At 43.4% G+C, this 265,531-nt stretch overlaps 14 protein-coding genes, 1 long non-coding RNA gene and 1 other non-coding gene across 27 annotated transcripts; 9 read left to right on the top strand and 7 right to left on the bottom strand.

Annotated features, from left to right (window-relative positions):
- The first annotated feature begins 4,351 nt into the window (after positions 1-4,351).
- On the top strand, positions 4,352-6,895 carry LOC106565120 (large ribosomal subunit protein uL1). Its single transcript, XM_014131872.3, has 6 exons — positions 4,352-4,438; positions 4,939-5,010; positions 5,204-5,284; positions 5,977-6,125; positions 6,291-6,463; positions 6,685-6,895. The coding sequence occupies exons 1-6, from the start codon at positions 4,434-4,436 to the stop codon at positions 6,853-6,855; spliced, it is 651 nt and encodes a 216-aa protein (XP_013987347.3). The 5' UTR covers positions 4,352-4,433; the 3' UTR covers positions 6,856-6,895.
- Positions 6,896-10,252: 3,357 nt separating this feature from the next.
- Positions 10,253-27,879, top strand: LOC106565119 (uncharacterized). 3 transcript variants are annotated; one of them, XM_082959122.1, is made up of 11 exons: positions 10,253-13,025; positions 13,622-13,691; positions 13,820-13,892; positions 15,968-16,209; positions 20,729-20,860; positions 21,062-21,514; positions 21,655-21,705; positions 21,852-21,949; positions 22,365-22,487; positions 22,606-22,776; positions 23,061-27,879. In XM_082959122.1, exons 6-11 carry the CDS (start codon positions 21,425-21,427, stop codon positions 23,215-23,217), a joined length of 690 nt encoding a protein of 229 aa, XP_082815248.1. In that variant the 5' UTR covers positions 10,253-13,025; positions 13,622-13,691; positions 13,820-13,892; positions 15,968-16,209; positions 20,729-20,860; positions 21,062-21,424; the 3' UTR covers positions 23,218-27,879. The 3 variants fall into 3 exon arrangements, with proteins under 3 accessions (XP_082815248.1, XP_082815249.1, XP_082815250.1); XM_082959123.1 differs by lacking the exons at positions 10,253-13,025; positions 13,622-13,691; positions 13,820-13,892 and having other exon boundaries at positions 14,937-16,209; XM_082959124.1 differs by lacking the exons at positions 10,253-13,025; positions 13,622-13,691; positions 13,820-13,892; positions 15,968-16,209 and adding an exon at positions 19,573-20,258.
- Positions 27,880-33,277: 5,398 nt separating this feature from the next.
- LOC106565118 (calcium/calmodulin-dependent protein kinase type 1D) lies at positions 33,278-41,613 on the top strand. Of its 2 annotated transcripts, XM_014131868.3 has the most exons (14): positions 33,279-33,408; positions 34,582-34,657; positions 35,282-35,393; positions 37,809-37,934; positions 38,012-38,086; positions 38,253-38,391; positions 38,692-38,815; positions 38,934-39,009; positions 39,161-39,273; positions 39,443-39,521; positions 39,683-39,770; positions 39,897-40,186; positions 40,301-40,408; positions 40,553-41,613. In XM_014131868.3, exons 2-13 carry the CDS (start codon positions 34,642-34,644, stop codon positions 40,371-40,373), a joined length of 1,311 nt encoding a protein of 436 aa, XP_013987343.1. In that variant the 5' UTR covers positions 33,279-33,408; positions 34,582-34,641; the 3' UTR covers positions 40,374-40,408; positions 40,553-41,613. The 2 variants fall into 2 exon arrangements, with proteins under 2 accessions (XP_013987344.1, XP_013987343.1); XM_014131869.3 differs by lacking the exon at positions 34,582-34,657 and having other exon boundaries at positions 33,278-33,408.
- A 2,159-nt stretch (positions 41,614-43,772) lies between these two features.
- LOC106565121 (laminin subunit beta-3) lies at positions 43,773-85,111 on the bottom strand. Its single transcript, XM_014131873.3, has 22 exons — positions 84,263-85,111; positions 83,983-84,034; positions 83,614-83,768; positions 70,953-71,067; positions 70,779-70,852; positions 70,464-70,655; positions 70,225-70,288; positions 69,808-69,995; positions 53,516-53,636; positions 53,106-53,294; positions 52,826-52,945; positions 52,404-52,694; positions 51,844-52,216; positions 51,486-51,646; positions 51,082-51,293; positions 50,151-50,354; positions 49,846-49,990; positions 49,418-49,625; positions 49,064-49,205; positions 48,717-48,893; positions 46,653-46,815; positions 43,773-46,009 (listed from the first exon to the last, which is right to left on the bottom strand). The coding sequence occupies exons 2-22, from the start codon at positions 84,005-84,007 to the stop codon at positions 45,870-45,872; spliced, it is 3,459 nt and encodes a 1,152-aa protein (XP_013987348.2). The 5' UTR covers positions 84,008-84,034; positions 84,263-85,111; the 3' UTR covers positions 43,773-45,869.
- A 2,125-nt stretch (positions 85,112-87,236) lies between these two features.
- LOC106565122 (G0/G1 switch protein 2) lies at positions 87,237-88,318 on the top strand. Its single transcript, XM_014131878.3, has 2 exons — positions 87,237-87,339; positions 87,491-88,318. Exon 2 carries the CDS (start codon positions 87,510-87,512, stop codon positions 87,858-87,860), a length of 351 nt encoding a protein of 116 aa, XP_013987353.1. The 5' UTR covers positions 87,237-87,339; positions 87,491-87,509; the 3' UTR covers positions 87,861-88,318.
- Positions 88,319-90,491: 2,173 nt separating this feature from the next.
- ldlrad2 (low density lipoprotein receptor class A domain containing 2) lies at positions 90,492-103,980 on the bottom strand. The gene is made up of 6 exons (XM_014131883.3): positions 103,180-103,980; positions 101,804-101,946; positions 101,234-101,546; positions 100,462-100,620; positions 99,910-100,050; positions 90,492-95,907 (listed from the first exon to the last, which is right to left on the bottom strand). Exons 1-6 carry the CDS (start codon positions 103,268-103,270, stop codon positions 95,606-95,608), a joined length of 1,149 nt encoding a protein of 382 aa, XP_013987358.1. The 5' UTR covers positions 103,271-103,980; the 3' UTR covers positions 90,492-95,605.
- Positions 103,981-107,804: 3,824 nt separating this feature from the next.
- Positions 107,805-138,401, top strand: usp48 (ubiquitin specific peptidase 48). 2 transcript variants are annotated; one of them, XM_045692013.2, is made up of 27 exons: positions 107,805-108,044; positions 108,529-108,663; positions 111,978-112,098; positions 112,292-112,433; positions 112,525-112,652; positions 112,841-112,965; positions 113,546-113,654; positions 117,443-117,576; positions 117,707-117,789; positions 119,989-120,168; positions 120,391-120,528; positions 120,906-121,055; positions 129,325-129,525; positions 129,620-129,734; positions 129,926-130,068; positions 130,289-130,488; positions 130,808-130,930; positions 132,152-132,213; positions 132,315-132,425; positions 132,549-132,679; positions 132,799-132,905; positions 133,028-133,135; positions 133,332-133,514; positions 133,607-133,732; positions 133,908-133,956; positions 134,095-134,121; positions 136,942-138,401. In XM_045692013.2, exons 2-27 carry the CDS (start codon positions 108,530-108,532, stop codon positions 136,962-136,964), a joined length of 3,153 nt encoding a protein of 1,050 aa, XP_045547969.1. In that variant the 5' UTR covers positions 107,805-108,044; position 108,529; the 3' UTR covers positions 136,965-138,401. The 2 variants fall into 2 exon arrangements, with proteins under 2 accessions (XP_045547969.1, XP_013987354.1); XM_014131879.3 differs by having other exon boundaries at positions 107,806-108,044; positions 119,986-120,168.
- Positions 138,402-142,005: 3,604 nt separating this feature from the next.
- zbtb40 (zinc finger and BTB domain containing 40) lies at positions 142,006-152,709 on the top strand. Its single transcript, XM_014131887.3, has 13 exons — positions 142,006-142,145; positions 142,846-143,008; positions 143,179-143,693; positions 143,822-143,937; positions 144,752-144,953; positions 145,165-145,563; positions 145,768-145,974; positions 146,162-146,326; positions 146,555-146,769; positions 147,615-147,774; positions 147,982-148,032; positions 151,475-151,695; positions 152,417-152,709. Exons 2-13 carry the CDS (start codon positions 142,860-142,862, stop codon positions 152,600-152,602), a joined length of 2,586 nt encoding a protein of 861 aa, XP_013987362.2. The 5' UTR covers positions 142,006-142,145; positions 142,846-142,859; the 3' UTR covers positions 152,603-152,709.
- A 156-nt stretch (positions 152,710-152,865) lies between these two features.
- cyb561d1 (cytochrome b561 family, member D1) lies at positions 152,866-160,667 on the bottom strand. Its single transcript, XM_014131890.3, has 3 exons — positions 158,954-160,667; positions 156,987-157,024; positions 152,866-155,558 (listed from the first exon to the last, which is right to left on the bottom strand). The coding sequence occupies exons 1-3, from the start codon at positions 159,108-159,110 to the stop codon at positions 155,058-155,060; spliced, it is 696 nt and encodes a 231-aa protein (XP_013987365.1). The 5' UTR covers positions 159,111-160,667; the 3' UTR covers positions 152,866-155,057.
- A 90-nt stretch (positions 160,668-160,757) lies between these two features.
- Positions 160,758-172,462, bottom strand: LOC106565127 (ataxin-7-like protein 2). The gene is made up of 10 exons (XM_014131891.3): positions 172,293-172,462; positions 170,972-171,040; positions 168,304-168,637; positions 167,787-168,067; positions 167,429-167,511; positions 165,088-165,302; positions 164,818-164,995; positions 163,678-163,799; positions 162,629-163,499; positions 160,758-161,153 (listed from the first exon to the last, which is right to left on the bottom strand). Exons 1-10 carry the CDS (start codon positions 172,420-172,422, stop codon positions 161,136-161,138), a joined length of 2,301 nt encoding a protein of 766 aa, XP_013987366.3. The 5' UTR covers positions 172,423-172,462; the 3' UTR covers positions 160,758-161,135.
- A 3,089-nt stretch (positions 172,463-175,551) lies between these two features.
- On the bottom strand, positions 175,552-189,736 carry LOC106565128 (synaptophysin-like protein 1). The gene is made up of 6 exons (XM_014131892.3): positions 189,523-189,736; positions 189,259-189,333; positions 178,992-179,110; positions 178,407-178,605; positions 178,002-178,175; positions 175,552-177,805 (listed from the first exon to the last, which is right to left on the bottom strand). The coding sequence occupies exons 1-6, from the start codon at positions 189,535-189,537 to the stop codon at positions 177,683-177,685; spliced, it is 705 nt and encodes a 234-aa protein (XP_013987367.1). The 5' UTR covers positions 189,538-189,736; the 3' UTR covers positions 175,552-177,682.
- Positions 189,737-193,540: 3,804 nt separating this feature from the next.
- Positions 193,541-196,242, bottom strand: LOC106565129 (uncharacterized). Its single transcript, XR_014379731.1, has 3 exons — positions 195,937-196,242; positions 194,262-195,678; positions 193,541-194,029 (listed from the first exon to the last, which is right to left on the bottom strand). It is a non-coding gene; the product is annotated as an uncharacterized LOC106565129 (transcript).
- A 5,014-nt stretch (positions 196,243-201,256) lies between these two features.
- Positions 201,257-205,455, top strand: LOC145859529 (uncharacterized). Its single transcript, XR_014379732.1, has 2 exons — positions 201,257-201,720; positions 205,051-205,455. It is a non-coding gene; the product is annotated as an uncharacterized LOC145859529 (long non-coding RNA).
- A 5,058-nt stretch (positions 205,456-210,513) lies between these two features.
- On the bottom strand, positions 210,514-216,153 carry LOC106565131 (SUZ RNA-binding domain-containing). 3 transcript variants are annotated; one of them, XM_014131899.3, is made up of 4 exons: positions 215,987-216,153; positions 215,224-215,273; positions 214,851-215,120; positions 210,514-214,758 (listed from the first exon to the last, which is right to left on the bottom strand). In XM_014131899.3, the coding sequence occupies exons 1-4, from the start codon at positions 216,035-216,037 to the stop codon at positions 214,647-214,649; spliced, it is 483 nt and encodes a 160-aa protein (XP_013987374.1). In that variant the 5' UTR covers positions 216,038-216,153; the 3' UTR covers positions 210,514-214,646. The 3 variants fall into 3 exon arrangements, with proteins under 3 accessions (XP_013987374.1, XP_082815245.1, XP_082815246.1); XM_082959119.1 differs by lacking the exon at positions 215,987-216,153 and adding an exon at positions 215,837-215,962; XM_082959120.1 differs by lacking the exon at positions 215,224-215,273 and having other exon boundaries at positions 215,987-216,143.
- fbxo42 (F-box protein 42) lies at positions 215,150-230,969 on the top strand. 3 transcript variants are annotated; one of them, XM_014131897.3, is made up of 10 exons: positions 215,150-215,284; positions 218,420-218,705; positions 218,997-219,113; positions 219,311-219,445; positions 222,553-222,706; positions 222,977-223,087; positions 223,398-223,494; positions 223,684-223,740; positions 223,890-224,006; positions 229,207-230,969. In XM_014131897.3, the coding sequence occupies exons 2-10, from the start codon at positions 218,429-218,431 to the stop codon at positions 230,257-230,259; spliced, it is 2,118 nt and encodes a 705-aa protein (XP_013987372.1). In that variant the 5' UTR covers positions 215,150-215,284; positions 218,420-218,428; the 3' UTR covers positions 230,260-230,969. The 3 variants fall into 3 exon arrangements, with proteins under 3 accessions (XP_013987372.1, XP_013987371.1, XP_013987370.1); XM_014131896.3 differs by lacking the exon at positions 215,150-215,284 and adding an exon at positions 217,520-217,677; XM_014131895.3 differs by lacking the exon at positions 215,150-215,284 and adding an exon at positions 217,522-217,739.
- A 2,504-nt stretch (positions 230,970-233,473) lies between these two features.
- On the top strand, positions 233,474-252,824 carry slc25a34 (solute carrier family 25 member 34). 4 transcript variants are annotated; one of them, XM_014131901.3, is made up of 7 exons: positions 233,511-233,690; positions 236,536-236,674; positions 237,422-238,553; positions 243,752-243,817; positions 248,374-248,526; positions 249,196-249,330; positions 249,552-252,824. In XM_014131901.3, the coding sequence occupies exons 3-7, from the start codon at positions 238,029-238,031 to the stop codon at positions 249,732-249,734; spliced, it is 1,062 nt and encodes a 353-aa protein (XP_013987376.1). In that variant the 5' UTR covers positions 233,511-233,690; positions 236,536-236,674; positions 237,422-238,028; the 3' UTR covers positions 249,735-252,824. The 4 variants fall into 4 exon arrangements, with proteins under 4 accessions (XP_013987377.1, XP_013987376.1, XP_013987375.1 ...); XM_014131900.3 differs by having other exon boundaries at positions 236,536-236,723; XM_014131902.3 differs by lacking the exon at positions 236,536-236,674 and having other exon boundaries at positions 233,474-233,690.
- The last annotated feature ends 12,707 nt before the right edge of the window (positions 252,825-265,531 follow it).

Genomic DNA, 265,531 nt, shown 5'->3' with positions numbered 1-265,531 from the left:
AAAGAAAAACAGTCATAAAAAACAAGGTCGTAAATCAGCTTTTTGAATTGCCCTAGACAGAGGCACAAAAAACTCAAATTTAAGAACATTTTGAAGATTTTTCCCACAAATAAGGTGCGAGAGAACTAAAAGCAGATTTACTTAACTTGGTTGAGACCAAAGGAATTTCCAGAGTTAGCCATCCCTGAGACCGGGTGTAAAAAATAATTGTTTTGCAAATGCAACTGGGGCCATGTAAATAATTGTTATGCTACTCATTTTAAATCCACCGGTGGCACCTTGTGTGACCATAAAAGTCTGTGTGCGACCGGGCACAGAAAAATTATTTTGTTGCACTTTAAAATGTGCATCCTGCGACCTACTGTGCAGGATGGAAACAGGATTCCCCCCAAAACGGAACAAACTACCAATTTTTTTTTATTTTGTAATTTTTTTTATCAAACAACTTTACTGTTAAAAAATAAACGGATATGTTCCCGACACAAGCTTAAGTGAAGCCTGGGAGGGCGGGCCGTTTTCCGGCGTCAGTACACCTTGCAAGTCTTCAGATGTAAAAGTCCCAAAAACGTTTCTGCCACAGCCACAAATGTCCAGTTTATTAGACTTATTTGAGCCTTGCGCCGTACAGTTTACAACTGTTGTAATGAACGCCACAAAATCCACATTTTTTAACACATGGTATCTTTTCATTGGCAGCAAACATTTACTTCAGGCTGTGGTGCATCCACTAACATATCTCCACTAACATATCTCCACTAACATATCTTCACTAGCATCCACCTAACCGACCCGCGTGGTGACGTCAGAACGCTCGGATCAACCCTGCTCCTCGGCTAGAGTGTCGCCTTACGGTTAATGTAGTCATTCTACAGATTCAAAATTGACCAACAAACGCTTACATCATTTGCATTATGCCAGCTGAATCTCCCATAGCAACCGTGCCATTGCAAACACACAAAAAAAGCTAAATATAAGGTGGCATGTAAGAGGATGACGCGCTTCTTTTGATCTTAAAATGAAGAAAATAGGCGCAAAATTGTAGGAGTAGACCCTCCCACGACTGAGAAACTTATGGTTACTGTACTATAATATATGATTTACCGTTTATCAAAAGTTGGATCTTGAAATGATCCTATAAACGTTCCGCTTTTAAACTAATAGCCTATCAATTGATATTCCCGTGTCCATCCGATCCTCTTCTTTAGTTGTCTGTCGATGTTGTGCAATGTTATAGGCTTAGATGTAAATGTTCTTGTCGTTTATAATGGTTGGAATCCAGCCGTTGAATCAATAAATGATTGTAGGTCGGGAGGGGTTGTTAGGTCAGGTAGGTTACCCTGTCTGTCTAATGCTTCTCTCCTGCGATGACAGGACACCCTGTGGCCTTTTAGATGGGGGTCCCTTTCATAGGGCTGGGGGGTTAGGGTTCCGTTATTTCGTGGCCCCCACCCCCATAAAAGTTGCCCATCACTGATGTAGATGATATGTTAAATGTTTGACATCATATGTTCACATCACATCTGCAAGGAACATATGAACCAAAGAATGAACTCTGGTCAAAGGTTGTGCGCTATATAGGGAATAGGGTGTCACTTGAGATTGGCCCCAAGATTGGTGCAAAGCACAATAGACAATTGATTAGTGACCTTTCCCATAATTTGTCTTCATGTATCATTGGAAGTAGCCTAGTTGCAAGCTCTCAGTTAATGTGTGTGTGAGAGAGAGAGAGAGAGAGAGAGAGAAAGGAGGGGGAGAGAAATAATATTTGTTCAAAGGAGACAGAGTGCATGTGTCCATCTGTTTACAAGTGTAAGTGTGTGTGCGTGTGCGTGTGCGTGTGCGTGTGCGTGTGTGTGTGTGTGTGTGTGTGTGTGTGTGTGTGTGCGAGCGAGCGAGCGAGCGAGCGACAGAAAGAAAGAAAATCCATAATATACAACAAAATGGGTCAGGTCTGTATACCGACTGTCAGGTGACAGCCTGTCGCCACTGGTTTCCTTCCTGAGAGTGTTTCCTTTGTTGAGGTGTGAGTGTGTGCATGCATGCGTGCATGTGTGAACTGCATGTGAACCCAATGAGCTATGCCAGATGAATGCGTTCAGCAGATGTGTCTGAACAATGACACTCCAGAGACCTCACTGACCCTCCAGCTATTGTTTTTCAAGGACAGGCTAGGCTCAGGCCAGGCTATCCAGCTTACCTACAGAGCAGAGTGGAGCCCACCGAGGGTTGCCTGTCTACCCAGACTCCTTGCTCCAGCCAAACCCTCCCAATTCCCTGGGAAACCTGACCTGACATTTGTTTGGAACTCAGACTGTTACCCCCCACTGTGTTTGAATGGGGATAGGATTGTGAGACTGTAAAAGCTAGCAGATAAGCACTTAGTTTACAGGCATTGTGACAATTGTTTATGATTGATTTTTGTCTTATGTGTTAACTCAAGTCTCTCGTCAATTTTTTATTTAACCTTTATTTAACTAGGCAAGTCAGTTAAGAACAAATTCTTATTTACAATGACGGCCTTGTTCAGGGGCAGAACGACAGATTTGTATCTTGTCAGCTCAGGGATTTGATCCAGCAACCTTTCGGTTACTGGCCCAATGCTACCTGCCGCCCCGCAGGATACCTCAATTCCCTTGTCGCTATAGTGCAAGGGCATCAGTATTACCATAGTAGCAGCCCCTTATCTCTACTGTGTCTTATAAATGGACCTTGGATTTTATAACATATCACTTGGGCAAGGCAGGTCAGAGTTCAGCATACATTCAGGATTTGGCCAAAGCTTTCGATACGGTAGACCATTCCATTCTTGTGGGCCGGCTAATGAGTATTGGTGTCTCTGAGAGGTCTTTGGGCTGGTTTGCTAACTACCTCTCTCAAAGAGTGCAGTGTGTAAAGTCAGAAAATCTGCTGTCTCAGCCACTTCCTGTCACCAAGGCTCAATCCTAGGTGATCCTAGGATTTTGTGTTAAATGCTCTACAACAAAGCTTTCTTAGTGTCCAACAAGCTTTCTCTACCCTTAACCTTGTTCTGAACACCTCCAAAATAAAGGTAATGTGGTTTGGTAAGAAGAATGCCCCTCGTCCCACAAGTGTTATTACTACCTCTGAGGGTTTAGAGCTTGAGGTAGTCACCTCATACAAGTACTTGGGAGTATGGCTAAACAGTACACTGTCCTGATCTCAGCACATATCAAAGCTGCAGGCTAAAGTTAAATCTAGACTTGGTTTCCTCTATCGTAATCGCTCCTCTTTCACCCCAGCTGCCAAACTAACCCTGATTCAGATGACCATCCTACCCATGCTAGATTATGCAGACATAATTTATAGATCAGCAGGTAAGGGTGCTCTCGACCAGCTAGATGTTCTTTACCATTTGGCCATCAGATTTACCACCAATGCTCCTTATAGGACACACCTCTGTACTCTATACTCGTCTGTAAACTGGTCATCTCTGTATACCCGTCGCATGACCCACTGGTTGATGCTTATTTATAAAACCCTCTTAGGCCTCACTCCCCCCTATCTGAGATATCTACTGCAGCCCTCATCCTCCACATACAACACCCGTTCTGCCAGTCACATTCTGTTAAAGGTCCCCTTAGCACACATATCCCTGGATCGCTCCTCTTTTCAGTTCGCTGCTGCTAGCGACTGGACGAGCTGCAACAAACACTCAAACTGGACAGTTTTATCTCAATCTCTTCATTCAAAGACTCAATCATGGACACTCTTACTGACAGTTGCGGCTGCTTTGTGTGATGTATTGTTGTCTCTACCTTCTTGCCCTTTGTGCTGTTGTTTGTGCCCAATAATGTTTGTACCATGTTTTGTGCTGATACCATGTTGTGTTGCTACCATGTTGTTGTTATGTTGTGTTGCTACCATGCTGTGTTGTCATGTGTTGCTGCCTTGCTATGTTGTTGTCTTAGGTCTCTCTTTATGTAGTGTTGTGGTGTCTCTCTTGTGGTCATGTGTGTTTTGTCCTATATTTATATTGTATTTATGTTTTTATTTTTAATCCCAGGCCCGTCCCCGCAGGAGGCCTTTGCATTTTGGTTAAATAAAGGTTAAATAAAAAATAAATACAAAAAATGTCTCACTGTACCTCCAATGCCACATTATGCCTGAGGACTTTGATATGTTCATTTTGGTCTTTGAGACGGCAAGAACCAATACTATTTATAGGGCTTTCGTATGAAGTTATCACATGCTTACACTAGCATATTGGTATTACCAATGCCAGTGATATAAATGTCTAAATCCACATATTCAATCCAGAAAATAGGCTAGAGATTATTCACAGGGGAAAAACTACAAATATGGCCAGAGCGGCAGCGCTGAATTTACGTCACCGACCAACGTCTATAAACTGCGACGGACTGCTCTTCTTCCTTCTTTTCAGTGCTCTGTCGCGTGTGAGCAATAACGTCAAAATGAGGTGAGCGAAAATGACTGCAAATAAAGAATAACAAGATGTCAGATGTTATATTATCGTCAATTAAATACTTTCTATAGCTCTGCCGTGTAACTGGGTTCACTTTCAACCTCATATTTACGAGGATTTGGTGAATTCTCCACTTCTACCACAATGCTACTAGCTTGCATGCTAACGCTAGAATGTGACCTAGACTCACATCTACATCCATCTAGCATTAAATCGTGATAATATTTGTTCCGAACTGAGCTAAATAGTGCCGGACCTGACTAGTAATTGTTAATATTGCAATAGTTTTGTGAATTGTCCTTTTTTTTACTGGCTTTTTATAAGTTGACTCATTTCCAGTTTATAATGTCGATTACTGGCGAGAACTTGCTATGGCTTCAAGTCAGTTAAGTCCGCAAGCAGAATGTGGGACAGGATGGACATTCATGAATTCTTAAAGCTAGGTCTAATGTGGTACACTGTTATTGACACTGAAACATTTTGTTTGATTACAGCAAGGTATCCAGGGATATGCTCTATGAGGTGGTCAAGGAGGTCCAGGCGGGATCTCTGGCCAAGCCACGCAAGTAAGAACCATTTTCTAGTCCAAAGTGCTCCCTTGGCAGCTGAACTGTTTGGACGTTTAAATACATGTTATTGCACATTGTTCTTTCCAATAATTTGGTATAATACTGCATATTTGTTAATTGTCACACTGATGATCTCAAATGCTTTGTTCCTGGACCTGTGATGTTTACCACATCCTTTCACGTCCTAAAGGTTCACGGAATCCGTAGAACTCCAGATCAGCTTGAAGAACTACGATCCCCAGAAGGACAAGCGTTTCTCTGGCACCGTCAGGTTCGGCACCTTTCGCATATCACCCATCCTTCTGCCTGTCTGCCCCTCGTAGTCCTGTGTGAACTGGCCTGGTTTGGCCCATTTGATCTGAACATTTGAAATTCACTTGCTCATTCCCAGTCCCTTTCATGCACACGCAAGACACTTATGCAGTCAAGTACATTCTCTCAAACGCTTTAACAGCAGACCTCTCACACTTGCACACAAACTAAATTCCACTAGCAGGACTGGTGTGGGACAGGCGGTGCAGAAGTGTTTGGGTAGTCCGACTGAAGCCCTCCCTAGGGAGAGGGAACCAGCGGGCGGACCCCTACCCTGGGTCTTAAAACATGAGGGGAGGCAGACGGGGGGGACTTCGCGCCCCCCTCGAGCCGACCATTTTAGTTAATGGTGTTGCTGGTGGAGTCAAGAAGAGAAGCCAGTCGGTGTGGTATCTGGTAAGACTCCAGAGTGCTCTTCTCTGGTATGAGTCACTGGATGGCCATGTTGGAAAGGGTGAAAGTGACTTGTCTGTACTGATCACAAGGTGCATAAACTAGTGGTGTAAGGATTTATGTTTGTAAAGGTGGGTTTAGGGGTTTGCTCTAGTTAGAAAGCATCCATTCTAGCATGGCCAGGTGATGACTTCATGTGGTTTGTGTGAGCGTTACTGGTGTGCCATATGTTTGAACTTTAATGAATCACCCCTGTAGACTGAAGACCACCCCCAGGCCCAAGTTCTCTGTGTGCATCCTGGGAGACCAGCAGCATTGTGACGAGGCAAAGGCTGCGGAGCTGCCACACATGGACATTGAGGCCCTCAAGAAGCTCAACAAGAACAAGAAAATGGTGAAGAAGCTGGGTGAGTGGTGCTTTGAGTCACTGAGTTTTCATATTATCCATCTAGATCTTTCCACATTTACATCGGGCTTAGATTCTCTGTCCTGAAGCACTGGGTCCAAGTCTCGTATTCTAGTCTTGTCTCTTGGTTGTTCTGTTGACTCCCATCTCCGTCTCCCCCCTTCAGCAAAGAAGTACGATGCCTTCCTGGCCTCTGAGTCTCTGATCAAACAGATCCCTCGTATCCTGGGGCCTGGGCTCAACAAGGCTGGCAAGTTCCCCTCCCTGCTCACCCACAACGAGAACCTCAATGTCAAGGTTGATGAGGTCAAATCCACCATCAAGTTCCAGATGAAGAAGGTACGGCTCAGTTTGGTGCCAGATACAGTATATGTAGTTGTATTTCATATTGTACATGTGTGCATCCAGACTTGGAAGGCGCGTTGTGTAGACAACTTTGGGAACTCTGTTGGTAGGGGCCTTGTTCATGGGCTACGTTGTTAATCCAAAGCTGCTCTGATTTCTGTGACCTTTTTTTGTTAACATGTCTGGGCTCATTGTGACCATGTCCTCTATTCTAGGTGCTGTGTCTGGCGGTGGCAGTGGGTCACGTGAAGATGTCTGAGGAAGAGCTGGTGTACAACATCCACCTGGCGGTTAACTTCCTGGTGTCTCTGCTGAAGAAGAACTGGCAGAACGTCCGTGCCCTCTACGTCAAGAGCACCATGGGAAAGCCCCAGCGTCTCTACTAGAGGACAAACACTTTTACTACCAATAAAAGGAGAAATCACATATCTTCCCTTTGGTGATGTCTTTGTTGTGCTGGGTTATCCCCTATGCAAGGTATTGTAAGACATGATCGTAAAACCTAAAATATTCACTATCCTGTGTTTGGAAGTAATGCAAAATACCTGAAGATTAACCCTTGATATTTAAATGTCAAGATTGTTTGCTGTAAACCGTTTCTAAACTGGGCTAAATTGAGACGAGGTACCGATTTAGTGTTTACACATACTTTCTGCACCAGTTTTACTGGACCTTGTGATAATACCAGAACACGATGGGAGTGGCCAGGGTATGGCGCGAAGCTGAAGGGGGTTTGTGGTCATGTCTAGGTGGGATGCAGCTAATGTCAAAAGTTACATTTTTGGGTCTAGTCAACATTTTACCTAATGCTCATAACCTGTTTCTAATCTAAATTCTAACCACAATTTAAATGTTTGACATTTGCTGTGTCCATTTATCAACTGGGATTACTTGCATGGTGCTAGTGGTGTACACCACTTGGCTGGTATTTGTTATCCCTTAAAAGTGATATTTCATTTGAGTTTGAAGTGAGCATGGCTGACCGTTTTAATTAGTCTGTTAGGAGCATCATTGTTTTGGTGTGGTTTAGTGGGATCTTAAAATGTTAATCGAGGGTCAGATAAATGACCCCTAGTACAGTAGTCAGAGCAAAACAAATGTCTTAGTATGTGTACAACTATATATAGCTATATAGAAGCGGTCTCCTGTTGACCACCCTGATCCTGCCTGTCACCTCTCCACCGTAGGGCACAGAAAGCCGCCATGACACTTAATCAGATTACATTTTCCTCTGCTCGGAGTAATACTGCAGGTCCGGAAAGCAGAGTTGGGGTAAGAACTATGAAGGCTTTTGTCATCCTTTCTACCTCTGGCATTCCATGGAGCTCTCAAATGTTTGGTTATAGCCCCACCATTGCCGCTCAACGTCTTGGTGAAATTAGCTGTAGTTTATACCTATTCAATCCTTTCAGCTCTATACAAGTGGCTAAAGGCATTCAAATTGATTCGGATTTGGCGTGTGAAGGCTAGAAAAAATACATACGAGCCACCCTGACTGCAGCTTCAATGGAGTTCTGACCTCACAACCGGGGTGAGCAGAGGGGGGTTGTTAGTCTAGCTTTAGATTCATAGTATCTCACTGTCCTTTTGAAAGTAACCCGCAAAAAATAATTCCTATACCTTTTACAGTTCCATATGTGGTAGAAGGCAATTGGTGAAGTTTACTCTGGCGTTCAAAAAGCGCATATCACGCCAAGACCCTACTGTTTTCTGGTGTAGTTTTAGTTTAGAAAACGATCTCCGCAGAAGCAACAGTTAAAGGGATGGTAAAAACAGCTTGATTGTCGTAACATCAGGCAAACTAGGAAGGGAGCTGTGCTTCATATACAGCCGTTGTGTAACATTTCATTGAGCCTCTCCTTAATTGTCGGCTTCAACACATTACGGAAAGCTATAGGAAACTCTGGGACAGGTTGTCTGGATACCGGACATCCTATAAATTCTCAGACGCAAACAGATTATCTTGAGCAGACAACAGTTCGTGAGGGCTTGCCTTGAACAAAACAAACTGTTTGCGATTTCGTTAATACTGGTGAACTGGCGTTTGAATTGTGTGGTTGCAATATAAACAGTCCCTCGTCTCTGGTATAGCCTACATACATACACAGGCTACATTTTTTACATACTTTATAGCGCTTTTCAAAGAATCTCAAAGCGCATAAAAAGTAAAACAACCCAATGTAAATGATAGAGACTGAAAGTTTCAGTCGGTTCGGGATGAAGTTGGGGCAGTTTGGGCTGGAAAGGCAGTGTAGTTATAGTAGTGGGGGCATCGATGGGAAACAAGCAGAAACAACGACAGTCTGATAAAGCCGTCCCGGAGCTCTTCAACAGCCCACCACACACGTTTCTCTGAATCGTCAGTCACTCCATTGGAGCCGCTTGTCTGGTACTGGTCCTCCGTTGCCAGGAATGTATACTGAACAAAAATATAAACGCAACAATTTCTAAGATTTTATTGAGTTACACATAACTCATGCCTCTTCAGACAACCCTGCAGGTGAAGAAGCCGGATGTGGAGGTCCTGGGCTGCGGTTGTGAGGCAGGCTGGATGTACAGCCAAGTTCTCTAAAACGGCTTAGGGTAGAGAAATTAACATTCGGTTCTCTGGCAACAGCTCTGTTGGACATTTCTGCAGTCAGCATGCAAATTGCACACTCCCTCAACTTGAGACAAGGTGCACCTGTGTAATGGTCATGCTGTTTAATCAGCTTCTTGATATGCTACACCTGTCCAGGTGGATGGATTATCTTGGCAAAGGATAAATGCTCCCTAACACGGATGTAAGCAAATTTGTGCACAACATTTGAGAGAAATAAGCTTTTTGTGCATATGGACATTTTCTGGGATCTTTTATTTCAGCTCATGAAAAATGGACCAACACTTTACATGTTGTGTTTATATTTTTGTTCAGTATAGCACCCAGCACCCACCGTGATGCCACAGCTTTTCGTGCGCTTTTCAGCAGCCATCACATTTTGGCAGTGGATCACATAGTATAGTGATCAAACCCTAGAGCAGAGGTGGGCAATTCCAGTCCTCAAGGGCCTGATCAGCCCCAGCTAACACACCTGACTCCAATAGTCACCGAATCATGATCTTCAGTTTAGAATGCAATTTGATTAATCAGCTGTGTTTGCTAGGGATGGAGAAAAAGTGTGACACCAATCTGTCCCTCGAGGACTGGAGTTGCCCACCCCTGCCCTAGAGCAACAAAAAACACTTAAAACATCTACAATAGCCTATTTACAGAGCTCGCTGGCTAGGTAACCACGGAACTGCTTATATTTTGGCATGCATCATTCAAGACTAAGTTCAAATTTTGTGCAGCGCAATGGACATTTAATGCACAATGTCTCAGGAAAGACTGTCTGGGTTGGACCGAGGTAAAGACAGTTTAAAGTTGGATATTCGACAGATATTCGCGCTTTCAAACCTCAATAGCTTTCAAACCACTTGAGCCACAGACTCCAAATAAGTGTCATTATGTTGGAAAAATTGCGCACAACATTGCACAGGTCTTATTTTCATGATTTGGAATTAACTCGCTTTCCAAAGCTAATAAACATGTGGAAATGTGAGCAGCATTTTGTATTCCTAGTTGAATTAGTTAGGGAGCGTAAACAAAGTACAAACTTTTTTTACATTTGAATTTCAATAGCTCATTGGTCATGTGGCCTACTTGACTCAAACAAGATCCAGAATGTCCATTGACTACCCTTCTATATTGCACACCCTTTAGTTTGTCCATTTTCATCTCACATGATTTTACATGAATTTTTCAAAATGTAGAATTTCAATAGCTCCTTGGTCATGTGACCTAGGGACTTCAAACAAGGTTCAGAATGTCCACTCAGTGGGCCTACACATTGCACACCCTTTAGAACCTTGTTTGAAGTCATTAGGTCACATGACCAAGGAGCTATTGAAATTTAACATTTTGAAAAATTAATGTATAATCTTGTGAGATGAAAATGGACAAACTAAAGGGTGTGAAATATAGAAGGGTAGTCAGTGGACATACTGAACCTTGTTTGAAGTCATTAGGTCACATGACCAAGGAGCTATTAAAACTTTACATTTGGAAAAATTCATGTAAAAACGTGTGAGATGAAAATGGACTAACTAAAGGGTGTGTTGTAAATTACTATTGTAGTTGGACAAGGCAGGTTTTTTTTATGGAATATCTACGTAGGGGTACATAGGCCCATTATCAGCAGCCATCACTCCTGTGTTCCAATGGCACGTTGTGTTAGCTAATCCAAGTTTATAATTTTAAAAGGCTAATTGATCATTTTGAAAACCCTTTTGCAACTATGTTAGCACAGCTGAAAACTGTTGTCCTTATTAAAGAAGCAATAAAACTGGCCTTCTTTAGACTAGTTGAGTATCTGGAGCATCAGCATTTGTGGGTTTGATTTCAGGCTCAAAATGGCTAGAAAAAAATTACTTTCTTCTCAAACTCGTCAATCTATTCTTGTTCTGAGAAATGAAGGCTATTCCGTGCGAGAAATTGCCAAGAAACTGAAGATCTCGTACAACGCTGTGTTCCACTCCCTTCACAGAACAGTGCAAACTGGCTCTAACCAGAATAGAAAGGGGAGTGGGAGGCCCCGGTGCACAACTGAGCAAGAGGACAAATACATTAGTGTCTAGTTTGAGAAACAGACGCCTCACAAGTCCTCAACTGGCAGCTTCATTAAATAGTACCCGCAAAACACCAGTCACCAAACACCAGGGGGGGCGCTGAAGGGGGGGTTCGCCCAAGGAGCAATACAAGCTAGAACCGCCACTGCACACGAGCATGCTTTTGTGGCACAGTGAGCTTCGGGACAGATTGTTGAGTGTTTGAGCCGCACTCCCTGCCCGTTTCATTATATTGGTCAGAAGTGGGACAGGAACTCGCACCCACGACAGTAGGTGTTCTTAGCCGGTGAGCGCGTGCCTGTAATAAAACGATGAAGCATGCGCTAGCGCGAGGACTTGCTCTTTGAAAGGAGGAAATTGGAATGTAATGAAACAGGCAGCGAGTGCGGCTCAAACCCTGAACCTTCTGGCCAGAAGCCCAGCACGCCATCAACTGTGCCACAAAAGCATGCTCATGTGGTAGAGTCGACATCCGCGATTATAAACCAGGGTCGCTACATTATTATTTAAAATGGCTGTGCAACTGTTTTGGCAGTTTAGTAGATTGCATTGAGACATCTAACACTGTTTCAAAATAAAAAGTATTTATTCAAGTTTTTAAGTCTTTTGAATTATTTTTGACCACTTGGATCTGTGTCTAAATTACAGAATGTCTGCAGGCCCATTGGCTGAATTTCGTCACTACCGCAGCGCTTGATAACAAAATATGGATGTTTCCCTTCTTTTGTTATAGGCTGCTTTAAAATAAAAAACGTTTGAGTGTAACGGCTGTCGGGAGAAAGAGTAGACCAAGGCGCAGTGGAGTTAGTGTTCATCATTGAATTTAATAACAGAAAGACCACTATACAAAACCCGACAGCCAAACAGTCCTGTCAGGTACTAAACAGAAACAATTACCCACAAAACCCCAACGGAAAAACAGGCACTTATGTGTGACTCCCAATCAGCAACAACACTCTACAGCTGTGCCTGATTGGAAGCCACACGGCCAAAATCAATGAAACAAACCAACATAGAAATATGCACATAGAACGCCCACCCAATGTAACACCCTGGCCTAACCAAAATAAAGAACAAAAACCCCTCTCTATGGCCAGGGCGTTACATTGAGAGAGCTGAGAACAGTTAGGGGAGAGCATCAGCTTCATAGTGAAACAGTGACTGGTCTATAGAATGAGTGGTTTCAAATGATAAACAACTCTACGCAGGAAGATAGTAAATATGTCAGAGACATCTAAAGACAGCGTGATAACCTCAGGTTTTACAGTATGTAACTGCTGTACCTTCATGTTACTGTCCAGTCCTCTGTTAAACATCTGGAATACTAGCACTCATTTAATTGAGAATCATAGAAGTGTTGATAGTAACACTTGTACATGTTTTCTTTCTGGAGTTTGTTGGTGTAATTGTTAGTATCAGATGTGTGGGTGTTTCCTAAAGCAAGCCAGTTGTTGTTAATCATTGTCCGTTTCCGCTCCTCCTCTGTGTTCAGACACTCCCTAACCCCAGCATATATTTGTTTATAGCTACTGTATATCTCTTTCTCTCTCTGTCCTCCTCCATTATGCTCCTCTGTGTCCCTGTTTCATCCCCTGGTACTGTGCTTTTTCACAGCTTCCAGGGAGACTAGTGAGGCCTCTCATTTAGAATTCAATGTTAAACTGTTTCCTGGTTCAGGGTCAGTGATAGTATCCCTGTGGACATGGTGAGAATAGAATTGCAGGTGATCCTTTCCTTGAAAAGGGGATGTGTGCCATCTTAATATACTTGATTCTCTTTCTCACTCACTCACTCACTCACTCACTCACTCTCAGCAGTGAGGGAGGTGGGAAGTCGTCTTTTCCGTAGGGTTGGGACTGTACTCACCCTCCATACCGCTCTGCCCAACACTGGGACCATGAGTGCACAGGTAACATCTCTCTTTATTTAATCATTCTTTCAAGGGGGATTGCAGTTAGAAACTTGATTATCTGTTTTGTTTAATGATATTTCCACGCTATGACATCGAAATAACAGTCTGAAATTGTGGAAATGATGATAATTTTGAGTAAGAGCTATTTGAAGAAAATGCCTGGAATTTCAGCCTGTTTATGTGAGATGGAACTTTTGGCCCACATCATGAAGTTACAATGTGATCTGATTATAATAGACCAATAACTGTTCATGTGGGTAATGGGGTGGGCTCTTGAACATCCTATCAGCCAATCAGGGCTGTGTATGTAAATATATTCAAATGTGTTTCCTAACTCCCACAAGATCAGACTGAGCATTTCAAGGGCAAAAGGAGGCTCAGGGAAATAAATGATTAAACATATATTTTGGAGTTATGTTTATTAAATAAACACACACAGTGATCTATTAGACATTCAGGGATGATTTAAAAATAACACTATAAAGACTGCATTGGGGCTTTAACCAGGCAAGTCTATTGAGAACTTGTTCTCATCAATAATAACAGCCTGGCCAAGCGCTTGTTGACTGATTTGTGTGTTGTCCCTCTCCCAGCCTCCTGCTAAGGAGGCCACTCCCTGTGAGTATGCTGGCATACTAGGGGACAGCTCGGAGTCTGACCAAGGTAAGGAATCTGATTGGCTGCCTGAGCTGCATTGTTACCAGCAACAGGACGTGGCTGCTCTTCCATTTTCTCTCTCTGTTGTTCTATGCTAGCAAAGCTGTGAACACCCTGTCCTCTCTTCTCCTCAGAGCCCAGTCCAGAGGACCAGCTGGCTGCCTCCTGGGAGAACCTTCCTATACTGGAAAGACTGGGCCTCGGCATGTCAGTTTATAGTCAGACACACTTTTAACACTTTTTCGATATTCACAACCTCACCATTATCAAATCAAATCAAATCAAATTTATTTTTATATAGCCCTTCGTACATCAGCTGATATTCTCAAAGTGCTGTACAGAAACCCAGCCTAAAACCCCAAACAGCAAGCAAAGCATGTGAAAGAAGCACGGTGGCTAGGAAAAACTCCCTAGGAAAAACTCCCTAGAAAGGCCAAAAACCTAGGAAGAAACCTAGAGAGGAACCAGGCTATGAGGGGTGGCCAGTCCTCTTCTGGCTGTGCAGGGTGGATATTATAACAGAACATGGTCAAAATGTTAAAATGTTAAAATGTTCATAAATGACCAGCATGGTCAAATAATAATAATCATAGTAGTTGTCGAGGGTGCAACAAGCACGTCCGGTGAACAGGTCAGGGTTCCATAGCCGCAGGCAGAACAGTTGAAACTGGAGCAGCAGCACGGCCAGGTGGACTGGGGACAGCAAGGAGTCATCATACCAGGTAGTCCTGAGGCATGGTCCTAGGGCTCAGGTCCTCCGAGAGAAAGACAGAAAGAGAGAAAGAGAGAATTAGAGAGAGCATATTTAAATACACACAGGACACCGGATAAGACAAGAGAAATACTCCAGATGTAACAGACTGACCCTAGCCCCCCGACACATAAACTACTGCAGCATAAATACTGGAGGCTGAGACAGGAGGGATCAGAAGACACTGTGGCCCCATCCGATGATACCCCCGGACAGGGCCAAACAGGCAGGATATAACCCCACCCACTTTGCCAAAGCACAGCCCCCACACCACTAGAGGGATGTCTCCAACCAACAACTCACCGTCCTAAGACAAGGCCGAGTATAGCCCACAACGATCTCCGCCATGGCACAACCCAAGGGGGGGGGGGGGGGGGGGGCGCCAACCCAGACAGGAAGACCACGTCAGTGACTCAACCCACTCAAGTGACGCACCCCTCCCATGGACGGCATGGAAGAACACCAGTAGGCCAGTGACTCAGCCTCTGTAAAAGGGTTAGAGGCAGAGAATCCCAGTGGAAAGAGGGGAACCGGCAAGGCAGAGACAGCAAGGGCGGTTCGTTGCTCCAGCCTTTCCGTTCACCTTCACACTCCTGGGCCAGACTATACTTAATCATAGGACCTACTGAAGAGATAAGTCTTCAGTAAAGACTTAAAGGTTGAGACTGAGTCTGCGTCTCTCACATTGGTAGGCAGACCATTCCATAAAAATGGAGCTCTATAGGAGAAAGCCCTACCTCCAGCCGTTTGCTTAGAAATTCTAGGGACAATTAGGAGGCCTGCGTCTTGTGACCGTAGCGTACGTGTAGGTATGTACGGCAGGACCAAATCGGAAAGATAGGTAGGAGCAAGCCCATGTAATGCTTTGTAGGTTAGCAGTAAAACCTTGAAATCAGCCCTTGCCTTAACAGGAAGCCAGTGTAGGGAGGCTAACACTGGAGTAATATGATCAAATTTTTTGGTTCTAGTCAGGATTCTAGCAGCCTTATTTAGCACTAACTGAAGTTTATTTAGTGCTTTATCCGGGTAGCCGGAAAGTAGAGCATTGCAGTAGTCCAGCCTAGAAGTAACAAAAGCATGGATTAATTTTTCTGCGTCATTTTTGGACAGAAAATTTCTGATTTTTGCAATGTTACGTAGATGGAAAAAAGCTGTCCTTGAAACAGTCTTGATATGTTCTTCAAAAGAGAGATCAGGGTCCAGAGTAACGCCGAGGTCCTTCACAGTTTTATTTGAGACGACTGTACAACCATCCAGATTAATTGTCAGATTCAACAGAAGATCTCTTTGTTTCTTGGGACCTAGAACAAGCATCTCTGTTTTGTCCGAGTTTAAAAGTAGAAAGTTTGCAGCCATCCACTTCTTTATGTCTGAAACACAGGCTTCTAGCGAGGGCAATTTTGGGGCTTCACCATGTTTCATTGAAATGTACAGCTGTGTGTCGTCTGCATAGCAGTGAAATTTAAATTATCTTCCCCCTTTCTTTCCATTTCCTCAATCCCATCTCTCTCCATTGCTTTCCTGCCCTTAGTGGTACAGAGATGACTGAAGAGGAGGTAGAGGTGAGAATTATTTGTGATTAGTGCACTATTTGTGACATACACACCACACACACTGTTCTGTCCCCTATAGAGTGCATTTACCCAGCTGGCTCTGGCGTTCCGTTGTGACCGGTACACCCTGGCCCAGAGACTGCAGGCTGAGGAACACGACAGAACCGTGGCCCAGGAGAACCTCAACCTGGAACTGGAGAGTGCCAGAGACACTCTGCAGGTAGGTATGTGCGCATAGCCACGGAAAGTAGTTTGGGGTTGGGGGGTGTTGCACCAACTCACAACTTACAGTAGTGAGTGCATACATTTTCAGACTTCTTCGTATTGGTCCCCCATGGGATCAAACCCACAACCCTAGCTTTGCAAGCGCCACGCTTTACCAACTCAGCCACATCATCACAAACCACTTGATGTCTCCATTTACCCAATTACTGTATTGTCCATTGTTCTCCTTCAAGGTGATGGAAAGTCTACAGGTATAAACAAGATGACCAGCCTATGTACAATATAGTAATGTAAATTTACATGAAGTGGTTTGTAAAGATGGTACATTAATACTGTATAAAAAGTGGTTGTATTCCATGTTATTTGATCAAGAAAAATATTTTCCCATAACTTTGCACCTTTTAATGTAAATGTTTGAGTACAAAGTATTGTTCTTTCTGGATTCCATTAGAATGAGGATTGCAGAGAAAGGGACAGGGCAACAACTCTTACTTTTTCTTGCCACTGTAGTTTGAATTGTATGTGAACCCTTTGGAATTACCTGAATAAAATGTAATCTGACCTTCATCTAGGTCACAACAATAGACAAACATAGTGAGCTTAAACAAATAACACACACATTATTGTATTTTTTAAAATATTGAATACATAATTTAAACATTCATAGTGTAGGGTGGGAAAAGTATATGAACCCCTAGGCTAATGACTTCTCCAAAAGCTAATTGGAGTCAGGAGTCCGGTACCCTGGAGTCCAATCAATGAGATGAGATTGGAGATGTTGGTTAGAGCTGTCTTATAAAAAACTCACAAAATGTAAGTTTGCTATTCACAAGAAGCATTGCCTGATGTGAACCATGCCTCGAACAAAAGAGATCTCAGATGACCTAAGATTAAGAATTGTTGACTTGCATAAAGCTGGAAAGGGTTACAAAAGTATCTCTAAAAGCCTTGATGCTCATCAACACGGTAAGTCAAATTGTCTATAAATAGAGATAGTTCCGCACTGTTGCTACTCTAGGAGTGGCCGTCCTGCAAAGATGACTGCAAGAGCACAGCGCAGAATCCTCAATGAGGTTAAGATATGTCAGCTAAAGACTTACAGAAATCTCTGGAACACGCTAACATCTCTGTGGACGAGTCTACGATACGTAAAACACTAAACAAGAATGGTGTTCATGGGAGGACACCACGGAAGAAAACACTGCTGTCCAAAAAAAACATTGCTGCACGTCTGAAGTTTGCAAAAGTGCACCTGGATGTTCCACAGTGCTACTGGCAAAATATTTTGTGGACAGATGAAACTAAAGTCGAGTTGTTTGGAAGGAACACACAACACTATCGGTGGAGAAAGAAAGGCACAGCACACCAACATCAAAACCTCATCCCAATTGTAAAGTATGATTTGGGGATGCTTTGCTGCCTCGGGGCCTGGACAGCTTGCTATCATCGACGGAAAAATGAATTCCCAGGTATATCAAGACATTTTGCAGGAGAATGTTAGGCTATCTGTCTGCCAATTGAAGCTCAACAGAAGTTGGGTGATGCAACAGGACAACGACCCAAAACACAGAAGTAAATCAACAACAGAAGAAAATACGCCTTCTGGAGTGGCCCAGTCAGAGTCCTGACAACCCAATTGAGACGCTGTGGCATGACCTCAAAAGAACAGTTGACATCCCAAGAATATTGCTGAGCTGAACCAGTTTTGTAAAGAGGAATGGTGCAAAATTCCTCCTGACGTTGTGCAGGTCTGATCCGCAACTACAGAAAACATTTGGTTGAGGTTATTGCTGCCAAAGGAGGGTCAACCAGTTATTAAATCCAAGGGTTCACATACTTCTCCCACCCTGCAGTGTGAATGTTTACACGGTGTTCAATAAAGACATGAAAACGTAGAATTGTTTGTGTGTTATTATTTTAAGCAGACTGTGTTTGTCTGTTCTTATGATGAAGATCAGATCAAATTTTATGACCAATTTATGCAGAAATCCAGGTATTTCCAAAGGGTTCACATACTTTTTCTTGCCAATGTATTGAACGCTGCAAGATACTGTTTTTAATTATACAACTACCTTTTGTGCCAAAGCTGAGATGCTGAAAAAAATGTTGGCCCACGCTACAGACGTCTATATTGGTCCGCTAGTATAGGACTTAAAAATATATACACAACTAGTCAAAAGTTTGGACACACCTACTCATTCAAGGGTTTTCTTTATTTTTACTATTTTCTACATTGTAGAATAATATTGAAGACATCAAAACTATGAAATAACACACATGGAATCATGTAGTAACCAAAAAAGTGTTAAACAAATCAAAATATATTTAATATTTTAGATTCTTCAAAGTAGCCACCCTTTGCCTTGATGACAGCTTTGCACACTCTTGGCATTCTCTCAACTAGCTTCACCTGGAATGCTTTTCCAACAGTCTTGAAGGAGTTCCCACATATGCTGAGGATGATGCATGCTGCTTTTCCTTCACTCTGCGGTCCAACTCATCCCAAACCATCTCAATTGGGTTGAGGTCGGGTGATTGTGGAGGCCAGGTCATCTGATGCAGCACTCCATCCCTCTCCTTCTTTGTCATATAGCCCTTACACAGCCTGGAGGTGTATTGGGTCATTGTCCTGTTGAAAAACAAATGACAGTCCCACTAAGCGCAAACCAGATGGGATGGTGTATCGCTGCAGAATGCTGTGGTAGCCATGCTGGTTAAGTGCGCCTTGAATTCTAAATAAATTACAGACAGTGTCACCAGCAAAGCACTCCCCACACCATCACACCTCCTCCTCCATGCTTCACTGTGGGAACCACACATGCGGAGATCATCCGTTCACCTACTCTGTGTCTCACAAAGACACAGCGGTTGGAATCAAAAATCACAAATTTGGACTCATCAGACCATAGGACAGATTTCCGCCGGTCTAATGTCTATTGCTCGTGTTTCTTGGCCCAAGCAAGTCTCTTCTTGTTATAGGTGTCCTTTAGTAGTGGTTTCTTTGCAGCAATTCAACCATGAAGGCCTGATTCACGCAGTCTCTTCTGAACAATTGATGTTGAGATGTGTCTGAAGCATTTATTTGGGCTGCAATTTCTGAGGCTGGTAACTCTAGTGAACTTATCCTCTGCAGCAGAGGTAACTTTGGGTCTTCCTTTCCTGTGGGGGTCCTCATGAGAGCTAGTTTCATCAAAGTGCTTGATGGTTTTTGCGACTGCACTTGAAGAAACTTTAAAAGTTCTTAAAATTTTCCAGATTGATTGACCTTCATGTCTTAAAGTAATAATGGACTGTCGTTTCTCTTTGCTTATTTGAGCTGTTTTTGCCATAATATGGACTTGGTCTTTTACCAAATAGTGCTATCTTCTGTATACCACCCCTACCTTGTCACAACACAACTGATTGGCTCAAACGTATTAACAAGGAAATAAATTCCACAAATGAACTTTTAACAAGGCGCACCTGTTGATTGAAATGCATTCCAGGTGACTACCTCAAGAAGCTAGTTGTTAGAATGTCAAGCGAGTGCAAAGCTGTCATCAAGGCAAATGATGGCTACTTTGAAGAATCTCAAATATAACACATTTTTGGTTACTACATGATTCCATATGTGTTATTTGATAGTGTGGCAAAGAAGGGGGTCGAGTGATAAATGGCAGATATGTGAGGGCAGAACTAATAAACGGGCTCTGCCCGATCACTAAAATGGCCACCCCGATCAGAACTACAGATCACAAAATGGCCGACTGCCAAAACTACAATTCCCAGAAGCAAGGGGAACCCTCAGAAGGTGGAGCCGACCCACAGATAAAAGGTCAAGAAAAACCAGGAAGAGAGAGAGAGAGGGCGGGAAGGATCTATGAACCATAGAGAAAGAGACAATCTACATTGGCTGGATTTACCGTGAACGAGCTGGACTGTTTTGGACTTACCTGTTGGCTTTTAGACCTGGACCTACCGAGAACCAGATTTGTGTACCGAACCCTGCTATCCTTGACCTTACCTGCGGCCTGGGTGGACCAGGACAGCGAAACAAACACACAGGTACTGTCATGTTCGAAAGAACTTTCATTCTGGGCTGACTTTGGTGACAGTTTCCCACTTAATTTGTGACAAACGCTCCTAACTTTGAAGAGGTTTGCCACAATAGTTTTGATGTCTTCACTATTATTCTACAATGTAGAAAATAGTAAAAATAAAGAACCTTTTGAATGAGTAGGTGTGTCCAAACTTTTGACTGGTACTATATATATATATATTTGTATTAATCTTTTTTTTTCTTCAGATTTTTCAGGGGGTGCTGCAGTACCCTAAGCACCCCTATTTCCCGCGTCTATGTATGTGTGCACACGTGTTTGACCTGGCTGCTTGACTCTTGTACAATAGTTGATGGTCTGATAAACGTCTGCTTAAACCTTACCTCTCTCATTCTCCTCTAATCCTCTCTTCCCCTCCTCCTTTTCTCTCCTCCTTCACTCCTCTCCTTCCTCCCTCTTTCCCTACTTCTCTCCCAGTCTCTGAGAGGTAGGTGTGTAGACACTGAGCGGTCAGAGATGCTGAGTTGTATCGAGGCCAGTCTAGACACAGTGCTGGACGGCGTGAGTGACATCATCGCTGCTGCTGAGATGCTGGGGGTCGTGCACCAGGTGAGGCAGTGATGTCATCACGACAGCAACACTGTCTGGCTCCCTAGGCTTGCTCTTTTGGGGTATAAATCCAGGTTTTGGTTAGTGCTCTGTGAAAAATAACTTTGCATAAGTGTTATACAAATAATTGAATTGATTGATTGGTGAAGTGATTGATTGATTCGTTGCTTGGTTGATTTATCAATGTCTCTGCTGGGTCAGGAAGCGCGTGTTTGTTGTTCTGTGGAAATTATGGAGGTTCATGTGGAACACCTGAAGCGTCGACATGCTGTGGAGAGCGCCGAGCTGCTGGAGACCAGGAAGCGGCTCCACCGCAGCCGGGGCAGGAATCACAGTGACTCAGGCAAGTGCTGCCCCTCTGTGGCACGGAGGAACTATGACACAGGCAACAGATAATTGATTTAGGGGGTTGGGGATTACTTTGTTGTGGACATGTGAAAGTACATTTAAGCACATTGCACTCTTTTCTTAATCAATCTATTATTTGAACGATTGACTCTTATATGATTATCATAAAAGGGAACAGTTTCATCAAACTGTTCAGTGTAACAAGATAGTTCACGCATGGAAAGGCTGTGTTCTGACTGTTGGCTTTCTCTCAGCACAGAGGAAGGAGACGTCAGGAATCGGTTTGTCAGACGAGACTCCCTACAGGTAAGACACTTCACTTCAATGTCCTTTTCTGTCCTGTCTTCTCATTTTTTGCCTTCAAACATCTCCGTTAAATGAATGAAAATATCAGTTTTTGAAACGTTTCTCTTATTTTTCTCTCCTCCTTTCCCCATCTTTCTTAGACCCTCACTCGGCGAAGAGTCAGCGTAACACTGATCCCAACGGGGTCCCAGGTTAGAAACAGTGACACTATAAGACTTACTCCCATTATCGCCCTGTGACCAACTCTTATTCTGTGCTGTCCTCGCTTTTCTCCCTCCTCATCCAACTCCTCCTCTCATCTCCACTCCCCCCCCCCCCCTCGTTTTCCCTTCCTTAGCTCAGTGACCTAGATACCAAGTTCCAGGAGGGTTGCAGGGCCGGTGCTGACACTGACAGCCAGGGGCCAGAAGTAGGCAGTGTGAACCAAGCCAGCAGGTACAGTAAAACCTGCCCTGTCATGACCGTCATCTGCACAGTCGGTCGTCGCTAGATGGCCATGCTAGTCACTAGTCAAAGTGGAGGCGAGCCGTGGCTGTCATAAGCATGTGCACCGCACAGGCTTAGACGCAAGTGCACGGACTGCAGTATAAACCCATGATGACTAACTGCTGATAACTCATAACTGCTGCAGAGAACACATTGCGTGTGCATGGTGTCTGCTGATCTTGTGGATTGTCAATGTTCTGCGCCTTGTTGACCTTGTTGAACTATGTTGACCTCTGCAACGGCAGCATTGTTTCTTGTGTACTACATTCCGTTACCTTGTGAGGATTTTAGTCTTCTAAAACACAAAGTAAATGTGGATCGAAATGATGGAAGTGGAAATGTAACTGTTTCCCTCCATTTAAAGGCCCTCTGAGATGATGTCCCCCCTGGCAATCCCATCCCCCCACTCCACCCTCCTTATTAGACAGAGCTCAACACAGAGCTCCCAGAGCCTGGAGGACGAGAGCGAGAGAGCCCCTCACACCAGGTAGCCCCTACCTCATCAACTGGTTCACCATTGTCTCACTGAGATTGGAGTAAGGACCGGAGCGAGGGTCAGGTGTGGCTGATGCAGGGCTTTGTGGCTGCCTGTGTCTGTGTGTCAGTTCCCTGCAGATGACGCTACGTCACAGGCGGAGGTCTGCCGTCCTGGAGGGTGAGGCCGAAGCCGAGGGGTCAGGGGTGGAGTCAGCAACGGGGTCAAGAGCAGGGTCAATAGCTGGCACAGCCGAGCCCAGTGAGCTCTCTATGGCCGACTCAGTCTTCACCTCAGAGCCGTGAGTATTAAGATGACTTAACGTTACTAAGTTGCTATTAAATCGTACTAAAATGTACTAAGATTACTTACAACTCGAGCAACATATTAGTAATCTGATATAGCAGATGGTTGTCATTATCTAGCCATGCTAGAAAGTGTGTACATTGAAGGCAATAGGGACACAGCCAGCGATGCCCTTTAAACAAACATGTAACTGTGGGATAATGATGAGGTAGACATAAATCTGGCCATAGCATGTACATTTGCTGAGGTCATGATTTGAATCTGCTCCTTCTTCTCCAGGCTAGAGGTTCTGTCAGAGCAGAATCTCCTAGCATCCTGGCTATCTTACTGTCGCTGGGTCCTGGTGGTACTGCTCCTCCTGGCTCTCTCTTTCTTCATCTTGCTGGGGTTCCTACTCTGGGGCCTGAGGGTTCCTCACCACAGCCCTAGCTTCTGACATCTCACTTCTGCAGCACTGTCTCAGCTCTACACCACAGAGGTCTGGGTTCTAAGATATGACTTTTGTACCACTGTTCTGAGCTTCCCACCGCTTCCATGGACTGGGCCCACACTACCTGCGATAACATGTTGAACAAATTGCTTGCACTCTACCTGTAATGTGATAGATGTAATATGTTCTATGATATCTGTGCATATTGTTTGTGTTTTCAGCTGTGCATGACAAATTACATGAAATTAACAAAATTGATTTTTGTACCTGTGTTTAGATCAAAATCAAATTGTATTCGTCACATGCTTTGTAAACAGCAGGTGTGGACTTAGTGAAATGCTAACTTACAGGTCCTTACCCCAACATTGCAGAGAGAAAGGAAATAGAGAAATAATAGAGAAGTCAAACAGGTAATAATAGATACAATAACTTGGCTATATACAAGGGTACCAGTACCGAGTCGATGTGCAGGTGTACAAGGTCATTGATGTAATATGTACAGTTGAAGTCGGAAGTTTACATACACTTAGGTTGGAGTCATTAAAACTCGTTTTTCAACCTCTCCACAAAAGTCTTGTTAACAAACTATAGTTTTGGCAAGTCAGTTAGGACATCTACTTTGTGCATGACACAAGTAATATTTCCAACAATTGTTTACAGGCAGATTATTTCACTTATTCACTGTATCACAATTCCAGTGGGTCAGAAGTTTACATACACTAAGTTGACTGTGCCTTTAAACAGTTTGGAAAATTCCAGAAAATGATTTCATGGCTTTAAAAGCTTCTGATAGGCTAATTGACATCATTCGAGTCAATTGGAGGTGTACCTGTGGATGTATTTCAAGGCCTACCTTCAAACTCAGTGCCTCTTTGCTTGACATCATGGGAAAATCTCAGAAAAAAAATTGTAGACCTCCACAAGTCTGGTTCATCCTCTGGTTCATCCTTGGGAGCAATTTCCAAATGCCTGAAGGTACCATGTTCATCTGTACAAACAATAGTACGCAAGTATAAACACCATGGGACCACGCAGCCGTCATACCGCTCAGGAAGGACACGCGTTCTGTTTCCTAGAGATGAACGTACTTTGGTGTGAAAAGTGCAAATCAATCCCAGAACAACAGCAAAGGATCTTGTGAAGATGCTAGAGAAAACAGGTACAAAAGTATCTATATCCACAGTAAAACGAGTCCTATATCGACATAACCTGAAAGGCCGCTCAACAAGGAAGAAGCCACTGCTCCAAACCCGCCATTAAAAAGCCAGACTACGGTTTGCAACTGCACAAGCGGACAAAGATTATACTTTTTGGAGAAAAAGTCAGATGTCTGATGAAACAAAAATAGAACTGTTTGGCCATAGTGACTATCGTTATGTTTGGAAGGAAAAAGGGGGAGGCTTGCAAGCCGAAGAACACCATCCCAACCGTGAAGCACGGGGGTGGCAGCATCATGTTGTGGAGGTGCGTTGCTGCAGGAGGGACTGGTGCACTTCACATAATAGATGGCATCATGAGGTTGGAAAATTATGTGGATATATTGAAGCAACATCTCAAGCCATCAGTTAGGAAGTTAAAACTTGTTCGCAAATGGGTCTTCCAAATGGACAATGACCCCAAGCATATTTCCAAAGTTGTGGCAAAAGGGCTTAAAGACAACAAAGTCAAGGTATTGGAGTGGCCATCACAAAGCCCTGACCTCAATCCCAAAGACAATTTGTGGGCAGAACTGAATAAGCTTGTGTGAGCAATGAGGCCTACAAACCTGACTCAGTTACACCAGCTCTGTCAGGAGGAATGGGACAAAATTCACCCAACTTATTGTGGGAAGCTTGTGGAAGGCTACCCAAAACATTTGACCCAAGTTAAACAATTTAAAGGCAATGCTACCAAATACTATTTGAGTGTATGTAAACTTCTGACCCACTGGGAATGTGATGAAAGAAATAAAAGCTGAAAAATATAATTCTCTCTACTATTATTCTTACATTTCACATTCTTAAAATAATGTGGTGTTCCTAACTGACCAAAGACAGGGAATCTTTACTAGGATTAAATGTTAGGAGTTGTGAAAGACTGAGTTTAAATGTATTTGGCTAAGGTGTATTTAAACTTCCGACTTCAACTGTACATGTAAGTAGGAATACAGTGAAAGATAGTAAACAGTAGCAGCAACATATGTGATGCGTCAAAAAAGTGAGTGCAAAAAGGGTCAATGCAGATAGTCCGGGTAGCTATTTGGTTAACTATTGAACTATTTAGCAGTCTTATGGCTTGGGGGTAGAAGCTGTTCAGGGTCCAGTTGGATCCAGACTTGGTGCATCGATACTGCTTGCCGTGCGGTAGCAGAGAGAACAATCTATGACTTGACTGTCTTTGACAGTTTTAAGGGCCTTCTTCTGACACCGCATGCTATAGATGTTCCTCTGTAACACCTTGCGGTCGGATGCCAAGCAGTTGCCATACCAAGCGGGGATGCAGCCAGTCAAGATGCTCGCAATGGTGCAACTGTAGAACTTTTTGAGGATCTGAGGGCACATGCCAATTCTTTTCAGCCTCCTGAGGGGGAGAAGGTGTTGTGCCCTCTTCACGACTGTGTTGGTGTCTTAGGACCACGATAGGTCCTTAGTGATGTGGACACTGAGGAACTTGGCACATCCTGTGCTGTCCTGACTCAAACGTTCAAGCTCATATCAAACTCTTTATTTGTCTTTGGGGTGGGCCAAGGCACCATCAGCAGAGCTGGGGCACGTTGGAAAATATGGCCAGACAAAAGTGCAGAGCCTTTGTTTCTGCAATATGCAGCAGCCGGTGCGACAGGGATGAGTGACAGGGATGAGTGTCTTTTGCTTATTATGTTTCCCATGTTCCAAATCAGTGTCTGAATATTAAAGCAATACGCACATTGTTAAGGGTCCTGTTTTCTCTCTCAAATGACACAGGAATACTCAGTGTCTCCCTAAATCCAGATGCTCATGTTATTCAGATGACCGTCAGAGACAAAGCTTCATGCTGAGACCTGGTTGACCCTGGCTATTATCGCCAATTAGTAGGAATGATGACAGCTTTGCAGACGCTAGGTATTCTCTCAACCAGCTTCATGAGGTAATCACCTGGAATGCATTTCAATCAACAGGTGTGCCTTGTTAAAAGTTTAATTTGTGGAATTTCTTTCCTTCTTAATGTGTTTGAGCCAATCAGTTGTGTTGTGACAAGATAGGGTTGGTATACAGAAGATATCCCTGTTTGGTAAAAGACCAAGTCCATATTATGGCAAGAACAGCTCAAATAAGCAAAGAGAAATGACAGTCTATCATTACTTTAAGACATGAAGGTCAATCAATCCGGAAAATTTCAAGAACTTTGAAAGTTTCTTCAAGTGCATACGCAAACACCATCAAGCACTATGATGAAACTGGCTCTCATGAGGACTGCCACAAGAAAGGAAGACCCAGAGTTACCTCTGCTGCAGAGGATAAGGATTATTTGCCAGCCTCAGGAATCTGCAATGAACTTCACCTCAGATTTCAGCCCAAGTAAATACTTCACAGAATTCAAGTAACAAACACATCTCAACATCAACTGTTCAGAGGAGACTGTGTGAATCAGGCCTTAATGGTGAAGTACTGCTAAGAAACCACTACTAAAAGGACACCTATAATAAGAAGAGACTTGCTTGGGCCAAGAATCACGAGCAATAGACATTACATTTACATTTACGTCATTTAGCAGACGCTCTTATCCAGAGCGACTTACAAATTGGTGCATTCACCTTATGATATCCATTAGACCACTGGAAATCTGTCCTATGGTCTGATGAGTCCAAATTTGGGATTTTTGGTTCCAACCGCCGTGTCTTTGTGAGACGCAGAGTAGGTGAACGAATTATCTCTGCATGTGTGGTTCCCACAGTGAAGCATGGAAGAGGGTTGTGATGGTGTGGGGGGTGCTTTGCAGGTGACACTGTCAGTGATTTATTTAGAATTCAAGGCACACTTAACCAGCATGGCTACCATAGCATTCTGCAGTGATACGCCATCCCATCTGGTTTGTGCTTAGTGGTCCTATCATTTGTTTTTCAACAGGACAATAACCCAAAATACACCTCCAGGCTGTGTAAGGGCTATTTGGCCAAGAAGGAGAGTGATGGGGTTCTGCATCAGATGACCTGGCCTCCACAATCACCCGACCTCAACCCAATTGAGATGGTTTGGGATGAGTTGGACCGCAGAGTGAAGGAAAAGAAACCAACAAGTGCTCAGAATATGTGGGAACTCCTTCAAGACTGTTGGAAAAGCATTCCAGGTGACTACCTCATGAAGCTGGTTGAGAGAATGCAAAGAGTGTGCAAAGCTGTCATCAAGGCAAAGGGTGGCCACTATGAAGAATCTCAAATTTTAAATATATTTTGATTTGTGTAACACTTTGTTGATTACTACATGATTCCATGTGTTATTTCATAGAATTGATGTCTTCACTATTATTCTACAATGTAGAAAAAAGTAAAAAAAACTCTGGAATGAGTAGGTGTGTCCAAACTGTCGACGGGTACTGTAATAATACATACCTTGTTTTTGCAGTAATTCTGTGTTATTTCATAGTTTTGATGTCTCAGTATTATTCTACACTGTAGAAAATAGTAAAAATAAAGAAAAACCCTTTAATGAGTAGGTGTGTCCAAACTTTTGACTGGTACTGTATATACATACATAAACGATGTTTCACCCCTATATTAGTATGTACTTGAAAATACAGAGCGTTTCACAACATTAAGACATCTTCATAAAATGTTTTTATTAATACAAATGTCTATCATTTTTCTTTCACTTTGAGAATGTAGGGCAGGTTGTGCAGATAGGTGTGAATACAAATCAAATTTAATCCCATTTTACATTTAATAATAAGGCAGCAAAATGTGAAAACTGCAAGGGGTGTGTAGACTTTCACTAGGCACTGTATGTACTCGTTTTTTCCATAACGAACATATAGGACCGTTAAGAGCAGACAATTCTCGTCGCCCCCTCCCTTAACCCTCCTTGTTAACCGCTCCCTATATGGAGATAATATGGGATCACATATCTAATATATATGATTACTGGACCATGAGCTGTATCCTCTGAAACCCCCTCAGCTCTCTCAGCCACAACGACTGACATGCATACATATATAGAATATTAGTTACAGAAGACGCTATGCAGGCTCTCTAACCCAACCCCTGCACACCTAACCATCGTCTTCTGAAAATGTTACGTCCGCTCCAGTGAGTTCGTGAGATCATGTTGATTCTGGCACTGCAGCTCATAGTCTTTATGCAGTAAAGCAGGATATCTAACAATGATACGATCCCTGTGAATAGCACCATGGTGAGCGCATCCCTCACTGCATTAGCTGGTTGGCTGTGTCGCTAATCTGCTAAGTGTGGCTATCAATACCCTGGCAGCCATTGAATGACAAAAGGTCCCATGCTGTATCCGGTGCATTCATCTAGGCATCCAGCCACTGCTGCTGAAATTAGGCCAAATTAAGTCAGAGGGCATCTAAGACTAACCTAGCACCGCCTTCTTTCCGGAAGAGCAGGAACATTCTGAGGCTGCTAAAACCTCAATTGAACTATATCCAAGGCTGACTTCTAACTTAACATTGACCTTTTGTGCCTAACCATATCCTCTTTTGACCATTGCCCTAAGAATAGTGAGTTGGGATGACTTTAATATTTTCACTGCCTATTTGGTGCTGCACACGTTGGAATTCATGTTTCTTTCCCGAGTCAGCATTAATGTCGTTATGTGTTCCTTGTCCAAACGCTGTTTGTTTTTTGTTTCTTGATTGTTTTTTCATTAAATATTTGCAATCTCCTAATTTGAACCCTGAACCTAGTGTAGATTTAAGTGACATGGATTAAACATGTTATAGAATGCAGTTGCAGTCGCACTATGCATGCATATATCCTGTACCGAATTAATACCCCTCCTTGATGCCCTTTGTCTGTCATTGTCACGTCTGCTCCCGCTCCCCCTCTCTGGCGCTCGAGGCCGACACCTGTCACCATCATTACGTGCATCAGCACTTCATCAGACTCACCTGGACTCCATCACGCTATTAATTACCTCCCCTATATCGGGAGCCCGACGAGCGCCTCGTCCGGCTCGTCGGGCTCCCGCGCCTCGGCCGGCTCGTCGGGCTCCCTGGGCCGGCTCGTCGGGCTGACGCGCCTCGTCCGGCTCGTCGGGCTGACGCGCCTCGGCCGGCTCGTCGGGCTCCCGCGCCTCGTCCGGCTGACGCGCCTCGTCCGGCTCGTCGGGCTGACGCGCCTCGTCCGGCTCGTCGGGCTGACGCGCCTCGTCCGGCTCGTCGGGCTGACGCGCCTCGTCCGGCTCGTCGGGCTGACGCGCCTCGGCCGGCTCGTCGGGCTCCCGCGCCTCGTCGGGCTGACGCGCCTCGTCCGGCTCGTCGGGCTGACGCGCCTCGTCCGGCTCGTCGGGCTGACGCGCCTCGTCCGGCTCGTCGGGCTGACGCGCCTCGTCCGGCTCGTCGGGCTCCCGCGCCTCGTCCGGCTCGTCGGGCTCCCGCGCCTCGTCCGGCTCGTCGGGCTCCCGCGCCTCGGCCGGCTCGTCGGGCTCCCGCGCCTCGGCCGGCTCGTCGGGCTCCCGCGCCTCGGCCGGCTCGTCGGGCTGACGCGCCTCGGCCGGCTCGTCGGGCTCCCGCGCCTCGGCCGGCTCGTCGGGCTCCCGCGCCTCGTCCGGCTCCCTGGGCCGGCTCGTCGGGCTGACGCGCCTCGTCCGGCTCCCTGGGCCGGCTCGTCGGGCTGACGCGCCTCGTCCGGCTCGTCGGGCTGACGCGCCTCGTCCGGCTCGTCGGGCTCCCGCGCCTCGTCCGGCTCGTCGGGCTCCCGCGCCTCGTCCGGCTCGTCGGGCTCCCGCGCCTCGTCCGGCTCGTCGGGCTGACGCGCCTCGGCCCGGCTCGTCGGGCTCCCGCGCCTCGGCCGGCTCGTCGGGCTCCCGCGCCTCGGCCGGCTCGTCGGGCTCCCGCGCCTCGGCCGGCTCGTCGGGCTCCCGCGCCTCGGGCCGCCTCGTCCGGCTCGTCGGGCTGACGCGCCTCGTCGGGCTCCCGCGCCTCGTCCGGCTCGTCGGGCTCCCGCGCCTCGTCCGGCTCGTCGGGCTCCCGCGCCTCGTCCGGCTCGCCCAGGTAGGACGCCGGGTGGCGCCCCTAGAGGGGGGGGGGTACTGTCACATCTGCTCCCGCTCCCCCTCTCTGGCACACGAGGCCACCAGGCCGCTCAACATTACGCACACCTGTCACCATCGTTACGCACATCAACGCTTCATCGGACTCCATCACGTTATTAATTACCTCCCCTATATCTGTCACTTCCTCTGTTTCTTTCCCGAGTCAGCATTAATGTCGTTATGTGTTCCTTGTCCAAACGCTGTTTGTTTTTTGTTTCTTGATTGTTTATTCATTAAATATTCACTCCCTCCCAGCATTTGTCCTTACAGTCATCATCATTGTGGTGAGGAAATTCACATTGATTGAATGTGTGTACATGAGAAATATGTTAGGTGCAAGTCTACATGCACCTAATATGGTATACTAAGGTAGAGATAATCATATGTCTCATATGGAGAGGATGTGACCGCTCACACTGCAGAAGTAACTAACTGTATACAAGGTACACAGCAGCAGCAACCACAACAGCAGTGGATGGTGAGATAATAGAGAAAGCGCTACCACCCTCTATTAATCTGTTACAGGGCTGCACTGCTCCTAAGCTCTTCTTCATCAGGCTTTACACTGTGTCCAGTGTTTTATAAGTGTGAGCCTTATAAAACATGTATGTTCTAGAATTAGAATACTACCAGAATTAGGTTTGTAGACACAACCAACCATCACACAACACTGAATAATCACTCACAGTATGTTGTAATGCATTGAGTGAAAGGTGGCACACAAACCCCCTCCAGACTGCCACACACACACACACACACACTGTGGCCAATGCTACATAAGAGAGAATGCTTGCAGCTGGGTGTGAACCAGGACAAGTACAGCTTTCATATCAGAGGGAGGAGACAGGGTTGGATTTATTTATGAATAGCCTACAGAGTGATATTCAGCCGTAGGTTGCCTAATCATGTGTCATGTTGGCTTGATGCCATCATGCTTAGGCTGTAGATTATATAGCCAGCAAAAATTGTGCACCTGCAGTTGGGTACATATATTATGAAACAGTTTGATACATGGAAAGCCCACAGGACAGGTTTAATGCATTCTGCATGGCAAGAATTGATATAAAAACGTATTACACACATAAATGTATATCAGAAAGATTAGATATTATCAACCATTGAGTGTAAAATACTGTAAATAGATAATAGAACATTACAAGCAGCACTCATATATACTTATTTAAAGTAATGCATGCAGGCTTTATGTGAAATCACAGACATCTCTGCAATTATGTAGTTGTTCAATGAGTGAACTAGTCTTGCCATAGGTTCCCAATGAGGCCATCTAAAAACAAAGCAAAGCATGTGAACCTTGCAGCTGTGGTTTTGTTTTCCTATACAGTAATCTAGGTCAGTGTCCGCTGGCACTGCATTATTGGCAATAAACTGTGCAGGATGTGAGGGACATTGAAAGCAAGTGACACCTAGATGGTAATTGTCCTTGAAGAAAAACTGCAGGACTTGCTTGAGCTCTTTAAAATTATTTTGTGGTTGTGTAAGAAGTGTTCTAATTTTAGATTAGAAAAGCAGAGAAGTAAATATTTCATACGCTCTGAGTTATTGTCTGACTTGTTGGGAAAGTGATCAAAGTAGCTGATTTGTGTCAAAAGTTACTTTGTTTACAGTGAATCGAATGTTGGAAGTCATGAGTGTTTTAAGCCTGTGTCACATGAATCAATTTTGACTCAATTTCTGTTGCAGATACAAGTTGCAAGTGGCATCATCTCAAGCAACTTTGTTATTACAAGAAGCAATGCAAGCACTATTGAAATTGCATGCAACACCCAATCCTGTCATACATCACATCATGGTTTCATAAATGAATTGTAATAGCATCAATATAGACATAATATAAATGCTGGCTGTACAATTTCGCTAGCTAGCCAAAATATTGCCTATTTTCCAACCATGTTCTACCAAGCTAGCGACAAGCTTAGCTAGCCTGTGCAGTTCATGTTGGACAAATTCAGTTGAAACTGGACAGAGAAAGGTCTGGGTTGCCTATTTGCCAACCATGTTTAACCAAGCTAGCTAGCTATCTAACCACGCTAGCAACGAGCTAAGCTAGCTAGCTCGCTAGTGCAGTTCATGTTGGACAATTTCAGTTGAGACAGAGAAAGGTCTGGGTTTACTTTTAAAATGATATTTATTGACTGCCAGACCATGTACATAAACCATGACAACTGGGTCGGAGTTCTGAACATAACTATATGACGAGCACAGGAGGTTGGTGGCAGCTTAATTGGGGGTGACAGGCTCGTGGTAATGGCTAGACCGGAATGGGTGGAATGGTAGCAAACACATAGTTTGATGCCATTCCATTCGCTCGGTTACAAAGATTATTATGAGCCATCCTCCCCTCAGAGCCTCCACTGATGTCGAGTCATGTAAACTTTTTTCTGCTTACTGATTGGACATTGCATACAGTCAATTCCGTGAAATAGGGTTGATTTCTATCTCTTGCGATGCAATGCAACTAAGTTGCAGGCATTGCAATTTTTGGGTGGTGACACACTGAGCAACCCAGATGCAACTTTGTTGCAAGCAACATAAATTGCGTCTAGATTGCTTTGTGTAACATCGGCTTAACAATGGGACCTTTAGAATGTTGAAGAAATCCCATGAAAATGGTTGAGTATTTTTTTCAGGAGGTCAAAAAGCTTAATAGTTCAAAAAGTTGAATACAAGCACATTATTCCTGACCAGTCTGCACGTTTTAAAGTTTGAATGACGTTTCTAGCTGAAATGATGTAAGAAAAATAGTGTTCTAAATCATAAAAATAATACAAAGTCATACATATTTTTTACAATATTAAAAGTGGGACTTTTTGCTTTTGCTAGTCTGATTAATGATGGGGAGGGCAGACCACGCCCCTGGACGCTCCGCGGTCTCCATGTCTGCAGTGAAGATACTAGTAGGTCTATCGAGATACCTCAACAAGTGCACTCTTGCTCCTTCTCTGTAGATAAGGTAAGAAAAAAATGCCCCTTCACGTTTCTATTCAGTTATTTACATCTAAGTGTGTATTACTGTGTCAGTGTTTTTCTGTGCTTAGTTTAAGCTACATTGGAAGAGAAAATACATTCGTTTTTTTTCACTTTCTTAAAAAAATTGAGCATGTTATGTAATTGAAATGCCGCGCCGTCTCTGGCTTCAAGTAATGAACGATTAACTGTAGTTTAATATGGTCATGTTCTTCGACATTTCCACCTAAACTATCCATGCTTCAAAGGCATTCGGGAACATTTTACGCACAGTTCTGAGGACCAATTGAATCAGATGTGCTATCGCATGATCACCCTGATTTTCCCACGGTGCTACTGGACATTAGGAAACACCTGGAAAATACGTTGTTTTATTGATTCAATCATTTTAAACTGGACAAAGCTTAGAAGAAATCCGCATTGAATGGACACATGACAACACAATGAATGCATTACGCCAAATGGAAGTCTACCATATTCTATCAACACTTTTTATGTATTTTGGCTGAGGTATCTACTGACATTAGCATTTAATTAAGCAATAAGCCACGAGGGGGTGTGGTATATGGCCAATATACCACGGATAAGAGTTGTTTTTATGCACGATGCAATGCAGAGTGCCTGGAAGCAGCCCTTACCCGTGGTATATTGGCCATATACCACAAACCCCCGAGGTGCCTTATTGCTATAATAAACTGGTTACCAACGTAATTAGAGCAGTAAATATAAATGTTTTGTCATACCCGTGGTATATGGTCTGATATACCATGGCTGTCAGCCAATCAGCTTTCAGGGCTGGAACCATCCAGTTTATAATCATCATTATAACCCGGGTGGTTCAAGCCCTGAATGCTGAATGGCTGAAACCAATGGTACATCAGACCGATTACCACAAGTATGACCAAAAAAATACTAATTCTAATTGTGTTGGTAACCAGTTGATAATAGCCATAAGGCACCTCGGGTGTTTGTGGTATATGGCCAATATACCACGGCTAATGTCTGTATCTGCGTTGCGTTGTGCACAAGACAGCCCTTAGCCGTGGTATATTAGCCATATACAACACCCCCTCTTGTCCTATTGCTGAATTATATTCTATGCTCTATCTATGGCATTGTGAGATCACTCAGGGGGGTTTGGGGTACTTTTTCTATTCAGATGCTGATTGGTTTAAAAAAAGAAGCAGAACCAACTTGGAGAGAGTTTTGAGGCACAACAATGGCCTCTTGTGAAGGTCAGTATAATAAGTCGACCCAGTTTTGGGGGTTTGTCAGGGAATCAGCAGTAATCTGCATCCTGAATTGGCACAGGAAGGGGAGAGAGAGCGAGGGGAGGGAGAGGGTGGAAAGAGTAACCATCAATAGGCATTACAGCACTAATCCTACACCTCTTTGGGCCTTCTGTAAGTGATGGGTACAAACAAGCTTAGGCCAATAATTAATGACCTTATACTGAACATGCAAGCTTTTATATAAGTAAAACGGGGTGTTTACAAGATGGCAGGAGTTAACTGAGATTTCCACCAAGCTGTGGTCCCCCAATTTTGTTGTTGTTGTTGCTTTGTGAGCTACTTGAAGCCTTTCAAACGTTCTTGTATCCAAACGATGTGTCTAGCCATATTCGTCCTAAGACATGACCCAAGAGGAAACGGCTGTGACCTACCAGTGGGTTGGTCCCCACCCACCATATGTGAAACTCTGTCCCAAAGTGTTTGGTCATGTTGGGCTTCTTTATGTGTGGTGAGGGTTGTCTTTTGAAAAGGAACGTGTATATATATATATACACATGTTAGACAGTCCAGTGTTCTCCAGATAGTAGAGGTAAAACTGCTTGTCTGTCTGTCTGTCTGTTGTTCCAGGTGCCGGGTGTGACGACAGAGCTACCATGGGCCGCAAAGAAATAACCTGCAGTTGGAAGAAAGTCATCAACAATATCAGAGATGTGTTCGAATTCAAACAAGCGCTGGGATCGTAAGTACTTTGTCCGTTAAAATGATTGCCCGGAGGTGTAATTCAAAGCACTTTTACTTTGAGGATAACTCGCCTCATCCGATGTGCAGCACCCAGCTGGGTGATGCAAGGCAGCCATTTTGTGCTTGGTTGTTTCACTGGGCCTTTGTTGCTGAGTAGCAACTCTTGTCAGCTTCTTATCTCCGACTAAAGAGCCATTATTACAGGATTAAGTGCATCTCCAGGATATCTACTTTACCTGTGCCCAGAGAAGGATCCTAGTTTGGCACTATAATCCTGGAATGTTCTACCCAGATTAACAGCTTATCAGGACCCAGGTCAGGGCAGGTCATGTTTATCAAGGGAACACTTGGCGCTCACACAATCTAGTCTCTCTCACCTTAAAGACTGAACCTTTGTTGGAGAGTTTTGAGTTTAAACGAGGTAGCAACAGTAACCAAAAGGGGACAGGACATGGCACATTTTGGGAAAATGGTTGACCAGTGTGTATACGTACGTTTATGATCATGTGTGTGTGAGCCTGAGAGTGAGAGTGTGAGCATGTGGGTCTGAGCACATGTGTGCTAGAGTGTGGTTGCTTGCATGTGTGGGCGTATGCGTGTTTTGTAGGTCTATGCACAGTACATGAGAGCTTTATGAAAGGAGTTGTTCTTTGTGAAATCCAATAGGAAAGTGTTATTGCCCACACAACGCTGATATCTGCAGAGTGAGAGGGGCCTGTCTGTTGCCCCTGGTCTACCTGTTCTCTGAGCCTCCTCCTCACCACCTCAGCCTCTCCTCAAGCAGCTTACAGCAATAATACATGAGAGAGGCTGAGGTTGAGAGAAGTGTGAGCCAGGCAGGTGAGCAATGATGTCATTACAGAGTGGGCACAGCCTATCACTGCTCAGTTAAAGGATTAAGGGCCTGGCATTGTGTGTTGACAGTGTGCGTTTGCACGAGGTGAGGTGTGAGGGAATGAGTGCGACCGTGTGCCTGCGTGCGTGAGTTTGTGTGCGACGTTGTGTATATGTGTGTGTTCATCAGACCTGGGTTCAAAAAGTATGCTTTGCTTTCAAAATACTTTGAGTGTTTGACTGAGTCTGCCAGGAGTGCCAGATGAGGGGGAGGAAGCGAAGTGGCAAGCACAATCAAAGTATTTGAAAGAAAACAAATACTGCGGTATTTGAACCCAGGCCTGGTGGACATTGTGTCTCTTAGCCTCCGTCTGTATGTCTGTCTCTACCAGACAGTGATGTCTTTGGGCACAGGGCGCACTTATTGCATCAGCATCACAGGTGTTGGAATATGGGCGTCTGCCAAACCCGAGGATTATCCACACCTCGGTCTCCCTCAAACAGGGCAGTCAGCAGATGGGAGGTGGGATCCATTTTGTGCCGTTTAGGATCATCTTGGCTCCCTCCCACACATGAACACTTCTCTCCCCCCCCCCCCCCCAGTCTTCTCAGGGTTCATGAACGATGGAAATAATCCTCCGGGATTAATTGTGTTTTAGTTCTTGAGAATTTCTGATGTATGTAACGCTGTCTGCAGCTGGAGCAGCCTACTACTTTTAATTATCCAATCAATCAATCAATAAATCATCTCTGGTCTCTTCTCTGGCTCCCCTGTCCTGAGCTTCAGGCTGGGTACTGGAAAAGGCTTGTGTACTCATCCTCCTGTATTGCCCTGCTGCTATTCACAGGCCTCAGAAGCACAGGCCATACCTGAGCCTCTATGGCTCTGTTTAGACCGGCAGCCCAATTCGGATGTTTTTTTCACTAATTGGTCATTTGACCAATCCGTGGAATAAAGGTTAGAATTGGGCTGCCGGTCTAAACAGAGCCTTCCTAGGCCACACTGGTCTTGCTCCGAGCCGTGTGCAGCTGTGAGCCAGGAGAGTGAGGCTTGGTGGTGGTGACTCCACCTACAGCTCTGTAGCCTTCCAAAGAGTGTATGAGCGCTTCCGCCGTCTTGGTTACACCTATCCAATTATCTGTGGAATGGGGTTCATTTTTCAGGGTTGTTTTCGAGCTGTTCCACTTCGTCTTCAGAACGTATTGGTTTAATTGGAGCCGTATTTCGTTTGGTTAGAGCCCAGGTGTCTAACTCTTTCCTTCGAGGGCCGTGTGTCTGCGGGTTTTCGCTCCTCCTTTGCACTTACGGTCATGAATTAGTTAGGAACTCCCCTCACCTGGTTGTCTAGCTCTTAATTGGACACACATTGAACAGAATAGCAAAAAAAACAGCAGATACTCAGCCTTCCTTTGAAGGAGTTTGACACCCCTGGATTAGAGATTAGAATTGTTAACTGTAGTTAAGCTCAGAAATCTGCAAGTTTATGGAACCTGAAGAGGTTCATTGCCTATGGAGCTCAAGCCCATGGGTTGGATAATGGACATAGCCTTATAACCATTTCTCTGTCTGTGTGCGTAGGGGTTCGTTCTCCGAGGTGTATCTGGTGAGAGAAAAGAAGACTGGAAACCTCTATGCCCTGAAGTGTCTGAAGAAAAAACACCTCAGCTGTAGCAAGCTAGAGAACGAGATCACTGTGCTGAAGAAGTAAGTACACCCACACACACACACACACACACACACCTGAATGAACAACATCACAAATCTCTTCCTCTTCCTCTCAGGATAAGGCACGACAATGTAATTGGATTGGAAGACTTCTATGAAACTCGGACACACTACTACCTTGTCATGCAGCTGTGAGTGGGGCACCGTTATCTCTACATATTCTAAATGCATTTAACATACAGAGAAATGTTGCTGTTTTACAAAACCTGCTGAATTAGTAGGGTCTAATGAAGACTTTAAAGGCTGATGATGAATATAGTGGTGGAGATTCTGATGTGTGTGTGTGTGTGTTCCTAGGGTGTCTGGTGGGGAGCTGTTTGACCGTATCATAGATCGGGGAGTGTACACAGAGAAGGATGCCAGCTGTCTGGTTCACCAAGTGCTGGAGGCTGTCAACTACCTTCACGAGAACAGCATAGTGCACAGGGACCTCAAGGTAGGTTACACACACACACACACGTAATATCCAGGCTGTATCACATCCGGCTGTGATTTGGAGTCCCATAGGGCGGCGCACAATTGGCCCAGCGTCGTCCGGGTTTGGCCGGTGTAGGCTGTCATTGTAAATAAGATTTTGTTCTTAACTGACTTGCCAAGTTAAATAAAGGTTAAATAAAATACATTTAAACAAATACAATATTCCACACATATTTTACACACACAACACTATTATATACTATGTTGGGAGAATAGTTTCTCTGCCGCTTTTTGATTCTCTTTCCCTCTGTGTGTGCAGCCAGAGAACCTACTATACTTCAACTCAGATGAGAACTCCAAGATCATGATCAGTGACTTCGGCCTGTCCAAGATGTCCGACCACGGTGTGATGTCCACGGCCTGCGGCACGCCAGGATATGTTGGTGTGTGTGCGCCAACCGTGTGTTAGTTGGTTGACCATTGAAATAGTGTAAAGCTTTGTTGCACAGATAGAACAGACTAGCATGGTATCTAATCCTGTGTATATTTGAACGTCTACAGCCCCTGAAGTTCTGGCTCAGAAACCCTACAGCAAGGCAGTGGACTGCTGGTCCATAGGAGTCATCACATACATCCTGTGAGTACCTATCTAGATATCCGCCAGCACCTCTCTTCAACCTTTTCATAGTATTAGGATGACTGCTTTGTGAGATGGTATTTCTAGATAATGTTTGGGGAACGTTATTGTTATAACTCTGTGATAACCATGTTCCCTCTGCGTTTACCAGGCTGTGCGGCTACCCTCCGTTCTTTGAGGACAACGAGACACGTCTGTTCTCTAAGATCATGAGGGCCGACTACGCTTTCCACTCGCCCTTCTGGGATAACATCTCAGAGTCAGGTAAGACATACCACCACCCCTACGACAAGGGTATCAACACAGAACGAGTATCATAACTACATAGTAAAGATAATCATAAGTCATCTCAGTGCTAGAAAACTTTTTTTTTACTACATATGCTGAAAGTTCCATGTCAGTTGTTGACGTTTGTCGGTCTCCGTTTCCATAGCGAAGGACTTCATCCGGAACATGATGCAGAAGCACCCTAAGAAACGCTTCAGCACAGAACAGGCCCTCAGACACCCCTGGTGAGTTACACACAGATCCAGGATCAATCCATCCTCCCCTCATCTTACTATAACCATTAGGGGGCAAATAGAAAACTGATCTAAGATCAGTGTCTGGTGATCCCACTATTTCTTGTTTATTCTTTGTTCCTGGTGGCCATAAATGTCATTTCCTGTTGCAGGATCATTGGGAAGACAGCGAGGGATCAGGACATCTATGAATCAGTCAGCATGCAGATCCAGAAGAACTTTGCCAAGTCCAAATGGAGGGTGAGCAACATGTCATAGGGCTACATACAATATGCTGTCATACTTACGTTACTATTATTATTATCATCATCAAAACATGAGTTTTTTTAAAAATCAATCCTAATCTTCCTGTGTGTTTTGTTACAGCAAGCCTTCAACGCCACGGCAGCCATCAACCACATGAAGAAGCTGCAGTTGGCCCACGCCGACCCCGATGCCCCTCTCCCACCTATCCCCGCCATCAACCCCTGCAACTCCCAGAATACTCAGCAGGACATCGACACCAATGGCAACCTCCCAATCCCAGTGTGTCACGTGACCCCTCCGGAGGCGCAGTGCCGGGGCCTGAGAGCCAGTCACAGCGAGCCCAGGCACACGCCGGTCGTTATGGAGACGTGTAACACGGAGAATTGCTCCTCATTCGCGGCAGCTCAGAGGTGAGTCCGAGTGGACTGAGGGGAGGGGAATATGTCATTCTGGGGGGGGTTGAGTTATGTCCAAAGTGTAAAATCTGTGGTTCTTAAGGCTTTGCTTTTTGCTGTCTGTTTCAGCTGTGATGCCATTGACCGGGCGACCAATAGGAATGGGCACACCATGCAGACTGGGGTGTGTTCTGTTATGTGATTTATTGACCTAAGGATCAATTCATTGGCTTTAAGGTAAATAGTCTCAAATACACAATGCACATTTGCTTGCATACACTCATGTACACAATCAACAAAAACTATGGAGAGTTGATAGGAAAACTCTCACATGAATGATATGAATCTTCATGTGAATTTACACTCCCCACGCCCCTCCAGTGCCCCTCCAGTGTTTCTGCAGTGTTGCAGTCAAGAAGTTTGAGCCACTCTACAGGTGTCAGCTGCCTCCTGCTGGTTCAGGAGTAGTACTCTGTAGTGCTCCTCTGAGATGCCCAGAGGCCCATAGCAAGGGCCTGGTCCCCGAACCTTATCCAGAGAACACAGGAAGACCTGAGATTCATACCCAACTACAACGTAGTACATTTACACTCACACAAATGTAAACATTAATTTCTTTGACCCAGCCACTGTCGATGTTTAGAAGAGTACATTCTGTACTTATATCTCAACAGAAAATATACATTTGAAGTATACAAAGACGTACTGTATTTGCAATGTATAATTATCTATGAATGTTTATTGACCTATGGAAAACAATATACTTTTTTTGAATATCTGTTTCTGATAGCTGTGACGGCTAGATTGTAACTAATTCATTGGCTTTGGCTACTTTGTGTTGCTGTCTGAACTAAATTAAACTGTTCTTCTTTCACTCACATCTGTTCCTACTAATGGATCTGGAGAAACCAGAGTCCTGTGGCTCTGAAGAAAATGTATGGATTAAAACCTGGTAAAAATAATGATTTATGAATACAGTATGACATTTATTCAAGGAGAAGTGCTTTGAGATGTCATTGCTGTCAAGCGTTAAATCGAAGCTATGTACTTTTATATTGTGTGAATTATTTGTATCTTTTATAATCCTAAATGTAAGAATTCTGATTTATGAATCTTGCCGACAGGTTTGAATGACGTTGACCCATTGTTTGAATCCTAACGCTCATGTCGTAACAATGACTTTGGGTTGAGGAGGGTTTGAAGGGCTGACATTCTGTGTAAGAGAAGAGTTATTACTGTACTTAAAGTGGTCCTGTGTAATAATAACACCACTTTATGTACAGAGATGATAACATGTGCCACTTTTATGCCATAAACTGCTGTAGAGTTCCTCTTGTAGTCTCGATGCCATTGTAACCGTTTGACTGGAGATGCTATCTTATAACCACAAGCGCTATACTTTGCTTCTTTGTTTTGTTTCTAAATAAAAACTTAAATGTAAATCTTCCTCTTCTGTACTTTTCTTACCTCAAATCTCTCCTCTTCAGCTAGCCTAATCCACAATCCTGACCGCTGCGCTCTCATTTCATTTCACTTCATCAGTCTGGGCCTCCTATGACTGAACTACTGTAGCTGAGGGGCATTGCACAAAACAAATGTAAAAGCTTTAGCATCACTGAATCCTTGTAACAGAATGTCAGCTCGGGATATCAGGACGGTCAAACGAGGCTACTCTACAGCTATTGGTGGAATGTAGGACGTAGCAGGGCCGTTTCTAGGATTTGAGGACATTGTAGGCTTAGCCCATTGAGCTATAAGGGGGAACCATTCCCCGGACGACATTTTTCATTTCAACAGCTAAATGCATCAATCTGAACATTGATGAGATGAATTATGCCATAAATGTAATAAAAACAATGTTAAAGGCAGGTTGCCTATTCTGATGTCGGTTGTTGACACGGGTGAGTTAAGAAGCCTTGAACTGTTGATGTTCCCTTGATTAAGTCACTGAACCCTAATTGCTCCTGTAAATCAATCTGGATAAGAGCGTCTGCTAAGTGACTTAACTGTAGGGGCTGATACAGGTGTCCCGGTTAGAGGACAGGGGCGAAAATCTATCAACTTTGGGGGGGACAATTACATGAAATTTTCTCAAGAGCAATTCCTGAGGGGGACACCAAAAGTAGTGCTGTAACACATAGCCTACATTGTAATATGGTAAATGTATATTGAGGAACCAAAGAAATAAGGTGTTTGCCGTACTCCTAACTACCGGTACCCAAAACTACACAACTACTCACAACAGCAATACCATTGCCTTTAACAAATCTTAGTTCAGTCACCAGTTTAAGTTGAGAGTGGGGGTATCCATGGCATTTTCCAATTATGTTCCTATTTTACAAGTCCAAAAAATTTTAGAACCTTTCATAATGTTGCCAAACAAAGACTCAACAAACTTACCTGAGACTCTGTCTCTGCCAGTCTGTCCCTGCATATCTGTCCCCAACTCTGCTGTCTGTGTGCCATCTGTTGCCTGCTCTGCCTAATGACATCATTGTGAAACATTTCCATTAGAATTTCATTTCTTATGAACATTTTATCAACTAGTCTTTGAGATATTAGGCTACTAGGGTTCTTACTTTGCGTTTTGGTGTACTGAAAAATACTCTGATGTCCGTCTTTTATTTTTCTGCCATTTTTCTACCTGGCTGGCTGGCTACACACACACACAGTGTGTAGGTTATTTACAGTAAGAGATGGGCTTCTATCATCTTATCTTTTATCATTCTATTTGGGCTTCGATCTAAAAGGTAGCTAGCAAATGTGAAACGGATTAAAATGACGAGTTGACAGCTGTATGAGTTCACCATTTACACAACATATGCTGCAACCTTTTGTAATTTTAATAGTTTGTTTCATATTGGCTGGCTTACAACAATAGCTGAATTTGCAAAGCAAGCGAGCACCAATTCCGTTTCAGTGGTGTTTGCTATAATCTTTGCTACCCGGGTTAAATAAAATAAATAAATAAAAATTCCCTTGCGACAATTTAGCTTTTGCAACGAGACCATTAAATATATTTAAGACAATGGTAGAAGAAGAGTGTAGTTCTGTTCAGTTTGGACTTCAGTTTATCGCTAACCTTATCACAGGGACTTTGAAGCACTAACTTACATCATCTGCATGCTGATCTCGGAATAAATTGACGATAGCAAAGATTCCATCTTTGACGAGGCCACATAAATGGAATAGGTACTAGCTAGCTTAATAGTTAATATTTGCACGCTAGCTCTGCATATTCAGCTAGTGTGTGTGCGCGATTGACTGGATTAACTTTACGTCAGTAACGTTCATTGAGTGCCTTTCAGACAGTAGACACGACCCCTCTGTTACCTTGCCAGTGGATCAAACCATTGTGAGGAAAAGGGTGGGGGGGTCGCAATCTTTTGAAACTTAAAAACGCGCTATTAAGTGTCTATAATCAGCACAATTGCTTTCATTGCGTATTATTAATATTATTTAAACTACATAGTTATGTTTCAGTGATATATTGGGGGGGACAAATCATATTTTTCCCAGGATGGGGGGGGTCGTGTCCCCCCGTCCCCCCCCGGGATTGCCGCCCCTGTTAGAGGACAAGGATGGGGAGAGAGACGTGGACTTTCGTTTTAGAGAGCTGCAGCTCCCGTTTATTTTCTCCAATAAATCACAATTCATTATTGACTTGTGTGCTAAAAATAAACACAAAATATAAAGCTAAACATTTGCGTTAGGAGCATTTCATATAAAGAATAAACATGAACACAGTTATCATACACATTATTTCCATGTCAGTATCATCACTCTTTGAAGGATATAGAAAATATCAATTATTAATGTCCATATGCAACATGCTGCAACAACTCAACAGTCTACCACTACTGATACGACAGCGCATCATTAAATGCTCATATATTCACATATGAAACAAGAAAGTAAAATGGAAACAATATTGCGGGTTACTCACGTTGGGTATTGGATGCACAGGTAATAGAAATGAAAAGGGGTAAACGCTGGAGAGTATTTTCAAGAAGCATGGGTTATTTGGTACTGAACTAAAGACAAAGGGAACTCAGGCATTTAATAAGGGAATTGGTTGCAGGTGCGCTCAGAGCAAAATCAAATGTTATTGGTCGTGTACACATTTTGCAGATGTTATCGCAGATTTCCAGCTCTAGCAGTGTAGCAATACCAACAATACAAAACACACACAAATCCAAACAATAAAAAGCATAGAGATGTATAGAGGTATCCAGTGCCCAAAAGCCTATATTAACATACATTGTGATACATCGTGATGGCTCAGAAGCGTCTGCAGTTAAAGGCAAAGTTAACTAAAAAATGTGCAATTAAAGGGACAGTTCCATAAAAAGTATATTACAAATGAGAGCCTTTTCTACAATGTGGGTGAACTGTCCCTTTAAAACACAGCTTGAAGAAAGAAATTCCTGCGGGGGGTATGTTTCCCAAGTGCAGGGGGTTTGAAAATGTTTATGCTATAACAATGAATTTCTTCAAGTCACCCCACAATCAAGAAAAATCTATAGGTGGGGGGGCTGACTAGTTGCAGACACTTGTCATCTTACAATACATAGGCAAAATCGTTTATGAGCTATTGAGAGTCCCCTTACCATCACTGCCTAGCAGCTTGTATACACTACTAAAATACAAATAATACTTGATGTAACAGGCATTTCAATATAGGCTATTCTTGTTTTTCTGACTTACAATCAACATGACCATGACATAGTGTATACCCACATGAATGCTGACAAAAATGGAAAGCCTCCTTTAATTTAGGCATATTAGATTTAAATAAGTAGTTACACCAGCAAAATTGTGGAGAAGTGTAATAAAAGATGTATGAGGAATAACAGTACTGTTCTTGCTGACAAACACTCTCATTATCCTATAACATGACATAAATAGGAATTGTTCCACAATCTTACATCAGCTAATGTGAAGGAAAGAAATGAAACAGAAAATCTCCTGAAGACAACAAGGCATAGTCTAAATCTACCCAAATGTAGAAATCTAAATCTATTTCTTTTTTCCCACTCCCCCCCACTAGGATAAAACGTATGCTATCTCTTTCTCCGTGTGCCATCTTAAACCAAATGTGTGGCTGTCCAATTACCAGGTTGTTAGCTAATAAGGTATCATGACTGAACAAGCGTGTTTGTTATTGAACAAATCATCTAATTACCGATCCCCACGTAGCCTAGTTTTGAAATGGCAGGGACATGGTTTATTTGTCTTTATGCTTCCAGCGAATTCACGATAGTAAAGAAAAACAACATATCTCCGGTAAAATGGATCACATCTTTTGAACCGTTTGGGCTAGTGACACGCAGTTTTCAGTGAAGTAAAGCTAAAATCAGGACAGTCTCTACGGCATACTGCCTAGCGTGTAAGTGATAGGCCAGTATGGGAACTCATATCAGACAAACAGCCTGCAATTTCTATATTCTTGGACCATCAAAAGGTTCGTGGCTGGATCAAAAACATTCAGGGCTGCAGCCCCAGAAATCCCAGGCCTAATGATGTCACTGGGATGTCGTAGGATAAGTAAAAAAAAAACACACAATAAGGGAAACTCAACGGCATGAAAAATATATTTATTGGGACATTTATTCTACAAAATGGGACAAAATAAATAACATCGCTTCTCTATCTCAATGAATAGGCTATTTGAGGATGACCTCTGCCCTTTTACCTCTCAGCCCTGGCAAGTGGAGAGGATCTTGATCTTCTGTCTCATGTCAGCCAGGAGGTCCCGCAGGTTGCCGTCCAGACCGGTCAGCCTCTGGGACTTCAGTAGGACCTCATCCTGTAGTCTACGCAGAGAGTCTGCTTTACCTGAAGATAGAGAGGGGAGGGGGAGAGAGGAGAGAGAGGGGGAGGAGAGCAGGCGGAGGAACAGGAAGAGAAGGGAATGTTTTTTTATTTACATATATATATATATCAAATCAAATTTGAGGGAGCCCTGTGACCGCACTGGTCTGGAAAGGAGGCCGTTTGTATTCACTCAGTTTGCTTGGTTCTCTCAAATGTCATTTTTTTTCCCCTCAGGGGTTGAAACCTCTCATTGTTTGGATTAGAAAATCCAACCATTGTAATGGAAGCGAGCGGCACTCTGCGGCTGTGTGTGGCTTTGCATGTGGGGTTTTTTAGTGAGAAAGAGGAGAGCCAACCAGTAAAAGCACAGCCCCCTTCATCATCGACACATTGTGCCGACAATATCAAAGAGCCATTTCAGACTATGAAGTCAGGAGGACTTCGAGAGTTAGGTGTTAGCCAGACTAGCGTATGTCGACTCAATCGGAAATGACCATTAAATCATTTCAATCTCGCCATAACGCTGAACTTCAGCAATATGGAATGAATCGAGCAAATGTTCCACAAACGCATTATGCCCGCATACTGGATGGGCTCTGCAAACTGTCAAATCAAATCAAATTTCCCAGGTGTGTTTGTGTCCCCTCGCTATCCTCCTCCTTACCTGCTAGTGCCTTCATCATGTCTCCAGTGTCCTGGGCCAGAGAACCAGCCTCCTCCTGCAGCTTCCGGAGACGCTCACCTGTCGTCCCCGTCCCATCGCCATGACCACTGGTCCTCTCTGCGGCACGCAGCTGCTCCAGCTGCTTCTCCAGGGACGCCAGGTCCTACAAACAAAGAGACAGGCAGTTGAGCGCGCACACACACACACACACACGCACACGCACACGCACAAATGCACACACACACACACACACACACACACCACAGGAGGTTGGTGGCACCTTAATTGGGGAGGACGGGCTCGTGGTAATGGCTGGAGCCGAATGAGTGGAATGGTATCAAATACATCAAACATGCTCCGTTCCAATCATTATAATGAGCCGCCCTCCCGCCAGCAGCCTCCACTGACATACACGTACACACACACACACACACACAGACGTATAAACAGTAGGCATGCATGAACAGTACCACACACACATACACTGCTCAAAAAAATAAAGGGAACACTAAAATAACACATCCTAGATCTGAATGAATGAAATAATCTTGTTAAATACTTTTTTCCTTACATAGTTGAATGTGCTGACAACAAAATCACACAAAAATAATCAATGGAAATCCAATTTATCAACCCATGGAGGTCTGGATTTGGAGTCACACTCTAAATTAAAGTGGAAAACCACACTGCAGGCTGATCCAACTTTGATGTAATGTCCTTAAAACAAGTCAAAATGAGGCTCAGTAGTGTGTGTGGCCTCCACGTGCCTGTATGACCCCCCTACAACGCCTGGGCATGCTCCTGATGAGGTGGCGGATGGTCTCCTGAGGGATCTCCTCCCAGACCTGGACTAAAGCATCCGCCAACTCTTGGACAGTCTGTGGTGCAACGTGGCGTTGGTGGATGGAGTGAGACATGATGTCCCAGATGTGCTCAATTGGATTCAGGTCTGGGGAACGGGCAGGCCAGTCCATAGCATCAATGCCTTCCTCTTGCAGGAACTGCTGACACACTCCAGCCACATGAGGTCTAGCATTGTCTTGCATTAGGAGGAACCCAGGGCCAACTGCACCAGCATATGGTCTCACAAGGGGTCTGAGGTTCTCATCTCGGTACCTAATGGCAGTCAGGCTACCTCTGGCGAGCACATGGAGGGCTGTGCGGCCCCCCAAAGAAATGCCACCCCACACCATGACTGACCCACCGCCAAACCGGTCATGCTGGAGGATGTTGCAGGCAGCAGAACGTTCTCCACGGCGTCTCCAGACTGTCACGTCTGTCACATGTGCTCAGTGTGAACCTGCTTTCATCTGTGAAGAGCACAGGGCGCCAGTGGCGAATTTGCCAATCTTGGTGTTCTCTGGCAAATGCCAAACGTCCTGCACGGTGTTGTGCTGTAAGCACAACCCCCACCTGTGCACGTCGGGCCCTCATACCACCCTCATGGAGTCTGTTTCTGACCGTTTGAGCAGACACATGCACATTTGTGGCCTGCTGGAGGTCATTTTGCTCCTCCTGCTCCTCCTTGCACAAAGGCGGAGGTAGCGGTCCTGCTGCTGGGTTGTTGCCCTCCTACGGACTCCTCCACGTCTCCTGATGTACTGGCCTGTCTCCTGGTAGCGCCTCCATGCTCTGGATACTATGCTGGCAGACACAGCAAACCTTCTTGCCACAGCTCGCATTGATGTGCCATCCTGGATGAGCTGCACTACCTGAGCCACTTGTGTGGGATGTAGACTCCATCTCATGCTACCACTAGAGTGAAAGCACCGCCAGCATTCAAAAGTAACCAAAACATCAGCCAGGAAGCATAGGAACTGAGAAGTGGTCTGTCGTCACCACCTGCAGAACCACTCCTTTATTGGGGGTGTCTTGCTAATTGCCTATAATTTCCACCTGTTGTCTATTCCACTTGCACAACAGCATGTGACATTTATTGTCAATCAGTGTTGCTTCCTAAGTGGACAGTTTGATTTCACAGAAGTGTGATTGACTTGGAGTTACATTGTGTTGTTTAAGTGTTCCCTTTATTTTTTTGAGCAGTATACTTTAACACACACTCACCCTGGTCGCAGCATCTGCCTCCTTGTTAGCCTTATTGGCCTCTCCCTTAGCATTCTGGGCCAGCAGACCTCCAGAGCGCACCAGCGCCTTGAGCCCCTCCAGCTGAGGTTTCATCCCCTCAGTCAGGGCAGACGCCTCCCCTAGAGCCTTCACTGCGGGAGTCAACTGGGCCTTGGTCTGGAGGGAGGAGGGGATCAAAATGAGAGAGGAATAATAAGGTAAGAAGCTGTGAAGGATTTGGAAAAATGGAGGCAATACAATCAATGTCAGTGTCAGACTGGTTTGAAAGCGTAATTGTACTTATTGGAGCACATTAGCTCAAATAGACTCGTTCATCTCTCGCTCACCTGTGCGAGACTGTTGCTGATGTCTTCCACTATGTCCAGGCTGTCCTGCACTTTGTCGTTCAGGCCAGAGAGAGAGCCCTCCACGACGGTGAAGCCCTCCAGCAGCCCGTCAACATCATCCTTCACACCCAGCCCAGCATCCCTGTCACACAGCACACAACAAAGTTAGAACAATGTTACAGCAACCTTACGGCAACGTTCACAGCAGTCACAATAATGTTAAAGTGACTTCTGAAACCACACAGCATTTTCATACATGACATCAATTACAACTAGCACTTTACTTAAACCATGGCTGCTTCCAGTACATAGCCCTGTCATAAGACTGACATAAGAGGTCATAAGGTGTTATACCTGGCGTCCTGGGCCTCCTGTAGCAGGCGCCGGGCGATGTCGAGCTGTGGTCCAGCCTGGTCCAGGACTGCTTTGCTGTCTGGGAGTCCTGCCGCCAGGGCTCTGATGTCCTGAAGCTTCCTCTTCAGAGCTGCCAGACTGAGAGGCAGCTTTGCGTTCAAGATCCATTCACTCACCGTGCTGATGTCTGTCGGGTCTGACGACGGGTCTGGAGTCAAGGAGGGAGAGGTGGGAGGGAGAGAGAGAGAAGAGTATTGCAAGAGGGAGGATGAGAAAGAGTGGAAGAGAGGGGAAGGGAGAGACGAGGGGAATGTCAGTGAACCACACACTCACAAAAATGCAATACTACTACTTCAATACTTTTACTACTAGTAAAACAGTATAAATAGGTTATTGAAGGTACTGGAACATAACCGTCGATGTGTCACCTGACAGGAAGTCCTTCAGCTCTTTAACAAAGTATCTTGTCTCCCGCAGATCTGCCTCCAAGTCATCCCTGGCCCGCCTCATCTGATTGACCAGATCGTCCGTGGACTTTCTGACCAGATTGACCGTGTCCTGTGTTTTCTGGATCTGTGAATTGAATGGGGAAAGGAGCAAAGCATTGAACGCCATATGATGAAACAAACCACTTAATTGACTGAAGGACATATACTACATGTAAGTATTCAAACCCAATAAAGAGTTATATAGGTTATAACATACAGTAAAACAAACAAGTGTCAGCTCCTACCTGTGCAGCAGCCTGTGTGATCTTCCCATTGAGCTGCTGCAGTCTGTCCTTTACCTCCTCAGCATCCCTCACAGCTCGGGTCCCCAGAGGCAGAGCCCCAACGCAACTCTCGCCGCGACCACAGGGTGGCGCCCCCTCCGCAGGGCACAGCTCACCATCACACTGGGCAGGGGTACAAGGGGCAGAGCGCACACTGCCACACACCTGAGAGACAGGGAATAAAAATACACAGTCACGTTAAGGTGGAGTTAGGGTTAAGGGTAGGGCTAGGTCTAGGGTTAAGGGTAGGGCTAGGGCTAAGGCTAGGTCTATGGCTAGGGTTAAGGCTAGGGCTAGGTCTAGGGTTAAGGCTAGGGCTAAGGCTAGGGCTGGGCTAGGGTTAAGGGTAGGGCTAGGGCTAGGGTTAAGGCTAGGTCTAGGTCTAGGGCTAAGGTTAAGGTTAGGGCTAGGTCTAGGGTTAAGGGTAGGGCTAGGGCTAAGGCTAGGTCTAGGGCTAAGGGTAGGGATAAGGGTTAAAGCTAGGGTTAAGGATAGGTCTAGAGTTTAGGGTTAAGGGTTAAAGCTGGGGTTAAGGGCTAGGGTTAAGGGTAGGGCTAGGGCTAAGGCTAGGTCTAGGGCTAGGGTTAAGGGTAGGGCTAAGGGTTAAAGCTAGGGTTAAGGCTAGGTCTAGAGTTTAGGGTTAAGGGTTAAAGCTAGGGTTAAGGGCTTGGTCTAGGGTTAAGGCTAGGGCTAGGTCTAGGGTTAAGGGTAGGGCTAGGGCTAAGGCTAGGTCTAGGGCTACAGTTAAGGGTAGGGCTAAGTGGTTAAAGCTAGGGTTAAGGCTAGGTCTAGAGTTTAGGGTTAAGGGTTAAAGCTAGGGTTAAGGCTAGGTCTAGGGTTAAGGGTTAAGGCTAGGTCTAGGGTTAAGGATTAAGGCTAGGGTTAAGCTTACCTGCTTGGCAGTGGGTGAGAGGTCAGGTTTGGTGTTCAGCTGCTGGTTGAGTTTCTCCAGGTCTCTGGTGTTCGCTGGTTGAACCTGGTTCTGGAGGTCAAGAGAGTCCTCTCTGACCGCTGAAGATTGATCTACAGTCTTCCCACTAGCCTCCACAGTCTTTGCCGCATCCGTGGACTCGTCATAGGCATTCTTTATAGAAGACAAGGCCCCTGAGAGCGAACCAACCAAGACGACAGACAAACAGCTGTGTTAGCAGCCATAAGTGAGCTAAAACAATACCAGACTGGTCTCAAGTCGATATGGTTCTAATTCTGATTTCTGGATTCTAAATTCCTCACTGAGCCTTTTTGTGGTGACACACGGATGGTGCTCACAGTTCTGAGGTGGCGTATCTCTCTCACCTGCATTGTTGGAGTTGATAGGGTTCCTGAGAGCATCTCTCTTGGCGTTGTACAGCAGACCCAGGCCGCCCAGGAGAGCCTGCAACTCGTCCAGCTGTGAGCCCAGCTCGAGGCCTCTGCCTTGGGGTGACAGATCCCCATCCACCTGATCTAACTGGTCCCTGGATGATTACAATGGGGATGAGGGATAGTGAGCTAGGTAATGAAGGACTGTGGCCTTCAGATCTAGGGGTGTTTACATTTGGACAACGAAAATATCTAATTTTGAAAAAGCAAAGTATTGCAGGTTATGGAATCTGATGCCCACTTTTATTTGGACATTCTAAGTTTTCCCGGGGACATCCGAACATCTCCCTACCTTAGTCTGCGTAGCTGAGAGAGGGCGTCGTTGACTTGTCTCGTAGAGGGAGTTGGGAGTGGGAGAGAGTCACGTATCTGGATGAGAGTGGCCTCCAAGGCCTGGATGCGGAGACCCAGACCGGTGGGCAACGAGCCGCCAGGACGAGAGGGGATCCTGGTGGAGAGTCTCTCCAGGCCCAGGGTGAGGTTCTGGATGTAGGAGTCCAGAGAGAAGAAGCAGGAGGGGCAGACTTCACAGTCAGGAAAGGAGTAAACATGGCCACGGCTACAGGCATCGCAACGAATACCTATGACACCAATACGGCACCGGCAGGCCCCTGTACGCTTATCACAGCCTCCTGGTACCATGCCTCCAGCAGCACACTGACACGCTGCAGAGAGAGGGAGAGAGGGAGGAGATGGAGAGAGAGGGAGACGGAGAAAGGGAGGGCGAGATGAAGAGGAAAGAAATTGTTTGACTTAGTTGTCCATTTGGACTGAATTGATCAAAGCATTGAACAAAGCATGTCTAAGAACCTTTGAACCTTTCTATGACAGAACACGATGTCGGTCACTTACGTCTGCAGCCAATGAGGGGGTCTCCGTAAGTGTTATCAGGGCATTCTGTACAGGTACGACCTCCGAACCCTGACCTGCACTGACACTGACCCGTACTCTGGTCGCAGGTGTCACCATGGGAGTTGGTGGGGTCACAGCGACAGGGCTCACAGCCGCGGGGGGAGGAGGGGTTCCAGTAACCACGGGAACAGAGTTCACAGGTCAGCCCCTGGTGGTAAGGTCGACAGGGACACTGACCGCTCACAGGGTCACACACACTGGACAGGGAGCCCTCTGCACTGCACAAGCACTCTGGAGAAGACAGACAGTCCGTTGGGGATAGACATACACATACACTCAGTATGGCGAATACAGTTGTAAGTAATCATAACGCAGGGAGAGTTTATGAACGGGTTCAGGGTCAAGGGTGAAAGGCGACTCACTCGTGCAGCCCAGAGGGTTGGAGGCGGTCAGGCCATAGTATCCCATCTTGCAGCGACACGACCCTGTGACATCATCACACCGACCCCCATTCTCCGCCCCCTCTGCACTGCAATGGCAGCCTGTACAAAACACAGGGAACAAACCAGAAACACAACAAAGATATTAGAACACTGCAGCATATTGTGGTGCTGATTGAACCTACAGTAGGAGAGAACGAGGAATAAAGGCAGTAGTATTTGATGAATATATATTATTAAACCCGGTCTTAAGATCACTCACGTGTGCAGGCATCAGGCTGGTCTATGCTGCTCAGGTGGTTGGGTTGGTATCCAGGGGCACACCTGTCACATTTGGGCCCGGTTGTGTGGTGCAGACAGCCCTCACACACCCCCCCACTCCTCCATCCGCTCGCCTCATACACAGATGGGTCAAAACGGCACCGCTGGGCGTGATTGTTACACTCACAACCTACAGGGGGCAGCACCAGAGGAACTATTCAACAAGCGCATCTGTGACTGTATGTGTTCAGTCCACTCACTCGCAACTCTGCTGAGGGTGTTCAGTCTTCATAGGAAGATGACTTATATTTGCTGATTATGTGCTACTTTAGCAAAGTCCTCCTACCTCTGCACACATGCAAATGATCAAAAAGATGCAGTCAGTGTATTAAGGCATTAGTGGTTGCGTACGTTTGCAGGTGTGTGTGTTTCCCTCCTCTGCAGATCTCCAGGGCAGGTCATTGTAGAGATCAGCACATCGCTCACAGTTTACACCTGCTGTGTTGTGCTGGCACTCACACTGAGCACTAACCTGCAACACACAGAGAGAGTGAGACACATTCAGAGGGTGAACGTGCAAGACAAAATATTTCAATGCTTTTGAACGGGGTAGTAGTAGGTGTCAAGTTTCCCGTGTGTATAAACAATGGTCCACCACCCAAAGGACATCCAGCCAACATTTACATTTACATTTAAGTCATTTAGCAGACGCTCTTATCCAGAGCGACTTACAAATTGGTGCATTCACCTTATGATATCCAGTGGAACAACCACTTTACAATAGTGCATCTAAATCTTTTAAGGGGGGGGGGGGGGGGTTAGAAGGATTACTTTATCCTATCCTAGGTATTCCTTAAAGAGGTGGAGTTTCAGGTGTCTCCGGAAGGTGGTGATTGACTCCGCTGTCCTGGCGTCGTGAGGGAGCTTGTTCCACCATTGGGGTGCCAGAGCAGCGAACAGTTTTGACTGGGCTGAGCGGGAACTGTGCTTCCTCAGAGGTAGGGGGGCCAGCAGGCCAGTGGTGGATGAACGCAGTGCCCTTGTTTGGGTGTAGGGCCTGATCAGAGCCTGAAGGTATGGAGGTGCCGTTCCCTTCACAGCTCCGTAGGCAATCACCATGGTCTTGTAGCGGATGCGAGCTTCAACTGGAAGCCAGTGGAGAGAGCGGAGGAGCGGGGTAACGTGAGAGAACTTGGGAAGGTTGAACACCAGACGGGCTGCGGCGTTCTGGATGAGTTGTAGGGGTTTAATGGCACAGGCAGGGAGCCCAGCCAACAGCGAGTTGCAGTAATCCAGACGGGAGATGACAAGTGCCTGGATTAGGACCTGCGCCGCTTCCTGTGTGAGGCAGGGTCGTACTCTGCGAATGTTGTAGAGCATGAACCTACAGGATCGGGTCACCGCCTTGATGTTAGTGGAGAACGACAGGGTGTTGTCCAGGATCACGCCAAGGTTCTTAGCACTCTGGGAGGAGGACACAAGGGAGTTGTCAACCGTGATGGCGAGATCATGGAACGGGCAGTCCTTCCCCGGGAGGAAGAGCAGCTCCGTCTTGCCGAGGTTCAGCTTGAGCTGGTGATCCATCATCCACACTGATATGTCTGACAGACATGCAGAGATGCGATTCGCCGCCTGGTTATCAGAAGGGGGAAAGGAGAAGATTAATTGTGTGTCGTCTGCATAGCAATGATAGGAGAGACCATGTGAGGATATGACAGAGCCAAGTGACTTGGTGTATAGCGAGAATAGGAGAGGGCCTAGAACAGAGCCCTGGGGGACACCAGTGGGGAGAGCACATGGTGCGGAGACAGATTCTCGCCACGCCACCTGGTAGGAGCGACCTGTCATGTAGGACGCAATTCAAGCGTGGGCCGCGCCGGAGATGCCCAACTCGGAGAGGGGAGAGAGGAGGATCTGATGGTTCACAGTATCAAAGGCAGCAGATAGGTCTAGAAGGATGAGAGCAGAGGAGAGAGAGTTAGCTTTAGCAGTGCGGAGAGCCTCCGTGACACAGAGAAGAGCAGTCTCAGTTGAATGCCCAGTCTTGAAACCTGACTGATTAGGATCAAGAAGGTCATTCTGAGAAAGATAGCAGGAGAGCTGGCCAAGGACGGCACGTTCAAGAGTTTTGGAGAGAAAAGAAAGAAGGGATACTGGTCTGTAGTTGTTGACATCGGAGGGATCGAGTGTAGGTTTTTTCAGAAGGGGTGCAACTCTCGCTCTCTTGAAGACGGAAGGGACGTAGCCAGCGGTCAAGGATGAGTTGATGAGCGAGGTGAGGAAGGGGAGAAGGTCTCCGGAAATGGTCTGGAGAAGAGAGGAGGGGATAGGGTCAAGTGGGCAGGTTGTTGGGCGGTCGGCCGTCACAAGACACGAGATTTCATCTGGAGAGAGAGGGGAGAAAGAGGTCAAAGCACAGGGTAGGGCAGTGTGAGCAGGACCAGCGGTGTCGTTTGACTTAGCAAACGAGGATCGGATATCGTCAACCTTCTTTTCAAAATGGTTGACGAAGTCATCCGCAGAGAGGGAGGAGGGGGGGGAGGGGGAGGAGGATTCAGGAGGGAGGAGAAGGTAGCAAAGAGCTTCCTAGGGTTAGAGGCAGATGCTTGGAATTTAGAGTGGTAGAAAGTGGCTTTAGCAGCAGAGACAGAAGAGGAGAATGTAGAGAGGAGGGAGTGAAAGGATGCCAGGTCCGCAGGGAGGCGAGTTTTCCTCCATTTCCGCTCGGCTGCCCGGAGCCCTGTTCTGTGAGCTCGTAGTGAGTCGTCGAGCCACGGAGCAGGAGGGGAGGACCGAGCCGGCCTGGAGGATAGGGGACAGAGAAAATCAAAGGATGCAGAAAGGGAGGAGAGGAGGGTTGAGGAGGCAGAATCAGGAGATAGGTTGAAGAAGGTTTGAGCAGAGGGAAGAGATGATAGGATGGAAGAGGAGAGAGTAGCGGGAGAGAGAGAGCGAAGGTTGGGACGGCGCAATACCATCCGAGTAGGGGCAGAGTGAGAAGTGTTGGATGAGAGCAAGAGGGAAAAGGATACAAGGTAGTGGTCGGAGATTTGGAGGGGAGTTGCAATGAGATTAGTGGAAGAACAGCATCTAGTAAAGATGAGGTCAAGCGTATTGCCTGCCTTGTGAGTAGGGGGGGAAGGTGAGAGGGTGAGGTCAAAAGAGGAGAGGAGTGGAAAGAAGGAGGCAGAGAGGAATGAGTCAAAGGTAGACGTGGGGAGGTTAAAGTCACCCAGAACTGTGAGAGGTGAGCCATCCTCAGGAAAGGAACTTATCAAGGCGTCAAGCTCATTGATGAACTCTCCAAGGGAACCTGGAGGGCGATAAATGATAAAGATGTTAAGCTTGAAAGGGCTGGTAACTGTGACAGCATGGAATTCAAATGAGGAGATAGACAGATGGGTCAGGGGAGAAAGAGAGAATGTCCACTTGGGAGAGATGAGGATTCCAGTGCCACCACCCCGCTGGCTCGATGCTCTAGGGGTATGCGAGAACACGTGGGCAGACGAAGAGAGAGCAGTAGGAGTAGCAGTGTTATCTGTGGTAATCCATGTTTCCGTCAGCGCCAGGAAGTCTAGGGACTGGAGGGTAGCATAGGCTGAGATGAACTCAGCCTTGTTGGCTGCAGACCGGCAGTTCCAGAGGCTGCCGGAGACCTGGAACTCCACGTGGGTCGTGCGCGCTGGGACCACCAGGTTAGAGTGGCAGCGGCCACGCGGTGTGAAGCGTTTGTATGGCCTGTGCAGAGAGGAGAGAACAGGGATAGACAGACACATAGTTGACAAGCTACAGAAGTGTTGTTTCTTGTATTATTGTCTCTTGTGTCTTCAGAGAACTGTTTCACTTTGATATCCTTTTTCTTCTGTCCTGATTTTCTCTTTCTTTTCTTCTGTTAACTAGATATTCTTTGTTGTTCTTCGTTAGCTAGCTAGCTTCTTCCAAAAGAGTCCCTAGCAACTGCTTAGCAACTGGTAAACAATTCAGCTAGCTAAGATAACTACAATTTTATGAAAAATAGTTATTTTTCAAAAGCCTATCTTCTTTGTTTGTTGCTTGTTTTTTCTCCTATTCAGTCTTGCAGTTTTCTTTTGCTTTTTTCCGATGTACTTCACTCTAAAAACCATGTAAATTTCAATATTTGTAGGAGCTCATTTTTCAGCTGCTGCTGCTCAAATTGGAGTTCCGGAACCAGGAACTCCATGAACTCCAACAAACATGACACAACTGTAGGAAACATTGGAGTCAACATGGGCCAGCATCCCCGTGGAACGCTTTCTACACCTTGTAGAGTCCATGCCCCGACGAATTGATGCTGTTCTCAGGGCAAAATGGGGTGCAACTGAATACTAGGAAGGTGTTCCTAATGTTTTGTACACTCAGTGTATGTGCCTATGTGTTTTCGGTACAGAGTATGTGAGCAGAGTTGAGTGGTCGGAAATCCCGCTCATCGAAGCGCACTTCCTTTTCGAACCGATCTTCTAAAAAACACTCTGTGCTCACGGGGGAAAAAACTACCGCTCCAAATTCGCTCCATTCATTAAAATCACAATTGAACCAACGCCCATCTATTTTTGTGACTACCTGGACCTACCATTTAGTTTTTTAAGTATTGAAACCAAACCATATGATTTGAATGAAAAGTCTTTGAATAAACATGAAAAGGTGAACGTGAGAAGCACTAGTCATTTCAAATAGGCCACATGTCATATGAAGCCACACCCACCTTTTAAGATGGCGGCAAGCATGTCTTTTGTCTCATCAGTTTGTAGCTGAAAAGATTTTTACAGATTTTTGTTTGTCTCCATCTACCTATGTCTCCATCTACCTATGGTTCAATTTGTAAGTCGCTCTGGATAAGAGCGTCTGCTAAATGACTTAAATGTAAATGTAAATGTTCATCAAGCTGTAAACACACTGGATAATAGTACAATATTGCATACAGAGTCAATGTGCCTTGGATGTTTGTGGACTCTTGGATTTACTCCTTTAAACTCTTCTTTGGCCCGGTAAAGCGCTTGCCACCCTCCCAGCTTCTTAGGCCTGTACTGAAAACTACCTCCAAGGTGTTTCTCTCCTGGCTATCATACCAGTATAACCTCCGTTGCGCTACTGTTTTGATGGTCCCCAGCATTTAATCGCATTGAGTAAGTCATAGTTCTCTCCTTGCTCCTGTTATGCTGTTGAGTTTTGTGCCTCTTGGTTGTATTTATTGTGGGTCCTAGTGCTGGCTGATTTCTAGTCTGTGGTTGGGTTCTGGCTTGCTGCCGATAACTGTGGTGATTTAATCTAACTATCACACTGTGTGGATTGATTGACTTTTAGCTGATTCCTCGCCAACCTATTTTATTTGCATGGATTTTAACTGTATTTTTTTCAAAATGGCATCTACCACTTTCCCACATAAGGGGAAACTGACTTTTACCAGACTGGCAGCAACCACCTTTAGAGACTATGGTGAACGTTTAATCCCAGGTAGGAGCTGCAACCATTTTGAACAGTTACGGGATAATATTGGCCGGCCATATTTCCAATGTGGAAACTGTCAGAATATTGTCTGAGCTGGACGTCAAGAGTAAGCAAATTGAGACATTGCAGTGTATCCCGGATAGGTCCCACTCTAAGACCTTTTCCTTTTCTACTCCTCAGCCTGGTCGTCGTGCCACTGCCTCGTCGCCGCGGCTGCGAAATGTTCAGCAGGCTCTTAGCACATCATATCTGGCTTAAAGACTACTGCCACTCTGTTGGCATAACTTTTAAAAATAACTCTGACACCTTCTGGAAACAGAAGATACTCTACAGGAATGACAGAGTCCATCCAAATCATCTTGGCTCCTGGACTCTGCTTAGATAAGCCCTGCTTAGATAATCCCTACCATTGTGTCCCTGAGTTGCCGTAGTGCTGCTGCAAATGTACATTGTCCCAGGAGCGTTGGAAGTCCTAATGTAAGTAACGTAATTTATGTCCCTCTAAGTCTCCTGAATGCCTCTATCAATCCTATAGCTATTGTATGCAGTAATCATGTGTCTATGAACTAGCATTATACTGTTAGCACTGAGGCGGTGCCCTAGTAGGAAGTTTGCTGTGTGCAGCTCACCCTGCACTATCGGCTCAAACATAAATATCACTGTCATGTCTAGTTCTGATAAGCTTCCCAGTAAAGCAATGAAAACAGTCAAGCATCCCAGAAAAGTGCTAAAAATAGCCCACATTAACATATGTAGCCTAATAAATAAGGTTCATGAAATCTATAAAATTCATATACTGACCATCTCTGAAACTCACTTAGATAATACCTTTGGTATAGTAGTAGCAATACATGGTTTTAACATATACAGAAAATACAGAAATGCCAGCGGGGGTAGTGTTGCTGTCTATATTCAGGGCCACATTACAGTAAAGCTTAGAAAGGATCTCATGTCAAATACTGTTAGTAATATGGCTACAGGTTCATCTGCCTCACCTAAAGCCCGTTCTTGTAGGAAGTTTCTATAGACCACCGCGCTAACAGTCAGTATCTGGATATCATATGTGTGAAATGCTTGATAATGTATGTGATATCAACAGAAAGGTATATTTTCTGGGTGACCTAAATATTGACTAGCTTTTGTCAAGCTGCCCACTCAAGAAAAAGCTTCAAACTATAACCAGTGCCTGCTGTTAGCCAGCCTGCCAGCTTAGTGGAGTCTGCCACTAGCACAGTCAGCGTAGTCAGCTCAGCTTTCCCCATTGAGACCGTGTCTGTGCCTCGATCTAGGTTGGGCAAAATTAAAAATGGCGGTGTTTGCTTTAGCAATCTCACTAGTATAAAGACCTCCTCCATTCCTGCCATTATTGAAAGAGATTGTGATACCTCACATCTCAAAATTGGGTTACTTAATGTTAGATCCCTCACTTCCAAGGCAGTTATAGTCAATGAACTAATCACTGATCATAATCTTGATGTGATTGGCCTGACTGAAACATGGCTTAAGCCTGATGAATTTACTGTGTTAAATGAGGCCTCACCCCCTGGTTACACTAGTGACCATACCCCCTGTGCATCCGGCAAAGGCGGAGGTGTTGCTAACATTTACGATAGCAAATTTCAATTTACAAAAAAAAAAACAATGACGTTTTCGTCTTTTGAGCTTCTAGTCATGAAATCTATGCAGCCTACTCACTCACTTTTTATAGCTACTGTTTACAGGCCTCCTGGGCTATATGCACTGTTCCTCACTGAGTTCCCTGAATTCCTATCGGATCTTGTAGTCATAGCAGATAATATTCAAATTTTTGGTGACTTTAACATTCACATGGAAAAGTCCACAGACCCACTCCAAAAGGCACTCGGAGCCATCATCGACTCAGTGGGTTTTGTCCAACATGTCTCTGGACCTACTCACTGCCACAGTCATACTCTGGACCTAGTTTTGTCCCATGGAATAAATGTTGTGGATCTTAATGTTTTTCCTCATAATCCTGGATTATCGGACCACCATTTTATTGCGTTTGCAATCGCAACAAATAATCTGCTCAGACCCCAACCAAGGAGCATTAAAAGTCGTGCTATAAATTCTCAGACAACCCAAAGATTCCTTGATGCCCTTCCAGACTCCCTCTGCCTACCCAAGGACGTCAGAGGACAAAAATCAGTTAACCACCTAACCGAGGAACTCAATTTAACCTTGCGCAATACCCTAGATGCAGTTGCACCCCTAAAAATTAAAAACATCTGTCATAAGAAACTAGCTCCCTGGTATACAGAAAATACACGAGCTCTGAAGCAAGCTTCCAGAAAACTGGAACGGAAATGGCGCCACACCAAACTGGAAGTCTTCCGACTAGCTTGGAAAGACAGTACCGTGCAGTATCGAAGAGCCCTTACTGCTGCTCGATCATCCTATTTTTCCAACTTAATTGAGGAAAATAAGAACAATCCGAAATTTCTTTTTGATACTGTCGCAAAACGAACTAAAAAGCAGCCTTCGCAAATGGAGGATGGCTTTCACTTCAGCAGTAATACATTTATGAACTTCTTTGAGGAAAAGATCATGATCATTAGAAAGCAAATTACGGACTCCTCTTTAAATCTGGGTATTCCTCCAAAGCTCCATTGTCCTGAGTCTACACAACTCTGCCAGGACCTAGGATCAAGGGAGATACTAAAGTGTTTTAGTACTATATCTCTTGACACAATGATGAAAATAATCATGGCCTCCAAACCCTCAAGCTGCATACTGGACCCTATTCCAACTAGACTACTGAAAGAGCTGCTTCCTGTGCTTGGCCCTCCTATGTTGAACATAATAAACGGCTCTCTATCCACCGGATGTGTACCAAGCTCACTAAAAGTGGCAGTAATAAAGCCTCTCTTGAAAAAGCCGAATCTCGACCCAGAAATTATAAAAAACTATCGGCCTATATCGAATCTTCCATTCCTCTCAAAAATTTTAGAAAAAGCTGTTGCACAGCAACTCACTGCCTTCCTGAAGACAAACAATGTATACGAAACGCTTCAGTCTGGTTTTAGACCCCATCATAGCACTGAGACTGCACTTGTGAAGGTGGTAAATGACCTTTTAATGACGTCAGACCGAGACTCTGCATCTGTCCTCGTGCTCCTAGATCTTAGTGCCGCTTTTGATACCATCGATCACCACATTCTTTTGGAGAGATTGGAAACCCAAATTGGTCTACATGGACAAGTTCTGGCCTGGTTTAGATCTTATCTGTCGGAAAGATATCAGTTTGTCTCTGTGAATGGTTTGTCCTCTGACAAATCAATTGTAAATTTCGGTGTTCCTCAAGGTTCCATTTTAGGACCACTATTGTTTTCACTATATATTTTACCTCTTGGGGATGTCATTCGAAAACATAATGTTAAATTTCACTGCTATGCGGACGACACACAGCTGTACATTTCAATGAAACATGGTGAAGCCCCAAAATTGCCCTCGCTAGAAGCCTGTGTTTCAGACATAAAGAAGTGGATGGCTGCAAACTTTCTACTTTTAAACTCGGACAAAACAGAGATGCTTGTTCTAGGTCCCAAGAAACAAAGAGATCTTCTGTTGAATCTGACAATTAATCTGGATGGTTGTACAGTCGTCTCAAATAAAACTGTGAAGGACCTCGGCGTTACTCTGGACCCTGATCTCTCTTTTGAAGAACATATCAAGACTGTTTCAAGGACAGCTGTTTTCCATCTACGTAACATTGCAAAAATCAGAAACTTTCTGTCCAAAAATGACGCAGAAAAATTAATCCATGCTTTTGTTACTTCTAGGCTGGACTACTGCAATGCTCTACTTTCCGGCTACCCGGATAAAGCACTAAACAAACTTCAGTTAGTGCTAAATACGGCTGCTAGAATCCTGACTAAAACCAACAAATTTGATCATATTACTCCAGTGTTAGCCTCCCTACACTGGCTTCCTGTTAAGGCAAGGGCTGATTTCAAGGTTTTACTGCTAACCTACAAAGCATTACATGGGCTTGCTCCTACCTATCTTTCCGATTTGGTCCTGCCGTACATACCTACACGTACGTAACGGTCACAAGACGCAGGCCTCCTAATTGTCCCTAGAATTTCTAAGCAAACGGCTGGAGGTAGGGCTTTCTCCTATAGAGCTCCATTTTTATGGAATGGTCTGCCTACCAATGTGAGAGACGCAGACTCAGTCTCAACCTTTAAGTCTTTACTGAAGACTTATCTCTTCAGTAGGTCCTATGATTAAGTATAGTCTGGCCCAGGAGTGTGAAGGTGAACGGAAAGGCTGGAGCAACGAACCGCCCTTGCTGTCTCTGCCTTGCCGGTTCCCCTCTTTCCACTGGGATTCTCTGCCTCTAACCCTTTTACAGGGGCTGAGTCACTGGCTTACTGGTGTTCTTCCATGCCGTCCATGGGAGGGGTGCGTCACTTGAGTGGGTTGAGTCACTGACGTGGTCTTCCTGTCTGGGTTGGCGCCCCCCCTTGGGTTGTGCCATGGCGGAGATCGTTGTGGGCTATACTCGGCCTTGTCTTAGGACGGTAAGTTGGTGGTTGGAGACATCCCTCTAGTGGTGTGGGGGCTGTGCTTTGGCAAAGTGGGTGGGGTTATATCCTGCCTGTTTGGCCCTGTCCGGGGGTATCATCGGATGGGGCCACAGTGTCTTCTGATCCCTCCTGTCTCAGCCTCCAGTATTTATGCTGCAGTAGTTTATGTGTCGGGGGGCTAGGGTCAGTCTGTTACATCTGGAGTATTTCTCTTGTCTTATCCCGGTGTCCTGTGTGAATTTAAATATGCTCTCTCTAATTCTCTCTTTCTCTCTTTCTGTCTTTCTCTCGGAGGACCTGAGCCCTAGGACCATGCCTCAGGACTACCTGGTATGATGACTCCTTGCTGTCCCCAGTCCACCTGGCCGTACTGCTGCTCCAGTTTCAACTGTTCTGCCTGCGGCTATGGCACCCTGACCTGTTCACCGGACGTGCTTGTTGCACCCTCGACAACTACTATGATTATTATTATTTGACCATGCTGGTCATTTATGAACATTTTAACATCTTGACCATGTTCTGTTATAATATCCACCCTGCACAGCCAGAAGAGGACTGGCCACCCCTCATAGCCTGGTTCCTCTCTAGGTTTCTTCCTAGGTTTTTGGCCTTTCTAGGGAGTTTTTCCTAGGGAGTTTTTCATAGCCACCGTGCTTCTTTCACATGCATTGCTTGCTGTTTGGGGTTTTAGTCTGGGTTTCTGTACAGCACTTTGAGATATCAGCTGATGTACGAAGGGCTATATAAATAAATTTAATTTGATTTGATTTGCAACCTGGTTCAGGTTATCAGTCAACCTACCAGAGTATTTACAAACAGCACAGGAATGAAATCATCCACATGTATTGATCACATCTTTAGTAATGCTGCAGAAATCTGCTGTAAAGCTGTATCCAAATCCATCAGATGTAGTGATGACAATATGGTAGCCATATCTAGGAAAACCAGAGATCCAAAGGCTGGACTTAATGTTGTGTATAAAAAGGTCCTACAAGAGGTTTTGTAGTGATTCCTATGTTGATGTAAAGAATATTTGCTGGTCTGTGGTGTGTAATGAGAAGCAACCAGACGCTGCACTTGACACATTTATGAAATGAGTTACAGTAATTTCCGGACTATTAAGCGCACCTGAATATAAGCCGCACCCACTGAATTAAATGTTTTTATTTATTTTGAACATAAATACGCCGCACATGTCTATAAGCCACATTGAAACAAATGAACTTTACACAGGCTTTAACGAAACACGGCTTGTAACAAAAATAAATAGGCTTTAACGAAACACGGCTTGTAACAAAAATAAATAGGCTTTAACGAAACACGGCTTGTAACAAAAAAGAAAAAATTAGCAGTAAGCTTTAGTTGTCTTTTTGCACTGAGTCAATTCCTCACGCTGCTGTTTCCAACATCTTATTGACTCATTAAGACCAAGCTCCCGTGCAGCAGCTCTATTTCCTTTTCCAACAGCCAGATCAATCGCCTTCAACTTGAAAGCTGCATCATATGCATTTCTCCGTGTCTTTGCCATGATGAGGGTGACAAAATGACTACCGTAATCAGAATGATGGGAAGTTTGAGAGCGCTCGATTTAATCTAAACAGTAAACAAAAAAGTTGTTTGACCTTAACCCATTCGGCAATTTCATTGGTCTAATGAAAGCTTCATGCCGGCAAAAAACTGAGCACGTCACAGAATGTGTTTTTTGGAGAAAAAAAATTTGAAAGCGGGAAAAATCCATATATTAGCCGCGTCATTGTTTAAGCTGCGAGGTTCAAAACTGGGGAAAAAGTTGCGGCTTATAGTCCGGAATTTACGGTACTCCAGTTACTAATAAGCATGCACCCATTAAGAAAATGACTGTAAAAACGGTTAAATCCCAGGTATTGATGAGGAGTTGAAAAATGTTATGGTTAAGAGGGAAGAGGCAAAAGGAATGGCAAATAAGTCTTGCTGCATAACCGATTGGCAAACCTACTGCAAATTGAGAAATCATGTGTCTGAACAGAACAAAAATAATAAAAAACTATACTATGAAACAAGGATAAATGATATAAAGAATTATAGTAAAACGCTTTGGAGCACCTTAAATTACATTTTGGGCAAAAAGGCAGACTCAGCTCAATCATTCATTAATTGAATGAGATAGCTCATTCATCACAAAACCCACTGATATTGCCAACTTTAATGATTTTTTAATTGGCAAGATTAGCAAAATTAGGCATGACATGCCAGCAACAAACGCAGAACCAACACATCCAAGTACAGTGAGGGAAAAAAGTATTTGATCCCCTGCTAATTTTGTACGTTTGCCCACTGACAAAAAAATGATCAGTCTATAATTTTAATGGTAGGTTTATTTGAACAGTGATAGACAGAATAACAACAAAAAAATCCAGAAAAACGCATGTCAAAAATGTTATAAAATTATTTGCATTTAAATGAGGGAAATAAGTATTTGACCCCTCTGCAAAACATGACTTAGTACTTGGTGGCAAAACCCTTGTTGGCAATCACAGAGGTCAGACGTTTCTTGTAGTTGGCCACCAGGTTTGCACACATCTCAGGAGGGATTTTGTCCCACTCCTCTTTGCAGATCTTCTCCAAGTCATTAAGGTTTCGAGGCTGATGTTTGGCAACTCGAACCTTCAGCTCCCTCCACAGATTTTCTATGGGATTAAGGTCTGGAGACTGGCTAGGCCACTCCAGGACCTTAATGTGCTTCTTCTTGAGCCACTCCTTTGTTGCCTTGGCCGTGTGTTTTGGGTCATTGTCATGCTGGAATACCCATCCACGACCCATTTTCAATGCCCTGGCTGAGGGAAGGAGGTTCTCACCCAAGATTTGACGGAACATGGCCCCGTCCATTGTCCCTTTGATGCAGTGAAGTTGTCCTGTCCCCTTAGCAGAAAAACACCCCCAAAGCATAATGTTTCCACCTCCATGTTTGACGGTGGGGATGGTATTCTTGGGGTCATAGGCAGCATTCTTCCTCCTCCAAACACGACGAGTTGAGTTGATGCCAAAGAGCTCCATTTTGATCTCATCTGACCACAACACTTTCACCCAGTTGTCCTCTGAATCATTCAGATGTTCATTGGCAAACTTCAGACGGGCATGTATATGTGCTTTCTTGAGCAGGGGGACCTTGCTGGCGCTGCAGGATTTCAGTCCTTCATGGCGTAGTGTGTTACCAATTGTTTTCTTGGTGACTATGGTCCCAGCTGCCTTGAGATCATTGACAAGATCCTCCCGTGTAGTTCTGGGCTGATTCCTCACCGTTCTCATGATCATTGCAACTCCACGAGGTGAGATCTTGCATGGAGCCCCAGGCCGAGGGAGATTGACAGTTCTTTTGTGTTTCTTCCATTTGCAAATAATCGCACCAACTGTTGTCACCTTCTCATCAAGTTGCTTGGCGATGGTCTTGTAGCCCATTCCAGCCTTGTGTAGGTCTACAATCTTGTCCCTGACATCCTTGGAGAGCTCTTTGGTCTTGGCCATGGTGGAGAGTTTGGAATCTGATTGATTGATTGCTTCTGTGGACAGGTGTCTTTTATACAGGTAACAAACTGAGATTAGGAGCACTCCCTTTAAGAGTGTGCTCCTAATCTCAGCTCGTTACCTGTATGTATAAAAGACACCTGGGAGCCAGAAATCTTTCTGATTGAGAGGGGGTCAAATACTTATTTCCCTCATTAAAATGCAAATCAATTTATAACATTTTTGACATGCGTTTTTCTGGATTTTTTGTTGTTATTCTGTCTCTCACTGTTCAAATAAACCTACCATTAAAATTATAGACTGATCATTTCTTTGTCAGTGGGCAAACGTACAAAATCAGCAGGGGATCAAATACTTTTTTCCCTCACTGTATAACTGACCAAATTATGAAACACAAGTGTTGTAATTTTGAATTCCGTAAAGTGAATGTGGAAGAGGTGAAAAAAATGATTGTTGTCTATCAAAAATGACAAGCCACCTGGGTCTTGACAATTTGGACGGAAAATGTGTGCCCTCAGGCCTGGAGGGAAGCAAAAGTCATTCCACTACCCAAGAACAGTAAAGCCCCATTTACTGGCTCAAATAGCCGACCAATCAGCCTGTTACCAATGCTTGGTAAACTTTAGGAAAAAATTGTGTTTGACCAGCTACAATGCTAGTTTACAGGAAATAAATTAACAACAGACGTTCAGCACGCTTATAGAGAAGTGCATTCAAACATGCCCATTCAACTGACACAAATGACTGATGATTGTCTGAGAGAAATTGATAATAAAAAGATAGTGGGAGCTGTTTTGTTAGACTTCAGTGCGGCTTTTGACATTATCGATCATAGTATACTGCTAGAAAAATGTATATGTTATGGCTTTATACCCCTTTACACTGTGGATTGAGAGTTACCTGTCTAACAGAACACAGAGGGTGTTCTTTAATGGTAGTCTCTCCAACATAATCCAGGTAGAATCAAGCATTCCCCAGGTTAGCTGTCTAGGCCCCTTACTTTTTAAAATCTTTACTAATGACCTGCCACTGGTTCTGAGTAAAGCCAGTGTGTCTATGTATGCGGATGACTCAACACTATACACGTCAGCTACTACAGTGAGTGAAATCACTGCAACACTTAACAAAGAGCTGCAGTCAGTTTCAGATTAGGTGGCAATAAATAGCTTAGTCCCACATATTTCAAACTAAAAGCATTATATTGAGACAAATCATTCACTAAACCCTAAACCTCAACTAAATCTTGTAATGAACAATGTGAAAATTGTGCAAGTTGAGGAGACTAAACTGCTTGGAGTAACCCTGGATTGTAAACTGTTATGGTCCAAACATATTGGTGCAACAGTAGCTAAAATGAGGAGAGGCCTGTCCCTATTAAAGTGCTGCTCTACCTTCTAAACAACAATATCAATAAGGCAGGTCCTACAGGCCCTAGAGGGACTTGGGAAAATTACAACTGGCCCAGAACATGGCAGCATGGCTGGCCCTTAAATGTACACAGAGAGCTAACATTAATAATATGCATGTCAATCTCTCAAGGCTCAAAGTGGAGGAGAGTGACTTCATCACTACTTGTTTTTGTAAGAAGTATTGATTGTTGAATGCACAGAGCTGTCTGTTTAAACTACTCTCACACAGCTCGGACACCCATGCATACCCCACAAGACATGCCACCAGAGGTCTCTTCACAGTTCCCAAGTCCAGAACGGACTATGACAGGCGCACAGTACTACATAGAGCCATGACTACATGGAACTCTATTCCACATCAAGTAACTCACGCAAGCAGTAAAATCTGATTAAAAAAAAATACAGATAAAAATACACCTTGTGGAACAACGAGGACTGAAGAGTCACAAACACAGGTACAAACACACAGGCTAACACACATACAAACACACTATATACACACGTACACCTGGATTGTGCGTAGTAGTAGAGTAGTGGCCTGAGGGCACACACTTAATGTATTGTGAAATCTGTTGGAAAATGTATTTTAATGTTTAAAATGTGTATTATAATGCATATTACTGCCTTTATTTTTGCTGGACCCCAGGAGGAGAAGCTGCTGCCAAGGGGATCCATAAGAAATACAAATAAATATAAATACAAACAGCATATAAACACTAAATAGGTCAGGACCCTATGATGGAACAGAAATTAATTATTTAGGCTATATTATTTCAATTATTTCAAGGCTATAGCCTACAAAGAAATACATTGAAGCATTTGTGAGCGCTTAATGTCAGGGACATTAAGCGCTCAGCATTTAAACATTTTGTTGTATAAAATCATTTAAATCTATAAATGGTGCATATAGGTTGTGACCTACTTAGAATTAAATATAAAATTAAGCAAAAAATGTCTTATTAGGCTCAGTCTGCAGTGCCTTTGAATTCATTTTTAGAAACGCCAGTTTGGACAGAGTTTGTGGTTTCAGGCTCATGCGATGGTGCCCGGAGAACAGGCCAGTAGCTAAGAATATCCTCTCCTCGCTTGCAGAACCCCTAGGGATGCTAAACACCCTTTTGTCCTCTCTTGCCAGGCTGGGCAGGGATGCAGAGTTTTTGTTTTCTTCTATAGGTAGGTCTAAAAGGTTTCTAGGCAAAATAACCCGTTCAAAACGGAAAGCGCCTTAAAAGTTGGAATATGCCTGGCCTATTGGGCCAAAATCAATTATGGCTTATTGTATAGATGATAATAGAACAAAAATGAGGGAAACTTTTAAGGGATCTGATTTTATGTTTATAAATACTTTGCTACAATGACACACTTCATTAGCTACCCACCTTGTTCCTTTCTTGTAACATGTGCATGTAGTAAGTACACCATCATGCTTTTGGAATGGGTGTCTTTTCAACTCCATGACTAGCTAAAGCAAGTGGCTATAGCAGCACACAAGTAGACTACAAATGCATGCTGGGCCGGGCATGACCTGAGCACATGAAGTGAGCGCTATTGGAGTGATGTTGGAGTGGGCGAGAAGGCCGATGCTCCATCCTTTGGGAATCTCGCTCCACGCTCCAGTCAAATTGGGCACGCTCAGCTCCTCGCTTCGCTCCGCTCACATACTCTGGTTGGGTATAGGCGGTTGGTAATAGTCAGACAGCGGTTGGCCTGTAGATGTGTGTTGTATGTGTTAGGTATACTGTAACTGTGTGTTAGGTGGTTGGCAGTGGTATCATACCTGTGTGCTAGGTGGCTGGTTGGCAGTAGTATCCTGCAGACAGCGGTTGGCATGGCCGTGGCAGAGGCAGGTGCCCATCACTCTCATCTCTCTGAGGGCATAAAACAGAGAGGGGGTGCGGCCGGGCAAGCGAGGCATAGCACCCAGCTCAGTCAACTTCACCCGCAGGCCTGTCAATCCGGACACCTCTGGGGACCGAGATAGAGCTGTCAATCACTGGGCAAAGCATCTCATTGGATCAGGAATGTTCAATCATGAAAGGTGTAAGTGGCTCTGGAGGAGAGCACTTGCTAAATGGCTCAAATATAATGTATAAGGACATTATATTGTCCATAGTAACAGTGGGTGTTGTCCATAGTAACAGTGGGTGAGTGTCATGGATGGGTAAGTGTATATGGTTGATTATGTTTATCTTACCTTCAATCTTCTGCCCATTGGGGACGCTGATGCTAGAGAACTGACGCAAGGGGCTGAACTGAATCTGTATAATGCAATGAGGAAAATCAAAAAGGGAAAGAGCAGAACATTTCCTCTCTGGATAACACAAAATATCATGGGGATTTCCTCCAGTTTCCAACGTTGTTACCCCGTTATCTCATAAACCCGACCCTACACTATGGGAGGCAACTGTCTGCCTAGGGAGAATACTTCCTTACGGTCTGGTCCTGGTAAGAGTTAGCGGGGACAGGGGGGAGGGTGTAGCAGTAGGTCTGGTCCAGAGAGCGTGGCGTAGTCATGGCAATGCCAGGGAAGGCCGAGCGACAGTCTGAGGCCATGTAGTGGGACGGTTGCCAGGTTTGACCATTATCCAACGTCCTCTCCACCACCAGCGCACTAGGGTGGGGACCCTGTGTATAGAGGCAACCGGAAAATCAGTCCATAAGATTGTACAGCATTTAAAAAAAGACAATTCTGCCCCTGCACATTGGAAAAGCCCTGACCATGCTGCTGCTCTGGCAGCTGGGTCTTACCTTGAAGGTCAGAATGATGGTGTCCAGCTGAAACAGGTTCTGTAGGTCCAACTGTAGGGTGACCGGACTCACATCTAAAGAAACATAGGTTGTCTTTATTTGGTCGGTCACAATAAGAACGTTTTAGGATGGGTCACTCACGACATGTGTCCTGTAGCTTTGTAATCCCCTCACCTTTCCTGGCCTGCCACCACCTGTTGTGTCCAGCGGTGGACAGAATGTTCTGGATGGTGTGAGCTAACTGACTTGATGGGTTCCTGGAGTCACAGGTACAGCACTTCATCCTCCACTGAGAGAGAGGAAGAGAGTTAATACTACTTCGCATAATTTACTGTATATACGGTCATGCAAACAAAGCATGTTTGATTTCTAAAGATACTTAAATACATCTAAACCAGACTAGATTGGTTTATCATTAACGATAATGGCTGTGCTATAATGGCTGTGCTCTGCCCTTGGTCTTATGCAATATAACCCAGAACTGTAACAGTACACACACACACAGTTTGTGTTTGTTCATGCATGCGTACGTGTGTGTCCCCTGACCTCTTTGTAGAGAATGTGAGTTATTGGTCAGCACACATTCAAACAGCACACGATTCGTGGGAGGTTTATATGCCTTTACTTTGACAATAAATCCTAATTTCAGACAAATATGGACTGAGGGAACGTGAGAGCAATCACACAGCAACAAGACAGAACAAGGTATCAGTTCCTCCTCCAACACAATGGAACCACTCACAACGACCAATGTGCAAGTAAATGTTCATGTGGATCTTCCCACAGACACCATAGATAACACTGAGGTAAAGCCATGATATCTCAAATCAATACAACACTGATGGGAAGGCTCTTGTGTAACACTAGTGAAGTGGTTTTTCTACGTGCATTATGTGACCCAAGATCACTTGGTCCACACACAGGACTAAAGTCTGCAAAAATACTACAGTGAATACTGTAGTATTTACAGTTAACTATGGTATAAATATTGTAGTAAAAGAAAACTGTAGTATATGCTATAGTAATTCATGTAGTGTTTTTGCAGACTGTAGTATACTGTAATATTTACTGTTGTGTTTTTGTTTTATTATCTTTGACATATAATTTCGGGAAACCTACTGGAAAAATACTAAAAGACCAATTTTCCATAACCTGTAGGTATGTAGGACTGGGGTCTGAACAGCTAGTTCAGCACTTCGTTTCTTTTCTATAACCTGTAGAGTTCCCACTAACGGCTGTCACATATTAAGATATTGGGGAGGGTAATGGGCAGGGTATTTGCAAATAAGATACTGTAGTATTTACTATAGTAAAAAAATGTGTCGTGTTTTTGCGGACAGTTGTGTATTTGCGGATTATCTATTTTTTTTATAATACTTTCGAATTCACTATAGTATTTTACAGTATATTACAATGTTTTATAATAAGTACTACACACAACATCCGCCAACATCCTTCTACCACCCCTTGCAATCAAAATAATCACCTATTTTAAACAAATATAGAACAGCCACTCCTCCCCTCTCTACTACAACAACCTCCAACCCCACTACCTATACCTCCAATTGCTCTCCCCTCCAACCCCCTTGTCTCCACTACCCTACACCTCCATCTCAGCTTGCCCTGGTCGGAGCGGGTTGGGACTTGGGCTGGAGCAGTTACTTGGCCTGAGTCAGGCTGGCTGGGCTCTCTAGTCTGTCACAGAGGCCATGGCTTTGTACCCCACCGGGTGAAAGGTTACACTGGAGGTTTCAACACCAGCTATGGCCACTGTCAATCTGTCCAGCTCGCTCGTTCTCTTTTTATTACTCTTGTTTTCCCTCTCCAGGCACCATCGCATGAGCCTGTAGCCACAGACTTTGGCCAAACTGGAGTTTCTAAAAATGTATTCAAAGGCACTGTAGACTGAGCCTAACAAGGCATTTTTTAGTTTCATTTGTATGTAATTATAAGTCACAGCCTATATGCGCAATTTATAGACTATAATGATTTAATACAACGAAATGTTTAAGTTAACATATGGAATTGTTAGAAGATGGTCATACCAAGGATTTCTTAGCTATTTGATTTTGAATTTTAAGACTCCTTAATGTATCAGAAGAAAACATTACAACATTATTGGAGGAAACATTGTCTCTCTCTCTCTCTCTCTCTCTCTCTCTCTCTCTCTCTCTCTCTCTCTCTCCTCTCTCTCTCTCTCTCTCTCTCTCTCTCTCTCTCTCTCTCTCTCTCTCTCGTTTGCTTACTCACTCTCTTTCTTTCTCGTTCTGCCGATTCCCCCCCTCTCTCCCTCCAAACCACGATTTCAAAAGTCAACAGGCAAGCTGCTGATTTCGTCAAACAAACGAAAATCTGTCTGCACACATGCGCCCACACACGTCTGCACACATGCGCCCACACACGTCTGCACACATGCGCACACACACACACACACACACACACACACACACACACACACACACACACACACACACACACACACACACACACACACACACACACACACACACACACACACACACCACACACACACACTTACTGCAGATTCAGTGTATAAACACATTATTAATACACTGTTAAAGACATAACTATGTCCACTAATGTGTGAAGTATAGTCCATGTTGTATAACAACTTTAAGACTGTAATGTCAATTGGATGGCAATGATGTGATAATATTATTAATGTCTTCTGGTAAAGTCCCTATGAATTGTTCCCTAACCAATGGTGTGGTAAAGAGGGAAATATATTCTCCTGTACTATATGGGGAGATGCATGCCCTGACACAATGGAAAAGTTCAGAATTCAACAGTGGGTTGGAAATCGACACCCTTGATAAAGATGAGCAAAAATGGCTGTATACAATAAGTAATTCAAATTCTCATCTATATTGTATCCTATGGGACTCCCAATCACATCCGGCCGTGATTGGGTGTCCCATAGGGCGGCTCACAATTGGCCCAGAGTCGTCTGGGTTTTGCCGGGGTAGGCCGTCATTGTAAATAAGAATGTGTTCTTAACTGACTTGCCTAGTTTAAATAAAGGTTAAATAAAAATAAAAATGAAATGGTCTGACAAACACCGCTCTAGCTCTGTCACCTTTCACCACAGATGTGGAAGAGGGAAGGGTAATATTGGCGGATGCAGTGGATTTTGATGGGAATTTTTTTATTATGTTAATTAGATTTCCACAGGGTTAATTTAATACAATGAAATGTTGTTTAAATGCTGAGCGCTTAATTTCCCTGACTGCCTACCAGCCTAGCATGTCGCACTCGCAAGTGCTTCACAATGTATTTCCTTGTAGCTAGAGTCCTGAAATAATTGAAATAATATGACATAAATAATTCATTTCAGTTCCTTCTGACCTATTTAGAGTGTTTATAAGCTGTTTAATATGACGTGTAACCTATTTGAAATTATGAGTGCTTCTAACATTCACCTTCTCATGTTTATTATAATACTTTTCATTGAAATCATATGATTTGGTTTAAATACTTCAAAACCAATGGTAGGTCCAGGTCACAAAAATGGATGGGTGTCATTGTAAATAAGAATTTGTTTTTAACTGACTTGCCTAGTTAAATAAAGGTTAAATTTAAAAAAAATAACAGGAGTGGTGTGCAAGCACTGATGAGCCGGATTTTTGACCGCTCAACTCCGCTCACATTCTCTGGTTGAAGGCCGGAGACTGAGATGGCCATTGCACTGTATATCCCATGCAAAAAACAAATCCACTTTCAAACCAACAACTCCGGCCATCAGAACCACTGTGTTATCTAAATAGATTAATCCATTCCTTTTGAGATGTTGTCACGTCCTGACCATAGAAAGCTTTTGTTTCTATGGTAGAGTAGGTCAGGGTGTGACTGGGGGGTTAGTCTAGTTTATATTTTCTATGTGGGGTTCTAGTTTGTTTTTTCTATGTTGGTGTTTTGTATGATTCCCAATTAGAGGCAGCTGGTTATCGTTGTCTCTAATTGGGGATCATACTTAAGTAGCATGTTTTCCACCTGTGGGTTATGGGATATTGTATTTTGAGTAAGTGTATGTAGCACCTCTGTAGTTACGGTTTGTTGTTTGTTTTTGTTAAGTTTCACTATTAATAAATTATGTGGAACTCAACATTCGCTGCGCCTTGGTCCGTTTCTACAAACGAACGTGACAGAATATCCCATCACACCAGGACCAAGCAGCGTGCTACAATAGGGAAAATAAGTTGGACCTGGGAGGAAATAATGGAAGGAAAGGAGATCCTTCCTTGGCAGGAGTCACAGCAGATGCAAGGAGATAATGGAGGACAGCGACGACGACAGGGTTCGCGGCCACAGAAAGCCCAAGGACAACCCCAAGATTTTTTTGGGGGGGGCACACGGGGTGGTCGGCAAGGTTGAGGGGTGAGTCAGAGACCGTCGAGGAGTTATTGGATAAATTGGAGGAGAGTGAACGGAGGGGAGAGTTAGAGACCTTCGAGGAATTGTTGGATAAATTGGAGGAGAGTGAAGCGAGAGAGCTGTTGATTTGGCGTAGTATGCACGGCATTCGCCCTGAGGAGCGTGTTAGCCGTCCAAGGCCACCTGAGTTAGGTCCCCATACTCGTCCTGAGAAGTGTGTTAAAGTTCCGGTACAATTGAGGCCGGCAATACGCACCAGGTCTCCAGTGCGCCTTCACAGCCCGGTACGTCCTGAGCCAACTCCCTGTACTCAACGTGGGGAGAGTGTTACCGGTCAGGCACCATGTTTTGCGGTGATATGCACAGTGTCTCCAGTGCGCATCCACAGCCCGCTGTGTTCTGTGCCAGCTCCCCGCACTTGCAGTGCGAAAGTGGGCATCTGTCCAGGATGGGTGGTGCCGGCTCAGCGCGCCTGGTCTCCAGTGCACCTCCTCGGTCCAGGATATCCTGCGCCGACTCTACGCACTGTGTACCCAGTGGGCCTTCACAGCCCAGTGTGTCCTGTGCCAGCTACCCGCACTTGCCGTGTGAAGGTGGTCATCTGTCCAGGACGCGTTGTGCCAGCTCTACGCTCCAGACCTCCAGTGCACCTCCACGGTCCAGTACATCCTGCACCAGACCCACGCATCAGGCATCCAGTGCGCCTCCCCAATCCAGTACGTCCTGTGCCTGCTCCTCGCGCTCGCCATAGGTGCGTGTCAACAACCCGGTACCACCAGTGCCGGCTCCACGCACCAGGCTTCCGGCGACGATTCCCAGTCCAGTGCTTCCGGCGACAGTTCCCAGTCCAGTGCTTCCGGCTACAGTTCCCAGTCCAGAGCTTCCGGCGACAGTTCCCCGTCCAGAGCTTCCGGCAACAGTTCCACAGTCCAGAACCTCCAACGACGGTCCACGGTCCGGAACCTCCTGAGACGGTCCACGGTCCGGAACCTCCTGAGACGGTCAATGGTCCAGGACCTCCAGCTCCGAGGCCAGAGTCTTCTTCTGCGTTGGTGCCCAGTCCAGGCACAGCGTCCAGTCCCGCTTCATGGCCGGAGCCTTCCCTTGCGCCGATGCCCAGTCTAAGCACGGCATCCAGTCCAGCTCCAAGGCCAGAGTCTTCTTCTGCATTGGTGGCCAGTCCAGGCACAGTGTTCAGTCTGGGTCCATGGCTGGATCCGCAGGATGAGCGGGTTCTTCGGCCCGCACCAGAGCCGCCACCAAAGCTGGCGGATCCATGGGATGAGCAGGTTCTTTGTCCTGCACCAGAGCCGCCACCGATACTAGACACCCCCTCTAACCCCCCCCTTTTTGTTTCAGGTTTTGTGGTTGGAGTCCGCACCTTTGGGGGGGGGGGGGGGGGTATTGTCACGTCCTGACCATAGAAAGCTTTTATTTTCTATGGTAGAGTAGGTCAGGGCGTGACTGGGGGGTTAGTCTAGTTTATATTTTCTATGTGGGGTTCTAGTTTATTTTTTCTATGTTGGGGTTTTGTATGATTCCCAATTAGAGGCAGCTGGTTATCGTTGTCTCTAATTGGGGATCATACTTAAGTAGCATGTTTTCCACTTGTGGGTTATGGGATATTGTATTTTGAGTAAGTGTATGTAGCACCTCTGTAGTTACGGTTCGTTGTTTGTTTATTGTTTATTGTTTTTGTTAAGTTTCACTATTAATAAATTATGTGGAACTCAACATTTGCTGTGCCTTGGTCCGATTCTACAAACGAATGTGACAGATGTGTGACTTGGTGGGGGGAAAAAAAGTTTGATTTCACCTCATTTTAACATTTTGTCATAAAGAGCACATGTTCAGCTTAATTTAAAAAAAGTGTTTTCCCAACTCAAGAGGTTTTAAAACTGTTACAGGGTTGACGATTTAATTTTCAAATCAGCCATAAATCCCCTTGTGACAGGGGAAATGGAAGTTTGTTGTGTGCAACAGGGAGGGGCAAGTGCATGCAAGCTTCAAATATTTCTAGCCTGTCTATCTATGGGTTACAGGGTTGACGTGTTATGCTCAACCCACTCAGTTTTCCACCACAAAACACCAGAAAATGGCCAAAATGAGTAGAACCAGCTTTTACACAATGATTTTACTATTAGATGTTAAACGCTTCTTTTGAAACATTGATTTGTTTCACCATATTAAAACTAGAGTTCGGTTCACATAACAGGGTTGACCTAAAAATGAGGGACGGGTTTTTTTTTTAACTTTAAAATGAATCACTAATCATGTTAAATAAATAACAATCTTCAGAAAATATTTTGTCAAAGCAAGAAAATAACCAGGGCTTTACAGTCATGGTGAAAACTTGGAGAAATGTTGGGGTTAAGTGGGTTCAAATCTTCCTGCCAATCAGAGGGTGCGCAGAGGGATATGTCAAAACGCAGAATTCTGTCACTTTAGCAAGTCTTTATTCATATCACAATTCTGAATGATTGAATTCTCCATGTGGTCTATATTAAAGAGCACTTCATTGAATGTAATAGGCTTTTCAAATATTGGTACACAATTTCTAATAAAAATATCAAAGGGCCTCATTTTGTGGAACAACCTATATGCTCTGGCATCAGCCCTGACCCTGGTCTGTCAGTGTGTCTATTTCTGAACCAGTGGTCAGTACTCAGAGATTGACCACAAGACAGAGATGCTGAAAGGACAGCACTGTTCATTGTTTGAGTGGCTTGCTAAGACTTTGAGTGAATATATCATTGGTAGTGAACAGCATTCTGGCTATTCATTAATTACAGAAAGAACTTCCCAATTCGTCAGAACACAACCAGCAGCATCAGATGGAACACAAATTATAATAATTGTAAAAAATAAAAATAAAACAATCCCACATATTGGAGAATTCAGATAAATGCATGCATCCTTCTAGCTTAGGCTTCTAGCTTTATAGCTTACAAAGGCAGCCCATTTCTGATCTTTTGCCCAATTAATTGGGCAAAAGACCTGATCTGATTGCTCAAAAGACAAATTAGTTAGAAAAAAACCTATTGGGTTACCTGTGTAAACGCAGCCTTTTTTTAAATACAGTTTGGTATAGTCTGCTTCAGACACAAGACTCCCTGGACCTGGTCAGTGTCCAGCCAATCAGTGTGCCCCTTAGGCTGCAGGCTGCTAAGGATAATATGGAGAAACTCTGCCAGACCACTGGAATCTGACCAGAATAGATTAGTCTGCCAATGTAGCAGCCTGTATCAAAGTTTGTTTGTATGGCCAGCTGGCTGGCTTTTTGGACCAGAGGAGAGACACTAAAGCCACGGAGGCATGGACCATGGTACCACGGGGAGAGAGTTCTGGCCTGGGCTACTCATGGTGCCCTCCTTCTGGTAGCCCCTTATTGGTACCTTTTTTATAATTATAAAGCCATCCAAATTGAATCCGATTTCCATGGTGGGTGGACTGATGGCAATATTTGATTCCCCATTTTAAATGTCTGCATTACACTCACTGTAGGAGGCTGCTGAGGGGAGAACGGCTCATAATAATGTCCGGAATGGAGCGAATGGTATCAAACACCTGGAAACCACGTGTTTGATGCATTTGATACAATTCCACCTATTCTGCTTCAGTCATTAACAAGAGCCAGTTCTCCCCAATTAAAGTGCCACCAACCTCCTGTGCTGTATATCTCTCCAAAATTTGAACTGTGGAAAGGTACTACACAGGGAACAATGGATAATTCTATAAATAAAGAAAAAAATGTAAACAGAAAATATATGAGTAAAAATCATAGTATGAAATTAGGTCACAGAGTGGAACCTGATATGGTTAGTAGGCTCGACCTGGTCTCGTAGCCAGTTATTGGCTAAGATCCCATCCATCCTTGAGGACAATGGGACCAGCCTTGCCTGTCTCATCTCTGATTAGTTCATACCAAACCCTGATGGAAAATCACTTTGAGCCATGTTGGCTTGTTGCTATTGGCAACTCTCTGGCAACTGCCAGTGCCAAGGGCGTGTCAAGGGTAGAGGAGAGTGTTGGGCAAGAGAGAGGAGTCTCGCAGTCTCACTGTGCCAAACCAAATCCAAAAATACATCTGTCAGCACTGGACAGGAAGGCCAAGCCTCCTATCCACTCTATCACCTACTGTATCCTTTCTTCTACCCCTCTCTCTATCCCTCTCTTCTATACCTCTTTCTGTCACACCCTGATCTGTTTCACCGGTCTTGTACTTGTCTCCACCCCCCTCCAGGTGTCGCCCATTTTACCCTGTGCATTTATACCTGTGTTTTCTGTTTGTCTGTTGCCAATTTGTCTTGTCTCATCAAGCCTACCAGAGTTTTTCCAGTACTCTTGTTTTTCTCTCTAGTCTCTGTTTCATAGTTTTCCCGGTTTTGACCATTCTGCCTGCCCTGAGCCTGCCTGCCATTCTGTACCTTGTGACACTGCCCTGGATTACTGACCTCTGCTTGCCCTGACCCTGCCTGCCGTTCTGTACCTTTCGGAATCGGTTCTGGATTACTGACCTCTGCCTGCCCTTGACCTGTTGTTTGCCTGCCCCCTGTTTTTGTAATAAACTTTTGTTACTTTGAACTGTAGCCCTCGTCCTTCCATCTCATAACGCTAATGTCCGAGCTTACCCGAGTTCCCCCGAGAGTCTCCGAGGTCTACCGACTCACCTTTTTCGGAGCCGATGCAACTCGGCAGAGCTAGGCTATCTCCAGCTGAATGCTTACGCAGACTTAACACCCAGAGTTGTCTGTATTGCGGAACTGCCGGTCATTATGTGTCATCCGGTCCTTTAAAGAGACCAGGATCATCAGTAAGTATGAGTACACTGGTGGGCCATACGGAGAGTTTTTCTTCTGCCCTTACTCGCACCCCTCTCCATACCATCCTGCTGTGGGACGACCAGTCTATATCTCTCTGGGTTCTCATTGACTCTGGGGCCGACTAGAGTTTCATGGACGCCACCCTGGTGTCTGAGCTGGGCATCCCCACTCAGCCCCTCTCCAGTCCTCTGGACGTTAGTGCACTGGATGGGCGCTCTATAGGCAGGGTTTCCCACAATACTACTCCTATCCACCTGCGTGTGTCCGGAACCACAGTGAGTCTATACAGTTTATGCTCATCAAGTCTCCTCAGGTTCCCGTGGTATTGGGGTTTTCTTGGCTCCAGCGCCACAATCCCCTTATCAACTGGACTGCTGGTACTATTGTGGGCTGAAACCCGTTCTACCACGCCCATTGCTTGAAGTCTGCGCAGCCTGCCCCAGGACATCTTCCTGTGGGCTCAGAAGAAGCCTTGAATGTCTCTGCCGTTCCCGCGGAGTACCAGGATCTCCGGGAGGTTTTCAGCAAGGCCTGGGCCATTTTGCTTCCTCCGAATCGATCCTATGACTGCGGGATCGATATTCTCCTGGGCACTACACCACCCCGGGGATGGCTGTATTCACTGTCGGGTCTGGAGACCAAGGCTATGGAGACATACATCGAGGATTCCCTGGCTGCAGGGGGTATCCGTCCTTCTGCCTCCTGGAGAACCAGCTGTGTGTCAAAGCCAAAAAATGCGAGTTCCATTGCTCCACCATCTCCTTCCTTGGATACATCATCACTGCTGGGAATGTACAGATGGATCCGTAAAAGGTGAGAGTGGTGGTGGATTGGCTCCAACCCACATCCAGAGTGCAGCTGCAACGTTTCTTAGGATTTGCCTATTTCTATCGCCGATTTATCCGGAGTTACAGCACCCTGGCTTCCTCCCTGTCAGCACTCACCTCTCCCGAGGTTCCGTTCACGTGGTCCCCAGCTGCTGACTGGGCATTCCTGGACCTTAAGCACCGCTTCACCACAGCTCCCATATTGATCCATCCGGACCCGTCCTGTCAGTTCGTGGTGGAGGTAGACGCTTCGGATGTCGGAGTGGGGTCAGTCCTTTCCCAGCATCCCGACCTAAAGCTGTATCCCTGTGGCGCCTTCTCCCATCGCCTTAACGCCACGGAGAGGAATTATGATGTGGGGAATCGAGAACTACTCGCGGTGAAGATGGCCTTGGAGGAGTGGAGACACTGGTAAGAGGGGGTGGAACTTCCATTCATAGTGTGGATGGATCACAAGACCCTGGAATATCTCCGCACTGCCAAGTGTCTCAACTCCAGGCAAGGTCGATGGGCTCTGTTGTTCACCCGGTTCAACTTCACCATCTCCAACCGCCCGGGGTCTAAGAATGTTAAGCCGGACGCGCTTTCATGCCGCAATTGCCCCGCTTCTACACCCTCGAACCCCGATAGCATTCTTCCTACCTCGTGCCTGGCGGCTACTCTCGTCTAGGGTATAGAGAACCAGGGGGGGGCCGGCTAACCGGATGTTTGTACCCAACGCTGCCCGCTCCCCGGTCCTGGAATGGGCTCATTCCTCCAGCCTTGCCTGCCACCCTGGCTCCCGTTGTACCCTGGCCTTTGTGCAACAACGCTTTTGGTGCACCATGCTTCCAGACGCCTCCACGTTCGTCGCCGTAAAGCTTGTAAAGCCTACCATCGTTTTTCCCGTACTCCTGTTTCTCTCTCTAGTCCCGGTTTTCTAGTTTTCCTGGTTTTGATCATTCTGCCTGCCCTGACCCTGAGCCTGCCTGCCATTCTGTACCTTTTGGACTCTGCCTGCCTTTTAACCCGTTGTTTGCCTGCCCCCTGTTTTTGTAATAAACTTTTGTTACTTCGACACTGTCTGCATCTGGGTTTTCCTGAGGTCTGATACTTTCTCTCTCTTCTAATCCCTTTCCCTCCCTCTCTTCTGTCCCCCTCTCTCTCTGTCTTCCGGTACACTCTGTGGGGGCATGACGGACACCCAGCCCAGCCATTAAAGGGTCACTGGCATAAGTGCCACTCCCTTGACACTGAGTGATAAAGCCCTGGCAAACTGTACTGCTCAACTCCCCCTCTGTCTGCAACTTAGCTCATCTTCCGTCAGGACATTCCACAGATCACATCACCAGGGCCGCCCCCCTTTTGAAGACCTTTAGATCGACCCCCCCCCCCCCCCCCCCCCAGAAAAGCTGCGAGCAAATGCGGCCTCTCATGATGAGTTCAGATGTTTTGTGGCCCCCACTCCATCAGAGTTGTCCATCCCTGGTCTACGCTATCTCCCCTGTACTGAGTTATACAGAGCGTGTCAGAGAGATAGTCAATGCACAGCCACACCCTTCGGACATGATTCAACACACACAGTCATACAGTTACAGTAGATCCAGTCTAGACAAGGTTCTATGGCCTGGTGCACCTCTCTCCACACGCCCAATGTTAAAACATCTTTCATGTTTGTGTGATCAGCACAGTCATCCAGTGAAACACAATCACTTTGAGTAAATATCAAAAACACAAAAGTGGTGAAGTTTCAAAAACTCAAGGCAGAACCCACAACCAGCAGACAGCAAGAAAGATCTACAGTCTGGTGTGTCTGTGTGTCTGTGTGTGTCTGTGTGTCTTTGTGCCTGTGTGTGCCTGCAGATACATACTTGTAATTGTGAGTTTTAAGAGCAGAGTGACTGATACCTGCCCTGCCCAGCAACACCAGAGGGTGTGGCTCAGATGAAAGGCTCGACTGTAAATCAAACAGGCAGCAACACAAATTAAAACATAAATACTTTTCCTTTCTTGTCCTTTTACCTGGTTTTACCTCCCTAGTTTGTCATAAACAAAAGGATGTTTCAAACTTGTCCCATAAATAAACCTACAATAATACACCTACAGTAATTCAACAACTAAAGCATTCTGAGAAAAGAAATGTGCTTATGTCTTTTTTTCCCTGTCAACACATTATATTTTATTTTCTTTATTTTCAAATCGAACAAATAAATCCCCATCCAACGTTTTTCTCTTCAGGAACTCAGCAACCAAGACTGATGTCAAATGTAGTTGCAACATCTGGCATCTGTGTGTCTCTGGCACCAGATCCAGACAATTTCACAAATTACACCAACCAGTTCTCCCCTGACCCTCTATCCATCCACCCTCTCCCTCCCCATACCATCCATGCACCCTCTGCCCCCTGGTCTCCTACTGAGCATGGTCAGCACAGAGAGCAACAGTCATGCACCTCCAATTTGGACATTGTGTGCGTGCGTGTGTGTGCTTGCATTTGTGTCTGCCTGTATGTTTTGTCTGTCCCTCGGTCTTCTGTCTTTATACATGCAAGTCTGTCTGTCTGTCTGTCTGTCTGTCTGTCTGTCTGTCTGTCTGTCTGTCTGTCTGTCTGTCTGTCTGTCTGTCTGTCTGTCTGTCTGTCTGTCTGTCTGTCATGTTTGACTCCATAAAGTTATAGCTGCCCTACAAACCTGAAATGTTACACATTAAAACCCTGGTGAACAACTCATAACAATTAACAGCTATTGCCCCACTTTTCTCCCATCTCTTACAGTGCCTCCGGTGTCTTTCATAGCAATAAGAGTAGGGCCTTACCTGTCCAAAGTAGGTGCAAAAGACCTCAGAGCCGGCAAGGCCGCAGGTGGAGGAGGCATGAAGCTGACGGTCCCTACCGAGGAGCAGGTCTCCCATAGGGGGGTAACAGGCCCCCCGAGAACAGTCCCTCTGGGTCGCAGCCACTGCCGTCAGGGCTGGGGGAGGAGATAAATTCATCAATCAATTCATCATTATCATCACAGATAGAAGTATGAACCCAATAACATATTTCCTCACATCCTACACGAAACTATCGCCACAATCTGAATGTTAAGACTAAATCAAAAAACATTTGATATAACTGTAACTCATTGATCATTTTCAATTAGAAATCAAGGAAGTGCTAACACAAATATCGTGGGCACATACCTGCTAACTGGAATAAAATCCACATCTTTGGTTCCTACTATGAGAAATTCTTCTAAAGACAAAAAGGTCAATAAACAATACAGCCAACAATACAACAAAAAATGTCAAAGGTCAGACATTCACGACAAAGACTAGATCATTGGTTGGCTGAATAATTGGGAGAAATTACCAATACAGTAGGTGGCTACATGAACACATAACATTTTGAATTACATTGAAAATAAAAAAGTCAAATAACTGGTGGAAAGTGAAATGTTAATCCATGGAGGTGAGGACTCACCAGCTGTAGGTGTACGGACATAGACGCGGGTGTGTGAGCGCTGCTCAGAATCTGTCTAAGTGTGTGTGGGTTCTTGGCTGTATCCTTATAAACACTGTCTCACCTGGGCCTCGCGATACAGTGTGTCAGAAAGGTAGCTGGCAGACACACGCCTCCCCTCCGCAACCCCAACCTGCTGGGATGAATACATCACCCCTTAATTGGGGAGGACCTGTATGTGCTAATCGCTGGAGTGGAATCAGTGAAGGGTATCAAATACATCAAACACATGGTTTCCGTGCGTTTTGATGCCATTCCATTCGCTCCGTTGCAGCCATTATTATGAGCCGTCCTCCCTCAGCAGCCTCCACTGGAAAACATACACACGCGAGATACAATCTCACGTCGGACATCTATCAACAACATATTCTTCAAAAAAGGGAGGCTCATCCAAAACGAACAGTGGAGCGATCAACCACGCTGAAGAACATAAACAGTTCTCTGTAGCGATGTGGTAAAATATAGTTGTGGATCAGTGGTTGGGTCAGCAGCTTGTCTCAACAAGATTAGCCTAGGTATGCAGCGATTGTTTAAGATACAACGTGCAACAGAATCTCTGCTCATCTGCCTGTTGAAAGCCATTGTAAATTAAGCCATTGTTATCTTCGGCATGCCCATCTGAATCAGTGTCTCCACACACATACACACCTCTAAATGTATATCCTGCAGGCTGTAAAACGGATTGGCACCACTGTGTGGTAACCCTGACATTCTGTGTGTTTTGGCGTGTGGCAGTAAATGTTGATCACCACCTGTGTGTAATAAAACCTATACTCAAGGCTGCTGAATACACACACTGTTTTTCTCCATAGCCACCGTAGCTTCCGCGTATCCCTAAGGTAAGGTATCCATGGCAACAACAGGGTATAATTTTAGAGGGGGGGGGGGGTTCTAATGACTAAAGACCACAGAACGTGACGGTCCTAGCCCCCCTTCCCCCACCCCACGACTCAACATAGAATTGGCAACGCAGTCATGACACGTCGAATGTTGTATTTACAAAGCAGATTTCACCCTGGGAAGATTACAATAGCCTAGAGGTGCAGTTTTATCACAACCAAAGCTATAGCCACTTTTAAAGCACATAGTAGTAGTCTCAGTCTAGCACTGCCTTAGTGCAGTGAATGCAGTACGGTATATATTAGACTTGCATATACTTGTCTCTGTTTAATGTGCCCTGTGCCTTGCTCTGTCTGTGGTTAGACAACATGATGTAAAGGTCTGAATAATGAGAGACAGTGTGTCCTTCTGATTATATACACACAAACAGCAGTATGGTGTTACTGTGCGGAACAAAAACTACTACTCATCTCAAATGACTATATACTATACCAAAGCACATCAGAAGTCACCAACCCTCTGTAATGGGAGAACAGGTCTGAATTGCCAAATGGCCCAGGACTCACGGTTCAAAACAAACAAACAAACTGCAGAGTTTCATTCCAAATTGCTATATATAAATGTTCTGAAATGTTGTTAAATTACATTTTATTGTTTAAAAAAAATTCTGAAAGAGATTGGTGTGTTTTTTCACTATCTAATAATGGCATGGGGTTGTTCAATGACAGACATGTATTTGTTTAAAATCACTTGAACGTTTGAGACAAACAAATAATCATGTTTTGTTTTTGCCAAATGCTATATATCCGCCTCACTCTCAGAGAAATAGGTAGTACTGCTAGGTTTTACACAGTCAAATGTAACAAATAACAGAAATGTTTTATGAAAGAAATGTACAAATTATACATTTATGCCATTAATATATAAAACATATTTTACAAAATTCTGTACGGTAATATGAGATCTGTATGTAAAACATTTTCATTTTACATTTTAGTCATTGAGCAGATGCTCTTATCCAGAGCGACTTACAGTAAGTGCATTCATCTTAAGATAGCTAGGTGAGACAACCACATATCACAATCAAATATACAGGATATGAACATTATATTCCAGCTAAACAATGGATATATAGCGTTTTTCATACACATCTAAAATCTATTAATAAAAAAATCTGAGAACAGTAATATTTTACACACAACTGAAGGTACCCATAAGAAATTAGTTCTGGTGAAAAAACACAAATGTGAAAAAAATGGGTGGATGTAGCGTTTTGGATATAAACGACAAGTGTAAGTGGCCACTAATACAAGGTCTTCATTAAACCCCTCATTGTGGAGCGAGAAAAAAAACATTCACATGCTTTAACACTGGCCAAGAGTCCTCTCGTTTTCCACATTTCTGGTTCCCAAAACTCACACATCGCTCAAATTCATAGGGAATTATGTATGACTGGTCCAGTCATAGTCATGCAACAATAACATTGGTCAGCTGCAATCAGCTGCAGTCCCAAATTAGTCACAGTTTGCTCAGCAAGTCGTGTGTGTGTGTGTGTGTGTGTGTGTGACTGTGTGTCAGTACAAACAGAGTTCACAGTGTATGCAGACGTGATGGACGTGACAGTAGAGTGAATGGGTTTTTATGGCCTTTGACTTAATTGAAACTGGCCCACGTGACAAGCTTAACAATTTTATACATAACAATGAAGCACTTTAGCTTGTACAATATTTAGCTGAATGCTGTTGTACATATTTGAATGCTGCTCTAAAAAAGATTAGGCAGGGTGAGTACTTTATTTTATAGTAGATAAACAACCAGGTATTGAAGATGATAATTGAACAGTAGCCTAATAATCAACCGATGAAAAAAAGTTAGCTTATTTCTATGTGATTAATCGAAACGAACACCCCTTGGCTAAATCTGGTACCAGCTGCTACAAAAAGGCACAGAGACACATACAGGCCACACACATACATAAGCCATACTTTACAGCTTGGGTGAGAGAGTTTGAGTCACTATTGTAACACGTAGCTCACGTTCTGCTGGGCGGCGTCTAGCGTCACCGAGTGGGAGTGGATTAAAAGAGCCAGGTCTTTATAAACGAGAAGCTGCCATTGATTAGTGCTCAAGCTTCACAGGACGCCCTGGACTGATAAATACAAAAAAAAAAAAAGACTAGATCAACCTACTTGAATAAAGTAAGTAGCCCACCATTGCACGTGATTGTCCTGCTTTTTCTCGCGTTGACGTTGTGATCATTAAAAGTGCTCATTTGTTACAATTTACAACTGCATGCGTAAAAGGTAACACCTGTGACTAAAACTCTCTTCTCTCCCCTGTCAAAATCAGACAACATAATCCATCCGGAATGGACACCATGCACGAAATCATCCCCTTCGCTAAGGAGATGCTGGCGCAGAAGCCCAGCAGGCGCATGTTGAAGGTGTACTTGGTGGGCTCCGTGATTGCCTTCTTGGGAACGGTTCTGGGCCTGGTGGAAACAGTCTGCCAGCCCTTCTCCTCCGGGGAGCCGCTGGACGCCGAGCTGGCTCTGCTGATAGCCCGGGAGCAGAAGACACTGGAGGAGGAGGAAAGGAGACAGGAGGAGGTAACAATAGTTTCAGCCACCGAGCAGATCACCATTCCCAAGAAGCTGCTACAGGCGACCGGGGTTCAGAGATGCGCTGGTGCTGTCAACCGACTGCACGCCGGGTCATGAGCGTCCCAGGGCCAGCGCCAAAACACTTACATATTTAAAAGGAACTGAATTAGTCCTTGCCACGCCAAATACGGTGCGCTACATACGCACTCGAAATAGCTTCACAAGACGAATGAATGGCAACCTCAAGCAGTCAACAGAAAAGTGGTCTGACTGTGTGTGTTTAACTGCGCTTCGCTGTTTTGGGTAGCCCACGTTGACGGGTCAGGTGGAATCCCACAAGCTTAAGTTTGAGTCCCGGGTGGCAGGAAGGCGAAAGATCCGCTGTCAGTCTCACAGTCGGATAATGAGAGCTCGCAGGGCCGCTGCTGTGCAGGCAATGGCGTATCTCAAGCTGCCCGGGTTCCATCCATGTTCCCAACAGTTACATTTTTGTATGAGCCTTTTAAAAGTGCTATTTTGTCAGTGCTGTAAATATGTTAATGTTTTGCTACTCAATAAATTAATATTTGTATTCACATTGTCTGATGGTATTTTTCCGTAGAGCGGGATGAATTTTTAAGCACCCAACTATGAACACTTTCACGATCAATTTTGTAATACAAAAAATGAGTGATACTCCTAAGTAATACACCTCTCAATCGTGGCTCTTTTCCCTTCTTGCACCACACCAACAGCCACTAGAGGGCGCCTTCATACTGGGTAAGCAGAGGGCCCCAAATGCAGCCTATAATAATGATCCCTATTGCCATTCTTCCTTCCCGCTATTTCCACACCTTGAGACAATCATTGAACTAGACGTGGTCATTGAACTTTGCTTGCTCTTTGTGAGTAAGATGGTAACTGCTGGTGTTTGAGTGGTTGCTATTAAGACTGGAATGAGCTAATCTAGAAATCCACAATTCAACGGATTTCATCCACTTTGCCGCATGAGACAAAGGAATTTGGGTGAAACCGCTCCATTTCACAATATCTGTGTTTGTCTGCTGTGAATCATCCAGGTTGGTTCTACACATTGGTGTTGGATGTCACGCCTGCCCTCCCCTTAGTGTAAAGTGCTTTATAAATGGCATCCGTTATTTCCATTGTGTACCGGCAATCATCACTCTATCAGGGGGCTGGGCTTAAGATTCTAGTCTCCCCTGCAACAGGAAGAAATAGTTGTGTCACTGGGTTCGGTGTGTTGACCTTTCCCCCCCCCCCATAAAGTCAATGTCCATTGAGGCCTGGCCTAGTTTAACAGGGTCATGAGGCTGACACGCTGTGGGTGTGCATCAGAGATGATGCTCCCTGTGGCTTGGCCGACTGAGATACCGAACGAACAATGCGGCAGCTTTAGCTCAAAGATAATCACGTGTAAGTCATTCACACCAGAAACCGGGCCGAGCTGAACAGAGAGAAATACATCTTCCTCTGAATGTGTCTAATAATAGTGTTGGGCTATCCAAAGACAGACATGACACATTACTAGATGGAAGTGCCCTGAATCGAGAGAGATACTGTAGAAAATGTCCCTGAGCCGCAAAACATGTTTGTCTCAATTATCTAAATAGTCTGATGTGGCAATAACATTTGGATTCATGTGGCACCATGAACTGTTATTCCTGTTGACTCTGAGTCCCTTGGGCCTATTTGCTTGAGAACACTCAAACAACTGAATAACGCACCTTGAATTTTTTTTTGACTAATCGAGAAGTCATGTTTCACCAAGGCAACAATAAACCCAGAATCAATGTCAGGTTGTAGTGCATACAGGGATAGGGATTAAACACCATTCAAACAGCAGAGGGTTCTCTTTGTGGAAGGAGAGGGATTTGTCCTCAACGGTTACCAGTAGTTACAGCGGCAACAGCCACAGTTTGAGACTTGTGAGACCTTGCCAAGAGCTTACCATTGTCAACAAGGCTCTCAGAGGATGAACAACCAACTAGGCAGCAATTATATCCAGCTCCAGATGAATACCCTACCTACCCTCATTTTATAATATAACAGAAGCAGAGATAGACAAGGAGACAGAGAAAGAGACAGGGAAGACGGCAACAGAGGGAGAGTCGGGAGAGAGAGACAGACCAGTCTAAGTTCAATGTTTTATGTCTTATTCTGCAAAATATCAGACTATTTGAACAGTTATAAGGTAAATCCATTTGAATTCAATCACTTTTTGACAGCATCCCTTTTGATTTAAATACACATTTCCATAAATGTTTGCCCATGGAAGAAATGGTCACAAAGTTACTTTTTGGACCAGAATGCCAAAACATTCAGGAGATAAAAGGTGCTCAAAGTATTCAAGAGCAAGTTGTCTCAACCTACAAAAAAAAAATTGGATTATGTAAACTACGGTCTAAACTACAAAAAAAAAACTGGAGTTCACGCATTTTTTGATAATTGACATTTAAGGATAAAAAATGTTTTAAAAACTTTTTTTCAATATATTCAAAAATATTTTGACAACCCTGCTTGTAAGCTTTTAAATTATATCAATCTCAACCCTTTATATTTTCTAGTGATGAAGACATGGTATGGCGGGGTGTGCAAAATAGGTCAACTTTGAACACCTTTATCTCAAGAATGTTTTGGCATTCAGGTCCAAAAAGTCACTTTCTGAGCACTTCTACAATGGGCAAATATGTATGGAAGGTTTTGTTCAAATCAAAAGGGCTGCTGTCAAAAAGTGATTGAATTCATATGGATTTAGCCTATAACATGAGGCAATGTCGAATGGATCTTTAATGTTCTAAGTTTAATATTGTCAGACATATATTTACATATCAGACAGTGGGGAATACGAAAACAATTTCCTTGTTGTTTGTGGATCAAATACCATGGAGTAATTAAGTATACATAGATTTTATTTATTTCACCTTTATTTAACCAGGTAGGCTAGTTGAGAACAAGTTCTCATTTGCAACTGCGACCTGGCCAAGATAAAGCGTAGCAATTTGACACATACAACAACACAGAGTTACAATGATAACCAGACCTGGGTTCAAATAGCTCAATTACCTACACATAACATTTAGAAGTAAGTATTCAAATATCTTATATTTGAAAAGAAAAGTAGCTTAATATGTATACATATAGTACACAATTGGAAAGTATTTGAAAATACTCAAATACACTGACTCAAATACACTTCCATGCATTTAACTCAGGTATTTCAAATTGGTATTTGAAATTGGTATTTGAAATAAGTATTTGAAAATACAATTTGTTTTTTCAAATAACAATTCAAATACTATTTTACTTGTTTTGGGCTGTATTGAGTATTTAAAAATATTTAAAAGGATTTTAAATACCAGCTTCTCAAATACACATTTTGAACCCAGGTCTGATGATGACACTTCAAACAAACATAAGCTTTAAAAAAACACACAGTTTGCTTTTGGATATGGAGGTTGTGTCAATAGTACAAAGGTAGTGGTAGAAAATCTATTTAGCCTTCTGAATAAAAATAAACCATAAGTAAAAAAAAACTAAAAAAACATATGAGAAATAATGTATTTACACAATAGTAGTTCTATGGACACAAATCATTTTGGTTAATGAGACAGAACCAGAGCCCCATGTCTTCTTATTTGTAATGTTGACAACACATGTTTCTGGTATCATGTCTGAAAGTTAGGCAGAGGCCCTAGTGTAGAAAAGTATACTAATGCACTTGATTCATTATCATCTCTTTCAGCTCAGTCCATGACCTCGTGAGGAAAGTCACAGTTATATCCCATATGTGTTAAATCTCTGAGAAAGAGCAAGAGAGCGAGAGAGAGAGAGGTTGAGGGAGCATACCTTCAATTGTCGCTTGGCAACTCAGAGTAGAGAAACAGCATTTAGTCAAGCATGTGTCACCCTTACGAAGCCTCGAGAGCACCTCTCAAAATCATTCAAAAGACAGAGGTGGGGGAACAGTATAATCTACACCATCGTTCAAAAGTTTGGGGTCACTTAGACATGTTCTTGCTTTTGAAAGAAAAGCAAATTTTTTGTCCATTAAAATAACATCAAATTGATCATAAATACAGTGTAGACATTGTTAATGTTGTAAATGAACATTGTAGCTGGAAACGACTGATTTTGAATGGAATATCTACATAGGCGTACAGAGATTCATTATCAGCAACCATCACGCCTGTGTTCCAATGGCACATTGTGTTAGCTAATACAAGTTTATCATTTTAAAAGACAAATTTATCATTAGAAAACACTTTTGCAATTATGTTAGCACAGCTGAAAACTGTTATCCTGATTAAAGAAGCAATAAAACTGGCCTTTAGACGAGTTGAGTATCTGGAGCATCAGCATTTGTGGGTTTGATTACAGGCTCAAAAATAAGTTTCTTCTGAAACTCGTCAGTCTATTCTTGTTCTGAGAAATGATGGCTATTCCATGCGAGAAATTGCCAAGAAACTGAGGATCTCGTACAACGCTGTGTACGCCCTTCACAGAACAGTGCAAACTGGCTCTAACCAGAATAGGAAGAGGAGTGGGAGGCCCCGGTGCACAACCGAGCAAGAGGACAAGTACATTAGAGTGTCTAGTTTGAGAAACAGAAGCCTCACAAGTCCTCAACTGGCAGCTTCATTAAATAGTACTCACAAAACACCAGTCTCAATGTCAATAGTGAAGAGGTGACTCCGGGATGCTGGCCTTCTAGGCAGAGTTGCAAAGAAAAAGCCATATCTCAAACTGGTCAATAAAAAGAAAAGATTAAGATGGGCAAAAGAACACAGACACTGGACAGATGGAGATTGGAAAAAAGTGTTATGGACAGACAAATCTAAGTTTGAGGTGTTCGGATCACAAAGAACATTCTTGAGAAGCAGAAAAAATGAAAAGATGCTTGAGGAATGCTTGACGCCATCTGTCAAGCTTGGTGGAGGCAATGTGATGGTCTGGGGGTGCTTTGGTAGTGGTAAAGTGGGAGATTTGTACAGGGTAAAAGGGATCTTGGAGAAGGAAGGCTATCACTCCATTTTGCAACGCCATGCCATACCCTGTGGACCACGCTTAATTGGAGCCAATTTCCTCCTACAACAGGACAATGACCCAGAGCACAGCTCCAAACTATGCAAGAACTATTTAGGAAAGAAGCAGTCAGCTGGTATTCTGTCTATTATGGAGTGGCCAGCACAGTCACCGGATCTCAACCCTATTGAGCTGTTGTGGGAGCAGCTTGACCGTATGGTACGTAAGAAGTGCCCATCAAGCCAATCCAACTTGTGGGAGAAGCTTCAGGAAGCATGGGGTGAAATCTCTTCAGATTACCTCAACAAATAGACAACTAGAATGCCAAAGGTCTGCAAGGTTGTAATTGCTGCAAATGGAGGATTCTTTGACGAAAGCAAATTTTGAAGGACACAATTATTATTTCAATTAAAAATCATTATTTATAACCTTTTCAACATCTTGACTTGACTATATTTCCTATTCATTTTGCAACTCATTTCATGTATGTTTTCATGGAACACAAGGACATTTCTAAGTGGCCCCAAACTTTTGAACTGTAGTATAGTTACACAACAAGCATGGAGGGTAAATTAAGAAAGGTTAATATGTCTACTCGAGGCAGGATCAGTTTACATGGCATACATGAGCACCGACATACGTGGTCGCCCCCGAAATGGGACATAAAATACCTAAAAAAACTGAGGAGTGGGATTTATTTTATTAACAAAAATATAGTCCCTGTTGGGTAAGGGGCATATATGTGTGGGAAGTGAAAATTTCAGTGGGAGCAGGTTGAGTGGGATTTCTCATGCTTTTGTAACTAGGAATCTTATGGCAACATACAGTTGAAGTCGGAAGTTTACATACACCTTAGCCAAATACATTTAAACTCAGTCTTTCACAATTCCTGACATTTAATCCTAGTAAAAATTCCCTGTCTTAGGTCAGTTAGGATCACCACTTTATTTTAAGAATGTGAAATGGCAGAATAATAGTAGAGAGAATGATTTATTTCAGCTTTCATTTCTTTCATAACATTCCCAGTGGGTCAGAAGTTTACATAAACTCAATTAGTATTTGGTAGCATTGCCTTTAAATTGTTTAACTTGGGCCAAATGTTTCGGGTAGCCTTCCACAAGCTTCCCACAATAAGTTGGGTGAATTTTGTCCCATTCCTCCTGGCAGAGCTGGTGTACCCGAGTCAGGTTTGTCGGCCTCCTTGCTCGCACACACTTTTTCAGTTCTGCCCACAAATGTTCTATAGGATTGAGGTCAGGGCTTTGTGATGGCCACTCCAATAACTTGACTTTGTTGTCCTTAATCCATTTTGCCACAACTTTGGAAGGATGCTTGGGGTCATTGTCCATTTGGAATACCCATTTGTGACCAAGCTTTAACTTCTTGACTGATGTCTTGAGATTTTGCTTCAATATATCCACATAAGTTTCCATCCTCATGAAGCCATCTATTTTGTGAAGTGCACCAGTCCCTCCTGCAACAAAGCACCGCCACAACATGATGCTGCCACCCCTGTGCTTCACGGTTGGGATGGTGTTCTTCGGCTTGCCAGCTTCCCCCTTTTTCCTCCAAACATAACGATGGTCATTATGGCCAAACAGTTCTATTTTTGTTTCATCAGACCAGAGGACATTTCTCCAAAAAGTACGATCTTTGTCCCCATGTGCAGTTGCAAACCGTAGTCTAGCTTTTTAATGGCGGTTTTGGAGCAGTGGCTTCTTCCTTGCTGAGCGGCCTTTCAGGTTATGTCGATATAGGACTCGTTTTACTGTGGATATAGATACTTTGTATGGTCCTTTGCTGTTGTTCTGGGATTGATTTGCACTTTTCGCACCAAACTACGTTCATCTCTAGGAGACAGAACGCGTCTCCTTCCTGAGCAGTATGACGGCTGCGTTGTCCCATGGTGGTTATACTTGCATACTATTGTTTGTACAGATGAACGTGGTACCTTCAGGCATTTGGAAATTGCTCCCAAGGATGAACCCGACTTGTGTAGGTCTACCATTTTTTTCTGAGGTCTTGGCTGATTTCTTTTGATTTTCCCATGATGTCAAGCAAAGAGGCACTGAGTTTGAAGGTAGGCCTTGAAGTACATCCACAGGTACACCTCCAATTGACTCAAATTATGTCAATTAGCCTATCATAAGCTTCTAAAGCCATGACATAATTTTCTGGAATTTTCCAAACTGTTTAAAGGCACAGTCAACTTAGTGTATGTAAACTTCTGACCCACTGGAATTGTGATACAGTGAATTATAAATGAAATAATCTGTCTGTAAACAATTGTTGGAAAAATTGTGTTATGCACAAAGTAGATGTCCTAACCAACTTGCCAAAACTATAGTTTGTTAACAAGAAATTTGTGGAGTGGTTGAAAAACAAGTTTTAATGACTCCAACCTAAGTGTATGTAAACTTCCGACTTCAACTGTAGATAGAATTGAATAGGTGAACCTGGGTTACTTATACACTCAGAGAAGAACCCTCTGTTGAATCCAATCTAATACACTTTTAAATACAAAACAGTTCGAAGAATGTAGCATCAGTCATTCATTGTGTAAAGCACCAGAAAACAAGAACCTACAGTGACTAAAACATTATAATGTAAAGCCTTTCCCCGTTTTAAGAACGGTCTCAGCTTTGCAGCACTCCTTCTTCCATGACATTAACAGTCCTTGTAACCCAGCAAAAAGACAAGTATCATCTCAATCCATCAGTCTAAAACAGGAAGTCTGGGTCATCATGTCCGTGAGTCCATCTGTCTCACTGTTAGCCATCATAGCAGTTATGCTTCATAGCAACAACAGTCCTGCGCTACATAGTGACTGCATTGCCCCCCTACACAGCGAGAGTGGTGGCGTTAGCCGTGGATGTGGTGCGGGTGGACAAGGCAACACTGTTGGTTGGGAACTGTCCTTGTGGTGAGACCTTAGCTCGTCGGTGCTCCTTGTTCTGGGCACAGCTACGGGCACAGAGCTGGCAGGAGGCACAGGCTGAGTTACAGCATGGTAAGAAGCGGCAGATGCTGATCCTCCAGAGGAACCAGCCTGGAGACCAGCAGCACCAGCACAGCAGGACCACACCAGCTATCACACCCAAGGCGATGTAGAGAGCCAAAAGGGACAGGTAGGGAGGAGAATCTGGGGGAGTGTGGAGAGATGAGAGTAGAGTACAGTTAGCAATGGGGTCTGCTTGCTTGTAATAGTAAAACCATCCGAATACTTTGTTGTCAAATCACAGTAAAGACTTTTACTTGTATTCTTTGATGATCAAATCATCCTTCAATGTAAGACAAATGTCTGGCAATTTTCACAGCCAATTTTTTCTGTCCTTCGCCAGACGAATTGGAATGAATAAAATAATGATTGTGGTCTTGGCTGGACATCTGGTGGCTTGGCACAGACAAAAAGGCAATCTAGCCTCAGTATCTATTTGCACCAGTGTCATTAGAAAAGGAACAATGGTGACTGGGAACTCAAAGGGGTCATATTCACCACTGAGAATCCATCACAGTTTATTGGTTTACAACCGGTAAGGGCGAAATTAAGAGCTATGGGCATCCCAATTAGTTTTATGCCCCCTGTCATTGATGTGCTTTGCATTCCAATTTGGTTCCTGTTACTTTGTGCTGAAATAGAGTTTACAGACACAAACAATACCCCATCCCCTACACAGGTTTTGTGGCTTACCCAGCAGTTAAGAAATAAGGGATCTTTGAAAAAAAAAAAACACTGTGAGATACAGTGCATTTGGAAAGTATTCACACCCCTTCCCTTTTTTAACCTTTTGTTACGTTACAGCCTTATTCTAAAATAGATTAAATAAAAACAATTCCTCATCAACCTACACACAATACCCTAGAATTGTCACACCCTGATCTATTCCATCTGTCCTTGTGATTGTCTCCACCCCACTCCAGGTGTCGCCCATCTTCCCCATTATCCCCTGAGTATTTATACTTGAGTTCTGTTTGTCTGTTGCCAGTTCATCTTGTTTGTCGAGTCAGCCAGCGTTTTTCTCAGCTCCTGCTTTTTCCCCCCCAGTCTCTCCTTTTCTCGACCCCTGGTTTTGACCCTTGCCTGTCCTGTCTCTGAGCCTGCCTGCCCAACTACTCTGCCTGACCTGAGCCTGCCTGCCGTCCTGTACCTTTGCCCCTATACTCTGGATTATCGACCCCTGCCTGACTTGACCTGTCGTTGCTATAATATACATTGTTACTTCGACAGTCTGCATCTGGGTGTTACCTTGATTCCTGATAATAATGACAAAGCGAAAACAGGTTTTTCGTAATTTTAGCAAAAACCTTACTTACATAAGTATGCAGACGCTTTGTTATGAGACTCGAAATTGAGCTCAGGTGCATCCTGTTTCCATTGATCATCCTAGAGATGTTTCTACAACTTGGAGTCCACCTGTGGTAAATTCAATTGATTGGACGTGATTTGTCTATATAAAAGGTCCCACAGTTGACAGTGCATGTCAGAGCAAAAACCAAGCCATGAGGTTGAATTAATTATCCGTAGAGCTCTGAGACAGGATTGTGCCGAGGCATAGATATGGGGAAGGGCACCAAGACATTTCTGTAGCATTGAAGGTCCCCAAGAACACATTGGCCTCCATCATTCTTAAATGGAAGAAGTTTGGAACCATCAAGACTCTTCCGAGAGCTGGCTGCCCGGCCAAACTGAGCAATCGGGTGAGAAGGGCCTTGGTCAGGGAGATGACCAAGAACCCGATGGTCATTCTGACAGAGCTCCAGAGTTCCTCTGTGGAGATGGTAGAACCTTCCAGAATGACAACCATCTCTGCAGCACTCCACCAATCAGGGTTTTATGATAGAGTGGCCAGACGGAAGCCACTCCTCAGTAAAAAGCACATGACAGCACACTTGGAGTTTGCCAAAAGGCACCTAAAGGACTATCAGACCATGAGAAACAAGATTCTCTGGTCTGATGAAACCAAGATTGAACTATTTGCCCTGAATGCCAAGCGTCACGTCTGGAGGAAACCTGGCACCATCCCGTCGGTGACGCATGGTGGTGGCAGCATCATGCTGTGTGGATGTTTTTCAGTGGAAGGGACTGAGAGTCTAGTCAGGATTGAGGGAAAGATGAACGGAGCAAAGTACAGAGAGATCCTTGACGAAAACCTGCTCCAGAGCGCTCAAGACCTCAGATTGGGGTGAATGTTCACCTTCCAACAGGACAACCCTAAGCAGCCAGCCAAAACAATGCATGAGTGGCTTCGGGACAAGTCTCTGAATGTCCATGAGTGGCCCAGCTAGAGCCCAGACTTGAACCCAAGCTGTGCAGCAACGCTCCCCATCCAACCTGACAGAGCTTGAGAGGATCTACAGAGAAGAATGAGAGAAACTCCCCAAATACAGGTGTGCCAAGCTTGTAGCGTAATACCCAAGAAGACTTGAAGCTGTAATCGCTGCCAAAGGTGCTTCAACAAAGTACTGAGTAAAGGGTCTGAATACTTATGTACAGTACCAGTCAAAAGTTTGGACACACCTACTCATTCAAAAGTTTTTATGTTTACTATTTTCTACATTATAGAATAATAGTAAAGACATAAAAACTATGAAATAACACATATGGAATCATGTAGTAACCAAAAAAAGTGTTCAACAAATCAACATATATTGTAGATTTTAGATTCTTGCACACTCTTGGCATTCGCTCAACCAGCTTCATGAGGTAGTCACCTGGAATGCATTTCAATTAACAGGTGTGCCTTGTTAAAAAGTTAATTTGTGGACTTTATTACATTCTTAATGAGTTTGAGACAATCAGTTGTGTTGTGACAAGGTAGGGTTGGTATACAGGAGATAGCCCTGTTTGGTAAAAGACCAAGTCCATATTATGGCAAGAACACCTCAAATAAGCAAAGAGAAATGACAGTCCATCATTACCTTAAGACATGAAGGTCAGTCAAGTTTCTTCAAGTGCAGTCGCAAAAACCATCTAGAGCTATGATGAAACTGTCTCTCATGAGGACTGCCACAGGAAAGGAAGACCCATAGTTACCTCTGCTGCAGAGGATAAGTTCATTAGAGTTACCAGCCTCAGAAACTGCAGCCCAAATAAATGCTTCACAGAGTTCAAGTAACTGACATCTCAACACAAACTGTTCAGAGGAGACTGCGTGAATCAGGCCTTCATGATCTAATTCATATTTTTGATTCCAACCGCCGTGTCTTTGTGAGACGCAGAGTAGGTGAACGGATGATCTCCACATGTGTGGTTCCCACCGTAAAGCACAGAGGTGGTGGTGTAATGGTGCTTGCTGGTGACACTGTCAGTGATTTATTTTGAATTCAAGGCACACTTAACCAGCATGGCTACCACAGCATTCTGCAGCGATACACCATCCCATCTGGTCTGAGCACCTCCAGACTGTGTAAGGGCTATTTGACCAGGAAGGAGAGTGATGGAGTGCTGCATCAGATGACCTGGCCTCCACAATCACCCGACCTCAACCCAATTGAGATGGTTTTGGATGAGTTAGACCGCAGTGAAGGAAAAGCAGCCAACAAGTGCTCAGCATATGTGGAGACTGTTGGAAAAGACTGTTGGAAAAGCACTCCAGGTGAAGCTTATTGAGAGAATTCCAAGACTGTGCAAAGCTGTCATCAAGGCAAAGGGTGGCTACTTTGAAGAATCTGAAATATATTTTGATTTGTTTAACCCTTTTTTGGTTACTACATGATTCCATGTGTTATTTCATAGTTTTGTCTTATTCTGTCGAAAATAGTAAAAATAAAGAAAAACCCTTGAATGAGTAGGTGTGTCCAAACTTCACTGGTACTGTAATTGTGATATTTAGTTGTTTTTTTTAAACAGTTTTTGCTTTGTCATTATGGGGTATTATGTGTAGATTGATGAGAGAAAAAAAGTATTGAATCCATTTTAGAATAAGGCTATTACATAACTAAATGTGGAAAAAGTCAAGGGGTCTGAATACTTTCCGAATGCACTATATACAGTAGTACAAGTAAAGCAGTTTGAGTTGAGCTATTTATTCTATTAACCTTTACGCAACCAGGTAAGACATTGGGAACGGATCCTTTTATAATAACAACCTCCTAGTTGGTCAAGAGGAAAATAATAACCTGCATTGTACCAGTTGTCACTCACCTGTCACTGAGTCGTGATGGGGTACACCGTCCGGAATGCCACAGTCCCTATTGGTGGACATGGGCAAAGTGGGCGGGTTTAAGACAGGGGGGGATGGGGTCACTGCTGGAGGAGGGGCTTGGGGTGGGGCCAGCTGACCTGCTGAGGAGATGACACGGGTGTTATTTACCTTTTCTTTACTAGGTATGGTGACTGACAACACATTCTAATTTACAGTAACCAAAACGTTGTACAGTTTAGAAGAACGGTAGAATAATACAAATTGGGTGGCTTAAGGTGGTCTAGTGATCTAAGCCTCTGCTTCTGGTGCACACTGTCTACTGCTGCAGTATGGGTTCGGATCCGGCCTACCACTTTTTCAGCACACTCTCCTGTTTCCTCTCTAATTGTGACCTAACAAATAAACACATATGTGAGGAGAAGGACTGCCCCACTCCTTTAAAAGTGTATAAACTGTGTAATAGTGTAATAATAGCGAGACTTAGTCTGAAGTTTGTTGGGGGAGACCACCTTTAAAGGCCTGCTGAACAGGTAGCTGCACAGGTGTGATACCTGAGTGACCTTTGCACCCTGAGGGCAGGTGATCCTCCAAGTCACTCCCGTCCCCACAGTTATCAATGCCCTTTTCATCACACACCAGACTCATGGGGATACACTTCCCATTCCGACATGGGAAGTAAGGCTCACTGCTGCACGCTGATTGGTTAAAACCTGAAAATGGATAGAGCAAGATGGTACATTTGATTGGTTACAAACGGCACAAACTACAGCTCGTGAGTAGGCTACAATTTTGTCGTGGCCTTCCTGTAATTCTACAGTTTGCCATGTGCAAAGAGAAAAAATTGCAGTTGTATAGCTAATCCCATGCTACACATTTTGCCATGAGGCGGAGATACATTTTTGCTGTTTTATAGCTAATTTTCTGCAATTCTACACATTTTGTCATGGGGCAGAGAGGAAAATGTTGCATTTTTAAAGCTAATTAAAGCCAAAATATAGTTGTGTTGACTGTGATAAAGGCACTAGATTATGAGCTGTCTTGTTTGCTAAATTAACAAATGAAGTAGGCAGTGGCATGGTGTATATAGCCATAGAAGCACAGTGACATGCCTCAATGCTGTCATATTCGTCACTTATTGGGGTTTCAGTTAGTAATTTTTGGCCACCTTTCCCATGAGAGTGAATGTCAACCAGTGCACTGCTTGCTATGAATTCTATCTGATAGTGTTTGAATGTTTAGGTAAAAAGACAAATAATGTCCATTTTGGAACAGTGTTTATTTTTTGGGGCTCAATCTGATTGGGTGGCTGGCGTCATGTCTCACCTAGTCTGAAGGAGGTGAAGTCCCCCACGAAATCCACTCGAGGCAGGGTACCTTGGGTCACCAGACGCAGGGTCAGGTGATTCCCTGTGGACAGCACCGGGCGAGGTGGGCTCTTCCCACACAGCGTTGGTCCAATAGGAGGCGAGTTCTTGTCCCGCCCGTCATAGAACTGAATGTATGATCCCGCATGACATGGGTCCCCTTGCTCCACCATTGGAGTCGACTCAGGGGACTCAGGGAAGAGGGGGGATGGACTTTGGGGTGCTAAACGAAGCAGGCTGTAGACGAGGAAGAAGCGGAAGTGGAACTGGACCTTTACGGGGAGAGGAGTGGGGGCATGTTTAACTGACAGACATTGCAAGGAATATAAAGTTAAAATATTGGTATTATCACCCCTAACCCTTGCCTTGGAACTGAGAGGAGTGGATAGCTGTAAGAAGTCAAGGTGAAATATTATCATATTGCATATACCTATCCAAACCTTCAAGATCTATACAAGGGATTTGGGATATTGGGCATACATGTGTATAGTGAGCACAAAAGGGAGGGGGTGTGGCTAGTAGTGGGCACCTTGTCCTTGGGGGAGGCGGCCTGCATGGTGAGGTGGCAGTCCGTTCCCATGGTGACAAAGTAGTACTTCTTGGACTCCTGGTGTGAGTTGACGATCATCCCATCGCCCTGGATGTTCTGGCCACAGAAGTCCACCACGTTGACTGGAGGAAAACCCACGGATGTATACATGTAAGTAGCATAAACAGCAAACTACTTGTCTGTGAGGATGTGATGTGTAAACAAAAATCTGCTTTCTCTCAGTTTCTCCACAGTCCCATTGAGTCCCTGACCTATACTGAATTATGAGCATAATATTAAAAAATATGACAAACTAAAACACAACTGAGTTTGTTACAGGTGATTATAAGAAACAAATAGCCAGAACAGGACCTGAACTAGCAACCCTACAGTTACAGGTCAAGTGCACTACACTACCCCTGGGCCTCTTGGTTATGGTGGTAATACATACATGGATGGAAGCCACAGTGAGGGTCTAAGGCTGGGGGCCAACTGATGCTGCTCCACACACCCACTCTGGACAGTGAGCCAGATAATGGGAAGATTTACAACCCCTTCCTGGGTTTATAAGCTCGGTTTCCCTAGGCAACCACTGGATCCTCCTGCGCTGACCTACCGGAGTGCCCCAAGAAAGGGGACTGGGAAGCCACCGCTGGTGGGAAATCACCAGTCCCACAACACTACCCAAATAAACACATTGCCCGCAAGAGAAGCACTGTCCAAAACATGGACAACAGTATATCCTTGAGTCCCTAATAAAGCGTTTTACAGGTAAAAATAAACAGCTCTGGTACGTAAGTTCTCACTGGGATGAAGTAGCGTAGGGAAAAGACAACTAAGGTGACATGAGGCAACTCCTGATGTTTCTTTCTCAATGATTATCTGTTGTTGATAATGATAAAAGCATAGATTTATTTATTAAGTTTAATGTCAAAAGTCTGTAGGCTATTTCAGTGGAATACAGGCGAACAAAAATATGAATGCATATTTCATGAATTAAAGTTGAATTAAAACTAATTCAAACCCCTGTGTAAACTATTATTTCACAAATTAAGAATTGTCACATGACAAATTATCATTCAGCTGCGGGCGTAACCCCTGGCTCCTTGGTCATCCAAGGGCTTCTGGTTTGTTTTCTGAAACAAATTGCCATTCAGACTTAAACTCAACGGGTATTTAGGTAACGAATATAATATTGACGCTTCATTACAGGGACTCAGAAAGACACAGTGTTTTAATTTACAAAATCCCAGTGGCACAATGAGAGAGCCAGGAGCAACAAATAAATACGCGCACAAGGCAGTGCGTCACGGTAATGGAAAAGCGTGCCTGAATCCGCGACGGAATAATCTGAAATTGACCTTCCATCTCCTTACCCGTCTCAAGTGGATTGGTCGTGACTGTCATTATGCTGAGCAGAACAAACACTTTTGACAGGCTCTGAAGTTGAATCCCCTTGTTGGCCATCTCGGTAGGTAGCCTACTCCCAAGCGCAAAGGCTGTTGTTCCACTCTGGTGCGCACTGCGTATCCCAAGGCTGCGTTTCTGCGTATCCCAAGCCCCACGACTCCTCAAATGTGTTGCATGTGTGTCTGTTTCGGTGGAAAATTATGTTCTTCACGGAAAGTAACCATTTTGCAAAATGCACTTTGTGGACATTCCGTTGCTGGTGTGCCAAGAGAAGCGCGGTCTTCAAATGAGGGACGCACGATGAATATTCCCTTTTAATGTTTCTGACGCCTTTAGGAAAGTTACACTTAGGCTTTTGTTCCTTTGAACCCCTATCTTTGTCGAATCCATCTAAGTGTCCTGTGATTTCCATGACAACAGACCCAATACAATTTTTCCAAAGTAGGAGGGGGAGCGGGCCCCTCTATCCGCACCCTTTCACCGACACTCAAGTTGGGCGCATTCAGCGAGACCGACGGGCTCTCCATCTGTCTCCCTTTAGAATAGATTTACGTTGGTAGTTTCACTTGCACTTGAAAGACTTGATTTAGCTTAAGGGATTGGTGCACTTAGACATGCTAGATAAAAACGTTCTTCTTACTTGCCTAATTGTTAAATGCACACAAATGCTGAGATGTGTTGTTTTGCTTAAAGGGATAGTTTACCCAAATTACATTGTTTCCTTACTCTTTAAACTGTCTATGGACACGGTATGACAGCAATTCATGCGTTGGTTTAGTTTCCCTGGAACCGTTTCCACATGCTAACGTTTTAACATTTGTGGCACAAATCGCAGTGCCAAGGAAAATAAACCAAAGCATGGATTGCGGTCATACCTTGTCCATAAACTGCTTACAGGGTAAGGAGCCAATATCCTCCATGTGACACGTAGCCGTCTAACTGACACCACTTCAAGGTCAAGGATGAGGGGGGCTCATAAAAGAGATTCACAAGAGGACCCTGGAGTGACACTCGCACTGAATTAATTATTTACTGAGAGTGTAAATCTGAGCACCTGTTATTTTCAGAATAAGAAATGAATCAATAATTAAGTTAACTTTTACAGATCCACAATTGAGAGCATCCTGTCGGGCTGTATCACAGTCTGGTACGGCAATTGCACCGCCCACAACCGCAGGGCTCTCCAGTGGGTGGTGCGGTCTGCACAACGCATCACCGGGGGCAAACTACCTGCCCTCCAGGACACCTACAGCACCGATGTCACAGGAAGGCCAAAAAGATCCTCAAGGACGACAACCACCCGAGCCACTACCTGTTCACCCCGCTACCATCCAGAAGGTGAGGTCAGTACAGGTGCATCAAAGCTGGGACCGAGAGACTGAAAAACAACATCTCAAGGCCATCAGACTGTTAAACGGCAATCACTAACACAGAGAGGCTGTTACCTACATACAGACTTGAAACCATTGGCCACTTTAATAAATGGATCACTAGTCACTTTAATAATGTTTACATATCTTGCATTACTCATCTCATTTGTAAATACTGTATTTTATACCATCTATTGCATCATGCCTATGCCGCTCGGTCATTGCTCATCCATATATTTATATGTATATATTCTTATTCCATCCCTTTACTTAGATTTGTGTGTATTAGGTAGTTGTGGAATTGTTAGATTACCTGTTAGATATGGCTGCACTGTCGGAACTAGAAGCACAAGCATTTCGCTACACTCGCTATAACATATGCTAACCATGTGTGTGACCAATAACATTTGATTTGAACTATAGCCTATATCACCACTGTTATCCTACAACTGCTGCATGGTATTTCCCAGGTTGAAACAGTGGAGTTATACAGTACAGTATATTCTCCTCCATTGGAAACACATATGAAGTTTACAGCTAATGAAATAAGAGAAGCATTCTATTGTATTCTAAGTCTAAACTTGGGATGTCCCGGTGTTGTGCAGAAAAGCTCACCCCTACCAGAATCCCCCCCCCCCTCGCGTGTACGCGCACACACTCAATTCTTCCTTGCAATTCAATTCTTCCAAATTCGTCCTCTCTCCCATGTCTTATTCGACTAGTAGTTGTTCTAAAATGTTTATTGCTTGCCTACATTTTACTCCCTCTGTTTAATATAACACACATACATTAATGAATTATTCATTTCGGTTGCCTGGTGGTGGTGGTGGGGCAAGACAATTTTCTTCCCCTCCTTCTAATTTCCTTAATTTTGTGGCTAGTCAAATACTTTCTACAGAACAAACTTCACATCAGGATAGGCAACCGAAATGAATAATTAATGTATGTGTGTTATATTAAACATGCGAAGACAGATACTGTGTGTGGCTGTGTGAGAGCGAAGTCTTGCATCTTGCTCATCTCAATATATGTGGTGCTATATTTAGCTGAGGCTACCTTTAAGGTAATGGTTAAGGTTAGGGTTATGTAAGGATTATGGTTAATGTTAGGGTAGGGACGTCCCAAGAATTTCGGATAGCACTAATCAAGGTTTCATTCAATCATGGACGAATGCGTCCAATAATGGTTCTGACTAGGTGGAATACAGTTACGACCGGAAGTTACTTTTTCGTAGTCGGTTAGGAGAATTTACGCAGCAGGCCAGGATAATTAACGTAGCAGGTTAGGAGACTGAGGTTAAGGTTAGGAAAAGAGTTAGGGTTAGTTCAATTGCTCTCCTAATCTGCTACCAAAATACACTTCCAGTCGTAGCTGTACTCTATCTAGTCACAACCTCCAATAAATCAAGGAGAAAAACCTCAGCCGCTTGCTTTTTGAGATTCCGTAAAAACTTAGATACAGCTAGACTGGACATTACTTTTCCATAACAGATTATGAGAATTAACGTAGCAGGTTAGGAGAATTAGGTTAAGGTTAGGAATCACAACCAGCCGTGATTGGGAATTCCATTGGGCGGCGCACAATTTGCCCAGAGTCGTTCGGGTTTGGCCGCTGTAGGCCGTCATTGTAAATTAGAATTTGTACTTAACTGACTTGCCTAGTTAAATAAAGGTTAAATAAAATAAATAAAGTAGGAAAGGGGTTAGGGAAAATGCGCTCTAACCGGTTGTCACAAAATTGGCTCTATCGTACAAATTCATGAAAATAACAATTAGCTTTTTGGTTAGGCATAAGGTTAGCAGTCTGGTTATGTTTATAATCAGATTTGAAGAAGATAAACTGTAGAAATAGGAGGGGTTAAGCCATAATTATGACTTTGTGGCTGTAATAACTAGTGAGGACCCTCCTAACCTCCTACGACAAGTCACTTCGGTCGTAGCTGTATTAAAGTGGCAGGATTTTAGCATAGAGCCCCACTGTGGAGGTGTCTTAATACCCATAAAACCTAGCGGTGAAACAGGGAAAAGGTTCCAATCGTTTTTCCACCATTCATTTTTTCCCATAGGGAATTTTAGAAACTCTAAATAAGGGCTGTGTTTCGTGTAGGCTTACCCTGGCGAGACGTTTTGATAACCATGTACATTTCTCTCGGACAAGGTGACTTTTATCAATGTATTCGGCTTTATTTACTCTCAGATTCTAAAATTCTAATTAGCATTAAAGTAGACATCATGCAAAACTACAAATCCCTGCAAGCTCCTGCACATCATCTCTAGCTGACACCTTTGCTAACAGGTATTGTGTCAATTTAAAACTTGCACAAGACAGTTCACAGAATGGTCAATTTAAAGATATGTAGCCAATTTATTTATTACAAAATGTAGCTAACATTAGATAGTTCATCCAGAGATTCTTACCTTTGCCTCAATTCAGCAGTCTCATCCAGATCATCCTGGCATTTTCAGATCATCCTGGCATTTGTAGTTCTTTATGACTAAGCATAAAAATTTAAAATATCTAAAAACATTACTAATGTTGCTGTCCCCACAACAACAAGAAAAATACTTAAATACATGTAATTTTGTCCTTGAAACATTTAACTGAATGAAATAATAAAGAAATCCATTAATTCCTATGGAATGTAGTGCCAATATGGCAGTCTCTCATTGCCCTCCATACAAAAAATTCTTCACTTCATGGGCTTATTTTCGTGGGCAAAGTAAAACCAAAGACTTTTTATAACTAAACTAAGATACACCACACCCTATCGTTTCCAATGGGAAGAAAGAGTCATCGTGGGTAGAACAAGCAAGGTGATGAGCAGAGCCAAGCCCAAGCTAGCGAGATCCTATTGGCGCCTTCTCGCATGCGTCTGCATATTTCCATTAGGGAACGCCTCCTCTGTGAAGTGCGCCTGTGCAATAACTCAATAAGCCTTTGCACTCCTAAACAACGCGATTTTTTAAACTTTTACAAAGGGTAAAGTCTACTAAACTTAATTCACTATGTTCATAACATATTCTAGTTTTGGGAACACTGTGTTGACATTAAATGATTAATCGATGAGAACATTTGCAGAATGTCGGACAAAATCCATCTTCTCCCACTCCCGGCAAGTGGGCCTCTCACTGTCATATTTGGTAATGAGTAGAAACGACACGCGGATGCTTCACATTTATACATCCGGTTAAATATCTGTCTCATGGTTCTATCTGTGGTAAAAATCTCTCGCTTCGCCTCTTCCTCTATTTTTATGCAGTCCCCCGCATTTTCTTTGAAAGTGGCTACGTAGCTGCGTCGACTTCAATCGTATGTCATGCGTTAGTACTTGCGCCTAAAACTGAAGGAGGAAATTATTTATTTAAAAACTGACGCAAGGGCGCTAAATCTAAAACAAACTGAATAAAATATGAAAATATATGCAGCTGCACAATCAGAAGTTTGTGATACACGCACGAAAGGTTCGAATGTACATTTAATTAAAAAAATAAAAAATATATTTATATTATCCGCTAACAAGAAATGATGGGTAGCTAGCTAGCTAACGTTAGCTTGAGACCTAGCTAGCTAGCTACGCAGTTATTTGCAGTGGGGAATATCTGACAGGCTAGCTAACATTATGATTGGTAGCTAGTTAGCTACGACAAGCATCAGCTGATATGATTCTAGTGTTAGCCTATGGATGTTGGAAGAATGTTTAGATTGTGTTATTCAAGTCTTATGTCATTTGAACTGCTTGCCTGATGTGATTAACGTTGTAGCTACAGTATTTGTTCGGCCTTTTTTTCGCCGACGACTAGATACCTACATTTAGCCAACTGGCTAACGTTAGCTAGCTAACGACGTTGAGTGACTACAGCTGTGCCAGTAGCAGCGCGAGTTAGGCCGCAGCATCCTCGGCACCTCTTTCTCAGGGTACCCATGGTAGGCTCTGTTTTCTTGCAGAATGGCGCCTCGCGTACAGCTTGAGAAAGCAGCCTGGCGCTGGGTCGAGTCGGTGAGACCAGAGGACATACAACGCGAACATATTGAGATAGCTTACCGAATCTGTGTACCGGCGTGCAAGAGGGGAGCATGCAGGTAAATGTGCAAGTTTAGCTACCTAGTTTTTTCCCCTAGCTAATTTCTTCAATTCCCAATGTCAAAACGTGTCCTATATGTCATATTCAACTGCTATAATGTTGCGAGAACATTAAGAGTGAATTGATTGTGTTGCACAACTATATTTTGTCTGCTATTTTATTATTTTGTAGCTATTCGGTTGAATATCATGTGTATACATAGGCTACACAATGATATTCCATCTATGGAAAGATAGGTGAAACACTTGTCATGACATGTTTTCATTTACTGAATGATATTGACAATTCCTTGTTAACGGAATTACGCTGATACTTATTATTTTTTTACTTTAAAACGTATACCAAACAAAAACCATTGATTTCAAGTTTAACAAAACATAGAACTCTATGCACAAGGACTACTTGCCATGGGACAGTCAATCATGTTCCATGAAATTGGATGAAATTTGGACAAAAACAGTTAGAAATATGATGACCAAAGTATGAAAAATGACATTAGTAACGTTTGATTGTAAAGGTAGCCTACTGGTCTCCTCCCCCATGTCAAACACTTGTATTCAGGAGGCTGGATTATTTAAGGGGATAAAGTGACCCCCTAATGCTAATTTTAATACACCAATGGTAACATGATACTCTTTTACCTAATTTAAATAAGTACCCCCATGTAACAAACATAGGAGAAGGTGTTTGCAGAGGGGTGTGGTTTATATAGCTACTGGTGCCAAAATTTGACTATAGGGTGTCAGCAAATATAATTAAAAGTTTACACTTCGTCTATGGCAAAGATACTTGTTTACCCTTTCATCTGTGTCTGGTGTTTGCTAGTTAAAGGCTAGCTAGGTCTTCAGCTAGCATGGAACAAAAGGGGGGAGGGTTGTTCAAAACTCTGACATGGTTATCATGTCAACTGCATCACAAGAGACAAATGTTGACATCATTAACCAGGTTTCCATCCAACCTTTTTACGCGAGTAAAGTGGATGTTGGATAAAAAAATGTAACCGTTAATGACAGGCCTGATGGAAACAAGACAATTAAGCAAAAAATGTCAGTGTAAATGCTTTTATGCCCAATTATTGATATAACATCATAGCGAAGTAAACTTTGTCACGTATTGACATGTTGTGTGGTCCTCCCCACGATGACTCATCGGGAAAGCATGCAGTTTATTAGGCTAGAGATGAAATATGAACTTCACAGGGTGGCGAAAATGCAAGGCGACGAGCTTGATGCTCCTTTCCAATAAATATCAAGGGTCTTATTCTGGTGACATGATCATCGGTGCTCGGCTGCAGTTTGACAAATTAAAATAGTAGTGATGTGTCGATAGGGCATTTTTGACCGATATGATATCCAATATTTTCCTTGCCAAAAACCTGATACCGATATTTCAAATTTTAGCTGCCCTTTAAGCATTCTAGTACAGCTAAATAGTTACCACGTGGACACAGCGGTCTAAGGCACTGCATTTCAGTGCAAGACGCGTCACTACAGTCCCTGGCTTGAATCCAGGCTGTATCACAGATTTCAATAATAGTTGATGTCATAACTCAGGAGGATGTTTTCTCTTGAATGAGCCATTGATCATATTTTTTTTGCAATATTCCTACCACGAGAAATATGTAATTTATCGGAGGGTCTAGCACATTTTTCCTATTTGTCTGCCTCTTTAGTCCAGGGTGTATTGCATGGTGCCGTTGCCAGAGATGATATTATAGAAAGGAGATAGGAATCCAATGAATGAATGAAGCAACTTTTAACGCCCAACCCAGAAGACTGTCTCCCAATTGCGTTCAAGTTGTCATGCTGCGTCACGCAATCCCTTCTCAAAGTCGGTGTATATAAGGAGAAACGTGCCTATTTTCCTCAAGTATGTAGTGTCACGTTTCCAAAGCTATATGATATTACAGATGGCAAGTTAATTATCTCACATCTCATAAAATGTTGGGTTTTTTGAGCTAGCACCTAATAGAATCCCATTCGCTCCTTGTCCCAGAATGCTCAGCGTGGCACATTGACGTAGTATGGGCAACATTTCCCATCTCCTCAAAAGTATTTCTGCCGTTGCGAATGTCAGACTCCACTCTGTGAGGCACATTGATCTGCAAGTTCAGCATGTTGAGATTGTAGACTCCTAAATTGATAGTGCAGGGTGTTTTGGCAATTTTACAGCTAACTAGCTACTTTATATTGTCTTTGGTATTATTGTGTGTAACTACGTTCGCTTGCTAGCCAGCCAGCCCATCTAGAGAGCATATCATTGTGGATTTTGAAGTCAACTTGAGGTGATTTCCACAACGATTTTCCAATTTGCTACCAACCTTATTAAAACGGCAAGATGAAACATTTGTTCACAGAAAATATTGTTCTAATATTAGTGTTATTTAACAGTAAATAAGGAATGATTGGTTTTGGTTCGATTTTCCTTAATCTTTTATTTTTATTGGCCAGTCTGAGATATGGCTTTTTCTTTGCAACTCTGCCTAGAAGGCCAGCATCTCGGAGTCGCATCTTCACTGTTGACGTTGAGATTGGTGTTTATTTAATGAAGCTGTACTATTTAATGAAGCTGCCAGTTGAGGACTTGTGAGGTGTCTAGTTTGAGAAACAGACAATCTAATGTACTTGTCCTCTTGCACAGTTGTGCACTGGGGCCTCCCACTCCTCTTCCTATTCTGGTTAGTGCCAGTTTGCCCTGTTCTGTGAAGGGAGTAGTACACAGCGTTGTACGAGATCTTCAGTTTCTTGGCAATTACTCGCATGAAATAGCCTTCATTTCTCAGAACAAGAATAGACTGATGATTTTCAGAAGAAAGATCTTTGTTTCTGGCCATTTTGAGCCTGTAATCAAACCCACAAATGCTGATGCTCCAGATACTCAATTAGTCTAAAGAAGGCCAGTTTTATTGCTTCTTTAATCAGGACAACAGTTTTCAGCTGTGCTAACATAATTGCAAAAGGGTTTTCTAATGATCAATTAGCCTTTTTAAAATGGTCAACTTGGATTAGCTAACACAACGTGCCATTGGAACACAGGAGTGATGGTTGCTGATAATGGGCCTATGTAGCTATTCTATTAAAAATCAGCTGTTTCCAGCTACAATAGTCATTTACAACATTAACCATGTCTACACTGTATTTCTGATCAATTTGATGTTATTTTAATGGACAAAAAGTGTGCTTTTCTTTCAAAAACAAGGACATTTCTAAGTGACCCCAAACTTTTGAACTGTAGTGTATGTTTGATTAAAAATGTGTGAAAGAAGTTGTTGTTAGGCTATTGATGTTTCTCCTGCTGACTTTGCTTATACAGGAGGAATTGCAAAGGGAACCCAAATTGTCTTGTCGGTATTGGGGAACATGCCTGGTTGGGAGAGATCGACGAGAACACCTTCCACAACATTGACGATCCAAACTCGGAGCGCCGGGACAAGGTAGGCATACCTCCACAACATTCACCATGAACACATCTGCAAGGATGTGCTCCTGCCTGTTTGTGAATCCACATTACTTAGTTCTACTTCAAGTTAAAATGTCTGCCTTTTGATCTGCACTGATGTGGAAACACTGGATGAGTAAGAGACAAGTTTGTTTGTACTTGTCCATCTCTTTCTTTCTCCCTCTTAGAACACGTTTGTGGGTCTGACAAACCTGGGCGCCACGTGTTACGTCAACACCTTTCTGCAGGTGTGGTTCCACAACCTGGAGCTGCGTAGGACCCTGTACCTGTGTCAGAACACCAGGGCAGAGGAGCACGACATGGACTCAGGTGTGCAAGCCCTCAGAGATCAGCCCAACTGTATAGATGACCTCAGGTAAACCCAAATTGTAGAGCTGAAACACAATTTTCCCTTTCTCAGACTACGAGCCTCGCAGCATATGTGAACACCTGCAGTACCTGTTTGCACTGCTACAGAACAGCAACAGAAGGTACATTGACCCCTCAGGGCTGGTCAAGGCTCTGGGGCTGGACACAGGACAACAGCAGGTAGAGCCCAATTATCTTTTTACATGTACAGGAAAGTCTGTGTGAAGAGTTCACAATGTTTGGAAGAAGCTTATTTGTTTTGATAGTGGCTATAGGAGGAAAACAAATAATACAATTTTAAAATTGAAACTGTGTTTTTATTTTACTCTTTCTTTCTCCCGCCCTGTCTTCTTTCCTTTCACTTTCAGGACGCTCAAGAGTTTTCCAAGCTCTTCCTCTCGCTATTGGAGGACACCTTATCCAAACAGAAGAACCCAAACCTGCATAATGTCATCCAGCAGCAGTTCTGTGGCCAGATGTCTTACGTCACTGTGTAAGCCAGGACTACATTCACCCATCAACTTTAATCAGACTTAAATAACATTCTAACAACCTAGTTGTAGTTTTATTTGTTAGAATTTGCAATCTTCAGGTTGCCACGAGAGATGTCCTTGTCCTTTCTTGCTTTATGGCTGGGTTTTATAAAGTCAAGCGTCTGACTATTTTGTACTTTGATATCAGTGGTGGTGCCAGTCAGAAATGCAACAGGATTTAACAGTCTTTTATTAGCATCATAAAGGCAGATGGAAAAGTGCTGTGTCAGGTTAACTGGACCGTCCATGTCAGGCCGGACACTAGGCTTTTTAACTAGAGGTTCTGGCTTTGGCTGCAAAGGTTATCCTTTTATCCGAGCCACGCTTTTGCCATGTATGATTTTTGGATCAAGATCAAAACGTATTTGCACTACCTTGCTTTTTGTTGTCTTAAATCAACCCAGACTTCTACACAACACCGATACATTTCAAACCTCTGCAAAAAAAATACAAAATAAATAACAGGTGCAGACTTTGCACTGGTACGGACACTGAGTAAACCTGTCCCTGAGTGTTTCTCTGTCTGGCTTTACAACACAGGTGTAACCAGTGTGGTCGTGCTTCTCCTCTGCCGTCCCGATTCTATGAACTGGAGCTCAACATCCAGGGCCACAAGAACCTTACAGAATGTGTCACAGAGTTCCTCAAGGTAACCATTCATTATGACATCAGTTCCCCAAGGTAACAATGAAGCCATAAGACTGCTAAATAGCTAACAAAATGTCTACACAGATTCTCTGAGTTGACCCTTGGATTACATTTTTTGTTTTTGCACAGTCTCTATGCATACTCACAGGACTCTTCACACTCTTGCACACTGACACTTCAACACACACACACACACACTCCATTTGCTCGCACACACATTTATACTGACTAGACACACACTCGCATACAAATAATCATATACGCTGTTGCTACTTTGTTTATCAAATATCCTGATGCCTAGTCACCTTACCACAATAATATCTACCTCTATCGCTCCAGTATCCCTGCACATTGTAAATATGGTATTGGAACTGGCCCTGTGTATAGCTTACTCACTAGTCATGTCTTTTTTTTATTTCTTATTTTTATTTGTGTTTTTGTTCTACCTTATGTTATTTTTAGTACTACATTTATATTGATTACTGCATTTTTGGGTTTAGAACTTGCAAGAAAGGCATGTCCCTCTACTTGTGCACGTGACATTGAAACTTGAAACATTGTATAATGACATCAATGTTCCCGATGGTATTACTGCATTTTGACATCAGAGTTCTGCAAGTAACAATTAATTATGACATCAGGGTTATATCTCCTGGTAATAGCGGAGCTGCATAAAGATCGCGCCCGGCATAGGCCAAGGGCCACCCACCAAAAACGTGTTGTTCCGTGACCCAGAAAACGGAATTGCAAAATTTCGGCTACACTATGTAGATAATGTTATGAACATGAATACTGTGCGATTCAAAACATGTCAAATAATCCCATTTTTATTTCATCAAAGTTATGATATATATACAGTACCAGTCAAAAGTTTGGACACACCTACTCATTCAAGGGTTTTTCTTAATTTTTACTATTTGACATTGTAGAATAGTAGTGAAGACATCACAACTATGAAATAACACATACTATGGAATCATGTAGTAACCAAAAAAGTGCTAAACAAATTAAAATATACTTGAGTCTTCAAAGTCGCCATACCTTTGCCTTGATGACAGCTTTGCACATTCTTGGCAATCTCTCAACCAGCTTCACCTGGAATGCTTTTCCAACAGTCTTGATGGAGTTCCCACATATGCTGAGCACTTGTTTGCTGCTTTTCCTTCACTCTGCAGTCCAACTCATCCCAAAGCATTTCAATTGGGTTTAGGTCGATTGATTGTGGAGGCCAGGTCATCTGATGCAGCACTCCATCACTCTCCTTGGTCAAATAGCCCTTACATAGCCTGGAGGTGTGTTTTGGGTCATTGTCCTGTTGAAAAACAAATTATATTCCCACTAAGCGCAAACCAGATGGGATGGCGTATCGCTGCAGAATTCTGTGGCAGCCATGCTGTTTAAGTGTGCCTTGAATTCTAAATAAATCATTGACAGTGTCACCTGCAAAGCACCATCACACCACCTCCATGCTTCACGGTTGGAACCACACATGCAGAGATCATCCGTTCACCTACTCTGTGTCTCAAAGACACGGCGGTTAAAACCAAAAATATCAAATTTGGACTCCTCAGACCAAAGGACAGATTTCTAGTGGAAGCCTTAGGAAGTGCAAAATGAACCCTAAGTCACTGTGTGTTGGATAGGCAATGACTTGAAAAGACTACAAGCTCCAGATTTCCCACTTCCTGGTTAGATTTTTCTCAGGTTTTTGCCTGCCATATGAGTTCTGTTATACACAGACATTCAAACAGTTTTAGAAACTTCAGAGTGTTTTCTATCCAATCTACTAATAATATGCATATTCTAGTTCCTGGGCCCGAGTAGTAGGCCGTTTAATTTGGGTACGTTTTTCATCCGGCCGTGAAAATACTGCCCTTACCCTAGAGAAGTTAAGGAGAAGTGTATCTATAATTATTTGAATAACAGTTTAATATTTTAGCAACGTTTATGATGAGTATTTCTGTAAATTGATGTGCTCATTCACCGGAAGTTTTGGGAGGCAAAACATTTCTGAACATTACACGCCAATGTAAATTTTTTGGATATAAATATGAACTTCATCGAACAAAACATACATGTATTGTGTAACATGAAGTCCTATGAGTGCCATCTAATGAAGATCATCAAAGGTTAGTGATTTAATTTTAGCTGTATTTCTCGTTTTTGTGACGCCTCTCCTTGCTTGGAAAATGGCTGTGTGGTTTTTCTTGTCTCGGCGCTGTCATAACATAATCTAATGTTATGCTTTCGCCGTAAAGCCTTTTTGAAATCGGTCAGTGTGGTTGGATTAACGAGAAGTGTATCTTTAAAATGGGATTTAATAGTTGTATGTTTGAGAAATTTGAATGATGAGATTTTTGTTGTTTTGAATTTGCCGACCTGCTATTTCACTGGCTGTTGAATAGTGTGTACCGTGGGTGGGAAGCTAGCGTCCCACATTTCCCAGAGAGGTTAATATGGACTTGGTCTTTGACCAAATAGGTATATCTTCTGTATCCCAACCCTACCTGGTCACAAAACAATTGATTGGCTCAAATGCATTAAGAAGGAAAGAAATTCCAAAAAATAACTTTTAGGAAAGCTTACCTGTTCATTGAAATGCATTCCAGGTAACTACCTCATGAAGCTGGTTGAGAGAATGCCAAGAGTGTGCAAAGCTGTCAACAAGGCAAAGGGTGGCTACTTTGAAGAATCTCATATTTTTATTTGTTTAACACTTTTTTGGTTACTACATGATTCCATATGTGTTATTTCATAGTTTTGATGTCTTCACTATTCTACAATGTAAAAAATAATACAAATAAAGAAAAAGCCTTGAATGAGGTGTCCAAACTTTTGACTGGTACTATATATATTTTTTTTCTTTACTTTTTACTCCTTTTTCTCCCCTATTTCGTGATATCCAATTGGTAGTTAGTCTTGTCCCATCGCTGCAACTCCGGTACGTACTCGGGAGAGGCGAATGTCGAGAGCCATGCGTCCTCCGGACCACAACCCTGCCAAGCCGTACTGCTTTTTGACACACAGCTCGCTTGACCCGGAAGCCAGCCGCACCAATGTGTCGGAGGAAACTCCGTCCAACTGGCGACCATGTCAGCGTGCATGTGCCCGGCCCGCCACAGGAGTTGCTAGAGCGCGATGGGACAAGGACTTCCCGGCCAAACCATCCCCTAACCCCGACGACGCTGGGCTGATAGACTAGCTGCCTCATGGGTATCCTGGTCGCGACACAGCTCGGGATCGAACCTGGTTCTGTAGTGATGTCTCTAGCACTGCGATGCAGTGCTTTAGAACGCTGCGCCACTCGGGAAGCTGCAAAAGTTATGATATTTAGCATCGCAAATCACAGCACATGTGCTCCGATGTTGCTATGTTTCATCATGGTTGCTTTTTTCCCACGCTGGCGCACAGAACTATTTGTGTGTTCGGTGTTCGTCCTTGCATCAGCTCAACCAACACGTTACCTTCACAGATCCAGATGAACCCCGAAACTAGTAAATATGTTTCAACTGTGTACATGGATTTTCTCTGTTAATATAAGACATTTTGGCAGCTGTATTTAGCCTACAAGAGCCGTCATTGCTCTTACCTGCAAGCCACACTAAAGATATCACAACGTTTGCTAGCTAACACAGCTCCAAAATAAGCAAGGACCTGACAACTAAGTAAAGCGCTGTTCTGGCGTCTCATAAAAATCTATTCAGCATGTTTCAACAGCTTCTTACAGTTTAAAAAATCAACATTTGTGAGGTGTTCTTTATTTTTTATCATCCTGTGAACTCCCTGCAGGAGGAGAAGTTGGATGGTGACAACCGCTACTTCTGTGAAAGCTGCCAGAGCAAACAGAACGCCGCTCGACGCATCAAACTGCACAGCCTCCCACGGGTACTCAACCTGCAGCTCATGCGGTTCGTTTTCGACAGGTCAGTTTGATTCATTCATTCCGTCTGTAGTTTTGTAGTCTCCAGTGTACCACTCTTCACTACCCACCCTGAGTAGTGGCCATATATCAGTGGTGTTGCTGAATGTTGTCTTTCCTCTTCTGGTTTCCAGACAAACGGGTCACAAGAAGAAGCTCAACACCTTCATCAGTTTCCCAGAGCAGCTGGACATGGGCCCGTTTCTGGAGGAAAAAGGTATTGCCAGCCTCTCAATGGCAAAACACGCTGTCCTCGATCTATACATGTGACAAAATAATTAATGATGAAGACGGATAGCTCGTCATCTTCTACACTCGGGCACGCCTACCCATGACCTATTTCCCCCTCTTTTCTTGTGATGATTTAAACCCCTCTGGCAAAACAAAGTAGGTATCATACATTGCAACACATTCAAGAGTACAAATACAACATTTCATGACTCTACGTGCATATTTGGTGATATATAAAGACTGCCTTACTTCCTACATGTGACCAAATGTACTGTTTACATTCTTTAATTATTCTAGCTACGACCGACTCGTCACTTTGAAAATCTCTCTCGAATTAGGTCAAGGAGGCTAGCATTTGTTTATTTAGTTTCCATGACACCCATACGTACAAAAGCCAACTAGGATCAAATGAAGAAATTTGTTTTCCTGCTGGTAGATGGAGACCTTTTAATTATGCTAAATGAGAGAATAAGTTTCTTACCTGGCTGATTTGGAATCATACGCAGACATTGCGATTCAAGATAAATTGATTCAATATAAATAACTGTTGACATATTAAACCTATACAAATGAAATGCATTACTTTGCTGTATTACAAATGATTTCCATTTGATTCTCTCTTGTTTAAATGCCATTTATGGTGCAGGAGACAGACATATTTTACCTTTAAAAATGACCAGTAGATGGCAGTATTGACCTAATATGGGAAGCTGACACCCTCAGAAGGTCAGTTCAATTCACAATTGTAACCAGGAACACGGTTCATTAATAAAACAGAAAGAAAACTGGAGACCGCTGCTAGAGACCTCGTGTCACATGTTAATACAGTAAGAAAATATCACAACAGAGAATTGTCACTTGGCACAGCGTTATTTATAGGACACCTTCAGCTAAACAATCAGTTATGCAGTGGGCAGTGACGAGCGTAATTTTTTTTCATTTTCTTTGATTGCAATTAAATGTCGTCCAGGAATAGCCCATGTTGCGCTACATGACTGAAGTTCTGTGAGAAAGTATTTTTGACAATGGTGTAAGGGTTGTTCCATTTGATTTAAATCACTTTTTACTGCACCCCTTTTGATTTGAATGAAACTTTCTATGCATATTTGCCCATGGTACAAACGGTCTAAAAGTACATTTTTCGACTTGTGACCCATTTTGCATACCCCACCATACCATGAGACATCCATGCCTTCATCACTGGAAAAAATAAACGATTGACATTGATATCAATTTGATATTCTATTTCTTTTTAGTTTTATATTAAGTAATTTTTTTACCTTTCACAAATTATTTGATGCGTAAAGTCAGTTTTGTTTTTCATTTTTGCATATGTTACTTGGATCCTATTTTGCATAATCTGAAGTGTGTTGTGCACGCCATCGGTTGAGACACAGCATGTTCTTGAATACAGGGTGGGTGTCATGTTTTGGCTGATAAATGTTTTAAAATGTGAATACAATTCAAATGTTCAACTTTCAAATGGTAGCACAAAGATGGTTGGAGGTCCACACATCCGAGATACTGACTTGAATGGGAATATAATTTGTTTAAAATTAGACTGTCAATCTGCCATAGGAAAACTATTGAAATCATAAAAATATAGATAATCGAAGAGACATTACCATTTATGTCTACATTCAATGGTGGGTGGAACGGCGGCCATCTTTGTGGTAGTAATTGCAAGTAAAAAATGTAATTCAAATGTAAATGATTTACTAGCTAAATTTCAGTGGTCTGAAGGGTTATCTCCATTCTATCAATGATATTTCTGTGATTGAAATGACACCCATCCTGAATTCAAGAGTATGCTGTGCCTCAGCCGATGACGGGCACAACACAAACGCCTCAAATGTCAAATAAGCTACATATGTGAAAATGGTAAAACATATTTTACGCATTTTTTTAATGTAATTTTTATTGAAATTATACAGTAGTTTGACAACCCTGTTTTGTAAGCTTTTTTAAATATATCAAACTCAACCATTTATCTTTTCCAGTTATGAAGACATGGATGTCTCATGGTAGGGTGGGGTCAAAAAGTGAATGAAATCAAATGGAACGACCCATGGTAAAGGCTGCAGACACACATAATCCATGCTGTGGAAAGTTGGTTAGTCTGTGTGTGTGTGTGTGTGTGTGTTTGTTTGTTTTTTTGGGCCTCTTTGGGTGACGTCCCCAGAAGATGAGAAGTGTGTGTACGAGCTGAGTGCGGTCCTGATCCACCGCGGGGTCAGCGCCTACTCGGGTCACTACATCGCCCACGTGCGAGACGCCCGCACCAGCGACTGGTACAAGTTCAACGACGAGGAGATTGAGAAGATGGAAGGCAAGAAGCTACAGCTGGGCATCGAGGAGGACATCGGTGAGCCACCCTGAGTCCCTGCTCCTCCCTTCCTTAGTCCATATGTACCCCCTTCTCCTCCCTTTTCTTTCCCTTCACTTCCCTGAATTGTAGCAGTATTGTTTTGTAATACATCTTGGTTAAAAATGGACAGTTGTTTAGTTGTAAAAGTCCCACCATTTCCACTCTTGATCACTTTGTCTCTTATACGCATTCTCTGCTGTTCTTATGGTCTTTCTCCAGCCGAGACGGTGAAGTCCCAGACCCGTAAGCCCAAGTGCAGTAAAGGATATCACTGCTCCAGAAACGCCTACATGCTGGTGTACAAATGCCAGAGAGAGGAGGACACTGACCCCATGGAGACCAACGTTGAGGTGCCAGGTGAGGATCTAACTACTGTACTGCGCCTGGTGATTACTGTAGTACAATACATTATGTGCAAGGTAAGAATTGAGCTAGCTAAAGGGCTGCAGTGTGTACAGACCTTTGACATACTTGACTCAAATAGTCAACAAGTCAACACCCCAGATAAAAATAGTTAAGAATAAATGTATAGGTGGTAAAAGGTATTCTCTAGTAAGGTTATTCCCTAGTGAACTGTGTAGTTCGATATTCCCTGCTTTTGTAAAATTGGCTAAATGTGCATGGTACACTACTTGTTGCTGCAGAGGCCTTGTGGTTAGAATGTTGTGGTTGTATGACCTTTGAACCCAGCGATGGGAGCTGTGATGTCAGTGGGAGCCCTCTATCTGTGCCAGGCTTTCTGGAGAGGCTGGTGGACCGAGACAACAGGAAGTTTGAAGAGTGGTGCCTGGAAATGGCCGACATGCGCAAGCAGAGCGTCGACAAGGGCAAGGCCAAGCACGAAGAGGTGAAGGAACTCTACGAGCTTTTACCTGCGGAAGACGGTTGGTAAAAACATTACCCCAGACATATCACAATATGGTAGTAGTTCTATGTTCATGATGTTTAATGCCAGTGTTTTCCACTAGCGCTGGCTGTCAGCTAAACCGACTAATTTTCAGCCCATGACTTTTTCCATTTAAATTAACTACGCTACTTTTCAATTCGCTAGTCAGAAAAAAGTCAGCCAAACCCCCTTGCAAGAATGAACGATATGCATCTTCTAGCGATCTATTGATAGGACAGGCGCCTGTTAGTCACTAAGTGAGCGACAAAAGGGAAAGACTGCAAGCTAGCAGTCTATCTGTCCCGCCTCCCGGTGCCTGTGGGCAGTGTGATTTGTGTGTGCTGTGGTTGGTTGCAGTCTAATTTCTTTACACTGAGGAGGGGGGAGCATGATGCTCCTTCATCATCTCTGTGAGTGAATTTCAAGACTCTACAGTGTGACCATTTTACTCGCCTATGTGCCTAAAAATAAATGTGCGAACTGAAAATGTATGAGCACGTGCGCGTTGTGATTTTTATAGCAAAAAATACATCTGGAATTGTTTTGAGATGGATATACCATGGATCTTTTAGCTATTTTGAATTGTAGGACCCCTTTTAGGTATAAAAAAAATTAAAATAAAAAAATGATTTGATAAAACATTGAATTTGTCCTTTACTACTATAGCATATATAAGGCTGCACATCTGGCTGTGATTGGGAGTCCCATAGGGCGGCGCACAATTGGCCCAACGTAGTCCAGGTTTGGCCGGGGTAGGCCGTTATTGTAAATAAGAATTTGTTCTTAACCGACTTGCCTCGTTAAATAAAGGTTCCTTTTTTTTTTTTATAATTAAAAAATATAAACGCATTGAATAACACATTCATAAATGGTAATAAAAGACAGTCCTATATCTAGGAGATATAACAAAGCTCAGGAAATATATTGTAATTTTTTACACATTTCACCCCTTATTTTTGTTGGCACAAAACTACCTCCATACTTCCATTTATTTGCATGGGTTACTTTCAGACAAGTCCTGTGACTTGTGGGGGTTTGTAGAGCAAATCGGAGAACACCATGGTGTTCTTGAGTCACCCTTTTCCATAATGGGGTCATATTAGTTTGTAGCTCAAACGGTTTGGACGCTACAGACAAAGTTGGCACATCAGCATTGCCGACTTTGTACAATTCCCGTGGCACTTGTGGGGGTTCTAGAACAAAACGCTACAGACGTTTTCGTGAGAAGACCGATTTTCAGGGTGTCTCATTGTCTGACAAACACCTCTGTAGCTTGGCTACCTTCCACCACAGATGCAGATGGTCAATGTAGGTGGATGCAGTGGATTGAGACTCAGCTCATGCTAAACACCTTATATTTCTAGCTTAAACGGACAGATTTTAATGGGGATTATTTATATTACTTAAAATCCAACTGTGCGTCAATCTAAAAGACCTTCACTTGAAAAACGAGAAAAAAATGCAATAGTACTCTTTGTCTCTTGAGAAACCGTAGCCACTTCCTCAAAATATTCAGAATTATTCTAACATAAGGTCTTACATGCTGACCAGACCGCTCGCGCGCATGTTGATTTTGTCCACCCACACCAGGCGCGATCAGGACACGCAGGTTGAAATATCAAAATGAACTCTGAACCAACTATATTAATTTGGGGACATTTAGCTAGCTAGCTTGCTGTTGCTAGCTAATTTGTCCTGGGATGTAAACATTGGGTTGTTATTTTACCTGAAATGCACAAGGTCCTCTATTCCGACAATTAATCCACAGATGAAAGGGTAAACCGAGTTAATTTCTAGTCATCTCTCCTCCTTCAGGCTTCTTTGTCTTCTTCTTTGTATGGCGGTGGCAACCAACTTTAAGGTGCATTACCACAACCGACTGGAGTGTGGACCTCAGTTCATCTTTCAATCACCCATGTGGGTATATGCTTCTATAAACCAATGAGGAGGCGGGACTTGCAGTGCGTTAAGCTTCACAAATAGAACCAAGTTCTATTTTAATGCCTGGCTACGCAGACGCTCGCGAGCAGCGTGGGTGCAATGATTGAATAACATGCATGTGTACATTTATTTTGCAGGGCATGTGTCTCGAGCGGTGTGGTCAGCATTTTAGTCACACAATTTTACTTGTAACTAGGATGTTTGGTGTAGTATTTCTCAAGTGAGAAAATTCGCATGAAAACGAGTTTCTCGTTGAATGACAACAAACACTTAATTGAGGAATCCCTACTGTTGATCACAGACGAAGCGGCGTAGACTTCGGCTACCAAAGTGTAGTGTGCACGAACAGCCGACAAAACCCTTGCCGAAGACCAAAACAAACAAAAGTCATACAATGTCATCATAATATATGCTCTAACCGTTTTGAATGGGAAGCATGCGGACGCCTTAAGTGGTAACAAATGAGTACAAATCCACTTATTGTTTTCTGGCACGTTCTTCTATTTTATGTTGTGTTTCATATAGCAGCCACGTTTGATTTATTTTTCAAGATAATGTAGGCAGACTTTAGTCTCGAAGACGGGTTTAATGTTTTTACTTCGAAAACAGTCCAGATCATCTAGGCCTAGACGATTTCCGAAACGACTAACAATACACCGAATTCATACATTTTCAGTAATTTAAATTAGGGCTGGGCGATATGACGATATATCGTGTGACGATAGACGGTTTTCTATCGTTTCATATTATGCTCTATCGTTTATTTAATTGTCGCAAATCACACTCTTTACGGCAATATTTTTTTGTCAATTAGACAACGTTTTGCGTGCCGTGTGGAAGGAAATTTGCAACACAAACTAACATGGAGGAGAGTGAACGTGACACAGAGCACGGAGACACGGAGCTCGTACCTAAAAGAGGGGCTACTTCGGTCACATGGACGTGGTTTGGGTATGAAAAGTCTGACACGGACCAGAAAACCATCCTCTGCCAAATCTGCCGCAGGCCGGTCCCGACAACAGGCTCAAACACCACTAACCTCTTTTACCACCTACGCAAGGAACATGTGAAACAGTACGGAGAGTCTACAGATGAGACCCAAAAAAGTTGAGTGCTCAAAACAAACCCCTGACTCAGACATTGCAAGAAGCTTTTTCCCGCGGCACACCATATTGCAAAGAATCACGAAGATGGAACGAGAACAGCTGCCGTTACAACCTACATCTGCAAAGACATGGCCCCAATTTACACGGTCGAGAAACAGGGGTTTCGTGAGTTAGTGCTAACACTCGACCCAAGGTACCAAATGCAAATTGATATGTGACACGTATTAATGCCAAATTAACATGCAAAACAGGCAAGCCCCCCCCCCACCCACCATTTAAAAAAAATATATATATTTTAGGCTTATTTATTTTGTTTGCAACTATAGTTGCTGTTTTCTATTTACCCTTTTAGATTGTATACATTCATATTTTGTTACATGCTTAATTGAAAATTTGCACAAAGGTTCTAAATAAAATGAGAAATACTCATATTTTATTAAGTACCATTTTTATTTGTTGAGTATAATTCAAAATGTAATAAGAAATAAGCCTTTACATGTGGTCATTTTAGATAAACTATTTATTAATTGAATTTACTGAAAATGTGCTATATCGTGATATGTACAGTTATCGGGATATGAAATAACTTATATCGGGATAGGAGATTTTGGCCAAATCGCCCAGCCCTAATTTAAATTGTAAAGTCATGTCTTTCTAAACACAATACCACAACAAATGTTTCCAATCTGGAAGATAAGTTTGATCAAGTATTTAATAATTTTGCTGTGTATTTCGGGTTGGAATCAAGGCATTTGAATGTCCTGGAGGCCACCCAAATATGTCGTTGTGCAAACATTTTCGATCCCGGGGGGAAAGCCACCCGTGTACACTTGCGAGATCTTACACTTGCAGTGTACATTCGAATCCCCCATGGGGTGCAGAAAAACTAGTTGAAATGTGGACTCGCATTTATTGCGGTATTGTGTTGAGAAGAAAAGTGCAATCATCACCTTGAAAATGAAGATTATGGGCTCAATTCAATCCAACCCCCATTGCGGTATTTACGCAGTCGCTCTTTTTCCAATGTTCAAATTAACTCACAGATTAGTCTTGGGTACTGTATTAAAAACCTACAACTAATACAAGGGCGAGGTATGCTTTCACTTTTAGAAGTGTCAGGATGGGCTGAAATATTGTAAATAAAGGCTCAAAAGTAAAGAGATCTGTCCCATGTGGGATTAGAACACACAACCATTGAATTATGAGCCATCTGTTTTAGCAGACAGCGCCACCAACCAGTAAATACGAGTTGGCTCTGTGCAGGCCAGTGCAGTTCTTCCACACCGATCTCGACAAACCATTTCTTTATGGACCTCGCTTTGTGCACAGGGTCATTGTCATGTTGAAACAGGAAAGGGCCTTCCTCAAACTGTTGCCACAAAGTTGGAAGCACAGAATGTCATTGTATGCTGTAGCGTTAAGATTTCCCTTCACTGGAACTAAGGGGCCTAGCCTGAGCCATGAAAAACAGCCCCAGACCATTATTCCTCCTCCACTAAAACTTTACAGTTGGCACTATGCATTGGGGCAGGTAGCGTTCTCCTAGCATCTGCCAAACCCAGATTCGTCTGTCGGACTGCCAGATGGTGAAGCGTGATTCATCACCTAAGAGAACGTGTTTCCACTGCTCCAGAGTCCAATGGCAGTGAGCTTTACACCACTCCAGCTGAAGCTTGGCATTGTGCATGGTAATTTTAGGCTTGTGTGCGGCTGCTCGGCCATGCAAACCCATTTCATGAATCTCCCGATGAACAGTTCTTGTGCTGACGTTGCTTCCAGAGGCAGTTTAGAATTCGGTAGTGAGTGTTGCAACCGAGGACAGACTATTTTTACGCACTTCAACACTCAGTGGTTCTGTTCTGTGAGCTTGTATGGCCTACCACGTCACGGCTGAGCCGTTGTTGCTCCTAGACGTTAACACTTTTTTAACGGTTTGAGCTAGAGACAAGTGGTTTGCTTAATAGTAAAGGTGCAACCACGGACACGAAGCTTTGTTTGTTTCTATGGCAGAGGCTGTGTGGTACAGCTACGCCTAATCAGACTTGCCTGTGCTAATGGTTCTCACAGGTGAAGTAAAATGATACAAATGACTTTGCTTGTGATGCGCGCCCCTCAAATGATACTGTAACAGCCTGAGCGAACTGGACATGAAACAACGATACAGATGTGAACGTGCCTGCCATTCAATGTATTATCTTTGCTGCGCTGGTGCTCCCAAGTCAAAATTCCATGTGCATTCCACAGGTCATGTTTTATAAGTGAGTGTTACACAAATGTATCAAGATTATGTTCTCGGCACACCAGTTGAAAACCACCAGTGTTGGGGGAAGCTACTCTGAAAATATAGTTTACCAATTACTTTACACTGTAACAAGTTAAGCTACTGTAAAGCTACCCCTTAAGAAACATATACAGTGCTGTGAAAAAGTATTTGCCCCCTTCCTGATTTCTTATTCTTTTGCACATTTGTCACACTTAAATGTTTCAGATCATCATACAAATTTTAATGTTACACAAAGGTAAACACAAAATGCAGTTTAAGTGATAATTGTATTTAAGGGGAAAAATCTATCCAAACCTTCATGGCCCTATGTGAGAAAGTAATTCCCCCCCCTTGTTAAATCATGAATTTACTGTGGTTAATCAAATTTTTTGGAAAGCTGAGTTCAATTTCACTAGCCACACCCAGGCCTGATTACTGCCAGACCTGTTGAATCAAGAAATCACTTAAATAGAACCTGTCTTACAAAGTGAAGTAGGCCAAAAGATCTCAAAAAGCAAGACATCATGCCACGGAAATTCAGGAACAGATGAGAAACAAAGTAACTGACATATATCAGTCAGGAAAGGGTTACAAAGCCATTTCTAAAGTTTTGGGACTCCTGCGAACCACGGTGAGAGCCATTATCCACAAATGGAGAAAATTTGGAACAGTGGTGAACCTTCCCAGGAGTGGCCGGCCTACCAAAATAACCCCAAGAGCGCAGCGACGACTCATCCAAGAGGTCACAAAAGAACCCACAACAACATCTAAAGAACTGCAGGCCTCAGTTAAGGTCAGTGTTCATGACTCAACCATAAGAAAGAGACTGGGCAAAAAATGGCATCCGTGGCAGAGTTCCAAGGTGAAAACCACTGCTGACCAAAAATAACAAAGGCTCGTCTCACTTTTGGCAAAAAAATATCTTGATTTGACGATCCCCAAGACTTTTGGGAAAATATTCTGTGGACTGACGAGACAAAAGTTGAACTGTTTGGAAGGTGCGTCCCGTTACATCTGGCGTAAAAGTAACACAGCATTTCAGAAAAAGAACATCATACCAACAGTCAAATATGGTGGTGGTAGTGTGATAGTCTGGGGTTGCTTTGCTGCTTCAGGACCTGGACGACTTGCTGTGATTGATGGAACCATGAATTCTGCTCTCTACCAAAAAATCCTGAAGGAGAATGTCCAGCCATCAGTTCGTGACCTCAAGCTGAAGCGCACTTGGGTTCTGCAGCAGGACAATGATCCAAAACACACCAGCAAGTCCACCTCTGAATGGCTTAAAAATAACAAAATAAAGGTTTTGGAGTTGCCTAGTCAAAGTCCGGACTTGAATCCGATTGAGATGCTGTGGCGTGACCTTAAAACGGTGGTTCATGCTCGAAAACCCTCCAATGTGGCTGAATTAAAACAATTCTGCGAAGAAGAGTGGGCCAAAATTCCTCCACAGCAATGTGAAAGACTCATTGCCAGTTATCGCAAACGCTTGATTGCAGTTGTTGCTGCTGAGGGTGGCACAACCAGTTATTAGGTTTAGGGGGCAATTACTTTGTCACATAGGGCCATGAAGGTTCGGACAGCTTTTTTCCCTTAATAAATAAAATCATCATTTAAAAACTGCATTTTGTGTTTACTTGTGTTATCTTTGTGTAATATTTACATTTGTTTGATCTGAAACATTAAAGTGTGACATGTGCAACAAAAAAAAGAAATCAGGAAGGGGGCAAATACTTTTTCACAGCACTGTAGTTTACTTAACTAAAGTTACTTTTAAAAAGTAGTTTACTATATCCAAACTGCTTCGGATTTTTTTTTAATCAGACTACAAATTGCAAGAACAGGGTTCATATGTTTACAGAATGTAAAATTGTTTCAAGTGAGAATTAGGTAGGTCTGATACAAAAAAATTAAGGAAATTCTTGCCTACTTCACCCATCTTTTGTTTTAACAAAAAAGTAGTTTGTAGTTCCAGTTGGTAGCTACATGGCAAAAAAAAGTTAACTACTGTAAACACTACCTAGATTTGACTTTAGTTCAACTAACACCAAGCTACTGCAAAATGTAGTTAAATTACTAGTTGTACTACATGTAGTTCTTTACTCCAGCACTCCACTGCAGTAGGCTTGTCAATATGAATGCTAGTTTTAATTTGAATTTTTAAAAATCGCATGTTATCAACACTAGCCAGCCTGTTGCTGGTATGTTCACTATTGAAGGTTTACTTTTGTAAATCACTTTCCCTAAAATAAATAATCTCAGCGAGTGGATGGATGAGTGCTTCTTTTTGCTCTGCAGTCTGCACAGCTCCCGTGTGCAGTGCATCAACGTATGTACTTCTTCAGAATGAGAAGTTGTGACATACAGGGAGTGTGGTGGGGCTTTGAAGACCAATCATATTGCTCAAATACAAATAACATGACTTTTCCGTGTGTTGTCTTCAAAGGTTTTCAATGGCAGACTGTGACTGATCAGGTACATGTCGCTAAAACCGCATTATAAACTGGGTGGGTTGAGCCCTGAATGCTGATTGGCTGACAGCCATGGTATATCAGACCGAACACCATATGTACGACAAATCATTAATTTTTTTTCTGCTCTAATGATGATGGTAATCAGTTTATTATAGCAATAAGGCTCCTCAGGGTTTTGTGATATATGGCTAATATACCACGGCTAAGGGCTGTGTCCTGCCTATGAATAGCCCTTAGCCGTGGTATATTAGCTATATACCACACTTCCCCTCTGGCCTTAGTGCTTACACAACATATTTTGCAGATGTTATTTATGTGACAATTTTTATTTGATGTCGAACTGGAACGCAAAATGCGCTGAGAATTTACTGGTCCGGTCGGGCCAGTGAATGACGAAATCCACCAGCCTAACATGTTTTTACTGGCCCGGGCCTGTGGGTCATTGTTAATGTCAGACCCTGCATGTTTGTGTTTCTCTTCCAGGCCAAGAGTATGAGTTTGTGCCTCTGGAGTGGCTGAAGAAATGGCTGGATGACTCGACGGTCACCAAAGAAATCGACAACGGCAACTTCCTGTGTTCTCACGGTAAACTGCACCCTGACAAGGTGGGGGAGGCCAAGAGGATCTCTGTCAAAGCTGCAGAGCTTCTCTTTGACAAATATGGAGGAGGACCCAGGCTAGATGGTAAGAGCCATTGCAATGGCTGACGTGCAGTGGATAATTCTCGGCTCCTCTCTGCAACCTCTGACATCTTCTGTGTGTGACCCTGTGTGTCCAGGCTCAACTCTCTGTGAGGAATGTGTGGGGCAGAGATGCAGAGTGCTGCGGCTAAAGAACCAGCTGGCCGAGGATTACAAAGAAGTCACCAACCTTGTCAAGTGCCCGCCCAAAAGGTAACCGCTGACTCCTTCAGATTCATGGCAACATTTTGTGTCCGTAAAATGGTTGGTCAAAATAACCATAACTTTGTAAGTAGGCGGAATGCACTTAATTAAAAAAAATAAAAAAAATAAAGTTTAATACTGCAGCTAGCAATTGTATCCTGTGCAAGTGTGTGTTCTTACGTCTCACCCCTGTCCGACAGTGATGAGGGGTACTGGGCGGGCAAGACGTCTCTGCGGAGCTGGAGACAGTTGGCCTTGGAGCAGCTGGAGGAGGATGAGGAGGAGACCAAACACAGCAACGGCAAAACCAACGGAGAGGGACCAGAGATCACTGCTACTAAAGGTACACAAACCAGCAGAGATCACAAATCGTACAACTTGGAAAAGGACCAGTTATCACGATGACTGAAGGTGGAGTAGAGAACTCCACTATTATTATTAGAGTCAGGTGAGACATAACATGCGTTCCCCTCTTTGTGCAGAGATCATGAGGATTATTGCTGTCTGATTCTTGTCTTTATCAAAGCATTGCCCACTGTTTGACTATTGCTGTCTGTTTCCAGAGTACGGCCCGGAGAACCTGGACGGAGACGAGGAGGAAATGAAAACCTTCAACGAGGACATCCTCTGTCGGCACGGCGGTCTGAGTATCCTGGAGAGCGAGCGGCGGCTGGTGACTGAGGAGGTGTGGTCCAAACTGAGGGTGTACTTCCCCAAAGCCCCCCAGTTCACCCAGCTACAGGAGCCCTGTCAGCAGTGCCTGGTAAGAAGGGACGGACGGACGGACGGATGTGGTGAGAGGGATTAGAGATACTGTATAAAAAACATCTCTCCCTACTCTTGTCTTCTAGCCTTGTGAAGAAAAAAAAACAATTAATGGGCAGCAGATAGCCTAGCGGTTAAGAGCATTGTCACTAACCGTAAGTTCGCTGGTTAGAGCCGTCTAGGTGGAAATTCAGTTGTGCCCTTGAGCAAGGCACTTAACCCTAATTACTCCTGTAAGTCGCTCTGGATAAGAGTGTCTGCTAAATGACTAAGATGTGAATGTGTTAACTGTGTGATATCCCTGTGTTTTCTTGTAGAGGCTGGAGCGAGAGGGGAAGGAGAATGAGGCTCTGAACAGGATGATGGCATCAGAACAGAAGAGCTCCCTACTCAACCTCTTCCAGGAGAAGAACAGGCCCACACTCACCAAGTGGCCACAGGTAATAACAGTAGGTAGTACATGGCTAATAACAGGTAATAACTGCTAGTACACTGGTAATAAAATGGCCAACGACTGCTGGAACGCTGGTAATAAAATGGCCAAAGACTGCTGGGACGCTGGTAATAAAATGGCCAAAGACTGCTGGGACGCTGGTAATAAAATGGCCAAAGACTGCTGGGACGCTGGTAATAAAATGGCCAAAGACTGCTGGAACGCTGGTAATAAAATGGCTAACGACTGCTGGAACGCTGGTAATAAAATGGCTAACGACTGCTGGGACGCTGGTAATAAAATGGCTAACGACTGCTGGGACGCTGGTAATAAAATGGCTAACGACTGCTGGGACGCTGGTAATAAAATGGCCAAAGACTGCTGGGACGCTGGTAATAAAATGGTTAACGACTGCTGGGACGCTGGTAATAAAATGGCTAACGACTGCTGGGACGCTGGTAATAAAATGGCCAAAGACTGCTGGGACGCTGGTAATAAAATGGTTAACGACTGCTGGGACGCTGGTAATAAAATGGTTAACGACTGCTGGGACGCTGGTAATAAAATGGCTAACGACTGCTGGGACGCTGGTAATAAAATGGCTAACGACTGCTGGGACGCTGGTAATAAAATGGCTAACGACTGCTGGGACGCTGGTAATAAAATGGCTAACGACTGCTGGGACGCTGGTAATAAAATGGCCAACGACTGCTGGGACGCTGGTAATAAAATGGCCAAAGACTGCTGGGACGCTGGTAATAAAATGGCCAAAGACTGCTGGGACGCTGGTAATAAAATGGCCAAAGACTGCTGGGACGCTGGTAATAAAATGGTTAACGACTGCTGGGACGCTGGTAATAAAATGGCCAAAGACTGCTGGGACGCTGGTAATAAAATGGCCAAAGACTGCTGGGACGCTGGTAATAAAATGGCTAACGACTGCTGGAACGCTGGTAATAAAATGGCCAACGACTGCTGGGACGCTGGTAATAAAATGGCCAAAGACTGCTGGGACGCTGGTAATAAAATGGCCAAAGACTGCTGGGACGCTGGTAATAAAATGGCCAAAGACTGCTGGGACGCTGGTAATAAAATGGCCAAAGACTGCTGGGACGCTGGTAATAAAATGGCTAACAATTCCTTCCTTCAATTCTTAGAGTAAATATACTATTGGATGAACTGAATATATATGTTGTTGACATACTGATGAACCCCATCTTTGTTTTAGGAGACAGATATTCTCTACATAGTTCCTCTGTTTTTTGTGGACGAGTGGAGAAGGTTCATCAGGTAAGTCCTTTCCAAATCCAACCGTTTGGATGGTGAAGCAGTCCAAAAAAAGTCAGATGGCATGAATGACTCTCTCTCTGTCTTTCTGTGTGTGTCTATAGGAGGCCCACTAAGACCACCCCAGTGTCTAGCGTAGGGAACAGTTTGCTCCTATGTCCACATAGAGGCTTCATGTTCACCTTCGACTCCATGTTAAAGGGAGACGCCCAACAGTGAGTGACTTCACTGACCTCTGACCCCTCTTGACTCAAGTTGTTGTGTTTTATACAGCACCTCTCTGGTCTTTATCATCCATCCCTCCTGGTCTCATGTTGTGTGGTGTTCCCTCTGCACAGTATAGCTCTTCTCTGGCCCGACGAATGGGAGGTGATCAGCAGACACTTCCTGGTTGATCAGCCAATCTCCATCTGCCGGATCAGCGAGGCCACGCCCAACGGCTCCAGTGTGGAGTACACCACCCAGCCTGGTGAGATTTGAGCCCACGTGATTTCCCCTCGACTGTGTGACTGTTGGTGATTTGATTCTTTGAGATCTCCAGAGGAACTCTTTGAATGGGTTGTGTGAGAGTTGTTTGTGTGTTTCCAGAGTTGTGTAGGGACTGCAGAGAAGGCTTCATTTTCCAGCAGCAGAGGGACATGAGAGAGTATGCACAAGCCACAGTCTACGTACGCAAGGTCATAGACGACAAGAGGGTGAGTCTCTTTCTCGCTCCCCCTTCTCCCTCTTTCTCTCTGTAGTAAATGGTTCTTGTCAGTGTAATATGTAAATGGTATGAATCTCCAGAGAAGAATACAACTCGTGTCTTCCTCTGTAGTTGAAGGATGCAGCTCCTGAGATGAATGTGAGCGGGTCGGAGGCAGAGGATGAGAGGGAGGAGCCTGTTGCTAAGGTGGATGGAGAGCGAGACCCTGATTTCAGCCAGGTAGGATACAAAACGCTCGCCTCAGTTACACTTTCTATGGCTCATAAGTCTCTAAGAATCGAATGTTTGAGTAGTTTTGTGGAAACTCTAAGCCATTTACCAATAATGTAAAAGTGAGAAGCCCTTTAGAGGATGATTGACATGGAATATTGCCCAATGTTGCCCTTGCTTCCTGGTCACATGACCCTCTGTCCAGTCAGAGGACGGGGCAAAGCGTCAGAAGCTGAGTGACGGCACCGTCAGTGCTGCCGCAAGTCCCGCCCCCATGGCCAGTGGTGGCAAATCGGGGATCAGGAGGAGCACGAGGCACAGGAAGCTCCGGGGAGAGAAAGCACTCATCGTCTCAGCCAATCAGACGCTCAAGGAGCTGAAAATACAGGCGAGGGATTCATAATATATCCTCCTTTGCACCACACTGAATCTATTCATTCCTGATCCTAACTCTGGTGTGTTGTAATGGTCCTCCCTCAGATCATGCACGCCTTCTCCGTGGCCCCGTTTGATCAGAACCTGTCGATCGACGGCCGGTGTCTCACGGACGATTCTGCCACCCTCGGCAGCCTAGGAGTCATCCCAGAGAGCGTCATCTGTCTGAAGGTACGAACACTCCCCATTTTAGATTATGAACTTGAACTTTTTGTTGAAAGATGCGCCCGGTGTTGGACAGATGGGTATCTAATGGGAAAGTGAAAACGTCGTCACGTGATTACTGGAGACGATCAGCGAATGCAGTTGCTCATTCCTGAATCTGTGTTTTGTCTTTTTCTCTCAGGCTGATGAACCCATAGCAGATTTTGCAGCAATGGATGATGTTTATCAGGGTATGTTTATTTTCATCTCTTTCAATAATTTTTTTTCTCCCTTTTGTTCTTTCGTACACCCGGAAATTCCTTCTTCGCATTTGCCTATGAATAAAAATATCCTATTTTCAAACAACTGTTTCTGTGTTCTCTTCTCAGTGTGTATGCCTGAAGAAGGATTTAAAGGTAAGGATATTTTCTGATACTATCATGCTTAGACAATGGTCGTGACTGAGTACCCATACTTGCGTCCTAAATAGTAGTCCATTTGAGTAGTACGTGACATTTCTAAAATCGAGAGTACTTTAAATGCCTGGATGTCATACTAATTTTGGCTTTGACAACAGCTGATAATCAGGTATGCCACCACTGGCCATGGGGGCGGGACTTGCGGCAGCACTGACGGTGCCGTCACTCAGCTTCTGTGTGCTACCGAAATTCACCAATAACCCGAAACAACAATCGCACACAACGCATTCTCAGTATGCGAAAATATAACTTTTTAGTATGTACAGTGGGGGAAAAAAGTATTTTATCCCCTGCTGATTTTGTACTTTTGCCCACTGATAAAGAAAGGATCAGTCTATAATTTTAATGGTAGGTTTATTTGAACAGTGAGAGACAGAATAACAACAAAAATATCCAGAAAAACGCATGTCAAAAATGTTATGAATTAATTTGCATTTTAATGAGGGAAATAAGTATTTGACCCCCTCTCAATCAGAAAGATTTCTGGCTCCCAGGTGTCTTTTATACAGGTAACGAGTTGAGATTAGGAGCACACTCTTAAAGGGAGTGCTCCTAACCGCAGCTTGTTACCTGTAAAAAAGACACCTGTCCACAGAAGCAATCAATCAGATTCCAAACCCTCCACCATGGCCAAGACCAAAGAGCTCTCCAAGGATGTCAGGGACAACATTGTAGACCTACACAAGGCTGGAATGGGCTACAAGACCATCGGCAAGCAGCTTGGTGAGAAGGTGACAACAGTTGGTGCAATTATTCGCAAATGGAAGAAACACAAAAGAACTGTCAATATCCCTCGGCCTGGGGCTCCATGCAAGATCTCACCTCGTGGGGTTGCAATGATCATGAGAACGGTAAGGAATCAGCCCAGAACTACACGGGAGGATCTTGTCAATGATCTCAAGGCAGCTGGGACCATAGTCACCAAGAAAACAATTGGTACCACACTACGCCGTGAAGGACTGAAATCCTGCAGCGCCCGCAAGGTCCCCCTGCTCAAGAATACATATACATGCCCGTCTGAAGTTTGCCAAAGAACATCTGAATGATTCAGAGGACAACTGGGTGAAAGTGTTGTGGTCAGATGAGACCAAAATGGAGCCCTTTGGCATCAACTCAATTCGCTGTGTTTGGAGGAGGAGTAATGCTGCCTATGACCCCAAGAACACCATCTCCACCGTCAAACATGGAGGTGGAAACATTATGCTTTGGGGGTGTTTTTCTGCTAAGGGGACAGGACAACTTCACCGCATCAAAGGGACGATGGACGGGGCCATGTAACGTCAAATCTTGTGTGAGAACATCCAGGGCGTTGAAAATGGGTCGTGGATGGGTATTCCAGCATGACAATGACCCAAAACACGTGGCCAAGGCAACAAAGGAGTGGCTCAAGAAGAAGCACATTAAGGTCCTGGAGTGGCCTAGCCAGTCTCCAGACCTTAATCCCATAGAAAATCTGTGGAGGGAGCTGAAGGTTCGAGTTGCCAAACGTCAGCCTCGAAACCTTAATGACTTGGAGAAGATCTGCAAAGAGGAGTGGGACAAAAAATCCCTCCTGAGATATGTGCAAACCTGGTGGCCAACTACAAGAAACGTCTGACCTCTGATTACCAACAAGGGTTTTGCCACGAAGTACTAAGTCATGTTTTGCAGAGGGGTCAAATACTTATTTCCCTCATTAAAATGCAAATCATTTTATAACATTTTTTACATTCGTTTTTCTGGATTTTTTTGTTGTTATTCTGTCTCTCACTGTTCAAATAAACCTACCGTTAAAATTATAGACTGATCATTTCTTTGTCAGTGGGCAAACATACAAAATCAGCAGGGGATCAAATACTTTTTTCCCCCCTGTACATTGTCGAAAATAGTGTTTTAAATGCCTGGATGTTATTCTAATTTCGGCTTTTCATCTAGTAGAATTTGATGCACACTTTTCCACGATTCATTGGAAGAGGTGGGCTGCGGATGATAGGTGGCTTATCATAGGCCCTAAGTTCTCTTCATGTAGCCAAACAACATAACATGGCTACTTAGCAGTCATTCTCATCTTGATCAGGGCTTTAGTTTATTATGTTGCTGTCCAGTGGTTCTGAATTTGCGATTCAACAGACTCCATATTTTTTTTCCTTCTGTGCAATAGCCTTTTGATTTCAAACGTTTGTATGTACTAGGATATTTTATTTCATATATATATATATATATATATATTTCAAATATATGTGTGTGTATATGTTACAGCACTTTGATTTCACTAATAAACATGTTGAAATGGAACCAAATGATCTTTCTGTCTTCAGTCCTTTTTACAATAGGATAGATTGGCTATATGGGCTACGGTATAGGTCAAATGTGATAATCCTTCTCAGGCTGGTTATAGGTAGACTATTACACCTTCTTATTCTATTCAGAGTTTGGAGAAATGAATCTAATTGGCTATTATCAGGCTGGTTAATGCGATGCATATCTGTTGAATTTGGAAAAATCCACCTGCACTCGGCCCCGCCCCACCTGCTCAGCCAGTCACGAGCCGCTACTGCGTTGCGGCCGTGGCATACTTTTTACTAAATGGTATGTGCTAAATAGTATGCGACGATGAGTACATAGTATGCAGTTTAAGTATGTGGTACGCTGCTATGGGTATTCGGACATGGTCAATGTCTACATGCTTGACCTGCAGTATGTGGAGCTATGTTAAATTTGACCAGATTTATTGATTGTATGTCAATGTTGGTAAAACATGCGTATGTATCCATTTAGGGACTGGGCTTCTTGGCCACTGAAGAGAACACAAGTCGCTGCCCTCGAAGCGGACTGAAGCTGGACAACAAGAATAAAATGCTTGAATTAGTGTCCATGAATGGGGGAAAAAGTGCTTTAATTTTTTTTCTTTTTTAAACTGTGACTATGTTGCAAACCCTTTCTTTATCACAAAAGTAGCGGCTGGCTTTTAATATTTAAAGACGTTTATGCATTCTCTGGGACTTTGTGGTCACGCTCTCTTTGCCCGGACTGTGAGTAGAAACGGGTCATTAGTTGAGTGGCATCTTCCAATATGGAGCCCAAACTTCTCTCTTCTGTCTGCTTCCGTAGGCTTCTGAGAGGATAGGCCCAGTCATAGGTGCCCATTTTATTTCGATTGTAGGACAAAATTTTCCTTGAATTTTACAAGAGAAATGTTTTTGTTCAATGGAAGCTTGTGGTCATATTTAAAGAATGCATAATACATATTTAAAGAATGCAAATGTTAAATATTGAAAATTGTAACTGTTTGGTGGTTAAACAACCTCAACAAAGTTAACAAAATACTCCCTTGTGACATTTAGGAGAAGAAAATATGTATATTTCTTAAATGAGTAAAAAAAAAAAAATGGAAATTTAGATTAGATTGTGCTGACGTCAGAAACAGATGCAGGCCTTGGTGTGAGCTGTTCTTTTCTCTAATTTCATATGGGCAATAAAGTTATGTTTTCTTCTAATTTGAATGTACAGATTCTCACACATTGTTTTGGACTTGTTTGTGCACTGTAGGAAAATACAATGGGCGGTTTCCCCGACACAGATTAAGCCTAATCCTTTGTCCTGGAAACCGCCCCTCTGACCACTGATATTGGATTAAGTAAGTATATACTCACATTTTGTAATTCATTCTCTAATATACACAGTAAACCAAGTCGATGTATTGTACTGCAGCTACAAGAGCGGATGGTTGGTGTTTGTAGTTTTAGTACTACTATTTGCATAATTTGTTTTTGCAATTGAAGAAAAAATTATTTCACTCTAATTTAAATTTCTCATAAGTGAATAAACATTGAGCGCATTAGAGTTCTCCCTAAGCACTGATCTTGAAGTATTTGTGGCCAAAGAGGGTAAACTGGTCCCAGATCTGTGTCTTTTTAATGTAATGATTTAACGAAATGCCTTTTGGAGAATGCGCAGTTTGTAGGTCGAGCAGTGTGTTTGGAAATGGGTCTGTCAACAGAAGTGTATGGAAAGCTGATTCAAATTACATTAAATGTGGAGAATGATAGGCTACATTTGCATCTGTTGGCAATCAAAAAGGCTATTAATTTGTATGCCATAGCAGGCTACTGTAGCTTACCATTTGATACAATAAATATATTGAAATGATATCACTGGAGCCATTGCAAGTCAATTTGTGCCACTTGTGTAGCCTACCTGGAGCTGGCAAACGGATTTAATAAATAGCCTATAACTCAGTTTGTTGTTGTAGCCTTATTTGTTATAATGCCATTATTAATAGCCATATTTAGTTAATTAAGTTGGAAGTTATCAATTGGGATCATGGTCACAGCTCTATTGCAAATGTATCATTCTCCACATTCAATGTCAGTTTCATTGTGGACTTTTCCCTGAAATTAGATGTTGGCCTTTCAGGGGCTATAGGCTAACGTTACCTGCATTTGGCTCAGCAAACCCATAGCAAAGTTGAATTGCAATTATAAACCCAGATTTTAGTCACTGTTCTCTTCTTTAATATCCTTCATGTTTAGAGGGAATGTTTTCCCATTTGTGGACCCAAACATACACACACATCAATGCCCTTTTTCAAAATGTCCTTCAGGTCTAATTTTTTCCCCCTGCGTGATAAGTTGGGAAGCTGTTCACATGGGAAACCATCAGCCCAGGCTAAACATTTGTGTGATTTGAGTCCATCTATCAGTACTTGCATTGCATGTAAAATCTGTGGTTCAGGATTGTTTAGCTTGAGCTGAATAGGCAATGTGTGTATATATGTATTACATTTGTTTGGCAGGGGCAATGTACAACAATATAAGTCTCAGAATATGAGAAGTGATCCATTGCACCAGATTTGGATAACAGCAAATTTAAATCTGCAGTCCCTGGGCAGGTGAACATACAGTATAAACATATGTCAAGATGAATAGGCTATGTATCAGAATAACATTTAGGCCTATCATTCAGGACCACCCATTGTGTTTCCAAAGGTAATTCAAGATTTACTTTTGTCCCTATGTGGAAATTTGTCTTGGACACAACTGCTGCATACAGTAACAATACAAACAAGAAAGTACATTCAACAACAAACATTGCAGGTGTCCCTATCATACATAGCCCATCAAATCACAGATGAAGGAACACTTCCCTAATATTGAGTGGCACCCCCATTTGTTCTCAGAACAGCCTCAATTTGTCGGGTCATGGACTCTACAAGGTGTCAAGTGTTTCACAGGGATGCTGGCCAATGTGGACTCCAATGCTTCCCACAGTTGACCAATAATTATCTTTCCGTAGAGGGGTCATTATACACTGCTCAAAAAAATAAAGGGAACACTTAAACAACACAATGTAACTCCAAGTCAATCACACTTTTGTGAAATCAAACTGTCCACTTAGGAAGCAACACTGATTGACAATAAATTGCACATGCTGTTGTGCAAATGGTATAGACAACATGTGGAAATTATAGGCAATTAGCAAGACACCCCCAATAAAGGAGTGGTTCTGCAGGTGGGGACCACAGACCACTTCTCAGTTCCTATGCTTCCTGGCTGATGTTTTGGTCACTTTTGAATGCTGGCGGTGCTTTCACTCTAGTGGTAGCATGAGACGGAGTCTACAACCCACACAAGTGGCTCAGGTAGTGCAGCTCATCCAGGATGGCACATCAATGCGAGCTGTGGCAAGAATGTTTGCTGTGTCTGTCAGCGTAGTGTCCAGAGCATGGAGGCGCTACCAGGAGACAGGCCAGTACATCAGGAGACGTGGAGGAGGCCGTAGGAGGGCAACAACCCAGCAGCAGGACCGCTACCTCCGCCTTTGTGCAAGGAGGAGCAGGAGGAGCACTGCAAAATGACCTCCAGCAGGCCACAAATGTGCATGTGTCTGCTCAAACGGTCAGAAACAGACTCCATGAGGGTGGTATGAGGGCCTGACGTCCACAGGTGGGGGTTGTGCTTACAGCCCAACACCGTGCAGGACGTTTGGCATTTGCCAGAGAACACCAAGATTGGCAAATTCGCCACTGGCGCCCTGTGCTCTTCACAGATGAAAGCAGGTTCACACTGAGCACGTGACAGACGTGACAGAGTCTGGAGACGCCGTGGAGAACGTTCTGCTGCCTGCAACATCCTCCAGCATGACCGGTTTGGCGGTGGGTCAGTCATGGTGTGGGGTGGCATTTATTCGGGGGCCGCACAGCCCTCCATGTGCTCGCCAGAGGTAGCCTGACTGCCATTAGGTACCGAGATGAGATCCTCAGACCCCTTGTGAGACCATATGCTGGTGCGGTTGGCCCTGGGTTCCTCCTAATGCAAGACAATGCTAGACCTCATGTGGCTGGAGTGTGTTAGCAGTTCCTGCAAGAGGAAGGCATTGATGCTATGGACTGGCCCGCCCGTTCCCCAGACCTGAATCCAATTGAGCACATCTGGGACATCATGTCTCGCTCCATCCACCAACGCCACGTTGCACCACAGACTGTCCAGGAGTTGGCGGATGCTTTAGTCCAGGTCTGGGAGGAGATCCCTCAGAAGACCATCCGCCACCTCATCAGGAGCATACCCAGGCGTTGTAGGGAGGTGATACAGGCACGTGGAGGCCACACACACTACTGAGCCTCATTTTGACTTGTTTTAAGGACATTACATCAAAGTTGGATCAGCCTGTAGTGTGGTTTTCCACTTTAATTTTGAGTGTGACTCCAAATCCAGACCTCCATGGGTTGATAAATTGGATTTCCATTGATTATTTTTGTGATTTTGTTGTCAGCACATTCAACTATGTAAAGAAAAAAGTATTTAATAAGATAATTTCTTTCATTCAGATCTAGGATGTGTTTAAGTGTTCCCTTTATTTTTTTGAGCAGTATAGTTTGTAGGCCAACGCTACAGTCGATTTTGTGAGAAGACCGATTTTTGGCATGTCTCATGGTCTAACAAACACCGCCATAGTTCTGTCACCTTTCAGCGCAGGTGCGTAAGTGTTACGTATACGGATGTGGAGTATTGAGACGCATCCAATGCAAAAAAAATAAAAAATAAAACGATTTTAAATGGACGATTTTTGTTTTATTCTAATTAGATTGCCACGAGGAAGGAAGCAGACATCGACATTACGGGGTTAAGAAACGACAAAATAACACACTCAATCAAAACCGTCTAAACAAGAGGTCCCCAGTGGCGTAGCGGTCTAAGGCACTGCATCTCAGTGCTAGAGGTGTCGAATCCAGGTTGTATCCCAACCAGTTGTGATTAGGAGTCCCATGGGGTGGCGCACAATTGGCCAAGCGTCGTCTGGGTTTGGCCGGTGTAACTCGCCATTGTAATTGAGAATGTGTTCTTAACTGACTTGCTAGTTAAATAAAATAATTACAGAGTGCTGTTGAGCCTCCTACTTATGTTGACACGCCCACTTTCAGATACTCCACATATGCAGTTACCCATACTATAGATACTTTTGAGGAGATAGGAAACAGCATTGGAATCGTATTGACGCACATCAATGGACTGCGCGATGTATTCTGGGCGATTCTGGGAGCTCTCCTTCAAGGAGTGTATGGGAGTCAATTGGGCCATAGCTCAAAAACCCAACATAAACATCAATTTCGTCGACAAGAAGTACAACATGACAAATATTTTCCAATATGTGATAAAATTAACTTATCTCTGTAATATCGTAAAGCTTTGTAATCGTGACATTACATACTTTCGAGGAAAATTGGCAGGTTTCTCGACTCATACCCTGACTTGGAGACAGGATTGCGTGACGCAGCATGACAACGTGAACTCGATTGGTCGATAGTCTGCTGTGTGACGCATTATACGTTCCATTCATTGCCCAATGGGATTCCTGTCTCCTATTTTCTCTATACATACTTGCGAGCAATCGCCATTTCAAAATACCGAAGCTTTATTGCGCTGTTTAGTTTGTTCATCGATGGAGTTTAAATAAAGAGCCGGATTATTTGAATAACAGTCAAGGTAAAGAGAACGAGGAGTTGTTTTCTGGTCAGTTTGTTTAGTAGTTGCTTATCGTTTCTATTCGACATTTCGTGACCTAATTCCACTGTCCTCAAAGCTAGCTTTTGATGCTAGCAGGGATAGGTTCAGGTTGTAGCATGGTCTACATCAGAGTAAAAAACAAATGTTGGTGAGCTAATGTTAGTTAGCTACTTTTCTGTGTTTCTGCAATATTTTCACATCAGATTACTCTGAACGAGTAGGTAACTTTATTTAGTTACGTTACCTATTAGAAGTGATAGGCTATCCAGCTAGCAAGGTCATTTGCCATCTCCCTTGTTGCATAACATAGCGTACATCATTTTTATTGATGATTACATCACAACACTGCTTAGTGTTTTCCTCTACACATCAAATAAATGCCACTGGAGCTGATGATTTGATGCATAATTCCATGTGCCTTCTACAACATGGATTCAAAAACAAGAACAGACTCTCCGCGTCCCTCCCTGCCACACACACACACACACACCAGTGTGATGACCAGTACAGCGTGAAGGTTATTTCTTAAGGCTTTATTTGCAATAATCATGCTGTGTGGTTGTTTCATAAAACATGGGTAAAAAATATATTTCACCACTCTAAATCTCTAAATGACTAAAATGTAACCAAGATTGCCGGTCGCCATCACCATGTTTCCTCATTCCCCATACCTGTGCAGGTAGACTGATTGTGATGGAGCTGCCCAACTACAGCAGGCAGCTGATGCAGCAGCTCCGCGCCCTGAGGAAGGAGAGTCAGTTCTGTGACTGCTCTATTCTGGTGGGGGACACACCCCATCACGCCCACAAACTGGTGCTGGCAGCCTCCAGTCTGCTCTTTAGGTTGATCAATTAATCATTCATTTCAATCAAGCAGCTTTGTTGCTTATACTGTCCAATTAAATGGCACTGTCCTCAATTATGAAAGGTTCCTTGCCTACAGTATGCACATTGTAATTTATAAACAATGTGTATCCTAAATGCACCCACAACTTCCATCTGTTCTGTCTCAGGTCTCTGCTGGAGGGCTCAGACAGCATCTCCATCGACACGGCTGTGGTGTCGTCCCAGGAGTTCTCCTGCCTGCTGGACATGGTGTACACCGGAAAGCTTCCCCCAGGGAAACACAACTTCACCCGCATCATTGCTGCCGCAGACAGCCTGCAGATGTTTGACGTAGCTGTGGGCTGCAAGAACATCCTCACCAACCTGATGAATCAGTCGACTACCACCACACACACTACACAACCAGCCTCACCTACCCCACCACCCGCCACCACCCAACCACAGCTCCAGAGCCAGGAGGCCGAGCACACAGCTTCCCCAGAGACAGCTGTCCCAAGCATGGGAGAGGGTGGTATGAAGATTGGCCCCTCTGGAGCCCAGGGGAAGGGAAAGGTGGAAGAGGCTAGTTTGGAGAGTGAAGTGACCACAGCAGCCACACGGAGCGAGCCAGTGAAAGAGGAGAGGAAAGAGAAGGATGGGCCACCATCTAAAAGAGCTCGCCTTCAACTTCCAGAGACCACAGGTGGGTTTCAATTCAAATGGGATCATTGCGGTGTTCCGTTTTGTTACTGATTTATTTGTATCAATTCTGTTATGATGCTTCTGTGAGTCAGGTGACATGTCAACTAAGATTGTATTTCCTGGTTGCAGCTGACGTGGACCCCCTGTCCCAGGGAGGAGTCAAGATAGATACAGAGGTGGTGGATGTGCGGCAGTGGCTCAGAGCACTGCAGACCTGGGACGGCATCTCCACAGAGGAGAGACAGGTGAGACTTTGGATGGAGACAGTGCCCACTGGGCGCACTACATCATTTCAATGTGGATAATTGGGTAATATTTGGTCGAGAGGTTGATTAATGAAATTACAACTATATTCACACACTCAAAAAGACAGCCAAAAGTCAGTTGAATTTCCAGTGTGTTATCATTATGCTTTCAACCATCTAAAAGCACAACCAAATTCCAATGGAAAAATAATGTCCAATTTTTGGTTTAGTTGTCACCCAAATGTCTATCACTGTGCTTTCAACTGTTTAAAAGCACAGCAAAGTTTAAATGAGAATACAATGTCAGGTATTGAGTTTATTTATACAACAGATTAATGTGTTATCACCAGCAGGGCTTTGTTAAAACCCTGGATGGGAGACCAAAGAGTAGCAGTAGAAAAATCAAAACTCCAGTAGGAGGTGCTGCCCAGCCTGTTTTTTTTCTTCTGATAGTGGATATAACGTTGAAGATCTGACGTTGGTTTAAAGGTACAAATTCAACATATTTTTTACAAGGTTGGTCTATGTTGAAATTTGGTTACCATGGGTACATAATCCTGTGGTTGAAATCTAACCTTTAAAATAACAGTTTATGTTGATGACTATTTTCATATCCAATGTATTTTCCACGTAGATTCCACGGCACAATACGTGGACAAACTACGTTGCAACCAGTTTGTGCCCAGTGGGTGGTCTCTGCTATGACAGAATGCACAATTCAATGCAACACTCCATTCCTTAAAATGGTGAACAAGTCTTCCTCTACGACATTTACAGAATTATTCTCTCATGTATTGACCCTTACCTATCTCAGGTGATACTGTCCTGCAGTGAGGGGGATCCGGGGGGTCCTGCTGTGTTTCAGAGGCTCCAGAGCAGAGTGAAGGAGCAGAGGAGTCTCTCAGCCCAGACACTACTCACCCTGATGGGCCTGCTCAAGGAGTTTCACCCCAATCTGGCAACCCAGCTGCATGAGCACACTCAGCAAGGAGAGGACACCAGCCAGGGAGCTACAGGTACAGAGTAGGGGAAACAAGGTCAACAGCATGGTTTCAAGCTTTACCCAACATGTTTGGCAACACAACAACAATTGAGTTGACTACAGTGTGTGAGTGGGATCCATCCATCGCTCTTCTGTTGTTTTGGACTTTACTTATCAGGCAACCGATTCATTATCAAATGGTAAATCAATTAGCCTACTCAATGATTTGTTGCATCGATCCCCAGGCTCCGAGGCTGAAGAGCCGGAGGAGCAGCCCCAGTCGCCCACTACTGCAGTCGCAGACAGCGCCGAAGGGGAGGAAGAAGAAGAGGACGGTGAGAAAGAAGGAGAAGGGGAGAGGAAGACTAGATCCAGGGCTAAGCGCTCCTCCCCCTCTCGTCCGTACTTGTGTCGCTGGTGCAGTAAGGCCTTTGGTTTTAAGTGTCGTATGGTGGCCCACACCAAGCGCTGCACCATGTCCAAGGAAGCTAGGCTGCAGTGCCCTGAGTGCCCAGAGGAGCTGCCCACATCGCGGGCACTACAGCTCCACCGCAACAAGGCCCACCCAGAGTCCAAAGCCGCCAAGAAGAAACGGCCGCAGGTGTCCTGTGATATGTGTGGCAGGACCTTCGCTCACCCCTCAGGTGAGTTTGCCCGATCAGGGCTGGGAACGGATTGTGCTAGTGTAGAGGTTCTGCGTGGCAAAATACTTTGCATTGAAAGGGAAGGAACTCACTATCTTACCCAGTACTAATGTATAGCAGGCCTACCAGGTCTTAACCATTCTGCAGGAGCACCTGGTGTGTTATGTGTCTCCAGTTTCATTGACTGTGTTCGTATTGCGACAGGTATGCTGTACCACAAGCGCACAGAGCACTTTGAGGAGAAGCCGTTTGCGTGTGAGGAGTGCGGGGCCAAGTTTGGAGCCAACTCGTCTCTGAAGAACCACATGCGACTGCACACTGGAGAGAAGCCTTACCACTGCAAAAACTGTGACATGAGCTTTAGTGTGGCTGCCGCTCTGGCCTACCACACCAAGAAGAAACACTCCGAGGGTAGGACACACACACACACACACACACACACACACACACACACACACACACACACACACACACTGAAGGTCACACACTAGCACCAGATTGAAGAGCTGTAACAGATCTCACATCTCAGGATTCACAAAACAATACCAATTCTCCCCCAAAAAAACAATACACATGTGTTTGTGTGGTTTGTTTTTAGGTAAAATGTATTCATGTCAGTACTGCGAGGCTCTGTTTGCCCAGTCCATTGAGCTGACGCGTCACGTGCGCACACACACCGGAGACAAGCCCTACGTATGCAGGGAGTGTGGCAAAGGCTTCAGCCAGGCCAACGGGCTCTCTGCTCACCTACAGACGTCTCACAGTGAGTATGATACTCCTGTTTATTATGGCCCTAAAAAAATAAATATATATATTTCAAAGTGAATAGACACGACACCGAGGACATTTTAGAAATCTCTCAACCTCGCTTTCACCCTTCTCGCTCTCCCTCCCTCTCTCTCTCTTTTCTTTTCCTCCACTCCTCCGCCCCTCTCCCTCCCTCTCTCTCTCTCTCTCTTTTCTTTTCCTCCACTCCTCCGCCCCTCTCCAGACATCTCTGAGCCTCATGACTGTCAGAAGTGTCGTCTCAGTTTCTCCACACTGGAGGACCACAGGAAGCACATCCAGGAGTGTCACCCTAAGGAGTACCACCGGTGTCCTGAGTGCAACAAGATGTTCACCAACCCCACCCTGCTGGAGAAACACATAGCCGTCCACGCTGGGGGCAAACCATTCAGCTGCAAGCTCTGCCAGAAGTCCTACCAGGTGAGAGAGAAGAGTATCCCTGTAAAACTGCTATTCTTGGCTTGAAGGGAGTTTCTGGTCTATGATAATGGGATTAAACATTTCTTTGAACTTGATAGCTCTGAAAGACTAATAGGCCTATAGCGTAAACACCTTTATATTCATCCTTTACTATCGAAGGATGAGTTGGTGGAGCATGGCGCTTGCAACGCCAGGATAGTGGGTTCGATTCCCAGAACCACCCATGTGTAAAATATATGCACGCTGTAAGTCGCTTTAGATAAAAGCATTTGCTAAGTGGCGCGTATTATATTATTCACTGAGTGTACAAGACATTAGGAACACCTGCTCTTTCCATGACAGACTGACCAGGTGAAAGCCATGTTCCCTTATTGATGTCACTTGTTAAATCCACTTCAATCAGTGTAGATGTAGGGGAGGAGACAGGTTAAAGAAGGATTTTTAAGCATTGAGACATGGATTGTGTATGTCTGCCATTCAAAGGGTGAATGGGCAAGACAAAAGATTTAAGTGCCTTTGAACGGGGAATGGTAATAGGTGCACCGGTTTGCATCAAGAACTGCAACGCTGCTGGGTTTTTCACACTCAACAGTTTCCCGCGTGTATCAAGAATGGTCCACCACCCAAAGGACATCCAGCCAACTTGACATAACTGTGGGAAGCATTGGAGTCAACATGGGCCAGCATCCCTGTGGAACGCTTTTGACATCTTGTAGAGTCCATGCCCCGAAGAATTGAGGCTGTTCTGAGGACCAAAGTGTGGGGGGGGCGCAACTCAATGTTAGGAAGTTGTTAATGTTTTGTACACTCAGTGTATATTACTTACCATATCTCTCCGTCCACAGCAAATGTCGGGGCTGTGGTATCATAACCGTACCAACCACCCGGAAGTGTTTGCAGGTCAGACCCACCGGCAGCTCAAGTCTCTGCTGCAGTGCAGCGTGTGCTGCAAGTTCCTCCACAGTGCCAGTAGCCTGGCTAAGCACCAGAAGACAGTGCACACAGGTGAGGATGGCCAGGGAGAGACCCAAAAAATGCCCTGGCTTCCAGGCCTGTTCCCCCCCCCCCCCCCTCTTTTGCTTGGTTTGCCGTAATCGCAAAATGTCTTAATTTTTGATATTCTCAGATTAGTGTTGTGCATCCCTGTTGTAAGGAATATACTGTTCTTGTTTTCATTTTAAATAATATATTTTTATTTTGTGTCTCCTAAAGGCATGTTTGATTCTGACGGGCTGCTGGTGGGGAATCCGGACCTGCAATCAGGTAAGAGCTGCGATAATGTTATATTTCTATATACCATAGCACTCCTAATGTACAGTACCAGTCAAAAGTTTGGACACACCTACTCATTCCAGGGTTTTTCTTTATTTGTACTATTTTCTACATTGTAGAATAATAGTGAAGTCATCAAAACTATGAAATAACACGTATAGAATCATGTAGTAACCAAAACAGTATCAAACAAATCAAAATATATTTTATATTTGAGATTCTTCAAAGTAGCCATCCTTTGCCTTGATGACAGCTTTGCACACTCTTGGCACTCTCTCAACCAGCTTCATGAGGTAGTCACCTGGAATGCATTTGAATTAACAGGTGTGCCTTGTTAATTTGTGGAATTTCTTTCCTGCTTAATGCGTTTGAGCCAGTCATTTGTGTTGTGACAAGGTAGGTTTAGTATACAGAAGATAGCTCTATTTCGTAAGAGACCAAGTCCGTATTATGGCAAGACCAGCTCAGATAAGCAAAGAGAAACGACAGTCCATCATTACTTTTAAGACATGAAGGTCAGTCAATGCGGAAAATTTCAAGAACTTTGAAAGTTTCTTCAAGTGCAGTCACAAAACCATCAAGCACTATGATGAAACTGGCTCTCGTGAGGACCGCCACAGGAAAGAAAGACCCAAAGTTACCTTTCCAATCTACTATGCTTAATAATGAGCAAAATCAATGCAACTGGGCCGGATAACCTTCCTGCAAGATTCAGGATAGTACTTGTGTCACTGCTAAAATGCTAACGCATATTGTAAACCTTTCTATTAGTAGTGGTTTATTTCCCAAGCCCAGGTGTTTCCACTCCACAAGAAGAGCTGTAAAACAAATCTAGGAAACTACAGGCCTGTGTCAATCCTCAGCACCTTATCCAACGTTGTTGAGATATTTTGTTTTTAATCAACTTGAGGGATACCTTCTTTATTGGATACCTTCACAAACTTCTTTATGAACTACAATCTGGCTTTAGAACAGCTCATTCCACTGATACTTGCCTTATCCACCTTTTTGACCACATTAAGCAGAAAAGTGAGAAGGGGGACTATACAGGTATGGTCATGTTAGACTTGCAGAAAGCTTTTGACACTGTGGACCATGATATTCTCCTGATGAAACTGAAATGCATGGGTCTAAATTATGTAGCAGTGAATTGGTTTAGGTCTTATCTGACCAACAGAACTCATATGTAATGTTGGTGATGTTCTGTCAGAGGTCAAAGAAATATCCTGTGGAGTACCACAGGGATCTATTTTAGGGCCTCTCTTATTTCTTATATACGTTAATGATGTGCCAGATACAGTAAAGTGCAAACTCTTGCTTTATGCTGATGATTCAGCCATACTGGTGTCAGGGAAGGATATAGGTTACATAGAGGAGACCCTAAGGAAGGAATTGCATTTTGTTAGAGATTGGTTGTCTGACAACAAATTGTCACTATATTTGGGAAAAACTGAATCGATTTTGTTTGGAACAAAACGTTGATTGCTTAGGGCTGACAAGATAACGGTAAACTGTCCAGTCAAGGAGATTGAATCTATAACAAGTATCTTATCTTGGTGTCCCTAGATCAATCCCTTTCTGGAGACCTTATTGCTACTAAAATTATTTCTAAAATGGCAAACAAATTGACATTTTTATATCGTAACACTAGATATTTTAACATTTAAGTTAAGAAACTGCTTGTCTCAACCTTGATTCAGTGTCATTTTGATTATGCCTGCTCTGCTTGGTATAGTGGGCTATCAAAAAAACTGAAAAAGAGAATGCAGGTCATGCAAAATAATGTTAGCAGGTATATGCTGAATGTCCCCCCTAGGACCCACATAGGGGTACAGGAGTTCTGGGCGGTGGGCTTGTTGCCTTTGGAGTCCAGAGTGGACCAACTTAAACTTAATCATATGTTTGACATCTTAAATGATCATGCCCCAGGTTACATGAAAAACCACATTGATATGGTCTATAACCAACACGGTCACAATACCAGAGTTAGCGTTGTCTTGTAAAATTCCAAGAGTAAACAGTACTGCGAGGAGCACATTTTTCCATGCAGTCATTTGTCTATGGAATCGCCTTCCCTTGGAGATCAAGCAAATTAAAAGTAAAAATAGCTTTAAAAACAGGCAAAGGTTTTCATTTGGACAAGGTTGTCTAAGTAAGAGAAACCACTCCACTGCCCCTTGTGCCCCCTACTGCTGGTCAGGTGTATTATTTGAATGATCGGTATGATGTGCAATTAATAGATTGTTTTAATGTGAAATGAATATTGTTGATTTTTAAGGTTAGGGAGAAGTACAGAGAATAGTGCCACTTTTTAGGTTGTCAATATAAATTAATGTATTCATGGTTGTTTGTAATTTTGTCTTGTCTTTTAATCATTACATGTGTTAGTGTTTTTACCATCGAGGACCACTTTGGGAACAAGCATTTTAATTAATACTTTCAAGTGATATCCTCTGGGTCCACATTGTGCATTTTGTTGTATTAGTCTGTTGCCCAAAATAAATTCAATTCAACATCAACTGTTCAGAGGAGACTGCGTGAATCAGGCCTTCAGGGTCAAATTGCTGCAAAGAATCCACTACTAAAGGACACCAATAAGAAAGAAGAGACTTGCTTGGGCCAAGAAACACGAGCAATGGACATTAGACCGGTGGAAATCTGTCTTTTGGTCTGATGAGTCCAAATTTGAGATTTTTGGTTCCAACCGCTGTGTCTTTGTGAGACGCCGAGTAGGTGAATGGATGATCTACATGGGGTTCCCACGTGAAGCATGGAGGAGGAGGTGTGATGGTGTGGGGGTGCATTGCTGGTGACACTGTCAGTGATTTATTTTGAATTCAAGGCACACTTAACCAGCATGGCTACCACAGCATTCTGCAGCGATACGCCATCCCATCTGTGGGACTATAATTCGTTTTTCAACAGGACAATGACCCAATACACACCTCCAGGCTGTGTAAGACGTATTTGACCAAGAAGGAGAGTGATGGAATGCTGCACCTGGCCTCCAAAATCACCCGACCTCAAGTTAGACCGCATAGTGAAGGACCAACAAGTGCTCAGAAAATGTGGAAACTCCTTCAAGACTGTTGGAAAAGCATTCCATGTGACTACCTCATTAAGCTGGTTGAGAGAATGTCAAGAGTATGCAAAGCTGTCATCAAGGCAAAGGGTGGCTATTTTGAAGAATCTAAAATGTGTTTTGATTTAACACTTTTTTGGTTACTAGAGGATTCCATATGTTAGTTCATAGTTTTGATGTCTTCACTATTATTCTACAATGTAGAAAATAGTAAAATAATATATATATATATAATATATATTGAATGAGTGTCCAAACTTTTGACTGGTACTGTATATAACAATACATTATTTCTGTCTGTGTCTGCTCTGCGTACATGTGTATTGATCTCCTGTATTTTCCCATACTCAGACTCGTCAGTGGTGAAGTGCCTGTACTGTCCTGGCCTGTTCCCCAGCGAGGCTGAGATGCAGGCGCATGCCAGCACTGAGCATTTCAGCCAAGAGGGGGCAGCGTTCGGCTGTTCTCTCTGCCCGCTGGTCTGCCCCTCCCAGCTTCAGCTCCAGGAGCACTTCCTTTCCTGCCACATAGGTACAATAGAGGAGCAGGAGCAGGCCTCCACCTCTCAGACGGTAAGGCTGCGTCCTAAGTCAACCCCTACACCCTACCCCTTATCCAATTGCTTCCCTACAGTTAGTGGATATGTGTAATGGCTCCATCTTGCCCTCTGATTTTTATTTATTTTTTTATTTAACCTTTATTTAACCAGGCAAGTCAGTTAAGAGCAAATTCTTATTTACAATGACGGCCTAACCCGGCCAAACCTGGACGACGCTGGGACAATTGTGCGCCGTGTTATGGGTCTCCCAATCAATCTGCATCGCGTGATTGAAATTCAAAGGCTATGTTCCTGCTTAAGCAGAGACTGCATTCACGGTAAACACTGCATATGTCGGCTCAATCGGGAATGTCCTTTACATTTCCATTGCGTTATCTGTAACGCGTAATTGAATAGAGCCCTTAGTGTACATTTTACATTTTAGTCATTTAGCAGACGCTCTTATCCAGAGCGACTTACAGTAGTGAATGCATACATTTCATGAAATGTTTTCTCTGTACTGGTCCCCCTTGGGAATCGAACCCACAACCCTGGCGTTGCAAACACCATGCTCTACCAACTGAGCCATATTGCTTACACCTATTCAATCTCAAAAAGGGAGTAGGGGTTGGGATGACGGGTGGTTTTGGGCTCTAGGCTCTCCTGTATTTAGTCTCTTATCTCATACAGTATATCTATGTTAGTAACTATGGCAAGTGAGTGAAATGGGATTGACATGTCATTCCTCCTATCAGGTGATTGAGACCGAGGAGGACCCCGCTGGAGTGGCGGGACAAGTGATCTCTGTGGACCAATCCCAGCAGGTGTATGTTGCCCTGGGAGACGCAGAGGACGGTCACTCCAGCACAGAGGTGATGGCGGTCAGCATGGAGGATTTGTTGAACGGAACCGTCACTTTCATCTGTGGGGAGGGCCAGTGACCCCTAACCTCCGACCACTGGTCTCTACTTCCTGGTGAAGTATGAACTGTCCTAGCATCAGTGGGCAGCTTGGAATGAATAAAACTAACTTATGCTATACCAAGGGACACTGGTTTTGTATCTTGTTTGATTTGTAAATATTGAGATGTGAAAGTGTGTACGTATACACTAAGCAACGAAGTGTAACCTCTAAACCCTCAGGATTGGTGTCTTTTTAGAATCCATCATCTTTACCTACAGTATAATGATTCCTCACAAACAAATCATGGGATTCAAGGTTTTTATTTAGACAACACAATCAGCAGGTTCACTGCAACCTTAGAGTTCTGGGTCATGTCCAGTAAGCATAAAATGGGAGATAACATTGTTAGGAGTTACAATCTCTTGCATGTTCCTCTTTAAAACAATCCTAGATTACTGACCACTAATAAATACTCAGCTCATCCAATGAACACACAAGGTAGAAGTTGCACTCAAACACAGATCTAGGATCAGATTTCCCTACACGCAGTATCAATGCTAACCAATAGGGGGATGAGAATATTTTCTCCCGTATCAGTGGTTAGGGGCCACTTCTTACTCTAATGAGCACAGAGTTTGAAGGTCATAGACCTGAGTAGAATAGGCTACATTCATTAGGTGCTCGTAACAAACATTGAAGAAATCAACTTTTCAACACCTGAAGACATCTATGTTCATAGGTGCTCAGAAGTGAAAACTAGGCAGACTGCAAGTATACAGTGTGAGTCCATTCGCCCAGTTCCCGGAACTCAAACACGACACACATAACTATTAGAGCATATAATCACACTAAAAAGACCACCTTAGAAACTCAATTCAGCCACACTCGTTGTAGTCAGTAAACACAACCTTGCATTAGTTAAAATGAGGACACAAACAGTTTATTAAAACAGGAGGGCGTTGGATTGGTTTTACAAGCAAGTGAAGCAGAGAAGAGATGAGTAGTTCAAGGAACTGTGTTTTACAACATGGGCACCAAAGGCCATTTTATTAGTCTGACACCAAGTTACTTTAGCTGCTGCTGGTAAACTACCTATAGCATAGCAGGAAATAGAGTTGTAGGTATGCTCTGAAAACTAAATTAGGAACCAACTCCCTTACTCCTGCGGCTGCCACAGCACCGTCAATACATGAAGACTTGATAGATTTAAAAAAAAATCTTCATGGTCTCTTACGATATTATTCCCTTTTTGTTTGACTTATTTGCCCTTTTTCAAGTATAAAAATGGCCCAACAACATGCTGGTATTTGGTCACAATATCTTTCAAGTGTTTTTACCTACTGAATAAGACTGGGAGAAGTTTAGGCATCGTGCTGGTACATCCAATAGGCCTTTGTGCGCCAGGGGTTTCTAGCGAATACCTTCATTCAGAGAAAGCTAATACTTTCCGGTGTCAATGACAATGACACACGCACTTCTCCGGACAAGACGTCAAACAAGGGTAAAAAAAAAAAGTAAAATGTGCCGTAATGGCTAATGTTCAGTAACATATAGGCTGACTGAAGACAGAAGAATCATAAAACAAAACGTATAAAGGGTTGGTAAAATACACACCCACATAGCTGCTCTGCTTACAACCACACTCTGGTTGATACACAGTGGTACTGTATTCCCTTAAACCAGTGCTGTCCAACCCTGTTCCTGGAGAGCTAACCCTCCTACAGCTTTTCACTCCAACCCTGTTCCTGGAGAGCTAACCCTCCTACAGCTTTTCACTCCAACCCTGTTCCTGGAGAGCTAACCCTCCTACAGCTTTTCACTCCAACCCCAGTTGTAACCAACCTGATTCAGCTCATCAACCAGCTAATTATTAGAATCAGGTGCGCTAGATTAGGGTTGGAGTGAAAACCTACAGGACTGCAGCTCTCCGGGAACAAGGTTGGACAGCCCTGCCTTAAACCATCCGGATACAGTATCGCAGACTTATTGTTCGCCAGATAAAATTCGCAAAGTAGCCTCTGGAGAAACAGATGACGGAATGGAGACGACTTCGGGGTTACAACCACTGTCAGCTTTCAGTAGCCTTTCAGGGCAGGTCCCATACATGTTTATCAGGATTCAACGGTCACACCCAGGTCTTCTTATAGATGTGCGTGTATTAACTCAATTAACTCCCGTCACTAGTACTTTGTATATGTTTGTACTTGTGTGTGTAAGACTGAGTTCCTGGTGGTAGTCTTTCGAGATACGTATATCTGTATATATAGCAGTTTGCCCAACCTCTCATAGTACCCATAGACAGTCCACTTAGTTGACGGTTTCCAAACTAACACAGCTGGTTGAAATGATCACCTAATAAATCCCCTCGTTAGTTAAATCAGCTGTGCTAGTTGTCGAATACATCAAATGCGTAGACTGGCTGGGGGTACTCATGAGAGGTTTGGGAGACACTGATCTATAGTCTACTGTACTGTGAAAACCTACAACTTAGTCTCAGGTGGTGATCTTCTTGCGTGGCAGGTAGGCGTTAGTGATTTGGTTCATGATCACCAGGGCTGGGAACAGCGGCAGCAGCAGGAAGGCGTACCACACCACCCCCTTCACCGTGGCCTGGAACCAGTCAGAAAACATGGCCGACACCACGGTCACAGTCGCCAGCAGGTACACCACGAGGCCACAGGTGGCGTGGTAGAGCTTGAGCCGTGGAGGCGACAGCTTGAGCAGCTTAGGGAAGAGGAGGCAGATACCGCAGGCGGCCTGGAGGACAGTGGCAGCCAGGGTGCCCACCCCCAGCAGGCTGTGCCAGGTGGCCAGGTGGGGGCGCTCTGACACGTTCTTGCTGGCAACCATGAAGCCAACTCCGGTGGCTGCAGCCAATATGACCAGGGCCTGGATGAACCAGTGCAGACGGACTTTACCCTTCCGTGCCTTGAAGCAGAACGGAGTCCCCTCGGGAGAGAAGAGGAGGATCCCCTCGGTCAGGCACAGGAGGTACTGATAGACACAAGAGGAGAGGTGGAAGACCATCAGAGGACAATCAGAGGGTTAACACTGTCTGAGGATAATGCACAGACAGATACTTTAACGCAGAGACTCAATGGACAGTGGTGCGTCTGTGTCTGTGTGTGTGTGTGAGAGAGACTGTGCGAAAGAAGGAATCTCTTGTGGTGGGGGAAATAATGTTTCTGAGCCGACTTAGAAAGCTGGGTCAGTTCTGCCCAGTACATCTCACCTGCAACCTATACTCAGCATTGTCCCACTAAACAACAACAAAGGACCTCTGAGCTCTGTTTTTGGAGACGGCTCTATAACGTTCCTCCAGTCAGTCAGTCCTCTGGGTCAAGTTACTCGTTTACGTCATCAGCCCAGGGCTAAGGGTGAAACTGCCTGTCACATCTCTGTTCCACACTTTGATCCATTATTAAAGAAACAGAGGGGGAGAGGCGCGAGAGAGAGAGGGCTGGATGTATAATTTATTTGCAGCTTCTCCTTTTCCGGCAGCGTGCCGCGGGCATGGCAGGGCCCACATGTAGCGCAGGAGGTAAGATGGTCGTAGAGCTTAATCTCTCGCATGTGACAGTACCTTACCTAAGACTAGAAGTATACTGAACAAAACTATAAGCGCAACATGTTCATTGATTTTACTGAATTACAGTTCAGATGAGGAAATAAATGCATTGGGCCCTAATCTATGGATTTCACATGACTGGGAATACAGATATGCCAGCTGTTGGTCAGATACCTTATAAAAAAAAATGGGCCTCAGTATCTCGTCATGGTATTTTTGTGCATTCAAATTGCCATCGATAAAATGCAATTGTGCTTGTAGCTTATGCTTGCTCATACCTAACCCCACCTTCACCATGGAGCACTCTGTTCACAACGTAGACATCAGCAAACCGCCCGCCCACGCGACGCCATACACGTGGTCTGTGGTTGTGAGGCCAGTTGGATGCACTGCCAAATTCTCTAAAACTACATTGGAGGTGGCTTACGGTAGAGAAATGAACATTAAATTCTCTGGCAACAGCTCTGGTGGACATTCCTGCAATCAGCATGCCAATTGCAAGCTCCCTCAAAACTTGAGACATCTGTAGCATTGTGTTGTGTGACAAAACTGCACATTTTAGAGTGGCCTTTTATTGTCCCCAGCACAAGGTGCACCTGCGTCATGATCATGCTGTTTAATAAGATTCTTGATATGGCACACCTGTCAGGTGGATGGATTATCTTGGCAAAGGAGAAATGTTAACAGGGATTTAAACACATTTGTGCACAACATTTAAGAGACATAAGCTTTTTGCAAGTATGGAAAAACTCTGGGACCAACACTTTGCCTGTTGCGTTTATATTTTTGTTCTGTGTATATTATGGTATTTTGCAGTACAATAGTGTGTGTGTCATGTTATGAGGATAACTTACTGCGATAGACATGCACACAGGATGCCAGGAAAATAGACCTGAAACACAGACACATTGTGCGATTGTCCACACTGAACAAAACATTCCAATTGATGGCTACTAGTGCAGGCATCAAGTCCTTGGGATCCGTGCTGGTTTTTGCTCTAGCCCAGCATTAGACATCTGATAATTGATCAACTGATACTTGATCAATGCTTGAGGTGCTTTGGTGCTGGTCTGGAACAAAACCTTGCACCCACCAGTTCCCCAGACCTGCAGGTTTTGTGCTTAAAAGGATACTTCAGGATTTAGGCAATGAGGTTCTTTATCTACTTCCCCAGTCAGATACCATTTTATGTCTGTGTCCAGCATAAGGCGAGCCAATGCTAACCAGCGGTAGTGCAATGACTGTAAATCTATGGTTATCACTTCCAGTCATTGCGCTAACGCTAGTTAGCATTGGCTCGCGAAACTACCTCCAACTTCTTTCACACTGGAGAGGAGCTAGGTTTCCTTTCAATTGGCGACAGATTTTCATGCGATCTTCAAAAATCTGCATGAAAACAATATACACATTTTCCCACCAGAGATGTTTCCATCATATTGACGTGTGGATAAAATGCTGTGGGTGATGACGAGGAGCATATCAAAATAACTTTGCAGTTAAATTCCCATGTACCGAATTGTAAATACAAGTTAAATGGGTTTCCATCGCATTTTCAACTCTACTGATGGTTTTGTCACTAAAAATGTTGCATTACATAGCTAATGTGCCCATTCTGGTATTGGCATGTGCACTCTAGCCAACATGTCGCCGATACAGGCATAGCCTACATCAGCGATTCTCAACTGGTGGGTTTTGAATGGGTCATGAGTGTCTGAGTAAAACATTTTTTTTTTAATGAAAAATACTCCAGTTTGAATTTAAATGACTAAAACTAGGTATAAAGTGTGTAGAAATGAAGATAAACCTATATTTAATCATCATTTTCTATCACAGTATTTTCAATGTAGTGTAATTAACAACGCCGTTTAGTGGATTTGGTTGATTTGTGGTCTCAAACCAGTGAGTTTAACATTCTTCATCAAGAATATGGGCAAAATTGAATTACTGACATTGGAAGTTGGAGTAGCAGAATGCAAAAGGTGAAATTTCGAAATTGGGTAGTGTGTCATCACTTTCCCTCTTGTCATGTCAGTCATTGCATACATTTAGAGCTATTTATAACTTTCTCAGAAATGTTGAGATGAACTAGCCCATCTCAGATGTTTTTTAGCTAGGTTATTTTTAGTCCATAGATTTTGGAGAAATGTTCGAGTCACTCATATCACATGAATACCCATTAGACATGGCAAAATGTGCTTTAAAACGGCAAAATAATATCTGCACCCCATGACAAACATGTGTAGAATTGCAGGAAATAAGCTTTAAAACTGCTAATTGTTCTCTCCGCCAACAAGAGGGGTGTGAACAGTGCTTGTTCCCATAGAAATACAATTGGCTTGCGCAGGGGACGTTCCCCAATGCAGGAAGAGGGACCTGGGGGAAAAAGTTTGGGAACCATGGCCTAATAAACTGCATCTTTTCAAGTCTTAGTGGGAGGACCACACGTCATCGCGTGACTCCAAGTTACTTCAATATGATGGTTATTATTAAGCAATATGTGCATAAATGCGTTTCCACCGCCATTTCTCGCATAATTAATTTTACAGACACAAAAAGATCCCACCTTGTCTAGAGTATTTTTTTGGTCGACATTTTGAAATGTTACTTAAAAATGTACTGTTTCTATCAGGCCCGTCGTGACTTTTTTTTATCCGACAGTAGGCTACTTTACTCGCATAAAAAAGTTGAATGAAAACCTGGTTACAGAGACATGAAAAATAATATTCAGGAGTTCATCTGACTCTGGGGAAGTAGATAAAAATGACTCATTGCCAAAATCATTGTCAATACTTTACAGGTCAACAAGATGAAGGCAACTCACTTGTTCCAGGGCGGGATAGTAGTGAAATCAGTACAGTGAGACCCACAGCTATGACATGCGCAGCGATCACTGCGATCCTTCGCATCCACACATATAGCCAGAACTCGCTCATCCCCAGCCCCTCGCCGACCGGGCTGTACTCCACATCTACTCGCATCTCTCCGCGGCCGGCTAAACCGAGAGCATGCGGGCTAACTGTACAATGGTAAACCGATGGTCTCTGTTCGCCGAGCACCGTGGCAGATACATGGAGATTAGTTGGATCTAAATCTGGTCAGTTAATGTTCTTCAACCGTTGGCGCCGGTCTATCCGTGACCGGGACTCTTGCCCAGCAAGGATGTATCAAATTACATCACATTCATAAACGTATCACAAACTATGTTGACCAACACATCACAGGAAAACGGATTGTCGCGAAACGATGGATGTGCGGTCTCAACGGATTAGTCTGTAGCTAGTAAATCCCCTCCTGTTAGAGATTATAACACGGCAGCATTTTACTGTTACGCACCTACGTAGACTAAATCAAATTCCAGGTCGGCAGGTTTCATTCCAAAACATACCGCAGATAATGACCAGCTGATATTTCTCGTCAAGCGCACCTGGAATATATACTGTAGGCCTACTACCACTGGTTCAAGTCGATCAGGTGGGTTCTTGGATAGATCTCTTGTTTGACGAGATATAAGGGAGTTATTTTACACTGGCCCGGGTTGAATCATGTAAAAGCGGGGAGGGAGGAGCGCCCTATCAAAACGAACAGTAATTTGCGCCGCTGAGTCACGTTGTCAACAAGGCAGCATGGTGCATAGGCCATAAATTAAATGTTTTAATTTTCTAAATAGTTTTGTCTTCACAATGAAAACTATCACTTCAGCATAGGAAAACAGAGAATCTTATTAATTACTACACGTGCTTTTTTTGTTTACCTTTATTTAACTAGGCAAGTCAGTTAAGAACAAATTCATATTTTCAATGACGGCCTAGAAACAGAGGGTTTAACTGCCTGGTTCAGGCGCAGAACGACACATTTTTACCTTGTCAGCTCAGGTATTCGATCTTGCAACCTTTCGGTTATAAATCCAACGCTCTAACCACTAGGCTACCTGCCGCCCCGCTTAACTATTTCACTTTTGTTTTGAGCCGTCTGACAGTGCGCGGCACCTAGCTCACGTTCGGGAGGCAGCCCGGTTCCAGATGGAATGCGAATTTTCAGCCGTTGCAAAACACGACTACACGGGCGAGATTAATCGAACCCCCCCATTTTAGAGAGGCTTCGGTCGGAAAAAAACAGCAACGTCACTGACAGAGGAGCCAGTCAGCTGTCAAATCAGTGAGTCATCTAATGGCGATATCCCCAGCAGCACGAGTCCCTATCCAACCAGGAACGGGCGCCAGGGAATCAAGAGCGCGTATTGCACTAATTTGACACACACGTGAATAGCCTTTATAATACACTCCATTTTTCTATCCAACCCATGTACAAAACACTTCTTACTCCATTTTTTTTTTTTTTTTAAGGAGTTGCCCCAATTTCATTAACATGGCGTCATGGAATGCAGTCCTTTGAGCAATAATTGGCTAACTCAGCGCTCCCTATAACACCTTGATGCAAAGGTGTGAAGGCTACTGTTATGTCACTTCTATACTGGAATCATACAACAGTAATTAGACAATACAGTGAGATAATTTCTCAGACTAACATGGTTGTATATGATCTGGTATATCAAGGCTGCAAAAAATTATATCTGGTGACCCCTTCTTCCTATACCAGCCCCAAAAGAAAAGCCACAACTTCAAGTGTAAAGGATATTTTTTAACAATTTTTATAAACCAACATTCATTTAGCAGCATAACCAGAAGGTCTTGAGGTATTTATAAATTCATACACAGAAATTCACGTGTCCCCTTTGTCCTGCACACACTCACAAACACACACACACACACACCCCACATCCGACTCAGGAACTGAACAACACGTAGCTCATACTGTATTAAGCGCACTCTCTCCGACATACACCTGTACACTCATTCCCATATAGGCTTCAATAGACATATGCACACATCGACATTGGCTTGAATATCAAGTCTCACACACACACACACACATCTCGAGTCCTGTGATGTCTGACTACGCAGACAGGGCTGTCTCCCTCATAGTGGCTTGTAAGGCAAGCACTCTTAATGGTGCAGTTTTGGCTGTGGAGAAAGAAGGAAGACAACAGTCAAATGGCTGCTTTATAGTCACAAAGACTTGGACAACAAATACAATATAATTTGTACCAAACAGTGCATCCGGAAAGTATTCAGACCCCTTGACTTTTTCCACATTTTGTTACGTTACAGCCTTACTCTAAAATGTATTAAATTAAATTTGTTTACTGATCAATCTACACACAACACCCAATAATGATAAAGCAAAAACAGGTTTAGAAATTTAAGCAAATGTATTAAAAATAACATTAATACCTTAATTACATAAGTATTCAGACTCTTTGCTTAGACTCAAAATTGAGCTCAGGTGCATCCCGTTTCTATTGATCATCCTTGAGATGTTTCTACAACTTGATTGGAGTCCACCTGTGGTAAATTCAATTAATTGGACATGATTTGGAAAGGCACAAACCTGTCTATATAAGGTCCCACAGTTGACAGTGCATGTCAGAGCAAAACCAAGCCATGAGGTCGAAGGAATTGTCCATAGAGCTCCGAGACAGGATTGTGTCGAGGCACAGATCTGGGGAAGGGTACCAACAAATTTCTGTAGCATTTAAGGTCCAAGAACACAGTGGCCTCCATCATTCTTAAATGGCAGATGTTTGGAACCACCAAGACTCTTCCGAGAACTGGCCGCCCAGCCAATCTGAGCAATCCGGGGAGAAGGGCCTTGGTCAGGGAGGTGACCAAGAACACGATGGTCACTCTGACAGAGCTCTAGAGTTCCTCAATGCATGAGTGGCTTCGGGACAAGTCTCGGAATGTCCTTGAGTGGCCCAGCCAGAGCCCGGACTTGAACCCGATCTAACATCTCTGGAGAAACCTAAAAATAGCTGTAAAGTGGCGCTCCCCATCCAACCTGACAGAGCTTGAGAGGATCTGTAGAGACGAATGGGAGAAACTCCCCAAATACGGGTGTGCCAAGCTTGTAGCATAACACCCAAGAAGAATCGATGCTGTAATCACTGCCAAAGGTGCTTCAACAAAGTACTGAGTAAAGGGTCTGTACCTACATGTACATATTACCTCGACTAACCGGCGTCCCCGCACATTGACTCTGTACCGGTACCCCCTGTATATAGCCTCGCTATTGTTATATTACTGCTGCTGTTCAATTTTTTGTTACTTTTATTTCATTTTTTGCATTGTTGGTTAAGGGCTTGTAACTAAGCATTTCACTTTAAGGTCAACACCTGTTGTATTCGGGGCATGTAACAAATAAAATTAGATTTGAATACTTATATAAATGTGATTTCAGTTTTTTTTTATTTGTCATGTTTTTGCTTTGTCATTATGGGGTAGTGTGGAGATTGAGGTAAAAAACGAAAAAAACAATATACATTTTAGAATAAGGCTGTAATGTAACAAAATGTGGACAACGTGAAGGGTTTGAATACTTTCCGAATGCACTGTATGTACATAACATATTCCTAATATAATTTTAAGTAGTAACCCACCTTCTGTGTGCCCATTTTCTTCTCCAACCCACCAGGCAGCGCCCCCCCCTTACTGTCCTTCCAGGGGTAGAAATTGGAGCGAGGGGAGGAGGGAATGCGGTGCAGTTTAGAGGGGGGCGAGGGTTCACTGCTGCCCCCCTTGCGTTTCTTCCCCAGTCCCCTGTGCTCGTACCCCTCCGACCCCCTACCGTGTAGTCCTGAGTCCCCACCTCGGCTGTGAGGGTCGGGTGGGGAGGAAGAGTGTCCAGAGGTTGGATGTGTCCGTTTAAACGCCCAGGCTGCCGCTGGCGAATGGGGCTCCGAGGGGGATGGCTGGGGGCGGGGTTTGCTGCTGGGGGAGAGAGTACCATTGGTCTGGCTGTGAGGAGTGGGCGGGGTGGTCTTAGAGGAAGTGGAGGGGGGCCGTCCCCGGTCCTGGAGGATGATAGAGTTCCTGTCTGGGCCGCAGTGCTCACCCTCCTGTGACGGGGCTTTGCGCTTACGGAGGGCTGCGGCAGCAGCAGCCTCCTCTCTGAGTCTCAGCTGCTGCTTGCTGGGTCGCCCTACCGGGTTCTTGGGCCTTCCGGGCCCTGGTGGCCGCCCTGGGCCTGTCTGACGGACAGGAGGGGGCGCCGGGGCTACAATTTGGCTGCCACTAGCACTGGAGTTCTCTGATTGGTTAATGGCTGTGGAGTGGGAGGGGATTTGTAGGCGTGTCTCCCTTCCTGGTCCGTGGGAGGAAGAAGAGGAGGGGGGCCTGAGGGAGGGGGTGCTGTGGCTTCCTGTCCTGACTTTAGAATGCAGGGAGGAAAAGGAGGATGAGGAGGAGGAAGAGGGGTTGTTCTTCGCAGTGGAACTCTGGGACTGGAGGTCTGAAGCTTGAGGTATTTTCCTGCAGAGATAATATACCTGTATTAGATAGAGAGAAATCTACAATGCAACACATTGTGCAGAGGGGAAACAATCAGAAAAATGGTGCTCGAACAGCACTATGTAGCTCTTATGACAAACCTCTGCACCAGTAAACCTTGTGAAGTTACCACAGGGCCACACATCACAAAGAATCTTACTTCCAGAGGTGGGCGCTGATGTGCTGCTCCACCATGGCGTTGAGTGCCGACCGCAGGTGGTGGAGCCGTCGGTCAAAGGTGTACACACCCCGACCCATCTCATGACTGCCAAACGAGCACACCTAGGGAGAGGAGACAGAGCACATGGTGGGGTTAGGGGACTGTTAACTGACAGTGCTGGCAACATCTCTGTATTTTACAGCTGTGAAAAGGTCAGCATACTCCAGTGATATTCACGGAGTATACCAAACATTAGGAACACCTATTGCATTGCACCTCCCCCTCTTTGGTCCTCAGAACAGCCTCAATTCTTCGGGGCATGGACTCTACAAGATGTCAAAAGCGTTCCGCAGGGATGCTGGGTCATGTTGATTCCAATGCTTCCCACAGTTGTGTCAAGTTGGCCGGGATGTCCTTTGGGTGGTGGACCATTCTTGATACACATGAGAAACTGTTAAGCGTAAAAACACAGCAGCGTCGCAGTTCTTAACAGACTCAAACCGGTGCACCTGGCACCTACTACCATACCCCGTTCAAAGGGACTTCAAATCTTTTGTCTCTGTCATTCTCATTGAAAGCACTAGATCTGTTTTATTTGCACAATTTCTGTGTTTCCCCAGCTTTAAACAGCCGAAAATACAATATTTTTGGTTATGGAAAACGTATTCCACAGAGGTGTAGACAGTGCAATGATTCTCCACACCAGGGTTCCCACCTCGGGGTGCATGTTTAGTTTTTTTTTGCCCTAACACTACACAGCTGATTCAAATAATCAAAGCTTGATGAGCTGGTTATTGGGGGTTGGGGAGTGGGGGGGCAGGACCAGTTTGGGAAACCCTGCTCTAGACTATACGTGCCTGTTTTGTCACAAACTGAAATTAACTATTAGAATTTTAGCAACCAGGAAATGGCAGAGTGATTTCTGCATAGTGCAGCTTTAAAAAAAATCCTTCTTTAACCTGTCTCCTCCCCTTCATCTACACTGATTGAAGTGGATTTAACAAGTGACATCAATAAGGGATCATAGCCTGACCAGGTGAAAGCTATGTCATGAACAGAACAGGTGTTCTTTTTTTTTGTACACCCAGTGTACATCTGATAATACCAATAGGAGTAGTTGATGACACCCTGTAATCTTACCGCAGCTGGTTTGGGGTGCCAGGAGGAGGAAGAAGGGTATTCGTACGGCTCCTCAGGCCCCTCTCCCTCGCTCTCGTCGCTGGAGATGCGCCCTTGGGTGAGGGGCGATGGGGCGCTACCCTCTTCCAGACAAGGTTTGTCCTCCTTTGGAGCGCTTTCTAAAGACGCCCTGGACCGACTGAACACACACACACGTGTTAATATTTTGTCCACATCTATCACGAGTACTTTACTATTACTTTAACACATCTGATAACATAAGTCCCCTACCTGAAGGCAGGGTTGTTGTTGAGGGGTCTCCTGCAGTGGGGGGGTGCTGGGGGGTCCTCGGGGGCCTCTGGGCTGGGGGACCGACCCGAGCCGCTCCCCTCCTGGGTCTGACCCCCCCGCTCACGGACCCGGGCCCCCGTCTTCAGCTCGGCCACCAGCTGGTCAAAGTTTTTACTCCGACCAGGAACCTTCCGCCGCTGGTGGATGGAGTGAATCTAAGGACAGGAGAAAGAAACAGACCGGGAGAGAGAAAACAATGAAATACAATTATTTATGCATTTCTCTAAAAACGTCCGTTTCTTACACACAAAGGTGACTCCAAACGCATCAGCCTATACTTTCCACCCGAATAGACATAATAAAAATAGTCCTCGTGCAGTGAATATAGGTTGATGCTGTCCAACTTTCCTTTGTGTTTTGGAGGGAAAACTATAGCGCCCAGCCCCCTATGACTGCCAAGTCCTGATGATCACTACAGACCGTCAGTGGTTGCTTTCAATCTAGTTCACTAATTCTAGGGTAAATGTGTTCTCACGTCATCTTCTCACATCCACAGATGGGTCTGAGATGAGGTGGGATTCATTAGCATTTGAACGATGCCGCTAGAGATGACCTGAATCACACACAGGCAACATACGCCTGAGCAAATCTGTTGAGGGGAGTGACAAACTCCGCGGAGAGGGATGATTTTGAAGGAAACAAGCACCAGAAGTCCCTCAGAAAAGCAGAGCCTTCACCAGAATGTGAGAGATATGTAGAAAGCATTTCAAAAGAGCCTGGATTTCATGAAAAATACATAGGTATAACCGCTGATGACAAAAGATTGCTCTATCAAATAGTCTCGGTAAAGAGGGAGGATAAGCCCTGGTACAGCAGATGTTAGACGTTAAGAAAGATCCAGTGTGGGCGTCTGAACGAGAAGTGAGGCAGGGAAGCAGTTTCTCAGATTCTTTCCCTTTCCTGTAAAAATATATATATATATATATATATATATATATATATATATATATATATATATATATATATATATATATATATATATATATATATATATATATATATATATATATATATATATATATATATAAACACAAAAAAAAATTACGATTTTTTTATAAAATAAATTAAAATCGGGTCATATCTGCTCCTGCCTACACGTGACCGCTCTGCACGCTGATTGACGCAGCCGGGTTCCTCTTTTATACAAACCTGCAGCCAGCCAGCCAGCCAGCCACACACACACACACCCTTCCTGTGCTCTCAGCTCAGGACCTTGTAATAACCGATCTAACATGGGGTGGGTGAAAGAAAGGTTTCCACTACTTTGCCTTCACCCCCCTAGTCATGTCAGAGCAGCGATTTTGATAAGGAGGAAGGTTTGTCTTTACCACTAACTCCACTGGGGCTAGGGGACATTGTTAATACCACAATGTCCTCAATACCCTGCACAAAAATACCCCTTTCCCTTACGTGGAGAACCTTTCAAATACTATGGCAACACCACAATCACGAAGCGTGACATTTAGACGACTAATGTACTATGCTGCCATAGCAATGAATAGCTGAAGTGTAGACTATAGGAGAGACATGAGAGGAGGACAAAGAGCGTCAAAATGGAGAGAAATGATTCATCCTCATCGTACGGAAAGGGCACAATTAAGCCTACACGTCAGGTCACCCCTTCCGTTTAAAAGTGTCTTTGTTTGAAATGCATGCCTGATGTGACGTCACGAAAGTAAATAATTACTATCATAGGAGAGTAATAACCCAGACATTTCTCTTATCTGCGTCTGACAGTTCCCCTTACGGTCGCCGAATCATCACAGATAAAATAAAAAAAAACACCTGGCATATCACTGACCGTCTTTCTATTGGGAAAGGATTTTCATCTCTTGCCAGTTGGACCCACAATAGAGGAGCCAGCGTGTGTAGGTAAGTTCCTCAAACAAATGAATCAGTTGGAACAAGATATCTGACAGCAGTGAACAATGGGGAAAAGCCTCAATCCTCCAAACTTCACATCCTGTACGGACTCTTGTTGAGTGAACATAATTGGGTCAAAAGCAGTAAGGACAGAAGTCATTTTTCCCATGAATCACTCACCTGGCTACTGAATACTCAACCGTGTGAGGGCTGGGGGAGAAAGAAGAGGAGAAAGGTTGGGGGAGAGGGAGAACGAGCTGGAAGAGGGAGAGGAAGGAAAAGAGAGGAGAGAAAAGGGGGGTGAAGAGGAAGGGATGGAATACTAGAGGTGGCATGGAAGAAAAGGCTGGGCCAAGAAGAGAGGACACTGGGATAGAGGAGGGAGATGAGATTTCATATGCAGAGTGTGTGAACTTACATTGCAGGTCAGGAGACGAGTGCAGACTTTCTTCCTCTCGGGGTCTAGTACTCCGCAGTGCTTGTCGAGATCACACTCTCTCCCTGGAGATGACAGGAACAGAAGAGTGTCTTAATAGCAATCAGACTCAACGGCTGTGACTCAGTCGGAATTAGCTTCCTAGCTCTGTGCTCTTTCATCTCTGCTCACTAGCCCGGTAATAGAAGATGTCACTTCATTTTAGCATTCCTCTATTTAACAAGCTCTTCACCCAACAAAACAGGTCCTGAGGGGAAGGCCCATCTCTGTTAAAAAAAAGACATTACATCTCAGTGACCCAAACTTGTATGAACTAAGGTGAAAGGAAATAAAGACTCACTGGAGGCCACTTTAATGTAGGGTCTTGGTCCACGGAGGTGGGCAGGGAGGGTAGGGGCCGATGTGGCCTCCTTCCTCTGGGTGTGTGTCCTCTCACTGTTGGAGGGCCGGCCGGGCGGGGGGGTGGTGGAGGGCCGGCCGGGCGGGGTGTCTCCATGGGGCCACGGTGGGTCTCTGAGGGAGGGGAGTGGGGAGCTCAGGGGAGGCTCCAAGGGTGGAGGCTGCTTAAACACAGCTGACTCAGAGTGACCGCTGTGGGGGCTCTTATCTAGGAGGGAGTGGCTGAAGGGACAAAAAAAAAAAGAGCGAGAACAAGGTCAGATGTTTAAAACATGGAAATTAAATCAGAATGTTATCAATAATGTTAAATCTCACTGGTGGTTATGGATACTATAAGATGGTTTTCACCCCTTAACATTTTTTTTTTTTAAATAAGGAAAATAATAGGACAAAGACTACTAAACCTTTCCTCCAATCCCCCCCCTCATAATCCCCTTCATCTATCCCATCCCTCTTACCGTACTACATCCTTGGGGGGCTTGGTATGTCTGAACTGGGGGGGTGTGGATGGGGATGGGGGGGCTGCTCGTGGTGCCCCGGACCCTTGCCCCCTCCCTTCCCAGGAGGAAGAGGAGGAGGTTGCGTGAGTGGAGGATGGGGAGTGGCTGTGGCGGGGTCGCTGCTGGGGGGCTGGAGGGGGGGGGCGGAGGCGTGCGTACAGCTTGCTCAGGGGGCCATGTCTCCTCTCACAATGCTTCTCAAAAGCCTGGGGCTTGACCACCTGGCCACAGTGGCTACACACCACCAGGTAGAAGTCATCTTGGCCCGGGTAGTGGCCGAAGATAGACATGTCTGGAGGAGGTTAGGAGAGAGTGAAAGGAGGAACAGGTGAGAAATCACACATACCGGGAAAGCGGGTATAGACACACATGGGTCGTTCCATGTCATTTCAGAAAGCCACGACACCCACCATCTCAGATTGTTCTGAAATGGTTTCTGTTAGAAACAGATAAGATTACCATTCCGGAAACATGATTTTCTTGAAATATAATTAGATCTCTGAACAATTAAGCTAATTGATTGCACCTAAATTGGCCATTTTAATTGATAGGACTCATAAAATATTCAATAATGATAGTTGCTAATATCCAATTTTGACCAAACTTTCTTCTAACAATGAGTAAGACAGGAGGATTCAATAATGATAGTTGCTCTTATTTCCTGTTTACATGGAGTCCGGTTTGATTTGAAAAAGGAATCCGAAGTGGCCAAAAGTAAACCACGGACCCCCCATACCCTACGCCAATCCCACCCCAACAACAATATATAGTATCAGTTCTCTATGTCTGACAAGTTGTATAGAGCTGCGGCTTGGAATATTGTTTCTTCATCCTATTTAATGTATTCTCAGTGAATTTGGTGCTGTTTTTTCCCCCATGTTCAAAGAAATGAATCATTGACGTTATTGTGTCTCATCCTACATCCTACCAGGTTGACCACTTGATGGTGCTGTTCCTGCTATTAGGTGATTCTTTTTTTAAAGACCCCCCCCATTGTTAAAGGGATAGTTCACCCAAATTACAAAATGACATTGGTTTCCTTACCCTGTAAGCAGTCTTACATGGACCAGGTATGGCAGCTACATAAGCCATCACACATACTCAAACACACGCACATACACACACTCAAAGCCAACACTGCGGTCACATGTTATAGAGACATTGAACCACTGGACACTTTACGTTTCACACTATTTAAATCCAGTATCCCATAGCTCATTTTAATATTTATCCTACCGTACATTGTATTCTAGTTACACTATTTATACACACACACACCGCATATTTATCTATATACTGGATTCTTGACATCACTCACTAATATATCTACTGCTGTACATATTCTTAGTATATCTTGTGTAAATTCTCCTGTTGTACATATGTATAGATTGCATTTTGATTAATGATAGGCCTATTTGGGTTGTTCATTTGATTCGCCCCACCGTTCCACATTTGTCTTCTATTTTCTCTTAACTTTTTTATTATTTGTGTACTTGTTAGACATTTTACTGCATTGTTAAGAGCTAGTAACATAATTTAGCTGCACACGCTATAAAACCTAAACTGTGCAAACAACCAATAAACTTGATAAACTAGAATAAGTCCATGGGTATCTGCTAGCATGCTCGACTCGCGAAACTACCTCTAACTTCCTTCATACTGAACATAGACATACAAATGGTATCTACGAGTTCATGTGACTCTGAGGAAGTCGATATAGAGCCTCAATACAAAAATATCCCTTTAATTTCTCAGAGGTCAAATTGGAACGACCCACATCACAGTGTCTATGTCACCCTGAGAAACAAATTATATTTAAACAAAACAATGTTGCATTGGGCCTCCTGAGGGGCGCAGCGGTCTAAGGCACTGCCTCGCAGAGCGAGAGGCATCACTACAGACCTGGGTTTGATCCCAGGCTGTGTCGTCCGGGTTAGGTGAGGGTTTGGCCAGCCGGGATGTCCTTGCCCTAGCGACTCTTTGTGACAGGTGTTCCTCCGACAACCCGGAAGCCAGGTGCACCAATGTAAGCGGGCAGTTGTTAAGTAGCGTGGTTTGGCAAGTCACGTTTCGGAGGACGCATGACTGGACCTTCGACTCTCCTTAGCCCGTTGGGGAGTTGCAGTGATAAGACAAGATCGTAATTGGATCGCAATTGGATATCACGAAATTGGGAAGAAAAAGGGGGAAAATACAAAAATTATATATGTTCCATTAATCTTGTTTGAAACAAAAAAACGATTTCAGAACAATCTGAGATGGTGGCTGTCGAAATCGTCCGTTTTTGAGGTGGAACAACCAAATCACATTGTCACCCTGAGAAACACACGCAGTCCGACAAGTACACACGGCAGCGTCCGTCAGACAGCTGCTGCTGCAGACTGCCAGGCTGGTTGAGAGAGAGATCCTAGCAGGGAGCAGCCCCCCCCTGTGCCCCACACCCCATTCAGCTCTTAAGACAAGACACCCAGGGGAGCACTGGAAGAAGAAGCCAAATCTGGAGACACACACACTCTGTGCAGAGGCTGTGTCCGTTGTTGCTAGGGGACCTGTATAGTAAGGTTCGATGCCAATCTAAACCTTAGTATGAAGGATGTAACCAACATGCACTCCAATAAAGACTTACCTTCCTTCCTAAGAGACATTGCCTCAGCTGCATTCTTCCCATTCTTGCTGCAGTCATCTCCATCAGAGCCTGAAAACAGAGACTCTGTGACTGAGGTGCAGTGGTCAGGGAATTTCATCAGAGGGGATAAGGCATACAGGATACAAATGCATGGCTAGTAGGCTTTGGGCGCATCTCAATAGTCAAGGTGGTTCCTCCATCACCTCTTCTTCGTTTGATCCGCAATGATCTGAAAGGCAGGTCAAGTGAAAGCAACACGGAAGACGGACACCTTTGCCAGTCTAGTTACTCCATATCAGTGGGTATGGGGGAGGAGATGAGAAAGCCATTTTAGATTATTAAGATTAATCCCCTTGTTGGTGTTGACTAGACAGGTTCTGATCGTGACTTCCTGTCTCACAACAGGTAACTTGCACAACAGATCACAGAGATATGCATTACAGCGTCAATACAGGATATATAGATGGGAATTCCCTTCCAGTATGAATGTTCATTTTCAAGAAAACTAGCTAGCTGGATAAGTGACTCCCTTTCGCATGGTGAACTTGGCCCCTCTGTCTGTTGCTGTGCTTGATTTAGGCTATGAGCATGATCTTTGACCTAATACGTGTGTTTACTGTTGGAATCGTGTTCATTATGTTCGAGTTGGTTTATAAGAAAGTTAGGGAGAGAGTAGAGTAGCACTTGGAGAGGTACCTGACAATGAATGCGCGCGCATATACAATCATGTAACTGTTTAGACACTTATCTCGTCTTGAAACAAACTTTTTAAAAAAATAACTGTGCCTCGAATCCACAGTTCTTCCAACAACATGAATCGAGAATAGCTCGAAATTCGCCCTGAAATATCAATCTACACTAGCATTTACATGGTGGCAACAGCATCAGACTGTATCATCCTGTTAGCAGTATTATCTTCATTGCTAATACGGCCAGCTTGCTTTGGCAAGAAGTTGCTCGCCCAACCATCCCTACAACTAATGCAAGTCGCCTTCCGCTGTGTAGGGCCACAGTTCTATTTGGGCGAGTGACGCTGTAATGAGAGAATACTGTCAAATGGTGGCCATGATGTGTGTATGTGTACATAAAAAGACAAAATGAGGATAAAAAAGACACAATTATCACGTATTTTTTTCGGAAGACGCCGACCGCTAGGACCTGGGAGAGAGCAACATGTTATCCAGCAAGCGCTAGGACCCAGCAGGGTCTTTGTTTGGGTAACATGGTTATGGCTGCCGCCCGTTTCCACGAAAATAAACCTCAACAGAATGGCCAATCGATTTGATATCTGACAATACCGATTCCAAAGGTGCTCCCTTACCTTCCGACGCAGTCACACCGGCTCTCTCAGCCCAAGCGCTCCAGCTTTGGCCCACGAAATCATCGAGACTAGGCACCCGCCGTTCCAGAGCAGCCATTACTTTTACTGCGCGTTCACACACCGCCATCATCACTGCTCCGCAAGTGACTTACGTCATATTCCGCGTTCACCACAGCGATGGGAAGTCCCTGCGTGCGCGTTCACGAAACTCCCGCACGTAGCAGTCGAGTCTATAACATTGCGGGGGAGAATTACAGTGAACAACCGGCGAACAGCAGGAGGTCACTTGACTGTCTATTGGGTGTTGAGTGTTTATGCTGTGGACAAGATGGGAAGCCTTGCTATTTCAATCTCTGTTGTGCTTCAGTAGTAAACTTGAAGCTGAAACCAAAAAAATAACAAGGTCGTTTTCCCACATCAGCACAGGTGAAGGAAATGATACAGATGAGACCACTTCAGAAGTTCAGACCATTCAGATGCTGCCGATTGAACATTGTATCTTCCTGCATAACCAGGCACTGGTACAGCTAGATGAAAATACACAGTCAGATGCTATCCCCTTCACAGACCCCAAAGCACTGGAAAGAAAATATGACATCACTATATTACCTACATAAATCCAGTGCTTTCAGATCAGTGAACACAAAAAGATAGGTGCTAAGGAAAGGGTCTAGGGATAAAAATCGGATTTGACCACACATGTGGGGGTAACTAACTCTCCCTACACATAATACCATTAAGAGGTTAACCCCCAGAAGTCAATACTATTGTGACCTACTCATACACACTCTCTACACACAATTATCCTCGTTAGCAGACCACTATGAAAACAATGTGGAAATATTGAGAAGAGAATTTGAATACCACTGTTACGTTCACTGTAAAGGGGTTAACATGAATTTGACAGTAATCTAGATGGAAAGTAAAATTCTGTATTTAATATTACAGTACAATTAGTGTAATCAGAATGAATGGATGAAATTCATTGAGGGGGTGGGTTTGTATTTCACATTATTTGACTGTAATTACAAGGGATTGGTGCAAGCAGGTTTGCTGCTAGGTAGTGTTCACAGCATATTAATTCATATGTGGTGTCTCAATATTTCCACACAGTCCAACAATTTGTTAGTCAGTCAGTCAGTCATGGTTGGTCTGGTGGAGTGGTTGACAGTGTGTTTGTGTCTTTGTGTTGGGGAGGGGAGGGGAAGGGGTGAGGTCTGAGCTGCTGGATGAAGGTGGCAGTTATGGTTGGTCGGTGCTGTGTCCAGGGTTGTTGCTGGTGTTGGGGCTAGGACCAGGAAAATCTGGGTTGGTGTTTTGGCGGGGTTGGATATCGTGCTGGTACCAAGGATCAGTTTCACAGTCACAGATCTGCATGGCTTACTGAATGTGGAGGACATCCCAGGAATTAAGAATTACTATTGACCTAACCTGAGCTTGACATACAAAACAACCACTGCTGCCTAAACCCTTATCAACCTACCCTCTGATGCACTTATAACACTGGAAGGTTTGGATAGGTGGAAGCAAAAATCCTCCTTGACCTCTGATAGCAATTTAGTTATATTGCTTACATCTATCTAACTTTTTCTTAAGTTTAGATGTACATACACTGAACAAAAATATAAACTCAACATGCAACGATTTCAAAGATTTTACGGAGTTACAGTTCATATAAGGAAATCAGTCAACTGAAATAAATAAATTAGGCCCTAAACTATGGATTTCACATGACTGGGAACACAGATATGCATTTGTTGGTAAAAAAAAGGTAGGGTTGTGGATCAGAAAACCTATCTGGTGTGACCACCATTTGCCTCATGCAGCATGACACACCTCCTTCGTATAGAGTTGATCAGGCTGTTGATTGTGTCTGACTCCTCTTCAGTGGCTGTGTGAAGTTTCTGGATATTGGCGGGAACTGGAACACGCTGTCATACACGTCAATCCAGAGCATCCCAAACTTGCTCAATGGGTGACATGTCTGGTGAGTATACAGGCCATAGAAGAACTTGCAAATGTTGAGGTTCGAGGAATTGTGTACAGATCCTTGCGACATGGAGTCGTGCATCATCATGCTGAAACGTGATGGTGGCGGATAAATGGCACAGCAATGTGCCTCAGGATCTCGCCACGGTATCTCCGTGCATTCAAATTGCCATCGATAAATGCAACTGTGTTCATTGCTTGCCCATACCATAACCGCACTGGCACCATGGGGCACTCTGTTCACAACGCTTATGTCAGTAAACCGCTCGCCCACACAACACCATACATGCTGTCTGCCATCTGCCTGGTACAGTTGAAAAAGGGATTCATCCATGAAGAGCACACTTCCCCAGCCTGCCAGCGGCCATCGAAGGTGAGCATTTGCCCACTGAAGTTGGTTAGGTCGCCAAAATGCAGTCAGGTTAAGACCCTGTTGAGGACGACGAGCACGCAGGTGAGCTTCCCCGAGAGAGTTCGTGCATACATTTTTTGTTTGTGCAAACCCAGTTTCATCAACTGTCCGCGTGGCTGGTCTCAGACAATCCCGCAGGTGAAGAAGCCGGATGTGGAGGTCCTGGGCTGGCCTGGTTACACATGGTCTGCGGTTGAGGCAGGTTGGACCTTGTGCTAAATTCTCTAAAACAACGGAGACGTCTTATGGTAGAGAAACAAATACTCAATTATTTGGCAACAGCTCTAGTGGACATTACTTCACTCAGAATGCCAATTGCACACCCCATCAATACTTGAGACATCTGTGGCATTGTGTTGTGTGACAAAACTGCACATTTTAGTGGCCTTTCTGCCCCAACACAAGGTGCACCTGTGTAATGATGTATGCTTTTTAATCAGCTTCTTAATATGCCACACCTGTCAGGTGGATGGATTATCTCGGCTAAGGAGAAATGCTCACCTACAAGGATGCAAACAGATTTGTGCACAACATTTGAGAGAAATAAGCTTTTGTGCGTATGGAAAACAATTCTGGGATCTTTTATTTCAGCCCTTGACACATGGGACAAACACTTTACATGTTGGATTTATATTTTTCTCTTTGTATATAAGGGATAAGGATTTGGGGTTGGGTATGACATTGTCTTCAAAACAGTACTACCTAGTGGGCAAAAAAATAACTGCAACCTTAGTTATGAAATGCAATAGTTCCATCTTCTCTCCCCCCCCCCCCCCCCCCAAAAAAAATGCACTGTAGTCTTATTTAATAGGTAACATTACAGTTACAGGGCAGTGAACACAAACATCAGTACAGCAGTTGTTGCAGCTCTCTTATCCTTTAATGTGTTGTCAATAGAGAGGATGTACAGACATGTTTATTTTGAACAAACATGGAACAAAATACAAAAGAAATAAGAGTCAAATGTCAGAAATCCCATTAGATAATATAGAAGACACACAAGTCTGACTTCTACCCTAAAAAGCTAGGTTCCTTCTATTAAAATGGCACAAATGATCTAGAGCAGTGTCCTTTGATGACTGATATTGACTCAAACCTTCCCTTTGTAAATCACTACAGAGGCCAAGGCGGTATGAACGGCACTGTGTGGATTGCACAACGTCTGCATTTCCCTCAAATCACAACTCATAAGTCAATGACATTAATTACAACACTTAGTGCAAAGCAAAAAAAACTCAAGTTCCATTCACTTCCCATAGAGCTGGACAGACTTTGTACGTCATCCCCACAACCATCAAACGCAATCATTGCCGAAATTAAAAGTAGGACCAATGTAAATGAGTGAAAAAAAAAAAAGCATTATTATTCAAGAAATACAGCAGGATTCATCACATTTTGGCACCTACATGTTGCCACTTGTTACTTGGCGGCGCCATTTACCATTCAATGATTAAGTCTAGCTTGTCCAGTGGTGCCAAATAAAAAGCAACAAATCTAGGACCCGTGTTTGCATAAAAATGACTCCAGTAGAGAAGCTGCATAAAATATATATTTCTTAACACACAGAAGCCATAAATTAGCTTTAATTTGTATTTTTTTATTGACCAATGAATGTAGGTAAAAAAAAAAGTATAAATAATGACACTTCTAAAGTTGCCTTATCCCATTCAAACAACATTTTTGAGAAGAGTCAAATACAGAGGGAACTTAGTGTTTTAGGTGTTTGAATGGTCACCTCCACAATACACCAATTGAAAAAGTTTGGCAAAATTTTCCAAAATATCCACAAAAATACCACCGTTATCTGCAGGTTGTTGAGCAAACATACACCAACCAGCGCTGTCCTGGAATATAGGCACTGACAGTTTGAATAACTAAAATAGACAGCCGTTACTAAAAACGTGTTATATCAACTTGACTGTAGCCAAAATAACTTGGTTACTCTTTGAGAGTAAGTATTCTCTTAACCAGGCTTGATACTGATATTTGGTGTAAATTACCAAGGCACTGTTCATATGGATAACAAAATAATGACAAAAAAGCCATACCACACGTCAAAGAGAGGAACGCATTGTACATCAGTAACGATTGCAATCAAGTAGCTAACACAGCTCTAACGAGTTAAGTGCACCAAAGCAATACGCTTTCAGACATAGAAACGCAACATCCATGTATCTATGAAGTCCGTTTCAAAACACGTAGTAGTAGTGGAATACTAGGGAGTTAATGAAAGGCCAGTAGTTAAATTGTTAATTTTATTTGAAAGGGCCAAATTTAGACCTGAAAGGCAACCTAGAACAGGGCTTTTCAACATGACCTTTGACATCTCCTTTATCAGATTCATGAGAAAGGAGGAGACCTATTGACAGACAATTACTGTATGTCAACCCAGCATTACTGAACTTCCTCATATGAGTCAAACATAGGGAACAGTTCAGCTACAGTAGGTTGTCCGCGAGCCCTGTTTTGTGGTAGTCCTATGTGATCGAAAGCACCTGTTCTAGAGGAACCGACCAAATCAAACATGTTGGATATCCCAAATACCCAGATCCCTATCAAAGTGTTCAACTCAAGCCACGTTCACAGTAACTGAATACATTTTATGTACAGTAAAGGCACTTAGTTGGGAAGGGAAATTCCATTAAAAGAATAACAAAAATTGTTGTGATCACTCAGTTTTCAGGGTTTACAGCTGTAAATTGGGATAGTGTTGAGTGTAGCAAGCAAATCAATCATATAAACTGACCAATTCTATGAAGAGTAGAAAACAACCTGGGTCACTGTGGTGAAAGTTAAAGATGGGCAACTAACTACTTTCCCTGAAGCTTGAGCCGAACACTCGTCATTGAAAAGGGGCCTGTGTTGTTAGTGGTTAAAAAGCTTAAATTTTGCTCTACATTTTAGTTTCTTTCCTAATAGGGTTACACTGTCGGTCCCAAGCACCTTGGCGATTGGCTTGGACTGTAGAGGTGGAGCTTCTCTGAGCCAATTAAGAGCTGGGGACTCCGCCCTCCATGGTGGTTGCTGGGTTGGGGTCTTTGTGGAATGGAGTCTCCTTAAAGATGAACCAACAGTTACCTGCCCACAGGATGAGGTTCAGAAACCCGAAAGTCTTGACAGAGGAGGAAAAGTGCGAAACATGAAGACAAAATACAGGACACAAACAAAAGAATTACAAATGCTACATTATATGCAACCCTATACCTGTAGCCCTGCCATTCATGCTCGACTTGTGCATTCACATTGAGAATTAGCTGTAAAATGCAAAATGATCTGAATAAAATGTATTATGAAATGAAATTGCTCACCACAGAGGCATTGAGTTTTCCCATGGACGGGTACTCTCCAGGTGAGCACTGTGGCTGGCAGGTCTTAACCAGGTTTACTGGGTTGGTGGCCCACTTCACATCAGTCAGGCCCTTCCCCCAGGCAGAGGAGGACACCAGCCACAGGAAGGCAAAGGCAGCAGTCACCAACAGGTCCTGGGAGAAACACAGGGCAGTGTCATCACTATATTACCATGCTGGTGAGGACAGAAGTACTTAGCTTTCCAATCATAAATATCATTACAACGATTAGGCTCACGCCTTAACTATTATAAAAATAGTTTTCCAGCTATACTACAACGATAATGTAGTAGTAACAATAGTCTACTACACGGTAACTAACATACCAGTGGTAAACATGAGATACTACGGTATCTTTAGACTCACAAAGGTGGGTCCGCGGCCCTCGCGGTACACATGCTGGTAGCCCAGGTAGAGCACCAGGGTGGCGGTGCAGTACAGGAAGCCCAAGACACCGACACTGACGTAGAACTCAGCTGAGGAGGAGTAGTCGCCCTGGAGGTAAGTCGCATTCATGGTGCTGTTGTTACACGTGGGCACCATGAAAGGGCCGTAGCTAGACAACCTAGAGAGTAGGGGGGAGAAACAAAACTAAATCTATAAAATCAACTGCATGGCACGAATGCATTTCAACTACAAATACAAAAACACTTAAGGGACAAGAGTCAGAGACAAAGAAAATGATGTTGGTGGGAAGATTATTTTGGTTTTTCATGTGTGAATGCAAGCATATTACAACCAGCCTAAGAGTAAAAAGAAAATGCCATTTGGAATTCCTTGCTACACATCTCACGGCCCTTCAACAAATTTTACACAACCTTTGTCAGGGATAGGCTTACTGTGAATACCATTAGGTAGGCATTATAAAAGAAGAAATCACAAAACACAGAATGACAATTACAGTAATGTTGTTAACTTGCAGCTCTATCTGTGAGGGATAATAGGTTTTACCTGAAGGGGTAGCCAAACTCTGCCCCTATGGTCTTGTGCTCCACCTCCCCACAACTCACAAGGATTTGGGTCATCCCAGAGTAACCCCCCGTGGTGGCAAAGGCAAAGATGGCGAACACCTGCACAGAGAGAGGAGAGTCAGGGTGCATCTCAATGGCCTGTCCCTTCCTTTCCTCATCCCTTTGCCTTAACCTGCACTGATCTAGGGCGCATCATTCTCATACCTGAGTGGGCAGCTAAGAAAATCTCTTTCCTGGTAAGGCTGACTTGTTTTCAGAGGCCTAGGCTATGTTTTCAGATCAGTCGAGCGGGAGACAAGGAATGACAGGTCCTTTACAATTCATAAATGAGACTCTCTCCCCCAAGGAACCAGAATTGTTGTGCGCTGGCAGGAAGTGAGCTGGAAACCGGAGGGTTGCTGGTATCAAAACCTAGATGCCATTGCCTGCTGTTTTGCCTTTGAGCAAGGTACTTAAACCCCCCCCCCCCACAACAGCTCCCCGGGTGCACAGTGTGGCAGCCCCCTGCACCTTTCCAAAAACCTGTATGTGTATACACTACCCATTCAAAGTTTTGGGTCACTTAGATGATCTTGTTTTTGAAAGAAAAGCACATTTTGTTGTCCATTAAAATAACAAAATTACTCAAATACAGTGTAGACTTTGTTAATGTTGTAAATGACTATCGTAGCTGGAAACGGCTGATCTTTAATGGAATATCTAAATAGGCGTACAGAGGCCCATTATCAGCAACCATCACTCCTGTGTGCCAATGGCACATTGTGTTAGCTAATCCAAGTGTATCATTTTAAAAGGATAATTGATCATTAGAAAACCCTTTTGCAATTATGTTAGCACAGCTGAAAACTGTTGTTCTGCTCAAAGAAGCAATAAAACTGGCCTTCTTTGGACTAGTTGAGCATCTGGAGCATCAGCATTTGTGGGTTCGATTACAGGCTTAAAATGGCCAGAAACAAAGAAGTTTCTTCTGAAACTCGTCAGTCTATTCTTGTTCTGAGAAATGAAGGCTATTTCATGCGAGAAATTGCCAAGAAACTGAAGATCTTGAACAACACTGTACTACTCCCTTCACAGAACAGCGCAAACTGTCTCTAACCAGAATAGAAATGAGTGGGAGGCCCCGGTGCACAACTGAGCAAGAGGACAAGTAGATTAGTGTGTCTAGTTTGAGAAACAGACGCCTCCCAAGTCCTCAACTGGCAGCTTCATTAAATAGTACCCGCAAAACACCAGTCTCAACATCAACAGTGAAGAGGCGACTCCGGGATGCTGGCCTTCTAGGCAGAGTTCCTCTGTCCAGTGTCTGTGTTCTTTTGCCCATCTTAATCTTTTATTTTTATTGGCCAGTCTGAGATATGGATTTTTCTTTGCAACTCTGCCTAGAAGACCAGCATCCCGGAGTCACCTCTTCACCGTTGAGACTTTTTTTTTTTTTGTGTTTTTTTTTAGGTGTTTTGCGGATACTATTTAATGAAGCTGCCAGTTGAGGACTTGTGAAGCATCTGTCTCCCCTGATTTACAGTCATTTAGTTGTATTAATACTTTAATCAACATATCCTAATGTAACCTACATAAGACAGTATATAGCTATATTTAACTCCCACTCTGCACGCTCATCTCCATCATAGCTGATCAGAGGGCTGTTCTGACTTCTGGTTCTGTAAGTTACAACAGAGAGGAGGGAGAGCGTTGTTCCACCGGGCAGGATGTGGAGCCATTTGAAGTGGTAAGATGTTCCTGCTGCAGCAAAGTTAACAGGCCTGAGTAAAACTGTCATAAAACGTGGGGATTGGTGACTCGGCAAGAAAAACACCAACTCCAGCAGAACTCCCCACTGGGTTCAGGTCTGACAGGAAGAGGCCCCCTGACATTGCCCACATCACCGACCAACGTTCTGAAAACCTGACTTGGCAGAACTGTGGGGATCTCACCTCAGCCACCCTGGTAACCACTTCCTCTGCTCATAGCAGAATAGTGGGGAGAGATTAAGGGATGGGGAGAGATTAAGGGGTGGGGAGAATGGCGCAAACACCCGCAAGCTAAAACATACACCACTCTCTCTCTCTTCCCTGAAGTAAGAGTTTCCCTGTGCTTGACCTTTTTCCCTCTCTGCTCACCACATCAGCTTCCCCTACAGCATCCTCTTTTCCGACAGGAAACTCCCTCCCTCAGTGAGTGCTGAAAGAGCTAACTGACTAACACTGACTGGCTCCTAACAGCAGAATCTGACTGACTGTCTAGTGGTGCATTTGAGGGCTCAAGTTGAGCAAGGTGAGGTGCAGAATCGCTAATCTGTAATGAGGAGTTATCTGGGATGCAAGGTGACTTGAGGATCAGTGATTCTTTACAGTCCATTTCCAAACACACACTACCCACTGGTGCTCACACTGGTTGAATCAACGTCGTTTCCCACTCCATTTCGATGAAATTACATTGAACCAACGTGGAATAGACATCGAATTGACATCGCTGCTCAGTAGGTAGGTCTTCGAGGATACTGAGTGCAGCGAGGGAATCTCTGTGATAATGGGTGGGAGTAAGTAGCCAAATTGGTCATTATAAAGATGGTTTACGCAGTGACAGTTTGCGAACGCTAGTAATAGACGAAAGGATATAAACTATATAGCTCTCTGTATCCATCTCTCCAAGTTACTCCTCTTCCCCTAGGTGTAAATAACACTTGGGAATAACACCTTCTGGAACTACAGAAATAACTACAAAAACCTGTCTGGTGGGCTGATTGCATAGACTAATAAAAAAAAAACAGAGTGCCTTTCTATGCAAAGAGTAGGATTATGTTGCTGCCCAAACTTTGATCAATGAGGGAATTCAATTATCTGGGCCAGGTTGCCCCGGTGGGAGGAGTTTGCACCAGGTGTAAAATGATTGCATTCGTTTTGAAACCGGGCAGCCTCCCGCGAGTAGTGATTCCGACTACCTCTGACCTGGCAGACTCACGAAACACAAATGCTTAAATTTGTAAATGATGTCTGGCTATCCATAAAAAAAAATACAAGAAAATTGTGCTGTCTGGTTTGCTTAATATAAGCACTTTATAAAGTTTTATACTTTTGATACTTATGTATATTTACTATCACAACATGACCGAACGACGCAGGTTACTGTTCTATTTGAGAAGGGCGCTCCTCTCGCTCCGTTTTTGCTGTTCGCATCACGGGCCCTAGAATGGTGCACCGCGGTTCAGCTTAAACTAACTCTGCCAATATTCCCTTGTTAGGTGCTGGAGGCAGCGTTCCAACGAATAGGTGCTTGTGAGCAGATCCGTCCTCCAATGAAAACATCTGATAGGGCCATGTAGCACGTCCCAACTTCCTTTTCAGAATAATGCCTGTTCTGAATATAGTCCAACTCCAAAGTTGGCTGAAGCACGTTCCCACGTGATCACAATCAAACAATTTACATAACAGTTCAACGGTGCATCAGAAACCATGAGGTTTTCAGGGACCATGACATATTGAAGTCACTAACAGATACAATATAGACTTGCAATCAAGGACAGTGTCTTTTCTAACAGAGTATCAACACAAGACAACAGTTCCTGAAGTGTAAGGGTCAAACACTGCTAATTTCAGTGGCAACAGAGCCAGACAGGGAAGAAAACTTTATAGTGATAAACTACTACGGTGGTCAAGTGAACTTTGGGGGAATTGGTTTCATCTTTCAGGCGTTTGGCACAGCAAAACATTTCTCAGCTTTCATATCACCGCCCCCACCAAACCCCATTCCAGCAATCCCCCAGCTCAGCCACCCTCCAAATAAACCCTCCACTATGCAGTTTCCTGAGTAAGTAACACACCCAACCTCCCGACTAAGAGTGGGAGCACACATAGGATAGTACATTCATATAGTTTGCTTAGATGGGAGTTAAGGGATATGAGGAAGTTAGCAGGCCTTTGTTATAAAAGCTGGTGCCTCAAAGAGTCTGGCTTGTATTGTCATGGCATATTGAATAAGCTATTACTTAAATACTGGAAGTCAAATGATACCCCAACGTTAAGAGGATGTTAGAATCAAATGCTTTATTTAAATATAGAAAAAAAATCTTACAGACAAATAACATAACACATTTTGAAGCCATATGTGGCAGAGTCCTACAAGCTTTAGAAAGAACATTAGGTGTGGATAAGATGGGAGCATGTGGATCTGAGCAAGTGTGTTAATGTATGTACGTAAATGTTAAGTTAGTTTTTGTCAATGTAGGTTTTTGTTTATTGTATAAAAAAAAGGAAAACTAGACTGAACAAAATATTAAAAACGCAATATGCAACAATTTCTACGATTTTACTGAGTTACAGCTCATAGGAGGAAATCAGTGAATTTAAATAAAATCATTGGGCCCTAATCTATGGATTTCACATGACTGGGCAGATGTGTAACCATGCTACCCCCAGGACCTCCACATCGTTTAAAAACTCATTGATTGGCTGGGACTGGCTCCCCAATGGGTTGGCATATGATCTCCAAGAACCACCAGGAGACAGTTTTTAAACGATCCCACAGGTGATGCAGCCGGATGTGGTGGTCCTGGGGGTAGCGTGGTTACACGTCTGCGGTAGTGAGGCCGGTTGGACGTACTGCCAAATACTCTAAAACGATGTTGGAGGCGGCTTATGGTAGAGAAATGAATAGGTATGCCACGATATATCGGTGAACATATTGGAATCTGCCGTTATTAGCCAAAAATGCCAACATCAGTATCAGCCCAATGTCTAGTTTAACGCCGAAGTTAAAATCCAATGTCAAAGCTAGCGTGCATACCTATAAACATAGGTACATGACTTAATGACGCCAGGTAAAATTTTGCGCTCCACGTGCAACACAACATTCATAACCTAGCCCACAATGTCTGCTGTGTGGATCGAGCAGTCAACAAGTCAAGCAGTCATTTGAAAGAGTAAGAACATTTCAGCGAGACAACGCAAAGGCGAAATCCATTAAAGCCAAGATGATGGAATTCATTGCCCTTGACAATCAACCGTTCTCTGTCGTGGGTGATGTTGGTTTTCGCCGACTGGTCGAGCACCGGTACACACTACCAAGTGTGCTATTTTTCAGATGTTGCCCTACCGAAGTTACACAGTAATAGCGTCGCCGCTATAAGCTTCATGACATGCATACTATGGAACACAGTTTGGATCTTTGCGTCTCAAAAAAGATACAGTAGCACTGTCAAAGCTGTACAAGAAAGTCTGCAAACAAGCAAACACCGGCCACGAACGATCCGTTTACAATATCGTGTTGGTAATAAAGCATTATTTGTTTGACCGCAACTTCTGGGGTAGCTAGCTTTAGCTTGGTACCTAGCTAGCACCAACACAACCAGCCTGAAAACAATGACCAGTACAAACTGCGGTCATTTTCACTATTTTTGCAATGATTAAGGAATCCTTGTAAGTATTAGCTAGGTTGCCACTTGTTGTTCGCCAATTGAAATTGAACTTCAGTTCATGAAAATAAATATCTAGCCAGCAACTTAACCCTGTTGCCCAAAGCTAACGTTATAAGATAGCTTCATCTGGCTAGTGAGGCTCGACTGGACCGGGAAGCTAGCCACAATAAGGAATCGGCGCAATAGTATAATTTGCCGTTTGCCTTCAAAATAAAAGTACATAATTGACAGTAATGCAAATGAATACAAATAGTCAAAGCTAACTATAGCTACTGAAACAGATTCAGTTCTGAAACAGTTCTGCTATGTTTTGGGGGAAGAACATTGTTTGCATCCATGCGCTAGATAGCTTTTTATTTTAATGACCAGCACTGTAGGACTGCGAGACAACTTTACCAGCATCATAGCATACATAGATGAATCGTTGTGACATATGAAATACAAGTGATTGTGTAATCAATGTGTAATACCTACGTAAAAAATTTATTAAAGCGTGACATTTTTATGTGACATGAAGTCATATTCAGGTCCTGATTGGTCAACAAGCTCATTTGACAAGGCAAATAGTGTTATTTGCCGTCTATCTTTTTTGACACGCAAAGACCCAAATGGCTTTCCATAGAAATCCTGGTTGAGAATGAAACGACTGAACAATGAAACAGTAAAGCAAGTAAATGAAAGAAATAGGTTTTGATTATGTTTTACTGCTAATGGAGACGTAAATGCCAACAAAATAACTTTTTGGTCAGTGTGTGTGTGTAACCTTTATTTAACTAGGCAAGTCAGTTAAGAACAAATTCTTATTTAAAATGACGGCTCGGACGACGCTGGGCCAATTGTGCGACTCCCTATGGGACTCCCAATCACGGCCGGATGTGATACAGCCTGGATTCGAACCAGGGACTGTAGACGCCTCTTGCACTGAGATGCAGTGCCTTAGACCGCTGCGTCCGTGTGTGTGTGTTAACTATTTAACTGTACTAGAATGCTTAAAAGGACACAAATGTTTAATATCGGTTATCTGTATCATTTTTTGGGGGCAAGGAAAATATCGGATATTGATATCGGCCAAAAATGTCACATTAGTAGAAATTAACTAATTATCTGGCAACAGCTCTGGTGGACATTCCTGCAGTCACCATGCCAATTGCACGCTCCCTCAAAACTTCAGTGGCATTGTGCTGTGTGACAAAACTGCACATTTTAGAGTGGCCTTTTATTGTCGCTAGCACAAGGTGCACCTGTGTAATGATAATGCTGTTTAATCTGCTTCTTGATATGCCACACCTGTCAGGTGAATGGATTATTGTGGCAAAAGGGAAACGTAAACTAATTTGGCATGTAAACTAATTTGTAAAACAAAATTGGAGAGAAATAAGCTTTTTGTGCATATGGAACATTCCTGGGATCTTTTATTTCAGCTAATGAAACCAACACTTTACATGTTGCCTTTGTATTTTTGTTCAGTACAAATTATCATAAAAAAGCAGCCACAAAACATAGCAGGGATACATGTTGCCTTACTTGAACTCTTCTTCCCTCATACCATGCGGTATGCAGCAGTATGCAGGCCATGGTTTTGCACCAGGATCACTGGTGTATATAAAGTAAACCCTGCCTCCACTCCCTCTCTGCACTGACGCTCTGAGAATGTTGTGTTGCAGCGTCGGCCAGGACTTACGGTGCATTTCTTGGTAACTGGCCACTCCCCTCTCTGGCCAGAGAGAGGCATGTTGCTGGCTGGCACAGGACAGAGGAGAGGGAGAGGGGGGGTAGTCACTAATGCTAGAATGGACCAGAGTGGAATTATGGTCAAAGAACATAATCCCTTTCTAATTAATTTAGAGTGAGGGTAAAGTTAATGGTTAACGTAAAGCTTAGTGGTTTTCGAAATTACATTTTGGACTAGAAAGTCTACATTTATGTCCTCTCTAGCATGGTCAGATAGTGATGACTAAGGGAGAGGACGTCCTGGATTGGTTACAAACTCCAATCTAAAAGATAACGTCTGTCTTAATTACCTACAGGGCCCTGCCACTGGCCGACCTACTAAAACACACACACACACACCTTAAGCATACAGACAGTACTTTAACGGCTGTCAACAGTTAGCCTAACGCACAGGCAAAGCATGCACATACACATGCACGCACTGACGGCAGTCTGAATGTAGTGCATACAAAAACAATACCAGTACTGTACAGAGTACACATTCTAACAGATATGCATGTGTATACAGCAGGGCCTATACAGAAACCCACAGACAGAATGCCCATGGATCAGAACCAGAGGTCCTCCTCCTTGTATCCTGAGCCAGCTACTCAGTCAAGTTATAAGTTCATGAATCCAAGCTATTTCTGTTGCAGCTGCTGACATTCAATTTGGCCAGCCGGCTACACCTCTAAAAAGTAACTTCACATAACATCCCTGCTCGAAATTGCACCCTATCAGCTAGTTAGCAAAATATCTCTTACACAGTACAGTATATGTAAGTCGGCCTTCCAATGTGCTGGGCTGGGCATTTCCAGTATATTTGTGGGGTCAAATGTAAACATTATTTGAGTGAGCGTTACTTGTGATCTGTTTGATTTGGGTTGAATTATACTGACTTGAGGTGATTCTTTGCTGTATAAGCAGCTAAAGCAAACAGTGAAATCAGCTCGTGACAAATTAAGGACATTCAAGAGTCACTAAACTTCACATCAAGTCACTAAAGTACTCTACAGAAATGTAGCTCCAAGGAGGCAGCACTGTGAAAAAGCCCTCATTCAGTTATTTCATAAAGCAAGCCCACGTTAGGAAATAAGTAGCTACCTGCCCTGTATATCATAAGTGGAATTTCCATGTCCTTGTACTCATGGCGGTAACAAATTAGGTGAGGCGCCTAGTTGCCCTGGTTACTAATGAGCATGAGGAACTTGCAAATTGGGTTTGCACTGCGCACAGGATCCATTAGCCTTCTAGCTCTCAGTTTGTGGTCACACTACTGCTGACACTATCTGCAACAGCTTTGTTCCGGTCATAGAAATACCAATATACCATTCTCTAAGTCAAGATCTAGCTAGGTCATAGGTAAAGCAACAGTCTACACTCAGACATGACATTATACCACAGCATTTTTGAATACTCATCCTGGACTTCCTGACGGGCCACCCCCAGGTGTTGAGGGTAGGCAACAACACATCTGCCACGCTGATCCTCAACACTGGGGCCCCTCAGGGGTGTGTGCTTAGTCCCCACCTGTACTCCCTGTTCACCTACGACTGCATGGCCAAGCACGACTCCAACACCATCATTAAGTTTGCTGACGACCAAGAAACAGTGGTAGGCCTGATCACCAACAATGAGACAGCCTATTGGGGGGTGGGCAGAGACTTTCTGTATATATGGACGTGACCCAGTCGTTCATTCTAAATGTTCCATTGCATACTGGCTGGAAAAGTTCTTATCCATTGCTTGCTAGCTAGCCAACTATGGCTAACTTATTATTTTTTTTATTTAACCTTTATTTAACCAGGTAGGCAAGTTGAGAACAAGTTCTCATTTACAATTGCGACCTGGCCAAGATAAAGCAAAGCAGTTCGACAACATACAACAACACAGAGTTACACATGAAGTAAAACAAATATACAGTCAATAATACAGTAGAAAAATAAGTCTATGTACAATGTGAGCAAATGAGGTGAGAAGGGAGGTAAAGGCAAAAAAAGTCCATGGTGGCAAAGTAAATACAATATAGCAAGTAAAATACTGGAATGGTAGATTTGTAGTAGAAGAAAGTGCCAAGTAGAAATAGAGATAATGGGTGCAAAGGAGCAAAATAAAATAAATAAACTTACAGTGGATTGCGCAGACAGATGAAAGAGTAAATGCCATTTTAACATAGATTTATCTGGTGGTAACTTGTGGAATAGAAACTGGCTGGAACGCAGTTTTAACCAATCAGTATAGGAACCAACAGTTGTAACCAATTCACAGTAATGTCTGTTTATCCCTACTGAGGAATTCAATTGCTATAGTTAATTCTTACACGTTCTGTTTAAGCTGCTTTTGAAAGCAAAAGTCGAATTTAAAACTTATTGTCATTTATTAATTTGGTTTTCATAATAGAAAGTCAGGACTAATGTTTTGGTTAGCTAAACTAGCAAGTGTTTGGATACCAAGGAAACAAGTCTAGTTACCTATTTAGTACACTTGCTAGCTAACTTCAGTGGATGTTTAACACATTTCTATCGGCAAATGAGTTAAATTATAGCCATGGTATAAAAGAGATAATCAACTAGGTACTATGCATTCACTTGAAAATAATGCAACTCCATGTAAGGTTAGTTCCACTCCGCAAGCGGGTCGCTGAACACACCTTGCACGTCGTTCATTATTTTCCATAGAACGCATAGACAGACAGTCGTTGATTATGCCTACATAACGTTTACTATAACAACCCAAGACTCAGGTGCATGATCATCTTGAAGGGGCGACTTGCTACGAGTACTAGCTGACCAAAATAGACAATCGCTGAAAAGGGTGTTGCCCGATGAGATCTACGCACGAAGCTTTGGTGTTTGAGATTGTAGCTCGCCAACGTTCGCTAGCAAGTCAGATAGTTATATTTTAAGACAACCTACACACTATCTGCATCAATACACTTGTCTAACATTATTCAGTAGTTGAACTACAAAAAAAAAACAAGTAGGTACCTCGTTAACGTCAACTGAAAAGCCAGCAACATCAACCAATAATGACTAGCTAGTGAGTGTAGTGCATGTTTGACAGCTTCAAGACATGAATAGATTGCACCACATATGTTGGTTAAGATATCTAACTAAAGGTATCTTACCCATTCTAGAACCCGAATAAATCCCAGGGGTTCTTTCAACGGTCCCAGGTCAAGTCTGAATCCCGAAAGCAGTTTCTGAAGTCGTAAAAAAGACGAAGACAAAACATCTGAATCATGACGGTGGTCAGGAATGATTTCAATCAAATTATTTAGGTATGTAGAACTAGCTAGCTAGCTGGCAACAACACATGTACGAATGTTTGTCACCGTTACAGTAGATAGCTAACGTTGGCTAGCTATGCTAGCTCGTGTCAACCGACCCACCTGAATAAATTCCATGTTCGATTTTCAGAAGTTTGTTCGTTAAGTTCCCTTTACTGGAAGAAAACGTATATTCTCCCAAAGTAACACTCTCAATGTTGTACCGGACGAACCTCTGGTTTACATTCGACTGAATTTTGGCAGGCAGCAGATGTTGTAAAACTGCTGTCAAACTTTCTAAACTGTATAGGCACACGTGACAAGCAACTTGTTTTTCTTCTTCTTTGGTATAATAGCGATAGTACATTTTGTTTGTGCATGCCGCCACCTACTGTGCGGGAGTGTCGTCGATCATGATACATTTTGTTATAAGTAAGAGGGAAATTAACAAATTGCACCATCAACTACCCCTACACCACAGGAGGCTGTTGAGGGGAGGACGGCTAATAATAATGACTGGAACGGAGCAAATGGAATGGCATCAAATACATGGAAACCATGTGTTTGATGTATTTGATAACATTCCCCTTATTCAAATCCAGCCTTTACCACGAGCCCATCCTCCCCAATTAAGGTGCAACAAACCTCCTGTGACCTACACCTATAGACCACTATCCCATAATAACAACAAAAAACATCACCCCCATTCCACTACTTTGACCCTAACTGATTCTACACCAGGCCTAGGGCCGGGCAGGATGGGACTCTTTCGTTCAACCCACCTTGTAACTCTTCTGCAGTAAAATCTCATACACCCAAGTACTTCTCTGCAGCTGCCACCACAACATTTATTTCTGTGATACCATTTCGGCGATACAGTTGATTACCATGGCAATGAATGCAAAGAAGACAAACTTACTGAAGTACAATGACACCTTCTGTTCTACTCTGGCAACCGGTCTCTCTTGCACCGGACGGGAACCATCGACACGGCTGGCTAGCCTATCTTCAAAGAGGCAACTTTAGGAGCGAATGGAAGAGAAATCAACTCTGTAGTTCTGTTCAGGACTACACAAAGAACCAAGACATTCACACGTAAATACATTCAGGATTTTTTACTCCAAACAGGTGAGTAGTTTCTAAATGTACCAAAGTATTATGTCTCTGTCCCTCTCTCCCTGTCCCTCCCCATCCCTTTTGTAACAAGCCGCCATAATGTGTCAGTCCACTAGGGGCCTGTTTCTAATGTATTAAGTGTGTATGTTTATCTTGTGTTACCATTTAGTTAGCTAGCACATAAATAATTAAACCAATTTGTGTAGTACTGAATCATAAGTAAGGCTGGGGTTTTAGCAGATGCAGGAGGTTACGATTGTTCAGAATGATGATATGATACGATGTTATGATTATACGTTGACGGTTTATGGATGTGATAGGTTAAGACCTTTAGTTTAATCCGGGAGATGGTGACTCTTTAAGGAACCACTCTCGTGGTGCCCCAATTCCTAATGAGTTAATTGTTACAAGATTAATTTAATTGGTAACAATTAAACATAGTTAGTTGATTAGATAAATAACAGTCATCAGATTAATGAAAGTAAAGTCATGACAGTTTTAACTTCTTCTTAAAGAGACAGGGCATGTTTATTTGAAATCCGAACCAGGTGCAGTCCTTTGGACCAGCGTTTCCCCAGAGTCGGGGATCCCTTTGGGTGCACGTTTTAGCTTTTGCCATAGCTCTACACAGCTAAAAACAGGCAACCCCCATCCCCGCCAAAATGTGTTTTAATTTTTAGCTAAAAATGTGGGTCTCTGCCCCACCTGCCCTGAATGACGGGTCGCCACTGCGCGTGATCATATTTATTTTAGTGACCCATGGTAGACATCCTTCCAAATGACAATGCCCCCAACCCGCTGAACTGTATTTGCACTTGACTGTTTATGGATGAGAAAGTGAACTTGACATTTCCCAAAAAGTTTAGTGGGAATGCTGCTATGCGATCTATTGCCTAGGACAGGGCTCTCCAACCCAGTTCGTGTAGTAGAGCTACCATGCTGTAGGTTTTCACTCCAACCCTGATCTAGCGCATTTAATTCAATAATTAGCTGGTTGATAAACAATCGGTTTAGTTACAACTGGGGTTGGAGCGAAAAACCACAGGAAGGCAGCTCAACATGAACAAGGTTGGAGAGCCCTGACATCAACAGCCAGCCAGGGTTTCATTAAATAAACTATAGGCACAATACTTTTATTGCAGACTGAGGGCTAATTAAACTGATGCATTTGGCGATGTTAAACTTAAATTTACTGGCACTATGAAGAATAGTGTAGCCATACTAATTGATAGTCTAATACATACGTTGGGTGAATTTATGAGGCATTGCTAAACAAGACATTGCTAGATACACCAAGATATAGCCTATGCGCACGGTTCGCTCTGTCTGCCTGCCTGCCCAGATCCTCTTTATCTTAGCTATAAAAAAATATAAAAAACCTAGTGTGTGTTTGGTCTAAGGTCTGTTGCATGAAGAACAGCTCAGCCTACTCATTGATAACCCCTACTTTAGTGAACTTGCGCGAGACACTGCATACAACACCCGTTCTGCCAGTCACATTCTGTTATAGGTCCTCTTAGCACACACATCCCTGGGTCGCTCCAGCTAGCAACTGGAACAAGCTGCAACAAACACTCAAACTGGACAGTTTTAGCTCAATCATGGATACTCTTACTGACAGATGTGGCTGCTTTGTGTGATGTATTGTTGTCTCTACCTTCTTGCCCTTTGTGCTGTTGACTGTGCCCAATAATGTTTGTACCATGTTTTGTGCTGCTACCATGTTGTTACCATGTTGTCATGTGTTTCTGCCTTGCATCTCTTTATGTAGTGTTGTGATGCGTGTTTTGTCCTATATTTATATAGTATTTTATTTATTTTTATCCCAGGCCCCATCCCCGCAGGAGGCCTTTTGCCAGGCCGTCTGTGTAAATAAGAATTTGTTCTTAACTGACTTGCCTAGTTAAATAGAGGTTAAATACATTTTTTTTAAAGCCAAGAAATTGCGAAATACTGCATTGGGATAGCATACATCTTTTCATGAGCGATGCACGGTTGTGACTTTCTACCTGGCTGTGCCCCCCTCCCATCATTCTCTCTCCCTCGCTAGCTAGCTCTTTGTTTGCTGTGAAAGATGCAAGAGTTGGAGCTCTTGAAGTAGACTATAGCAAATAGTTTCCTCCGTTGGAAAAATACTGAATCTTAAGAGTCAATTAACTTTGACACCCAGAAATGGGAGTCGACGGGCAAGGAGCAGTGCCCAAAAGTCGTGATATACGGAGGCTAACAACTGTTTCGTCAAAGTTACACTATAGTGGCATGGACATATGATGACACTGCCATCATTATCATGTTGTCATTAGCCATAGCTAGCTACCATAGTGATCCCTCAAGAGTAGCCAATTTCTGTGCATTATTCAAGTTTGCTAGCTAGCTAGGTGGCTGTGCAAGAAATTATATAATTATGCTAGCTAATTGTTTCAACGCACCACCCGTGTGAAATTACAAGACAAAATGTTTTTGTAGATGAACTGTGGTGAATGAAACTACAGCAACCAATGTGATAACGGCTGAGGTCATTTTTGCTGTTCTCCAAATAGCATTTTAGAGTTTAAAAATTGGTGTCAGGGAAAATGACACCCATTCATCTTTATTTAACTAGGCAAGTCAGTTAAGAACAAATTCTTATTTACAATGACCGCCTACGCCGGCCAAACCCTCCCCTAATAACCCGGACGACGCTGGGCCAATTTTGCGCCGCCCTATGGGACTCCCGATCACGGCCGGTTGTGATACAGCCCGGGACCGAACCAGGGTTTGTAGTGACACCTCAAGCGCTGAAATGCAGTGCCTTAGACCGCTGCGCCACTCGGGAGCCCCGACTGGTGTTGTTGTCCCAAACAAAAAATGTGAGCCATTCCACGAATGGCGTGCCTTCTGGTTAGTGTAATTTTGTAAAAAATAACTATATATTTCAGCTAATTGTAGCATTGCCATAAAGAGCACTTGTTCAACTTCGTAACAAACATGTTTTCCCCATCTCAAGCTGTTAAATAAGAAAAATGACTACAAAAGTGACTAAAAGTGCCTGTAACAGGGTTAACGATTTATTCTTAAAATCAACAATAACTCACCCTTGTGACAGTTTAACTGTAACTGATCGATAAACACATATTTCCATATCATTTGTAGCTAACTCATGTACAGTACTTGTGATAGCCACACATTCAGGGTCTGTTCTACAGCCTACTTGAAATGTAGATCAGTAAAGTAGAGTCTGTAGTGAAGATCACTTGGGGCCAGGCTCTCTACTGGCCCATTCTCTTCTGCCATCATCTTTCTGTCTTTCACTTTGACATCATTGTCATCGTCATCATCATTATCGTCATCATCATCTTCCCCCTCAGGCAGTGGGATATTCCTGTCACGGCAGATATTATGCAGGATGGCACAGATGATAATAATCCTGCTCACCCTCTCCGGCTTCAACTGGATGTCTGCTTGCAGGATGGGAAATCTCCTCTTCATTTGGCTGATGCCCCTTCTCATTACACCTCGCGTTTTCTTAAGTGCCCTGAAAATAACCACCACAACATCTGTATCACTAAGATAGGCCAAATTGACCATAGATACAAGACAGAGAAGAGGATACTGACAATTGGGTAACCGGACCGTTTTATTCCTCCTCAGGTGGTTATGTCCTAAGTATTGCTATTCACAAATTTGCTATGACAACCAACTTCCTTCATTTGAAGTTAAACTCAATGAAGAGGTGGATTTTTAACATGTATAATACAACATATTACCTGTTGTAGTTCAACTGTGGGCCAGGCAGTGGATGGAGGTAAGGTGTGAGCAGCCATTGTCTGCAGGGGTATCCACTGTCCCCCAGCAAGTGACATCCAGCAAGAGAAAGAAGCCCCTCAATCTGTTTGAGGCCACCCTCACTCAGTATCTCCTGATCCACACTCTTCTGCACAACATAGAGAACCTTGCAGTGTGCATCGAACACCACGTGGGTGTCGATTAAAATAATTGGGTCTCCAGGGAAATTCTTGAACTCCTTGTTGTATGTTGTACTTAATACTGAGCTGCTTCTAAACGTTGTGCCAATGACTCCAGCAACACTGGGGAAGCCAGCTATTGCCTTAAACCTAGCTTGGTTATGTTGGAGCTGGCTGGCATCTTGCGGGAAGGCAACGAACTGGCCTACTAGTTGAGGATCTGAGAGGGCATTGATAGTTTGTGTTATCACCATTCTGACGTGAGCTGTTGAACAGCTTGACCGTCCCAAATCGTCACTACTGCACGGTAGCATCTTGCCTGTGGCCAAGTAACCCAGGGTTATTAGTAATTTAACTTCAGGAGAAATGGCTTGACATTGATGTTTTGACGATGTGAGAGAGTCTCTGACTAACTCCAATACAAACTTAATTCCTGCCTGATCAAGCCTGTATCTTCCCAGCAACTCCTTGTCATCACACATGAATAAAGCATCTTTGTTTGTCACAGTATGATGAGTTTCCTGATTAAAATGTCCTCCTAGAACATGCCCTGGCCAATAATGATGATTCCTCATATGCCTTACCAGGTCTGCCTTTGCACTGTAGCATTTGTCACAGTCTTTGCACTTATATGGCTTTTCCCCGGTGTGAACAGTCATATGGATTCTCAGATTAGTATTGTGAGCGAAGCATTTGCCACAGACATGGCAACAATATTTTTTCCCTTCACAACTCCGCTTTAACCCTGACGATGTTTCTCCCTTCTCAACCCAAGCATTTTCTCTTGTTTTAGTCTCATCAGCAGAGCACTCTGAATTTACTGCAGAAAAGGGCTGCGAGACACTGTAGTTCTCTTCTGTTTCCATCTGCTCAGTTGTGTTGGTAGGTAGAGAGTCACTCAGTCTGTTCTTTACATTTTGTCTTTGGTAAAGGTGTGAGGGTTGAGGTGGGTCCTGATCACAGTCACTTTTAATATAGGGAGGGTTGAATATGAACTCTTTTATATCAGACTCCAGCCCTTGAAGTTGGTCTTCGCCCTGACTGACCCAGAACTCCCCCTCTTTAATCTGTGTGTGATCTTTCGGACTGGTCTGGAGGTCGTCTTCCTCTTTAATCTGTGTGGGCTCGGGGTCCTGTTCATTTTTAATCTGTGTGGGATCTGGGTCTTGGCCCAACCTGGGGCTCCCCTCTTGCTTACTCTGCACAGCAGGAACCACTTCTTGTAGAAAGCATAGAAGAAAACATTCAATGTGTTTTCAAATTCAATCATAGTTTTGTTCAGATAAATTTGCTAAGATTTCTATTCCTCAAAACAGCTAATAATTAACAGCCAACTAACAACATAACTGTTTGTTTAGCAGTGGCTTTGGCTGGCTAAATTTTACATATTTACAACAAACGTGTGGCAAACATTCTAGTCAATCTAGATGGCTAGGTAGAGAGGTAGGTAAATTAGTTCCCCTGCCTAGTTACAAACCTGTTCTATGTAACTTTATCTCGGGTTCCAAAACGAAATCTAGCAGCCTTTGTAGACGTTCAACCTCCTCCTTTGAACGGGATAGTTCTTCCTGGTACTCTGCTAACGATTTTTTAAATGCCCCAGATATTTCCACAGCGGCCGCTGATAATCGGTCGGTAAGAAACGTGTTGAATAGCTGTAATTTTGACATTGTGAAGGGAATCCTAGTCCAGTCAATATTCCACCATCTTTTGCAAATTGGGAAGAGGGGAAGATAATGCTCTAGTTCTTGTTCTTCAGTGGTTTTAAATGGCGGTTGACAACCAACTTTAGTGGTGCATTACCGCCACCAGCTGGACTGGAGTGTGGACTAGAGACGGAAGTTCTAAAAACTGTCTCGCTTTTTTGTATTTTTTTTGTTTTTTTTAATGTATTACCAATGTAGAAAGGTCTGTATACATACAATAAGTACATAGACAATGATAACATATGCTAGGGGGTACAACAAATTACAGATTATACAAAGACCTTAAGAAACACATTGTTTTAACAGCTTTCTTATTAGAAGAATTTAGAATAGTCTTAATGTACTGCTCGAATTCCTTATAGAAAACACGGAAGAGTTTTTTTATTCGTGAATTTACATTTAGGAATATGACATTTTGCCTTTAACACAATTATATTGAGGTAAAATTGTTTTTCTTTATCTTTACCATAGTTAAGGAAACTGAGCAGAACATTCTCCCATAACAAACAAAAGTCAAGAATATTAACAATTATAAAACTGAATCTTTCCATAATTGTTTTACATGTAGACAATGCCAAAATAAATGTGAACGTTTCTGGATGCTCAACACAAAAAGTACAATCAACGTTAATGTAATTTGAGTTTCTTCAGGTAATGATTCGCAGGGTAATACTTATGGATCATTCTGAAAGAGACCCCTTTTGCCTTGCAAGTATTTGTGTGGTAATATCAATACTTTTTTCCAACAGATATTAGGGACCAATATATTCCAGTAACTTGTGACATAAGGAATGGATACAATATCCCTTTGAAATAAAGCACATATAGATCTGTTGTTCTGGGGGAGCAAGGAGAAATATATTTTCCCTATTGGAGAGTGAACTGGATTAAGTGAGGGTAGGTCAAGAAGGTGAGGTCTGGCTACACCTCTAAATAACATTAGCCAGATGGAATAGCATCAAAGACTATGGCAAACTCTCAAGGTGTTATAGGGATATGGTAACGAGATAGAAATTCCTCAATTGAGTAACAATTCTGCATTAAAAAGTTGACTCACCAGCAAGATATAATTATTGAACCAATTATTTAAAAATAAAGACTTGTTTCTATACAAAATGTCCTTACTGTCCCAAATGAAATACCTATGCGGGGAAAAATGTTTATATATTAACGACCACGCTATGAATACTTGTCTATGAAAAGCAGATCATTTTGCAGGAATCTTATCAATGTAATTACATATAGTTACAAAGCTATTGTGACGCTCGTCGCAAGGAGTAGACCAAGGTGCAGCGTGTTGAGTGCACATGATAAATATTTATTTAAACTCAGAACACTAAAGCGAAACAAATAATTGAAACCGACCGTCACGTTCTGCAGGATTTACAGAGCTGTGCAAAAACAAGATCCCACAACTGAAAGTGGGAAAAAAAAAAAAAGGGCTGCCTAAGTATGATTCCTAATCAGAGACAACGATAAACAGCTGCCTCTGATTAGGAACCATACTCGGCTCAACACAAAGAAATAGAAAACATAGAAATGAACATAGAAATACAAAATCTAGAATGCCCACCCAAATCACAACCTGACCTAACCAAAATAGAGAAAATAAACGGCAATCTAAGGTCAGGGCGTGACAACTATTACATATAGTTACAAAGTAACATATAATTGAGGCCACCAAAACGGGAGAAGGTATAATGAGGGATGAAATTCCTAATTGAAGTTGGATTCCTTCAAAAATATTTAGCCCAATTTATCTGAAAAGTATTATTCAAAGTAGGAAAATCTAAAAAATTGAGACCGCCATATTCATATGAGTTCATATCGACAGATTTCCTAATATAATGTGTACGATCTTTCCAGATGAAGTTGAAAGCACCTGGTCAACTGCTTTACCTATTTTGTTGTCAAGATATAGGGACTGGGCTGCATAAGTAAGTCTGGAGATACCTTCAGCTTTAGAAAGCAATACTCGACCTTTCAAGGATAAATCCCTCTGCAACCAATGGTTCAACTTAGTTTAGTTTTTTTCAATAATAGGTATAACATTTAATGAGCATCTTTCCTGTTGATCCTTAGATATGGTAATCCCAAGGTATGTAACTTTTTCCTTGACTGGAATATTGCATATAGAAGGTATCACACAGTCTTTAACAGCAAACAATTCACACTTATTAAGGTCTCGCTTAGGAAACGGAAAACATAATTAAATACGTCACTTTAAGTTTTTTTTAACAATTCTAAACTTGGATTAAAAAATACAAGGCAAAGTGTTAAACAAATCAACATATATTTTACATTTGAGATTCTTCAAAGTAGCCATCCTTTGCCTTGATGACAGCTTTGCACACTCTTGGCATTCTCTCAACCAGCTTCATGAAGTAGTCACCTGGAATGGATTTATATTAACAGGTGTGCCTTGTTAAAAGTTAATTTGTGGAATTTATTTCCTTCTTAATGCATTTGAGCCAATCAGTTGTGTTGTGACAAGGTAGGGGGGTATACAGAAGATAGCCCTATATGGTAATAGACCAAGTCCATATTATGGCAAGAACAGCTCAAATAAACAAAGAGAAACAACAGTCCATCATTACTTTAAAACATGAAGGTCAGTCAATCCGGAAAATTTCAAGAAATTTGAAAGTTTCTTCAAATGCAGTCGCAAAAACCATCAAGAGCTATGATGAAACTGGCTCTCATGAGGACTGCCACAGGAAAGGAAGACCCAGAGTTACCTCTGCTGCAGAAGATAAATTCATTAGAGTTAACTGCCCCTCAGATTATAGCCCAAAATAAATGCTTCACAGAGTTCAAGTAACAGACATATCTCAACATCAACTGTTCACAGGAGACTGTGTGAATCAGGACTTAATGGTCGAAATGCTGCAAAGAAACCACTACTAAAGGACACCAATAATAAGAAGAGACTTGCTTGGGCCAAGAAACACGAGCAATGGACATTAGACTGGTGGAAATCTGTCCTTTGGTCTGATGAGTCCAAATTTCAGATTTTTAGTTCCAACCACCGTGTCTTTGTGAGACACAGAGTAGGTGAACGGAAGATCTCTGCATGTGTGGTTCCCACCATGAAGCATGGAGGAGGAGGTATGATGGTAGGGAGGTGCTTTTCTGGTGACACTGTCAGTGATTTATTTATAATTCAAGGCACACTTAACCAGCATGGCTACCACAGCATTCTGCAGCGAAACCCCATCCCATCTGGTTTGTGTTAGTGGGATTATCATTTGTTTCTCAACAGGACAATGACCCAAAACACACCTCCACGTGTAACATGGTTGAAATAGACATTCTTAGTTGTATGAGTTTTGTCATAATTAAGCAGTCAGGTTATGTATGTATAGTTGTGAAGCCATCTGCTGTATTATTTGAGTAACTGCATCCCTGTGTGTATCTATATATGTGCGCATGATCACGCCGCATCCAGCCATAGAGTTGTTAAACTTTGATGGTGGTATGTATCGTGATCCATGCTGCACCCAGTGTTTTCACTTTTAAAGTTATATCTAATGCATGTTAGGCTGAAAACCATATTGTTTTATAATCATTAGCGATTTTGACACATTATGTGATAGTGTTACTGAGTTGTGTCATGTATTTATAATTTTATGGAAATTTACTAAATTTGCATGTTGCGTTATGCTAATAGTTAGCTAACGTTTGCCTTGTACTTTCTATGCTAATGAGGCTAGTCACCTGAAGTGTAAATGTGTTTTTATTTTGTTGTTTCACGTCACTCAGATTGCATGGTGGGTTTGCAGTTGTGCTGAAGTTTATTTGGTGTTGTGTATGTATTTGCAGGTACGTGCTCCCAAATTATATGGAATAATGATATGTTACTGTACACGTGTAGCCCATGTTCTGTGGTGATGTGTTATGGCTGTCAGACGGAGGAATTATATATTGAGCGCTCCTCTGTAGCCATATTATAAATGTAATAATGTATAAAATGTATATTATAAATAGACATTTAACTTTTCTAAAATTGTTACTGATCCAAAAACACAGTAATTAAACATTGATGGAGATTGCATGGTGGGTTTGCAGTTGTGCTGAAGTTTAGGCGGTGTTGTGCATGTATTTGCAGAATAAACAGCATTGTGTCCTTTGTCGATGAGCCAAATAAAAGCCGTTACACACAGGCTGTGTAAGAGCTATTTGACCAAGAAGGAAAGTGCAGCATCAGATGTTCTGGCCTCAACAATGACCCGACCTCAACCCCATTGAGAAGGTTTGGGATGAGTTAGACCGCAGAGTGAAAGAAAAGCAGCCAACAAGTGCTCAGCATATGTGGGAACTCCTTCAAGACTGTTGGAAAGGCATTCCTCATGAAGCTGGTTGAGAGAATGCCAAGAGTGTGCAAAGCTGTCATCAAGGCAAATGGTGGCTACTTTGAAGAATCTCAAATATTAAAAATATTTTGATTTGTTTAACACTTGGTTGGTTACAACATGATTCCATATGTGTTATTTCATAGTTTTGATGACTTCACTATTATTCTGCAATGTATAAAATAGTTAAAATAAAGAAAAATCCTTGAATGAGTAGGTGTGTCCAAACTTTTGACCTGTACTGTATATTTTTTTAATTATACCATCTTTGAGAACTAACAAAAGTTCGACAAATTCCCAAAACCAGGCATTCAGGGCACATTTACATATATTTTGTTATAACGTTTGAGCAGAGGAACACAATTTTACCCATAGTAAAATCCATAGAATTGCAGGAAATTAGCTTTAAAACTGCAAAATGTAATTTCAGCTCCATGCCAAGCTGTATAGAATTATTGGTAATGAGATTAAAAACAGCAAAAAATTCTCTCAGCTCAATGGAAAAATGTGTAGAATTGCAAAAAATGTGCTTTTCAACAGCAACATTTTCTGTACGCTGCCAAAATACCTTTCTAGCTAATAGACTATGTTAGAGTTTACACTTCCTCTTCAAATTAACTGTGGGAAGGTCAAAATAATGAAACTGTCTACCAAATCGATTAATTTTCAAATGCTAATTACTTCTACTTGCCATTATCATTCACCTGATAAAACAATACGTGATTTTCTTCTGCTAACATATGATGGGGGTCTCCGGGTCGCTGGTTTGCTGGTGCGGGGTCCATGAGTAAGAAAAGTTTGAAAAGCCCTGGTCTAGTCTGCTTAGAGGCTTTGCCTTTTCCTCTGTGGTGAAAGTAAGGAAGTGTCTCTGCTGCCAATGAGAGAGTTAGCTAGCTACAACATCGTTATATAATTACCAGCTTAGCCTAAGATTTGTATTCCCCTTTCATCTGTGCGGGTTAGCTAGCATATGAACTGAACTGCTCGACATTTACTCAACAGAAAATGTCAAAACTACAGGTGTTGAATGCGTTTATTACTGAGAAATTAATAGTGGCGTTGAGATACAGTATACAGTATTTGGGGCAGTGGAAAATACGATAACGGAGTACGAGGAAGACATTTCCTGATCAGAGGAGAGTAAACGTCAACAAAGGCGACTGGACTTGTATTTCAAACCTGTGATAAAATTACATAAAACAGGTTTGTTGCAATCTCTCGAAGTGTGTGTGTGTGTGTGTGTGTGTGTGTTTGCGAGAGAGAGTGTGTGAGAGAAACTTCATTGGGTATAGCTCTCTCCCTAATGGATATGATTGTTATTGAGCATGTCTTAGTATCAGGCCACAAGATCAACCCAGTATCTAAATATAAAGGGGAAGGGGATATTTGATTTGAATGCAGCCTCGTGCTGTTGCAATTCACCTAGTTTCCACATAGGGGAGAAACAACCCAGTATCTTAGCTTCCACAAAGGGGAGAAATTCCATGTGTAACGCATTTAACTTTAGACTATTTACTGTATTACAAAAGTAATATTGAATTGTGTTTGGTTGACAATGCAACAAAATATAAACATTAAAATGAAATGTATCTACTGCTTTGATAGTTCCATCTGAGTCACTGACTTAGTCACATCCTTTAACTTTTATTTTTGGGTGAGCTGGATATTGTTAATTTGTAGACAAAATTGAATTAATATCAGTAGCACAGATGGAACTATCCAAGCAGAAGATACATTTCCTTTAAGTGTTTATATTTGGTTGCGTTGACAACCAAGCACAATTCAGTATTACTTTTGAAATACAATAAATAGCCTATAAACTTGTTAACAAATGAAATGTTAGATTCACATATCCAGCTCACCCAAAAATAAAAGTTAAAGAATGTGATTATGTCAGTGGCTCAGATGGAACTAGCCAAGCAGTAGATACATTTCCTTTTAATGTTGATATTTTGTTGCATTGTCAACCAAACACAATTCAATATTACTTTTGTAATACAGTAAATGCACTTTAAATAAAGTTTGATTTAGTCCTATACTTTAACTTTGATTTTTGGTTGAAATGGACACATGAATCCAACATAATACGATGCTGGGCCAATTATGCACCGCCCTATGGTACTCCCGATCATGGCCGGTTGTGATACAGCCTAGGATCGAACCAGGGTCTGTAGTGACGCCTCTAGTACTGAGATGGATGCGCCACTCGGGAGCCTTGAGATGTACAACTTGATTGGAGTCCACCTGCGGTAAATTCAATTGATTGGACATGATTTGGAAAGGCACACACCTGCCTATATAAGGTCCCACAGTTGACAGTGCATGTCAGAGCAAAAACCAAGCCATGAGGTTGAAGAAATTGTGCGTAGAGCTCAAAGACAGGATTGTGTTGAGGCACAGATCTGGGGAAGGGTACCGCATGGCAAGCGGTACCGGAGCACCAAGTCTAGGTCCAGAAGGCTTCTAAACAGCTTCTACCTCCAAGCCGTTAGACTCCTGAACATCTAATCAAATTGCTACCCAGACTATTTGCATTGCCCACCCCTCTTTTTACGCTGCTGCTACTCTTTGTTATTATCTATGCATAGTCACTTTAATAACTCTACCTACAAGTACATATTACCTCAATTACCTCGACTAACCGGTGCCCCCGCACATTGACTCTGTACCGTTAACCCCTGTATATAGTCTCGCTATTGATATTTTACTGCTGCTCTTTAGTTACTTGTTCCTTTTATTTCTTATTCTTATTTGTATTTTTTAAACTGCACTGTTGGTTTGTAGGTAAGCATTTCACTGTAAGGTACTCCCGATCTGTTGTATTTGGCCCATGTGACTAATAAAAGGCACATGACAGCCCGCTTGGAGTTTGCCAGAATGCACATAAAGGACTCAGACCATGAGAAACAAGATTCTCTGGTCTGATGAAATCAAGATGGAACTCTTTGGCCTGAATGCCAAGGGTCATGTCTGGAGGAAACCTGGCACCATCCCTACGGTGAAGCATGGTGATGGCAGCATCATGCTGTGGGGATGTTTTTCAGCGGCAGGGACTGGGAGACATGTCAGAATTGAGGCAAAGATGAACAGAGCAAAGTAGAGATCCTTGATGAAAACCTACTCCAGAGCGCTCAAGACCTCAGATTGGGGCGAAGGTTACTATGCAATCTGATACACGTCAAATCAGTTTTCTTGATCTTCTGATCTTGTGTGAAGATAATGTTCTATACACTGATCTTTACAGGAAACCTACTGATCGTAACAGTTTGTTGAGGGCTGATGGCTGTCACCCACTTCCCTTGAAAAATAGTTTGCCCTACAGCCAATTCTGTCGAATCAAAAGAATTTGTATAAAACAATCAGATTTCGACAGAAATATGGCTGAGACGCAGGATAAGTTCAAGGAGAGGGGGTACAACAAGGATCAGATTAATATTGCCATTGAGAAAATTCAAAACAAAACATGACCTTTTTCAAGGTCAGTCTCGCAAAAAGACGCATTCTTGTGTTCTCACTACCCGCTATTCAAAGTGCTCTGAACAAATTAAAGGAATCGTTCACAAACATTGGCACATTCTGAAATATGATGATAGTCTCGGTAATGTGTTTTCCGACCTTCCCCTGGTCGTATTCTCGCGGGGCAGAAATCTCAGAGACCAATTGGTACACTCTGATTTACCACCCCAAGATATTCCTGAACAACGTCTATTTGCGCCCATACTGGATGGAAACTACAAGTGTAATGGCTGTGCTCAATGCAATGGCACTTATAAATGTAGATCCTTCAAACACCCACAAACAGGGAAATCTATCCCAATTAAAGGTGTTATTACGTGTTCCACTAAGGCAGTTATTTATCTTATAACTTGTCCTTGTGGTAAAAATTATGTGGGTAAAACAAAGCGTGAATTAAAAGTACGTATCTCAGAGCATCGTAGCACCATTAGGTGCAAAAACTTGACTTACCCAGTTGTGGCCCACTTTTTGGAAGCAAACCATTCGATTTCGTCTCTGCGTTATATTGGCATCGAACATGTCACCCTCCCGAGGAGAGGGGGTGACCTTGATAATTTATTGTTAAAACGAGAGGCTGCCTGGATCTTTAATTTAAAGACCCTTGCTCCCTTCGGTCTCAACATAGACTTTGATCTGAAGCCATTCTTGTGATTATTGTGATTTTGCCATTGTAATTGTTTGTTAGATACATTTTAGACTACAAATGCTATGATCGTATGCTATCCATTTGTTTGTCTTTTTGTATGTTCTTTGTATGCCATTTTTTTAAATATTTGAGTTAACCAATGATATTAGGCCACATTTGGCCATGATTACAAACACCTGTGTGTTTCTTGACACTATATAAATGACTCATCTCGCAGTGTTTGTGATGATAGCCTGATGAAGACAGCTTTGCTGTCGAAACGTTGGTTATTACATTTTTGCATCTGAGCTCTTAGAGTGTGCGGCTTTCCCTTGTTTTCTACTCCGCTAGCCAGCACCTCGCCTTTATAGGTGTGCGTTTCTTTTTTCTAGATTGGGGCGAAGGTTTACCTTTCCAACAGGACAACGACCCTAAGCGTACAGCCAAGACAACGCAGGAGTGGCTTCGGGACAAGTCTCTGAAAGTCCTTGAGTGGCCCAGCCAGAGCCCGAACTTGAACCCGATCGGACATCTCTGGAGAGATCTGAAAATAGCTGTGCAGCGACGCCCCCCCATCCAACCTGACAGAGCTTGAGAGGATCTGCAGAGCAGTATGGGAGAAACTCCCCAAGTACAGGTGTGCCAAACTTGTAGCGTCATACCCAAGAAGACTCGAGGCTGCCAGAGGTGCTTCAACAAAGTACTGATTAAAGGGTCTGAATACTTATGTAAATGCGATATTTCAGTTTTTAAAATGTTATAAATAAATAAAATAAAAAAATGTTTTTTCTTTGTCATTATGGGGTATTGTGTGTCTGTGTAGATTGATGAAGAAATAACAGCAATTAATAAATGTATAGAATAAGACAGTGACGTAACAAAATGTGGAAAAAGTCAAGGGGTCTGAATAATTTCCGAATGCACTGTAGGCCTAAATAGCATAATTGATGCTATATGAGTGACTGTTTGGTCACATTTTATTTGCTCTGATAAATCTACCCTTTGGAATGACTTTAATAGCAACAATGAATCTATTTTGTTTAAGTGGAGACCTCTCAACAATCATTCTCACAATAGCACATTGGTACTAGTCAGTCACAAAATCATATCTCAGCCGGGCTGGGCTTGGATAAAACCCTGAATTGGAGAGGAAAGTGTAGCTGTCGATACAGTAGATCAATTCTCCAGTAGGAGGTGCTGCCCAGCCTATAGTTTTTAACTCCTCCCTATGTGAAAAGTGACTGTGATCAGAACTTACATCTTCCCCAAAACCAAACTGTGGAAAACCGAGAGAGGGATTTCTACCAACACACACAACTGAAGAGATCAAAACAGATCCTGATGGAGAGGGCTATGGAGTAACAGAACAAAACAATTAATTTAAGCCCCTCTCTGCAATTCATCCAGGCTGTTCTGCAGTTCAGATTGGAAACCGTGAAAGTGACGATTGTGTGGACAGTGAGTGGAGGACGACTGTCAGGTTTAAAGTCACTTAAATCAAAGAGGACACGGGCAAAGACAGGACAAAGCATTATTAAGACCAGGGAGCTGAAAGTTCCATTGAGGGTGAGACACCACACAAGCAGTGGCGACCCGTCTTTCAGGGCAGGTGGAGCAGACCACCACAAGGTCAAATTCAAAAAAGATATACATTTGTATTTTTGGGGGGAGGGGGCTTGCCTATTTTGCTTGTTATTTTGGCATTAATAAGTGTCATATATCAGTTTGCAAACAATGAAAATAAATTATTAAATGTAGTTGAGTTAATAGAGCCGCCTACAAACATGGTCTCTTTTTTGCTATTCCTTGAGTAAGGCAGCTCCAAAATGCAGGTGTTTCAGCCTAGCTAAGTGTTTTCTGTGGTGGTGGGGCTAGCCAGCAGAAAATACAGAGCGTTGCGCCTGATTGGCTCAGTTTTCTGTCATGATTGGCTCAGTTTTCTGTCATGATTGACTCAGTTTTCTGTCACTCTTGGGACAGTATGTCATCCCCAAGGTTAGAGCTCGAAAATGTTAGCCCCTTGGGTTCTGCCATAGAGTTATATTAGAAGTGCCCATCCAAGAAGGCTCAAGGTCATTGGCCACAGATAAAATGACATCAAATCACGTTATATCTACAGTAGCTTTGATTGGATGTCAACATCTTACTTTCAAAGTCTTAGCTAGCAGTCATCATCAGTTGCCATCAAGTCGGCAATCTACTGGGAAATCCTTTGTAATCCTTGTCATATGAAGAGAAATTATAGCTGAAAACGTATCGGTGCTCATTGGCCATTGTACATAAAGATTACACAACAAGTTAAAAATCTCAAATTCAACAATGAGTCGTTTGGAAGGAATCAGTGGCTAACTGTAAGCATTACAAAGAAACCACTAACATTAGCCTGCTATTCAATGGAGTGGCTGGGTTTGTCCCAGGTGGATCATCATTATTTGGACCATAAAGATTAATTTGTCAAATCGGTTTATCGTCCAACATCATATTTAAAAATTATCCTCATTCTTTTCGGATCTATTTGGAAAGTTTGCACATTTGGGTCGAAATTGTTATTAATTAATATTATCACCCCTTTTGAGTTTCTTTGCCCATTTCTCCCTCCCAGTACTTTTTCCATACAACCTCATCTGTAATTGTAGAGTTTCCTGTAAACAATAGATATTATATTCCTTCTCTTTTAGCCAGGTAAAGACTGATAGTCTTTTTTTTATAATCTGCTAAGCAGTTATACCTAGCTATACTTTTTTCAACACTTACCATAATGAGATACCTCGTTTCAATAATACTTACCATAATATATGCCTGTAAACTTACTACCAAAAGGTACCATGATGATCAAGCTGCTAGACACCCTGAATTTATCCATACTTACCAATCCTACCAGAATCAATGTCTGACATCTACCCATGTAGCTGTACCACACTATATGCACTGCAACTAACTCTAAGTAAACCTACAATTGTCTTCCAATATCCCTCCCTCATCCCAGGGGGTGTTGTCCCTGACGCTATAGTTTCTTTAAATGTTTTTATTTAACTAGGCAAGTCAGTTAAGAACAAATTCTTATTTACAATGACGGCCTACCCCAGCCAAACCCGGAAGATTGTGCACCATTGTGCACCACCCCAATTGTGCACCACCCTATGGGACTCCCAATCACAGCTGGTTGTGATACAGCCTGGAATCAAACCAGGGTCTGTAGTGACACCAGAGATGCAGTGCCTTAGACCACTGCGCCACTCGGGAGCAGATACTATCACACCATCGGGACTGTCTCATAAACCTGTTTCAATGCTGCCACCCCTCAAGCACCCACTATGGCATGACCATGAGAGGAGCATCCTCTTTAGGAATTAGCCATAAATGTAAAAAAAAGAATAAAGAGTGAAAGAAAATAGATAAATAAATTAGGTTGTACACTTTATTTGCGACTTTCTCAAATCATCAATAGCCTACAGTCGCATCATGCAGCCTATATTTATTTTGATTTATAATACATTCTAAGGTTTGTGTCATTCACAACTGAAGTTGGCAAATAACTCTAAATCTAGCATAGAACCTATTTCAAATGATCACTTTTATGCTCAACATAAAGACTTCATATATTATTTTATTTTAGAATTAATTTTGTGCACACATTTTTTTATATCCCTGTTAGTGAGCATTTCTCATTTGCCAAGATAATCCATCCACGTGACAGGTGTGGCATATCAAGAAACTGATTAAGCAGAAGGATCATTACACAAGTTCACCTTGTACTGGGGACAATGAAAGGCCACTCTAAAATGTGCAGTTTTGTCACACTACACAATGTCATAGAAGTTTTGAGGGAGCGTGCAATTGGCATGCTGACTGCAGGAATGTCCACCAGAGCTGTTGCTAGAGAATTGAATGTTCATTTCTCTACCATATCCGTCTCCAACGCCATTTTAGAGAATTTAGCAGTACGTCCAACCGGCCTCACAACGCCAGCCCAGGACCACATCCGGCTTCTTGATCTGCGGGACCGTCTGAGACCAGCCACCCGGACAGCTGATGAAACTGAGGAGTATTTCTATCAGTAATAAAGCCCTTTTGTGGGCTGTGCCTGCCTCCCCAGTGGGTGGGCCTATGCCCTCCCAGGCCCACCCATGGCTGCAACCCTGCCCAGTCATGTGAAATCCATAGATTATGGACTAATTTCTTTCAAATGAGTGATTTCCTTATATGAACTGTAACTCAGTAAAATCATTGAAATTGTTTTTTATATTTTTGTTAACCTTAATTTATGTGCTCTCGCTCCGGAATGGGAAAAATATCCTTTCTATTTTATTCAGCTAAGTTCAATTATATTCCTCTTACTATAGAATCATATTATAAAATAACGGCTTGGGACTTGGAAGCATATCTTGTCTGCTAAATGAACAAGCCTACAGCCTATGGCATGGCGCATAGCCAGATAACATACAGTAGGCAAACTCATATTCTGTTCTTCTGAAATACATTTTCTTCATATCATAATGTTGCTTTAGACCTGCCTAATATAAATAATGGATTTAATAATGACGGTGTATATTAAATTGATGAATTAGATATAGATGTTCCAAAGGAGCGCATCAGCAGCTTGTATGCCGTTGAGGCCTGGAGATGCTAAACATGTTTATGTTAATTAACGGTCAATTACCGTGGTACTTTTGCATGACAATAACCGGCTGACAAAATTTCATGACCCCCACAGCCCTACCTCAGCCCTCACATTTTCCCCAAACTGTGAAGAACAGAGAGAGGGACTCTCTACTCACTAAAACAGCTAAAACATCAAAACAGAGCCTGATGGAGAGAGTTACAAAGTATCAGAACTAAACAGTAAATTCCGACTGTTCTGCAGCTCAGAACGGTGAAAGTGACAATGGGATGGACAGTGGAGGACTAATGTCAGGGTTACAGCCACTATCAAAATAAAGGAAGTCGCACACTCCATGTATAATCTCCCAGCAATTGAATGGGTATTTACCAACGTTTCGGCATCACTGAGCCTTCCTCAGGGTAATGTCATGAATACTTGAACCAGGTTATGTAGACACACAGTGCAATTAGTGTAACCAATGACAGTAGTGAGGGGTGTGTCATAATGATTAACATAATTTATAAGACTTGTTCATAAAGGAAAATTTGTTCATAAGGGCCTGAGATCAAAGTCAATATTCAGACCACTAGGGGTCAATGTTTTTAGATAGGATATCCAGTAAGCCTCCCTTTGTAGTAGTAGGATCTCGATGTTACCTCATCTCCTTGGTAGAGCAACATGCTCAATGCCCGTGTATTTGTGGGAGATGGGATGGTTAGCTTCAACAAAGTTAGCTGCTACTGGATAGTCAATGTTCTTACACCTGATTTAGCTGAAAGTTCCATTGAGTGATCAGGTAAGAGCCCCACACAGTGTCCTGATTGACGAGGGGAAAAAACGATTTAATCAATTTTAGAATAAGGCTGAAACATAACAAAATGTGGAAAAAGTGAAGGTGACTGAATACTTTCTGAATGCACTGTAAGTGCCCCATGTGTGAAATGCTTCAGGACAGCAAGTCTTCTAAAGCAGCACCAGGGAAATCACAGAGAACAACCACTTTTTGGTGGAAAATGCTTCACTTGTAAGAACTACTGCTTGGGGCAAAATCTAACTCTCACTCAGTGGTGGAAAAAGTACCCAATTGTCATACTTGAGTAAAAGTAAAGATACCTTAATAGAAAATGACTCAAAAGATAAAAGTCACCCAGTGAAATACTATTTGAGTAAGTCAAAAAATATTTGGTTTTAAATATCCTCAAGTATCAAAATTAAAAGTATCATTTTAAATCCCTTAAGCAAACCAGACGGCACGATTTTCTTCTTTTTATTTATGGATAGCCAAGGGCACACTCAATAATCATTCACAAACTAAGCATTTGAGATTAGTGAGTCCGCCAGATCAGAGGCAGTAGGGATGACTAGGGATGTTCTCTTGATAAGGGTGTGAATTGGACACTTTCAAAATGTAACATGTACTTTTGAGTGTCAGGGAAAATGTACGGAGTAAAAAATACATTATTTTCTTAAGAAATGTAGTGGAGTAAAAGTTATCAAAAATATAAATAGTAAAGTACAGATACCCCAAAAAACTACTTAAGTTGTACTTTAAAGTATTTATACATAAGTACTTTACCCCATTGCGCTCACTTGTAGGACATTTTTCCATAGTAAAATGCTAACCTTTCTGCCCATAGCACACAAATGGATATGACCTATAACTTAAATGTTATTGACATTTACATCTCAAATATTTTTATTTTGGCAAAAAAGTAACACTTGTCCATGTCTAAACAGGCCAATGGCTTTTAGAATATGTTCTCTAATTACTGCAGTTTATTCATACAAAATAGACAGAACACATCCTGGACACATATTGTAGAGCAGTGGTATCCAAAGTCCCGGTCGTGACCCCTAGTTGGGTCGTAAAATGTATTAATAAGAGTACAGATCCTTGTATTGGACAATATACAAACGGTTTTAAGAAAGATAATTGAAAAACACTTTCAAGTTGATGTATTTTTTGGTTTATTTTTATTTTGAAAATGGTATGACTTGAAAGCTATTTGTTGATTTAAAAATAGAAATGTACTGATTTTAACATTGTGCCATTTGATTTGGTGTGGGGTCATGAGAAAAATCTGTGAAAAAAATGGGGTCCCCGAAAAAGTTTGAATACCACTGTTGTAGTGTGTTGGGCTAGACAAACAAAGGACACAAGTGTTCAATGATATGACAGTTCCAAGGAGATATACATTAGGACGACACTTGACACATTTCTAGATCAGGTTAGTAAGAACACAAGATGCATGTCAATGGTGCTTACTGCGGGGTTTAAGACATAGATTTTTTTTGTTTTTAACAGGACAGACTATTAAATATCTCCACAACATCAAGGGAAAATCTGAAATGTCTGCCACCAAACTAATTTTAAATACAACAGCTCAATAAAATCTATGAGAGAAAGTTAGTCATTTATGGAGTTCTTACTGCTATTGTTTAGGTTAGAATAATAATTTCAAGCATTAGCCTAATTGAAAGTAAAAAAATTTAAATAATTGTACGTTAGGTATAACTTCAAAAGCACACGAAGAGCTCATTGGGCATTGACCAAAATTGACAATGGTCGCATTAAGCATTTCTGAAATGCAATTTATGTTGGTTGTGCAGAATGTCATATTCACATGATTGCTCAAAGAATTCTGTCATATTAATGTATTTGAAATTCTTCCTGTAGTCATTGAGGGCCATTTAAGGTTATGGTTTCAGCTATGCTTGGTATCTGTAAAACCACTCATATTTGACTAATGCACATATCCCATTTCACAAAATAGAAAAATAAAACTCTACACCAAACAAAAATATTTGCAATTGCGTTTAACTTTACTTTTCAATATTATTTTATTAAAGGGAATTTAAAAAAATCGTTACAGGCTGCTTTGTTTGTTGTGTTCGCATGACATAAAGAGTAGAGCGTCATCTCTTCATTGTCGCCCCATATCCGATGGCTGAGTTACTGGAATTGCGCAGGCTCATCAAGCGCATCGTTGGGGGTCAATTCGGTTTTGAATTCAAATTCACTTCACAAACTGAATAAATCCTCAGAAATAAAAAAACTATTTTCTATTCAAGCATTACATTTCAATTCGCTTCCTGAATTAAACTGAATTGAGCCTAACCCTGTTCAGGAGGATCATTATAATCCAGGGTTAGACTCTAGTCTCCTCCTCCCTCCCTTCCCCAAGATGATCTCTGATCCATGTAGACTAGACAGGTGTGGAAACCGCACCCAGGGGTTTCTACAATCCACCTGGGTTTATCCACCGTATTGCTTTCACCTGTCCAGCCCTCTCTGCTCAGTGATCCCTAGAAAGGATAAAGGATGAGGTTATGAGTACTCTTCAATGGCCCAGACGTAACATACTCTAGGTATAGTCCAAATAAGAACCGAATCACACCCAAATAAGGTTACTGTGTGTGATTTTCTTTACATATTAGGATGTGCAACAATTCCAGCCAGTCACTGCACCACTGGGATTACATTTGAGCAGACCAAAGACTTTGCTTGGCCACTCCAGCATTAAAACCTGCCTGAGGGGCCAACAAAACCACCTTTCCTGAGGTTCTAAGGCGGGCCAATTAACAGAAATTAGAGAAAGGGGGATTACAGGAATATTAAAAAAAAAAAAAAAATCTCAGCATCCAAGAGCATTAACCTGAGGTGCCTCAGTAACTGTGGGGTCCAATATGAAACCAAATATAATTTAAGGCGTTTGAGTCAACACATTTAGTATGGTTTAAAACAGCCAAGATGTAGTTTCTTGTCATTTCATTAACAAAACTAGATAGATTGGATAGACAGAGCTATGACATGTTCCTCTGCTGGGGAAAAAAGGGCTTCCTTTCAACTTTGGCACTCTTTAACAATAACATTGCCTTCTAACCAAGCAAACATTTAAACTTTATGTCAATCTCCATCTAACTCAGTTTGTTATTCTGTCATTCTCTTTGATCCAGCATGTCTTTACCGTACAAGAACAGGTGCTCCTCTCTCCAAGTAAGGCAACCCTGGAGAGAGACAGAATGAAAGACAGGACAGAACAGAGGTGCTGCTTAAAACACTCCTCCAGCCAATGGCTTCCTCTTCAAACAACCCTGAATCAAAAGAAAAAGATGGCCTTCTTCATGCTAGCCTAGTGGTTAGAGCGTTGGACTAGTAACCGAAAGGTTGCAAGTTCGAATCCCCGAGCTGACAAGGTACAAATCTGTCGTTCTGCCCCTGAACAAGGCAGTTAACACACTGCTCCTAGGCCGCCATTGAAAATAAGAATTTGTTCTTAACTGACTTGCCTAGTTAAATAAAGGTAAAATTAAAAAAATTAAAAAATGCTCCTTGTCATCTGTGGCCCCTCTCTTCGCAAATGAAGCAACAAGGCCACGCAGTGTGGACATTTTTACAGGATTACTTTTTGGCCATCCATAAACTATTTTCTCAACATATACTTACAGTATCATTTCACGAATGGCTACTACTTTCAATGACTACCTGTGTAAGATGCTATAAAACATTCAGCTTCACTAACATTCTGTCATTTTTCCCCCCTTCTATATCATTCCCACTTTGAAAACAGACAAAAAAAAAAAAGATGCAAAAACAGAAGACACCATTAAGCTAACAACCTTCCCAAATTCACCATTCAGTTACTGCCCAGATGTTTAAAAAAAAATAATAATTACAGTAAAATGTTTTTGTTGTTGAAATAACTTAAAACAAAACAGACAAATATTAACAGATACAGCACAGGCAGATGGGCAGTCTAACTATAGAAGACGGGGCTTACATGTTGATTTCGGAATTATTGCTTGAACATGCTAACACGAAGTGGCACCTTGTCACTCCCCTGCTCTATCCATGGCCCTACACTCACATCCGGAGCAAGGTTCCTTCTTCACTTCCCCCTGGCCACCTTTAAGTCCCACAGAACCAGTCTGTCATTTCCCTGGAGGGCAGGTTTGCCCGGGACCTAGGAGCACCGCGGTCCTTAGCAGGAGAGGGACAGTGGAGAGGGGCATGGGGCAGCTCAGGGTGCATCATGGGAGATATCACAGTGTGTGGAATCCTGAGGGAATGCCCTTGTCACAGTGTGGGACAGAGAGGAGATCTGACTTGACACTCAGCTCCTCTCTGCCATCTCCCTGCAACCCTCTGCGCAGGCTGGAGACAGGGCAGAGGGTGAAAGGCAATGAGCGTGCCAACAGTCAGCAGAAAGGGGTGGGAGGGATACTTCATCTCATTCTGTGGGCCAATATATTCTGTTTGTCATAATCTAAATTTTTAAATTTCATCCCACCACTCTGCTCTTCATGCACTATGCTACCTCCCCCTTTATCCCCTGCACACCATGCCCCCATGGAGACAATGGATCCCCCTCTCCCTTCTGCACTCTATCTGCAGTGACGGAAGCCTGTGGTGCCATCTGGGCCAGTGGGTTGGCGGATCAGGTGATTGTTTGGACGAACCGGTTCTGGCTGTGGCTGGGCACTCACTCGCACTGGTCTAATGGGGAAAGACAATGAAATGTAAGTGGATGAGAGACAGCACAATAAGATTGTTTTCATAACCCATAACATTGAGTGTAGGTGTCTAACCTGTCTTGGCTGGGTTTGTCCTGAGGTGTTTCTTCAGAACTAGCACTACCCAAAATCCTCCTGCGGGCCTCAGCATACTCTGCCTCCCGCTGGGCCAGTGACTTCGGCTGCTGGGTGGGGCGGTTAGATGAACTAGCTGACCCTAGGGAACCGTTACTTGAGGGGCGCTTCAGAATTCGGATTTGAGGTGGGGGGGCTGCAGGTTGAGATTCATCCTGGATAACCATGGCAGTTCGTATAGGGGAGCTACCTGCACCGATGGTGGCTTTCCTGAGGGAGGGGGCAGAGTTTGTATTAAACAAGAAATACGTTGTGCTGTATAGCTAGCTATATCTTTACTTGGATATTTTCAGTTAGATTTTATTTCGCTCACTTTGTTTTCTGGCTTATTTTCAACTTTGCTTCGAGTCTTCTCTCAATTTCCTTGGAAACAGGTAAATAAACAAAGATATTTTAATTCTTAGTTCAATTATTCAACGAAGGAATACGTTACATCTATAGATAATCAGAATTCGATTTAGCACTCTTCGAATTAGCACGATTCGATTTAGCACGCTAGCTAGCCGAACTACTAACGTTAGCTAGTTATCTACATTAAATTAAAGTGCTGAAATGTGAGTTGCGTGTTAAGCATTTTCACAACAGTTGCAACATGGTATAGTTAACTACCTAACTGGCTTAAATATAGCAAATCCAGTTTCAGTCGAAATTCTTCGTTAACTAGTTCGTTACCTAGCTAACGTTAGCTGCTAGCTGATTGACAACTGCTAGCTAACTAGCGACACTTTCCACAACCTGGCTAGCCAACTAACGTTAGTTACATAACAATAACTTGCCGCTAGTTATCAACGTTACCAAATTGTTGTTGACTCTCTTTATACACTTCCGCCTGTTACAAAAATAAACCATATCGTTATCTGTAGTTCTGGCCAGGCCTTTACAACTTACGACACCCTGGAATGGCTCAACTTGGGCCTGTATCTAACCTTAGCTAGCGAAGGCTCCGACATGGCGACAGGCTGTTCACTTCAGTTCCCTCATAAGGAATTGAATGTTTGACAGGCCAACCACACACATTGACTATTGAACACAGTTCATGTCCTAAAAACAAAAGTTCCATCGCATTTCTTCCTCACCCCGCTGTCTGCAGCTTCCTCCCAGCTTTCGCAAACCTCTTCATCTTCCATATTACAGCGTCCAAGACCCACACACGAGCTCAGTGTTCACGATACAAACACACGCTGTATGTAGCTAGCTGCATGTCTGCGCCGATGCCAAATCGAAAAACAAGCAGTCAAAAAGAAAGACAGAATCAACAGCGACCTCTACTGTATCGACATTGCACATGTTCATCGGGAACGCGCATTGATTCCTGACCTAGAAGTGTAGTCTACAATGTTGAATGATTTGAGTATTGGAGGACCTATATGTTGTACAGGTTATTGTAGCTATAAGTTTGTCCCAACTTTGTTATTGTAAGTGACCTTTAATTTAGGTATGCCAACTTGGTCTAAACTTCATCCAGGTGCAGAAATAGATATAGCCCGTGCCCGTTCTCTTCTGTGTTCAGCTACATCAAATCAAATAAAAGTTGATTTTTCACGTGAACCGGATGGAACAGGTGTAAACAGTACAGCGAAATGCTTACTTACAAGCTATTCTTCCTCAACAATGCAGTGTTCCATATTAAAGGTAAAGAAATAGAAAAATCCATAATATAATCTTCAAACGAGCACGTAATCAATACGAGGTCAGAAAAAAAACACAATAAATAAAACAAGATTTTACACTATATACAAGGTCAGTACTTAAGTACCATAGCAATGTGCCAGGGATATGGTGGTAGTTGAGATAGCTATGTAAATATAGGAAGGGGTAAAAGTGACTGGGCAGCAGGATAAAAGTGACTAGGCAGCAGGATAGTAATAAATAGTAGCAGCAGTGTATATGGTGAATTTGTGTGTGCATGTGTGATAGTTTGTGTGTGTGTGGGGGGGTCAATATGTGTGTATGTGTAGGAGAGTGTCAATGTAAGTGTGTGTGAGTATGTGGATAGAGACCTGTGAGTGTGCATAGAGTTAGTGTAGATAGTCCGTTGGTGAGGGTGGGCAGCCATGGAAATAGCTGTTCAGCAGTCTTACTGCTTTGAGATAGAAACAGTCTCAGAGCCTGTTGTTCTGACACCTGATGTTCTGATACCACTTGCCAGACGGTAGTGGAGAGAACAGTCCATGTCTGGGGTGGCATGTTCTTTGGCAATTTTCCGGGCCTTCCTCAGAAACCACTCTCAATGGTGCATCTGTAGAAGTTCTTGAGGATCTGAGGGGCCATGGCAAATCTCTTCAGCCTCCCGAGGGAGAAAAGGCGCAGTTCAGCCCTTTTCACAACTGTGCTGGTGTATTGGGACCATGTTAAGTCCTTAGTGATGTGGACACAGAGGAACTTGAAGATCTCGACCCTCTCCACTGCAGCCCTGTCGATGGGATGCCGGCTGCTCCCCCGTTTCTGTATAATAGCTTGGTGTAGATGAATACATCGGTATCAATACAATAAAGGCATTTGATTTCATATGTTTTGTTTGGTTGTCATGGTATTTTAGTATAATAGGCCTATACCTATTTTATAACAATCCACTTCACCACCGCTTTTGTTTATACTTCCTCCGTTCACGATTTACGTGCGCGCTCCCGCGTTGCGGAGGATGCTGCCACCGAGGAAGATGGCGAATGCTTGGAGTATGGCGATTTACTGCAGAAGCTGATAAAGGGAATGAGAAGAGAGACGTCAAAAGATAGAAAACCAGCAAAAGAATTCGTGCAGAATTACGGTGAATGTAGCTGTTGGGGTTATGGTTGGAAGGGAAATATTGCCCCTGAAAACATGACAGAGGTTGGGCAGAAAACACTAGTTTCTGACTGCAAACATTAGCTATATAGCTAGCTAGTAACGTAACCCACTAGCTAGCCAACTATCTCGAGATTCAGGAAATGTGTAACTATCATAGTTTTCCACGGATTGGTAGCAAAATGTCCATGATTTGCCACATAGTTTTAACAGATGTGATGCCGTACCATGGACTGGAATTCTAATTAGCAAGGGCGGGCCAGGATGGATGCGCACATCGGTGAACGCTAACATAATGCTAGCTAACTGTATTGTGCCACCTACCCAACCACTTTGGTGAACTAGTTATCAGGCAAGCTAGTTACATGAATTTAGCATAGCACTATCTGGCAATGAAATGTGTTTAATTTTCTACGTCCAGCTAAAATCCTAGCTAGAAATTAGCTATCAATTATCCAAGAACGTTTGTTAGCTACCGTTATCTATCTAGACCAGTTACCGTTACGTTCGCTGCTCAAAACATTATATAGTTAGTTAGATAGTTAACTTACTCTTTTTTGCTTTGTATAGTGGCTAGCTAAATTAGCCATGTGTATTTCCACCTTGTTGTCATTGATGAATACTACCCTGAAAACACGTGACGCGTTGGAATTGATGGAAGTTACTATTCTTGTTTGAGTCTTTGGGCCCACCTTTTTAGTGACATCTCCCATCTTTGTCTACAGGAAGAAAGAATGTCCCGCACTTCAGACAGTGAGGATGGATACTTTGTTGCCATGGATACAGAGGAAGATGGCGCAGGAGCAGGGCCTGTTGGATTGGCACAGGTGGAAGAAGAGAAGATGGGGACCAACAGAAGAGAGAGGGACCTAGAGGGCTTAGTTGAGGGCGAGAGGACAATGGTGGAGCTGCCGGAGGAAGTCCTAGAATACATCCTGTCCTTCCTTTCACCTTACCAGGAGCACAAGACCGCTGCACTGGTGTGTAAACAGTGGTACCGCCTCATCAAAGGTATCTCTTCTGACGACACCACAACCACCAACACACTAAACCAAAGTAGGCAATAGCATGCCATGATGCTACATTTTGAGACACCTTAGTGGTTATTTCCCTTCAACAGGGCAAGTAACCTTTATCCCATTTTCAGTAACCTTTGACACATTTTCAGTTGGGACACCGAGTCAACCCAAAACTACAAGATACAGACGTGCTACCTATTATGTTGCTTTTATTGTGGTTATGAGTTCACAGAAAACCAGAATAGTCACTCACCTCATCTCCAATCTCCCCCCTCCCCCCCAGGTGTTGCATATCAGTGTTACCATGGTTTTCTGCGGGCCGTCCAGGATGGCTACATCCAATGGGAGAGTCGTACATACCCATATCCTGGAACACCCATCACTCAACGCTTCTCACACAGTCAGTATACAATATATATTTATATACCACCACTTTGTGGAATTTAGTTGAATGGCCATGGTATAAGCTGGATAATCAACTCCAGGATGTGCTTTTTCAAAAAGTAACACCCTTCACAATTGAAATGTACAGTATCAGGGACATGGTGTTGAAGGTGTAACTAATTCTTACTCAAACCATGTATGTGTGTGTTGCAGGTGCATGCTACTATGACTCCAACCAGTCCATGTATGTGTTTGGGGGCTGCACTCAGAGTAGCTGCAATGCTGCCTTCAATGACCTGTGGAGACTTGACCTCAACAGCAAGGAGTGGATCCGCCCTTTAGCCTCAGGTACACACTCAACGTCCTCTTCGGCTCACTGTCTGTTGCTGTATCTGTTGGTATTAAGGTGCTTTATGCCTCTCCCTGACCCAGTCTGTAATACCTACATGTTTCAAGCAGACCACCATAGTCCCTGTGCTCAAGAATGCCAAAGTAACCTGTCTAAATGACTACTGCCCCGTAGAACTCACATCTGTAGCCATGAAATGCTTTGAAAGGCTGTTCATGGCTCAAATCAACACCGTCATCCCAGACACCCTGGACACACTCAAATTCACATACCTCCCCAACAGATCCACAGATGACGCCATCTCTATTACACTCCATACTGCCCTCTCCCACCTGGACAAGAGGAACACCTATGTGAAAATGCTGTTCATTGATTACAGCTCAGCGTTCAACACCATAGTGCCCTCCAAGCTCATCACTAAGCTCAGGACCCAGGGACTGAACACCTCCCTCTGTAACTGGATCCTGGACTTCCTGACGAGCCGCCCTCAGATGGTGAGGGATGGCAACAACATATCTGCCATGCTGACTCTCAACATTGGCCCATCAGGGGTGTGTGCTTAGTCCCCTCCTGTACTCCCTGTCGACCCACGACTACAGGGCCTCGCGTGACTCCAACACCATTAAGTTTGAGCCTTCTTCACACCAACACAGCTGTGAAGAAGGCACGACAACAACTCTCCCCTCTCAGGAGGCTGAAAAGATTTGGCATGGGCCCTCCGATTCTCAAAAAGGTCTTCAGCTGCACCATTGAGAGCATCTTGACTGGCTGCATCACAGCAACGGCTTGGTATCTGACCGCAATGCTCTACAGAGGGTAGTGCGTACAGCGCAGGACATCACTGGGGCCAAGCTCCCTGCTGTCCAGGACCTCTATACCAGGCGGTGTTAGAGGAAGGCCCTAAAAATGGTCCAGCCACCCAAGTCATAGGCTGTTCTCTCTTCTACTCCACTGAAAGCGGTACCTATGCACCACGTTTGGAACCAACAGGACCATGAAGAGCTTCTACCCCCAAGCCATAAGACTACTAAATAGTTAACAAAATACTAGCTACCTGGAATTTCTGCTTTGACCCTTTTCGCAACTCTTTTGACACATCACAGACGCTGCTGCTACTGTTTTATCTATACGATGCCTTCCGAAATATTCAGACCCCTTCCCCTTTTCACATTTTATTACGTTTCAGCCTTATTCTAAAATAGATTAAATAACATTTTCACTCATCAATCTAAACACAAAAGCGAAAACAGGATTTTTGCACATTTATTTAAAAAAACAAACACCTTTATTTACGTAAGTATAATGACCCTTTGCTATGAGACTAGAACTTGATTGGAGTCCACCTGTGGTAAATTCAACTGTTTGGACATGATTTGGAAAGGCACATACCTGTCCATATAAGGTCCCACAGTTGACAGTGCATGTCAGAGCAAAAAGCAAGCCCATGAGGTTGAAGGAATTGTCCTTAGAGCTCCAAGACAGGATTGTTTTGAGGCACAGATCTGGGGAAGGGTAGCAAAACATTTCTGCGGCAGTGAAGGTCCCCAAGAACACAGTGGCCTCCATCATTCTTAAATGGAAGAAGTTTGGAACCACCAAGACTCTTCCTAGAGCTGGCCGCCCAGCAAATCTGAGCAATCCGGGGAGAAGGGCCTTGGTCCGGGAGGTGACCAAGAACCCGATGGCCACTCTTACAGAGCTCCAGAGTTCCTCTGTGGAGATGGGAGAACCTTCCAGAAGGACAACCATCTCTGCAGCACTCCACCAATCAGGCCTTTATGGTAGAGTAGCCAGACAGAAGCCACTCCTCAGTAAAAGGCACATGACAGCCCGCTTGGAGTTTGCAAAAAGGCACCTAAAGGACTCTGACCATGAGAAACAAGATTCTCTGGTTTGATGAAACCAAGATTGAACTCTTTGGCCTGAATGCCAAGCGTCACGTCTGGAGGAATCCTGGCGCCATCCCTATGGTGAAGCATGGTGGTGGCAGCATCATGCTGTGGTGATGTTTTTCAGCAACAGGGACTGGGAGACTAGTCAGGGTTGAGGGAAAGATGAATGGAGAAAAGTACAGAGATCCTTGATGAAAACCTGCTCAGGACCTCAGACAGGGATGAAGGTTCACCTTCCAACAGGACAACAAACCTCAGCACACAGTCAAGACAACGCAGGAGTGGCTTTCGGGACAAGTCTTGGAATGTCCTTGAGTGGCCCAGCCAGAGCCCGGACTTGAACCTGATCGAACATCTCTGGAGAGACCTGAAAATAGCTGTGCAGCAACGCTCCCCATCCAACCTGACAGAGCTTGAGAGGATCTGCAGAGAAGAATGGGAGAAGTTCCCCCAAATACACGTGTGCCAAGCTTGAAGCATCATACCCAAGAAGACTCGAGGCTGTGATCGCTGCCGAAGGTGCTTCTACAAAGTACTAAGTAAAGGGTCTGAATACTTATGTGATATTTGAGAAGAAAAAAAAAGTTACATGTTTTTGCTTTGTCATTATGGGGTATTGTGTGTAGATTGATTTAATCCATTTTAGAATAAAGCTGTAACGTAACAAAATGTGGAAAAAGTCAAGGGGTCTGAATACTTTCCAAATACACTATATATACACATATCTACCTCAATTACCTCGTTCCCCTGCACATTGACTCGGTACGGACAACCTGTGTATATAGCCAAGTAGTCTTGACTCATTGTGTATTTATTCCTCGTGTTATTATTTGTCAGTATTTTCCTCTCTTAATTGTTGGGGTAAGGACCTGTAAGTAAGCATTTCACTGTTAGTCTCCACCTGTTGTTTACAAAGCATGTGTCAAATAAAATGTGGTTTGATTTGACCTCGGGTAAGCACTCCTAAGCCCCTGGGGTGCCGAATCTATTTATTACAAGGGAAGTGAAGGAGGTAAAAAAAATAAAACATTTACATCTGTGCTTTACACATGATCGGACAAACGAATCTAAAATGTCTTTTTTTGTGTGATGTTTTTAAAAATTTATTTTTTAATTATTTCTTTCTTCTCATTTTTAACTCGACTTCTAACCCATGTATGTATGACATAGAAACATGTATGAAGGCTCTTTCTTTTCTCCTTTTGCCCACACAGGCTCCTATCCGTCTCCTAAAGCGGGGGCTACCCTGGTGATGTACAAAGACCTGCTGGTGCTGTTTGGTGGATGGACTCGCCCCAGCCCCTACCCACTGCATCAGCCAGAGAGATTCTTTGACGAGATCCACACATACTCCCCTTCCAAAAACTGGTGAGAGGAAGAGGCGAACGTAGACCCAGTAGATGAATTAGCCCCTTTGAAGCCAATGAGTGGCTTTATCACGTTGTCTACAATTCACTCTCTCAATACAGGCGGACAGTCAGTGTGTTATTGCTCATGAGAAGTCTGTCTGTGTAGAAGCTCTTAAGGACCATTATCCCCATATCTATATCTGTAGCCTTACCTAGCCATCAGTGCTTGGTGTTTTACCACTTTCCCCCTCCTACCTAACTAACCCCGTACTCTTCTATGCCCTCTCAGGTGGAACTGCATCGTGACGACTCACGGACCCCCGCCCATGGCCGGTCACTCTTCCTCTGTCATAGGGAGCACCATGGTGGTGTTTGGAGGGTCACTAGGGGCACGCCAAATGTATGTCACTACTTTGAGGAGCTTTTTACCTCGAGTTTTCTGCAAATGTTTACCATACTGTGCCAAACTGGATGCTACAATTGCACAACCTGACACATCAGTTCAAACACTTGGGATGAAAACCGTTGTTGTGTTAGGAAACAATGCAGAAAGTTTGTAGTGTGGATGTCTTGAAAGTAAAAGGAAATAATTTCAAAAACTGTCTGGTTTAGTTGTTTTGCGGTGTTGAAAGTTGCGTGTGTGTGTGAATCTATCACTGTGTGTGTTTTGTCTCACCGTGTCCCCCTGTTCTCCACTGGTCCCTGATCAGGAGTAACGAGGTGTGGGTTCTGGATCTGGAGCAGTGGTCCTGGTCCAAGCCCACCATCTCTGGCCCGTCCCCCCACCCACGAGGAGGCCAGTCTCAGGTCAGGATGACACTTTCACTGCCCACCTTCTCCCTTCTGTACCTCCATCATGCAGTATTTCGGATTCTTTTGTAAATGTCTGTCTCTGTATTTAAAAAAAAATTTTTTTTACAGAGAATACCACACATTTTTTGGTGGCTTGTGTCAGTGGTTCTCTGTGTTTTAAATGTATATTCCCTTCTCTCACAGATTGTGGTTGGTAACGAGACTCTGCTTATTCTGGGAGGCTGTGGAGGCCCTAATGCGGTGAGTGCCTGTGTTCTCGAATGGGAGTCTGCATTGTTTTCCGCGGACAGACAACTCTGTCTGCCGGTGTTATGCTAGTTGAACTGTGTCTGCGGATGTTTTGCTGGTTGTGACTGCGCGTCCCCCCCCCTCTCTCATGTCCCTGCTAGCTGCTGAAGGATGCCTGGCTCCTGCACATGGATGCCCCACCCTGGACGTGGCAGCAGTTGAGGGTGGAGAACGATGACCATGGAGCCCCAGAGCTGTGGTGCCACCCCGCCTGCAGGGTATGTGTGGCTCTCAATACGTTCCCTACCTGTTTTATACACACATTTATGGAGTGATATAAGCTTGGCGCTGTCAAGATTGATGAGGGTAAACCTTATCCCAGATCCTTGCCTGCGCCTGTTGAATGACGACTCATCTTTGACACTTAACGCAAACGCTTAATTTCTTTGCAGTTATGGTGGAATCAGGGCTGGCTCTTGAATTTTACTGGATTATTGTTTTCCAGAATATTGTTCATTTGGAATCCACAACAGTAAAATGTAATAGAGCGAGGCCATCCACAGTGCAGGCATGGGCAGGGATATCCTCAGCCATAAGGGACCAGCTGGTGGGGTGACTTCTCTTTCCTTCACCCTTTGGTGTTTCCTTTTGACTGCCTCTGCTATCTGAGAAGTTGGCTATGGGCTGTTGGTGGGAGATGGGTGGGAGGCTTGACCGAATCTCAACATTACCTGTGTTTTTATTTGGGATTTTAGTTTTTAATGGGCTGGAGCTGCATGTATAACATTGTATGGCGTTGTCTGTGTTTGTTATGTCTGTTTTGTTTGTTGATGTTCTTTAAAAAAAAATGTTGGTCAGAAATGTACTGGCCCGAGTAGAATTTCTACTGTCCCAGACATGCTGTAGTTTATAAATACATTATGGTCATGCAGGGCCTAGGTTGACATGTTTTCTTTCTATATTTTCAGCTAATAAAATGCTACATTATGGTATATATTAAAAAGCTGTGTAACATAATTTAGCAATGTAGGACATTATTCTCTTTGAAGTTGCGTTAAAGGAAAATACCACTCAAACTGTCTTCGTGTTTGTTTCATTGGTCCATTTGTTGATATAATCCCAAAATGTTTTGCATGTTAGCAATCAAGTTTTCAAGATATAAAACTTTCAAAATACAGTTCTTGAAAACTTGATTGCTGACACGCTTAACATTTTGGGATTATATCAACAAATGGACCAATGAAACAAACACAAAGACAGTTTGAGTGGTATTTTCCTTTAACGCAACTTCAAAGAGAATAATGTCCTACATTGCTAAATGAAACCAATACCAAAATATGTTTTGAGTGGTATTTTCCGTTAAAGCTGCAATATGTAACTTTATGGGCTACCAACCAAATTTACATAGAAATGTGTGGTTATAGGTCTGTCATTGAAAGCAAGTCTAAGTGGTAGATCTGTATATCTATGCTCACTGTTCTTAAGTTTCATTTAGCGTCTTTTACTTTTGGTTTTGTACACCAGCTTCTTTCTAACAGCTGAAAAAATATTTTTGGTTATGGAAAATATATTTTACAGCGTGTTTAGCTGGTACAATGATTTTCTACACCAGTGGTCACCAAACTTTTTTTGAATCTGAGTCAAAATGTAAGCCGAGATCAACCGTAAAAATGTTTTGGGACATGACTTAAAAAACATAAGCTTATGCAACAGTCACCTATTAAAGACAGTACTATAGTAATGAGATTTGTGCATAGGCTATAAGCCTAAAACATTATCACCCCATATTGCCCTTCCAATACATTGTTGTTCTTCTCAGACCATTTAAAAAAATATATATATTTCAACATTTGAGCTAGGCTATATGATCACACCGGTAATAGATCAGTTGTTGTATTACTTGTGAGGTATACCTGAGTGAGCATACACTTAAATCATTTGCTTCGTTTTTTTATTACCAGGCTGATGAAGCCTGCATCTGATGGTCAGTCTCAGCAGAGGGAGAGGGCAGCAGACTGGGTCCGCCTCTCAACGTCCCCCAGCTCTCCCTTTCCTCCACTGACACTGACCAAAAAGGGACACCGTCTTCCAGCTGATGGTGAAACTCGCACTGCATTATTTCTGCCTCATGCACAAATTCATGTTACTCCTATGACCAGAGAAAGTGAAAATTCCTTCGATATTTAAAAAAAGATCCAAGCCGCTAATAATAACAATGCAAGCCTATCAATTAGAGGTCGACCGATTAATCGGAATGACCGATTAATTGGGGCCGATTTCAAGTTTTCATAACAATCGGAAATCGGTATTTTTGGGCGGCAATTTCGCCGAATTTTGTATTTTATTTTTATTTTTTACACCTTTATTTAACTCGGTAAGTCAGTTAAGAACACATTCTTATTTTCAATGACGGCCTAGGAACGGTGGGTTAACTGCCTTGTTCAGGGGCAGAACGACAGATTTTTACCTTGTCAGCTCGGGGATTCAATCTTGCAACCTTACGGTTAACTAGTCCAACGCTCTAACCACTTGCTTTACATTTCACTCCACGAGGAGCCTGCCTGTTACGCGAATGCAGTAAGAAGCCAAGGTTAGTTGCTAGCTAGCATTAAACTTAACTTATAAAAAACAATCAATCAATCATAATCACTAGTTAACTACACATGGTTGATATTACTAGTTTATCTAGCCTGTCGTGCGTTGCATATAATCGCTTAGGTACACGTTGCTCCAACGTGTACCTAACCATAAACATCAATGCCTTTCTTAAAATCAATACACAAGTATATATTTTTAAACCTGCATATTTAGTTAATATTGCCTGCTAACATGAATTTCTTTTAACTATAGAAAATGTCACTTTTCTTGCAACAGAGTCAGGGTATATGCAGCAGTTTGGGCCGCCTGGCTCGTTGCCAACTGTGAAGACTATTTCTTCCTAACAAAGACAGCCGACTTCGCCAAACGGGGGATGATTTAACAAAAGCGCATTTGCGAAAAAAGCACAATCGTTGCACGACGGTACCTAACCATAAACATCAATGCCTTTCTTAAAATCAATACACAGAAGTATATATTTTTAAACCTGCATATTTAGCTAAAAGCAATCCAGGTTAGCAGGCAATATTAACCAGGTGAAATTGTGTCACTTCTCTTCCGTTCATTGCACGCAGAGTCAGGGTATATGCAACAGTTTGGGCCGCCTGGCTTGTTGCAAACTAATTTGCCAGAATTTTACGTAATTATGACATAACATTGACGGTTGCAATGTAACAGGAATATTTAGACTTAGGGATGCCACCCGTTAGATAAAATACGGAACGGTTCCGTATTTCACTGAAAGGAAAACCTTTTTGTTTTCGAGATGATAGTTTCCGGATTCTACCATATTAATGACCTAAGGCTCGTGTTTCTGTGTGTTTATTATAATTAAGTGTATGATTTGATAGAGCAGTCTGACTGAGCGGTTTTGCCAGCAGCTCTTCGCTGTGCTTCAAGCATTGCGCTGTTTATGACTTCAAGCCTATCAACTCCCAAGATTAGGCTGGTGTAACCGATGTGAAATGGTTAGCTAGTTAGCGGGGTCCGCGCATTTCAAACGTCACTCGCTCTGAGACTTGGAGTAGTTGTTCCCCTTGCTCTGCATGGGTAACGCTGCTTCGAGGGTGGCTGTTGTCGATGTGTTCCTGGTTCGAGCCCAGGTAGGAGCGAGGAGAGGGATGGAAGCTATACTGTTACACTGGCAATACTAAAGTGCCTATAAGAACATCCAATAGTCAAAGGTATATGAAATACAAATCGTATAGAGAGAAATAGTCCTATAATTCCTATAATAACTACAACCTAAAACTTCTTACCTGGGAATATTGAAGACTCATGTTAAAAGGAACCACCAGCTTTCATATGTTCCCATGTTCTGAGCAAGAAACTTAAACGTTAGCTTTCTTACATGGCACATATTGCACTTTTACTTTCTTCTCCAACACTTAGTTTTTGCATTATTTAAACCAAAGTGAACATGTTTCATTATTTATTTGAGGCTAAATTGATTTTAATGATGTATTATATTAAGTTAAAATAAGTGTTCATTCAGTATTGTTGCAATTGTCATTATTACAATAAAATTAAAAAATCGGCCGATTTAACCGGTAGTGGCTTTTTTTTGTCCTCCCAAAATCGGTATTGGCGTTGAAAAATCATAATCGGCCGACCTCTACTATCAATACACTTTCCTACTAATTCATTGCAGCTGCAGTGCTGGTTGTAGCACGGGTGGAAGTAGGGAGAACGTGCATTTTATGGCTTATAAAAGTGTTGAATAGAAAGTGTTGACAGTGCTGAGTAAAAACTTAAACATGAACTCACTCATAAAAACAGCAGCTCTTTGCTGTATTCGTTGACACTCTCTAGTCATGGTTTTAAAAGTTTTGAAATCTCACAGTATCAACTTTCTTTTACGCCTGCTATGTTACTACAGCACTGTAATCTGAGCCATCCGATTGGCCAGTGGTAGGCCTATAGTGTACTTGATTTGCTTCCCCCGGGCCCGTCTGGAAGGCAGAGGTTGTACCTTTAGACATATGAAATGGTTCAAAATGGGAACACGTCGACTACCTGGCGCGCATGGCAGTTAAATCAGGTGCACCTACTGCCAAATAAAAAAATGAGGAACCCAAGGCTTTATCGTTGTTGTTTTTTACAGAAATATTTGGCGATCGACTAGGAATGCCTAGGAGATCGACCAGTCGGTCACGATCAACTGGTTGGTGACCACTGCTTTCCTGTACTTGCTTGTTTTGTCACATAAACTGAAATTAAGCAAACTATTCTAATTTTAACAACAAGGAAATGGCGGTGGGACTTCGGCATAGCGCATTTCTTTTCTAAAGTATTAAGAAGATTTTTGCGTCTGAAAATGGGAGGTTACCCATTAGACAACTGCTTTTCAAAAGAGACATTTCTCTAGGCTAGCCAAGAAAAATGATACTTGTCTTTTTTGTAGCATTCTTCTTGCAGACTGTCAACAGTAGCCACTAACCAGGCTGTTGCTGGTTTGTTCACTATTGAAGGTTTACTTTTGTAAATCACTTTCCCTAAAATAAATAAGCTCAGCGAGTGGATTGATGAGTGCTTCCTTTCACTCTGGACTGCTCAAGAAGTTGTGGCTCTCGGAGTGTGGTTGAATGAACGGGCTACCATATTCCTCATACAAATAGATTAACTTTTTCACATGTGGTCTTCAATGGAAGACTGCGATGTAGCAGGTAAATGTCGAACTGGAACACCAAAATGCGCTGAGAAATTACTGACCCGGTCCAGCCAATGACTGACGAGATCCACTGGCCTGACACATACTGGCCATGGTAAATGTCGGATCCTGCCTTGGTCTCACAGCAGTGAACACTGTTGGGATGTTGTTGTGTATGGGATTTCTTCTTTCAACTCAACCTCCTTTCATTGTTTTCTTTCTCTCTCCAGGTTGGGCAGTGTGTGGTGGTGTTCTCCCAGGCTCCGTCTGGCCGTGCGCCCCTCAGCCCCAGCCTGAACTCTCGGCCCTCACCCATCAGTGCCTCACCCGCTCCCTTGGGCACGGAGCCCCCTTCCCTGCGCTCCTATTCCCCTGTGAGGAGCGGAGCCGCCGGGGTCGTACTGGGGGCCGTTGAGGAAGCCCCCTGTGTGAACGGCCGCTGGGGCACGCTGAGACCCCGTCCCTCGGCCAGAGGGGGTGCCAGAGAGGGTAGCCCCGGCTCCTCCGCTCAGCAGCCATCCCTCTTCCAGGGGCCTGACAGCCCGCCTCTTCCATCCCTCCATCCACTACTCAACGGCTCGTCCCCCTCTCCCAGGACCAGCCCTGCCCAGGCTGCCTCCCCGCCCTCTCACCCCCCTGTCTCGTCGGACTACGGCTGGGAGTCTACCCTTTCTGCCACCCACCCCCTTTCTGCTGAGGTACTCAGCACTAATGGAGTGCACACACCTCCCCCTGCCCCTGGCTCCCCACTCACTCCACCGGGGGCAGTGTCCCCCGCTGCCCTGAGACGGGGCCTGGAGGCTGTCAAAAACCTGTCCTCTTCATCCATGCCATCGTCCTCAAATCCATTGTCCCAAGGGGCTGCTACAGGAGTAAGTGGAAGCGGAGGAGGAGGGGCTTCAGCGGGAACCTCCCCCTCATCCTCCAGCCCACCACAGGTTGCTGCTGACGGACACACCATCCCGCCAATCGCACGGCGGCTTGGCCACCACCCGCCCCAGAGCCTGAATGTGGGCAAGCCCCTGTACCAGTCGCTCAACTGCAAGCCCATGCAGATGTATGTACTGGATGTGTCCCGAGCCAAAGGGGACGGTCTTGTCTCCTGGAGGGTTTACGGTAACGGAACCCCCGCCGCAGTCACGGGCCCCCCCGAGACGAGCCTCCACACAGTGGTCCAAGGGAGGGGTGAGCTCATCATTTTCGGGGGCTTGATGGACAAGAAGCAGAACGTGAAGTACTACCCTAAAACCAACGCCTTGTACTTTGTACGCGCTAAGAGGTAATGTAACGACGGACAGGTCGTGAATGATGCCAGAAAGTGTTGCTAAGTAACGGACGATCAATTTTCCATCCTGACCCATACAAGGGAAGTGAAACAAGGTCTTATTCCTCTACCGCAGAGGATCATGGGAAAATAACATGTCACACTAATTCTTGGCGTTTCTTTCTTCTCTCACACTAACTTGTCTCCCTCTACTTCTCTCTCTACCCCCTCTTCCTATCGCATAACTTCAAAGAATATAACATTTCAGACAGTACATTTAAGGACATTGAGGGTGTTATTGCTATGACAGTGAGCATTGGATGAATGGGTATCCTGACCTCCCAACACCTGCAGTGTGTGTGTGTGAGATGGTTGGTCAAATGGCCCGAGAGGACCGCAGTTTTTCATTGATCCCAAAAGATGTAGACCAGTTTCTGTTCCTCTTCGGTCTCCCAGCTGTGCACTGTGAGGGAGAGAAAAGAAAATGGTTGACCGAGCTCTGTGCTGAAGAGGGAGGAACAGTGGACGGTTGACTACTTTGCTTTTTTAATCACTCTTTCAGCCTGCATTGTTTACATTGAAGAGTAACTGCGTGTGAAAGTGTGTATGTTTATGTTGGGTGTGAGTGCGTGTGGGTGTAAATGCTATTGTATGTTGATTGATGTTTTTGTTTGGGGGGGGGGGGGTGTTGCAGTGTACTATAAGCATAGTAAAACAATAAAGGCCTAATTGTCAGAACTGTCATGTTTCATTAGGTGCCATCCCAGGCTATGCTGCATCTTACAAAATAACGGTTATAAATAAACACATCCAGTAAAAGACCTGCTTGGCATGACCTTGATGCAGTAGTAAACATCACACAACTGACGAACGTCGAGACTCCGGAGTAAATTTCCTGATATGCGGGCCCAAGACAACGGGTGGAATGTTCTGATGGTAGGTTATTGACACGCTAAGCATGTGATTGTGAGCTGCTAGATAAGGACACAGATGGCGTTCAACTAGCATATACTGAAAATATTGTGGGTCAAATGTTTGGGGGAACCTAAAGTTGAGATCCTAAACCCTTGACTACAGTACGTTCCCATAGGGTATGCCAAGTATGGCCATAACTACATAGATTAAAAAAATATGTATAGTAACACCAAAATGTGGAAAATATATTTTGCACACAAATATTGCTCCCAGCGTTGATCAAAGCTCAGAACGCGTATATTCTTGATCTGCCTCTGCGAGTGGAATCTTGAGAAGGAGCTACTGTAGCCGCAGCTCAATATGGCGACCGGAGTAACAACAGAATGTGGAAAAAGTCAAAGGGCGTGAATACTTTCTTTAGGCACTATCCGTCAAGTTGCTATCTACTGGCAGAGACTTCTATTGCAGTCACTTTGAAGGACTCTGGCTAGTGTTAATGTTGCGACAGTTCTTTTCTGGTAACAGAACAAAATAGTCAGTACATATTAACTTCTAATTTATCTGTACTTTAATTAATGCAAACACGTGTATGGTAAATATGTCGTCCGTATACGGTCTCTCTGTGACACCTCGCAGGGCAAACAGGAAAGAGAAGAACGTCACATGCTATTGTTCTCTTTTATACTGAGAGATATTTCCCGCTCAATGCCGACCTGTCCGAGGGAGGAGGAGCGTGGTTTAAACTTGCTCCTCCTGTCGTCGGCGTGTAGGCTGATCCCAGCGTCGTGACGCACTTCCTGTTGCCGGTTGTAGTTCTTCTTGTCTTCAACAGTTGATTTACTCGTAGTTTATGTACTTAGCATAGCTTCCCCAGTATATTATAAAGGTTATGCATACAAATAGCCAGTTCAACCCTAACACTAGTATTAGCCAGTTAGAAGGATGAAGTAAGAAGCTAAGGTTAATCGGAGCCTACCTCAGCAGGTGCAAAAATACGCTCTAACTTTGACAGTAGCGAGGCTGAGGCAGGCTGCGATGCATGCAGAGGAGACAGAGAGTTTAGGACAGTGGTTCCCAAACTTGGGGCAGTGGCCCATTTGAGGTCCCCTGACAAAATATGTACTAATCATATCAAACAAGTTAGGAACATAAAACTCAATATGAACATCTCTACATGGCCTGTCTTATCTATAGGCCTACATTAAAATGCATAAAAATGCTACCAATACAGCTCTAAAAATGTAAAACGTTTTCATTTCATCGCTGATGCTAAGTGTCAGTGGGAATCATTTTTCAGATTTTCGTTTTTGTTTGTAGATCGACTGAGGTGAATGAACCTACAGCTGCCAAGGTGATAATAGCCCTTTTTTTCTGTAATCCAAATGGCATTTAAACGTTTTTTTATTCTAGAGAAATGCAGTAAATGAGCTTAAACTTTCAAAACAATGTTACATTTTTTTAACGGAAATTTTTTAACGGAAAAAAATGGAAAATTAAAGTTGTCCTCTGATGAAGGGAAGCTGTGGCAGGATTATCTTTTTCTGATTTACAAATAATTTGTATTATAGAGATAAAGATTACATTCTGTCACACAGATTTTAACACACTTTTGATAAAATCCTATTTCAGATGTGCTAATGGTATAAAGGACTCCAAGGTTAAATCATGAATAAGAGAAGCAACTGAACATTTCATTATGTACCTCAAATTTGGAGAAGGCAAAAATAGTGAAAAGAAATTCAAGAGATTTAGTAGTGAGTCAGTGCGGTAGTGGCAACTTTCTCAAATTGGACAATGTGGGCCTCCAGTGGCCCGTGGTCATAGCAAGAATCAAATGAATGGGGGATTGGAAACAAGAAAAACTGACATTGGTATGAGCTCTTGGCGAAGGCAGTAATTTTGAAACAAAACGCTATGTTCTAAAAAAGACTGTTTGAGTACAGGAATTAACTTACTCCATTACAATCACTACTTAACCATCCACTGAAGAAAAACAAATGTAAAAGATTGTCCAAACCCACTGAAGCTGTCCCCAATTTTCAAGGCCAGTGTTGTGATTTGTTCATGAAGAAGTAATTGTCTTATCAGTTTTTTACCTACCATAATAACCAACCACTGTGAATATGATGATAAATACCAGCCTTTTTTAAATAAGGACAGACAGAAAGTTTGTCACTTTCTTTGTTGTGGATCCCAGACTAACCTCTTTTTCCTTAGCACATGATTAGTCCTATTTGAAAGCAGTGCTTTCCCCCTATGTTACACCCTTATACACTCCACCTCTGTTCTCAAAACTATAACCTTTTACCCAGAGACAATCCATAGGACCAAGGCAGGGGGCAGAGCTTTCCGTTGGAACAGAGTAGGGGATGTGTTGAGGTGGCGGACAGGCCCCAGTCTTGATTGGCTCTGGCCTAAGGCAGTAGGAGGGGACTTCCACAATGGATGGGACTGCTGGGGATAAATGTTTACTAATGCTGTCTGGCTGTGCAGGGAAGGGAAGCAGAGAGGAAAAGACCACAACACACAACAAGAGTAAGTTTAGTTTAATTTGTTATCAGACATTCAGACCATTGTGGGAATGTGCAGATTATGCTGAGTCACTCTGGGATTCAGACTTCAGTCTGATGACAGCGGTGCAAAGTTCTTCATTTGTAGCTTGTGATCCCTGCTTATGTCTGTCATTGTAGAGTAAGTATGTGTATCTGTGTGCTCTTATTAATAGTTGATGTGTGTTTGTCTATGTATAAGTTGTAATGTGATCAAACTGCATGGGTGGTTGTCTTATGAGTGTTATGGCTATTTCCATGTAAAAGGACTCATGAGCACCAACGTGTGACTTTCATAAAAGCATGTCAAATTGGGTGTCAGTTGAAAGCTAATAGTATATATATATATATTTTATTTTATTTTATTTATTAAGGCGTATATAAAGTGCATTCGGAAAGTATTCAGACCCCTTGACTTTTTCCACATTTTGTTACGTTGTTTTTTCCCCCCTCACAATACCCCATAATGACAAAGCAAAAACAGGTTTCTATAAATTTTTGCAAATGCATAAAAAAAATCTACAACTGAAATATCACATTTACATAAGTATTCAGACCCTTTACTCTACTCTGTTGAAGCACTTTTGGCTGTGATTACAGCCTTGAGTCTTCTTGAGTATGACGCTACAAGCTTGGCACACCTGTATTTGGTGAGTTTCTCCCATTCTTCTCTGCAGATCCTCTCAAGCTCTGTCAGGTTGGATGGGGAGCGTCGCTGCACAGCTATTTTCAGGTCTCTCCAGAGATGTTCGATCGGGTTCAAGTCCGGGCTCTGGCTGGGCCACTCAAGGACATTCAGAAACTTGTCCCGAAGCCACTCCTGTGTTGTCTTGGCATCTTTCCCTCAATCCTGACTAATCTCCCAGTCCCTGTTGCTGACAACGTCCCCACAGCATGATGCTGCCACCACCATGCTTCACCGAAGGGATGGTGCCAGGTTTCCTCCAGACGTGACACTTGGCATTCAGGCCAAAGAGTTCAATCTTGGTTTAATCAAACCAATGTTTCTCATGGTCAGAGTCCTTTGGGTGCCTTTTGGCAAACTCCAAGCAGGCTGTCATGTGCCTTTTACTGAGGAGTGGCTTCCGTCTGGCTACTCAATCAAATGTATTTATAAAGCCCTCATCAGGCATGGTCCTAGGGCTCAGGTCCTGAGAGAGAGGGCTCAGGTCCTGAGAGAGAGGGCTCAGGTCCTGAGAGAGAGGGCTCAGGTCCTGAGAGAGAGGGCTCAGGTCCTGAGAGAGAGAGAGAGAGAGAGAGAGAGAGAGAGAGAGAGAGAGAGAGAGAGAGGAGAGGAGAGAGAGAGAGAGAGAGTTACAATTAGAATTAGAGGGAGCATACTTAAATTCACACTGGATAAGACAGGAGAAATACTCCAGACATAACAGACGGACCCTAGCTGCCCGACACATAAACTACTGCAGCATAAATACTGGAGGCTGAGACAGGAGGGGTCGGGAGACACTGTGGCCCCGTCTGACGATACCACCGGACAGGGCCAACCAGGCAGGATATAACCCCACCCACTTTGACACACCACTAGAGGTATATCTTCAAATCACCAACTTACTACACTAAGACAAGGCTCTACCATAAAGGCCTGATTGGTGGAGTGCTGCAGTGGTTGTTCTTCTGGAAGGTTCTCACATCTCCATAGAGGAACTCTGGAGCTCTGTCAGAGTGACCATCGTGTTCTTGGTCACCTCCCTGACCAAGGCCCTTCTCACCCGATTTCTCAGTTTAGCCGGGCGGCCAGCTCTAGGAAGAGTCTTGGTGATTCCAAACGTATTCCATTTAGGTATGATGGAGGCCACTGTGTTCTTGAGGACCTTCAATGCTGCATAAATGTTTTGGTACCCTTCCTTGGATCTGTGAATCAACTGTGGGACCTTATATAGACAGGTGTGTGCCTTTCCAAATCATTTCCAATCAATTGAATTTACCACAGGTGGACTCCAATCAAGTTGTAGAAACATCTCAAGGATGATCAATGGAAACAGGATGCACCTGAGCTCAATTTCGAGTCTCATAACAAAGGGTCTGAATACTTACAGTATGTAAATAAGGTATTTCTGTTTTTATTTTTAACACATTTGAAAAAAATATATCTAAAAACTGTTTTTGCTTGGGTATTGTGTGTTGTTTGATGAGGAACATTTTTATTTAATCCATTTTAGAATAAGGCTGTAACGTAACAAAATGTGGAAAAAGGGAAGGGGTCTGAATACTTTCCTAATGCATTTTCTATCCTAAATATTAGGAATAAGTAAAGGGTTTGATTTAAGGTCAAACAGATGGAAAAGTAGTCTTAAAAAACATCTACCAGAAAGTCTTTAAACGTATTAGAAATACATCAAAACACAATAATGTTGAAATAAAGATCCCTGCCAACTAATATCAACACTTATATTTTGATAAATTATTTGTCTTATGTGAGTTTTGGAAACATTGCCCTGTGCCTTCAAATTCCGTTACCAAAAAACCACATATCTTTAAAATATTTTCACATTTCTCTCCCTCATAAGGAGGGAGGATAATGGAAGTTCAATTATTAATTGATTAAATCTCAAAATTCTGTTACCAAATAATCTGCCATAGAATTACTGCAATTGATGACACAGAATTACTGCAATTGATGACCCAGAGTGTTAACAATGGGAAATCATAGTAGTCACAAACCACAGTTGGGTCACCTGCTACTGTCATAACTGTTTTCTTTCTCTTCCTGTCGTCTGGTGGTCAATGCTTGTGTGAAAATAGTCTGGACAAACCCTCCCTATCTCTCTCCCTCTTTCTTTCACTGCCTCTCTCTCCTTCTCCTCTCTCTCCAGTTAATATCAACTCTCCAGGATCTTACTGACGACTACCCATGAGCCCCCTCTTTTTCCTTTTACTGTAACCAACATCCTTACCCACTGAGCACCGACCGACACAGGACGTCCATGGATGTTGAAAAGTTGTTGAAATTTGGTCAGTCCGCCGTGGCCGTGATTTCAACATCTACAAACGTAGATTTTTGGTACGGTCCTTGATTTGGCTTAAACATAGACGTCCATGATTGATTCAGATTTGGACCAGACCAAATCTGAACCAATCATAGATGTCTATGTTTCACAATTTTGGAGAGCACAGTACAGCACAGCACAGCACAGCACAGTACAGCACAGTACAGTATAGTAAAGTTTAAACACATTTGAGTGTAGTTCAGTACAGTCCTCTATTGTACTGTACAGTAGAGTTCAGTGCAGTACACAGTAGAGAACACTAGAATTGAGTACTCTAATGTATTGTACTGTACTCAACTGTACTGAACTATACTTTACTGTACCCTACTGAGCTCTACTGTACGGCGATTTTACCAAAGTTCTTCCAGTAAATGTGTTTTGTAAAGTTTTCTGAGCAAATTGTTAAAATTAGTCATTGTGCGTATAGTTGGATGGTTTGTTCAATGGTTTTTGTTTGGCATGCATTTTTAAGTGAAAAAACCTGAGTCAGCGCAATTCTGTTACTGTGGAATTGCCCTTATGTAAGTGAGTTCTGTTGGGAAGAAATGTAGTGTCAGCTGTCCTCCTTACTCTCCTGTTACATATTCTCTAAAGAAATGGAACCAAAGAAGCAACCAAAGCAGGACATGTCGTCCCTCCTCATGACATGTTCTTTTCTTCATAGGAATTGCAACAGAAATCTAGAATCTAAGATGTCCTTATTCTTTTACAGAATCCTGCAGGTACTTGGCTCTCGGGTTGGGCTAGATCTCTTGGCTGGACTTCCTCAATGATCATTTCACATTTCGACACGTTAGCTGAGTGAAAAAAATACAACTCTTTAATAACCCAACTCATGATTTGCTTTCAAGGACATTGAGGACCTCAACATGTAGCTACTTATGAAGGGACTGGCATAAGACAGCTCAGGACAACATCCCAGAAACACTGAGCACCAACGTCAGCAGTGTGACAGGAGCACAGGTCACGTGACATATCAGGCATAGCAGGCAGTAATCGCTGAATTCTTATCGTACCACTCTGTACAGTCCGCTGTACAGCTTTACATTTCAGTCATTTAGCGGACGCTCTTAGGGTTAAGCGCCTTGCCCAGGGGCACATTGACAGATTTGTCAACTAGTCGACAGGCCCAACGCTCTTAACCGCAAGTCTACCTGCCACACAGTTCTGACCTCACTGTTTCCTACCACGCTTTCGTGATCACATGCACCATACCCACACTCCGTCACACTCCATACCATCTCACCCACCTGGGAGCCCTTCCATAGCCTGGGTAGACTCATCACCAAGGGCACCATTGGACATTGCACCCTTCAGAAATGACCGGTACCCAGCTCATGAACTTTCCCACCACAAACTCTCCGTTCAGCTCTCCCAGCTCCAACTCCATTCAGCTCCATTCAGCTGCCATGACATCCCCAGTCCCCCCTTTTCCCCGGGCCACCTCAGTCCCCTCGCCTCAACTGCCTCCGGCCCTGTGGCCACCGCTGGACTTTGCCTTAGGAGCGTTGTCGTGCTGCGGGGCCTGTGTGTTCACTAACCCCCTGGAGGTGGTAAAGACACGGCTGCAGCTGCAGGGAGAGCTGCGGGCGCGGGGGTCCTACCGGCAGCACTACCGCGGGGTGCTGCAGGCCCTGTGGGTGGTGGGGAGGACAGACGGGCTCCGCGGGCTGCAGAAGGGGCTCTCTGCTGGGCTGATGTACCAGGGTGTGATGAACGGCGTGAGGCTGGGCTTCTACTCCTACTGTGACACCGTGGGGGTCACTGCAGCCCCTGGAGGGAGTCTGATGTCAGGGGCCGTGGCCGGGGCTCTGGGGGCCTTCATCGCCTCTCCTGCCTATCTGGTGAGTAGCATACATCTTTGTTGTATTGTTGTCGCTCTCATAGTGCATAGCTTTGGATGAGGTAAGGAGATATGGAGGGTACTTAGGGTGTCATATTGCCATATACAGACCTTACAATATTAACAGTGTTCACCCTGGAATATGTGCCCCAATTTTCACAGCAGATGCTCTTTGAGCACTCCGTGCATGGATACCTTGTGATGTGTAATGATAAAGGACAGATATAAATATTTTCCCCTCTTATAGAATTAACTCAAAATAATGTTTACGACCAAAAATAATAATAATTGCAACCCTATGTTTATAAACATGGATATCGACTTTGCCACTTCAGCGTGCTTTTGTGGGACAGCCGATGCCACGCAGGGCTACGGGCCAGAAGGTTGACGGTTTCGCCGACCACCACAGACGAGCTCACTCTCCCTACCTGTTTCGTTACACTACAATCAGAGCCGGCTGCAGACAATGATCAGCTATGGGGATATCAGATTTTCAACATTTTGATGTCATATTTATAATTCTATAAAATGATTGCAACAAATTTTCCAGTTTCTGTGCAAATGCACCACACAACCAATAAACAAAGCATACCGACTTCAGGCACTTCCATATCATGGTTTGCGTTTTCAACACCACAATAAGTAGACAATCTTGACCAACAGAAAACACATCCCTCCCTACCTTGTAGGCATACCCAGTATCGAAGGCTTGGCTTGACAATCTCTGAATGTCATTCAACTTTTTGGTATTTTGTAACAGACGTCTCTTTCCATTCATCAATTGGCTGCTGCACAGTTTGGATTAGTTGATATTATTTGTCAGTTAAAAAAAATGCATATTTACACAAAGATTTTTAAGGGACCAGGATTGCACAAAGAAGTCAGGGGCTTATTTCCAATGTGGTAACCATTTCTTTTTCTTTTTTTAAGGAAATACATATACAATTCCATAGATAGAGACCAAAAAATGCTCAACCTCCAGATGAGTATGAGGGGGGGGAGTATAAGTACAATTCTTACAAGCTTGTTTGGCTGGTAGCTTATTCTTTAGATGTTTGGGGCTGCTGGTGAACCATGATGCGCAGACGTAATCAAAGTGACACTGGACTAGCGCAATTGCTAGAGTCTTTAGGGTGTCTATACTATAGCTAGGTTTCCATCCAATTGGTGACATATTTTCATGTGAATATTATAAAATCTTCATAAAAACAATATGCCATTTCATAGTTTCCTTTAGGAAAATGTGGCACCGGACAGCGTGACAGGGAAGATTTCAATTTACTGGACATTTGAGAAATTCTACGGACATCCATATGCATTCAGATCCAACCTGGTGCAGCCAGCACCATCAATAAGTGAGGGATGTTGGCCAAATGAGCCACATTTACGTGTCCTTAAAAACAGCTATAACAAATGACAAAAATAATATTCCTTGTGTTTCGATGTGTAGCACGTGCAAAACTTTATAGCCTATTTTGGGGCGGCAGGTAGCCTAGTGGTTAGAGTGTTGGGCCAGTAACCGAAAGGTTGCTAGATTGAATCCCCAAACTGACAAGGTAAAAATTTGTCGTTCTGCCCCTGAACAAGGCAGTTGACCCACTGTTCCTAGGCCGTCATTGTAAATAAGAATTTGTTCTTAACTGACTTGCCTAGTTAAATAAAGGTACCATTTTTTTATTTTTTATTATTGGTTTTAAGGCTACTTTCCTAAAATAACAATTGTCCACCTCATGGTTCAGCTCTCAGAAATGTGAGTACTAAATGTATCAGGGTATTGTATGCATAGGCCTATAGGCTTAGGTGTCCACTGTACTCATTCAAGTTTTTTTATTTTAGTATTTTTTTTACTATTTACTTCATTGTAGTATAATAGTGAAGACATCAAAACTATGAAATAGCACAAATGGAATCATGTAGTAATCAAAAAGTGTTAAACAAATAAAAATATATTTTAGATTTTAGATTCTTCAAAGTAGCCACCCTTTGCCTTGATGACAGCTTTGCACACTCTTGGCATTCTCTCAACCAGCCTGGAATGCTTTTCCAACAGTCTTGAAAGAGTTCCCCCATATGCTGAGCACTTGTTGGCTGCTTTACCTTCACTCTGCGGTCCAACTCATCCCAAACCATCTCAATTGGGTTGAGGTCAGGTGATTGTGGCGGCCAGGTCATCTGATGCAGCACTCCATCACTCTACTTCTTGGTCAAATAACCCTTACACAGCCTGGAGATGTGTTGGGTAATTGTCCTCTTGAAAAACAAATGATAGTCCCACTAAGCCCAAAACAGATGGGATAGCGTATCGCTGCAGAATGCTGTGGTAGCCATGCTGGTTAAGTGCGCCTTGAATTCTAAATAAATCACTGACAGTGTCAACAGCAAAGCACCCCCACACCATTATACCTCCTCCTCCATGCTTCAAGGTGGGAACCACACATGCGGAGATCATCCGTTCACCTACTCTGCGGCTCACAAAGACACAGCGATTGGAACCGAAATACTCAAATTTGGACTCATCAGACCAAAGGACAGATTTCCAGTGGTCTAATGTCCATTATTCGTGTTTCTTGGTCCAAGCAAGTTTCTTCTTATTATTGGTGTCCTTTAGTAGTGGTTTCTTTGCAGCAATTCGACCATGAAGACCTGATTCACACAGTCTCCTCTGAACAGTTGATGTTGAGATGTGTCTGTTACTTGAACTCTCTGAAGCATTTATTTGGACTGCAATTTCTGAGGCTGGTAACTCTAATGAACTTATCCTCTGCAACAGAGGTAACTCTTGGTCTTCCTTTCCTGTGGCAGTCCTCATGAGAGTTAGTCTCATCATAGTGATTGATGGTTTTTGCAACTGCACTTGAAACAACTTTCAAAGTTCTTGACATTTTTCAGATTGACTGACCTTCATGTCTTAAAGTAATGATGGACTGTCGTGTCTCTGTTTATTTTTTCTTGTCTGTTCTTGCCATAATATGGACTTGGTCTTTTACCAAATAGGGCTATCTTCTGTATACCACCCCTATTGTGGTTCGTCCTTTAAAATATATGAGCTTATGCCACGACCATTTGTGGTAGATGGTGGCAGATTGTGGTAAATTGCGTCATTCTGGCAACAAAGGCTGACACTTAAATAATAATGCCATAGAATTCTGCGTCACCCCGCAGGCTGCGCTGCAGTACGCCACAACTTGTAAAGGAAGAACCTTGTCACAACACAACTGATTGTCTCAAACGCATTAAGAAGGAAAGAAATTCCACAAATTGACTTTTAACAAGGCACACCTGTTAATTGAAATGCATTCCAGGTGACTACCTCATGAAGCTGGTTGAGAGAATGCCAAGAGTGTGCAAAGCTGTCATCAAGGCAAAGGGTGGCTACTTTGAAGAATCTCAAATATGAAATATATTTTGATTTGTTTAACACTTTTATGGTTGCTACATGATTCCATATGTGTTATTTCATAGTTTTGATGTCTTCACTATTATTCTACAATGTAGAAAATAGTAAAAATAAAGAGGAAGCCTGGAATGAGTAGGTGTGTCCAAACCTTTCACTGGTACTGTGTATATATATATATAAATAAAGGACGAGAAGTTTAGTCCTAACCCCAGAGAGAGAGAGCGATATGCCGGTGGCATGCTGACACCGACATGCATTTCTTTATGTCAAGTGGCTACTGCGTCTGCTATACAGATATAGATGTACAGAAGGAGGGTAATTGGTACATTTTCAATCTGAATATTTTGTATGAAGATAAGTGTTATATTGTTAGATTATAGGAGTAACTCTGGCAGGCCTGAAACATTCTTCCTCACCTCAAGTTCAACTGTCTGAGTCAGTTGGAGCACCGAGGCGCACTGCCTTCATATCATAGGCCTGCAGTAGCTAATGCTTAATAATAGCCACGCCATACCAAACCTTCACAAACGTTTCTTAAATGTATTACGGTAATATCAAAAGCAAGTCAAGCCATTAGGGACAATATGAACAGAGGAGCAAATGTAAACCATTGAAAAATGCACTTCCCCCCCCGTGCCCAATAAAAAAAACACACAACCCTCCCCAAAGAAAAAAAAAATGAGTTTGACAATGTTGGACCACCCCTCCCCCCAGTAAATGTAGATCTGTCCCTAAGTGTGACAGTGTTTGTTTGCATCATTCATTTATTGTGTGTGCAGGTAGTAATATTGCCCCAGCCATTTTCCCTGTTATGAGAACTTGACGTGTTTGTGTTGATACTCTAAATACAAATCTGTTGTGTTTCTACTGTGCGAAGGGCAGTGGCTTCTACAGTGGCTGTGTATTTCCCCATGAGTCGAGGCAGTTGTTTAACTTGTGTAACCCAAGGTGGCTCTCATCTACTCCGGCTGCTGTTGTTGTCAAGGCTGCATCTGTTGCTCAATCTACCTCAATGTAGCCATCTGACCCCTGCAGCATCGTGGAAACACTATATAATCTGCATGGTGATATGTTTGTGAGAATCTGGGTCACTAAATATACCCGGCACGTACCTACTTCCAACCACTTCCCAAAATACTCCCCAGCACTCCCTCCTATGCTTTTTGGCAGTATATGAAGTAAAGAGAGAGCGAGAGAGATTAAAAGAGAAAGAGATGGGAGGCTATTTTTGGTTGCACCCGGTGTGTGAGAAGAAGCAGGGAGGGGTCCGACTCGGGTGTCTGTGCATGTGTACTGTGAGAGCCCAACTCAGGTTTCTAGACCCAGTCAGTGTGCAGTGTCATCTCAGTAAGCTGAATAATGGTCGTTCAGAGAGAGAGAGAGAGAGAAGGAGAGATGTGAAATGGAGGTCATGGGCATCCTGAAGGGATGTGTGTGCAGAGTGCTCGAAAAACACGCACATGTTACATAACTCATACCAGGTGTACCCACTGAACAGTGTGTCTCTATTTAGTGGTGGGGTTGTGCCTCTGTTATCATGGGGAGGCTGTGTATGTAAAATGGGTATACAACAGCGGAGGCTGGTGGGAGGAGCTATTGGAGGACGGGCTCACTGTTATGGCTGGAATGGAATGAATGGGACGGAGTCAAACATGCGGTTTCCATATGTTTTATGTGTTTGATACCGTTTCATGTATTCCATTCCAGTTCTCTTCCAATGAGCCCGCCCTCCTATAGCTCCTCCCATCAGCCACCTCTGGTATAAAATACATTGAAGCAAGTGTCTTACGTTTCCTCCACAGGTGAAGACACATCTGCAGGCCCAGACAGTCGAGGCCATCGCAGTGGGTCACCAGCACAACCATCAGGTGAGGAGTGTGTGCGCTGTGCGTGAAACAGTTGGACCCAGTGTTCTCTAGTTGTTTAGGCTCTACACCAGTCCTTCATGTTGTATCAATATGTCACTTTGTTTCCAATCCCACTCCTCTATCATTTTGGCTCACATTCCTCTCTCTCTCTCCCCTACTTCCTCAGCCCACCCCCAGCATAACTAACTATATCCGTGTGAACCCTAGTGACACGTTTCACAACCACCAGCCAATCAGTAACATGCAAACAGAGGCGTGGAGTGGTGTCAACAAAACAATAACGCACGACCTTTGTGACTGATACTGTAATCACCAAGATAAAGACAAGCACAGGGATTTATTTTTAAAACCCTGTTAAGGGAAGTAGTGGCCCTTTTGATCTAAGAGATACATTTTTTCCAATTTGTCAAGGCACTGTTCACTTTTGTCATGGCACTGTTCATTTGCCTGGCTACCCAAACTCCTTGCTTCCGGCCAAACGCTACGCCACGCCCATGGACGTTAGTTTCTTCGCCGCTATGAGTCTGGATCTGAGCACCTCCCCGATGATTTCTAGAACGCAAATGCATTCTAACTGTTCTGATTTGTCCCAGAAACCGATGGGTTGGGCCAGAGACAGAACCCTTGTGGATAAAGCGTCTTCTTAAAAATTCTTCATTGTCTTTGATACTCTGATTGGTTAGAGATGATCCCAGCACTGATGACTTTGTTTTGTGCAACACCCCTCATTTTGATGTCGCCAGAAACGACTTCAACGATGGCAGTCTCAGACTGAAGTACAGTACGTAGTGAATAAAGACCAGCGGAAGAATTCAGTTTTGGTCGTCAGGCAAACTGTTCACACCCTTACAATAAAGATCACAGCCAATGTATAGATTTAAGGTACAGTTGAAGTGGGAAGTTTACATACACCTAAGCCAAATACATTTAAACTCAGTTTTTCACAATTCCTGACATTTTATCCGAGTAAAAATTCCCTGTCTTAGGTCAGTTAGGATCACCACTTTATTTTAAGAATGTGAAATGTCAGAATAATAGTAGAGAGAATGATTTATTTCAGCTTTTATTTCTTTCATCACATTCCCAGTGGGTCAGAAGGTTACATACACTCAATTAGTATTTGGTAGCATTGCCTTTAAATTGTTTAACTTGGGTCAAATGTTTCGAGTAGCCTTCCACAAGCTTCCCACAATAAGTTGGGTGAATTTTGTCCCATTCCTCCTGACAGAGCTGGTGTAACTGTGTCAGGTTTGTAGGCCTCCTTGCTCGCACACACTTTTTCAGTTCTGCCCACAAATTTTCTATAGGATTGAGGTCAGGGCTTTGTGATGGCCACTCCAATACCTTAATTTTGTTGTCCTTGAACCATTTTGCCACAACTTTGGAAGTATGCTTGGGGTCATTGTCCATTTGGAAGACCCATTTGCAACCAAGCTTTAACTTCCTGACTGATGTCTTGAGATGTTGCTTCAATATATCCACATCATTTTCCTTCCTCATGATCCCTCTATTTTGTGAAGTGCACCAGCCCCTCCTGCAGCAAAGCACCCCCACAACATGATGCTGCCAACCCGTGCTTCATGGTTGGGATGGTGTTCTTCGGCTTGTGAGCGTCCCCCTTTTTCCTCCAAACATAACGATGGTCATTATGGTCAAACAGTTCTATTTTTTGTTTCATCAGACCAGAGGACATTTCTCCAAAACGTACGATCTTTGTCCCCATGTGCAGTTACAAACCGTAGTCTGGCTTTTTTTGGCGGTTTTGGAGCAGTGGCTTCTTCCTTGTTGAGTGGCCTTTCAGGTTATGATATAGGACTTGTTTTACTGTGGATATAGATACTTTTATACCTGTTTCCTCCAGCATCTTCACAAGGTCTTTTGCTGTTGTTCTGGGATTGATTTGCACTTTTTGGACCAAAGTACGTTCATCTCTAGGAGACAGAACGTGTCTCCTTCCTGAGTGGTATGACGGCTGCGTGGTCCCATGGTGTTTATACTTGCGTACAATTGTTTGTACAGATGAACGTAGTACCTTTAGGCATTTGTAAATTGCTCCCAAGGATGAACCAGATCTTGGCTGATTTCTTTTGATTTTCCCATGATGTCAAGCAAAGAGGCACTGAGTTTGAAGGTAGGCCTTGAAATACATCCACAGGTACACCTCCAATTGACTCAAATTATGTCAATTAGCCTATCATAAGCTCCTAAAGCCATGACATCATTTTCTGGAATTTTCCAAGCTGTTTAAAGGCACAGTCAACTTAGTGTATATAAACTTCTGACCCACTGGAATTGTGATACAGTGAAGTAATCTGTCTGTAAACAATTGTTGGAAAAATCACTTGTGTCATGCACAAAGTAGACATCCTAACTGACTTGCCAAAACTATAGTTTGTTAACAAGAAATTTGTGGAGTGGTTGAAAACGAGTTTTAATGACTCCAACCTAAGTGTATGTAAACTTCTGACTTAAACTGTATGTAGGTTTGCTATTGTAAAGCTGTCACAATATTCCTTTGTGTTCCATAGGCTGAAACTGTCCAATACCCTGACACACTGCCATTTGTGGGCAAAGTATTCACAAGTGATGTCAGCGCAGAGTTGATAACTTAATAGTAGAAAAATGTCCATACTTCAGGGAGGGATTTCGATAAGAAAACATTTTCACATTCAACAGCGAGAAGCGCTATATATGGTAGTAGTAGTAGTTTATTTTAAAGGGACCATGTGCAATTAAAGATTTCAGACAGTGAAATATGATGTTCGCACCAGAGTTAGCTAAGCACAGATCATTTCCGTCTGCAGTCCCTAACTAAACATAACTGAATACATAAACACAGCTAAATGCACATCAGTCATACAGTAGTATAGTAGGATAACAGATTAAAAGAAATACAGGAAACATAAAATACAACAAATTATACAACAAATTCAGCAGACTTGAATGCATTAAGAATTAGTCAATGTGTGCAGGATTGAAGCGCCTTGATCCATGATTTGACCTGCACAGAGAAGGATTTAAAGTCACTAGTGTTTCTTAAAGTAGAGGGGATGGAATTCCGTTTCCTGATGCCTGAGGTGGAGAACGCTGACTGCCCAAAGGTGTTTTCTTTTAGGAATGACACAGACTCCTCTTGTGGATGTCCGGGTGATTCTGCTGTTTTGTTCAGAGCTTAATATGCCAAAATCTTTCAGAGGTGGGGGTGCAACATTGTTGATAATCTTGGAACAGATTGTACTTGGGGAGAATATTGCTGTAATAAGGGTCGTCTAAAGGAGCCCAAAATGCGGCTTGTGAAGTGCTCATATTTACTTTTAATGAAAACACTTTGCAAAAATAACAAAATGACCAAACAACAGTCCCGTCAGGTACAAACAACGAAACGGAAAACAACCACCCACAAAACCCCATGAAAAACAGGCTGCCTAAGTATGGCTTCCAATCAGAGACAACGAAAAACACCTGCCTCTGATTGGAAACCATACCCGGCACCAACATAGAAAATACAACATAGAACGACAATCTAGACAACCCACATAGAAAACAGAAAACCCCAAATACATAGACAAAAATACCCCCCTGTCACGCCCTGACCAATCTACTATGGAAAAATGACCTCATACTCAGGTCAGAACGTGACAATTGCAGTGATGATAATGACGTGATTTCCTGTCCAGGATCTTCAGTGCTTGTTTATATAGAGATCGAAGGGGTTTCATTTATGTTTCATTGGCTTGAGACCAGCTGATGATACAATAGGACAGGTGGGAGAAGATCATTGCATGTAAATACATTTTGGTTCCTGATGTATCGAAAATTTGAAAGACTATCTGATTTTGCTGGACATCTTAATGTTTTTTCCAGTTCAAAGTATAATGCTCAGATATTTAAACTAGGTGACTGTTTACATTTTTTGTCCTTGAATAAGTATGTCTGAGTAAGCCTGTTTGTTTAGTTTTGTGGAGAAATACATGGCTACCGTTTTTCCCACAGCTACCAGCCATTCAGCTACTTTTTACAATGATACTGCTTGCCACTTTATCAGCATAGAAATGCGTATAAAAAACTGTATCATCCACATACATTTGAATATCTACACCCTGGCATACAGATGGAAGGTCATTAATATAGAGGCTGAGTAACAAAGGGCCCAGGATTGACCCCTGTGGCACTCCCAGAGTGCAATCCCTTGGTGAGGATAGTTCACCATTAATCCAAACACATTGCATCTGGTCTGCCAGATAAGACACAATCCATTTGAAAGCAATTGACGAAATGTTGAAGTTGGATAGCTTGGAAAGGAGGACATTGTGGTTAAGTGTCAAAGGCTTTTCTGAGGTTCTGGAAAACTGCACCTACAACACCACCTTTGTCCAGCTTTGCCTTGATCATCTATAGGATATGGCAACATGCTGTTTCTGTAGAGTGGTTGACCCTAAACCCAAACTGCATGGAGTGAAGGGGAAAGCTACCTGTATCCAGGTGGACTGGCTCGACACTTCCAACCTTTCTCCCTCGTAAAATGTTTTGTTTTCGTCTGAATTTCCCTCCATCAGGGTGTGTCGAGTGCCTTCGCCAATATCTACCGGCGGGAGGGCGTGGTGGGGCTGTGGAGGGGTGTGAACGGGGCTGTGCCTCGAGTGATGGTGGGATCAGCCGCCCAACTGGCCACCTTCAGCTCAGCCAAGGAATGGGTGGCACGCCTACAGGTAACTATAGAAACCATCTATCACACTCGCAGGCTGTCGTGTGTATTGCGTTAAGCCAGGTGTCACACATGCAGAATGACCTGTACAGTACAGTATCAGCAGATAAGGATGGTGTATATAGAACTATTGAAAGATTTTGAGTGTGTTTATTGTTCATTCGAAGGTACATTTCATACAAGTAACCATCAAGCGGTACCGGAGTGCCAAGTCTAGGACCAAAAGGCTCCTTAACAGCTTCTACCCCAAAGCCATAAGACTGCTGAACAGTTAATCTAATGATCACCCGGACGATTTACATTGACCCCCCCACCCTCCATTTGTTTTTACACTGCTGGTCCTCACTGTTTATTATCTATGCATAGTCACTTTATCCCTACCTACATGTACAAATTACCTCGACTAACCTGTACCCCCGCACATTGACTCGGTACCGGTACCCCCTGTATATAGCCTCGTTATTGTTATTTTATTGTGTTACTTTTTACTTTAGTTTATTTGGTAAATACTTTTCTTGAACTGCATTGTTGGTTAAGGGCTTGTAAGTAAGCATTTCACGGTAAGGTCTACACTTGTATTTAGCGCATGTGACAAATAAAGTTTGATTTGTTCAAGATATGAATAATCTTTCACCTCTACAGTTGGTTGATTTCTCTTTCTGTGTCCTTGTAGTGGTACAGTCCAAACAGTTGGCTGGTTGCCTTGACAGCTGCCTGTATCAGTGGAGTCGCCGTGACGATCACCATGACGCCATTTGATGTCATCAGCACACGCCTCTACAACCAGCCAGTGGATGAGCGTCATAGGGTGAGCCTATTTTTAATATCTCCTTTTCCTTTGTCCACCATCATTGGAATTGCCTATTTCACCCTGGTCTTGGTTTCTAAGCAGAACCTTGCCTTCTCCATATAGTGTATACCTCTGGCTCTTAGCTGTTGAACTCACAGATTTATAAAGATCTGTACTGTAACTCTCTTTAGCCGTTGAACTCACAGTTTTATTCTCTGCCTCTCTTGCCTGTCTGTTAGGGTCGTCTGTACCTGGGCTTCTCAGACTGTCTGGTGAAGGTGTGCCGGACAGAGGGTCTTCTGGGGCTGTATAAAGGTATGGGCCCTGTGTTCTTCCGCCTGTGCCCTCACACCGTTCTTAGCATGCTCTTCTGGGACCTGATGAGACAACGGGCCTTTCAGGGCGTCCAGAACCAGAGCTGAAGAGAAGAGGATATTCAGCCAATCTTGGAGGACAATGGAAGTTGATTTTAAAAATAAAACATGTTTTGGCCTGCTGTCTTCATCAGAGCCGGAGCTAAGACAGAAGGCCTCATATGGTGGACAGAGTTGAATGAATGACTGGTCCGTTGGTAGAGACGAGCAGTAGACGCTCTTTGTGACGCCAGTGTGGAAAGTTGGTTGAGAGAAGGAAAGACGAGGAGGAGGAGACGCTCTCAATTCCACAGAATAGACTTGCACTCCCCCACTGGTTAACAGGAAGGATACATAATGGCTTGACATATACTGAGTGTACAAAACATTATTGAGCTGCACCCCCTTTTGCCCTCAAAATAGCCTCAATTCGTCTGGGCATGGACTCCACATGGTGTCGAAAATGTTCCACAGGGATGCTGGTCCATGTCGACTCCAATGCTTCCCACGGTTGTGTCAAGTTGGCTGGATGCCCTTTGGGTGGTGGACCATTCTTGATACACATTGGAAACTGTTGAGCATGAAAAACCCAGCAGCGTTGGAGTTCTTGACACACTCTCAAACCGGTGCGCCTAGCACCTACTACCAATCCCCATTCAAAGGCATTTAAATATTTTAACTTGTCCAATCACCCTCTGAATGGCATATAGTGCCTTGCAAAAGTATTCACCCTCCTTGGTGTTTTTCCTATTTTGTTGCATTACAACCTGTAATTTAAATAGATTTTTATGTGGATTTCATGTAATGGACATATACAAAATAGTCCAAGTTGGTGAAGTGAAAAAAAAAACTTGTTTAAAAAAATATATAAAAAATAAAAATGGAAAAGTGGTGCGTGCATATGTCTTCACCCCTTTTGCTATTAAGCCTCTAAATAAGATCTGGTGCAACCAATTACTTTCAGAAGTCACATAATTAGTTAAATAACGTCCACCTGTGTGCAATCTAAGTGTCACATGATCTGTCACATGCGCTCAGTATATATACATACACCTGTTCTGAAAGGCCCCAGAGTCTGCAACACCACTAAGCAAGGGGCACCACCAAGCAAGCAGCACTATGAAGACCAAGGAGCTCTCCAAACAGGTCAGGGACAAAGTTGTGGAGAAGTACAGATCAGGGTTGGGTTATAAAAAAATATCAGAAACTTTGAACATCCCACAGAGCACCATTAAATCCATTATTAAAAAATTGAAAGAATATGGCACCACAACAAACCTGCAAAGAGAGGGCCGCCCACCAAAACTCACAGACCAGGCAAGGAGGGCATTAATCATAGGCAACAAAGAGACCAAAGATAACCCTGAAAGAGCTGCAAAGCTCCACAGCAGATATTGGAGTATCTGTCCATAGGACCACTTTAAGCCATACACTCCACAGAGCTGGGCTTTATGGAAGAGTGGCCAGAAAAAAATAAGCAAACACGTTTGGTGTTCGCCAAAAGGCATGTGGGAGACTCCCCAAACATATGGAAGAAGGTACGCTGGTCAGATGAGACTAAAACTGAGCTTTATGGCCATCAAGGAAACGCTATGTCTGGTGCAAACTCAACACCTCTCATCACCCTGAGAACACCATCCCCACAGTGAAGCATGTTTTTCATCGGCAGGGACTGGGAAACTGGTCAGAATTTAAGGAATGATGGATGGCGTAAATACAGGGAAATTCTTGAGGGAACCTGTTTGTCTTCCAGAGATTTGAGACTGGGACGGAGGTTCACCTTCCAGCAGGACAATGGCCCTAATCATATTGCTAAAGCAACACTCAAGTGGTTTAAGGGGAAACATTTAATGGTCTTGGAATGACCTAGTCAAAGCCCAGACCTCAATCCAATTGAGAATCTGTGGTATGACTTAAAGACTGCTGTACACCAGCAGAACCCATCCAACTATAAGGTGAGACCCAGATGCAGACACAGGAGGCAGATGGTTAGAGTCCAAGCTGTTTATTAACAATCCAAAAGGGGTAGGCAAGAGAATTGTCGTGGATAGGCAAAAGGTCAAAACCAGTTCAGAGTTCCAGAATGGCAGGCAGGCTCGAGGTCAGAGCAGGCAGACTGGTCAGGCAGGCAGGAATAGAGTCCAGAAAAACAGGCAAAGGTCAAAACCGGGAGGACTAGTAAAAGAGATTTATCAAAGCAGGCACACGGGAAAACCACGCTGGTTGACTCGAACATATAAGACAAACTAGCACAGAGAGACAGGAAATACAGGGATAAATACACCAGGGAAAATAAGTGACACCTGGAGGGTGAAACAGATCAGGTTGTGACACCAAATTGAAGGAGCTGGAGCAGTTTTATCTTGAAGAATGGGAAAAAATCCCGGTGGCTAGATGTGCCAAGCTTATAGAGACATACCCCAAGAGACTTGCAGCTGTAATTGCTGCAAAAGGTGGCTCTACAAAGTATTGACTTTGGGGGGGGTGTCTTATTTCTTGTTTGTTCACAATAAAACATATTTTAATCTTCAAAGTGGTAGGCATGTTATGTAAATCAAATGATACAAACCCCCCAAAAATCTATTTTAATTCCAGGTTGTAAGGCACCAAAATAGTAAAAATGCCAAGGGGTGTGAATACTTTCGCAAGCCATTGTACATGCACAATCCATGTCTCACTTGTCTCAAGGCTTAAAAATCCTTCTTTAACCTGTCTCCTCCCCTTCATCTAGACTGATTGAAATTGATTTAACAAGTGACATCAATAAGGGATCATAGCTTTCACCTGGTCAGTCTATGAAATGGAAAATGCATGAAATGTTCCTAATGTTTAGTACATTCAGTGTATATTACTTGACTTGACTTAAAAAACTTGATCTCAGCTTGATTTTATAGACACTGCAAATTGTTGGACAGGGATGTTGAAGGATGATATGTAAGATGAGGCTTACTCCATGACTAAGCCTTAAGGTCAAAAGTCAAACTGTGCACAAGAAGGCCCATTCTTGATCAAACAAGATTACGTTTGGTCAGATCACCAAGTCCATGTAATATGTGCTTTTTAGTCTGGGTTAGTGACCTGGATAATATTGAGCCTACAGTTTTACTGGTATGTTTGTCTTTACCATGCAATGTGTGAAAATAAAAATGCCTTGACTTATGTGTGTCTAAAGATTCAATGAGAGAAATGAAAAATAACTTGAACTAACTGAAGTATATATGTACAATTGTTGTATTAAGCCTTTTGAATTGCTATTCTAGATCTTTCTACTTTTTAACATTGTTACAGACCACATTGAAGGCACAGGTGAGTAGCCCAGCCTAATTTCTGATCATTCATTTCTTAAAAGCATTACGCTCCAATGTAATCAGTCAGATTCCCTTGATGCAATTTCAAGCAATCATCTCTATATTTAGGTACGGTGATTTTGATAATTGTTAAATAGTTAAGTCTATCTACAACAGTTATTTATTTGCAACCCTTTTTGATCATTTAACGGATAGGCCTACTCAGACAGACGGGGGCACACATCGTCAGAATACTATCATACGACCATTGAAACGGCAACATGGAGAGGACACACAAGTGATCAATACGGTGAAAATGAAGGCAACATGACAATTATCGGAAGGGTGTCGTGTTGAGGAGAAAAGGATATTAATTCACCCTACTTGGTCTTCTCACTGCCTATCTAATCAATGACAATATCACTCTACATTTTGGGATAGAAATTTCTAGCACGAGATAATAAACAAATACTTAAGGGGATTGAGGGAGTCCAAAAAAAACAGGAAAAAGTCTCCCACAAACTGGATACTGCAGATCCCGGTATGGCTGGCATTTGACTCCAACCCTGTTGATTGGGTTTTGCAAGGTGAGTCGTTCAGCCTGGTCTCATAGAATAGACGTAACATAGTAAATGTCAATCCGTAACACTGAAATTAGTATGATATGTTACGTTTGGGATGGTTACATAAGACAGAAGGTTACTTTGAAGGCAAAATCAAAACAAGGGTGGTTGGTAGGGCTGACAAGCGAGCGCTTAGATATGGTCATTTTTCACGTTTTCATACGTTTTGGAATGTTTGGGAATTAAGTAGACTAAGGCATTTGTGAAAATTCTATATCAATATAGTGGGAAAGCGGCCATGCGTTTGGAAAATTAATAGACACTGCAGTAAATAAAACCTAATAAAAACATTTGTCTTGTCCAGGAACGGAGTCTACGCAGACCAGCCCACCATAGCCAATCAGAGCCACAGTAGGCCTTTATGCAACAAGTCATTTTCCATACAGGCCTGTAATCATTCACTTTGAACTGGACTGTGTGTTTATAGGAAGTTGCAACAGTGCAACTTTAGATCATTAGAACGCATTCGCCAAAAGCCACCTGAATGGATTTCTGCAAATATGTCAATACCACAGGAGTCCTCTTACATTTGGGAACTTTACAGTCCCATTGATCAAACAACCATGAAAAGATAGGCTCTCTCCCTCAGTTATGCACATCAATAACAACAACAAGATCAACAACTAATTCTAGCTAGAGCAAGATGAGCCAAAATCTGACGAATTAACATTCGAAAAACCCTCTCAAACTGTTTCAGCTAGTTGGCCATCAAAATTGCACTGATAAACAATGGGGAAACTACTCCTTCTGTAGCATCCAGCTACAGTAACTGGCTAAAGTTGGCTAGCTTACTTGCTAGCTACTTCCAGACACAAATGAGAGAACACCTCACTTTGACCATATTACTGGGGAAATCAGAGCTGGTTAGGTTGTATACATGTTATCTAGAGTGTTCGTGACTAACTATGACTTGTTTTGCATACTTTACTGACACCGGCCATATTCAGCTGGTGTTGCACGTTCGTAAGTTCATCCGTTATTCCGTCCTCTGGCACACTCAGATGAGAGTGCTCTGAAATCAGAGTAGATAGCCAGAGTGAATTTGCGAACAGAAGTTCTTGCTAGCTAACCAAATTACACCTGCATGTCTAGCTGTGTATAGCCACCGAAAAAATGATATGAGGTGAAAAAGTCAGCCAGTCACTCACCCACTCTCCAATGACATGACATGACATGACATACTCCTAGCAGCTAGCGTTAGGATCTGTGTTTTTAGCTTGCTACATAAATAGATACACTATCCTATTAGCCACGTTATGACTGACTTGTGATCATTGGCCTTGCTGGTTTGATTGTATTGACATTCCCAGCTTTAGTTACATTTGTCTGTTTTTGTACAAAATATTGAGTCATGGAAACTGAAACAATGGAGGCAGCAAACAATGTACCAGGACAGCTGTGATTCATATCCTGATGGCAATATTTTTTGGTCTATCAAGAAATGTATTGGTGAATTATATTAATAATGCATTGAACTGCATCCATCTATTCTGCCAACAAGGCTTTAGTGTACGTCATGGAATGTTGTTTTTAAAACCTCTTATAAAGTTTGTTTTGTAGCATAAATTGGGAATTTTATATTTTTGACTGAAGTTATGTCTGTTTGTTTCATATCTGCAAAGTAGTTCAAACGCTGTCAGTTCCACTTTAATCTAGTGTCAAAATTTACTACAAAGTGTAAATAGAATAATTTAGGTCATAAAGTCAGGGACCCTGTTTATTCTTCAAATATGTCAGGGAACTCCTGTCTTATACGGACACCATACAGGAAGGTATAATATTTGCACATTGTTATATAAGCAGAACATTGCTTCTACAGTATTAGGTGAAGGATGGTTTATTCTACATGGAACTTTTACACTTGAAAGTTATCAAAACACTTACTTTGGAATATCTACATAAGTTAAGTAATTGCACTCTCCTCATATTACTCTGTAGGCTACTGACCGTGGTATGAAAAAAGTGCCATCTCTCCTGCATCTCACATCTGTCTGTAGAACTCTGCCTGCTGGACTCATGAGAAGACAGAACCTCACCCAGAAAGCTGTGCATGTCAGTTTGTGGTAGACAGCCAAATAGACAAATAGAATGCCATTCTTTACTCTGAAATGCTTACTTATGAGCCCTTTCCCAACAATGCAAAGTTAAAAAGTAAGAACGTTTGCACAAAAAAAGTGGGTCAATGCAAATAGTCCGGGTAGCCATTTGATGAACTGTTCAGCAGTCTAAGGACTCTGGGATTAAACACCTCACTCTGCAACTGGATCCTGGATATCCTGTCGGGCCGCCCCAGGTGTTGAGGGAAGGCAACAACACATCTATTACGCTGACCCTCCACACGGGGGCCCTTCAGGGGTGCATGCTTAGTCCCCTCCTGTACTCCCTGTTCACCCATGATTGCATGGCCACACACGACTCCAACACCATTATTAAGTGTACCGACAACACGACGGTGGTAGGCCTGATTATCAACGACGATGAGACGACGATGGTGTCAGGACAACAACCTCCCTCAACGTCAGTAAAACAAAGGAGCTGATCGTGGATTACAAGAAAAGGAGGACAGAGCACGCCCCCATTCACATTGACAGGGCTATCATGGTCCAAGAACCTATCACATTAGCGTTAGCCACCTAGCTAACGTTCGCCACAAAATATATTGCTTTTATTGCTTGATATCAAAGTCATTCAATTATGGTGGTGATGATACCATAATGGTGAGGAACTTTATTGATGATAGTGATGATGATGAAGAGGACAGTAACTTGTGTGCATGTGTGTTCCTCAGGTCTAGTTGCATAGTCACTTTAACCATATCTACATACTACCTCAATCAGTCTGACTAACCAGTGTCTGTATGTAGCCTCACTACTGTATATAGCCTGTCTTTTTACTGTTGTTTTTATTTCTTTACCTACCTATTGTTCACCTAATACCTTTTTTGCACTATTGGTTTGAGCCTGTAAGTAAGCAATTCACTGTAAGGTCTACACCTGTTGTATTCGGGACACGTGACAAATAAACTTTGATTCGATTTGTCAACTCAGGGATTTGATCCAGTTACCTTTCGGTTACTGGCCCAACGCTCTAACCACTAGGCTACCTGCCACCCCATTAAATGACCTCTTCATTTAGAGCAAGTATAGAAATAACCTTTTTTCATTAATTATATTATTGCTTTAGCGTTTATGTGTACATTATTGGTACACACAACTTCAACGTTACTTGAATCTCTCTCCTGTACCAGTGGTTCTGAATAGGATGGAGACAATAAAGAGAAGGAAAGGACAAGGTCTTCACTTGCAGCAGGCCGGTGGGGGGACATGGGTTGAGTGTTACGCTGCAGTTCTAGCTCCTGACTGGTCTGTTTGCCACCGGGTCTTCTCCCCAGTGGTCCTAAGTTCTCCCGTAGGGCTGTCACTGGATATTCCGGGGGGTCAGGGTCATGGGTTCTGGTGTCAACACACCTCTAGGGGGGTCCAGGGGCATTGCCTCCTGGGATATGCGTTCAAAAAAATAGCTGTGAAGTTGTTGTTTCTGGTGAATTTTTAAGGGAAAATGCATCCGAAAATGTACTAATCATTTGGTGAATATGAATCTGTGTAGGAGGGCGGGAGAGAATGGGTGTGCGGAGGCATAAGGTATATGTTGTGTGTGTGTGTGAATGGATAAGTAAGTAGATGTATAGAGGGGTGTAAATGTGTCTGAGAAGGCAGTGAGGGAGGTTGGCCTGGGTGGTTAAGAGAGGGCAGTGATGGGAGGTGGGGATAAGCTTGGCTTGGGTGGGGTAAAGGGGGGAGAACTTGGAGGGGGTGGTGGAGAGGGATGGATTTGGTTTGGGAGAAGAAGAAGTAAGCACTTAATTATACTACAATGTCATTTTTATTGGATTTTTTTGTGACTTGCAAACCCAGTGTAAAATGAATGGGTTCCTGGACAGATTAGGAAAGGATGTTGAATCATTATTATTCCTTGTTTATCATAACAACTAAGATTCAATGGTGGTTATTGGTAAGAAAGGAGAGGAGCTTTAGCCGGGGGATTGGGATGGGGTGACTGGGAGGGCATCAGACATGGGGCCCCCACTCATCCCATCTTGGTGGACTCTCCCCAAGTAGACCCCCACCAGCCACAATACTTGAATTAAATGTTTTAAGTAAAACAAACCGACCGCAGTTCTTAAGTGGCAGCCTTTCTTCAATATATGAATGATGAAATAATCCACTGTTTTTGTTTTGGTACATTAGGAGAGGAGTTCCTTTATGTTTTTTGGTGCTTTTTGTGTGGCTTTTTTGTTAAATGTCTGCTCGTTCCACATGCCCACACACTCTAAATATGCAATGTATACAATAACAAAAATATAAACGCAACATGCAACAATTTAAAAGATTTTACTGAGTTACAGTTCATATAAGGAAATCAGTCAATTGAATTGGATTTCACATGACTGGGAATACAGATATGCATCTGTTGACACATCTCCTTCGCATAGAGTTGATCAGGCTGTTGATTGTGACCTGTGGAATGTTGTCCCACTCCCCTTCAATGGCTGTGCGAAGTTGCTGGATATTGGTGGAAATTGGGACACGCTGTCGTACAGGCGTCCCAAACATGCTCAATGGGTGACATGTCTGCTGAGTATGCAGGCCACGGAAGAACTGGGACATTTTCGGCTTCCAGGAATTGTGTACAGATCCTTGCGACATGAGGCCGTGCATTCATCACCTCAAGTTTCAGCATGATAATGCACGGCCCCATGTCGCAAGGATCTGTACACAATTCCTGGAAGCCGAAAATGTCCCAGTTCTTCCGTGGCCTGCATACTCACCAAACATGAGGTGATGAATGCACATTATCTCTGTGCATTCAAATTGCCATTAATTAAACACAATTGTGTTCGTTGTCTGTAGCTTATGCCTGCCCATAACATAACCCCACCGCCACCATGGGGCACTGTTCACAACGTTAACATCAGAAAACCGATCGCCGTTCCTTTTTTTGGGGGGGGGGGACAACTTGTTGGTATACTGTTTTACAGCGGAGAAATGGTGTCATTTTTCCACACTGAATTTTCATACATTGCCATCCAAAAGAGCAATTGTCCAAGAAATGTACTTCAATGAGGATTTCTTACATTGTGACAGTGATGCATCATGAGTAAGCCGCACATGTTCAGATAAGCACGAGATTCCCTTTCATCCTATTTATTGAATATTGGTGGAATTATCGTCCAATATATTGCTCTAGTTATCCCCTGCACACACAGCGGGAGTTTTGCCATCAGCACAGCATGTTATTTTTTTTGGTTCCTAGTGTTATTTTAGTGTTGTGTTGGGTGTCCTTCATTCTTCCATTTATTCCTTAATCCATTCGTTACTGTATCCCTCTGTCTCCAGGATGTCCTCCCAGGCAGCACCCGGCTGATGCCGGTCCGGTGTTGGTTCTCCCTGGGCTGTGCTCTGAGCTGCAGTCTCCACTTTCTCCAAGAGGGGGCTCTACACTGCTGTCTCAGCTTCCTGGCATCCGTTGGCTGCTGACGGGTCACTGCCAACTTCTCTGGAGCCATGTCTCTAGGCTCTACACCCGTCACAGCTTTGAATGCTACTTTTCGTTCTGCATCACCCTCCTGACCTCTGGCCATTCTCCTTGCTGTGGAGAGCCGTGGTCCTGGCCTTCGGCCCCGTCTCGCCACAGTGCACCACCACGTCCAGTCAGAGGGGAGTCTCTGAAGTTCTGAACGCTGCTGAACATGTGCTACATCCTGTTGGTGGTCTATGTCCAAGGGGATGGGTCAATCAGAACTTGATTTCCATTCAATCTTAGCAGGCAAAGAATGAGTTGAATCAGTCAACTGAGAGCAGTAGCAGCACAAATAGAATCGCCTTTTAGAAACGTAAAGTTCAGGGTCCTGTTCAGTAGGGAGAAAACGTTTAAAAACTGAGTGAAATGACGGGAAGTATGACCTCAATTTGGCCAATAAGAACGCAGATTTTCATTTTCATTTTCAGTCAATGTTTTGCTCCAGTGTACACTACTGAACATGACACTAGTAGTGTCACATTTGTTAATTTAACTTCTCTATTGTCCTCCACAGAGGAGCAGCATTGCTGCCCAGGTAGTGAGGCCCTACTGCACACAGTGGCCCTGTGTATGGGGACCCTGCTGGTGTTCATGCTGACGGTAGGCCGCTAGACTGACATGCTCCTCATCCTTGTCACCTTCCTGGGGGGAGGCTGTCTGCCTGCTGCCCTCCCAGGTACTCCCCAAGTTCTGCCCCAGGTCAGTGTGGCCCCACAGTTTGAACACATCTCGCTCTCTCTGTTGCTCTGTTGGTTTTTCAGGTTTTCTTTCACCCTCTCTCTGCAGGGACGGTAAAACATTTCTTCATAGGGCTGTGTGAAAATGATAGTTTTAAGCTTAGATATTTTTATGCTTATAATTTCTGACATTGGGTCGGCTATTTGTTAGTCAACTTGTCTAATTATACTGAACAAAAATATAAACACAACATGCAACTATTTCATTGATTTTACTTAGCTACAGTTCATGAGGAAATCAGTTAATTGAAATAAATAAATTAGGCCCTAATCTATGGATTTCACATGACTGGGAATACAGATATGGATCTGTTGGTCACACATACCTTAGGATCTTGTCACAGTATTTTTGTGCATTCAAATTGCCATCGAAAAAATGCAATTGTGTTCGTTGTCCGTAGCTTATGCCTGCCAATACCATAACCCCACCGCCACCATGGAGCACGCTGTTCACAACATTGACATCAGCAAACCGCTCGCCCACACAACGCCATACACATGGTCTGCGATTGAGGCCGGTTGGACGTACTGCCAAATTCTCTAAAACAACTTATGGTAGAGAAATTAACATACATGTTTTGGCAACAGTTCTGGTGGACATTCCTGCAGTCAGCATGCCAATGTAACAGTGCAGGTTCCGTCCCTCTCTTCGCCCCAACCTGGGCTCAAACCAGGGACCCTTGCACACATCAACAACTGACACCCCACAAAGCATCGTTACCCATCGCGCCACAAAAGCCGCGGCCCTTGCAACGCAAGGGGAACAACTACTTAAGGTCGCAGAGCGAGTGACGTCACCGATTGAACCGCTATTAATCAAATTTATTTTTATATAGCCCTTCGTACATCAGCTGATATTCTCAAAGTGCTGTACAGAAACCCAGCCTAAAACCCCAAACAGCAAGCAAAGCATGTGAAAGAAGCACGGTGGCTAGGAAAAAGTCCCTAGGAAAAACTCCCTAGAAAGGCCAAAAACCTAGGAAGAAACCTAGAGAGGAACCAGGCTATGATGGGTGGCCAGTCCTCTTCTGGCTGTGCAGGGTGGATATTATAACAGAACATAGTCAAGATGTTAAAATGTTCATAAATGACCAGCATGGTCAAATAATAATAATCATAGTAGTTGTCGAGGGTGCAACAAGCACGTCCGGTGAACAGGTCAGGGTTCCATAGCCGCAGGCAGAACAGTTGAAGCGCGCACCACCGCTAACTAACTAGCCATTTCACATCGGTTACGCCAACTGCACGCTCCCTCAACTTGAGACATCTGTGGCATTGTTGACAACATTTTTGAGTGGACTTTTATTGACCCCAGCACAAGGTGTACCTGTGTAAAGATCATGGTGTTTAATCAGCTTCTTGATATATCACACCTGTCAAGTGGATGGATTATCTTGGCAAAGGAGAAATGCTCACTAACAGGGATGCAAACAAATTTGTGCACAACATTTTTGAGAAATACGTTTTTTTGTGCATATGGAAAATGTCTGTGGTCGTTTATTTCAGAGCATGAAACATGGGACCAACACTTTACATGTTGCGTTTTATATTTTTGTTCAGTGTTTGTCTATACATGCAGCTTCTCGTCTCTCAACTTTGTCCCAGAAGACTAAATACAGCGGTGCTCACAAGAAACATGTCATAAATGAAAAGAATTAATGCATCAATAATCTAGTGTAGTTGGCATCAGTTAAGTTCTCTTTCATCTCTGCTTCTCTCACAGAGCGAGGATGTTTAGGGACTAAGGAGAAAATGCGATACTTCTAAAACAGGGAAAAGGTTCTTCCTGTACAACATCAAATGATGTCAGTTTAACATATTTTATGGCACTGACTGTTGTGATTGCACGATAATAGTGTTCACTTCCCTCATGACAGCTTCTATTGTTCTTTAGGAGGGAGCAGAAGACATTCACAAGCAGATCTGTCCGGCATTCCAGAAGCCTGTCATCAGACAGCGACACACAGAAAGACTATCAGGCTGCAGAAAACCACAACACAGACCAGTTACTGTTTCACTCTACCTCAGACAAAAAACTTTTACCTCAAATACAGCCGTCTACTGGCCTGTCTCACTCAGTGATACTGTTGAAATCCAATACTGTCCCCATTTACAGAGACATGTTAAGCTTTGATGTGGCGCAGCGGTCTAAGGCCCTGCATTGCAGTGCCAGATGTGTCACTACAGACCCTGGTTCGATTCCAGGCTGTATCACAACCGGCTGTGATTGGGAGTCCCTTAGGGCGGCGCACAATTGGCCCAGCGTGGTTTGGCTGGGGTAGGCCATCATTGTAAATAATAATTGTTTCTTAACTGACTTACCTAGTTAAAGGTTAAAAAATAAATGATGTTGTCATATACACACCGTTTCCATCATATCAATGTTTTATAACCTTGTTTGGACCTGTGAAGGGAGACTTAACCCTGCTTACACAAGGGGACTGATGTTTATTTACTCTTATCTTCTCTTGAATTATTAACCAGTCTATTACCATAGTGACAAGGGTGTGGTTGCTAGAGCCACACGTATACAGTTTGTTCCCTGGCTACGTGACTTATGTTATTATATAACTTTGCTGTACATTTGTGGCGTAGCTAGGTATTGTATGCTATTTAGCTTTACCAGATGTCCTGACCATTCAAAATATAACAGGTGTGTGTGTGTGTATTGTCTGTGTGCAGGCCCACCTATTGTGATCATTTCTATTATTTAGGAAGCATGGCAATACAGTGAGAGAAGGCGGGTGAATACAGAGTTAGCAGTTCAGTGGACGGTAAAATGGGGGGATGATTAAAAGGAGACGTAGAAGATAGAAGTTGAGAGTCGAAGAGCGGAGGGAGAGGCGTGTGTGTGTGGTAACTGTTGTCTGCGCTGGTTGTACCTTGTTCTTTTAAAAACCTGTCATCAACACGCCCAGTTGCACAACTCTAGGATATTTACATTTTAGTCATTTAGCAGATACTCTTGTCTAGGGCCACTTGCAGTCAAACAGGAAGTACAGACATGCTTCTTGCTTTATGGACTAACCCGAAAGAGAGAAATGAGACCGTGCTTGGTTTATGATGCCAGGGCTATGGCTAGGGTTTTAAATAGTTGCAGATGGAACCAGATTAGAGTTGAAACCGGGTTTTAGATATAGGCCACAGGAAGGGCCTGTTTATTCAGCAGAAGGGGTTCTACTGAATCAACTGAAAAGCCATTTATTTCATAGAGATGTAACAATTTGGGCTGTTTTCCTACAATGGCCATCTCCCCTTACCCAGTCATATGAGTTGCGTTGTCAGTTTCCCCCTTTTCTGCATCTGGGTTTCTGGGTTCTTGAAGAAGAAGGGGGGAGGGGGGGGGGGCTGTGGGGGAGGGGCCTAGATTTTAGAGGTTGATGTCATCACTGAGCATGCTCCCTCTTGCTGCTGTGACATCACCGCAGCGCAGCATTCCATTCTTCAGACACTGGAACAACACAGACCCCCTGACCCAGCTCCCCCTCTAGCAGCTCCCCTTCTCTCTCAAGCCACTTCTCTCCGTTGATCCTCTCTCACTCCGTTCTCTCATTTCTCTCTCACATCATCTCTTACACAGTTCTGCACTGGGCCTGTGCCTTTCTCCTTTTCACCCTTCCGTTATCAAGCTCCCTATCTTTTCTGAATCTTTCAACGTTCAGCCTCCTCCCCCCCTCCCCCCCCCCCCCCCCCCCCCCCTCTCTTGCACAAGCTTCTCTCAGGCTGGAATGAGGGTGCAGGCTCCACAAGGTTACGCTCCACTCAACGGCAAAACATTTGCTGATAGAGCTGATAAAGTCCGACTCAGGAGAGGAGAGCTAATACCAGAACAGAGCTGATTTCTAACTCTCAGACATCCTGCAATCTCTCTCTTTATCTCTGTCTATACCATTTCATTTCTGCTATGATTCGTTGCACTGTAATGTGTTTGTTCATTTACTGCTGCTATTAGTCCCGACACTGACTGAGAAGGGGGTTTGAATCTAACTTTAGTGAGAAGTAGACTTGCACTTTCTTTAGCCTTCAGCATTCAGTATTGGGGAAAAGGTATTATGTTCTTGTTGATTTACAGCACTGCATTAGAGACCAATAGTTAGCCAAGGCTAAATGAGAGAGCAGGAGTGAGTGATAGAACTGAGCGGGGGATGGGAAGAGAAAAATGAGGGGAAAGAAAAAAAAGAGAAGGCAGACTCAATGAGGGAGGTAGGGAAAATAAAACTGACAGAACAATGAGGGAGGTAGGGAAAATAAAACTGACAGAACAATGAGGGAGGTAGGGAAAATAAAACTGACAGAACAATGAGGGAGGTAGGGAAAATAAAACTGACAGAACAATGAGGGAGGTAGGGAAAATAAAACTGACAGAACAATGAGGGAGGTAGGGAAAATAAAACTGACAGAACAATGAGGGAGGTAGGGAAAATAAAACTGACAGAACAATGAGGGAGGTAGGGAAAATAAAACTGACAGAACAATGAGGGAGGTAGGGAAAATAAAACTGACAGAACAATGAGGGAGGTAGGGAAAATAAAACTGACAGAACAATGAGGGAAAGCGGAGAAAGAGAGAGTGGGGAGAGGATAGCTACAGAAAGAGAGTGGGGAGAGGATAGCTACAGAAAGAGAGAGTGGGGAGAGGATAGCTACAGAAAGAGAGAGTGGGGAGAGGATAGCTACAGAAAGAGAGAGTGGGGAGAGGATAGCTACAGAAAGAGAGAGTGGGGAGAGGATAGCTACAGAAAGAGAGAGTGGGGAGAGGATAGCTACAGAAAGAGAGAGTGGGGAGAGGATAGCTACAGAAAGAGAGAGTGGGGAGAGGATAGCTACAGAAAGAGAGAGTGGGGAGAGGATAGCTACAGAAAGAGAGTGGGGAGAGGATAGCTACAGAAAGAGAGAGTGGGGAGAGGATAGCTACAGAAAGAGAGAGTGGGGAGAGGATAGCTACAGAAAGAGAGAGTGGGGAGAGGATAGCTACAGAAAGAGAGAGTGGGGAGAGGATAGCTACAGAAAGAGAGAGTGGGGAGAGGATAGCTACAGAAAGAGAGAGTGGGGAGAGGATAGCTACAGAAAGAGAGAGTGGGGAGAGGATAGCTACAGAAAGAGAGAGTGGGGAGAGGATAGCTACAGAAAGAGAGAGTGGGGAGAGGATAGCTACAGAAAGAGAGAGTGGGGAGAGGATAGCTACAGAAAGAGAGAGTGGGGAGAGGATAGCTACAGAAAGAGAGAGTGGGGAGATGATAGCTACAGAAAGAGAGAGTGGGGAGAGGATAGCTACAGAAAGAGAGAGTGGGGAGAGGATAGCTACAGAAAGAGAGTGGGGAGAGGATAGCTACAGAAAGAGAGAGTGGGGAGAGGATAGCTACAGAAAGAGAGAGTGGGGAGAGGATAGCTACAGAAAGAGAGAGTGGGGAGAGGATAGCTACAGAAAGAGAGAGTGGGGAGAGGATAGCTACAGAAAGAGAGAGTGGGGAGAGGATAGCTACAGAAAGAGAGAGTGGGGAGAGGATAGCTACAGAAAGAGAGAGTGGGGAGAGGATAGCTACAGAAAGAGAGAGTGGGGAGAGGATAGCTACAGAAAGAGAGAGTGGGGAGAGGATAGCTACAGAAAGAGAGAGTGGGGAGAGGATAGCTACAGAAAGA

Source organism: Salmo salar, chromosome 12 (genome assembly GCF_965601325.2).
Source record: "Salmo salar chromosome 12, fSalSal1, whole genome shotgun sequence".
Taxonomy (NCBI): Eukaryota; Metazoa; Chordata; class Actinopteri; order Salmoniformes; family Salmonidae; genus Salmo; species Salmo salar.
Note: the sequence above shows the minus strand (reverse complement) of the source record. Positions and strands in the feature narration are given on the sequence as shown.

What these genes read in the sequence shown, in the direction of transcription:
- zbtb40 (XM_014131887.3), top strand. Translation starts at nt 142,860, where the DNA reads ATGGAGCTGCCCAACTACAGCAGGCAGCTGATGCAGCAGCTCCGCGCC. An exon ending in CACCAGCCAGGGAGCTACAG is followed by an intron (nt 144,954 to 145,164) that starts GTACAGAGTAGG and finishes ATCGATCCCCAG; the next exon opens with GCTCCGAGGCTGAAGAGCCG. An exon ending in GACCTTCGCTCACCCCTCAG is followed by an intron (nt 145,564 to 145,767) that starts GTGAGTTTGCCC and finishes GTATTGCGACAG; the next exon opens with GTATGCTGTACCACAAGCGC.
- LOC106565121 (XM_014131873.3), bottom strand. Translation starts at nt 84,007, where the DNA reads ATGTGGATTTTATTCCAGTTAGCAG. An exon ending in TCACACAGGCTGCTGCACAG is followed by an intron (nt 49,991 to 50,150) that starts GTAGGAGCTGAC and finishes TTCAATTCACAG; the next exon opens with ATCCAGAAAACACAGGACAC. An exon ending in CAGGAGGCCCAGGACGCCAG is followed by an intron (nt 49,206 to 49,417) that starts GTATAACACCTT and finishes GCTGTGTGACAG; the next exon opens with GGATGCTGGGCTGGGTGTGA.
- LOC106565119 (XM_082959122.1), top strand. Translation starts at nt 21,425, where the DNA reads ATGGAAAGGCTGTGTTCTGACTGTTGGCTTTCTCTCAGCACAGAGGAA. An exon ending in TGATCCCAACGGGGTCCCAG is followed by an intron (nt 21,706 to 21,851) that starts GTTAGAAACAGT and finishes TCCCTTCCTTAG; the next exon opens with CTCAGTGACCTAGATACCAA. An exon ending in AGTGTGAACCAAGCCAGCAG is followed by an intron (nt 21,950 to 22,364) that starts GTACAGTAAAAC and finishes CTCCATTTAAAG; the next exon opens with GCCCTCTGAGATGATGTCCC.
- cyb561d1 (XM_014131890.3), bottom strand. Translation starts at nt 159,110, where the DNA reads ATGCGAGTAGATGTGGAGTACAGCCCGGTCGGCGAGGGGCTGGGGATG. An exon ending in ACTATCCCGCCCTGGAACAA is followed by an intron (nt 157,025 to 158,953) that starts GTGAGTTGCCTT and finishes TCTGTGTTTCAG; the next exon opens with GTCTATTTTCCTGGCATCCT. An exon ending in CTGTGTGCATGTCTATCGCA is followed by an intron (nt 155,559 to 156,986) that starts GTAAGTTATCCT and finishes TGTGTCTATCAG; the next exon opens with TACCTCCTGTGCCTGACCGA.
- LOC106565131 (XM_014131899.3), bottom strand. Translation starts at nt 216,037, where the DNA reads ATGGAAGATGAAGAGGTTTGCGAAAGCTGGGAGGAAGCTGCAGACAGC. An exon ending in AAAATAAGCCAGAAAACAAA is followed by an intron (nt 215,121 to 215,223) that starts GTGAGCGAAATA and finishes CCCCTCCCTCAG; the next exon opens with GAAAGCCACCATCGGTGCAG. An exon ending in GACAAACCCAGCCAAGACAG is followed by an intron (nt 214,759 to 214,850) that starts GTTAGACACCTA and finishes TTTCCCCATTAG; the next exon opens with ACCAGTGCGAGTGAGTGCCC.
- LOC106565120 (XM_014131872.3), top strand. An exon ending in TCTCTGGCCAAGCCACGCAA is followed by an intron (nt 5,011 to 5,203) that starts GTAAGAACCATT and finishes CACGTCCTAAAG; the next exon opens with GTTCACGGAATCCGTAGAAC. An exon ending in CGTTTCTCTGGCACCGTCAG is followed by an intron (nt 5,285 to 5,976) that starts GTTCGGCACCTT and finishes TCACCCCTGTAG; the next exon opens with ACTGAAGACCACCCCCAGGC.
- fbxo42 (XM_014131895.3), top strand. Translation starts at nt 217,620, where the DNA reads ATGAGAAGAGAGACGTCAAAAGATAGAAAACCAGCAAAAGAATTCGTG. An exon ending in TCACTAGGGGCACGCCAAAT is followed by an intron (nt 223,088 to 223,397) that starts GTATGTCACTAC and finishes GTCCCTGATCAG; the next exon opens with GAGTAACGAGGTGTGGGTTC. An exon ending in GGTGCCACCCCGCCTGCAGG is followed by an intron (nt 224,007 to 229,206) that starts GTATGTGTGGCT and finishes TTCTCTCTCCAG; the next exon opens with GTTGGGCAGTGTGTGGTGGT.
- LOC106565128 (XM_014131892.3), bottom strand. An exon ending in TTATTCGGGTTCTAGAATGG is followed by an intron (nt 179,111 to 189,258) that starts GTAAGATACCTT and finishes CTCTCTGTGCAG; the next exon opens with GTGTTCGCCATCTTTGCCTT. An exon ending in GAGTTTGGCTACCCCTTCAG is followed by an intron (nt 178,606 to 178,991) that starts GTAAAACCTATT and finishes CCTACTCTCTAG; the next exon opens with GTTGTCTAGCTACGGCCCTT.
- LOC106565118 (XM_014131868.3), top strand. An exon ending in GAGATCACTGTGCTGAAGAA is followed by an intron (nt 37,935 to 38,011) that starts GTAAGTACACCC and finishes TCTTCCTCTCAG; the next exon opens with GATAAGGCACGACAATGTAA. An exon ending in TTGCCAAGTCCAAATGGAGG is followed by an intron (nt 39,771 to 39,896) that starts GTGAGCAACATG and finishes GTTTTGTTACAG; the next exon opens with CAAGCCTTCAACGCCACGGC.
- LOC106565127 (XM_014131891.3), bottom strand. Translation starts at nt 172,422, where the DNA reads ATGATGGCGGTGTGTGAACGCGCAGTAAAAGTAATGGCTGCTCTGGAA. An exon ending in CCCCCCAAGGATGTAGTACG is followed by an intron (nt 168,068 to 168,303) that starts GTAAGAGGGATG and finishes TTGTCCCTTCAG; the next exon opens with CCACTCCCTCCTAGATAAGA. An exon ending in CTACATTAAAGTGGCCTCCA is followed by an intron (nt 167,512 to 167,786) that starts GTGAGTCTTTAT and finishes TGTCATCTCCAG; the next exon opens with GGAGAGAGTGTGATCTCGAC.
- usp48 (XM_014131879.3), top strand. Translation starts at nt 108,530, where the DNA reads ATGGCGCCTCGCGTACAGCTTGAGAAAGCAGCCTGGCGCTGGGTCGAG. An exon ending in TGCAAGAGGGGAGCATGCAG is followed by an intron (nt 108,664 to 111,977) that starts GTAAATGTGCAA and finishes TTGCTTATACAG; the next exon opens with GAGGAATTGCAAAGGGAACC. An exon ending in GGAGCACGACATGGACTCAG is followed by an intron (nt 112,434 to 112,524) that starts GTGTGCAAGCCC and finishes TCCCTTTCTCAG; the next exon opens with ACTACGAGCCTCGCAGCATA.
- ldlrad2 (XM_014131883.3), bottom strand. Translation starts at nt 103,270, where the DNA reads ATGGCCAACAAGGGGATTCAACTTCAGAGCCTGTCAAAAGTGTTTGTT. An exon ending in CCGCCTCCCCCAAGGACAAG is followed by an intron (nt 101,547 to 101,803) that starts GTGCCCACTACT and finishes CTCCCCGTAAAG; the next exon opens with GTCCAGTTCCACTTCCGCTT. An exon ending in CTTCACCTCCTTCAGACTAG is followed by an intron (nt 100,621 to 101,233) that starts GTGAGACATGAC and finishes ATCCATTTTCAG; the next exon opens with GTTTTAACCAATCAGCGTGC.
- LOC106565122 (XM_014131878.3), top strand. Translation starts at nt 87,510, where the DNA reads ATGGACACCATGCACGAAATCATCCCCTTCGCTAAGGAGATGCTGGCG.
- slc25a34 (XM_014131902.3), top strand. Translation starts at nt 238,029, where the DNA reads ATGACCGGTACCCAGCTCATGAACTTTCCCACCACAAACTCTCCGTTC. An exon ending in AATGGGTGGCACGCCTACAG is followed by an intron (nt 248,527 to 249,195) that starts GTAACTATAGAA and finishes GTGTCCTTGTAG; the next exon opens with TGGTACAGTCCAAACAGTTG. An exon ending in CAGTGGATGAGCGTCATAGG is followed by an intron (nt 249,331 to 249,551) that starts GTGAGCCTATTT and finishes CCTGTCTGTTAG; the next exon opens with GGTCGTCTGTACCTGGGCTT.